This window comes from Molossus molossus, unplaced genomic scaffold (genome assembly GCF_014108415.1).
Source record: "Molossus molossus isolate mMolMol1 unplaced genomic scaffold, mMolMol1.p scaffold_m16_p_21, whole genome shotgun sequence".
Taxonomy (NCBI): domain Eukaryota; kingdom Metazoa; phylum Chordata; class Mammalia; order Chiroptera; family Molossidae; genus Molossus; species Molossus molossus.
In genome coordinates, this window is record NW_023425357.1 from 6,849,095 (window position 1) to 7,082,330 (window position 233,236).

Genomic DNA, 233,236 nt, shown 5'->3' on the forward strand with positions numbered 1-233,236 from the left:
CAGTGGTTGAGCGTCAACCTGTGCACCAAGAGGTTGTCGGTTCAATTCCTGGTCAGGGCACATGCCTAGGTTGTGGGCCCGATCCCCAATGAGGGGCATGCAGGAAGCAGCCAGTCGATGTTCTCCCTCATCGATGTTTCTAACTCTCTCTCCCTCACCCTCTCCCTTCCTCTCTCTCTAAAAAAAAAAGAAAAGAAAAAAAAATTTTTTTAATCTACAGATTTACCTTACTTCATAAACCAACCCACCTCCTCACCCACTAGGGGGCAGTATCTTGTCATAACTAAAAACTAGTAGTCAGACACACTTTGATTCACATTCTAACCTTCCTATAGATAACAGTTATAAACTTTGGATAAAACAGAAAACAATTAGCTAAAGGCACAGGAAAGTGAACAGAAACTGGAAGAGAACTGAAACTCACAAAAAAGGAAAGGTCGTGGGTGAGTTTCTCATTTGTACAGCTGTTAGCCTGGGGCAGGTTCTAGTCCGTGCATTGAGAGGAAGCTAAAACACCCAAGAGAGAATCCACAGGCTTCCGAGCTTGAAGGACCACAGCCACAGGAAAGTGATGTATAAATCCAGAAAATAGAGGGTTTACCCCAAATATTTTATGTAAATTCTGTTCAAATATGTAGCTGACCCTGAACCAGACACATAGGATACATTTTAAGAAGCCCAGCTAAACCTAAGACAAGTGAACTGAAATTTGAACTAAAATTTCAAAGGAGAGACAGAGATTACAGTTTGAGTCCCACCAAAAGAACTGTATATTATATTCTAGAAGCAAGAAATTGGAACGTGAACTTAAAAACAAAAAAGCAATTGCAGTGTGGCTCAGCGGTTGAGCGTCGTCCTATGCACCAAGAGGTCGCGGGTCTGATTCCCGGTCAGGGCACATGCCCAGGTTGTGGGCCAAATCCCCAGTGGGAGGCATGCAGGAGGCGGCCAATTGATGTTCTCTCTCACTGGTGTTTCCATCTCTCACTTCCTCTCTCTCTAAAATCAATAAAGGGGAAAAAATGTTTTTTGAAGTGTATCGTGCATAAAAGTGGATGCATCACACATAGACAGCTGGATGAACTGTAACAGGCTGAACACCCCCAGGGAAGCAGTTCCCAGCTCCAGCTCAGCCCCCAAGACCCACCTCAGGTCCATTCCAGTTCTCCCCACCAGCCTGACTTCTGATCACGAGGTTAGTTTCGCCTGTCCTTGAGTTTCCTATAAATCAGCAGTTCTCAACCTGTGGGTCACGACCCCTCTGGGGGTCGAACGACCCTTTCACAGGGGTCTCCTAAGACATCACAGTAGCAAAATTACAGTCATGAAGTAGCAACGAAAATAATTGTATGGTTGGGGGTCAGCACAACATGAGGAACTGTATTCGAGGGTCCCGGCATCAGGAAGGTTGAGAACCACTGCAGATGGAATCACGTGGGGTGTGACCCTGTGTCCAGCTCCTTTTGCTCAGCGTAACATTTGTGACATCCGTCTGAGCTACTGGGGGCCTGGAGATCACTCCTGTTCGTTGCTGTGGCTTCCCCTGGGCAAAGGCCCCACCATGCGCTGAACTCTTCTTCCAGTTTGAGACTGTTAGGATTCAAGTTCCCCAAACCTTACTTTGGTGACTTTATTTCCATTCAGGAGCTACCAGGAGTGGAATTGCTGGGACAGACAAAGGCATGTTCAGCTCTAGAGAACTGACCTAGGGGGTCTCATGGGGCTGCAGGGGGAATAAATGTCTGTTCTGTCCTCATCCTTTTGCCCCTGCCTCAACTCAGCAGCAAAGGAACTGTTGTCACCCAAGTCGGTTCACATCCATCCTCCGCTCAGGATTCTCCAAGGGGCCCTGGCTCCCTGAGAGTCAATTCCGTCCCAGTGTTTCTGGGTCTGTGCCTCTATCATGTCCCACCTGCCCTCACCTCTCACCCTCATTCCACTCCAGCCACACTGGCCTCCTTGCTGATCTCCACACACCAGGCCCACTCCTACCTCAGAGCCTTTGCACGTGCTGTTCCCTCTGCCTGGATGGCCCTCCAGCCAGGGCGCCTCCCTCACTCCGCTTACTAGTGAGGCCTTTCCCGGCCACCTGATGAACAAGGCATCGCCATCACTCGCTCTACAGAAGGCAGAGCTGTTTGTCTGGCTTGTTCACTGCTAGGTCCAGGCTGCTAGTTTCATTTTTCGTCCCCAGGAAGGAACGCCCTCGAACCCTGCCAACACCCAGAGCCTCCTCTTCAAATGCCCTGTCCTTCAGCGCACAATCCCCCCCAACTCCTAGCATGTTCCTCTCCCGGTAGGTCGTAGCCCCCCATTCCTCCCCAAGGCTCCCACCACTCAGAGAGAGACACGGTTGAGGCCGCAGCACTGGATTTTATTGCCTCCCTGGCAGAGAGGAGGTGTCTGGGGCGGTGCCTCTGGGCAAACGCAGGGCTGCAGCCAGGGGGCAGTGTTTCCTGTCTGTGAAGTGAGGCTCAGATTTGGAGCTGTGTTGTCAGCAGAGGCTCTTGGAGGCTGAGCTTGGTGTGGGGGGCCGTGGGCTGGGCTGGGAGATTCTGCCAGTGGCTGGTCCCCCACCCTTCAGGTCTGTGAGAGCCCCCGGGGTGGGGTGGAGAGGCCTGAGAGCGGCCGAGGTGTCTCAGGGAGAGAACTTGACCAGGTGGGTCCGTGAGAGCCCAGGAACAGGGGGACACCACGAGCTGTGTCCGAGTCTTGCAGGGCTGGACATGGAGGAGGGACCTGGCCATTGGCACCCCTCCTCAGGTCACCCCAGGGGACCACGAGGCTGTGGTGGGCACACGAGGCTCAGAGCTCATCGTGGTGACGCGTCAGGTCCTCTCCATAGTTGGTGGCCTGGCTGCCCACGAACATGTTCCAGTTGCCCAAGATCTCGGCCTTACTCAGACGCCCGTCCTGGATGGAAGGTCAGAGGTCAGCAGGAACACTGTCCCCAGTATGTGAGACCCACCTCTGAACCTAAGTATGGCACTCCAGGTCCCTGTCCCCTTCTCTCTGGGTCTCTGTCCCTCTCTCTCTGGGTCTCTATCTCCCTTTCTCTGGGTCTCTGTTCCCTTCTGTTGTTATTTTTTATCCTCACCCGAGGACATTTTTTGTTCAGGTAGAGTGGGAGGGAGAGAGAGAGAAACATCGACGTGAAAGGAACACATCGAGTGGCTGCCACCCACATGACCAACCAGGGCCGGGGACAAATTGCAACCGAAGTACGTGCCCTTAGCGGGAACCGAACCCGGATCTCTCTAGACCGCGGGCCGACGCTCTAACCACTGAGCCTAACCGGCCAGGGCTCTGTCCCTTTCTCAAGATTCTGTTCCGCCCTGGCCAGTTTGGCTCAGCGGTTAGAGTGTTGGCCTGCGGTCCTAAGAGATCCGGGTTCGGTTCCCACTAAAGGCACGTACCTCGGTTGTGGTTTGTCCCCGGCCCTGGTTGGTCGTGCGGGTGGCAGCCACTCGATGTGTCCCTTCACGTCGATGTTTCCCTCTCTCTCCTTCCTCTCTCTCCCTCCCACTCTATCTGTACAAAAAATGGAAAAATATCCTCGGGTGAGGATAAAAAAAAAAAAGATTCTGTTCCTCCCATCCCTTGGTCCCTCTCTCAGTCTCTGTCCCTTTCTCCAGACAAACAGGGACCCCAGCAGCTCCGGGCCCAGCTCGTGGTCACTGGGCACAGGAGGCCGCATCCTCCCCCAGCGCCCGCGCGGCCGCATCAGCACCTTGTCCGTGTCGCTCTCGTGCAGCAAGTGGTTGGCCTCCACCAGTGGCTGGTCCTGGGCCGGGGGCAGCACCCAGTGGCCGACCTCACTGCCGTCCAGCCGCCCGTCCTTGTTCAGATCCCGGAAGTCCCGGAACTGCTCCCGCTCCGTCTGCACCCAGGCGGGCTCCTCCTCCCCGGGCTCCGCAGAGTACAGGTCCGCTGGGGGCGAGAGACAGACTCGGGCCGGTGCCCAGGCCGGCGGAGCCCGGCTCCGATCCTGACCAAGAGCCCAGCCACCGCCTCTCTCTTTAGCCTGTTTCTTGTTTAAAAGGGATGAGTAACAACACCCGATTTACAGGTGACCCTTCTGCTACATGTGAATTGACTTGATGGATCAGCTTATTGATCGACTGAACGATCCATCAATTTGATTGACATCCAAATGAAATACTGCCGCGTGCATTGTGTGGCTCAGAGCCTGGCACACAGTAGGTGCTTCATATGAAGGAAGGGCCAGTGAACAAATTTCTTGCCAGATGACACCTCACTCTAGGACCCTCTATGGAAATTGTTGGGGCTTCTCTTGTCTTTTTCTTTCTTTCTCCTTTATTTTTTTCTTTATGATTTTTAGAGAGAGAGGAAGGGAGAAGGAGAGATAGAAACATCGATGAGAGAGAACATCGATTGGCTGCCTCCTGCATGTTCCCTCACTGGGGATCAGGCGCACAACCTGGACATGTGCCCTGACCGGGAATCAAACCGGCGACCTCTTGGTGCATGGGTCATGTTCAACCACTGAGCCACACCTGAGGGCTTTTTGTTTCTCTTTAAAACAAAAAGATATCAATGAATGTATTGTTACATTTTTAGCATAATAATAGATCCTTTGTTTCAATTATTTGGAGATGTTTGCAAAATTCCTGGCCCCAGGGGCTGCCTTGGAGAAAACACTCCACACAAGGATTTCCCAGACTTTACACCCTGATAATCACACCAGATAAAGTCCTGGCAAGTAGCACAGAATGTCTCCCTCCCCTGGGGACTAGGCCAGGGAACTCTGAGCATGTCACCGAGGACAGAGCAGGCACTGGACAGTCAGCCTTCAGAGGAAGCGAGCACGGAGCTTCTTCCTTGTTGTTTTTTTTTTTTTTTTTTTCTGAGCAAAGAGCTTCTTCTACTTCTTCTTTTTTTTTTTTTTTTGTTAATGGTCCTAAGTCATCATTTTTTTCTTTATTTTTGTTGTTGTTGTTAATCTTCATTGAGGATATTTTTCCACTGATATTTAGATAGAGTGGAAAGGACGGAGGGAGAGAGAGAGAAACATCGATGTGAGAGGACACATCGATTGGTTGCTTCCCACACTCACCTGGACTGGGGCTGAAGATCAAACCTGCAGCCCAGGTATATGCCCTTGACTGGGAATCGAACCCGAGACCCTTTGGTGTTTGGGCCGCAGCTCTAACCACTGAGCACACAGGCCAGGGCAGTACTTCGTTCCCTTTTTTTTTTGTGGTACATGCCTCTAGCGGGAACCGAACCTGGGACTCTCTGGTCCACAGGCTGACGCTCAACCGCTGAGCCAAACTGGCCAGGGCGCTTCATTCCTTTTTATGGCCAAAAATATTCTATTGCCTGGATCTACCCCTTTTGTTTATCCATTCATCCAGTGACGGGCATTTGTGTTGACTATGTGTGGTCGTATGTGGAGGGTGCTCTATTACTCCCATTTACAGATGAGGAAACTGAGGCTCAGAGAGGGTGAGGGACTTGTTTACAGTCACATGGCCGGGAGGTGGCAGGTGACCAGGCAGGCTGGCTTTGGAGCCTGTACCCTTAAATACAGGGCATCCCCACTTCCCCCATCTCCCCTGACACCCCAACCCATCCTGGGTCAGGGCCTGCAATGCCCCCAGTACTCCTTGTTCGTGCCCTTCCTCGCACCATTCAACAGCACGAAATTACAGTTCTTTGGGGGATCTTGGGGTTCTGCCCATGTCTCTGTCCCCAGAGCCCCACAGGGACCCTGTAGCGTAGGTGTCAGGGCGGAACTCTGGGGTCCACTTGCCTGAACTCAAGTCCTGTTTCGTCTGCCTAGCAGGTGACTTTAGTCAGGTGTTTTTCCCTCTGGTCCTCAGCTCCCCTGTCTATAAAGTGGGGTAATAATACCCAGCTCAGCCCTGGCCGGTTTGGCTCAGCAGTTAGAGCGTCAGCCCGTGGACTAGAGAAGCCCAGGTTCGGTTCCCGCTAAGGGCACGTGCCTCGGTTGCAGTTTGTCCCCAGCCTCGGGGTCGTGTGGGTGGTGACCACTCGATGTGTCTCTCTCACGTTAATGTTTCTCTCAGGTGAGGATAAAATAAATAAATAAATACTCAGCTCACAGGGTTGATGTGGGGATTAAATAAATTTACAAGACGTTAACCACAGATACCACAGACTGTGTCAGCTACTGTTATGATTCAACTGTGATGCTTGAGGTCTTTCTTCCTTTTTTTTTTTTTCCATCACTTTTTAAATATTTCTTGCCACTCCCTCTGGCCTGCAAATTTTGTTTTTTGAAAAATTGGCTGACAATCTTATGGGAGCTCTGTTGTAGGTAAAGAATTGCTTTTCTCTTGCTGCTTTTTTTTTATCCTCACCTAAGAACATTTTTCCATTTTTTGTTCAGATAGAGTGGGAGGGAGAGAGAGAGAGAAACATTGACGTGAAAGAGACACATCGACGCCCTGGCCCGTTTGGCTCAGTGGCTGGAGTGTCGGCCTGCAGACCAGAGAGTCCCAGGTTCGGTTCCCGCTACGGGCACATACCAAAAAAAAAAAAGAAAGGGATACATCGAGTGCATCGAGTGGCTGCTGCCCGCATGACCCAATCAGGGCCGGGGACAAACTGCAACCGAGGTACGTGCCCTTAGCAGGAACCGAACCCGGGTCTCTCTGAATCGCAGGCCGACGCTCTAACTGCTGAGTCAAACTGGCCAGGGCTTGAGTTCTTTCTTGCAAAAGAAAAAAATTGATGTTTCTCTCTCTCTCTCTCTCTCTCAAATCAATAAATAAAAATTTTGAAAAATTACGCTTAAATAAAAATGTCCTGCCTGTGGGTTTGTTCCATAAAAACATTCTACAGGATAACGTGTTCAAACTTTTAACAATTCCATACTCAATCGATTTCTCCTTAACTGATCTCTTTGCTCCTTGAGGGCAAGGACAGAGGCAGGGCTATGGGATATCTGGTGGTGTCACAGGGCTCCCCAACATCCCAAATAACAGGAGACATTTACATTTTGCTGTTTGAATGTGGGTCCAGGTCGAGCTCCCTGGCTTCCTGTCAAGCAAACGCAGCCCAGAGCCCAGATTTTGTACAAACTCCAGACCCTCCCAGGAAGGGACCTGGTCTGTGACAGTCTCTGTTGTATCCTGAGCTACTAACATGCTCAATAACTGTTTCTTGGTCATGGCACGCAGCAGGTGCTTGATAATGTTTTTTGGTCTGGCATACAAAAGGTGTTCGATAAATGTTTCCTGGGCCTGGCCCGTAGTAGGTGTTTGATAAAGATTTGCTGGAGCCCTGACAGGTTTGGCTCAGCCATTAGAGTTAGAGCGCTGGCCCGCGGACCAGTGAGTCACAGGTTTGATCCTGGTCAAGGACACACATCTCAGTTGCGGTTCCTCCCAGGCCCTGGTTGGGGTCGTATGGGAGGCAACCAGTGGATGTGTCCCTCTCACATCAATGTTTCTCTCTCTCCCCCTCTACCCCGCCCCCACTCTAGCTGAACAAAAATGGAAAAATATCCTCGGGTGAGGATTAAAAAAAAAAAAGATTTGCTGGGGGTGGGAGGCGGCACATAGTAGGTGCTCAATGAATGTTCGGTGGCGGTGGATGCATGAACTCAAGCAGTGCCCCTGCCTTGGCTCTCTTATGGGTGATCATGCATTGGGCTGCCACCAGGGCTTGGGAAGGGACAGGTGTCCTCAGGAAGAGATTCAGGTCCACTCACCAATATATTCGTCCACTTGGATGTAGCCATCTTTGTTCTTGTCCAGGTCCTCCAGGGTTTCCTGGGGAGAAAGAGACATTGGGGCTGGCTCCTGAGGGGCGCTGGACCCCTGGGATCAGGATGTGAGGTTCTCCCAGGGGTGGGTGTGGGGCCAGGCGCTGAAGCAGTCTCAACGGGGCGTAACTGTCCCCAAGGGCGTGTGGGAAATTTGGGGGCTTTCTGGGGTGCCTATAATAAGGCATGCCCTACCTGCACTCAGTGAGTGGGGCCAGGGAACCCAGATGTCCTGATGCAAAGGTTGGTTCACACAAGAAGAGCCGTCTTGCGTCTCTAACAACTTTCTCATGCCCCAGCCCACAGTCTCCAAGGGCAGAAGCCTCTTTCCCTTTAAAAGGCGGAGCCTAGACACCAACTCAGTTGGTGGACCAGTTGACACACTTTCAAAATCTCTGCTCTAAGTTTTTTTTTTTTCTTCACTTCTTGAGCAAACAGTTTCCGTTCCTCACTTGTTTTCAAGCTTACTCCCTGTGAGGCGACACAGGGACCTGACACTGCACTATGTCTCCCAGCAGAGTCGGGCCCCAGGTTAAACACAGGGTGAACAACAAATAATTCTTTAGTATAAGTCTGTCCCACACAATATTTGGAACATACTTAGAATACAGGATATTGCGTTACTTCAGTTTCAGATAAATAATTTTTAATAAGTTGTATGACTTTTAATAAAAGTCTGTCCCAAATATTGTGTGGGACACATTTATACTAATCCTAAATACTGTGTGTGATATACTTACACTAAAAAAATGATTTATTGTTTACTTTATTTGTTGTTATAAATTCAAGTGTAATTGAGTCCTGTTATTTGCTAAGTCTGATAACTCTACGACACTTACATATTGAAATTCCTGTTATTTATTACACATGAGTTTCCTTTAGTTTCTCCTTTATAGTACCATTTGGGCTAATAGTCTTTTTTTTTTTTATCCTCACCAGAGGACATTTTTCCATTTTTTGTTCAGATAGAGTGGGAAGGGGGAGGGAGAGAGAGAGAGAGAGAGAGAGAGAGAGAGAAACATCGACGTGAAAGAGACACATTGAGTGGCTGCCACCCACACGACCCAACCAGGGCCGGGGACAAACTGCAACCAAGGTAGTGCCCTCAGCGGGAACCGAACCCGGGTCTCTCTGGACCGCCGGCCGACGCGCTACCGCTGAGCCAAACAGGCCATGTTTTGAAATCTGTGCATGGGAGGTCATGCTCACTATCCGCGAACGCCAGCGAGGCCGGCAGACTTTAGCCCAGGGCTCGGAGAACTTCCTCCGTGAAGAGCTAGGCTCGCCGCTGGAGTAGCTATTTTCGGCTCTGCCTGCTGGACCGCCTCTGTGGAACTGACCCAGCTTTGCAGCTGCAGCATGTTAGCAAATGGGTGTGACTGTGTTACGATAAAATCCTATTTGCAAAAAACATTCTGTGGGCGGATTTGGCCACAGGTTCTAGTTTGCCAACCCCTGATGGAAACCATGGATTCAGCTGTCTAGGTTCAAATCAGGCTTTGCCACTTCTCATGTGGGTGATCCTGGGAAAGTCACCTCTTTGTGCCTAGGTATCCTTATCTGTAAAATGAAGATGACAAGCCACCGACATAGGGTTGCCACAGACAATGAAATTGAGGCAATGCAGGTAAAGGTGTTGGAAGGGTGCCTGGCACACAGGACATAATCAGGGTTTGTTACATAATCTTTTTTTTTTTAATCCTCACCCGAGGATATTTTTCCATTTTTTGTTCAGATAGAGTGGGAGGGAGAGAGAGAGAGAAATATCGACGTGAAAGGGACACATCGAGTGGCTGCCACCCACACAACCAACCAGGGCTGGGGACAAACTGCAATCGAGGTACGTGCCCTTAGCGGGAATCGAACCCGGGTCTCTCTGAACCGCAGGCCGATGCTCTAACCGCTGAGCCAAACTGGCCAGGGCTGTTAAATAATCTTAACTCAGGAGAATAAAGAGGTGTGACAGCATTATCTGCTCTAAAACAGGGACATTGGGCCTTGCAGGATGGAGAGTGTAAGGGGTTGAAGAGGCCTGGGTTAAGGACATCTCTCTTCTCTGATCCCTGCTGATCCAGTGATTCCTACCCTGTAGCTGTATTGACACGTGTGGTGTGTGTAAATGATGTAATGAGCATCTACCCCAGGCCAGTTTTACAGTGTTGTGTATGGACTCATCTAGTCTCCCGAACCACCCTCCAGATAGGGATCTTTATCAGTACCATCGCTTTACAGATAAGAAAATTCAGGTCCAGCCCTGGCCGGTTTGGCTCAGCGGTTAAAGCGTCGGCCTGCAGTCCGGAGAGACCCGGGTTCGGTTCCCGCTAAGGGCATGTACCTCGGTTGCAGTTTGTCCCCGGCCCTGGTTGGTCGTGCGGGTGGCAGCCACTCGATGTGTCCCTTTCACATCGATGTTTCTCTCTCTCTCTCTCTCTCCCTCCTACTCTATCTGAACAAAGAATGAAAAAGTGTCCTCGGGTGAGGATAAAAAAAAAGAAAATTCAGGCCCAGAGAATTTTTGCCCAAGGACACACAGCCAGGAAGCAGCAGGGCTGGGATTTGAACCCAGGTCTTCTGGCCTCAGAGCCCTTGATCCTAACAGCTTTGCCATAGTGCCTCAAAGCAGCTTTGGAGATGGAGACACAAGAAAGGGGTTACCTGTGGGAACGGGACAGGTGACAGGGTAGGGACACGGGAAAAAATAAGACTGTTCACCTTTTTTGCATCTTTTGGGCGCTTAACCATATCAATATGTTACCTATTTGAGAAATACATATAATTACATTTTTAAAGTAATCTGTGAAGAGTTAGGCACTAATGGTGACACTGGGGGGTCTGGGTGGGATGGGAGGTGTCACCCTCCACTGATTAGCATTTGTAGCCTGGGTTTGCTGGGGAATGTGCCAGCGGACCCAGTGACTGGAACTCCCAAGGAACGCGCTGGAAGGCTGGCCCTCACTCACAGCAACCACGATATCCCTCATGTGAGGGAATTCCTCCGGGTGCAGGAAGGCTGTCAGCTCTTCCCGAGTAGCCATCAGGTCCCCATCCTGGTCAGCCACCCGGAAACGCCGCTCGTCCCGAGTCAGCATCTTCTTGTAGGTCTCTGCATCTTCCACATCGTGAAATTCTTCTCCTAGGAAAAGAGGGAGCTCAGTGAGCTGTGCTTTCACGGAGGTGACATCAGTCAGGCTAAAGAGAAAGACAAAGGGATCTACCTGGGGGAGGGGGGGTCAGAGCAGGAAGACCTCCACTGAATTAATCATACATAATAAATATTCATCACTTGCATATATTTGCTACCCTGTAGTAAGAGCTTATTAGATGCTAAGCTCTTTACCTACAAAGTAGCATTTAACCCTCACAAAAAGCAAGTAGAGTTCTTTTGTTTATTCTCACTTTATTTTATTTTTTTAAATTAATACAGTTATTAGTAACTTTATTTTTTTTATTTTTTATTTTTATTAATTAATTTTTTTTTTATCCTCACCCGAGGACATTTTTCCATTTTTTGTACAGATAGAGTGGGAGGGAGAGAGAGGAAGAGAGAGAGAGAGAGAGAAACAACGATGTGAAAGGGACACATCGAGTGGCTGCCACCCGCACGACCAACCAGGGCCGGGGACAAACGGCAACCGAGGTACGTGCCCTTAGCGGGAACCGAACCCGAGTCTCTCCGGACCGCAAGCCAACGCTCTAACCGCTGAGCCAAACTGGCCAGGGCTAATTAATTTTTGTTACAGATGTTTCTCTGTTTATTCTCACTTTATGAAGGAGAAACTGACTCCCAGAGAGGAAATAACTCGCTCAAGGTCACACAACCAGGAATGATGGGCTTTGAGTTAACACTGGCCCCTGGGGTCCCAAGTCATGCTCTGATGTAGCAGGTTATACTGCCTCAGGCTGCTGGGCAGAGAGGAGGGGAAGGACATTTTGACAGAGGGAACAGTATGTGCAGTGTGGTGAGTTCAGGGAAATAGCAGAAGATCCATTTGACAGGGGCAGAAAATGCAGAAAAATGAAGATAGAGGGGTGGGCCAGGTGGGGCTGAGGAGCTGGGTTCTCTCCTGAGGGCTTTGAGCAGCGGAAGGTCAGGGAAGCTCTGGGTGTGGAAAGACCCCTCTGGGGATATATGAGGGACAGGCTGGGGTGAGGGTACAGAAGGGAGGGAACAAGAGCTATGGGAGCCCAGGGCTGGGGGTGGGGACAGGGAGGAGGGAACCCAGGGAGTCAGCGGTCAGAGTAAATGGCTTTGGGAGTCTCGGGATGAGAAGTCAGAGGTCAGGGCCATGGAACGTAGATGACCCTGGTCAAGGATCTGAAGACCCCCAGTCCCAGCATTGTAGAGGTTTTGGATGTCCGAATGAGAAGCCAAAAATTCCAGATGGGTGGTTTCAGGATGATAGGGTCTTAGAAGTGGGTGGACCCTAGTCAAAGATCAGAGGTCAAAGGTTTTCAGAATAAAGGGTCAAAAGGTCAGGGTCCCAGTGTGTGGTGTGTGTGAGGGGCAGAGGTCGGGGTCTCTCTGCATACCAGGTGCATAGTAGCCATAGGTGGCGTTGCGCAGCTCCTCCCAACCTACACGCCCATCGCGGTCGGTGTCGTACGTGTTCCAGGCCGCGCTCACCGAGTCTCGTATGTGCCGTTGCTGCGTGTGTGCGATCCACGAGCGGAGCTCAGCCAGCGACACCCAGCCGTCCCCGTCCCCGGCGCGGTCCATGCGGTCCACGATGCGCCTGGGGCCGGGGCAGGGCACATGTCAGTCAGTCTCGGGCCCCGCCCACCCAAAGGTTCTACACCCACCAGGCTCCGCCCCTCACAAAGAGCCACGCCCCCACTTGAGACACACCCACTACAGGGCTAAGGATGCTGTCCAAGAGCGCCCGCAAACTGGCGGGGGGACCCCTCCGCCCCCCGCCGCGCACAAGGCAATCCTGAGACCGTGCCCACCACAGGGCTCCACCCCCTCAACCCAGGTTCTGCTCCCAGAGGCGATCCAGCCCATTCCGAGACCCGAGACCCAGCTGGCCTACAGCTGGCGGCTGGTGCTGCGGTCCTTGACCTGCCGGTGTCCGACAAACCGAAAACCATCCAGGGTCACACCCTCCGTTCTGGCCCCGCCCCTCGACCCTGCAAGTGCTCCGCGTCCCACGTGTCTGAGTTGAAGTTGGGGGGGTAAAGCGGAGTCACACGGCCTCCCGGGCCCGCAGGGTCCTCGGCCCAAGACAGCCTCGGAACTGCAATTGCCAAGGCCACACACCTCTCGCCGCCTGCTGTCTGCCCCTCTTCCCTGCCAGTTCTAGGACCCTCCCTTCAAACCCACCTCTTGCTCTGCGTCCTTCCTGGACGTGCCGGTCAATTTCAGGCCCCTCTCCCTCCAGTCCTGCCCCATGCTGCGTCCCCTACCTTTTTCCAGCCGTTATCAGGTATTGACCTAGGGCCATCACCAGCAACCCCAAGGGCTGGGCTTCCCCCACTCCTCTCCCCGTGCTCCGCAGGTCCTGTGACCGCCCCCACCCCTCCACACCTGTAAAATCCCAGCAGGTCCCACCTCACACCCCTTCTCTCAGGTCTCAGGTAGACTCCCAGGCCCCTTCCCACTCCCTTGCCCCCTGCACCTGCTTGTGCTCAATCACTAATAGAGTGCTCAATGAACCTTATCTATCACTGTCCCTAAAATCTGAGTGGGCCCTGCTGCCCCCTTCCAAGCCAGGCAATCCCTGCTGGGATCGGTGGGGGACAGGCTCTGTCCCCAGGACTCACAAGCACCCTACCCTGAGGTTTGAGCTGTTAAGAGCATGGGCTCCACAGCCAGATGTTCTAGGTTCAAATTCTGCAGCCTCCACTTACTGGTTGTGTGAATGTGGGCAGGTCACTTAACCTCTCTGTGCCTCAGTTTCCCCTTCTGTAAATGGGGATAAATACTAGAACATGGTTGTGGGAAATACATTAGTTATCCCTTGTAAAGCACTTGGTGCCAGGCACTGCAGTAAGTGCTATGCCAAGAGTGTTAGCTTCTCATTGCTGTTCCTCCCTCATCCTTCCTTCACACAACCCCTTCCATACATAGTCTCCCAGCCAGAGACATGGCCGCCAAGGCTCTCTCCACCCTGGTCAAGGCACCACTCTCGTCTGCCACCTGGACTACTACTGTTTCCTCACTGGGCTCCCTGCTTCTTGCTCTATACAGCCTGTTCCCCAAGTGGCAACCTGAGGGATTCCATTAAAATATAAGTCTAGCCCTGGCCAGTTTGGCTCAGCCGTTGGAGTATCAGCCTGCGGACCAGAGAGTCCTGGGTTCAGTTCCCGCTAGGGGCATGTATCTAAGCCAATGCCCGGCCAGTGTGGCTCAGTGGTTGAGCATCGACCCATGCACCCAGAGATCACCAGTTCGATTCCCGGTCAGAGCACATGCACAGGTTGTGGGCCAAATCCCCAGTGAGCATGCAGGAGACAGCCAATCGATGTTCTCTCTCATCAATGTTTCTATTTCTCTCTCCTTCTCCCTTTCTTTCTTTCTAAAATCAATAAAGAAAAAAAAATTTTTTTAAATATCTAAATCAACTCACATTTTCTCTCTAAAGCCCTCCCATGGTTCTCATCTCACTCACAGAAAAGGTTAAACCTTTACTATGGCCCCAAAGGCTCTGCACATACTTTGTTCCCTCTCTACCACCACCACCCTCTCCCTTTGCTCACTCACTGGGTTCCAGCCACTCAGGCCTCACTGGTCCTCAAACACATCAGGCCTACATCTACTCATACCTCAGGGCCTTTGCACTTACATTTCCCTCTGCCTGGAATACTATTCCCACACATTCCCACTTGGCCCAAATATCACTTTCTCACTGAGGCCTCCCCTGACCTCCCTGTTTTAAATTGCACCCCTGAATCTTCCAGCCCCCATTTCTCTCCTACCCCAGACGGGCTTGGCTTTCCTCTGGGCTGAGCTGGTCGAATTCTTTGGCCACCTCTCGTCCCAGGAAAGCCTCATGGTCGTACTGGAAGTTCCCATGGGCGTCATCATGAGCAGCCTCGCTCAGGGGAGCCTGGTGGTGCACCCTTCCCTGGCCATGAGGGCCGGCCTCGGGGGAGGGCTTCCCCTGGGCCCCGTGCCTGAGCAGCAAGAGCAGCAGCAGAAGTGATGGTCGCCACATCGTCAGTCCCTGAGGAGTGGCGGAGGCTAGGAGTCAGGGGTCACAGGAAAACGACAGAGACCAGACAGGAGGATAGGGGGAGGGGAGACCTAGAACGAGACAGAGAGATGGTAGCTGGCTGCAAAGTTTTGGGTTCACGAAGAGGGGGAGGGAAAGAAGGGCTAAATTCTCAGAGGTCAAACCAGATTTGGGGACTGAATCTTTTGAGGGAGTCCCAGAGCTGCAAGTGGGGGGATTCAAGCGGGAGACGTGGCGCACTTCCCACGCAAAGTGTGAGGCAGGGTCGTGGCTAAAGAGAGAGAAATCATGCAAGCTCCAGGGCGTCGTTTCTAGCCTGGACTCTAATCCTCGACCCAAGTGGGCCTGAACCGTCCTCCCTGGGCCGGCCACCCGCTCTCGTCCCCGTTTACCAGGTTATCCCGCCTCACTGAGTTCTCCATGCTCGGCTCCGCTTTCTCCAGAAAGATGCCCAACTTGGCTGCTCTCCAGCCAGGCTCCGCCTCCTGCAGCGCAGAGGCCCCGCCCCCCGGCCAATGCGCTCAGGGCCCCCACTGGGCGGAGCCGAAGAGAGTCGGGCCGCGCCGGACGCCCCTCGCCACGTCCACAAAGAAAAGCTTGGCTCTCGAGGTTTGGCCTCGCCCCTTCCTTGGCCACGCTGGGTGGGAGACACCGAGTGACTTGGCCGGGAAGAACTACAACTCCCGGCAGGCTTCGCGGCGCTGCACCGCCAACCTGCAACCTCCAGTTGTCCCATCTCTAAAGCCTGGGCGGGAGATTTATTTTTATCTCTTTCCCTTTGTCAGCAGGATTTAGAAAGAAGGGAACTCAGGGACCAGAGGAGCCATCTCCTTCCCTGTTAGAGGGAATAACTTTTCCGCTCCACCAATGAATCAGGTCAGACTCTAGCCAAGGATTCCTCAAAATGCTCAGGCCCAGTAGCTCAGTTGGTTAGAGCATTGTCCCATACACCAAGGTTGTGGGTTCGATTCCCAGTTAGGGCACATACAAGAAGCAACCAATAAAAGCATAGCCTGGCTAGTGTGGCTCAGTGGTGGAGCATCCCCATGCACCAAAAGGTTGCGGGTTCGATTTCCAGTCAGGGCACATGCCCAGGTTGTGGGCCCCATCCCCAGTTGGGGGGCATGCGGGAGACGGCCAATCGAGGTTCTTTCTCATCAATGTTTCTCTCTCTCTCTCCCTCTAAAAATCAATAAAGAAAAAAAATTTTTTTATTTTTATTTTTGGTACGTGCCCCTAGTGGGAACCGAACCTGGGATTCTCTGGTCCACAGGCCGACGCTCCAACCACTGAGCCAAACCGGCCAGGGTGAAAAAAATTTTTTTAAAAAAGTATAAATAAGCCCTGGCCGGTTTGGCTCAGCAGTGAGAGCGTTGGCCTGCGATCTGGAGAGACTTGGGTTCGGTTCCCGCTAAGGGCATGTACCTCAGTTACAGTTTGTCCCCGGCCCTGGTTGGGTCATGTGGATGGCAACCACTCGATGTGTCCCTTTCACATCAATGTTTCTCTCTCTCTCTCCCCCTCCCACTCTATCTGAACAAAATATCAAAAAATGTCCTCAGGTGAGGATAAAAAAAAAAGCATAAATAAGTAGCCCTGGCCAGTTTTGCTCAGTGGTTAGAGCATCTGTCTGTGGACCAATGAGTGGCAGATTCGATTCCAGTCAAGGACAGGTACCCGGCCCTGGTTGGGGGTTGCATGGGAGGCAGCCAGTCGATGTGTCCCTCTCAGGTGGATGTTTCTCTCTGTCTCCCTCTCTCCCTCCCTCTTTCTCTGTCTGAAGATAAATGGAAAAGTGTCCTTGGGTGAGGATTAAAAAAAAAAAGCATAAATAAGTGGAACAGCAAATCACTGTTTCTCTCTCAAATCAACAATGATTTCTTTTTTTAAAGTCCTCAAAATGCCTGGCACAGTAAACATCTGTAAACTCTATGAATGAAAAATGTATGACTTGGTATGTAAAATTGGCAGATCGACCATGGCAACATGTTAGCCCCAGGAGAGATTTAAAGCCCAGGGCTTATCCCATTTATTCCCCCTACCCATTCCCTTACCTCCTCCACTGACAAAGCTGAAATGATAACACAGTGATTCGGGCCCAAACTCATGTTATATGTGGAGGTGGAAAAGAGCCATATATATTAGGAGGGGAAACTGAGGCAGATCACAGGAGGACAAATCCAGAGGGAGGACACCCGGCCCAGGACCCCTTCCGGAGGCTCAGAAATATCAGGATTCCAGGACGTCTCACAGCATGAAAGGGACCTGACTGCATTAGCTGGTAACAGTCAGGATGGGGGACGATCAGACAGTTGCTAACAATGCTTATATGTCCTAAGAATCAACATCCTTGGGCAGGCCAGGAGTGGGCAGGAGGGTCCCTCCGTCGTCCCCACGGAGAGAGATCCAAGGGGCTGAGGAAAGAGAAAGGGGGAGGTCATCAGAATCTCTGAGATCCTCTGGGTCTCTGCCCCTCACCCGTGTGTGTGTGTGTGTGTGTGTGTGTGTGTGTGTGTGCCTGTCTCGATTTCTGTGCTACTCTATGGGTTTCTGTCCCCCTCTGAGTCTCTGTTTCCCCCCTCCAGTTCTCTGTCCCCACCTCTCTCTGTCACCCTCTGTCTAGATCTCTGCCCCCCTCTTTTGGGGTCAGTGCCCCTCTCTCTGACCTCTTCCTCTCCCCGCCCCACACCTGGTAGCCCGTTCCTCATCCTCCTCCACAGCAGAGCTCCTCCTACAGCCACTGCCGTGATCAGTAAGAGGCCGATGACGATTCCAACCACTGGCATCACGGACTTGGCTGATGATTCTGCCAGAGAAGTGCTGTCAGATGCGGAGTGGACCCGCTGCCCCACCCGAACCCGGACCGGAGGCTGGGAGTCTCAGAGATGCCAACACCAAGTTTTGGGGAGTGGGTGTGGGCAGACAAAAGGCCAGTTTGCTGCTGTTCTGGGTCTGGGCAGAACACCCCCAGGTTAGATGTAAGAACCCGCCATAGCAAGAGGTCTCAGTCACCCTTGCCAAGGGCCCTGCAGCAGCAGGGGGGTGATATTAGAACTCAGAAGGGGTGGGTCACAGAGCAGTAGGTCAGACCCAGCAGTAAATGGTCAGTTATGGTGAGAACTGGCAGCTGCAGATAACAATGATCAGACTCCATGAAGACTAGCAGCAGCAGGATAGAAGGGGGTCAGACTTAGGAAGGAGTGTACACAGTGGTTAACAGGGGCCGGACTCAATGAGGCCCGCAGCAGCATGGAAGGCCAAGGGAGGGTGAGCAGCACAGGACAGAAGACTGTCCTGGAAGAACCGGCAGGAGTGGGGCACGAGGCAGGCGGACTCAAGGACTGGTAGCAGTGGAGTGGAAGGTGGTCAGACTCAGAAAGGACTGCTACAGAGAGACCAGAAACGGGGAGTACCGTCACCCAGAGGGACCTCACCCAGTTCCACAATGAGGGGCTGCGGCAGCCCCGCGTGCTGCACCACACAGCGGTAGTGGTGCTCATCTCCACTTTTAACTGTTAGCGTTGACCAGGCGTGGAAGGAGCCGTCGCCATTGGGGCCAACGTCGCTGTCCCCTGAGCCAACCGCTAGCCCATTCCGTAGGAATCGCAGCTGAAGCTCCGGCGGGTAGAAGGAGAAGGCGCTGCAGGTGAGCACAGAAAAGCCGGGGCTGCCTGGCCGGGCCTTCAGGCGCATGGAGGGGGGTTCTGCAGACAAACAGGCAAATAGGCTGAGCCCACGGACCCGAGGGTCAGGCCCCGTGCAGGGCTGGATGAGAACAGAGAGGCCTCCAATCCTTTCACTCTACTGAGCAGGACTCACCATGTGCCCTGCACTGTGCTAGCCAGGAGAATATAATGGTAAAGGAGAGGGACCTTCCCAGGGGGATAGAGACCCAGCCTAGTCACCATCAGGTACCCAGCTCTCATCCATTCCTTCCTACAACTGACATCCACTGAGAATCTATCATACCAGGAACTCTTTCAGGCACTGGGGGCACGGCAGTGAACAAGATAGACAAAGGTGCCCTGGCTGGAGTGACTCAGTTAGTGTGTCCTGTGCACGGAAGGGTCGGGTTTGATTCCCGGTGAGGGCACATACCCAGGTTGCAGGTTGATTCCCTCCCAGTCAGGGTGCGTATGGGAGGCAATCGATAGATTGAAATCTGAATGTACTGGACAGATCCCTAAGAAATACAACCTTCCAAAACTGACACAAGAAGAAATTAAAAACTTGAGTAGTAGTATAAATATTTTAAAATTTTAATCCAGCCTGGCCAGAGTCGCACAGTTGGTTGAGTGGTGTCCTGTGCACCAAAAGGTTGCCATTTACGCCTGGGCTGGTTTGGCTCAGCGGTTGGAGCATTGGCCTGTGGTCCGGAGAGACCCGGGTTCGGTTCCCGCTAAGGGCATGTACCTCAGTTGCAGTTTGTCCCCGGCCCTGGTTGGTCATGCGGGTGGCAGCCACTCGATGTGTACCTTTCACGTCGATGTTTCTCTCTCTCTGTCCCTCTCTCTCCCTCCCACTCTATCTGAACAAAAAATGGAAAAATGTCTTCGGGTGAGGAGAAAAAAAAAAAGACAGAATAAAAGGGACAAAGCAAAAGTTCATTTGATAAAATTCAGCACTATTCAAAAAAGAAAGAAAACTCTCAGCAAACTAGGAGTTGAAGGGGACTTCCTTAATTTGACAATGGGCATCAACAGAAAAACCTGTAACTAACATAATACTTGGTAAAATGCTGATACATTCTCTGTGAATTTGAGAATACAAGAAGATGTTCATTATCACCACGCTATTCAACATTTTACTGGGGATCCTAGCCAGTGCAATAAGATAAGAAAAAGACGCCCTGGCCAGTTTGGCTCAGCGGTTAGAGCGTCGGCCTGCGGTCTGGAGAGACCCGGGTTCGGTTCCCGCTAGGGGCACGTACTTCGGTTGCAGTTTGTCCCCGGCCCTGGTTGGTCATGCGAGTGGCAGCCACTCGATGTGTCCCTTCACGTCAATGTTTCTCTCTCTCTCTCCCTTCCTCTCTCTCCCTCCCACTCTATCTGTAAAAAAATGGAAAAATATCCTCGGGTAAGGATAAAAAAAAAAAGATAAGAAAAAGAAATAAAAGGTATTAAAATTGCAAAAGAAAATAAAGCATGCCAAAAATAACAGGATCCAAAAGCTATACAAATTTAATAAAAATAAGTAATTCAGCAAAATTTCTGGATAGAAGGGAAATATATAAAATTCAATAGTATTTCACCCTGGCTGGTGTGACTCAGTCGGTTGAGCATTGGCCCATGCACCAAGAAGTCGCTGGTTCAATTCTAGGTGAACATGCCCAGGTTTCAGGCTTGATCCCCAGTAGGGGGTGTTCAGGAGGCAGCAGATAACTGTTTCTCTCTCTCTCTCCCTCCCCCTCTCTTTCTAAAATCAATTAAAAACAAAACTTTTTTTTAAAAGAAAAATTATTTTAAAAAATTGTTTATCTGATTAATGAAAAATGAATTCACAATAAGATACTACTACACACCCACAAGAATTGTTAAAATAAAAGACGATCAAAAACTGGAATGGACATGCATAGCTGCTGGGAGTATAAAACTGGTTCAACCACTTTGAAAGAATGTATAGGTCTCCCTACTAAAGCTAATCCTATAGGCTGATTTAACCATTCCATTCATGGGTATTAAGTCAACATAAATGAAAACACAGATTCATCGAAAGACATGTACAAGAATGCTCATAGTAGCTTTCCTCATAATAGCCCCAACCTGGAAATACACCATTTGTTGATAAACTGTGATATGAACCATGCAATGGAATAGTACTCAGCAATTTAAAAAAATGAACTACTGATAACACTCAACAATAGAGTCTCACGACATAAGCGTGCGTGAAAGGAGCCAGACACAAACAAGCACATACTCAGTTGTATGAAGTTCAAAATCAGGCAATACTATGGTGACAGAAGTCAGGTTAGTTGTTACCTTTGACAGGTACAGAATTGGAGGGGACACAGGAAGTCTCCTTGGGTGTTGGAAATGTTCTAGATCTTGATCTGGAGGGCAGGTACATGGGCACATATAAAAATGAATTGAAGCCCCGGCCAGGTAGCTCAGCTGGTTGGAGCATCATCCTGATATGCCAAGGGTGCGGGTTTGATTCCCAGTCAAGATACATACAAGAATCAACCAATGGCCCAGCAGGTGTGGCTCAGTGGTTGAACATTAACCCATGCACCAAGAGGTCACCGGTTTGATTCCCAGTCAGGGCACATGCCCAAGTTGTGGGCCCAATCCCCAGTGGAGGGCATGCAGAAGGCAGCTAATCGATGTTCTCTCTCATCAATATTTCTATCTCTCTCTAAAATTAATAAAGAAAAAAACAACATGTTTGTTTGTTTTTTAAAAGAATCAACCAATGAATGCATAAATAAGTAGAATAAGAAGTCAAATTCATCGAGTTATGTACTTTAGGTAGTTAAGTTACATGTCAATAAAAAATTTAAAAATAGCCCTCGCCGGTTTGGCTCAGCGGTTAGAGCGTTGGCTTGTGGTCCAGAGAGACCAGGGCTCGGTTCCCGCTAAGGGCATGTACCTCAGTTGCAGTTTGTCCTCAGCCCTGGTTGGTCGTGTGGGTGGCAGCTACTCGATGTGTCCCTTTCACATCAATGTTTCTCTCTCTCTCTCTCTTCCTCTCTCTCCTCCCGCTCCGTCTGAACAAAAAGTGGAAAAATGTCCTCAGGTGAGGATAAAAAAATTTTTTTAAATAAAGATACTGTGATGATTGAATGAACAAAACAGGGGCATGAGAGACCATAATGGTGGTGGGAGGGGGCACACTTTAGCCAGGATGCTCAGGGAGGGCCTTACTGAAGAGCTAACATCCAAGATCAAACCTAAAGTGTGAGAACGACCCAGTCATGGCAGGATCTCCAGGAAGAGAATCACAAACAGAGGGAACAGCAGGTGCAAAGGTCCTGAGGAAGGAAAGAATCGGACATGTTGGACAGGAAGAAGGCCACTGGAGTATGGATGCTGTGAAGTTACAATGATGGAAAACAGCCAGACCCTGTGGGACTTGTGGACCACAGTGTAGAGTTTGGATTTTAGTCTAATATATATATTTAAAAAAAAATTTTTTTCTGTATTGCTTTTAGAGAGAGAGGAAGAAAGAGAGAGAGAAACATCAATGAGAGAGAATATCAATTGGTCGCCCCCTGCATGCCCCCCACTGGGGATCGGGCTCACAACCTGGGCATGTGCCCCGACCGGGAATCAAACCGGTGACCTCTTGGTGCGTGGGTTGATGCTCAACCACTAAGCCGCACCACCTGGAATATATATATATATATATTTTTTTTTTAATTCTCACCTGAGGATATTTTTCTATTTATCTTCAGATAGAGTAGGAGGGAGGGAGAGAGAGAGAAACATCGATGTGAGAGGGACACATCGACTGGTTGCCTCCCACAGGACCCGGACCAGGGGGCCGGGGACGAAGCACAACCGAAGTAGGTGCCCTTGACTGGAATTGAACCCACGACTCATTGGTCTGCAGGCAGAAGGTCTAACAGGTCTAACAGCTGAGCCAAACCGGCCAGGGCCCATTCACATTTTAAAACATCCCTCTGCCTGCCAGGATGGTCTGTATGGAGGGCCGAGAGGGAAGCTGGGGTTCTGAGGTGGGAGGACGCTAGGGACCAAAGAGCTCTGCTTCTAGCCCTTGATTACTCCCCAGATGTGTACCTCATTACAACTCAGAGTGACATGTGCTGCCATGGAGGTCACACAGACATCGTGGGAGCCCCAAAGAGGCAAATGAAAGCCTCCGGGGCCAGAGGAATGTCCCTGGGTGTGACACCGGTGGAACTGGAAGGAGAATGGCAGAGGTGAAGAAATGGGAGGGTTGGTGTGAGCTCAAGGAGTTCCAGGTGATTCCATTTGGCAGAGGGGGGCAGATGGAGAAATGTGAGGCTTGGGAGAGGGATGGAGGCCACACCACGTGGGGCCCCCGTGCCAGGCTGAGGGACCTGAGCTCTGTCCTGAGGGCTCTGGGAGCCACAAGAGGGCTGTGTGCAGGAGAGGGGCAGGGGGCAGAAAGACTCTCTGGGATGAGTGAGGGGTGGGCTGTAGGGGGGAGAGTCGGGGCTGGAGGCCGTGGGAAGAGGACAGGCCTGAGGTGGGGCCACGGGTGAGAGATCCCAGGCTCAGGTTCCTCTGGAGGCCGCTCACCCTTCCACTCCAGGTTTCCACGGCCCCTCTCCAGGTGGCCCAGCAGCCGATGGGGGCAGGAGTACAGCAGGAAGGTCTTCTCCTTGTTCACAGCTTCCGCCTGCTGCATCCACTTGTCGCTGATGCTCTTGGCCTCGGGCCAGTCTCCATCCCAGGTGCCCTCCTTGGGATCGAACTTCATGAACTCCTCGCCATTCAGGGCAAATGTGGCCACCGGCACCGACACGTTGTCAGGGCCCAGCTCACAGCCCAGCAGGCCCTGCAGGGTGTAGGAATCTGGGGTACCCACACCCAGGTGAGCAGGGCCCAGGAGCCCCTTGTCCCTCAGATCCAGGATTCGGGGTCCCCCTTCCCCTCCTCCCTCAGATCCTGGACCCCAGCCCCTCACCTCCTTTCGCCAAGACGGTGAGAGCCTCGAGGAAGAGCTTCTGCTTGTTCTTCAGGTCTGTGGTCTCCTTCTCCCAATACCAGGACACCTGGTTTTCCCAGACCCAGGCGCCGCAGGGCTCGGCCTCGGCCCGCAGGTCATTGTAGCTCAGGTACTGCTGTGGACCCAGCCAGCCCGATACCCAGAAGGCAGGAGTCCCCGGGGCGGGGGAGGACACCGCGGTCAAGTGGTACAGCAGGGAGCGATAGCTCTCTGCGGAGACACAGGCGAAGGGGCCATGGGGACGGGCGGCCGGAGACGGGGAGCAGGACCGACGCCCCGAGAGAGGAAGGACTCAACTCAGAGGGGACAGACCCTGGGAGAGGGAGACAGGGCCCCGGAGACAGGGGGCCAGGTGGTTCCCACGCACACCGAGCCAAGGAGAAGAAAGTGATTTCAAAAAAATTGATAAATCAAGTGAAATGCGGCGAAGGACGAAATGCCTGGCTCCAGGGAACCTGGAGATGTTGCTCGTCCGCTGCCTTCCCGGCCGGCGGCACCGCCCTCCGCCCCGACAGCCCCGCGGCGGCCGAGCGCCCCTCACCTGCGCGCAGGGTCCCGGGCAGGAGGAAGAGCAGGAAGCAGAGCCCCCAGGGCTGAGGCCGGGGGACCCGCATCCTGAGAGGGAGACCTGGGGCGGGAGGGGGCGCGTGACTCCTCGGGACCCCCGCCGCGCCCCCTCCTCCCCCAGCTCCCCGGGGCTCGGCCGCCGTCGTCTACGTCTACCGCTGCGGGCTCAGGGCTCCGTCCAGGACGGGGACAATGCCCGACGCCTCAGTGAACTTTCACCCCTTCCCTTGATCCATGTGGGTTAATTAATTACAGAGCGTGAAGGGGCTGAGATTTCATTCCCAGAGCTCAGCCCCGCCTCCTACGCCCTCAAGCCTGGGAGTCCTACCCCCAGCCCCTCCTCCCGCGGACCCAGGAATCCGGGCCCCAACCTCTTCTTCCTCGGACCCAGGAGTCCAGGCCCCCAGCTCCTCCTCCCTCGGACCCAGGAATCCGGGCCCCCAGCCTCTTCTCCCTCGGACCCAGGAGTCCAGGCCCCCAGCCCCTCCTCCCTCGGACCCAGGAATCCAGGCCCCCAGCCTCTTCTTCCTCGGACCCAGGAATCCGGGCCCCCAGCCCCTCCTCCCTCGGACTCAGGGATTCGGGCCCCCAGCTCTTCTCCCTCGGACCCAGGAGTCAGGGCCCCCAGCTCTTCTCCCTGGGACCCAGGAGTCCAGGCCCCAGCCTCCTCCACCCTCGGCCCCAGAAGCCCCGATCCCGCCAGTCCTCCCTTGTTCTGGGCCCCAGCTCTGCTCACGTCAGCCACAGCAGCCACGATCCCTTCCCGCCTGCAGCCCCAGCTGACTCCCGTGACTGGAGACCCCAGTTCCTCTCTCATATCCTGTCCGGAGACTGCTCCCCGACTCGGGAATATGCAACCCCGCCCCCAGCTGCTGGGCACACCCCAGGCCCTGGGCCCAGACTCTCAAGAGTGTTTGTCTCTGCCTTCCTCGAAACTTTTGTCTTGTTTTTTTTTTTGGGTCTCTTTCTCTGTTGCTCCCTGTTTTTTACATTTTGAGAGAATCAGGCAGCTCGCAACTTCATGACCAAGTTGAGAGTAGACCCAACATTATTGGAGTTCAAAACTTGCGGTTTCTGTGGGTCCCCTTCTTACCTCATTTACCCCCCAGGCCTTCACCAGCTCCTGCAGCAGTGGGCTGTCTCCAGACGCTTCTCTTCTGTATTTCCTCCTTGGAACCCCTCCCCCAAGTGTCCCGTTAAAGTGCCCCTGCATTTCTACTTTTTCTTTTAGAATAGTATTTTTGTTTTAGAACAATGTTTTATTACTGAAATAAAACTTTGTATAAAGGCATTACAGATCAAAAGCTCTTTGTACATTTATTGATTCAATGTCCAATTATGCATCAAACATTGAATGGGCACAGCACAAGCAAAGCAAAATGCACACTTAGATTCCACCTACCAAATGATTCCATTAATGCAAGGGGGCGGGGGGGGGGGGTAGCTCAGTTGGTTAGAGTGTCCTTCAGATACGCCAAGGTTGTGGGTATGATCCCTGGTCAGGACACATACAAGAACCAACCAATGAGTGGAAAAACAAAAAAATGTTTCTCTCCCTCTATTGCTCTCTCTAGAATCAATAAATAAAAAAAATAAATTGTTTATGGGTGGGGGCCTGGGGCAGTGTTTCCCAGTGGTTAGAGTGTCTGCCCTTAAACCAAAGGGTCACAGGTTCAATTCCCAGTCAAGGGCACATACCAGGGTTGCAGGTTCAATCCCTGGCCCCATTGGGGTGCATGTGGGAAGCAGCCAATCCATGTGTTTCTGTCACATGGATGTTTCTCTCATTCTTCCCCTCCCTTCCTCCCTCCCTTTCTCCACCCTCTCTGAGAATCAATGGAAATAATATCCTAGGGTAAGGATTAACCAAAAAAAAAAAAAAAAAAAAAAATGGTGGGGGAACAATGCTTGAATCAGCTCAGAAATCAAATTCTCAGAGGTCTTAACAAACTAGGAAGTCAACCATCAGCAAGAAAACACTTCTCATTGTTCTAAAAGTGCTTAAAACCTAGACACCAACCCTGTGCCTAGCTTATCATTTCTTCAAGAAAGTAAAAACTGCAAAGAAGTGTAGACTAGTATTCACATTATTTTCTCAGCAAAATGATCAAGAATTTATTTTTTATTTTTATTTATTTTTTATTGATTTTAGAGGGAGAGGGAGAGAGATAGAGATAGAGGAACATCGATGAGAGCCCCGGCCGGTTTGGCTCAGTGGTTAGGGTGTTGGCCTAAAGACCAGAGAGTCCCGGGTTCGGTTCCTGCTAAGGGCACGTACCTCGGTTGCAGTTTGTCCCTGGCCCCGGCTGGGAGTCATGTGGGTGGCAGCCAGTCGATGTGTCTCTCTCACAGCAATGTTTCTCGCTCCCTCCCTCTCTCCCGCCTGCTCTGAAAATAAATGCAAAAATGTCCTCGGGTGAGGATAAAAAAATAAAAATTAAAAAAAAAAACATAGATGAGAGAGAACATGAATTGGCCGCCTCCTGCATGCCCCCCACTGGGGATCAGGCCCACAACCTGGGCATGTGTCCTGACTGGGAATAGAACCAGAAACCTCTTGGTGCATATGGGTCGATGCTCAACCACTGAGCCACACCGGCCAGGCTGATCAATAATTTATTTCAAATACCTTACATGAGGAGTTGGTCCGAAGGTTGTGGGTTATGCTGAAATACCTCATGTGATGAACTGAACTAAACTTGACCAATTACCATGATACTGATGTTTTATACCGTGAATTAAAATCCACCTGTTTCTGAAGTCCTGCCATCCTAACTCCTAAGGTGTCTTTTCTAGTGACTTCCAGTAGAGCACTGCCCACAAACCTTTGGGTCTTTTGTACCTTCTGATGTGACCTCAATGGCACACAGTCCCAATATAACGTTCCTCTACCCTTTTATATAAGGGACTTGAGCATTCTGGACTTTGGTATCTGCAGGGTGTCCTGGAACCAATCCCCCAGGGATATCAAGGCACACGGATGAACTGCTATCATGCTTACAGGCCCCTCCCGTCACCACCCCCCACAGCCCACACTCCTGCTATAATGCTTCCCTTCATTTGCTTTCTTGTAAAATGCACAAAACATAAGATTTACCATTTTAATGGAACTTCTCATGCATGTGGGGTCCATGACTCTGTCATGTATGTGGGGTTCCCATACATATGTATATATGAAATTTGGTTATTTTCTCTTGCTAAAAAAAAAAAAAAAAAAAAAAAAGCCCGGCTGATGTGACTCATTGGTTGAGCATCAACCCTGCACCAAGAGGTCTTCGGTTCGATTCCCGCTCAGGGCACATGTCCAGGTTGTGGGCCAAACCCCCAGTGGGGGTCATGCAGGAGGCGGCCAATCGATGTTCTCTCTCATCAATGTTTCTGTCTCTCACTCCCTCTCTCTAAAATCAATAAAGAAAAAAAAATTTTTTTTTAATACTCTTATTTAATGACATTTGCTGCATTCACAATGTGAACCATCACCACAGTCTAGCTCCAGAACTTTTTCATCACCACCAAAAAGAAACTTTCAACATATCAAGCAGCCCCCTCCTCCCTCCAGCCCCTGGCAACCACTAATCTGCTTTCTGCCTCGATGGATTTGCCTATTCTCCATATTTCATATAAATGGGATCCTACAATATTGTAGCCTTTTGTCTGGCTCCTGTCCCTCAGCTAATGTTTTCTAGTTTTATCCATGTTGAAGCATGGATCAGAACTCCATTCCTTTTTTTTTTTTTAATCCTCACCCGAGGACATTTTTGTTTTTTATATTTATCTTCAGATAAAGCAGGAGGGAGAGAAGGAGGAAGACAGAGAGAAACATGGACATGAGAGAGACACATCGAGTGGTTGCCACCCACACAACCCCAACCGGGGCCTGGGACAAACTGCAACCGAGGTACGTGCCCTTAGTGGGAACCGAACGCAGGTCTCTCTGGACCATAGGCTGACGCTCTAACCGCTGAGCCAAACCGGCCAGGGCAGAACTCCATTACTTTTTATGACTGAATAACAATATTCCATTTTATGTATCAACTTTTGTTTATCCATTCATTCACTGATGGTCGTTTGTGTTGTTTCCACATTTGGCTATTATAAGTAATGCTGTTATGAACCTTTTTTCAAACAGCTGTTTTTCATTCTTTTGGGTATATACCCAGGAATGGAATTGCCAGGTCATATGAGGCATTAGTCAAGGTCTCTATAGAAACAGAATCAACAGGAAGTATATATACATACATATATGTATATATATAAAAAGAGACTTCAAGGAATTGGCTCACATGATTGTGGAAACTTGCTGAGTCTAAGATCTGATAGGGGTGGTGGGCAGGCTGGGGACTCAGGAAAGAGTTGCAGCTGACAAGTCCAAAGGCAGGCAGGCTAGAGAACCAGAAAGAGCTGATCTAGCAGATGAAGGTCAAAGGCGTCTGCTGGTCCCGGCCGGGTAGCTCAGTTGGTTAGAGCGTCGTCCTGGTATACCACGGTAATGGATTTGATCCCCATGTTTCTCTCTCTCTCTCTCTCAAATCAATCAATCAATAAAAAACCAAACCAAACCAAACAAACAAAAAGGTTTCTTTCTTTTTTTTAATTAATTTATTTTTTTATCTTTATTGTTGAATGTATTACAGATGTTCCTCATTTTCCCCCATTGACCCCCCTCCTCCCCACTCCCGCCCCCCTCCTGCCTTTTCCCACTGTTGTCTGTGTCCATTGGTTATGCATATAAGTTCTTTGGTTTATTTCCTCCCACCCCCCAACCCCTTCTCTTTGAGGTTTGTCAGTCTAGCAACCAATTTGTTCTTCTTAATCCCTTCACCTTTTTCACCCATTTCCCCCAACCCCCCTTCCATCTGGCAACCAACAAAATGTTCTCTGTATGAGATTGTTTCTGTTCTGCCTGTTCAATTTGTTTGTAGATTCAATTGTCGACAGATATGTATTCATTGTCATTTTGTTTGTTCATATATTTTATCTTTTTCTTAAAAAAAACCCTTCAACATTTCTTATAATAACGGTTTGGTGGTGATTAACTCCTTTAGCTTTTTCTTGTCTGGGAAAGTCTTTATATGGCCATCGATTCTAAATGACAGCTTTGCAAGATAGAGTAATCTTAGTTGTAGGTTCTTGCTTTTCATCATTCTGAATATTTCTTGCCACTCCCTTCTGGCCAGCAAAGTTTCTTTTGAGAAATCAGCTGACAGCCTTATGGGAACTCCCTTGTAGGTAATTATCTGCTTTTCTCTTGCTGCTTTTAAGATTCTCTCTTTGTCTTGAACCTTTTGCATTTTGATGATGATGTGTCTTGGTGTGGGCCTCTTGGGGTTCATCTTGTTTGGGACTCTCTGTGCTTCCTGGACTTGTATGTCTGTTTCCTTCACCAAGTTAGAAACGTTTTCTGCCATTATTGTTTCAAAAGGTTTTCAATTTCTTATTCTGTCTTCCCCTTCTGGCACCCCCAAGATGTGAATGTTAGCACTCTTGGAGTTGTCCCAGAGACTCCTTACACTATCCTCATATTTTTGGATTCTTTTCTCTCTTTGCTGTTCTGATTGGGTATTTTTTGCTTCCTTATATTCCAAATCGATGGTTTGCTTCTTGGCTTTACCTTCTCTACTATTGAATCTGTGTAAATTATTCTTTATTTCAGTTAGTGCCTCCTTCATTTCTGACTGTGCTTCCTTCATTTCTGATTGGTCCTTTTTTATGCTCTTGAGGCCCTCACTAAGTTCATTGAGCATCCTTATAAGCAGTATTTTGAACTCAGCATCTGTTAGGTTGCTTATCTCCATTTCGCTTAGTTCTTTTCCTGGAGATTTGTTCTGTTCTTTCATTTGGGACCTGTTTCTTTGTCTCCTCATTATGGCAGCCTCCCTGTGTTTGTTTCTGTGTATTACTTAATGGGAGGCAGAGGGCTAGCTGAAGCGAGATGCTGCTTGTTTGAAAGAATTTAGGAAAACCTGAAGCAGGATCCAAGACAGGCCAATCCTATGGTCAAGCAACTGGCAACAGCTTGGGTGGGCCTGAAAGTTGGGTGGGGCGGGGCCTCAGGGAGTCAGCAGGGCGGGGCTACCAGTGTGAGCCAGGTTGCTGGAGTCCCAGATATGGCAGCTGTCTGCCGCCCCAGGGAAGGGCTCACCAAAGGAACAAAGGCCTCTGACAGTACGTTTGTCCCCGAGGAAGCCCCCTCTCCAGCCCTCGTTCCAGTGCCAAACAGCTCAGTTCTTCCCTGTGTGTCTCTGGCGCCCCTCGAGCTGCCTCCCCTCCAAGCTTAGAGGGAGAGAGTCCGATAAGTGCGTGCGCGGGCCCTTTAAGGAGCTGCCTGGGGCTCCAGCCGCCTCCGCCTCCCTGAGCCTCAGTTCCCGCTGGTTTTTCCAGCCAGAAGTGATGGGGATTTTCTTCCTGGCACTGGAACCCTGAGCTGGGCACCTGGTGTGGCATGGGGACCCCAGGGAGGACCTTCCCAGCCGTGGTATCTTCCTGATTTTTAGCCACCACACATGGGTGTGGGACCAGCCGGTCCGCCTCCGCCCTTCCTACCAGTCTCGACGCAGCTGCTTCTTTAATTCCTCTTTATTTCCGTAGTTGTAGGGCTTCCATTCAGCTTGATTCCAGGCGGTTCTGAATGATGGTAGTTCTGTAGTTTAGTTGTAACTTTGATGTGGTTGTGGGAGGACGCGATACCGCGTTTACCTACACTGCCATCTTGACCGGAAGTCAAAAAAAGGTTTCTTTCTTTTTTTTTTTTTTTATCCTCACCCGAGGACATTTTTCGATATTTTGTTCAGATAGAGCGGGAGGGAGAGAGGGAGAGAGAAACATCGACGTGAAAGGGACACATCGAGTAGTTGCCACCCAACCAGGGCCGGGGACAAACTGCAACCGAGGTACGTGCCCTTAGCGGGAACCGAACCCGGGTCTCTCCGGACTGCAGGCCGACGCTCTAACTGCTGAGCCAAACCGGCCAGGGCAAAAAAAGGTTTCTTGCTGGCAGAAGTCATTCTTGCTTGGGAGAAGTCTATTTTTTCTTCTGGTCAGGCTGTCAACTGATTGGATGTAGCCCATCCACATCATGATTTTGATGTAAATCTCATCACAAAACACCCTCACAGAAGCATCCAGAGTAATGTTTGATCAAACATCTGTTTACTGCGGCCCAGCCAAGTGGACACATGAAATGAACCCCTGCAGATGGTAAATTTATGTTCCACTTACTGAGGAATCTCTGTTGATTTTTATGACTCTCCCTGGGCGCTGCTAGAGTAGACACAGACCCACCCCAAGGAGCTGCCTGACACCGAAGGATTCTGCTTTCATATCCCATGAGTCCTATTACAGCACCCTTAGCACTTTCCTAAAATACCCGGAGGAACCTGCCATGCCCTGCCGTCCCTTCTAGGTCCCTTGGGACCCAGCTATGTCTCTGGGACACTATTTCAGCAGTCCCTGGGTTCTCATTTCATAGATTTTTAAAAATATATATTATTGCCCTGGCCAGTTTGGCTCAGCGGTTGGAGCGTCGGCCTGCGGTCCGGAGAGACCCGGGTTCGGTTCCCGCTGGGGGCACGTGCCTCGGTTGCAGTTTGTCCCCGGCCCTGGTTGGGTCGTGTGGGTGGCAACCACTCGATGTGTCGCTTTCACGTCGATGTTTCTCTCTCTCTCTCTCTCCCTCTCCCTCTATCTGAACAAAATGTCGAAAAATGTCCTCGGGTGAGGATAAAAATTTAAAAAAATAAAATAAAATAAAATAATATATATTTTATTTATTTATTTATTTATTTATTTATTTATTTATTTATTTATTTATTTATTTATATAAAAAAAGAGAGAAACATCAATTGGTTGCTTCCCACACGACCCCAAAACTGAGGTAGGTGCCCTTGGCTGGAATCAAACCCACGACTCTTTGGTCAGCGGGCCGACACTCTCAACTGTTGAGCCAAACCTGCCAGGGCTATTTTTATTGACTTTTTAGAGCGAGAGGGAGAGAGAGAAACATCGATGTGAGAGAGAAACATCTATCAGCTGCCTCCTGCACGCCCCCTGCTGGGGATCAAGCCGGAAACCTGGGCATGTGCCCTGACCGGGAATCAAACCAGGACCTACCTCTCAGACACTCAACCACTGAGCGACAGAGGCCAGGCCTGGGCTGTAATTTTAAAGGTTCTCAGACCCCAGCCGGTATGGCTCAGCGGTTAGAGTGAGTAGAGGGTTCAGTTTTGGCCAAAGGCACATACCTTGGTTGCAGTTCGTCCCCGGCCCTGGTCTGGGTCATGCAGGAGGCAGCCAGTTGATATATCTTTCTCACGTCGATGTTTTTTTTTTCTCTCTCTCTCCACCCCTCCCTCTCTCCCACTCTATCTAAAAATAAATAGAGCCTGGCCAGTGTGGTTCAGTGGTTGAGCTTCGACCCATGCACTAAGACAGTGGTTCTCAACCTTCCTAATGCCGCGACCGTTTAATCCAGTTCCTCATGTTGTGGTGATCTCCAACCATAAATTATTTTTGTTGCTACTTCATAACTGTAATTTTGCTACTGTTATGTCTTAGGCGACCCCTGTGAAAGGGTTGTTCAACCCCTAAAGGGGTCGCGACCCACAGGTTGAGAATTGCTGCCTAAGAAGTCACTGGTTTGATTCCCGGCCAGGGCACATTAGAGAGTTTCGGGGGGGCATGCGGGAGGCAGCTGATCAATGTTTCTCTCTTCCTCTCAACGCCCCAGAATTCACTTAAATGCTCTAAGAGCCCTAATATAATGTTCCTGTTACCCCACTCTGAGACCTTGTGGCCTCGGTTGGAGCGTTGTTCCAATACACCAAGGTTTTGGGTTCGATACCCAGTCAAGGCACATACAAGAATCAACCAAGCCCTGGCCGGTTTGGCTCAGTGGTTGGAGCATCAGTCTACGGACCAGAGAGTCCTGGGTTTGATTTCTGCTAAGGGCATGTACCAAAAAAAAAAAAATCAATAAAAATATAATTGAAAAAAAAAATCAATCAATAGCCCAGCTGGTATGGCTCAGTGGTTGAGCATTGACCCATGCACCAGGAGGTCAGCAGTTTGATGCCCGGTCAGGGCACATGCCCAGGTTGTGGGCCAAATCCCCAGTGCGGGGCATACAGGAGGCAGCCAATCGATGTTCTCTCTCATTGATGTTTCTATCTCTCTCTCTCCCTCTCTTTAAAATCAATAAAGAAAAAAAAAATCAACTAATAAATGTATAACTAAGTGGGACAACAAATAGATCTCTCTCTCTCAAATCAATAAATAAATTAAAAGTAAAAAAGATGGTCTCGGGTTTCCTTGCCTGTCCCAGCACCCCGCTACACTGCCCCTGGAGTCCCACTGCACCCCTCACAGTTCTGCTGGAAGAACTAGCTTTAAGTCTGGTGTCCCTGTGTCCTGCAATACCACCACCAGAGGACCCTACCTTGCCCCTGGGTCTCTGATAATCTCAGGCCCACACCTCCATGCTCCTTGGTTCCCCGACAGTATACTGAGATCCAGCGATAATGTCTAAAAGCCTCCACTAATGAAGGGGATCCTACTAAATGAATCCTGAGCCCTCACAGTACCAGTGGCTGCCACAAAAGGGCCTTCATCCTCAGGCCCCTCTCCCCACCACCTTCAGTTTCTGTTGTAGAGCTGAGCAGGGCTCCCCAAACTCACCCCTGGGTTCTATTATTGCCCCTCACCAGGCCCTGCCCCATCCAGAACCTCCCCACAAATGATGGATAGACAGAGAGACATGTAGCTAGGCAGACAGAGAGATAAATAAATCCACAGATCAACCAGTAGTCAGATGGATAGAGAGAGGTGGATTTATTGTTCCACTTATTCATGCATTCTTGGTTGTTTCCTTTTTTCGTTTTTTTTATCCTCACCTGAGGGCATTTTTGCATTTATCTTCAGATAGAGCAGGAGGGAGAGAGAGAGAAACATCAATGTGAGAGGGACACATCGAGTGGTTGCCAACCACATGACCCCAACCGGGGCCAGGGACAAACTGCAACTGAGGTACGTGCCCTTAGCAGAAACCGAACCCAGGACTCTCTGGTCCGCAGGCCGATGCTCTAACGGCTGAGCCAAACTGGCCAGGGCTCTTGATTGTTTCTTTTATAGTTTTTTGTTTTGTTTTTTATCCTCACCCGAGGATATTTTTCCATTTTTTGTACAGATAGAATGGGAGGGAGAGAGAGGAAGGGAGAGAGAGTGAGAAACATCGACGTGAAGGGACACATCGAGTGGCTGCCACCCGCACAACCAACCAGGGCCGGGGACAAACTGCAACCGAAGTACGTGCCCTTAGCGGGAACCGATCCCGGGTCTCTCCGGACCACAGGCCGACACTCTAACGGCTGAGCCAAACTGGCCAGGGCTCTTGATTGTTTCTTATATGTGCTCTGACCGGGGATCGAACCCACAACTTTGGCATATTGGCACTATGCTTTACCCGGCCAGGGCCCTACCATGAAGTTTTTAGGATCCTTCTAAAACAATCCCTGGGCCTGCTAATCCATTCCCAGAACCATCAAAGTGTCCTATGGGGCTCTGGGAAAATCCCTCCTCAGGCTTTTACCCATGAGTTCTGGGATCCTGCTTCAGGGGTCATCCATCAACACTGCCCTGGATTATTGTATTAGTGTCCTGTAGCTGCTGTAACCCAGCACCATAAACAAAGTGGCTTAAAATAACACAGATGGCCCTGGCCGGTTTGGCTCAGCGGTTAGAGCATCAGCCTGCGGTCTGGAGAGACCCGGGTTCAGTTCCCGCTAAGGGCACATACCTCGGTTGCAGTTTGTCCCCAGCCCTGGTTGGTTGTGCAGGTGGCAGCCACTCGATGTGTCCCTTCACGTCGGTGTTTCTCTCTCTCTCTCTCTCTCTCTCTCTCTGTTCCTCTCCCTCCCTCCCACTCTACCTGAATGGAAAATGGAAAAATGTCCTCGGGTGAGGATGATTAAAAAAAAAAAAAAGAAAGAAAAGAAAAAATAATAATACAGATGGCCCCGGACAGTGTGGCTCAGTTGGTTGAGCATGGTCCCATGCACAGAAAGGTCACTGGTTCGATTGATGTATCTCTCACATCAAAGTTTCTCTCTCTCCCCAATAAAAACATGGACAGTGTTGATGGATGACCCCTGAAGCAGGATCCCGGAACTCATGGGTAAAAGCCTGAGGAGGGATTTTCCCAGAGCCCCATAGGACACTTTGATGGTTCTGGGAATGGATTAGCAGGCCCAGGGATTGTTTTAGAAGGATCCTAAAAAGCCTGAGGAGGGATTTTCCCAGAGCCCCATAGGACACTTTGATGGTTCTGGGAATGGATTAGCAGGCCCAGGGATTGTTTTAGAAGGATCCTAAAAACTTCATGGTAGGGCCCTGCGTTGTTTTTTAGTTCTGGAGGCCAGAAGTCTAACATGGTCCACAGGGCAGGTTCCTTCTGGCAGCTCCGACGCGAATCCTTTTCTTTGTCTTTTCTGGCTGCTTGCGGCCGCCTGCATTCCTTCGCTCAGGACACCTTCCTCCATGTTCAACACCAGCATCTTCTCTCCTCCTTGACCCCTGCGTCTGTCCTCCTCTCTCTGACTCTGATCCTACCCCCTTCCTCTTATAAGGACACTTGCGATGACATTGGTCTCACCTGGATGATCCAGAATGATTTTCCATCTCAAGACCCTGAACTTAATCGCAGCTGCAAAGTCCTTTTTATCATATAAGGTCTCATATTCACACGTTTTGTGGGATTAGGACAGAGACATCTTTGGGGGACTCTCCTCCAGCCTACCATAGCCCATACTGAGGTTGCCCTTCCTTGCCTCTAAGAGAAAGTCCCCCACCCTGGCCGGTTTGACTCAGCGGTTAGAGCATCGGCCTGCAGTCCAGAGAAAGTCCCCATACTGACCTCTCTCTCTAGTTAGAATGGCCTAAGGTTTAGCCTGAAACGTTCCCATAACCTCCCTCCTTATGGCTATAAAAGAAAAAGCCCTCACTCGTGGTCCCTTAACACCCAGTGGGAATCCTTTCCAGGTGCTCTGGGGCCCTGCTATGTCTTCAGGGCCATTTACAGCATCCAATGGCTGTTTCCTACGGTACCCTCAGGGTCCTGCTCTAATGATCTCTGTAGCCTCCAGATCCCTGGGGTCCTGTTAGCATGTCCCAAGGGACAATAGAAAGCAATGAAAAGCCCATAGCAGGACCGGTTACTCATCAGCTGGGCCCAATGCCAAATGAAAATGTGGGGCCCCTTTTTCCGATTTTAAGACCATTCAAGCAGAGTATTAAACCAAACTGAACAGCTGTTCGGCTACGTTGGCCCCTGAGGTCTGTGTACCATAAATGGCCCCAGCCAGCTCCTAGTCATGCTCCCTGAATAGCCACCTCAACATCCACCCCTCCCCTCTGCACCTACAGTATAGTGCCCCCTACTGACCCTGAGAGACAATTACACCTGAATTTAAAATCAAATCCTGCCTCTTCCTGGTGAGCTTTGCTGAGCCTTGATGTCTTTGCCTGTAAAATGGGGATAACTGTGCCTACCTCAGGAGAGAGTCTTCAGCAAGTCAAAGGTTTGGCACAGGGCAAAATTCTAACAACTGTTCCCCTAAGTGCCCCTCCACCCACCCCAGGTTTCTGTCAAGGTCCCCAGGTGGCACTAGATGGATTGTAGGCACTCAGACACCAGGTCCTGTTTGTCTTGCTCACTCCCGCATCCCCGGCAGCCAGCACAGTACATATTTGGAGAATGAATGAAGGAAATACTGAATGGCACTGGCTGGTTTGAACTGCCCCTGAAATGGTTCTAGAATGGAGTAAGTGTCCTGCTAGAATGTTCCAGGAGAATCTATACTCATGAAACAATCTCTAGGTCTCTTATCGCAGGTGATCAAGCTGGACCTACTAAGTTAGACCCGAGTTATTCCATGATGGGCTCAGGGCAGCACTGTAATGCATTTGCCCCCATTCAATCGGCCTCGCCGCGCACCACCTCCAGGACCAGGGAAATGAACCAGGTGCCCGCTCCACAAGTAGTACCCACAGGCCGCCATGATACAAGCAGGCAGCCACCAAAGGTCCTGTTTCCGGACCTGAGGTCCCACTACAGCCCACATGACTGGGTCCTGCTCTAACCGGAACCACAGGGGATGCAGTAGCGACGGCCAGTGCGGCTGTGACAGCCTTCTCCTGTGGTCTGCTACAACAGCTGCAGGGCCACCACGCATGATGATGTACCCCATCTGCCGTTTCCATCGTGGGCCTGACACCCGCTGTCCTGGCAAACCCAGGGCCCTGCGGTGAAACTATGCCTTTTACTGGGGCCTCTTATAAGAGATATGCAACAGAACATTCCAGTAGCATGCAAAAATAGACTCAAGATCCCATGACTAACCACCTGGGCATCCTGTAACAGGCCAGGATTCCTCACTCGGTAATACCTCTGGGGCCACCTGCCAAGACTCTTGTCCTGGGACCTGTCCAAAGGAACAGAGACCCGGTGCCTGCTATACCTCCCCCACCAGGCCCTTCTCTAACAACAGGCCCAGGGCTTGGGTATAGCTACTTCCCTCTCACTTACCAGAACCAGTTTTACCCCATTAACACGTGACCATACTTCTCCCAATGCAGGCAGGGTAACAAGAACCCATTTTACAGATTAGGCAACTAAGGCTCTGTGCTTGGGGGAGGATGTCACCTGCCCAAGGTCACAGCTAATGAGCAACAGGGCTAGATTCAGAACAGAGTCTGTGGTCTTAATGTTTATGTTTGGAGGTTTCTGCCCCAGTTCACTGCTTCCTGTTATTCTGTCTGGTCAAGGCCGCCCCATGAGAATGTAGGGATCTAACTTCAGTTTTTCACTCACCTAAACGTGGGCAGAGCACTTACAACTTGCTCTGCACCCTGGGGATGCAGACATCTTGAAGTTTGGATTCCGGTGCTCAACAGGTAAACAAATAAGCTGCATTGCACAGAATTTGTACAGTAAACCCATACACATCATAAAGAGGTCTTCCCTGTCCACATAGATGGAGCAGGGAAGGTCAGAGGTCTGGCAGAGGGGGAAGGAGTGAGCCTTACACTGAGGGAGGGAGGGAGCCGGGTGGAACCTGGGGCAGTGTCCCAGGTACCAGGCACAGCCGGTGTAAAAACTCAGATGGGGGGGCCTAGTGGGCATAGGCAGGCAGGGGAGAGGGAGGGAGGGAGGGCTTGCATGTGGGCAGGGCATTGGGGAGAAGCCCCAGGTACTGATCTAGCGCACAGACTGTCTCTAGCTGCCACAGGTCCAGTTCCACAGGGGCCCAGAGGGCTCTCCCAGGTCTTTGTGACCCACCAGGCACCGACTCCACCCGTAACGAGGTAGCCTGACACCATGGGGTGCCAGGGAGAGGCCTCAGTGACTGCTGGGAGGAAACAGGGGAGCTAGGCTGTTGTTGTAAACATGGAGGCCCCACCCCGAACGGAAGCACCTGGAGTGGGGGGGCTCTCGGCCACCTCAGTTCTCAGGCCCCTCCCTCAGGGTCTCTACCCTCTAGCACGGGTGGGGCAGGCTTGCAGGCTGAAATCCGGGCGGTGCCTTCTGACCTGTCCCTGCCCCTTCCTGCCCTCTTTGATGTGGCCCCACTTCCTCTGGCAGGAACCCCCGCCCTTACTGGGTAAAAAGGAGCCTCGGGCTGATCCTGAGGCGGCTTCCCTGGAAGAGCAGCGTCTCCCCTCTCCTCAAGGCCCTGTCTCCCAACCCTTGTACCAGTGTGAGCCGCAGTCCCTGGTACAGGCATGGGGGGCAGGGACCTGGGGATCCCGGCAGCGAAACCAGCAGGGCGGCTCCAGCATCTCCACCTCTGCTTGGTGAGGGTTTCCCCTTCAGATCCAGAAGTCCTTGCCTCCCTCTCCAACCATCCTCCACTCTCACCTTTGTGCTGTTTCTGAAGTCCGTCCCCATTCGTGGTCTGTCCCTGTTCTGCGTCCTGTCTCTCCTCATCTCTGACACTCATGTTCCCTCTCTCCCTTTCCCCATTTTTCTTCTAACAGACTGCCTTCTGCTGTTACCAACCCCTCCCCATCTCCAGCTTTCACTGTCAGACCCTGCCAACCACCTTTCCCTAAATTTGCACGACCCTCTGTCCATTTGCCCCATCTCCTTTCTCTCCTCATCCAAGGCCCTGCCCGGTCTGTCCCTCTCCACCAGCCCCACCTCTAGGGGCTTCCTACCCAGGTGAGCAGCCTGTCACCCCGCACTGCCCAGCTGCACGCCAGCCTGGCCTCACTGTGCAACTTGCCCTGAAGACAATTTCCTTACTTGGATTTTCAGGCAAAGAAGTTCCCAGACTGAGACCTGGAGCTCAGGTACTTGGGAGCATGATGCTCCCTTGGGGAGGGAGACACATGTGGGGACCCCCTGCCTCGCTCCTCCCTCCACCGTCAGGTTAGAAAGGAAGGCCAGGTTGAGGTCAAGGGTCTCATAGTTCAGTCAGGCATCGGTGGCCGCAAGACCCCCCCCACTCCCAAGGCCCAGAGTATGGCTGCTTCTTCCTCCCTCTCCCCAAGGAGACCAGAAAGGGCCCAAGAACTCAGGAGCCTTGGGCCTCACTCACTTCCTCCCCAGAGACTGGGGAGGGAGGTTAGGACAGGCAGTAACTCAGTGCCAGGTAGGTGACAAGGACCAAAAGGAGACAGAGGTAGAGCATCTTTAATACAGGTTGCCTTCACCCAGGTGAAGGCAGGAGGCAGGGTTAGCCCTCATCCCCATCCTTACGCCCCAGAGGGCCAATACGTCCCTCTGGTAAGGTCACAGACGCCCAGGAGCCTAGCCTATGACTGAGAAAATAACTTTATTTTGTTGGGGCAGTGGGCAGGTATCTAAGTCTCAGAACTTCTGGAACTGCTTCTTGGTGCCTGCAGCTTTGGTGACCTTGAGCACGTTGAAGCGTACAGTCTTGCTCAGAGGCCGGCACTCGCCCACCGTGACAATGTCGCCGATCTGGACATCTCTGTGGAGGGGGGCAGCATCTGTTATATTGGGGGCAGCCCCAAACCACCCCTATAGGAGAGCCTCCTTCATGGTCACCAGGCTGAGGCCCCAGCCAAGCTCCAGTGTCCAGTTCCAGCTGCCCCCTTGTCATGATTTACTGAGCATGAGCTTTGTGCAAGGCACCAGGCCCAACACAGTACAGGGGCCGATGTACCATCCCTTCCAGCAACCTCTTGGGGCAGGAAATCTCCAACCACCACCTTGTTTTCCAGAGAACTGGAAGCTCCAAAGGACGGTGGCTCACTTGCTGCAGCCTCCACGCTCCGCACTCCCTCAGCTCACACCCCACAGGCACCCAGGGTGTCCTAGTAACACCCATGCCAGGCCCTATCACTCAGACTTGAGGGCAGCCCACCCGCTCCCCACTGGGCTCACCTGAAGCAGGGGGACAGGTGCACTGACATGTTCTTGTGGCGCTTCTCGAAGCGGTTGTACTTTCGGATGTAGTGGAGGTAGTCTCGGCGGATGACAATGGTCCTCTGCATCTTCATCTTGGTCACCACGCCTGGGGGGAGGGGATAGACTGTGGGTCAGATTCCCTGGGGAAAAAAGGAAGCCACAGGGAGCCCAGCACATACTGGGAGCTGCTGAGCAGGATACTCAGGAAACCGTGCCTCAGGCAGGTATCTTAAGACCTTCCTGAAAGTAAATTTCACCTGCCAGAGCCCCAGGAACCAGGAGTCCGAGTGTCCCCAAACCCTCCTCCCTGAGACCCAGAAATCTGAACCCAAGGTGTCCCCCACCCCAGCCCCACTCACCAGACAAGATGCGCCCTCGGATGGAGACGTTACCAGTAAAGGGACATTTCTTGTCAATGTAGGTGCCCTCAATGGCCTACAGGGATAAGGAAAAAAAAAACAACGTTTGAACAGGCAATTCCTGAAGGGACAAGGAGAGCGTGTGGCCTCAGAGTCAAACTACAATTCCCAGCAGCCCTCGGAACAGACGCTCAGATGTGGGCCGGGCAGGTATACTTGGGCACATGTGCAGAGAAACAGGGGTCTCATTTCCCTTCCCAGGACCCCTGGTACCTCCTTGGGCGTCTTGAAACCCAGACCGATATTCTTGTAGTAGCGCGGTAGCTTCTCTTTGCCAGTTTCTCCAAGCAGGACCCTCTTCTTATTTTGAAAGATAGTGGGCTGCTTTTGGTAGGCACGCTCAGTCTGCAGGGAGGAGAAAGCTGGTGAGCCTGGAGACCTTCCCAGGAACCCCCAGACCCCCTCCTCTCCGACGCCGGCCTCCAAGGCCTAGCGCCCCAGCATCGCCTCCGAAAATACTCTCGCCCCAAATGCACCTCAATTCAGACTCAAATCTAAACCCGAGGTGACTGCAGCATTCACACTCCCCACCGACTGCAGAATTCCCTCCAGAAAACCGGAAGTCAGGAGGCACAGACATCTACCACCCAGGATTCGCTCCTCATCCAACATATACGACTTCCAAGGGCCGAGCCCCCGGGATTTAAGGAGCGCTCATCTAGGTAACGAAAGACACGCGCCTTCTGCCCGAAATAATTCCCGGGAAATCGAGAGCGCCGGAATTAACCACCCAACTGAGGCGCGGGGTCCCGTTCCCCAGGACACGCCCCTGAGGCCCGGGGAGGGCCCCGGCAAGCCGGCGCTGCTCCCGAGCTCGCACCTGAATGTCCGCCATCTTCGCGGCCGCCGGAAAAAAAGAACGCCGGGGCGGCGTCCGGGTTTCCTTATCGACTGCGCAGGGGCTAGAGAGGAAATGACGAATAGGAGACAGGTTAGCACGATTCGGGGCGGTGCAACTCTTGGTTCAACTCTGATTGACGGACAACTCTAACCAAGCAGGTGATTGGGAGACTGCAGCGACGCCGCCATGATGGCGGAAGACAGAGGGGCGGGAAGCGGTGGGCACTGTCTCGCGATAGTCCAGACATCAATGCTCCGGGCGCTCTAGTTCACGTTAGAAAGGCGGGGCCAGCCTTGAGGCCTCCTACGTTATCGCGAGAGTGGTAGGAAGGCGGTCATGTTTCTGCGGGTCGTAAGATTACGCGGACACTGGGGACCGCGTGGCTGTGTCCGTACAGTGTTCAAACGGTATAAAATGCCGCCATCTTTCTGCGGAGTGGTAGACCGTGAGATCTTAGAGCCATGCGCGACGGCGCCGCCATCTTTGTTAGGGGCGGGCAGTGCCCAGGAGCTTTTGTCGTGAAAGTTGTAGTCTTGTGTCTCGTTTCATCCCCGGACCGTTCTGCTGATGTTCTGTTAACAGCGCGGCCCAATAGAACTTTCCGCTGCAATGGAAATGTCTCTACCCAACACTGTAGCCACTGAGGACCTGGGTTTTTAACTTTATGTAATTTTGGTGGGTTTACAATTCCGTAGCCACATGGGGCTTACGTAGCCACGTTGGGCAGTGCAGAATATATGGAATATAAATGCTATGCACTTAAAATGTCATGTGAAAGCTTAGGTATTTAAATTTCTTTTGTACTTAATAACTGAATTGTGAATGATAGGTTTTTTTGTGTTTTTTTTTTTTTAATCCTCACCTGAGGATATTTTTCCATTTTTTTTTTGTTCAGATAGAGTGGGTGGGAGAGAGAGAGAAACGTGGATGTGAGAGGGACACATCGAGTGGCTGCCTCCCGCAGGACCGGCCGGGGCTGGGGGCAAACTGCAACCAAAATACATGCCCGTAGCGGGAACCGAACCCGGGGCTCTTGGGACCGCAGGCCGACGCTCTAACCGCTGAGCCAAACCGGCCAGGCGATAGATTCTTAATTATACTTGTTTCAGCCCTTCTGGGGATAGCGTTGACGGCGACTTTTCACTTGGTCTTGGAACCTCCTGTCCTACCTTTATAACTAATTTTTTTGAAGAAAAGTTAATTTCTGGAACTTTTGAACGACTTGGAAAGGATTTATATTAGTTTTTTAAAAAGGCACACCTGGCCCTGGCTGGTTTGGCTCAGCGGTTAGAGCATCAGCCCGCGGACCAATGAGTCCTGGGTTCAATTCCGGTCAAGGGCACGTTCTCCGGTTGCAGTTCGTCCCCGGCCCTGGTCGGGTCATGTGGGAGGCAACCAGTCGATGTGGCTCTATCACATCAATGTCTTCTCTCTCTCTCTCTCTCTCTCTCTCTCCCTCGCTCCCACTCTAACTGATAATAAGTAGAAAAATATCCTTGGGTGAGGAATAAAAAAAATTTTTTATAAAAATAAAAAGGCACGCCTGGCTATTGTGGCTCAGTGGCTGATTGTGGACCCATGCACCAAGAGGTCGCAGGTTCGATTCCTGTCAGGGCACATGCCCAGGTCATGGGCCTGATCCCCAGTGGGGGGCATGCAGCTGGCAGCCAGTGGATGTTCTCTCTCATGGATATTTCATCTCTCCCTCTCCCTTCCTCGCTCTCTAAAATCAGTGAAGGAAAATAAATAAATATAAAAGCAGGAAGGACCCACAATTGTTTACCTACAATGTGTGCTACCTACACATTTAAGTTACTTAGAAAAAGCTAGAAGAAAGGGCATGCCCCGGTGGGTGGTTTACATCTCCAGGTGGTGGGATTAGGTGTGATTTCCTCTCTGGTTTTTAAAATGCTCACTATTTTGCAAATTGTTCAGAGTAGCTGGTGAGATTTTGATGATAAGGGAGAAGCAAAGAAAAATACTGCTTCGCTCTGAAAGGGTGGGGACGAGTTAGAGATGTTTTAGGTCCTTAGATTTTAAACGTTTTTGAGCACAACCCACAATAGGAAATAGCACTGTATATTCTCATCTAACACAGTTATCTTCCTTCCTCCCTGCCTCCTTTCTCTTTCATTTATTATAATGTTTTTATTGTTTTTTTTTGGAGAGAGAGATAGAAACATCAATGTGAGAGAGATCAGTTGCCTCCTACTGGGGATGGAGCCTGCAACGTGGCATGTGCCTGATGGGGAATCAGACTGGAACCTCTCAGTCCATGGGACGACACGCAATCCAATGAGCCACACCGGCCTGGCTATTTATTTTTATTATATTTATTTATTTGGTTGTTAATCCTCAGCTGAGGATATTTTCCACTGATTTTTTTTTAGATAGAGTGGGAGGGAGGGAGAGAAACAATCAGACGACCAGATCGGGCACATTCAGGGTGGTATGTCTGTAGACAAGAGAGAGGAACATCAGCGTGAGAGAGACACAACAATTGGTTGCCTCCTGCACTACCCTGGATCCAACATTGACCGGAAATTGAACCCGAGATCCTTTGGTCCACTGGCCGAGGCTTTAACTGCTGAGTCAAACGGGGCAGGGCTCCCTTTCTAACTTTTAGCTCTTTTCATTCCTTGCTGCAATATACTGATTTTTCCCCTTTCATTTGTATTCCACTTTTTTTTAACAGCTGGATTGATGTTTTGACCTGCATTGTGATTAGCCTTGGTGTCCAATAATAAACTTAAGGGGAACTCTAATTATTACCTCTTCAGGGAATATTTCCCAGCCTTTGCCAGATTTCAGACATTATTTCCCAGCATTTCATAAAAGAAACGCAAATGCTGGTAGACCTGGAGACATCCTCAGCGAGCACAGAAATGCCTGATAAAACAAGACCCGCCCTATGGCACTCCCATGGAATGGACAGGTATACCCACATGCTCTGGTGGTGGGCAGTTGGACAAGATGGAACTGAAGCTTTGAAAATGTTCCTGCTCCTGGCCAAGGCTCCAATTCCCCGCATTTGTTCTACATGAAGGATTGTGTCCACCCAGAGATTCCATGTTCGTTCTCTAACGTTGAATGACTATCTTCTGGTGCTTATTGGTAATTTGTGTATCTTCTTTGGTGAAATGTCTGTTCAAATTTTTGCCTAATTTTTACTTGGGTCATCTCCCTGTTACTGTATATATCTGGGATAGAAGTCCTTCAAGGAGAAATGATTTCCAAGTATCTTCTCCCACTCGGTGGCTTGTCATCATCTCCTTAATGGTGTCTTTCAGAAGTGGAAAGTTTTTTTCTCCCCATAAAACCAGATTTATCTTTTTAATTGATGGTGCTTCCAGTGGGTTTATTGTGCTCCTTTAACATGCAGTTTTGCCAAATTTTAGAATTAAGCTCTATCTTCAGTTGCTTTTGGAAGCAGATCCCAGGAGCCCTAGGAGGGGTGGGAACACCATCCATGTTAGATTGAGAAAATCTAAGCCGTCAATATCTTGGACATTTAGTAGAGTAGGCATGATAGAATGGCATGGTGCTAAAATTCTAATTGGCCTGTAAACTATCCTCAACTAGCTCCCTTTGGGCTAAGGTCAGGCAACTGAATTAGGAACCAAATTTTTTTTTTTTTTTTACGTTTATCTACAGATAGAGCAGGAGAGAGAAGGGGAGAGACTGGATGTGAGAGACACATCGAGTGGTCACCACCCACAGGATCCTAACCAGGGCCAGGGACAAAACGCAAGTGAGGTACGTGCCCTTAGCGGGAACCAAACCCGGGTCTCTCTGGACCACAGGCTGATGCTCTAACCGCTGAGCCAAACTGGCCGGGGCAGGAAGCAATTTCTAAACATTGCAGATTAATCCCAGGGGAAGCACGAATGCACCTTCCTTTTCAGAACAGCCTGCCTTTGTCAAACCAGAAGGCTTTGTGTGGAATTCTGGGTGTGGCACTGATCAGGGGACTCCACCTAAATCTCATCAATGAGTCTGTTGGAGGTGATCAAAGGTCACCTGAGGGGTTGCACCTAACATTTATCCTTTGGAGGCTTTGCCCAGCAGATCTGTCTGCTTGTCTTAGTGTGTCAAACATTCTACTTCTAGTGCCTAATCACCACGTGCAAAATGCTCCTTGCTCATTTCTTCCCCCAAAGCAGGTGTGACAGACTGGAGCAGCCCATGTCCCAGAAGTGGGAATGGCTTTAAGACGCTGGCAACTCCATACCTTTTGGCTGGACTAAGACAGCTTTGTCAGCTGGGTGACACTAGGTACCACAGGCCACAATGGTTTACGTCGTTGTCACTGGCACTTATCCACTTATCTGTGGATAGACTCCAGCACAGCCCTTTCCAAGCCCCCTTTTCTTGGCAATGGCCTGCCTCCATTGCAGACACACACTGCAAAGACGCCAAATTTCTTTAAAAATAATTTATTCGTTTTCTGGTCACAAGTTACAGGAACGTGCAAGGGCAATGCCTGAGACGCTGTGGCTGGCCATTCTGCATCTGTTAACACCCTGTACAACACCAGGCTCATCCTGCCCCAAGCACTTGTTACATCCTAACAGCTGCAGAGTCTAGTATCTGACCATGTGGGAAGTTTAAACTTGAGTTTTCCAGCTTACTTATAAATACGGAAACGGAACTAGCTGTTCCAACCACTGATTTCCTTAAACTCTCATGAATGAGGTCACAGGCAAATGATGCCCCACAGCTCTTAGAGCCTTAAGCTTTTTAAAAGGCCTTTCTGAAATAGTAGTAACAAAGGCCCCTTCTGTGTCCCCAGAACAACACTAGGGCGATGTGGGGTGTCCCCCCCACATCCTAGGGCGGCGATGGAGGAAGGGCAGGCCAGGCCAAGCATGAGGAATTAACAGTCAATTTTATTGGGCTCAGACCAGGAGTCCATGAGTCTTGAGGACCTCTGTGTATGTGCCAATCTTCTTCTCCACATTCTTTTCGGCCTGTTTCCGTAGCCTCTGTGGGTTAGAAGGACAGACTGCGGTCAGTGGCTGCTACCTGTGACCACCCTTATCCCAGGGGCCCAAATCCCACTGCAAACTCCAGGCTGGGCCTTAAGCTGAGCCCTCTGGGGGTAAGCAAGACCACTGCCCAGGTGTGTGGTGCCCCCGAACTCACCATGAGCTGCTTTTTCTTCCGGTAGTGGATCTTGGCCTTCTCCTTCCTCTTCTCCTCCAGAGTGGCCGTGACCGCCTGGTACTTCCAGCCGACCTCATGAGCCAGGCGGCCTAGGTAAGCAAACTGCGGGTGGGGGTTAAGAAATGAAATTGTAATGAAATGAGGAGTCTGGACTGAGGAAAGGGTAGCCATGAGCGGGGCTGATGACCTTTCTTAAAGGATCCTGAACACTTAGCAATCCAACTTTTCTCACCAAGCTTAAACCGGGAGGCACACCCACCCCAACCCTGTGTAAGGGGTCCCTGCTCCTCCTGGCATCAGCCAAGCCATTGGCATTATCGGCAGCGCCCAGTGGCATCCGCAGACCATCGTGAGAAAAAAACATCATTTGCCAGTCTTGGGGACCTCAAGCCACCCCCAGCCACCCCCCCAAGTGACACCCCCATGTTAGCCCACTCAACATCATCTGGGACTCACCTTCCGTGTGGGCTTCAGGCGCACAACCTTGAGGGCTGCAGGAACCACCATCCGCTTTTTCTGTTAGAGAAGGAGAGGGGCTTAGGGAACCTGGAGTGAGGGACAGACAGGGAAGAAGGCTGGCTAGGGCAGGCGTCTCAGCCAGTGCTGTTCTCATGAGATTCAAACAATGTAGGTAACGTGGATCATCATGGACACCGGCAGACACATGGATGCTGCAGAGGCCTAATCTAGCTTACCTTGTCATAGGGCGGTGGGATCCCATCAAACACCTTGAGGCGGTCCAAGGCGGCCTGACCTCGCTTGGTTTTGTGGGGCAGCATGCCTGTGGGCAGAGGAACAGCAACTCAGAGGGGCTCGTGAGGACCCCCCACCCCAGAGGCAGGCAGACAGGTGGCCTCAGATGGTAGTGCATGTGGAGTCATCTCATGGTTGGGAAACTCGAACTTGAGTGGGAGAAGTCCTCATCACTGGCCACCCACCCCATCACCACCTGTGGTCTTCAGGCCCAGCTCACCTCGCACAGTCCGCCAAAAGATGCGGCTGGGGGCTCGGAAGTGGTAAGGACCACGGGATGGGTTGGTGTTCATCCGCTTGCGGAGGAAGGCCAGGTACTTCACTGAGAGGAGACAGCATGAAGGCTTTATATCCCAAGGCTAATGCTAGCTTCTTCCAACATATCCACACCCCCAAGGGCCTATTCAGAAATAAACTAGCACCTCCAATCCCTGGGGAGAGTCTATGAAGCCTGAGCACCCCTGACGCCAACCCTCTCTAGCCCTTTTCCCATGCTGTAACTTACATTTGTTTCTATAGAAGTTGCCAGAGATATTGATGCCCTCACAGCGCACAACCACCACCTTTCGGCCTAGTGGGAAAAGGAAAGCGAGGCAATCATGGAGGCACAGATCACAAAGCCACCCAAAGGTTCTTCCTGCACCTGGCTGCCACCCACCTGCCCAGCTACTGCTGAGGAACTGACCACAAGGCCAAAAAAACCAAGAACCCTGCAGGGGAGCCTCCTGTCCCAAGTCACGGAGGAGTATCTGGCAGAGCTGGTTTCATACTTAAAGTATGAGCTCAACAGAAGAAACGTTAACCCCACAGCCCCCAACTGCAGGGGAAGGAGTGGCCGGCAAGTCTCAGAGCGGTGCATGGGGTTGATCTCATGGTCGTGAGACTCAAACGAAAGATGGTGATTGCTGCTCATCACTGACCTCCGACTGGAGCTTTGCGGGGGCGGGGAAGGGTGCTGTGGGTAGAGACCAGACTTACCCAGCAGTACCTGCTTGGCCACAATGGCCGCAAGGCGGCCCAGGAGATGGCCTCGGCCATCAAGCACCAGGACCTGTTGAAGATAGGACGAGAGCTTAGTCACCCAGAACCTTCCGATTCCCCACCCCAAGCAAACATTGCTTTCTAATTATTTCTGTTTCACCTCATTCCCCGGGTACCTCCTATCCAGGTACCAGACTTAAGAACTAGGACCCAAGGCTCACTTTACAGACGAGGCCAAAAAAGCAAATGGTTGACTCGTGATTTCAATGAACGGGATAAGAACTCCTCTCACATCTCGGTTGCTGGAAGGGCAGGGATTTTTATGCCCAGATTACAGCTTCTTCATCAAGAGTAAAAGTCCCCACTCTTATCGAGTGCTGGTTATATACGTTGTGATTGTTGGAAGGCAGAAAGGTACAGAATCTAAAGCCAGACTTCCTGACAATGTGACTTGGGGCAAAGATCTGCAGTTCTCCAGGCTTCAACTTCCTCACCTGGAAGATGAGGATAACAATATCCGCCTCAGAAACATTGTGATCATTCTCTCAATCACAAAAAATACAATGCAAACCGGGCCAGGAACACAGTAAATGCAGGGACACGTTCAGAGAACTCTACCACTTGCCTCCCTCCCAACTTGGTTTTCCTTCCTTAACTACAGAACCAATCCATTAAACCCGTAAGGACCCCCTCCCCAGTCCCAGTGTCTCCCCCTTCACACAAGGTTGCACAAAGGAGCCAGGGCATTCAGAGGTAAGCTTCTGCTACCTTCATTGAAGGCCAAGTGCTTAAGGACAAAAGATGGCCCAGGGCTGTGGAACATTGAATCCCAGTCCTCTGCTTCTAGCAGCAACTGTACATCAAACCCAGAGCAAAGGGGAAAACAATTTGTTCCCGAAAGCCCCATAGGCAAGAGCTCCTTGTACCCAGGGTGAAGATTTTGTGCCCAAACACCCAGAGATGCTGGGGAGGCCTGATCAGCACTCCCACGGGGGCAAAGCAGGGCCGCCTGGGAAGACTAAAAGGACCCTCCGTTTAGGCCAGTCCTTGGCTTCTCAGCCGCCTTCCACGTGCTTCCCCAACGCCAGACATACACGGGTCCAATTCAGCCAAGTACCAGCCCATATCAAGGTAAACAAGACCTTGTTTTAAAAAACAGCTCTTTTCTGGGCCAGAAGTTTGCATCGTGGCCCCTCAGGGAGGAACGATACCGTAATTACCAGTCCCAGAGCACAAAAGCAGTGCCAATATTTCTAGTTCCCCGTTACAGAACTTTATGCATCCTCTTGCTCTTCGTTTTGCTCAGTTTTCAAGCTAAAGTTCCCCTACACATGTAGAAAGGGACAAAGAGTCAACCCCGTCCCAGCCTGCATCTCACGAACTCCCTCACCACCCCGGCCCGCGCGGAGCCCGAACCTGCCCCTCCGCCATCTTCGGCAGCCGCCTGGGAAAGAAGGAGGCCTTGGCGCAGGGTTTCTTATCCCCTATAACAGGGGCGGAGGAAGTGACGCCACACGGACCACGTGAGCAGATTTCTGTCGTTTCATTGGCTAGTGTCCTGCGCGTGCGTATGAAGGTCTCATTAGAAGGCGGGTCGTCTTCTGATCGTCCAATCCGGGAGTCGTTCCCAACGGACCCCGGCGGCCATTTTTGTGCGGGGCCGGAGATCACGTGGGTTGGGAGGGGGCTCTGTTGGGGCGGGACTGTCCAGCTTCGGCCGCCATGTTTTTGAGGGACTGCCGAGCTCCCTCCGCAAACTGCTCGGTGTGGTGGGGAAGCGCGGCTACCCCCTCAAGCGACAGCAGGCAGTAGGGCAAGTGGTGGTCCTTCGGCTGGGTCAGATGCTTCCTACGGGTTCCCACAGTGCCACCCCCGTCAGAGGACATGCCGGTGCCCCAGGTTCTCCCCACCATTGAGCAGGATCCCTGAGAGGGCTGGGCTGGTTCTGACCGCGCGGGGCCCAGCACTGCCCTGCACGGTCCCCTGGGCCCCAGGAAGCCTCAGACACCAGGTATCGAGTGAAATAATTGCGTTCACTGAAAAACCAAGATTCCAACCCAAAGCGACCCACCAACAGACAGGCCTGACCAGACAGAGCTGGAAGAAAAGGATGATTTATATACAGTTTCCTGGGGTCGAGGGCTTTGTACAGAGGGGGGCGGCGGGGGCGGGCGCGGGGTGCTGGCGTTGCCTCCATCCCGGGGAGACAGGGACAGGGGCAGGGCTGCCGAGGAAGTGACCGGTCTCTGGCTGACTTCCCGCGAGGCCCGGCCCGGGGTCCTCGGGCGGGTGACTCCTCTCCCTGGGCCTCAGTGTCCTCTGTAAAATGGGGTGACAGATGCGTCGGCCTCACTGGGCTGCGTGCGGCTCCGCCAGAGGTCGGGAAGCAGCAAGCTCGGTGCCTGGGCAGTGATGGGAACTACAGCTCTGCTTCTCCTACAGCGCGATCCAGTGGCGGGAACAGCGGGCCTCCCACATGGGGCCAGTGCACCCGAGTTTTACCTTTTACCCCCCCGCTTTTTTTTTTTTTTTTTTTAGTGAATCCTCACCTGAGGATATTTTTTCCATTGATTTTTAGAGAAACTGGAAGGGAGGATTGGGGTGAGGAGAAAGAGAGAGAAACATTGCCTCTTGGTTGCTTCTGGAACATGCAACCCAGGTAGGAACTGGGGATCAAACCTGCAACCTAGGTACTACCCTTGCCCAGGAATGGAACCCACCACCCTTTGGTATGAGGGCTGATACTCTCACCATGGAACCACACTAGCCAGGGCTTACCTGATTTGTCTTTTTTTTTTTTTAATCCTCACCCAAGGATATTTTTCCATTTGTCTTTAGATAGAGTAGGAGACAGAGGGGGAGAGAGAAACATTGACGTTGAGAGGGACATATCGACTGGCTGCCTCCCGCAGGACCCTGACCAGGGCCGAAGACGAACTGCAACCGAGGTACATGCCCTTGGCTGGAATCGAACCCACGACTCATTGGTCTGTGGGTCAGCGCTCTAACCACTGAGCCGAACCGGCTAGTGCTTACCTGATTTCTTAAAAAAAAAAAATAATAAATGCTTTTATTGATTTTTAGAGAGCGAGGAAAGGAGAGGGAGAGAGAGAAGCATCGATGTGAGAGAGAAACAGCCATCAATTGCCTCTCTGACCCAGGAACAAATCTGAAACCTGGGCATGTGCCCTGTCCAGGAATCGAACCAGCGACCTTTCGGTGCAAGGGACAACGGTCAACCAACTGATTCACACCAGCCAGGGCTAAATTTTACCTAATTTTAACTCAGTAGTTAATTTTAACTCAATGGTTATTGGGAGAGTGGAAAACAGGTTGAGAGGGACAAGGTGGAAAGAAAATGTCTCAATGTATGTTACTTTTCAAGAAAAATTGTAATAAGGTACTGTTCTGAAACAAATGTTGAAATAAAAATCATTATATTTAGAAATTGCCCTGGCATGGTGTCTCAGGTGGTTGGAGCATTGTTCTGGGCACCAAAGAGTTTCAGGTTTGATTCCTGGTCAGGCCACATACCTAGGTTGTGGGTTTGATCCCTGGTCGGGGTGTGAAGCGGAGGTGGCTGATTTTACATCTTGTTTCTCGCTCTCTCTCTTTTCCTCTCTCTCTAAAGTAAATAAAAACATATCCTTGGGTCAGAATTTTAAAAAATTTAGAGCCCAGCCGATGTTACTCAGGGCACTGAGCATCCTCCTATGGACTGAGAGGTCCCAGTTTGATTCCTGGTCAGGGCACATACCTGGGATGCGGGCTTGTCCCCAGTAGGGGGCGTGCAGGAGGCAGCCTATCAATATCTCTTTCATATCGATGTTTCTTTTTAAAAAATGTTTCTTTATTGATTTTATTTATTTTTATTTTATTTTATTTTTTGGTATGTGCCCCTAGCGGGAACCGAACCCAGGACTCTCTGGTCTGCAGGCCGACACTCCAACCGCTGAGCCAGACCGGCCAGGGCTTCTTTATTGATTTTAGAGAAAGAGGAATGGGGAGGGAGAGAGATAGAAACATCAATGAGAGAGAACATCAATTGGCCGCCTCCTGCCTGCCCCTCACTGGGGATCAGGCCCACAACCTGGGCATGTGCCCTGGTGAGGAATTGAACTGGCGACCTCTTGATGCATGGGTTGATGCTCAACCACTGAGCCACACCACCCAGGCTCTCACATGGATGTTTCTATCTGTGTTCTCTCTCTCTCTCTCTCTAAAAAAATCAATAAAAACATTTAAATCAAGAGAAACTTATTTAAAAAAATTAGAAACTGGTCCTCGATCCAGTTTTTGGGAAACTATATGTTTCAAACAACTCGAGCAGGTGAATCCACTTTTGCTACTGCACGTTTCACGAAATGTAAGTACAGATCAAGTATTTCTGATAAAAACGTGGCATCTCAACTGAGATGTGCTATGAAGGTAGCATACTCACTGGGTTCTGAAGACTTGGTATGAAAAAAAGGATTAAAGTAGACCATAGTTTTTAAAAATATTGATTACATGTTGAAATAACTTTTTAAATACACAGGGTGAAATAAAGTATTTAAAGTAACCTGTTCCTGCCCTGGGCGGTTTGGCTCAGTGGTTAGAGTGTGAGCCTGCGGTCCAGAGAGACCCGGGTTCGGTTCCCGCTAAGGGCATGTACCTCGGTTGCAGTTTGTCCCCGGCCCTGGTTGGTCATGCGGGTGGCAGCCACTCAATGTGTCCCTTTCACGTCGATGTTTCTCTCTCTCTCTCTCTTCCTCTCTCTCCCTCCCACTCTATCTGAACAAAAAATGGGAAATAATGTCCTCGGGTGAGGATAAAGTAACCCATTCCTGCCCGGCTGGTGTGGCTCAGTGGTTGAGCATTGACCCATGAACCAAGAGGTCACCAGTCAGGGCACATGCCCAGGTTGTGGGCCTGATCCCCAGTGGGGTCGTGCAGGAGGCAGCCAATCGATGTTCTCTCTCATTGATGTTTCTGTCCCTCCCTCTTCCTCTCTCTCTAAAATCAATAAAGAAAAAAAAATAAATGCTTGCTGGGGCTGGAGGACTCACTTCCTGACCACTCACAAAGTAACCCGTTTCTGCTTACCATTTTTTAAAAAAATATGACTATTAGGAAATTAAAAATCACGTGCAGCTTGTGCTTTATTTCCACTGGACGGCTTTGCTCTAAGGGCTTTGCGTGCGTCACTTCTTTTTACCTCTGGACAACTCTTTGGTAGAAGGATTATTACCAGTCTTTTGGACAGATAAGGAAACTGAGGCAGAAGAGTGAAAAGCACAGAAGCCAGAACCAGATAGCCCCAGGTCAGATTTTGGCTCTGCCTCTCAAAAGCTGTGTGACTTTTGGCAAATTATTTACCTCTCTGTGCCTCTGTGAAATGGGGACAATAATGGCACCAGCTTCTGAGTTAAGTGAATGAATCTGTGGAATGCCTCAGCACAAGGCCTGTGTTACTGAGGCATGTGTGTAAGTGACTACTGAGAAATGTTTCTTTCCTTTTTTTATTTTGTGGTACGTGCCCCCAGCGGGAACTGAACCCGGGACTCTCTGGTCCGCAGGCCGACGCTCAACTGCTGAGCCAAACTGGCCAGGGCTTTTTTTTTTTTTTTTAATTTTTTTTTTTTTTATCCTCACCTGAGGACATTTTCCCATTTTTTGTTCAGATAGAATGGGAGGGAGAGAGAGGGAGAAAAACATCGACGTGAAAGGGACACATCGAGCGACCGCCACCCGCACGACCAACCAGGGCCGGGGACAAACTACAGCCAAGGTATGTGCCCTTAGTGGGAACCGAACCCGGGTCTCTGTGGACCGCAGGCTGACACTAACCGCTGAGCCAAACCGGCCAGGGCGGGAACTGTTTGTAGTTAGATCCCTCTGGACCCATCTGGAACCCACTAGAGCCTCTTTCCTCTCTCCTGACCGCTGACCTTCTGCCCCCACGCCTGCTGCCAGGTTCTTTCCTCCATCACATGACTCCCACAGCTTACTGCTGCCCTGGGCAGGCAGCCTCAGTTCCCTTGCTTGGCATTGGAGGCCTGGATTTCCTGTGGCATTTTCCAAACTCCCACGCCCACCTGCCCCAGGCCAGTGGACATTCCAGGAGGCCGCTCTCCCATGGCCTGGCCTGCAGACTTCCACATCCAAACATCTCCCAGGGGGTTCCTTACGCCACAGGACCCCACTGAGCTCTCTGTCTTTCCCTAGTCTCCCTCCTCCTCCAGGTTCCCCACTGTCCACCCAGTCACTGGGCCAGACCCAGGGTCATCCGTGCCACCCCCCCAGCCTGTCAGTCCCCAGCCCTGTCCCTCCTGATCTCTGACCCCGCCCCTTCCTTTTCTCCATCCCCATGGTCCCAGCCTGGCTCAGCCCTTGTCCTCTCAACGGACCCTCACGCAGCTTCCTCTCTGGCCACCAGGCCATCTTACAGTCTGTCTCCCTGTGTCCCCAGAGGGGCCTCCTACAGCCAGGGCTGACCACTCTGCTCCTGCCCCCAGCCCTCCACACATGAAGTCCAGGGTCCTCAGTGTGGTGAAGACTCACCAAGATGAGTCAGTGCTCCTGGGGACCAAAGGGTCAGGCACAGCTGGGCACCTGGGGCCTCCAGACCCCCCTCAGCCCTCTCCAGCCCCTCTGCCCACCCTGCTGGCTCACCTGCTCCCCAGCGGAGGGCGTCCTCCGCCTCCTTCTCATCCAGTTCAGGCACCAGGCAGCGGCCAGCAGCATGAGGGCCACGGGCAGCAGCAGCAGCAGGAGCAGCAAAGAGGCCTGAGGGGCTGGCAGGGCTGTGGCCCCCAAGGCCAGGGGACTCATTGAGGGCAGCAGGGTGGAGGAGTCTGAGGGGAGAGAGGAGCCTGGGTGACCAAGGAGAAGGGTCAGGCCGGGACAGGGCCTTCCGGGTGCGGTGTGACCTTGGGTGGGCTGCTGGCCTCTTTGTGCCTGTCTCCTGATCTGTAAAACGGGGACAGTCATTATACCTACACCCTAAGGTTGTCACAAAAATTAAATGAGTGAATATTTAGAAAGAGCTTGGGACAGTGCCTGGCACATTATCTTCAGATAGAGTGGGAGGGAGAGAGAGAGAAAAACATTGATGTGAGAGACACATGACCTCCCCCACGACCTGACCAGGGCCAGGACCAAACTGCAACCGAGGTACGTGCCCTTGACTGGAATCGAACCTGCAACTCATTGGTCTGTGGGCCAACATTCTAACCACTGAGCTAACCAGCCAGGACACCGAGGACATGCTTTTTATTGTTTGTTTTTTTAAATATGTGTTATTGATTTTTTTTAGAGAGAGAGAGAGAGAGATAGAAACATCGACGTGAGAGAGAAACATCGATGGGCTGCCTCCTGCACACCCTCTCCTGGGGATTGAGCCTGCAACCCCGGGGCATGTGCCCTGACTGGGAATCGAACCGGGACCTTTCAGTCCATAGGATAATGATCAATCCACTGAGGCACACCAGCTGGGCTTTTTCTTTATTTACTTTCTTTATTAATTTTAGAGAGAGCAGAAGGGAGAGAGAGATAGAAACATTGATGAGAGAGAACATTGATTGGCTGCCTCCTGCATGCCCCCCACTGGGGACCTGGCCCATAACTTGGGCATGCGTCCTGACCGGGAATCGAACCAGTGACCTCTTGGTGCCTGGGTTCACACTCAACCACTGAGCCACACTGGCTGGGCTTTATTGTTTTTTCAGAGAGAAAGGAATGGGGAGAGAGAGAGAGAAATATTGATGTGAGATAGAAACATCAATCGGTTGCCTCTCAACCAGGGGTGAAACCCACAACCTTGGCATGTGCCCTGACCAGGAATCAAACCCATGACTTTTGGGTGCCTGGGACAACACTCCAACCAACTGAGCCACACTGGCCAGGGCAGTTTGCATATTTTACAACTGAACAAATGTTTCTGGTGCTTCTATGTTGATTTGTTTCTTCTTCTTCCTCTAATAGTCTCTGAGCTGCATGTGGGTGACAGGACTCATATCTGTTTTATTTATTCCCAGAACCTACTGCTTAGTGCTCACTAAATAATATGACGAGAATTTAATTTACATAAGTTATTTTTTTGAGTGAACAAATAGCTAATAAACAGTAAGAGATACAGGTGTGAAACTCTGATGTCTCAAAGGCCGCACACCAGCTTGTCCACTGTTTCCTCTGTGCCTTCATTTCCCAACCTCTGCCCCTCACTGACTCCAGCCACACAGGCCTCATCACTGTAGCGGGTTTCTGCCTCAGGGCCTTTGCACTGGCTGTTCCCTTCTTCCCAACTTCCAGAGACTTTCCAACCAACCGCCTCAGACCGTGATTCCTGTTTTAATTGCTTGCATAGGGCTCCTTTCACTCAGATATTTTTCTGTTTGTATGTTTATTGTCTGTCTCATGATTAGGGTTTCTGCCCCCCAAAATGTTGGTGCACGAACTTGGAGTCTTGTTCTGGGCTGTGTCTCTAGTGCCAGGCACCAAGAAGATGGTTACTAAAACTTGGTTGTGCCCTGGCGGATGTCGTTCAGTGGTTAGAGTGTTGACCTGCACGCCAAAGGGTTTCAGGTACAATTTCCAGTCAAGGGCACATACTTGGGTTGCAGGTTTGATCTCAGGCCCCTGTTGGGGCTTATGGGGGAGAAAACCAAGCAATGTCTCTCTCACACATGGATGTTTCTTTCTCTCTCCCTCCCTCCCTTTCACTCTTTCTAAAAATCAGTGGAAACAATATCCTCAGGTGAGGATTAACAAAACATAAAATTAAAAAACACAAAACTTGTTTGAGTGAATAGCCAGAAATGTAAATAGAAATGACAAACCAAGCTCAGTATGAGTGAGAAAGATGGGAAATGAGGGGAGAATTTGAGAAAAATCTAGCTAGAATGAGAGTTTTTAAAAATATCCCTTTCAGGCGCTGGTTGGTTTGGCTCAACGGTTAGAGCGTCGGCCCGCGGACCAAAGAGTCGCAGGTTCGGTTCCAGTCAAAGGCATGTACCTTGGTTGCAGTTCAGTCCCCGGCCCTGGTCCAGGTCATGTGGGAGGCAACCAGTTGACGTGTCTCTCTCACAGCGATGTTTCTCTCTCAATCTCTCCCACTCCCTCCTATTCTATCTGAAGATAAATGGAAAAATATCCTCGGGTGAGGATTAAATATATATATTTATATATCCCTCTCAGAACTTCACAGATCTAGTGGAAAAACTTTACAAGGACAGAAAAATGCTGCATAACATCATGATAAGGTTGATAGAATATAAAAATCTTGAACAAGAGTGAATTTACCTTTTTTTTTTTTTTTACCTGTTTAAATGGCTACTAGAAAGTCTACACTTAAACAAGCACGCCATTGGCCTGTCTTAGCTCCTGCTTCAGAGTTTCCTAAAATCTCTCAAACAAGCAGTGCCTGGCCTCAGTGAGCCCCATACCTCTCGCTAAGTGGCCCCAGGCCCAGCACTAGAAGCAGCCAGCCTCGGGTCACAGTTGGGCTTTGCCTGGGCACCTCCAAGCCCAGCACAGGAAGCAGCCATCGGCAGATCACTTTGTACCTTATGCCTGGTGGCCCCGGGTAGAACACAGGCAGTGGCTGACCTGGCCCCAGAGCCAGCACACCCAGTGGACAGCTTCAGACCACATCAAAGCACCACCACCCAACCACCTCCACAAGTGACACACTCAAGGAGTGGACTCAGTGGGTACCAGAGCCCTGCTGAAGTAAGTCTTGCTCTGTGTGATGGGCCCCTGCACAGCTGATCATCCAGGGTGGTCAGAGGTCAGCGGTCAGTGGGCACAGCCAGTCCTTGCAGCTGATCAGCCTGAGTAAATCCTTCCCATTGACATGCCAACAGCAATCAAGACTCAATTACAACAGAAGAAGGTACAGTCCACACAAGAGGTGCACCTTGTGGGCCCAGCTGGGGTGATCAGAGAGGCTGTGCCACCCCAGGACACCTACAACAATAGGCCACCCTACAAAGCCCAGGAGACATAGCAACTCTGCCTAATACATAGAAACAATCAGAGGGAAGCAACCAAAATGAGGAGACAAAGAAACATGTCCCAAGTGAAAGAAAAGAACAAAACTCCAGGAAAAGAAGTAAGCAAAATGGAGATAAGCAATCATTCAGATACAGAGTTCAGGAAACAAGTTATAAGGTTGCTCAAGGAACTTGGTGACACCTTCAAGGAACTTAAGGAGAACATCAACAACATAAATAAGGACCAGTCAGAAATGAAGGAGGCACTAACTGAAATAAAGAATAATTTACAGGGAATCAATAGTAGAGTAGGTAAAGCCAAGAAGCAAACCATCGATTTGGGATATAAGGAAGCAAAAACACCCAATCAGAACAGTAAAAAGGAATGAAAAAAAAAAAAAATGAGGAGAGCCCTAACCAGTTTGGCTCAGCAGTTAGAGCGTCGGCCAGAGAGACCTGGGTTCAGTTCCCCCTAAAGGCACGTACCTCAGTTGCAGTTTGTCTCTGGACCTAGTTGGGGTCATGTGGGTGGCAACCAGTTGATGTGTCTCTCTCACATCAATGTTTCTCTCTCTCCCTTCCACTCTATCTGAAGATAAATGCAAAAATGTCCCTGGGTGAGAATTAAAAAAAAAAAAAAAATGTCAGGGTTTCGTACATAGCAGAGCAGCTCTCTCACTGTGATCTATTTGATCTATTAAAAGTCAGCCCTCGAGACACACACACACACACACACACACACACACACACAATGAGGATAGTGTAGGGAGCCTCTGGGACAACTTCAAGCGTGCCAACATTTGCATCATAGGGGTGCCAGAAAGAGAAGAGAGAGAACAAGAAGTTGAAAACCTATTTCGAACAATAATGACAGAAAATTTCCCTAACTTGGTGAAGGAAACAGACATACAAGTCCAGGAAGCACAGAGAGTCTCAAACAAGATGAACCTGCCCTGGCCAGTTTGGCTCAGCAGTTGAGTGTCGGCCTGCGGACCAGAGAGTCTCAGGTTTGGTTCCCGCTAGGGGCATGTACCACCAAAAAAAAAAGAAGAAGAAGAAGAAAAGATGAACTCAAAGAGGTCCACACCAAGACACATCATCATCAAAATGCCAGAGAAAGAATCTTAAAAGCAGCAAGAGAAAAGCAGTTACTAACCTACAAAGGAGCTCCCATAAGACTGTTTGATTTCTCAGAAGAAACTTTGCGGGCTAGAAAGGAGCAGCAAGAGATATTCAAGGTGATGAAAAGCATTGACCTACAACCAAGATTACTCTGTCCTGCAAAGCTATCATTTAGAAATTGATGGACATATCAATAGTTTCCGAGACAAGAAAAAGATAAAGAAGTTCATCACCACCAAACCAGTATTATATGAAATGTTGAAGGGTCTTCTTGAAGGTGAAGAACAACAAAAATATGAACAATAAAATGGCAATTAATACATATCTATCAACAATTGAATCTACAAGCAAAATGAGCAAGCTGAACAGAAACAGACTCATAGATACAGAGAACTTTTTGTTGCTTGCCAGATGGGTGGGGTCTGGGAGGATGGGTGAAAAAAATGAAGGAATTAAGAAGTACCAATTGGTTGTTAGACTGATGAACCTCAAAGGGAAGTGGGGGAGATAAACCAAAGAACTTCTATGCATATATGCATAACCAATGGACACCAGACAATAGTGAGGGGAAGGCAGGAGGGGGGTGAGATTGGGGAGGAGGGGGCCAAAGGGGAAAAAAGAGGGGACATCTGTAATACATTCAACAATAAAGATGAGTTAAAAAAACAAAACAAGCACTCCACACTCTATTTCTATGGCATGGAGCTGCCATCCCTTCTCAGAGATGGGTAAACTGAGGCCCGGAGAGGGGAATGACCATGGGGGAACACGCCCAAAGTCAAGCAGCCCACGGGAGCAGGTAAGTTCTGAGATGCCCCGTGCAGGGCAGGGCTGGGAGGGTGGGAGAGGAGGCGGGGCTGGGAGGGTGGGAGCCTTTACCGGGCTGACACTGCAGCTCCAGGCACCTGGAGAAATTCCAGCGGGTGATCCAGGGCTTCAAGGCCACCAGCTGCTCAGTGGTGTCCTGCAGGAGGTGGGAGATGTTGGTCTGGACGAAGCGAAGACAGCTAGGGAGGGGCTGGGGGCAGGGGAGGGAGACGTCACCACCACATCACCCCCTGCGTCTCCTCAGGCCAAGGGCCTTCCCTGCCCAGCAATGCCCAGCAACCCGGCCCAGCCAGGCTGGGTCTCAGAGGGAGAGTTTGGACCCCTCCTCCGCCTAGTTGCCAGGGAGAAGCATCCTTAGCAACTTCCTGCCATAGGGCCTGAGAAATAAAGTCAGCTGAGCTGGACCCAGACCCCTCACCATCCTCTGGTGCACAGGGGACTGTGATTCCCAGCAGCCCCCCTGACCCCCTCCCCCCGTGAGACTGGAGTTTGAGCTCCCCCCTCCTTGAGCTGCTTGCGACAAAAGAAATCTCCAGTAAGGCCGAGCTAAGCCTTGTCTCCTGTTCCCTAGGAAGGCATCTCCCTCCCTCCCTTGTCCCCCCTCCCTTGTCCCCCACATTCAGGGCTGACCTGGAGGGCGCATAAGGTGACAAAGTGTATCTCGGTGTCGACAGCCTCCAGCAGCATTTGCATCTGGGACCCAGCCACAGTCTTGAGCTGTCCCATCCAGCGCTGGGCCAGGACGAGGCGCCAGAAGGCACCACACAACTTGTCCTGAGGAGAGACAGCCCAAGCTCTGGGTCCTGCGGGCAGACGGGCCTGGGCCTGAGGGGGGAGGGGCCTGGGTCGGAGGGAGGAGGGACTGGGGGCCGGACCCCTGAGTCTGAAGGAGGAGGGGCTGGGGCCGGACCCCTGGGTACCAGGGGAGGAGGGGTTTGGTTGGCAAGCTAGCCGGGTCCTGAGGGATGGTGCATCCAGAGCTGCTTTCCTACCCCCACCCTGGCCCCTCCCGTCTGTGACTCACGTCCAGCAGGTTGGAGGCCACAGTGACTGGATAATCTTGAAGCAGGTAGTCAGACTGCAGGAGAAAACGGGTTCGGCTCGGGTGAAGATGGGAGGAAACAGACCTACAGAGAGAGACCCAGGGCGAGGGGACAGGGAGCCACCAAGACAGAGACCCAGACGGGGCAACTCAGACAATACCCAAGGCTCCCAGAGGACAGCAGAGGAGGCTGGGGCAGGGCGCTCACCAGCTTTCGGATCTTGTCAGCGAAGGTGGAGGAGATGGGGCTGTGGGGGAAGGAGCAGTCTGGGGTCCCGCAGAGGCCGGGGGTGAACAGCAGCAGCAGCAGCAGCAGGGAGATCTGCAGGGAAGGGCGCCTCCGTGGGCTCCACAGCCCTCCCCTGGCTCCCCCAGCCCCTGCTCTCTCCCCCGCTCCTTTCCCAGGGCTCAGTCCATCCTTCAGTTCCTGGTGTCTGCCCACCTCTGACCCCGTGTCCCCGTTCTTCTTTCTGCCTCTGTTGGTACTGTCCACTTTTCAGTCTCCTTTGCCCCAGTCCCCGACTCTGCCCAGCGAGCTCGGTCTCTGCTCCCTCAGCCCAGTCTCCTCTCTGTCTGCCCCCCTGTCCTTCTCTGCTCATCTCTCCCAGGTCTTCCGTCTGGGTCCCCTCAATCCCACTGACACCCACATCCCTCTGTTTGTTCCCCCACTCCTGTCCATCTCCCCTAACAATCCAATCCCCACCCCTGCCCACCTCCCTGCACCCCTGCCCACCTCCCTGCACCCCTGCCCACCTCCCTGCACCCTGCCCACCTCCCTGCACCTCTGTCCACCTCCCTGCACCTTACCCACCTCCCTGCACCCTGCCCACCTCCCTGCACCCCTGCCCACCTCCCTGCACCCCTGCCCACCTCCCTGCACCTTACCCACCTCCCTGCACCCTGCCCACCTCCCTGCACCCTGCCCACCTCCCACCACTGCCCATCTCTCAAGCCCCCTCTGTCCATCTTCCCTCCACCCCTGCCCATCTCCCTCCACACTGCCCACCTGCCTCCACACCTGTCCGCCTCCCTCCACCCTACCCACCTCCCACCCCTGCCCACTTTCCTCCACCCCTGCCCGCCTCCCTCCACCCCTGCCCGCCTCCCTCCACACTGCCCACCTCCCACCCCTGCCCATCTCTCAAGCCCCCTCTGCCCACCTGCCTCCACCCCTGCCCGCCTCCCTCCACCCCTGCCCGCCTCCCTCCACCCCTGCCCACCTCCCACCCCTGCCCATCTCTCAAGCCCCCTCTGTCCATCTTCCTTCCACCTCTCTGCACCTCCGCACCTGTCTGCTCACCATGACACTGCCCTCCTTTCCCCCACCTGTCCCCCAGGTGTACGCACTGTTGGGCTCCAGGCTGGTGCCAACACTATCATCTCCGCCGGAGGCCCTTCATGCCTGTGGCCAGATCTTGGAAGGGACAGAAGAGCGGGTCTTGGGCTGACACACCCCAGCTCTTTCCTCACCCGCCCCTTCACCTCCCTGCCCCTCCCTTGGCCCTTTGAAGTGGCTGAGCTTCCCCCTCCTTCTCCCTCGGGTTTCCTGCATACTCCCCAGTTACGGTGAAAACCCCGCATTTCCCTTTCTAAGAACCCCGACGTCCGATCCCCGGAACCCTCCCCAGGCAGGGGCCCAGGAACCAGACCCCCTTTCCCCCTCCGTCAGCCCCAGGAGGGGAACCCCAGCCCCGCCCCTCGGGGACCCGGAGCCCATTTCTCCTCCCGCACCAGGCTTGCCCCAGCTGGATGTGGAAGGGGCCAGGCGGGGTGACAGCCAGAGATCGAAAGTGAAAGGACATTTTGGAGGGGGGCAGTGAATTGGGGTGGATCTGCCCGAGGCCGGGGGCGCCACCTGGTGGTAACAGGTGGCAGCTCGCCTCCCGAAGCGTGCCTTAGCCTCCCGGGTAGGAAAGACTGAAGGAGGAGCTGGGGCTGGAACCTGGGTCTGTCTCCAAATAGAACCAATGCACGCAGGGCGAGGAGGAAGTCACCCTGAGCTCTTCATCTTCTCCTTGCACCTCACCCCTTCCTTCCCTACAAGATCCCGAGGCCCAAAACCTCGGCGGGGACTTGGGACACTCACTGCCCACACAGCCCAGTCCCTCAGCAAATTTGTTGGCGGACTGTCAAAACGCATCCAGAGTCCGTCGTCCAGTCACTTCTCACCACCCCAGCCGCATCACCTGGGTCTACTACCTCTCCCACCTGATGCCTCCTCTCCTGGCCTCAGCCCTCGCTGCAACCCCCCCGCCCACAACCCTGCCTGTTCCCCATATGCAGTCAGAGAGCCTGTGAAGACTGAGATCCGCTCCCTCCTCTGCTCCAAACCCTCCCCTGCCTCCTGCCACTCAAAGGAAAGACCAAGTCCTCACTGTGGCCCACGCACACCTGCAAAATCTCGAGCCCTGTTCCCTCTCTGCCTTGGTCTCCTCCCTGTGCCTGGGACAAGCACACTCTGCCCCAGGGCCTTTGCATTGGCAGAACCCTCAGCCTGAATGCCCTCCCTCCAGATACCCACATGGCTCGCCCCCCATCTCATTTAAGCCTTTGCTCAAACACACAGGCAAAGCCTTCCCCACCACCCTTTTTCAAATTGTACCTCTGCTTTACTCTTTCCCTGGTCACTATCACCTTCTGACACGCCATGTACGTATCTTCTTTGTCCGTTGCCCCCGTAGGGACGTCAGCGCCAGGACCACGGTGGAGGTGTTTATCCTGGGGGGTCTCCCACACCTTGAACGGTACTTGAATCACAACAGGTGCTCAATCAATATTTGTTAAATAAACGAACAAATGGATCCTAGCCTCTTCCTTCATTGTTGTGGTGTAAGAGAGAAAGCATCTGGCTTCCTGTCTACTGGGAGACAACCTCTAAGTCTTTGAGAACTTCCCAGACAAGTGATATAGGAGTCTTTGTTTTTCATGAGGGCCCCCCCATCCTCTGCCCTGACTTCACCTGGGTTTATGCTAATGAGGCATTCCAGATTTGGGGGCTGGTCAGCCCAGAAAGACCAGTCACACAAAAGGTTTGGGGCTTTGAGACACAGGATATCAGTCTACCTTGCCTACTTCCTACCTCCAACCTGGGAGGGGGGAGGGCGGGGGAGGGGAGGAAGGGGGAAGGGGGAGGGTACTAGACACTGAATTCCTCCCCTGCCTCCGTCTTCACGTGGCTTTGTTTTCTTCTGTCTTCTGTATGGACCCTTGCCATCGAATTTAGGGCCCACTTGGATAACCCAGGATGATCTTTCCTTAATTGCATTATATCTACAAGAGAGTTTTTCCAAATAGGGTCACATACACAGGTTCCAGGGAGGAGGATGTGGACATATCTTTTTTTTTTTTCCTATCCTCACCCGAGGACATTTTTCCACTTTTTGTTCAGATAGTGTGGGAGGGAGGGAGAGAGAGAGAGAAACATCGATGTGAAAGGGACACATCGAGTGGTTGCCACCCGCACGACCCAACCAGGGCCGGGCACAAACTGCAGCTGAGGTACGTGCCCTTAGTGGGAACTGAACCCGGGTCTCCCTGGACGGCAGGCCGACGCTCTAACCGCTGAGCCAAACTGGTCAGGGCTTCTTTTTGAGGTTCACTATTCAAACCAGTACAGCTCCTCCAAAGCTGTTGCCCACCGGTGGGCCTTTGCACGTGCTGTTGCCTTGGCCTGGGGTGCTCTCGGCCACTTTTCTAGCCTGATCAGACCCCCATTGTATTTCCAGACTCAAGGCGATCACTAAGCATCAGGAAAACGCAAGTCAAAGCCAAGGTCACAGCACAGCTGTCAGAATGGCCACTGTTGAGAACAAGAGGTAAAGGCCTGGCCAGTGTGGCTCAGTGGTTGAGTGTCGACCCATGCACCAGGAGGCACTGGTTCGATTCCCGGTCAGGGCACATGCCCAGGTTGTGGGCCCAATCCCCAGTGTGGGGCATGTAGGAGGTGGCCAATCGATGTTCTCTCATCAATGTTTCTCTATCTCTCTCTCCCTCTCACTTCCTCTCTCTCTAAAATCAATAAAGGAAAAAAAAATTTTAAATAGAAAAAAAACAAAACACGTGAGCCTGGCCAGTCTGGCTCAGCGGTAGAGCGTCGGCCTGTGGACCAATGTGTTGTGGGTTTGACTCCAGCCAAGGGCATGTACCTTGGCTGCTGTTTGTCCCTGTCCCTGGTCGGGGTCGTGTGGGAGGCAACCAGTCGATGTGTCCCTTTCATGTCACTGCTTCTCTCCCTCTCTCCCTCCCTCTCACTCTATCTGAAGATAAATAGAAAGATACCTTCGGGTGAGGATTAAAGAAAAAAAAGTATGTGAAATATGCATATAATGGAATATTATTCAGCCATAAAGAGAGAACTCTGCCATTTGCAACAACATGGGGAACCTGGAGAACATTATGCTGAGTGAACCAGAGAAAGACAAATACTGTTTGATCTCATATGTGGACCTTAAAGAAGTCAAACTCTGGCCAGTTTGGCTCAGCGGTTAGAGCGTCGGCCTGCGGTCCAGAGAGACCCGGGTTCGGTTCCCGCTAAGGGCCTGTGCCTCGGTTGCAGTTTGTCCCCGGCCCTGGTTGGCTGTGTGAGTGGCGGCCACTCGATGTGTCCCTTTCACATCGATGTTTCTCTCTCTCTCTTCCTCTCTATCTGAATAAAAAGTGGAAAAATGTCCTCGGGTGAGAATAATAAAAAAAAAAAAAGTCAAACTCATAAAACCCAAGAGTAGAAGGGTTGCCGGGGGTTGCAGATGTGGGGAAAATGAGGAGATGTTGGTCAAGGAATACAAACTCCCATTTCGAAGGTAAGTTCTGGGGATGGACTGCACAGTGCGGGGTGACCACAGCTAACAACGCCGTGGTCGGTATTGTACACTTGAAATTTGCTGATAGATCTTAAATGTTCCTGCCACGCAAGCAAAAAGGTAATTATGTGAGTGGACAGATGTGTTCATTAACTTGATTGTGGTAACCATTTCACAAAGAAAATGTACATCAAATCATTTTGCACACCTTAAAAAAATGCTGTTGTACAAATTAAATATATACAATTTTATCCGTCAATCATAACTCAATAAAGCTGGAAGGAAAAAACCCTCAATGAAGATGGCATCTTTCTTGGGAGATCCCTGTCATCTCTCTCTCTCTCACACACACACCCCCCTACACACCTAGGCAGGGTAGGGTGCCTTCTCCGGGCCCCCAGAGTGCCCTGAGGTTCATCTATTATAGTACATGACATGCTAGCTTATAAAACTGTCTTTCAACTAGAGCTGAGCCTACCTCTCCTCTGCCCACAGACCCTCTAGAGCTCCCTAGTGCCCTGGGACAGATTCCCAGCCCCTGCTGACACCTTGATTTTAGCTCAGTGAGACCCATTTCAGACTTCTGACCTCCAGAATTATAAGGATACACGTGTGTTGTTTTATTTAAGCTACTAACTTTGTGGTAATTGGTTACAGCAGCGATAGGAAACTAATCGCCTTTCACCCACTGGAGCGTCAGCTCCATGAGGCCAGGTTGTCTTGTTCATGTCTGTCTCCCCAGCACCTAGAGCAGTGCCTCGCGCATAGTAGGTGCTGAATAGGTAACTGTTGATTGGCCGGATGGCTGCACGCCAAGGGGCTCCCACTCCTTGGGCTGACATGATTGGCCCAGAAGTGGAAACCTGACCCAGGCTGGCCAATCAGATTTCCTGTCCCGGGATGTGGCCGGAGACTTTCTAAAGTCACATGGCTACAAAGGTAAAGGAAGCAGACAGGCGGAGATACCGCGGCCCACAGAAAGCGGCTGCACTCGGGTTCTCAGGACCTGCGGCACTGGCTATGTGTTTTGTCCGCTTTTCTCTAAGGTGTCTCCATGGCCTTCCAGAAAACTCCCTTTTATTCTGTGCTAGAGCGAGTGGGCTCTTTGCCTCAAAGAGAATTCTAAAACACTGGTGTGCTGGAGTGGCTCATGGGAGCTGTTAAAATCCAAGAATTCCGTCTGCCGGTTGTTCAGTCCCCTGGAGCTTGGTGGCAGCATTTACACCACGGAAATCGGCACGAGTTCCTCACCAGGGCTCTTTATTTCTGAGAGCTACCGTGTTTTGTTTCATACCAGCACGGAGGCAATGCACAGAGGACGCCAAAGAACAGAAGCTGCCTGATAGAGCCCAAGGAGAAACAAGAGGCCCCGCTGTCCTGTCCCGGGCTCCTCGGTCCCCTTGATCTGTTTCACAAACACTGTGGTGTACTGAAGCCGGCCCACCAGACTGCTGAGTCACAGAACTAAAGCGATCTCAACAGACCCAAAGTTACTGCTCACTCCCTCTCCCTCGAAAGCACAGCCATTTTATTTGAGGGCACGGAAATCAAAATAGGAGGAAAGTTCCAGGCGTGTGGGATCTGTGGGGGGATCCGGCTCTTCTCTGTCCGAGATGGAGTGGGTGGCACTTCGGCGTCAGTCGCCCATGGGCAGCCACAAGGCCTTGGTCCGCGCTGCCCGAAGCTCCAGCTCGGGGCCTGCTCCTTCGGCCTCCTGGTCCCAGGCGCGCGGGCAGCCCCTGCTCACCCACACGGGCTTGAGGTTCCCAGCTGAGGCCCATTCTACAAACTGGGAGCCCTGAAATGGAAACGGGAGATGCCTGTGTCCTCTGGCTTGTTTGCCAAGCAGCTGCTCCTCTGGCAACAAGACTATTACTGAGGGGAAGGAAGGCTTGACCTAGGCCGCGCCGCTGTGACGCTCAGCTCCTGGCAAGCAAACCACGCACATGCCGGGGAAAACGGGGCTGACCTATGTGGCTAAGGAATTTCCTCCCCGCTAGCAGCCCATGTTCAAACGGGGCCTGGGTTTTTTTTTTTTTTTTTATCCTCACCCGAGGACATTTTTTCTATTTTTTGTTCAGATAGAGTGTGGGAGGGAGAGAGAGAGAGAGAAACATCGACGTGAAAGGGACACGTCGAGTGGCTGCCACCCGCACGACCCACCAGGGCCGGGGACAAACTGCAACCGAGGTACATGCCCTTAGCGGGAACCGAACCCGGGTCTCAGGACCGCAGGCTGACACTCTAACCGCTGAGCCAAACCGGCCAGGGCGGGGGCCTGGGGTTTTTGTTGACAAGGAGTTTCCATCAGGAGGTTGAAAGAGGGTAGACGACGGGTTTCTAACGGTTACTATGGTGTAGTCCTTATCGATGGGCTGTCCAATAAGATTAGGTCTTTGGGCCAGGCGAGGTCTCAGGCTGTTGTTGCTAAACACATCCTGTTCCTTAGCAACCAGGGCTCTAAAGGGGCGGGCCCTCAGAACCTGGTTGCTAAGGAGTTTCTGCCCCTTAGCAACACTTTTTTTTAATCCTCACCTGAGGATATTTTTCTATTTATCTTCAGATAGAGTGGGAGGGAGAGACAGGGAGGGAAAGAGAGAGAGTGAAACATCGATGTGAGAGGGACACATCGACTGGTTGCCTCCTGCATGACCCCGACCAGGGTCAGGGACAAACTGCAACGGAGGTACGTGCCCTTGGCCGAAATCGAACCTGCAACTCATTGGTCCGCGGGCCAACACTCCACTGCTGAGCCAAACCGGCCAGGGCGAGGAGTTTTAAGGGGGCAGAGCCATGTTCCCAGAAGGGGAGGCGTCTATTGCGGAGTTTAGGACACAGAAGGCGGGAAAAGAAAGGGTACCTGGGCGGATCCGAAGTACCACAGGGCCTGGACGTCCTGGTGCAAGGCCAGGCAGCGCGCCAGATGGTCCCGGTCTCCCGTCACCACACTCACCAGGCCCGCTGGCAACAAGGTGGCCATGTCCTAGGGGACGGGAGAGGGGCCGCCGGGGTTAGGGAGGAAGGAGTCTGAGACCCCGAGGGCAGTGGGGGCAGGGAGTGAGCACCTGGGGGAGCGGCATGGGGCTCCCAGAAGGAGCGGGACTGGGGTCATGACTGGTGAAGGCTTGTGGTCTGAAGAACATGGTCACTGGCTCTAGAGGGTGAAGGCCTGGATTCCCGGACTGGGGTTACCATGGTTACCAAGGGGCGAGGGCGAGAGCCGAACTCCTGCAGGCCTTGTCTGTTGCCCCAGGTGCTGCTGGGAGCAGCAGCAGGCAGCCAACTGTACCTGGCAAACCTCCAAGGCTGGGATGGGACAGGTCCCGCTGGGCACCAGGACCACGGTGTTGCCATAGGCCAAGGCAGGGGCCAGCAGGGACACAAAGGCAAGCAGGGGCCACTCGTCCGGGCACACAATAGCCAGCACCCCCAGCGGCTCCCGAAGTCGGAGCACAGGGCCTCTCAGCTCAGCTACCTGCAGGGACAGGCGGGAGGTCAAAGGCAGGGCAGGGTACCTGACTCCCTTCCCATGATACCAACCAGGGCCGGGGACAAACTGCAACTGAACCCGGGTCTCTCTGGACCACTTCCATCATCTGCCCCTTCCCTCCTCACATCCCCATCTATGCTTCTCCATAGCAACTCCAATAATTATATACCCAGATGATGGTTCAGAGCCAGAGGGCCAGGGTTGAGGTCCAAGCTCCACCACTCATGAGCTATGTGACCTCGAGCGAGTTACCTAACCCAACTGGGCTGTAGTTTCCCATCTGTGAAATGAGGGTAATGATTGTACCTATTTCAGAGACTTGTTAAAATGAAGAGCTAATGTGTACAGAGAGCTCAGACCTTGGGCCATGGGTTTGTGTGTGTGTATACCTTAAAAAAAACCCTTTGTGATTGATATTTACTAAACTGTGTACATTTTAAAGGATACAATTGATACATTTGTTGTTGTTAATCCTCACTTGAGGATATTTTTCCATTTTTTTGTTCAGGTAGAGTGGGAGGGAGAGAGAGGAAGAGAGAGAGAAACATCGATGTGAAGGGACACATCGAGTGGCTGCCACCCACACGACCAACCAGGGCCGGGGACAAACTGCAACTGAACCCGGGTCTCTCTGGACCGCAGGCCGATGCTCTAACCGCTGAGCCAAACTGGCCAGGGCTTTCCACTGATTTCTAGATAGAGTAGAAAGGAGGGAGGGAGGAAGAGAGATAAACATCCATGTGAGAGAGACACATCGATTGGTTGCCTCCCACACGACCCCAACCAGGGCCCGGGACAAACTGCAACCAAGGCACGTGCCCTTAGTGGGAACCGAACCTGGGCCTCTTTGGTCTGCGGGCCAAAGCTCTAACCACTGAGCAAACCAGCCAGGGCTCTACACTTTTTAAATCTGACATCTTTCACTCAGCATAGTTATTTGAAAGTTCACTCATGCTGTGGCATGTTCACTCCCTCTGATTGCCAAGTAGAATTCTGGCTACTATGAATAATGCTGCTATAAACATTTGTGTCCCTGGCTGGTTTGGCTCAGTGGTTAGAGCGTCGGCCTGTGGTTCAGAGACCCGGGTTCGGTTCCTGCTAAGGGCACGTACCTCGGTTGCAGTTTGTCCCCTGCGCTGGTTGGGTCGTGTAGGTGGCAGCCACTCGATGTGTCCCTTTCACGTCGATGTTTCTCTCTCTCTCTCCCTCCCACTCTATCTGAACAAAAAATGTCCTCAGGTGAGGATAAAAAAAATAGATAAATAAACATTTGTGGTCCTGGCCAGTTTGGCTCAGCAGTTAGAGCGTCAGCCCGTGGACCAGAGAGACCCGAGTTCGGTTCTGGCCAAGGGCACGTACCTCAGTTGCCGCTCGTCCCCGGCCCTGGTTGGGGTCGTGCACAAGGCAATCAGTCAATGTGTCTCTCTCACATCGATGTTTCTCTCTCTCTCTCCCTCCCACTCTGTCTGAAGATAAATGTAAAAATACCCTTGGATGAGGATTAAAAAAAAAAATCACATCAAGCATTTTCTCCAACCACAATATGAAACTAGAAATCAATTATAAAAAAAGAAAAACCTGAGAAATACACAGACACATGGCTCGACAACGTGTTACTATAAACAAGGACTCGGGTAACAGTGAGATCAGGAAGAAATCAAAAGAGATCTTGAGACAAATGAAAATGAAACACAACCGCAAATCTCTATGATACAGTGAAAGCAGTTCTAAGACAGAAAGTCACAGCAATAGAGGCCTACCTCAAGAAACAAGAAAAATCTCGAATAATCTAAACTTCCACCTAAAGCAGTGGTTCTCAACCTTCCCAATGCTGCGACCCTTTAATACAGTTCCTCATGTTGTGCTGACCCCCAACCATACAATTATTTTTGTTGCTACTTCATAACTGTAATTTTGCTACTGTTATGTCTTAGGTGACCCCTGTGAAAGGGTCGTTCGACCCCCAAAGGGGTCGCAACCCATAGGTTGAGAACCGCTCACCTAAAGGCACTAGAAAAATAACAAAGAGCAAAGCCCAAAGTGAGTAGAAGGAAGGAAATAATAAAGATCAGAGCGGAAATAAACCAAATAGAGTCTTAAAAACCACAAAAGAGCCCTGGCTGATTTGGCTCAGTGGTTAGAGAGTCGGCCTGTGGTCCAGAAAGACCCGGGTTCGGTTCCGCTAAGGGCATGTACCTCGGTTGCAGTTCGTCCCCGGCCCTGGTTGGGTCATGCGCGTGGCAGCCACTCGATGTGTCCCTTTCATGTCGATGTTTCTCTCTCTCTCCCCTTCCCACTCTATCTGAATAAAAATGGGGAAAATGTCCTCAGATGAGGATAAAAAATAAAAAAATAGAAAACCCCACAAAAGATAAGTGAAACAAGAGCTTGTTCTTTGAAAAGATAAATAAGAATGATAAGACTTTAACCAGACTCATCGAGAAAAAAAGAGAGGACCCAAATCAATAATATCATAAAAGAAAGAGAAGTCATAACTGATACCACAGAAATGCAGAGAATTATAACAAAATACAACAAACAATTACATGCCAACAAGTTGGACAATCTGTAAGATGTAAACAAATTCCTAAAACATACAATCTTCCAAGACTGAATCAAGAAGAAACAGAAAATCTGAACAGATCAATGACAACCAATGACACTGATTTAGTAATAAAAAACTCCCAACAAAAGTCCTGGAATGAATGGCTTCACAGGTAAATTTTATGAAACATTCAAAGAATAATGAACACCTATCCCTCTCAAACTATTCCAAAAACTTCAAAAAAGAGAAAGGCTCCCAAACTTATCTTATGAGGCCAGCATTATTCTCATTTCAAAACCTGACAAAGACGTTACAAACGAAGAAAATTACATGTCGGTATCCCTGAAGAACACATATGCAAAAATCCTCAATGAAATATTAGCAAACGGAATCCAGCAATACACTGAAAACATCCTACACCATGATCAAGTGGGATTTATTCCTGGGATACAAGGTTGGTTCAATATCTGCAAATCAGTTAATGTGATACACCAGAAACAAAATGAAGGATAAAAATCATATGATCATATCAATAGATGCAGAAAAAGCATTTGACAAAAACCCAGCACCCATTTATCATTTAAAAAACCCCAACTCTCAGCACAGTGGGAATAGCAGGAACATTCCTCAACATGAGAAAGCCATACATGACAAACCCACAGCTAACATCATACTCAATGGGGAGAAGTGAAGTGTTTCTCTTAAGATCAGGACTAAGACAGGGATGTCCACTCTCACCACTCATTCAGTATAGTACTGGAAGTCCTGGTCATAGCAATCAGACGAGAAATAAAAGGCATCCAAATCACAAAGGAAGAAGTAAAACTGTCATTATTTACAGATGACATGATACTATATATAGAGAACTCTAAAGACTCCACCAAAAACAAATAAATGAATTCAGGAAAGTAGCAGGATACAAAATTAATATTCAGAGATTGGTTGCATTTTTATACACCAATAAGGAACTGTCAGAAAGAGAAACTAAGAAAACAATCCCATTTACAGTTGCATTAAAAAATTATAAGACATTGAAGAAAGAAACTGAAGAAGATACAGATAAATGGAAGTATATACTGTGCTCATGAATAGAAAGAATTAACATCATTAAAATGTTGATACTATTCAAAGCAATCTATAGATCCGATGCAATCCCTATCAAAATATCAATGGTATTTTTCCATAAAACTAGAACAAAATAATCCAAAATTTTATATGGAATGATAAAAGATCACAAATAGCTATAGCAATCTGGAGAAAGAACAAAGTTGGAGGTATCACACTACCTGATATCAAACTATACTACAAGGCTATAGTAATCAAAACAGCGTGGTACTGGCATAAAAACAGGTACAGATAAACCCATACCTATGTGGTAAATTAATATATAACAAAGAGGCAAGAACAGATCATGGGGTAAAGACAGTCCATTCAATAAATGGTTTTAAAAAATTGAATAGAGCCTTGGCCAGTTTGGCTCAGCGGTTAGAGCATCGGTCCGTGGACCACAGAGTCCCGGGTTCAGTTCTCGCTAAGGGCACGTACCCCGGTTGCAGTTTGTTCCCGGCCCCAGTTGGAGTTGTGTGGGTGGCGACCACCTGATGTTTCTCTCTCTCTCTCTCTCTCTCTGCCCCTTCACTCCCGCTCTGCCTAAAGATAAATGCAAAAGTGTCCTCAGGTGAGGATAAAAAAAAAAAAAAAGGATAGATACATGCAAAACTATGAAAGTAGACAACCTTCTTGTACCATACATAAGAATAAACTCAAAATGGATTAAAAACTTAAATGTAAGACTTGAACCATAACAGTTCTAGCAGCTCTGGCTGGCATGACTCAGTAGTTGGAGCATTGGCTCACGCACCAAAGGGTCGAGGTTTCTATTTCCCATCAAAGGCATGTACCCAGGTTGCAGGTTTGATCCCTGGCCCCGGTTGAGGCACGTGTGGGAGGCAACCAATTGATGTGTCTCTCTCACATGGATGTTTTTCTCTCTCTCTCCTCTTTTAAAAAAATGTTTTTATTGATTTTTTTAGAAAGAGAGAGAGTAACATTGATGTGAGAGAGAAATATCAACCAGCTGCCTCCTGCACGCCCCCTGCTGGGCATCGAGCCCACAACCCAGGCATGTGTCAGGACTGGCAATAGAACTGGGGCCTCTCAGTCCACTGGACAATGCTCAATCCACTGAGCAACACTGGCCAGGCACCTCTCTCCTCTCTTTCTCTCCCCCTCTTCTCTCCCTTCCACTCTCTCTAAAAATCAGTGGAAAAAAGATCCTCCAGTTAGGATTAACAACAATAAAAAAGAGTAAAATCTTATTGTTTGTGAGAACATGGATAGACCTAGAGGGTATTGTGCTAAGTGAAATGAATCAGTCAGAGAAAGAAATACCATATGATTTCACTTATATGTGGAATCTCAACAACGAAATAAATGAACAAATAAAAACAGAATCATAGACACAGGGAACAAACTGAGGGTTGTCAGAGGGGAGAGGAGGTGGGGGGCTGGGAGAAAAGCTGAGGGGATCAAGAAGTCAAACTGGTCGTTACATCATAGTCACAGGGATGGCAAGTACAGCACAGAGAATCTAGTCAGTAATATTGCGCAAACTTTATTTGTACAACATTAAATATTGTATGCATGGTGGGTTGAATTACTGGGGGTATCACTACAAATTTTATAACTGTCGAAACACTATGCTGTACACTTGAAATTAACATAAAATAATAATAATAAAAAAGAAAGACACTCAAGAAAACGATAAGCCAAGCCAACAGACTGGGGAAACATTTGCAAAATACATGTCATTAAGGTCTCGGACCCAGAATACATAAAAAACAATTTGCTTTTCAATAATTAAAAAATAAAATATTTTTCTTTATTGATTTTTAGAGAGAGAGGGAAACAGAGAGAGAGATAGAAACATCGATGAGAGAGAACATCCACTGGCTGCCTCCTGCATGCCCCCCACTGGGGATCGGGCCCACAACCTGGGCATGTGCCCTGACTGGGAATCGAACCGGCGACCTCTTGGTACATGGGTCGACGCTCAACCACTGGGCCACACCACTGGCAGGACATAAAAAACTCTTCAACTCAACAATTAAACCAATTATAAGGGTTAAGGATGTTACCAGCCACTTCACTGAAGAGAGATGACTGGCAATCAGGCACATGAAAAGATGCTCAGCGCCACTAAAGATTATTTATTTATTTTATCCTCGCCCGAGGATATTTTCCCATATTTTGTTCAGATAGAGTGGGAGGGAGCGAGAGAGAGAGAAACATCGACGTGAAAGTCACACATCGAGTGGCTGCCACCCGCATGACCCAACCAGGGCCGGGGACAAACTGCAACCGAGGCAGGTGCCCTTAGCGGGAACCGAACCCGGGTCTCTCTGGACCGCAGGCCGATGCTCTAACCGCTGAGCCAAACCGGCCAGGGCTAAAGATTAATCATTAGTGAAATGCAAAGCGAAGTCCTGGCCGTCTAACTCAGTTGGTTTGAGTGTCGGCCCAATACACCAAGGTTGCAGGTTCAATCCCCGCGCAGGGCATGTATAAGAAGCAACCAGTGAGTGCGTGAGTAAGTAGAACAAACTGATACTTCTTTCTCTCTCTCAAATCAATAATAATTAAAAAAAAAGAAATGCAAACCGAAGCCCACATTTAGGCATAACTACATACCTATGAAAACGGCTAAAATTTTAGCCCTGACCAGTGTGGCTGGGTTGGTTGGAGCGTCCTCCTATACACCAAAGGGTATACACTGGGTTTGATTCCCAGTCAGGGCTCAATCCTTGGTTGGGGTGGGTTAGAAGGCAGCTGATCGATATTTCTCTCTCTCTTTCCCTTCCTCCCTTCCTCTTTCGAAGATCAATTTTTTTAAATGGCTCAAATTTTAAATAAAAATGGATAATTCTAAAATGTTGGTGAGGATGTAGAGAAACGGAAACACATACGGGGATAGCAAAATGGTACAAAGCTTTGAAAAACTGGCAGTTTCTTGTAAAATTACATATCCGCTTATCACACCATCTAGCCCTCTGATTTCTAGGTATTTACCCAAGGGTGACACAATCTTCTGTTCAGACAAAGGCATGTATGCAAATTGCTTACTCATAATAGCTAAAGGCTGGAAATACCCAGCTCTCCAGCGACTGGTAAGTGCCAGAGCAAACGTGGTACACACGGAAGGGACTATTCAGCTATGAAAAGAAATGCAATGTGCATGAATCTTAAAAGCAATGAAAGAAACCAGACACAAAACACTACATAGCCTGAGTCCATTGATGCTCTTCTGGAAGAAACTAGAAGAACAGTTTGGTGGTTGCCAAGCGCTTGGAGTGGGAGGAAAGGGATTAGTCAGAGGGACAGAGGGAAGGAAACCCTCCGGGGCGATGTGTGTATTGATTGTGATTATACAACTATATCTCTTTGTCAAACTCCATCAAGTTGTATACCTGAGAAGGGACAGTTTACTACGTATGTATTATACCTCAGTTACTTTTATTATTGTTGTTAATCCTCACCCAACGATATTTTTTCCATTGACTCTCTTTTTTTCGTCACCCGAGGACATTTTCCCATTATTTTGTTCAGATAGAGTGGGAGGGAGGGAGAGAGACAGAGAGAGAGAGAGAGAGAGAGAGAGAGAGAGAGAAACATCGACGTGAAAGGGACACATTGGCCCTGGCCGGTTTGGCTCAGCGGTTAGAGCATCAGCCTATGGTCCAGAGAGAGACCCGGGTTCGGTTCCCGCTAAGGGCAGGTACCTCGGTTGCAGTTTGTCCCTGGCCCTGGTTGGGTTGTGCGGGTGGCAGCTACTCGATGTGTCCCTTTCACGTCGATGTTTCTCTCTCTCTCTCCCTCCCACTCTATCTGAACAAAATATCAAAAAATGTCCCCGAGTGAGGATAAAAAAAAAAAAATTGTCAAATACAGCCCTGGCCAGTTTGGCTCAGTGGTTAGAGTGTCGGTCCGCGGACCAGAGAGTCCGGGTTCGGTTCCCGCTAAGGGCACGTTCCTTGGTTGCAGTTTGTCCCCGGCCCCAACTGGGGTCGTGTGGGTGGCGACCACTCGATGTGTCTCTCTCACATCGATGTTTCTCTCTCTCTCTTCCACCCTCTCTCCCTCCCGTTCTATCTGAAGATGGGTGCAAAAATATCCTCGGGTGAGGATAAAAAAAAAAAAAAATTGTCAAATACGGCATGGAAGGACCTGGAGAACATTATGCTAAGTGAAATAAGCCAGTCAGAGAAAGACGAGAACCATATGATTTCACTCCCATGTGGACTCTAAGGAACAAAAAAAACTAACAACAAAACAGACTCACAGATAAAGAGAAGGCTGACAGCTGTCGGGGTGGCGGTGGGTGGCGGGGCTGAGCAAAAAATAAAAGATAAAAGACGAGAAAGAACTCATGGACAGAAAACAGCATGATTGCTGGGGGCAGGCGGAGGAGAGCGCAGGGGCAGTAAGTGGTGACGACCGAGACTTGACCTGGTGCACACAGAGCACACCGCACAGTTGCTGTACTGTGGGACTGCGTGCCCGGGACCTGCGTGACTTTGTTAACCAGTGTGACCTCCACAAACTCAATACAAATACAAAAGTAAAAACTGTCAAATAAAAAGTAAAGTCATGGCTACAACCCATTAGATTGATTTTATGGCCCAGTTTACCGAGTCACTGACAATTTGAAACGCTAATCGAAAGTGGGCCGTATGCCCATTATACACATGAGAAGATCGAGGTACGGAGAGGTGAGGCTACTTGCTGGTGATCACAGCTTAGGCCGCCGGTGGGGCTCACTCCAGAGCCTCTGCTCTGACCCCACCCCAGACCGCCCGCCCTGTCTGCCCTCCCAGACCCCTCACCTGCAGGCTGTGGCTCTGGGCCTGGGCGCGGGCCCCCCAAGCCCGAAGCCGCCTCACGCTCAGCTCCACCTCCGCCTTGGCAGTCTTGGGCTCCACTCCGTGTCGCTCCAGCCCCAAGACCAGGGTGGGCTCCCGGCGCTCCAGGGCAGCTGCGAGCGCCCAGAGCAGGGCTGCCCGGGCCCCCGGGGGCTGGCTCACCCAGCTGTGGCGGACAGTGCACACTGGGGGCTGGTATCCTCCTGGTCCTGGAGCCCTTACCCTGGGGTCCAGGCCCCGTGGCTCATCCGCCCCAGGAGAGTGAGAAGCCAGACCCCTATTCCGTCAGCTGTGGGAGCTCAGATTCCACAGCCCACCAGCCCTCGAGGTCCAGACCCCACAGCCCATCAGCCCTTGGGGGTCTCAGACTATGCCTCACGCCCTCTGGGTTTTCCTGTGTGACCCCACTTACCCAGGGGCAGCCTGGTGAGCAGCCTCCACGGCACCTCGGATATCCTTGGCTCCACCCTCAGCCACATAGCCATGGACTTTGCTGTGGGAATCCTGGATGGGCCTGGAGCTCCGCGCCCCAGGAGCCTGGAAACGGCCCCCCACGAAGAGCCCATAGGGGGGTGCTGGGCTGGAGCAGGGTGAGGTGTGAGGTTGAGTCCTGGGGCCCAGGTCTGCTCAGAGCCCATGCAGCACCCCACTGGATGGACCACCCCAGCTCCCATGAGCGCCTGGGTGACCCCAAATTATTGGCCCCATGAGTCTCTGGGAGATCAGACCTTCATTTAGCAGAACCGAGACTCGTCAGGCCTGGACAGTGGATGGGAGGCCATAACACCCAGAATGCAGTTCTCAGGGGGACTTGGAGACCCTTCGATGGCTCTAATGAACCCCCTTCAGTCCAGGGGGAGCCTGCCACAACCTCCCTTTGCCCCTTCCACACCCACGCACAGCATTCTGGGAGTTGTGGCCCCTGGAACAGCTCACCTGGGACCTGTTTCAGGCCCAGCTGGTAGGGTTGAGGGGACAGCAAGGCCAAAGGTGTCATAGTTCAGATGCTCCGAAAGGTAGGGCAGCCGGGCAGGGGTCCCCAAGGGTCGCAGGTACTCGTACAGACCCTGTGAGAGGGGCAGTGTCAGAGGACGAAAGGCGGGCGCAAGGCTGATGAAGGGATGCTGGTGGCGGCGGGGGGGGTGCACTCACATCCGGGCCCCCATGCCAGGATGAGCCACTCTCCTTGCAGCCACCTGTGGGCACTGCAGGGTCCCTGAGGCTGTGGGCATTGATCCAGACTGTGCCCATCCGGAGCCTATGGGGAGAAGGGGACGTCAGAGGGAAAAACAGGAAGCTGAACGGGTGGTGAGTCAGAGGCTGGGGAGAGAGACCCAGAGCGAGACGGAGACGCGAAGGCTGAAGCCTGGACTATCCCGACAGGCCCCTGGCTGTGCCCCAGTGGGCGCCGACTGACCCGTAGCCCAGCTCCAGGGCCTGCCCCAGCCTCTCGCTCCACACGCTGGCACTGCCTCCTCGGGGCGTCCCGTTGGCCAAGGCCAGTGCCTCCTTGGCTGTGCGGAATGGGGCGGCCACGACCAGAGGCCACGGCACCTGGAAAGGTGACGAGCGAGTTCAAGCAGCCTGGCCAGCCCCTCCCTCCAATACCCCACCCTTTGGGGGACCAGCGTCCAGCAGTCAGCAGCCCCAGACCCAGGCCAAAGGGTTACCCCACTTGGTCACCCGCTGCTGCGGCCCATGTCCGGGTGCAGGTGGGCGGGTGGAATAGATCTTTGGAATCCTAAGGGCTCACCTCTGCCTGGGTACACGGGGAGGCTGGGGGCAGGTCAGAGACCAAGGTTGGGGGGAAGAATGGGCTCTCTAGGGGCACATCGCCTGCCTGGAATACCTGGGAGAAAGAAATGGATCTGAAAGTCCGCCCCCCGGCGTCTCCTCCCCAGGAACCCAGAAGCCCAGGCCCCCCGTACCTCCTCCCTCAGACCCAGGTCCCGCCTCCCCTGGCACCGTGGAGCCTGCATGTGGCTCACCTGTGCACCCTGGCTCCGGGCCTCCCGCACATAGAGCTGGGCCAGGTCGTGTGCAGCAGCCCCTCGGGCCCCCATGTCCACGGCCCCGTCCAGCCCTCGGCCTCCGCGAAGCCGCGCCATCCGCACCATGAGCCGCCTCATCGTCTCATCCCACAGAGACTCCTGGATGAGAAGCCTGAGGCCCCCCTATTAGGAAGAAGGGTGTCAGGGTGGGGAAACTCAGGGCCCATGTTGGGGGGACACACAGGCAGAGGTCAAAGGAGCATCAGGGAGAAGTGGCCAAGGAACCTGGAGACCCTCCGAGGCCCAGACCCCAGGCAGGAGGTGGGGTTACAGAAAGTCAGTGATTCAGAGTAAACAGAGTTTGGAAAACCAGGGACATCAGCCCTCAGAACTTGGGGTCCTGCAGGAGACATAGCCCTGCCCCTGAAAGACGGGGCGGGGAGGAGACCCGGGAATCTGCAAGGAAGGGTCCCACACATGCAATGGTGTCAAGACAGCAGCCGGGCGCCCAGAACTGAAAATAAAAATGAACGGACAGGCGGGCCCTGAGGTCTGGAGACAGACATGCACGGCCCCCAACCCAAGCACATTAGGGGGCCCCGCACAGAGTCTCACCGGGCTGCGGTCGGACCAGGCTGCATCCACCACGCCCTCCACGGCCGAGTCCACATCCGCCGCTTCGGTCAGTAGCAGCAGCGACTCGGTCCCCAGTGCCAGGCCCAGCTCGGGACCCACGCCCGCCAGGGTCCGACGAAGGGCACGTCCTTCCTGGGAGACCCCCCCCCCCCACACACACACCTCAGGGTTCAGATAGGGAAAAGCCTTCCGGCCCCCCAGCCCTGTCCTGTCACCCTCCTAGCCCTGAAGATACCTCCACCGCTCCGCAGAAGGCCACCTTCTGGACTCCAGGCTGGGAGGCCAGGACAGGCCCCAGGGCGGCTGGGCCACTGAGCACATTGAGGATTCCTGGGAACTGGCCTAGCTCCCCTGCCAGCTGGGCCAGGAGCAGGGGCGTCGGGGAGGCCGGGGGCACCAGGACCACCACAGTGCAGCCTGGGGAAGGACCCAGGAGTCTAGGCCCCCAGCCCCTCCTCCCTCAGACCCAGGAGTTTGGGCGCCCAGCCCCTCCTCCCTCAGACCCAGGGGTCCGGGCCCCCAGCCCCTCCTCCCTCAGACCCAGGAGTCCAGGCCCCCAGCCCCTCCTCCCTCAGACCAGGAGTCCAGGCCCCCAGCCCCTCCTCCCTCAGACCCAGGAGTCCGGGCCCCCAGCCCATCATTTACCCACAGCCAGGGCAGGGCAAATCCTCCACATCATCTCAAGGAAGGAGAATGTAGGTGGCATGATGAGACCAACCACTCCTGCAAAACAAATGGGGTGACTGGGACAGGTACTGCTGGGTCCTGATGAAGGAAGGGGCTGGGGGCCAGGACTCCTGCTTCTCACCCATGGGCTCCCAGCCTGCCAGCGCCTCCTCCTGGGTGTGTGCCTGAATTGCATGGTATTGGAGCAGTTGCTGGGCCAGCGGGACATCCCTGTCTCGAACCTCTCGAACAGCCCGCCCAGTCACTAGGGACTCCAGGGTCCACAGAAGCCGCTGGTGCTTCTGGATCATCTTGGCCAGCCTGTGGAGAAAGCAAGGTCATGTCCCATGTCCCTCAGCCTGGTCAGCGTCTTGGAACACATATACCTGGACTACAATGATCCCCATGAAACCCCTGGGGCACCCCCACCATTTACCAGGGGTGGAGGACACTAGAGATGCATGGGATATGTAGTCCAGGAAACAAAACCTGAGGCTCTGTGCAAAGATGTTTGCCCACCTGTGACCCCCAGAGGTGCTGGGGCTTAACTCTCATTTCAATTACATTTTGGGAGATGGAATCTCTTTCTTTTTTTTTTTTTTAATCCTCACCCGAGGATATTTTTCCATTTTTTTGTACAGATAGAGTGGGAGGGAGAGAGAGGAAGGGAGAGAGAGAGAGACACATCGACGTGAAAGGGACACATCGAGTGGCTGCCATCCGCACGACCAACCAGGGCCGGGGACAAACTGCAACCGAGGTATGTGCCCTTAGCGGGAACCAAACCCGCGTCTCTCCGGACCGCAGGCCGACACTCTAACCGCTGAGCCAAACTGGCCAGGGCTGGAATCTCTTTCTTGAGCTGCCCCAGGAATGTGCTAGAAAATGGGCTTTGGGGCTCCACCAGCCCCGATGAGCTGCTGAGAAATGAATCCCCGATGAGCCCCAAGGATGTTCTGGGGAATAGAGGCTTTATTATCACTAGTCCCAGTGAATGTTTTAGCCACTGAAGGCCCCAAGGCATGCTGGGAATATGAGCCACTGTGGCCAATGAATTCCGTGGGATGTTGGGAACGAGGGTCTTTGTTCTCAAGTCGTCCCCCACCTCCCTCGGTCCACGCCTCAGCTGCATCACCTAGTCAGGTGCTTGGCCCGGGAGGCCCCGGGGAGTCCACGCCAATCCTCCAATGCCGTCCTGGCTGCCTCTGCAGCTGTTGCCACATCCTCCGCCTCTGCCAGGAGGCAACTGGCCAAGTTCTCTCCTGGGGAGACAAATGGGGGGAACCCAGACGAAGAGGGGGGAGGCCGTGTCAGAACTGGAGGGGGCTGACATTTCCGGGCTGACACGGGCAGCAGGCAGTATAGGTGGTCCCCAGCTCTGCTGAGAGTCTGTTTTATCATCTGACAAATGGGGATAAATCTATTGGTCATCGCTCTGACTGCCTCCCACAGGCAAGGAAGGGATTTTAGTGAGGGTGGTGACTTCAAAAATGGTCCACAGGGACGTGGGACCATATTAGAATAATTAGCATCCAGAGGAACCAGAACTTCCCAGCCCCCCAGACCCCCCATGAGCTGCTCCCTGCCCTCAGGGCCCTGAGCAGAGAATATCTTTGGTGGGTATGGCTGGGGGCATGGATGCCTCTTCCGCCCCTAATGACTGGAGGACACCTCCTACCTGTAATGGGATCCTGGCAGGGCACAGAATTCCTGTGTTCTGGCTTTAACCACTTTCCATTTACGTAGTGACTCAAGCACCGGTCCTGGGTGTCCAGCCAGGCCTGGGGGAAGGGAAGAGTTTGGAAAGGGATCTGGGAAGCAGCTGGGGGATCTCAATCCCTACCCAGTGTCCTCCGGGAGGGGAACACCTGCTAATTCTTTTCCCGTGTTTCCTGTGTAGGTGGAAAATACACATAAACGTAAGAGACACAATGTAAGTTCATCATTTAAACCATTTTAAAGTGTACAATTCAGTGGCATTTAGCACACTCACAGTGTCGTGCAACCATCACCTCTAATTCCAGAACTTTTCGTCACCCCCCAAAGAGAACTGCGCAGCCATTAAGCAGCTACTCTCCCATCCTCATTGCGCCCAACCCCTGGAAACTACTCATCTGCTGTCTGTCTCTATGGATTCGCCTAGTCTGGGTTTTCCACATAAACGGAATCCTATGTGTCTTTTTATGGCTGGCTTCTTTGGCTTGCCATGGAGTTTTCTCTTCTTTTTTTTTTAAATCCTCATCTGAGGATATTTTTCCATTTATCTTCAGATAGAGAGGGAGAAAGAGAGAAACATCGATGTGAGAGAGACACATCATTGGTTGCCTCCTGCACGACCCTGACCTGGGCTGGGGACTGAACCTCAACCAAGGTCCGTGCCCTTGACCAGAACTGAACCTGTGATTCTTTGGTCCACGGGCCGACACTCTAACCACTGAACAAAATGGCCATGGCTCCTCTTCTTTTTTATTCTTGCTATGGTGTTTTCGAGGTTCACCCATGGCGTAGCCTGTACCAACACTTCATTTCTTTTTATGGCTGTATGGTATTCCTTATCTAGATGGCCCACATTTTGTTTATCCATTCATCAGTTGATTGGGATTTGGGTTGTTTCTACTTTTTGGCTATTGTGAATCGCACTGGTAAAAAATTGCAGAGGGGCAACCTAGTATGGGGGTCCCTGGAGTGAGGAGCCACACAGCCAGGGTTTGAATCCTGGCTCTGGTACTTACTCATGGTGCAGCTGTAGCCGGATCTTATAATACCATGGCCTCTGCTAAGCAAGTCAGCTGGGAGGTGGGGATGACAGTCCCTCCCTACCTCACAAAGCTGTGGTAAGGATTAAATAAATCATATGTATTAGATATTCAGAGCAGCACTACTTAAGAATCTCTTGCCCAGCCAGTGTGGCTCAGTGGTTGAGCGTTGACCCAGGCACCAAGAGGTCACTGGTTAGATTCCCAGTCAGGGCACATGCCCAGGTTGTGGGCCCGATTCCCCGTGGGGGGCAGGCAGGAGGCGGCCAATCGATGTTCTTTCTCATTGATGTTTCTATATCTCTCTCCCTCTCCCTTCCTCTCTCTCTAAAATCAATCAAGAAAAAAAAATCTCTTATTGCCCTAGCCGGTTTGGCTCAGTGGTTAGAGCGTCAGCTCAAGGGTCCAAAGAGTTGCAGGTTCAAGTTTGGCCAAGGGCACGTTCCTCAGTTGAGATCTGTCTCCGGCCCTGGTCGGGTTGTGAAGGAGGCAACCAGTGGATGTGTCCCTCTCACATCGATGTTGCTCTCTCTCTTCCTTCCTCCCACTCTATCTGAAGATAAACAAAAATACCCTCAGGTGAGGATTTAAAAATAAAGAATCTTTTATTAATTTGATTGTAGCTCACCCTCCACATTGGCTTCACGTTTCTCTGTCCCTGGTCCGGTCTTCCCCAAATCCTTGCTAAATCTAAGACTTGCTTCCCACTTTTTTCCTTCCAAAAACTCGTCTTCACATCCCTGATGCCACAGTCTTCTGATTTTTCTCTTCCCCTGCCAACTGGCCTTTCTCCTTTTTCTGTAAAGTCAAATGGTCAGCCAGAAGTTCCCAATTCAACCCCCTCTCTGGGGAGGTGGGGAAGAGACACTTTTGAAACAACTGAAAGTATCTGAACACGAGCTGCACATTAGATATTAGAGAATGACTGTTAATGAGAAGTGTGAAAACGGCAGGGTGGTTATGTTCCATAATGAGTCCTTATGTGTTAGAAACAACGAGTCAAGTTTTTATGGGAAAATAACGTGACATCCAGGATTTAAGCCCCTCCAGAAAAGGAGAACACAAAGGGATACAACGTTGGACCCAATGTCAATCGTTGTTAAGCTCAGTGATAGGTACATGAGAGTTCAGAATATTAAGTACTCGGTGGAATTTTGCAAAATTTCCCCCCAAACAAAAACAAAACTCTAAAAGAATGTCCACAGGGTCCTGGCAGACCACAAGTGTGAGAAGAGGGCCTGGTGGAGACTGAGAGCCCACGATTTGTCTAATAAGACCAACTGGCCCAAATGGATCCAGATGATTTTTGTCAGGGAATGGGAGCCAAAGGTTGCCGGATTTTGGGATTTTTATTTTCAAGAGAAGCTGGAAACCCGGATGTTTACATGGAATTATTTGTCCATTAATTCACATTTTTACAAATTAAGTTTAGGCCAAAGAAAACATGTTTGTTGGCTGAGTCTGGCCAACAGACTACAAGGTTGAGACCTTGGCTTGGGGAGAGGTGGGGGCACCACAGGCTCTGGAATCTGAGGGCTCAGGTTCAAACTTCAGCTTCCTCTTTTAAGCTGTGTTGACCATGGGCAAATTACTTACCTCTTCAAGCCTCTGTGTGCTGTCGCTAAAATAATGACAATACTCCCCTCCCAGGGTGGTTTTGGGGGATTCAATACAATTATGCTAAGCACAGAGGGTGGCATATAAAAAGCACCCAATAAATATAAGCTTTTGTCACATGGCTATTTCATGATATTTCACTTCTAACTCCCAAGTGTGGGAATTCTCTGTACATCTTCCCAGTTCCTTTTATCCTCGTCTACAGTGTTTCCATATAATCTTGTCACTCCCACGGTTCAATTATCTTTCTACATTGGTGCCTCAAAGTAGACCTGAGGTTCAAAGTAGTATTTGACTCCTGCACATGGCTCATGCCTGTCCCCAGGGCCCTCACACTTTCAATATGTAACGCTCAGCTCAGCATCTTTCCCCCAAAGCCTGCTCCTCCAGGGTTCACCATGGAGGGAAGGGGGGCGGGGCAGAAACAACCACCCAGTCACAAGGCCAGACCCCAAGTACTGTCCTGGCCCTCTCAGTTCCCCAAACCCTGTTCCTCACGCTTGGGTGCCAGATGACCCTGCGAGATGACCACAGTCCTATGGAGAATTCCGAGGGACCTAATTATAGAAAATTCAGGCACTTTCCTTATCTACAGGAACCTCCAGACAGTCCTACGAAATTCTGAACACCAAGGGTCACGGAAGCATCATCACGATTTTAAGAGGCCCTGAGGACTCATGGGGGCCCATGGGACATTCAGAGAGGTGGTGAGGGATCATGTAGGGGGCCCTTGAAGGTATTCTGAGGGGTTGTGGGTATAAGTTCTAATGTATTTGGGGTTCTTTTTTTTTTTATATCCTCACCCACTCTAGGACATTTTTCGATATTTTGTTCAGATAGAGTGGGAGGGAGAGAGAGAGAGAAGCATGGATGTGAAAGGGACACAGCGACTGGTTGCCACCCGCAGGACCCAACCAGGGCCGGGGACAAACTGCAACCGAGGTACGTGCCCTTAGCGGGAACCAAACCCGGGTCTCTCTGGACCGCAGGCCGACGCTCTAACCGCTGAGCCAAACCGGCCGGGGCTATTCTGGGGTTCTGAGAGTTCTTGAGATCGACCCGGGTTCGGTTCCCGCTAAGGGCACGTACTTCGGTTGCAGTTCGTCCCCGGCCCTGGTTGGTCGTGCGGGTGGCAGCCACTCGATGTGTCCCTTCACGTCGATGTTTCTCTCTCTCTCTCCCTCCCTCTCTACCTGCACAAAAAATGGAAAAATATCCTCGGGTGAGGATTTAAAAAAAAAAAAAAGGAGGTGAGAGTTCCCGAGATCATAGAGGAAGTCACACAAGTACAGAGGAAGCCCTGAGGAATCACGGGGACTCCACGGAAGTTCCGGGTGATTAAGGGAGCCCCACAATAATTCTGGGGGGGGTGCCCTGGAGGACCACGGGAAGCACAGGATGTACTGAGGAATCATAGGAAGTCCAGGGGGGTTCAGAGGTGCCTTGGAAGATCACGGGAGCCCCAAGGGAATTTGAGGGGGGTTCTGAGGACTCACTGGAACCCCTTGGGGTGGCGCGGGTCAGAGGAATCGGGGAAACACCGCCTGGAGTTCGGGCTGAGACGCACGAGAACCAGGGACGGCGGGAACAGACTCAAGGGCCAGGAGGCAGCAATCGCAAAGGCTCAAGGGAACGTCCTCCAGACGTGGGTCCTACGGGGTGGCGGGAATCACCGGAGCAAAGGAGGGCGGAGTCGCTGAGCTGCCGCGGTGGATCACGGGAATCCGCGCGCGAAACCGGGCGGCACGACGCGAGGAGGGGGGGGCAGCGCCGGCCGGGCAGGCCCTCACCAGTGCGCATGCGTGGCTCTCGGGCGCCGGGCCGTACTCCAGCGTGGTGAAAATCTCTCGGGCGCGGGACTCCGCGCTGGTGGCAGCCATCACCCGTCCGGACCGCTTTCCGCCGACTGCGGGGCGCTCTACCCCAGGGAACCTTGAGGTCCGAAGGGCGGGACCGCCCTCTCCAGCGCAAAGGGCGGGCTCCAGGAGATAGAGCGTAACCCAACCTTAGGACCCGGTGACCCCGCCCACGGCGAGGCGGGATGGTGGGCGCGCTGGACGTAGTTTTGAGCATGCGCAGTTCTCAAAGCGCGGGGACGGGAGAAGAGAACAGGGGGGTGCCTTGCAAATAGGAGAAGTCCAGATGGAGAAGGGTGGCCGTATGGGTGTGTCTTTCCTCCATCCGGTTGGCAAAAGTGCATCGAATCTAGCTCTGGGGCGAAGCGATAGTGCAGAGATCAGAAGGGGGTCTTCTAGGATGGACACTGAAATGAAGGTTTCGACAGTGTGCCAGCCTTGCGTGTCCCGTAACCGGGCCAGAGGTGGTGGTGGGGAAGGAGGGAAAGTGTGACTTGAGTCCACAGCGGAAGTGTGGCGTTGAGGGATCAGCTGCAGGGTGTAATTTTGATTGGTTGAGGTGAAAGGCGTGGCCTCATACGTAAACTCTGATTGGTTGGTAACGGAACGCGGCTGCTGGGGGTAATGAATGAGTCTTGGGGTGGTCAGAAGTGTGGCCTACTCCAATTTCTGGTTACAGGTAGACCGGAAGAGTGGCTGTTATTTACACATTTGGCACGTAGGACCTAGAGTATCTAGAGATATTGACGCCTAATAGATTTGACGACGGTATCGGTTCAGTGGAATTGTAGTTTCTGGCCAGATTCTTAGATTTCTATATACAAGAGTGCGTGTTGGGGTCTGTTGAGGGCCCAAGAAGCAGCCCCCCACATCGGGTTTTCTGGAGACGCCGAGGTCTCTTCCCCAGGGCCATGACGGACTTGAATCTGCTGGTGCCAGAGGTAAACGAGGCAGAGGCAATGGGCCCCGAGGCTGCGCGTTTCCAGGAGCTGCTGCTGCAGGTGCGGACTGACCGGGAGTCCTGTGTCCCTGAGGATTTGGGCGATTCTTTTTTTCAAAGATAGGATTACAGTTCTCACAATGCACTAGGGAGGCAACAGGGCCTACGGGAATGGTAGTTGGTTAACTCCAAGTTTGCTAGGCTCTGGAATAAAGGGGAGTAGGGTTGGGGTTGTTCTTTGGGTTCCTCAAAGGAGGAAGGGGACATAATATGTCTTATTCCCTGCTTGGCTCATGTCCATAAACATTGCTCAATAAACATTCGAGGAACAAATGAGGGGTATGATAGCACAGACCCCAAGTCTGGAAGTCATTTTCCTTCACACAGGCCTCCAAGGAGCTCCAGCAAGCCCAGACAAGCAGACCAGAATCAACACAGATCCAACCTCAACCTGGTGAGAAAGGCAGAAACCCAAAGACAGTGCGATAGATTTCCAGAGAGGCGGAGAGAGACTAGAGGCAGGGGACACAGAGGAGGGAGGAAAGAGACACAATGAGGGGGTTTAGAAACCTTGGTGGGGAAATGAACTGAGACTCAGAGGGAGATCCAAAGAGAGGAGGGGGTGGACAGAAGTGATTAGGGGACAGAGACTCCGAGACAGGGAGTCAGAGGTTCCAGGGGTGGGTAGGGGAACAGAACCAGAAAGTGGAGGACTGAGACTCAAAGAGGAGAACAGATCAAAAGAAAGACAGACTGAAGGGAGGATGGATGGAAATCAAGAACCATGTGGAGACAGATTCTCAGGACTAACCCATTCCCACCAGGCTTCTGCATAAAGACCAACTCATCTGAAGGGAAAGTTTTCATCAATATCTGTCACTCTCCCTCCATCCCTCCCCCGGCTGACATGACTGAGGATGAGTTGCTTCAAATGCTGGAGGAGGACCAAGCTGGGTTTCGCATCCCCATGAGTCTGGGAGAGCCTCATGCCGAACTAGATGCAAGTCAGTGCCCTCAGAGGCCCCAGGGCGCAGGCCCCCTAGGTCCTTTCTTCCCTAGGATTCCAGAATCCAGGACCCAGAACTCCCCTCTTACAGAACCTAGAAATCTGGATCCCCTGATCTGATCCTTTTCCCTGTGGCATATCCCTAGCCTTCTGGGCTTCTAGCACTGGCTGCATGGGGCAGTCCTGCTTTTGCCCACCTGGCCAAGCTGGCATTTCTCTTTGTCCCACTGCTGGGCAAGGGAGGGCTGGGCAGGTGCTTCATTGGCTGATCTTCTGGCCCTAGACTCGGGCCAGCTCTCTCATCTCTGTGTTTTCCTTCTCCTTCGCCCCTGTCTCTGTCTCTCTGCATTGTCTCACCTCTGTCTCTGTTGCATTTCTGTCTCTATATCCTTGTTTTTGTCTATTTACATATGTCCTCCAAGGCTTCCTGGGACCAAGCTTTGGGTGGTGCCCTGGGGAGTAGGGACTTACCAAACCCAGAACCTTCTCTTTCAATATTGTGTGATTCTTGCTGTACTGGAGGGGGCCTTTCACCTACACTGAGGAGTCAGGAAAGGCTTCCTGGAGGAGAAGATGTTGGATATAAGATTAGAAGGAACTGGAGGAGCTCATTAGGCCAAGATGGAGAAGAGAGTTCTGGGCACAGGGGACAGAAGGGTCCAGAGGCCAGAAAGAGTGATTGAACTGGATTGGTCAGTAACAGAGAGATGGAAGAAATTTACAGGGAGGAGGTCACTATAGAAGCGAGCTTTTTTTTCACCTAGCCGGTGTGCCTCAGTGGATTGAGCATCATCTCATGGACTGAAAGGTCCTGGTTCGATTCCTGGTTAAGGCACATGCCCGGGTTATGGGCTCAATCCCCAGTAGAGGGCGTATAGGAGACAGCTGATCAATGTTTTTCTCTCTTAAAAAAAAAAAAAAAGCTTTTTTTTCCCCCTAGGTGGGAGAGACAGACCACATATGGCCTCCAGTGCCAGCTGAACTATTCAGACCTTTGTCTGGATGTGCTGGGGAGCCACGGGAGGACTGTGAGCAGGGTCGGCTCTGGGACATAGTGGGGACGCACCAGAGAGAACGAGACTGGGGGCTGGTGTGAGTCCAGACTGGCAAGAGCGTGTCTTGAGTCCTCACTTCCTAGTTGTCTCTCCGTCTCTGATTCTTGTGGCTGCTATCATCCCTTGTTTTCTCCTTGCCTATGTTTGAGCGGTGGGGTTGCCCCGGACAGCGGGGGCCTCACCCCCTTTCTCTCCCCGTAGAAGGCCAAGGTTGCACCGCCTACGACGTAGCTGTCAACAGCAACTTCTACCTGAGGATGCAGGTTGGGGGCGTGGCTGCGGGTGAGGCCTGGGCAGGGCCCTATTCCTTTACCCCCCTCCCCCCAGCCCTCCCGAAGTCCTGCTTCCCCCACACCTCTTCTAGAACAGCGATTTCCTGCGAGAGCTGGTGATCACCATCGCCAGGGAGGGCCTGGAGGATAAATACAGCCTGCAGCTGAATCCAGGTGAGGGGCGGGGGTCTGAGCAGCTTGGGGACAGCCCGCAGGAGAGGCGGGAGAGGCGGGAGAGGCGGGGCTAGTGTGGGTTATTAGTCTCTTGGCTGCAAATTCCAGGGAGAGGGCCAGGCCCCCAAGGTAAATTGAGGGGATAAGGCAGTGTTTGGGGTGGGGAGGGGGCAGGCACGGAATTCCAGGTAAGGGCCAGGGTCTGGGCAGCGAGGGAGCAGCGGAGTCCGAAGCATCTCCGGGTCTGGTTTTATTGGGGAATACCCTAGGAAGGGCGGGGTTAAGGTGGGCGGGCTTCCTAAAGCCAAGCTTGGGGGTGTGGTCAGGTTCCAGGTTACCTCCACCCGGAAGCTCACAGGTGCGCACAGGGAACTCTGACCCATGTGACCTTTGACCCTGCCCTCCCTACCCACAGAGTGGCGTATATTGAAGAACCGGCCTTTTATGGGCTCCATCTCCCAGCAAAATATCCGCTCCCGGCAACGACCTCCCATCCAGGAGCTGGGGAACCTGTACACGGCTGACTCCTTGAGACCTGAGGCAGGGTGGGCTTTCGATGGGTTCCCTCTCTCATGTCTCCCCAGTGCTCTTTGCAATCCCTGCCCATCCAGGCGGTGTCCTGGGGCTCTGGGAACCCCCAGAGGAGAGAGGCTGAACTCCCACTAGAAAGGCCCGCGGCAGCAGGGCTGGAAGGAGCGGGGAAGGAAGGGAACGTATACCAGGCAGAGGGAACAGTGCAGCAAAGACCTGGAGGCGCTCAGCCCTGGGTCTGGTTCCTCCCCAGCCCTGAGAAGCCTCACCTGAACCTTTGGCTGGAAGCCCCTGACCTCCTCTTGGCGGAAATTGACCTCCCCAAACTGGTGAGCACACCCTTGACCTGAGCTGGTTAGTGCTGTCCTCTGAGTATGGCTGCCTCCTGTCCCACAGGGCCTTCAGGCCACTTCTGCTCCCCCAAAGATGCCCAGGGCATTATAAGTGATGAAACATGGAGAACTGCAGTTACTGTACCCTACCTTTCTCCTGGAATGTTAGACCCTTTAAATATGGTAGCCCAGCACTCTGCCTGGTCCATGTTCTTATCAGCCTGTGACCTGTTGCTGGCAAGGGAAGGGGGGGCTGATTCCACTGTATCTCCAGGATGGAGCTCTAGGGCTGTCGCTGGAGATCGGGGAGAACCACCTGGTGATGGGGGGCCCCCAGCAGCTGTACCATCTGGATGCCTACATCCCCCTGCGGATCAACTCTGATGAGAGCAAGGCGGCCTTCCATCGGAAGAGAAGGGTACCTGGGTGGGGTGGATGGTGGTGTGAGGAAGCGGAGACATTGAGGGGCCTGGGTCTGAGGGAGGAGGGGCTGGAGGCTGGACTCCTGGGTCCTGAATCCTCTCCCTTTCCTCTCCTCAGCAACTGATGGTGGCAATGCCCCTTCTGTCCATGCCTTCTTGACCTGGTGTCTGTGCTTCCAAGTGGGGAGAAGAAGGTGGTAGCTTCTCTAAAACTGAAATAAAAGATTTTTGCCTTTGTTCTGTGTCTGGCTAGGATTTCGTAGGGAGTGGGAGGGAGGAAGGACATTGGACTGTAGCCTTGGCGTCTCAAAGGGGTTACAGTTGCAGTTTAGGCCTCATTCTCTCCCTGACTCCTGGCCTCCAGTCTCTCCCTTCATCAGTCTCCCATGTGGTTCCAGAGCTGACTGTGCCCCTTCCTGTTTGCAACCTCTCCTTGGCTCCCCATTGCCCCTGGGAGAAGGCCCAAGCCCTCAGCCTGGCACTCCAGGCTCTGCGGTCTGGCCTTTTTTTTTTTTTTTAGTGCAAAGTCCTTTCCCCCCCTTTATTGATTTTAGAGAGAAAGGAAGGGAGAGGGAGAGAGAGATAGAAACATCGATAAGAGGACATCCATTGGCTGCCTCCTGCATGCCCTCCACTGGGGATTTGGCCCACAACCTGGGCATGTGCCCCAACTGGAAATCGAACCAGTGACCTCTTGGTGCATGGGTTGACTTTCAACCACACTGGCCAGGCTGGCCTTTTTAAAAAAATCCTTACCTGAGGATATGCTTATTGATTTCAGAGAGACAAGAAGAGAAGGAGAGAGGGAAACACTGATGTGAGAGAACATCGATTGGTTGCCTTCCATCTGTGCCCTGACCAGGAATTGAACCCACAACTTTTCTTAAAAATTTTTTTTTCTTTATTGATCTTAGAGAGAGAGGAAGGGAGAGGAAGAGAGAGACAGAAACATCAATGAGAGAGAAAATCAATTGGCTGCCTCCTGCATGGCCCCCACTGGGGGTGTGGCCCACAACCTGGGCATGTGCCCTGAACTGGTGACCTCTTGGTGCATGGGCTGATGCTCAACCACTGAGCCATACCAGCCAGGCTGCAACCTTTTGGTGTATGGAATGACACTCCAACCAACTGAGCCACGTCAGCCAGGTCATGGTCTGGCCTTCATACCTCGTGTGGCTCCTTCCTCCGTCTCACTGTCTATTTTTTTTTTTTTTAATCCTCATCCGAGGACATTTTTCCATTTTTTGTACAGACAGAGTGGGAGGGAGAGAGAAGAAGAGAGAGAGAGGGAAACATCGATGTGAAAGGGACACATCGAGTGGCTGCCACCCGCACGACCAACCAGGGCCGGGGACAAACTGCAACCGAGGTACATGCCCTTAGCGGGAACCGAACCCGGGTCTCCGGACCGCAGGCGGACGCTCTAACCGCTGAGCCAAACTGGCCAGGGCTCACTGTCTATTCACACTGAAGAGTGTCCTGCCCACACCACTGTTTGCACCTTCTCTTAGTTTCTGCTGTGCCCTCTACTGAGCACTTCCTCTCCAGTACACTTGGGAGCTTTCTAATTCTCTCGCCCTCACCGGAGGCATTTTCCGAGCGCTTTGGTGACCCGATCCATACCATCATCTCTAGCCTCTCCTGCCCCTCATCCTGACAAGCTGCCCATTCCTGGAACTGTGCTTCATGTCGCGGTCACACCAAACTGTTTCCTGCTTCCCAACCCTGCACGCACTGTTCCCCTGAGGTGGATCCTGCCTGCTCCCACCGTCTTGACCCGCCTCCCCATCCAGTCATCCCTTTTTTGAGCTTTCCCTGGAAAGCTTTTCAACCTTCAATTTATCTCTGATCTACGCTGGCTGAGTTAGAATCCTCCTCTGATGGCCCCCAATACCCAATATTATTCTCTTTTTTTTTTGGTTTATCCTCACTCTTTATAATTTTATTTTATATATTTTTAATCATCACCAGAGGATAGTTTTTCATTGATTTTTTTTTTTTATCCTTACCTGAGGATATTTTTGCATTTCTCTTGGGATAGAGCAGGAGGGAGAGAGAGAGGAACATCCACGTGAGAGAGACACATGGAGTGGTTACCACCCTCACGACCCCAACGGGTGCTGGGGACAAACTGCAACTGAGGTACGTGCCCTCAGCGGGAACCGAATCCCGGCCTCTCTGATCCCAGGGCCAACGCTCTAACCCCTGAAGTCAAACCGGCCAGGACCCCAGTATTATTCTTATAGCTATGTCCCCGACAGTATGACTATACCTGACACTTAGTCAGAACTGAAATATTTGTTAAATTAATGATTGCCAACACCCTCTCCTTTTTCCATAGTTCTGGGTGCATAAATGAATGGAGGAGCCTCAGTGGTAAACTGGAAGAGCAGCAAAGAGGCCAGTGTGACTGGAACGGAGTTGAATTGGGTGGGTAGAGGGGGACTAGATGATAGGAAGCGGGTGAAGTTGGGTTGAGTGTGGGCACCTAAAGAAGACAACGTGGGCGCCGTGTCCACTAGAGGGCGTAACGCACTCTCAACTACAACTCCCAGCGGCCCTCGGGGCACGTGGCCCTTCCGAAGCCAACACTGAGGTCTAGCGGCCGCTGGGGCTTGTAGTTCTCATGGAGGGACCCTCCGTGGGGCCGCAGAACTCGTTCTTTGGTCGGGAAAAGTGTGGGGCTGGGTCCTTTCTGCCTTCCTCGGTCTCCATGGTGATGGTTCCGGTGAAGGCACGGGATTTGGCAGCGGCCGGGCCCTCTTCCCACTCCCGCCCCATCACCATCTGCTCCACCTTCACACCTGGCGCGGAGCCGCGGCCACCGCCTCCGCACGGAGGCTGCAGATTCTGCCGCCACAGGGTGGCGCGTGTGGACGGCTCTGCGGGCTGCTCCTCCCTCAGACCCAGGAGCCCGGGCCCCAGCCGCCGCCTCCGACAGACACTGAAGTCCAGTCCCCAGCCCCTCCCGCCCGGGACCCGGGGGTTTTCAAACACAGGCAAACTGAGACCCAGAAGCCCGTCGAGAGGCCGCGGCGGGCCGTGGCAGCGGGACATCGGGCCGCGGCGCCCGCCCGCGACGCCGGCTGCGCCTCCCACCCTGGCCGGCCTGTGCACCTCATGAAAATTTCATCCCGAATGCATTTGCAGCCCGACGCAGAGAGGCGGTGGTGAAAGGAGCACCCCCCTGGGGCTGGGCCTGGAGGTGGACTCAGCGTCGGGGAGAGGGGCTCGTCTGCAGAGAGGAGAGGGGCAGACGGTGGGAAAGTCCTGGTTCAACCTTAGAGGGGCGGGGCTGGGTTCAGGGGCGGAGTGAGAATGTAGGGGGCGGGCCAGATCCCAGCGGGCAGGGACAGAACTCAGAGGGTGGAGTCAGAACTGAAAGAGTGGACAGATCCCGAGGTGTGGGCGAAATTATTTGGGTGGAAACTAGCGCCGGGGGGGGGGGGGCGGCGGAGACGGGGCAGTATAACAGTTGGGGATGGAACAGAGAGGGGAAGGAAATGGGGGGGGGGTCAAGGAGAGGGTATGCCCAAAGGAGAAGCAGAAGAGAAGGGGGATGGAATTCAAAAGAGGAAAGATGGAAACAAGGGAATGGTCGTCCGACGGGAAGAAACTGGATGGGGGAAGAAAGAGCGGGGACAATGGGTGAATGGAAATGGGGTTTGGAATTCAGGGGAAAGAATTCCCTGAAAGAGAGAAGAACCTTCTGAATGAGAGAGTTGGAACCGGGGATAATGTCGCGGGATGGGGGTGGAGTCCAGGGGGTGCGATGTGGACCCGAGGGCGCAGAAATGAGGAGGGATGAGACTGAGAGGATGCAACGCGGAAGGAAACTGAAGCAAGATGGACTGAAAGGGACAAACATGCGGGGATGAAATGAAGGGAACTGACATGGGGCGGGGGACAAATCTCAGATGGGGAAGAGAAAATCTGGGATAGAAGGAGCCAGGGGCAGGGATAGAATGAGGGGAAAGAACTCCGGGGAGGGACAGAATTGGGGCGATGCAACTCAGGAGTGGATTCAGAACCCAGAGGTGCGGGCTAGGGATGGAAGGGCGGGGACGGACCGGGAGGGGAGGCCTCCGCCAGAAAAGGGCGGGATTATAATGCCAGGGGCAGGGTCTAGCAGAGGTGGGCGGGGCCTCCCACCGCCCCGCCCCCGACGCTGAGTTCGGTGACAGCCCCCAGGCAGCCCGCACTCGCAGCCTCCTTCCCCCCGAGCGGAGCTGCGGGGCCGGCCGGGCCGGGGCGGACCCCGGGAACCCGGACGCGGCCGCCCGGGCCCGCGGGCGGGGGGATCGGCGGGGAGGACCGGCCGCAGGGGCAGCCACCATGGAGTTCCGAAAGGAGGAGTTTCGGAAGCTAGCGGGTCGCGCCCTCGGGAGGCTGCACCGGTGAGCGTGGTGGGGGTCCTGGGCGGGGAAGAGGGAGATGGTCCGAGGAGGACGCTCATTCCGCCCTGGGCGCAGACGGATAGATGGGCAGGCGTGGATGGGATGGCGGGGTCCACCCATCTGTCCAGTTTTCTCCCTGTGCCTCCGACGGCACCGCTCTCCCTGGTTCTATCTTGCTCATCATCTGGTTTCTTTTTCTTGGTCCCACCCCACTCCAGTCTCTACTCGTTTCCCTGGGACTGTATGTTTCCCTCTTTTTGGGTCTCTGAACCCCCGTCCCACTTCTGGGTCTCTGTTCACCTCTCTTCTCTCTGTGCCTCTCTCTCTGGGTCTCTAGTCCCCTTTATCTCTGAGTCTCCCTCTTCTCTGCGATTCTCTGGCCATTGCTCTCTCTAGATTTCTATCATCCCCTCTCTCGGGGTCTCTGTCTCCCACTCTGGACTCTGACTCTCTTCTTTCAGGTACGTCTCTGTCCTTTCTCTTTGGGTTTTTATCCCCCTACCCTGGGTCTCTCCGTCACTCAGTCTTTCTCAGTTTCTGTTACTCAGAGCGTTTAATCTGAAGCTAAAGCGGATTGGGGCCCATTGGTTCTTGTCCTTGAGGAGAGTTAAGCTGGGAGGAAGAAGCCAGGGTGTCCTGGGTCTCTGGAGGAGAAGGTACTTGCAGGCCCAAAATTAGACCTCCCAAAGGATGCAAGTGAGAGCTAAGATGGACTTCCTACAAGCCAGGGAGGTGACCCCAGTGACCTCGGTGTCCCCAGGCCAGCCTGGACACCTCCCTTCAGTCTTTCACCCCCAACTCTAGCCTTGGCTCCAAGTCAGAGAAATTACTCATCTGCGGAGAGGCCTAAAAATATCTGGCACAGTGCAGGCAGGAGATAGCCTGATCAATCCCTGCCACCATGGCCACAGTCCTGACCCCAACTTTAGTTGACCCTTTGTCCATCTCACTAGGCCATGCAAGTCCTTCTCTAAGTCTAACATGAGTCCTGTTTGCTGCAGATCACCTCCTAGCTCCAAAGTTACCCCACCCTCTAGTAACACAAGAGATGGAAATAAGTCTGGACAGAAGGGAGGGGGCAGGAGGATGGCGCAGTGATGGGGGTGGTGGTGGGGAAGCTGAGATAACCTCACCCTTGCTTTTCCCAATCTCCCATCCGCTCCCCACCCTTTTTCTCGCCTCCTTTCACGAGTTTCTCAAAATACATTAGTGAGAAGTCAGGAGACACAGAGAGATGTGCTGATGAAGGAGGCTGGGGGGGGGCAGTGCGGGAGGGATGTGTCCCTTAGCCCCCGCCCCAGTCTCTGCTTCTCATCTGTGTCTGGGTTTCTCTCGGTCTGTCTCTGCCTGACTCTCACCTCTCTGAGTTGCCTCTCAGGCCCCTAGAGACCTCAGAACTCAGACCTCCTGCCAGGACAGTCGCCACGGAGTTTGAATGGAGAAGAACATTGCATCTGAATCTTGGGGCTCACTGTGATGGTTGGAGACAGGGGGAGATGCTCTGTGTTGGACACAACACCCTGATTCCTTTAGTCTTCTAGATGGAGCTGGGGAAACTGAGGCTCAATTCGAGGAGGGGGAGAAATTGGTGGATGAGCACAGTGCCATCATTCAAACCCAGGTCAGGCCCTCCCCAACCCGGGGTGGCGGCAGCAGATTTTCCTCGAGATGAGAGATGCTTGAGTGGGTGGACAACTCCCTAAGCCCAGGAAACAGACAGTAAACTAGGCGACTTGGGACAAGGACATGTGGGGAAGGGAATGGAGGGGAGACAAGGAGCCAAAGCACCTCCTCTCCGAGGGCCAGGTCTTGGGTGGGGTGATGCTGGGGCCAGGAAGTGATCAGGCCCCATCTCTCTTCTTGTGGGTGACCTTGAACATGCTACTTTCATCCCCTGAGCCTCAGTTCCCTTAGTTGTATGTTGGGAATAGAAGAGAGAAACAAAGGGACATAAGGGGACAGAGATCTGGGAGAGTGGAGAACCGGAGAGAGAAGCAGAGACAGAGAGATCCAGAGACTGAGACACCTTTATTTTGGTTAACTGCCGGCTGCAGCCACATCTTGAATTTCAGGGTCAAATAGCATCTGCTATCAACGTGGGTCAAAGTCTAATCTCAGTGGCTGACATGTTCCGATGGGAGTGGGCCGTCCCTACCACCCTGTACTAGCCATTCTGGGGGCTTCCATCCCCCTCTCCCCAGCTGTCTGTGACCCCCTCTCAGGGTCTCATTCCTCACCCCCCTGGGTTTGGTCCACTCCCCCACTCTCTTTCTCCCCCCAATCCCGTTTCTTAACGTTCCTCCTCCCTTCTCCTTAAGTTCTAGGATGGGGAGGGTGGCTGTGTTCTCTCCTCTCTTCCACCGCCTCCCCCCAGGCCGTCTGGCTGTTCTTTCCTCCCCCGTCCCAGTCTCCCTCGCCTCCATCTGTTCTAGCCCCTTCCTGGGATCCAGCCCGATCCTCTGGCTGCTTACCCGCCTCAGAGAGGAGCCGCACCTCACCAATCACGTCCCCAGCCTGCCTCCTCGGTCTCCCAGTCTCCTTTTCTTTCGGTGCTCTGCTTCGCTGTATCTATGTTCTCTCACCTGAGTTTCTGTCCCCTGTCTTTGGGTCTCTGTCCTGCCCCCACCCCCCTTCTCCTGGGGTCGCTGCCCCTATCTTATTCTCTCCTTGTCTCTCTGGGTCTTTGTCCTCTTCTGGATCTCTCTCTTCCTTCTATGTCTCTGCCCCTCTGTCTTAGCCTCTGCCCCCTCCCAAGCCCACCCCCATTTAGGGTCTTTCCACACCTCTGGACCTCTCCCTGCAGCCTCTCTCTGGATTGGAGGTGGCCCTCCGAGTATCCTATCCATCATCACAGACTCAATCCCCGATCCAGAACGGGCGGGGGCGACAGCCTTGCTGGGGACTGAGCCAATCCCCCTACCAGGGCCATCTGTCCCTTGCCAGGACACCGCCCGCCGCTCTCCCTCCCTATCCCCTAGGCGGGCAGCCTGAACTCAAGGTTCCCCAGGGAAGCTCAACTGGGCTGCTGGGTTCCCGGGCCCCAGAAGCCTCCCACCCCCTAGTCCCTAGGAATGGGCTTCTGGTGGCTGAATGGAGTCAGCTGGATGTCAGCCCCACACCTGGGGCCTGGAAGCAGGAAGGGCAAGCCATGGGGCAGGGGAGGAGGGGCGCTGGTATATATAGCAGACGTGGCTGAGAAGCATCTGTTCTTTTGACACCTTTGCTGAAGCATCTCTTTAGCACCTTTAGATTCCACAAATAGACTCCTATCTGGGGAGGGGGCTAGAGAGAGAGTCTCTGGGTCTTGGGGTGGGGGCTGAGGGCACAGGCTTTTGGATCGCCAAGGGTAGTGTGGGGTGTAAAACTGCTGAGTTGGGAGATGACAAGGCTGGAGAGAAGGGAACCGAGGACTTCGACACCTGGGTCTGGGGGAGGAGGAGGCTGGGGGCATGGAATCCTGGTCTGAGGGAGATGGGGACTGCGGGTCCAGATTCCTGGGAGCTGGGGAGAGAGGGAGCTGGACTCCTGGGGGAAGGAAGGAGGGAATGCGGGCTTAGTTAGAATCCTGGTCATTTTCAAGCAGGAGATTTTGCCCTAAACTCCTGTGTCACAGGGAGGAGGGGGCTGGGGCCCTGGACGCCCGAGTCTTTGACTCTTGCTGCCCGCAGCCTTCTGGAGAAGCGGCAGGAAGGGGCAGAGACGCTGGAGCTGAGTGCTGACGGGCGCCCAGTCACGACGCAGACTCGGGACCCGCCGGTGGTGGACTGCACCTGCTTCGGCCTCCCCCGCCGCTACATTATAGCCATCATGAGCGGTCTGGGCTTCTGCATCAGCTTCGGCATCCGCTGCAACCTGGGCGTGGCCATTGTCTCCATGGTCAACAACAGCACGACCCACCGCGGGGGCCACCTGGTGGTGCAGGTAGCTCAGGGAGGGTGCGGTGGTACTGCCTACGCCCCTGATGACGCCTCTGTCAAACCTGGGTAGCCCCGCCTACCCGTGCTCAGCTCCGACTGGTCTCAGGGATCTTTCTCCCCTAGCCCCGCCCCATGGAATGAAGCCCCGCCCCTATTGAGTTCAGGTCCTTAATTTCAAAATGTAGACTCTTCCCCAGTATTAGGTTCTCTATGTGTTGCCCCTTCTCCATTTCGGGCCTCCTAGCAACTTCTGCTCCGCCTGCGTCTCACACCTGTCCCAGTGTCGCATCTTGATCCCGGTCCCGTCACAGGCTCCCCACTGAATGGTAATCCTGGTTTTTCTGCAGCTCCACCGCTGCTAACTCCCGCTTCCTCTGCTCTGGCTGTTACCTAAACCCTGCCTCACATCAGATTTTCTCTCTATTTTAATTTCAGGGTGGGCTGTACCTCTGTCTCAGAAAACAAAGTTCTGACGATGGCTGTGGTCAACCCCACCTCTAGCTCCCTTCCCATCAGGCTTCCCCTTTGGCTACTTCTTGTCCTTGACTAGAACTCATCCCGATTACTCGGCAAACAGTTCCTAAATTGGTTAGAGGTAGAGAAAGAATCCCCACCCCATATCGGGACCCCTAGACATTCAGAGAAGGGGCACTGAGGCAGGGAACAGGCAGATGGAGGCGTCTGGGCAAGCAACAGGCCCCGTTGCTAAGATGGTACAGGCCCTAACAACGTGGAGTAGCCTAGTTCGAGAAGGACCCCAGGAATAGCTTGAACTCTGTTTGGTAGGGCGAGAGGGGATCCTTGTTGCTGATTGGCCAAGGGACTAAGGCTGTGGGTGCTGATTGGCGGAGGGCAGAGGCTGAGGCAGGCGACTGGTTCGATGTGCTTTTTGGCCCACAGAAAGCTCAGTTCAACTGGGATCCAGAGACTGTTGGCCTCATACACGGCTCCTTTTTCTGGGGCTACATTGTTACCCAGATTCCCGGGGGATTTATCTGCCAAAAATTCGCAGCCAACAGGTACGGGGGGCGGGGTCACCTCAAGGTGGGCGGGAACTACAGTTGTGTGGCCTGGCATTTGGAGGCTGTTTGTGGGAAAATGGGAGGAGTCTGGGGGCGGGGTCTTAGAGAAAGGCGGGGCTTGTGATTGTGAAAGGTGGGAGTGATAGAGAAGGTGGGGTCTGGGGTTGTGGGGAACCGGGTTCTGCTGTGGGCAGAAAGAGCAGAATCCTAGGCATGGTCGGGTAGCTGAACCCATTTTTCGGACCACGGACTCTTTCCATCAGGGTTTTCGGCTTTGCTATTGTTGCTACATCCACTCTAAACATGTTGATCCCCTCGGCTGCCCGAGTCCACTATGGCTGTGTCATCTTCGTGAGGATCCTGCAGGGGTTGGTAGAGGTAAAGTCCCGCTCCCTATGACCCCGCCCCACCTGCCCTCTCCTCTTCTCGCAGACTTTGGTTTTCTTCTCCCTAGGGGGTGACATACCCCGCCTGCCACGGGATCTGGAGCAAATGGGCCCCTCCCTTAGAGCGGAGCCGCCTGGCGACCACAGCTTTCTGCGGTGAGAAGAAGGGGCTGGGATCTAGATTTGCGGGTCTGTCAGGGGAGGAGGCTGGGTACCCAGCTGCACAGAAGGAGGGGCTGTGGCTTGTACTTCTGAGTCTGGGGGTTCGTACTCCTGAAACCTGAGGGTAGGTAGGTCTGTTCTCTTTCCCGCGTCCTCCCCTCAGGTTCCTATGCCGGGGCGGTGGTCGCGATGCCTCTCGCTGGGGTCCTGGTGCAGTACTCAGGATGGAGCTCTGTGTTCTACGTCTACGGTGAGGCCTGGGCGCCTCGGTCTGGGTGGCGCTGGGGCGGAGCGAGGCCGGTTGTCACCTCGTTCCCATCTCCCTCCTGACCCCGCCAGGCAGCTTCGGGATCTTCTGGTACCTGTTCTGGCTGCTCGTCTCTTATGAGTCCCCTGCGCTGCACCCCAGCATTTCAGAAGAGGAGCGCAAGTACATCGAGGACGCCATCGGGGAGAGCGCCAAACTCATGAACCCCCTCACGGTCCGGGCCCAAGCCTGCGGGGCGGGGGCGCGGTGGGGCGAGGAGAGATATCCAAGCAGGGAGGCAGGAGAAATGGGGGCTTCGAACCCGCACAGCGTGTGAATCCTGGTGGGTTCCAGTAGATTCAGAGGAGACCAGATGGAAACGCCAATGGGCGGGGCTAGAGCCCGGGAGGCGGGGCTAGAGCCCGGGAGGTGGATTGAAGCCCGGGGAGGGCCGGGTTAGTAGATGCTGAGGGCAGGTCTAGGCCGCCAGACGGGCGGAAACACTGGCGGGGCGTGGTCAAGCCCGCAGAGGCGGGGTTAGAAGGTAGAGGTTTTGCTTAGACATTGAGGTGGGTGAGGTTAGATTTAGGAGTCATAATTGAATGGAAAGAGATTCCTGGGTCCACGTTTATGGGTCCCTGAGGGTTATTGTCATGTCCGGAGGCGAGCGAAGCTGAGGGGCCACTGTAGAACCAGGAGTCCTGTATTCCGAAGTGTCACAGTGAGGCTAGGATGCCAGGGACATGGTCGGGCTGGCGCCCCTGGGGACCTGGAGGTTTTAATGAGTTGGGGAAACCGGGGTCTCTGCGGGACTGTAGTGAGGTTCCCGAAGGGACGTGGAGAGCTGCCGGCCCTAGTTGCTGTCTTAGAGGCCCCTCCTCTGGCCCACACAGAAGTTTAACACACCCTGGCGCCGCTTCTTCACGTCCATGCCGGTCTACGCTATCATCGTGGCCAACTTCTGCCGCAGCTGGACCTTCTACCTGCTCCTTATCTCTCAGCCCGCCTATTTCGAAGAAGTGTTCGGTTTCGAGATCAGCAAGGTTGGCCTAGGAGGGGAGGCCAGGGGGCGCAGCGGGGTTGAGGGAGAAGGAGTGTGACCTGGGTCCCAAGGAGTTGGAATGAGGGACAGGGCGCAGCCAATGTGCACGAACCCCCTGAGCCCCTGCCCTGTACCCCCACCGGCGCAGGTGGGCCTGGTGTCAGCGTTGCCCCACCTGGTCATGACCATCATCGTGCCCATCGGTGGCCAGATCGCTGACTTCCTGAGGAGCCGCCGTATCATGTCCACCACCAACGTGCGTAAATTGATGAACTGTGGAGGTGAGTGGGGCGGGGTCTAGGCCTGGGGCAGCCTGGGCGGGGCAGAGTGTGGTGGGGCGCATTCAGGGAACCGGGACCAAGGAAGGATGGGGTGGGATTAGAGGCGTGTCCAGGAGTGTGTGTCCAAAAAGGCGAGGTCAGGGGCCTGGATGGAAGAGAATCTCAGGTGGCAGTCTCAGGCCTTGGGGGTGGGTGCGGGTGGAGTGTGTATGGACATCCAGGTGGAGCAGAGGCAGACCAAGTCGGGTCTGGAAGAGCGAGGTCTACCATGGACAGACAGAGCCGGGTGGATGGGAAGTGGGTGATGAAGAGGGCCTGCCTATGAGTTGGGGACCTGGAGAGAGGGGTCTAGGTGGCGTACTGTCTAAGGAGTGTGGACAGAGAGAGAAGGTGTGAATGTGCACGGGTGGAGCTGGGACCCTGCATCTTCAGGGCGTGGCCTAGCCAAGGGGTGGGGCCATGGAGGGCCCAGCTGAGGCGCTGAAGCTGTGCGGTTGGGTGGTCCAGGGTCAGGCTTAGGGCTGATGGAATGAGGGGCAAAGCCAAGGACAGGCATGGAGTGGGTAGAGGTGGGCTGGGGCGGGATTAGGTCTGGAGAGATGGTGAGGGGCAGCTGGCACTCAGATGAGGGGGCCCTTCGCAGGCTTCGGCATGGAGGCCACTCTGCTGCTGGTGGTCGGCTATTCGCACTCCAAGGGCGTGGCCATCTCCTTCCTGGTCCTCGCTGTGGGCTTCAGCGGCTTTGCCATCTCTGGTGAGAACCGTGGATCCGCAGCTTGGGGGAATCTGGACAGCGCTGTAGGGGACTTCCTGGCTCAGGAAGGGGACCTCCCAGCCACGCAAAAGGTGGACTAGAAAGAGCAGTGGGTGAGGGCAGAGGTGGGAGTCGGGGAAGGGACGGCTCAGAAGGAGTCACTGGAGAGAGATTCAGGTGTGATGCCTCCTGGCTCCTCTTGCCAGGGTTCAATGTAAACCACCTGGACATTGCCCCGCGCTATGCCAGCATCCTCATGGGCATCTCCAACGGCGTGGGCACGTTGTCAGGCATGGTGTGCCCCATCATCGTGGGTGCCATGACGAAGCACAAGGTCAGTGCATGTGTCCTGACCCACTCGCCCTCCAACCCTGTGCATGGCACCCTGTCGGGGCTCCGTCCCTGCCCGCTGCAGGTGTCTTCCAGCTTCTCTCTGATCTGCCTCCCTTTCTCTGGGCCTCCCCTCCCCCTCTCCGGTTCTCTCTTCACCTTCTATTTCTCTGGCCTCTTACCTCACCTCCCTGTTGTCCCCCAACAGACTCGGGAGGAGTGGCAGTACGTGTTCCTAATCGCCTCCCTGGTGCACTACGGGGGTGTCATCTTCTATGGGGTCTTCGCTTCTGGAGAGAAGCAGCCGTGGGCAGAGCCTGAGGAGATGAGCGAAGAGAAATGTGGCTTTGTTGGCCATGACCAGCTGGCCGGCAGTGATGAAAGCGAAATGGAGGATGAAGCTGAGCCCCCTGGGGCACCCCCTGCTCCCCCTCCCTCCTATGGGGCCATACACAGCACAGTTCAGCCCCCAAGACCCCCACCCCCTGTCCGGGACTACTGACCATGTGCCTCCCAGTGGATGGCAGTTTCCAGAATCTCCATTCCACACATCTCTGGCCTGAGTGACAGTGTCAAGGAACCCCAGTGCTCTCTGTCCTGCCTCAGGCCTAAGAAGCACTCTCCCTTGTTCCTAGTGCTGTCAAATCCTCTTCTTTTCCCAATCGCCTCTCAGGGGTAGTGAAGTTGCAGACTGGCAGTTTCAAGGATACCCACATCCCCCTAAAGGTTCCCTTCTCCACTTGTTCTGCCTCAGTGGTTTCAAATCTCTCCTTTCAGGGCTTTATTTGAATGGACAGTTCAATCTCTCGTTCTCTCTTGTGGTTTTGCAGCACCTTCCCCCTTTCCTTTACCCCCAGGGACCCTGAGATTACTCAGCCCCCTTCTCCTCTCAGAAAAACTCAAGGTCTTCCTCTAGAAGTTTCAAATCTCTCCTAACTATTCTGCATTTTCCAGGTTGGTTTAACCAATCACCCATCCCCACTATTTTAGAGATCGATTCTCACCAGCGTTTCTGAGGGAAAATGGTGGTTTCAAGACATCCTCCAACCTCTTCACCCCTCCCTCCACCAGCAGATTCTGCTGAAACACCAAATCCCCCAAGACCTCCTCCCTAGCTTAGCGCACAGTCTGGGGAAACAACCAAACTGGCGGTTTTATCAGTATGCCTCACTCCACCCCTATGCACTTTTTCTGACACAGTTTTCAGGTCTAAATAGTGGCTGCTCAAGTTCATCAATGGTTTGAAGCCACCACCATTGAACTTCCCCATGGTGGTTTCAAGATGCCCCTCTTCCCCCCAATTCCTTGCACTTTATTCTCCTGGGTGGTTTCAAACTACCCTCATTTCTCAGTGGCCATTTGTTGTGTCCCTCAGGGGCTAAATGACTCAAAATCTGGGATGCTGCCCTTCTCAGACACCTCTCTTTTGGCTTTGAATTGGGGAACATATATAGGAGAAGTCACAGAATCCCAGGAAATGGGGCTGGGGGCGAGGGTTTCCCCCCGGGGGCAGGGTGTGTCTCTGTGTCTCTGTCTTTGTGACTGTAAATCCTGCCCTGCCCCACTCCCAATAAAATGCTTTGGTGTACACACTCAGTCGTCATCACTGGGTCAGTGGCAGTGGGGGTCACAGGAGCTCCAGCTGCCTCCTTCCTCAGCCCCCTCCTCCTGCAGATTCCGTGTTCTAGGACCCCAGCCACCCTGCTCCCCCGGACTCACGCCAGAGGAGATGTCTACTGGAGGGAACGTGTAATTTATTTTGCCTCATCCCAAGGGTGTTCTCCGGTCACAGGGAGAGCCTCTCTCTGTGCTGGACTCTATCTGAAAATACCACTATGTCGCACAGCATGCCAGGAGGTGTGAACCCCTGGCCCTTCCTTCGTTCGGGGATGGCGCAGGTCTGGCGGGACCCAGCGCGGCTCACACGAAGTTGTTGGGGAGCATGGCAGGGGAGAGCGGCTCTAGGCGCTGGGGGTGGCCCCCGCGGGGCGGCGGGGGCAACTTGGGCGGCAGCGGAGGAGTGGGCGGTGGCTGCTTGGTGGCTATGTGTGAAGGGATCCAAGCGTCCGGTGCATAAAAGTAGAGATCGTAGGGCTCCTTCGGAGTGTCCAAATGCATAACTGTGGGAGCAAAGGGGCGAGGTCATCCCCAGGCTCACAGGGAGCCAGTGCCCACCGCTGCCGTCACTAACCAAAGAGGAGGCGGGAGACAGAGGATGCTGAAGGTCCCCTGGAACTGGGTTTTCAAATGAAAAGGCGAGGGCCCTTTTATAGACGAGGGGGCGTGGTGTCTATGCACTGGGGCGGGGCGCGAAGTGGAGAGGGCGGGGATTCCAGGGCTCCCGCAGGGGGAGGGCGGGGCTTGTAGGGACCTGTGGGAGGAGACAGCCAGCTGTTCTGGGGGAGGCGCTGGACTGTGGGTGTGAGATTTCAGAGAATTGGGAGGCAGGACCTGACTGCGGAGGGGTCAGGGCTTCTGTTGACCTTGAATGGGGGGCCTGTGCTTCTTGGCAGGGCGCCAGGCAAAGTGCCAGGCAAAACCTGGTCAAGGAAACGGGCAGGCGTTCAGGGCAGGGCACTGTGAGGGTCGCTCACCCGGCTCATCTCCGTCGTTTGGAAGCCTGTGGTGTGCGAAAGGTCGGTGTCGAGCCGCCCGGCGGTAGAGACACCACAGCAACACGAAAATGCCGATCAGGATCCCGGTCCCAGCCAAGAAGAGGCACAGGGCCCCGCCCGCCATGCCCCGGGGGCGCCCCACCAGGGTCATGCCTGAAGGAAGGAGCCAGGGAATAAAGCAATCTAAACTCCCTCTTCCCTCAGACCCAGGAGTCCAGGCCCCCAGCCCCTCCTCCCTCAGACCCAGGAGTCCAGGCCCCCAGCCCCTCCTCCCTCAGACCCAGGAGTCCTGGCCCCCAGCCCCTCCCCCCTCAGACCCAGGAGTCCAGGCCCCCAGCCCCTCCCCCCTCAGACCCAGGAGTCCAGGCCCCCAGCCCCTCCTCCCTCAGACCCAAGAGCACAAGCCCCCAGCTCCTCCTCCCTCAGACCCAGGAGTCCAGGCCCCCAACCCCTCCCCCCCTCAGACCCAGGAGTCCTGGCCCCAGCCCCTCCCCCCTCAGACCCTGGAGTCCAGGCCCCCAACCCCTCCCCCCCTCAGACCCAGGAGTCCTGGCCCCCAGCCCCTCCCCCCTCAGACCCAGGAGTCCAGGCCCCCAACCCCTCCCCCCCTCAGACCCAGGAGTCCTGGCCCCCAGCCCCTCCCCCCTCAGACCCAGGAGTCCGAGTCCTAGCCGCTCACCGGTCTCCTCCACTCGTTCCACCACGATGATAGTGTTGACTCTCTCACCTCGGCTGCGCCCCTGGGGGGCCCGCAGAGTGGCAGGGGCCAGCTGATTAGGGGGCCCTGGAGGAGCAGGGGGGTCTGCAATCCGGGATGAGGAAGGAGGGGCATCTGGTTCTTTAGGTATAGAGTTCTGGGAGGCCTTGGGCTCAATGGTCCCAGGATAATCTGAAGTGGGCAATTTAAGGGAGTTGGGCTGGGTGGCTGCAAGGGTTTCTGGCTTGGTATTAATGGGCAGCTCATTTAGGGCAGCAGCTTGGTCCTTGAGGGGTGCAGGCGTTTCTGGGTGAAAACTGGTGGAGATTTCAGGGTCAGAGTCCACAGTTATCTCTTTTGTATCTTGGTGGGTTGTGGGGAGTTTTGACTGGGGAATTTCAGTGGGGTCGGAGTTGTGGGTCACATGAGATTCTGGGTGAGGAGTATCAGCAGGGTTAGGGTGGAGGATCTGAAGGAATTCAGAGTTTGAGGTCTCAGTGGTGTTGGGGTCATGAGCTTCTGGAGTTTCAGGGTAAAGGATTTTGGTAGGGTCAGGATCAGGGGCTTCTGCATGTGAGATTTCAGTGGAGTTAAGTTTGGGGATCCCCATGAATTCTTGGTGTGGATTTTGGGTAGAGTCAGGATTTGGGGTCCCAGGAAATTCTGAGTGTAAAGTTTTGGAGGAATTAGGTTTGGGGGTCTCAGGAGATTCTGGGTGTGGAATTTCAGTCGGATCAGGTTTGGGGGTCTCAGAAGGTTCTGGATGTGTCTTTTGGGAGAAATTAACTTTGGGGGTCTCCAGAGGTTCTGACATTGAGGTGTTGAGTAAGTTATGTTTGGGGGTCTCAGGAGAATCTGGGTGTGGGGGTTCTGGGAGGCCAGGGTTGGGTGTGTCAGTGAAGTTATGGGGAAAGAGCTCAGGGAAAACCAAATGAGGCATCATGGAGGGCTCAGGAGAAGCAATCCCAGGGGATTCTGGGTTAGGCTGTTCTAGAGTGGTATTTTTAGAAACATGAAGAAAGGTTTTGGAGGGGTGGCCCATCCTCGGGAAGTCAGAGCCCACAGTTGGTGAGGCTGAAGGTGCAGCCTTGGAACCCAGCCCAGCGAAGAGGAAGACAAGGAGGAAGAGGATGGAGCTGAAGGATTTCATAGTTCTGGAAGACACCTATCATTTCGGGGGAGGAGGAAGGAAGGAGTTAAGTCAGGAAGTTGCCCTGGAATCCCTGCCTGGCCACACCCACTCTCAAAGGCCTTGCCCACTGGTTCCCAGGTGGACCACATCTCCTGCCCAGTTTGGCACCAGGGAAAGTCCCTGAAGGTTGAGGCATTGGCAGTCGTAGCTAAGGGACACAGGTGCGGGGCTTCTTCAGAGTTGTAGTTAATTTCCTTATCTGTTTCCCCAAGTGGAATCCCGGAAAATGGGGGGGAAAATGACACCTCTCCAAGTCCCCAGACCTCAACTTCCACTTCAGAGGATATAGATCTTTGAATGGACACGGGATCCCTTCCTCTCCGAGGGCCCCAGGGACACCTTGACTCAAAAGTTGTTTACACTACAGGAGGCTCAGAAGGAAGGACTAGGGGTTGTGGATCTGAACGCCTGAATCTGAGGGAGGAGGGAGGCTCTTGGGTTCTGCACAAAAAGGCTGCTGGAGGTTCAGACTCCCAGTTCCCAGAGGGTGGACGGCACTGTGGGTCTAAATTCCTGGTTCTTTAGAGAAGCCTGAAGGTTCAGATGCTGAGAATTTTGAGCTAAGTTTGGAGGGCTGGATTACAGGGGAGAAAGGAAATGGGAGACTGGAACCCTTGGATCCTGAGTTAGAAGGAGATTGGGAACTCTGAGTTTTGGGTCTTCCAGAGATGGGGGTGTAGGAGTCTGGATTCCTCAGCCTGCAGAAGAAAGTTGTGGGGGGCTCAGGTCTGTTTATTGAGGATGGAGCTTAGATTTCAGAGTATCAGGGACTGGTCTGGGGCAGAGATGCCTAGATCTGTGGTCAGGTGGAGGTAGGGGTGGTGGTTGTGGTCAGGTGGAGGTAGGAGTGGAAGACACTGGGATGGGACAGTGTCACTTGGGGCCCTGGGTTCTCCTACCTGTTCAGTGGGGTCCAAGATAACAGCAGGTGAGCAGCGCTGGATGCGGAGATCAGTAAATGCTGTAGAATGGCTCTGGGTGGAGCAGCAGGAGGGTGGGTCCCAGGGGGCATAGGTGACGCACCTGACCCCCTCCCTGGGGATCTTGGGAGCCTAGCAACAAGCTTAGGGTCTTAAAGAGACAAAGGTAAAGGACATTGTCTCTGGAGTGGGGAAGGGAGTTAGGGACTAGATCATTTGGTGGAGGGATGTGCCACAACGAAGCGATTTTCCCATTGACAGCAGGGCTCCCTTCTCTCCTACACCCAGCCCAAGTCCAAGTCCTTTAGTGCCCTCCTACGTCAAGACCACCGGCCATCACACATAGCCTTTGTCTTCTCCTGCCTTTCCTCCTTCCCCACCTCACACTGTGTCTTTCTGGTTCTCTCCCTGCCCGGATGTCTCTCTGGGCTGCTCTGTCCAGGCTGGCTGTCCTTCCATTTCCTTCTCTGAGAGCCTTTCTCTCATCTCTGGCTGGCTGTCAATTTCCTTCTTTTTCCTCTTCTTTCCTTTACCTTTCTTCCTCTTTTTCCTTTCCTGTCACTCTCTGTCCTTCCTTCTCATGGTTACTTCACCTCTTTGTGTCTCTGTTTCTCTCTCTCAGTCCCTCCTCTGTGGCGTTTCCAGTGTCTCTCTCGTCTCTGGCTTCCGCTCTGATGGTCCCGCTGCCAGTCTCTATTTTTATCCCTCTGACACACCCCCTGTGTCCACCTCTCTGTCTGTCTGTCTCTCCCCCTCCCGCTTCTCCTCAGGACCCAGCTCTTGGTCCCAATTAGTTGGTTGCCGCCAAGGCAGCGGCGGGCCCGCACCCCAAGCTCCTCATTACCGCTAGCGGCTCCTAATGAGCCTGGGGGGAGGCTGACCCCACGCCCCCGGCCCCCTGGTCTGCGTCACTGCCCGCTGCGGGGGCTGTGGAAGGGATATAAGGGGGCTGCCCGCCTCACTGCCCGAGTCCACTGCGCGGTAGGGGACCCTGGGATTGGGCTGCCAGGGCTGGGTAAATTCTGGGGTTCTGGTCCAGGACAAGGGCCTCACAGAGCCCTCCCTGTCTCTCCACAGGTGATGGAGACTCGCCAGATACCCAGGAGCTCCCGGGTGCGGCTCCTGCTGCTGCTCCTGCTGCTCGTGCCCTGGGGCGTTGGCACAGCCTCAGGTGTCGCCCTGCCTCCTGCCGGGTCCTTCAGGTACGTGTGATGCCCAGGATCCCCAGGGAGGGGCAAGGAAAGCGACCCAACGAGAAAGGGGACAGAGACTCAGAGAGGGGGACAGAGACCAAGAAAGAAGACTAGTGGTGAGGAGAGATGGGGACGGACAAAGAATCAGCAAGAGATTAAAAAAAAAAAAAAATTGCCCCGGCCGGTTTGGCTCAGGGGTTGGAGCGGCGGCCTGCGGTCCAGCGAGACCCGGGTTCGGTTGCCCCTGGGGGCATGTGCCTCAGTTGCGGTTTGTCCCCGGCCCTGGTTGGGTCGTGTGGGAGGCAGCCACTCGATGTGTCCCTTTCACCTCGATGTTTCTCTCTCTCTCTTTCTCTCTCTCTCTCTCTCTCTCTCCCTCTCTCTCCCACTCTATCTAAACAAAAAATGGAAAAATGTCCTCGTGTGAGGATAAAAAAAAATTCTGAGAAAGGTCTTGACTTGAAGTCAAAGCAGAAACAGACTCAATCTTTGAACACCTTACTGGTATGCGCCAGGCAGTGCACTGAGTGCGGAGGTGGACCAGGACACCGGACCGGTCTCCTACCCAGGGAGCTCAGAACCTGGAGAACAGAAAGGCAGAGACCCACACAGAGAGACAGACAGAGGGGCAGAGATCGAGCTACTCCACAGACAGTGCAGTGACAGGGCTTCGAGTTAGACCATGAGGAGGACAGGCAGTGTCAGGCAGTAACCACGTCTCTTGGTCTCCCCACAGCCTCCGCTCCCCGGGCCGGGTCTGGGCGGGTCCTGCCACCTCTGTGTCCCGGCGGAGCCTGGCGCTGGCGGACGACGCGGCCTTCCGGGAGCGCGCGCGGATGCTGGCTGCCCTGGAGCGCCGCCACTGGCTGAACTCGTACATGCACAAGCTGCTGGTGCTGGACGCGCGCTGAGCTCCCGCCCGCGGGCACGTTAATAAATAAAGACCCTGCTGTGCTTCAGTTCTGCGCCTCCTTCCTGCGCCCTGTGTGCATGGGGCGGGGGTGGGGAGCGGGCCCAGCACAGGTTACACTGGCACTTCGGCCCCTCCGTCCCCTCTTTTCTCTCCTTTAAAAAGAAAACACTTTGCCCAGCTCGTGTGGCTCAGTGGCTGAGTGTGGACCCAGGCACCAAGAGGTCGATGGTTGGATTCCCGGTCAGGGCACATGCCCGGGCTGTGGGCCAAATCCCTAGTGGGGAGCATGCAGGAGGCGGCCAATCGATGTTCTCTCTCATCGATGTCTCTCTCTCCCCCTCCTTTTCTCTCTCTCTAAAAATCAATAAAGTAAAAAATATATATATAAAAAAAGAAACATGTTTCCCTCCATTCAGGCATACCCCCACCTCTCTCTGCTGTACCCCTACCCCCACCCTGTTCCCACCTCTCCGTGCCTCTGTCCCTCCCCACCCATGTCTTTGCCCCCACCCCATCCCTAAGTCTCTGTCCTCCTCCCTGGGTCCTGTCCCCATCTCTTTGGTTCTCTAACCTCCAAGGTCTCTGCCCCCTTCTCTGGATTTAGGCGTTTGTCCTCCTTTCTCTGAGTCTGAACTTCTCTTTCACCCTCCTGGGAATCTCTATCTCCTCTCTCTACTCTCCTTGCTGCCTCTAAAACAACTTCCTCCCTTTCTTAATCACTGTTCTGTTTTTCTTTTCTCTCTGCCTGACTCCGTGGCTTTTTTCTTCCTTTGGTTCTCCATCTTTCTCTCTCTCTCTCTTACAGCTCCGAATTTTCTCTAAATTTCACCATTTGCGCTGTACTATCCCGACTTCTCTCTGGGAAGATCAGGGACCCTGGTGTGAAATGCACCTGTCTTGAAAAGAGATTCCCCCAAACCCAGCTGTGTGGTATTGGAAAGGGCTTAACCTTTGAGCATCCTTTTCCTCATCTGAGGATTAAACCAGATACACTGAGAGGACTTCAGAACAGCGCCTAGCACGAAGCGAACGTTTTTATTAGAAAAGGGTTTCCCCCTCTCTTGCAGCAGCCTCCAGCAGCTTCTTTAGGGTTTTATAACTGCGTCCTTCAGGGAAGACCATCGGTGCGGCAAGTTAGGGCGGGGAGGAGAGAGAGTACCAGGAGTCGGGCTCCTGCAGGCATGGGGCGGAAGTGGGGAGACACCTGGGCTGCGAGTGAAGCTAGAAAGCAGCCCATCAGAATCTGCCTCAGGCCTCTCGGCCAGCCCTCCAGCCCCGCCCCTCGATGGTGACTCGGGCAACCTACTTCTTGTCAGACGCCGGGAGCTCTGAACCGCTCGCGCGGACCGCACTCTGATTGGTCCAGAGAAGAGGGTGGGGCGGGGCCACGAGTGGGGGGGAAGGGGCGGGGCAAGCTCTTCCATAATTTGCATTTCCAGAAAGGTGGACGCACAGTAATTGGCCGTGAGGTAGCCCTGTTTCTACTATTGAAATACTGAATAATGAGTAACTGTATTACTCAAAATCTTACAGAGTTGGCCAAATTTTACAAATAAAACTGAAAGGAGTAATTTCCCCAAGTTGCCAGCGCTAACAAAGCACAGAAGGATAACTGGAACCCAAACCTGTGCAACTTCAAAGTCTAAACCTTTCCACTACTCTGATGGAGAAATGAAATTGCAACCTTACGAGCAGTTACCATATGCCAGGCAGTCTTCTAGACACTGTGAGTAGCCTCATCCTGTGTGTGGAGGGCAAGGAAGCTGGGTCTTGGCCTGTACCCTTCCATACTCTACTTCCCCCACAGATCTCCACAGCGAGTAACACCAGACCCCCATCTCCAGAGCTCAGGGCCCAGGGCTCCAGCTACCTCTTGGAACCCAGACACTCACTCCATCCCAATTAGCTCATTCTCACGGGTTCCCCATCTTGGGAATGGCTTCATAGTCTACCTGTCACTGGGTCAGTGATCTCCTTGTCCTTCCTTCTTCATCTGCCTTCACAGCACGTCGGTCCCTGACTCCATCCTTCCTGCTCTGCCTCTCTCCACCCTTCCCTTCTTTCCACCCACACCCTGGAGTCCAGATCAGACCTCATCCTCTCCCACCTGGACCACGGCCCAGCCTTCTCCCCACCTTCTGCCTCAGCCTCACTCCATTATTCATCCCCTATACAGGCTCAGAGGGTCTCTTTCTTTTCTTTTTTTTTATCCTCACCCGAGGACATTTCTCCATTTTTTGTTCAGGTAGAGTGGGAGGGAGAGAGAGGACGAGAGAGAGAGAGAGAGAGAGAGAGAGAGAAACATCGATGTGAAAAGGACACATCGAGTGGTTGCCACCCACATGACCAACCAGGGCCGGGGACAAACTGCAACTGAGGTACATGCCCTTAGCGGAACCGAACCCGTGTCTCTCTGGACCGCAGGCCGACGCTCTAACCGCTGAGCCAAACCGGCCAGGGCTAGAAGGTCTCTTTCTTACTCAAAGTTGATTCTGTCTCTTCTCTGCTTGCAGCCCCTTCTTGGGAGTAAAGTTCAAGCTGGTGTTCAAAAACCTTCATAGGCTCTTGCCCACCTCTTATATTTCACCACTCTGTAGTCTCAAATCCTTCCCTGGCTCCACTTTTTTTTTTTTTTTTTAATCCCAGCTATGGTGCTGCCTATGGCTCTCCACACACAGAGGCTTTTTCTCACCCCCTGGTCGTCACACATATTTGTTTCCTCTGCCTGTGACATCCTCCTAAGCCCCTGCTCACTGTAACCAACCTTACTCATCTTTCAAGACTAAATGCTGATGTCACTTATCTGGGAAGAAATCTCTAGCCTCTAGGCTGAGTTAGGTACCTTTTCTGGGTTCACATAGAGCCCGCAGCTACCTCTATCACTATCTCTCCTTTTTTTTTTTCTTTATTGATTTTTTAGAGAGAGAGGGAGGAGAGATAGATAGAAACACCAATGAGAAAGAACATTAATTAGCCGCCTCCTGCATGCTCCCCACTGGGGATTTGGCCCACAACCTGGGCATGTGCCCTGACTGGGAATTGAACTGGCGACCTCTTGGTGCATAAGTTGACGCTCAACCACTGAGCCACACCAGCCGGTCACTATCTGTCTTTAAACAGGTGTGACTCTGTCCCACCCTTGCTCAAAACTCTCCCAAGAAAGCCTCTGTGGTGCTGAAACTGTTCTATATCTTGAACTGGGTTGGGTTTTGTTTTCGAGTGTTTACATATGCAAAAATTCATCCAGCTAATACTTAAGATTTGTCCATTTATCTGTATGTAAATTACACCTCAATTAAAGCATAAGTAATCAAAAACAAGCAACAAAACCTATAAAGTTCCCATCATCCTTGGGGAAAATGAACGCTCCTCACCCTGGCACTGGAGGCCTGTTTCTCTACAACTTTATCTTCTAAGTTCTAGCTGTGGCAAATAGATGATCTCTACGTGTCGGAGGAGTGAACAAATGGCACACTGGTCCACCTCCTGCTGGCTGTTTGCACTGTAGTGGACCATCTGTGGTGTGTGCCTGGCCCACATCTCTTTCTCCCTCTTTCTGCCAGGAGAGGCGCTTGGCCTCCCTTGCAGCTAGGGGTGATGACGCCCAACAGTCTGGCCAACAAGACATAAACACAGGTCTGCTGCTGGCTCTGGGAAGGCTACTGCTTTTCTTTACAAAAAAAGAAGGAACGTGTCCCCTTCTCTCTGCAGATATGACGTATGAAGCTACAATGCCCGCCATCCTCTGAGCATGAGAGAAGGGCCAGGAAAATCACAGAGAATCACAGCGTGCTGGCCCCGAGGCTGTGGAGACTGGACCGTGGGCCTACTGCTGTTCTCCAGGCTTGTTTAGTGAGGAGAATAAACCCCTAGTGCTTACTCCATTATTGGGTGTGTTTTGCTATTGTTAAGAAATGTATTTGCCAACATAAAAAAACCAAGAGACTTCACAAAAAGACCCTGTACAGGGATCATGGAGTACTGCATCTGGGGTCTCAGTACTGGGGTAATCCCAGATAACAGTGACATAACAATAGGAACAACAGTAAAAAGAGCCTGAGGAATTCACTGAACTAGACGTTGCTCTCAAGGGAAGAGCATGGCTCACACCGGTGGGGGCCTGAGGTAGCAGAGCTGGAGGTGGGGCCAGGTGGGGGGCGGGGACTGACCCAGCAGCAGAATGGAGAGCAGCAGCAGCAACAGGAGACCCAGGACAGGTGCCGGGATCAGCGGGTGCCCAGTAACCCTGGTGGGGTGGCAGGACAGTGCTTAGGAAGGTGCCCAAGAGAGACTGCGTGCCCCAATGTCTGATGACCACCTTCCTTCTGGTGATATCTCAGGGCTCACCTGAGCTGCTGGGGATGCAGGGGGCACAGGCAGAGCTGGCCCCAGACTGGCCTCCTGACTGGGATCAGCTTCTTCTCCACAGGCACCAGAGCTTGCTGCAGGTCTGGCTGGGCGGGGCTGCTGGAGAGAAAGGAGGGCAGGGCAATCACACCGGACTTTGTCCCTAAGTCCTCTCTTAGTCCCTGTGGGTCCTGGTACCTCTCAGGAGGGCTTCTTGGAATGTCTCCAGGGTGAGGGTCTCCCAGAGGGATGGAGAGATCAGCCTGGAAAGACAAAGGAGATGACAAATTTGAGACACGGGGTCCTGGACAGAAGTGACCCCATCGAAGGGGGTGAAACACAGTGAGTGGCTCAGTGCATAAGCTTCACTGAAACATATTGCTGGGTTGGGGTCCCGCCTCTGCCAGCTTCTGGCTGTGTGTCCTTTGGCATGTCACCCCACCTATCCGCCCACCTGCTGGACAGGAATGATGACAATACCAATTTCTCAGATCTGAAGTGGAGACTGACTGAGTGAATGCAGGTTAAAAAAAAAGTGGGAGGGGGCTCAGAACAATGCCTGGCACATAGTGAATGCTCAATAACTGTGTGAGCTATTCAATATGATCATTTCCACTTCCATTGGATTCTGGAAATATCCAAATGGCAATAAACATAAAGTAATAGCCCTGGCCAGTTTGGCTCATTGGTTAAGAGTGTTGGCTTGCGGACTGCAAGTTCGATTCCCGATCAAGGGCTTGTACCTTGGTTGTGGGTTCAATCCCCTGCCCCAGTCAGGGTTGTGTGGAAGGCAACCAATTGATGTGTCTCTCTCACATTGATGTTTCTCTCTCTCTCTCTTCTTCTCTCTCCCTCCCTCCCACTCTATCTGAAATAAATAGAAAAATCCTCCAGTGAGGATTAAAAAAAAAAAGAAAGAGCCCTGGCTGGTTTGGCTCAGGGGTTATAGCATCAGCCTGCGGTCCGGAGAGACCCGGGTTCGGTTCCTGCTAAGGGCCCGTCCTCAGTTGCAGTTTGTCCCCGGCACTAGTTGGGTTGTGCGGGAGGCAGTCCCTAGATGTGTCCCTTTCACGTCAATGTTTCTCTCTCTCTCTCCCTCCCACTCTATCTGAACAAAAACAATGGAAAAATGTCCTCAGGTGAGGATACAAAAAAAAAAAAAAGAAAAATATCCTTGGGTGAGGATTAAAAAACAAACAGTAATAAATAACAACAGGACATCAGCCTCAGCCACCACCTTCACCACTGCCACCTACTGTGTGCCTGCTCTGGGTCAGGCCCGGAGCCAGGCCCTTTACAATATGACCCTCACCCCTCACCCTGAGAGCTGGGTGAAGATCAGCATGCCAGCTCCAGGAAATGGAGGTGGGGCCCTGACTCCACGAAGGTGTGGCAGGAAGGAGGTGGGCTTTGGGGTCAGGCTACTCAGAGAGACCATCTTGGATGGTGTGGTCCCTGGGGGGTCCTAGGTGCCCAGAACAGAGCCTGGCACACATTTGGGCTCTCCCATCCTCGGCCGAGGACTCCAGATTCCTCGTCTCACCACATTTCCCCCCCTCCCTTTCCTTGCCTGAGAATGGGGATTGTTACCTGCTGCTTTGAGGAGCAAAGGACCTGTGTGTGTGGTGCTGGGCAGGAGGGTGTTCTGCCTCAAGGGAGTTCTGAGGCTGGCTGGGGAGGGCCCAGCCCCTTCCTGTGTGTGGGTGCATGTGCGTGTGCATTTTCGCAATCCGGGGGTGTAACCACGTCTGTGAGGCCGGTGGTGTGTCGGCTGCATCCCAGTGTGTGCTTGGGGGGTCCCCTGGGAACATTCTGGCCGCCCACTGGCCTTTAGGCCATCACCCGCAGCACCATCCGCTTCATTAGCTACAGTGAGGGCCTTGTTATCTCTTGGCCAAATGATTTTTCTGTCTGCTCAGGGGAAGTAGGGGTGTGGGTGGGAGCTGAGGAGGAGCTGTGATGACATCAGTCCCCTCCAAGGGCCTGAAGTGGAGGAGGACTGGGAGGGGTGCTGGGGACTGCCTACCGTGACTTGGATATCTGCTTCCTCCTCTTCCTCTCTTCTGGGCAACCTGGGGCAACAACAATGTCACTGCAAGCATCCTCCCTCTGCCTGACTCCCATTTGCCCGCTTAGGGGCTCAGGGGAACCTTTGAAGCTGGGTTCTTAAGGAGGAATGGGCACCATGGATGGGCCTGTGGTCTGCGACCTCAAAAAGGGTAAGAGGGTTTCTTCATCTCACTGGCTTTCTCAGCTGCTACTTTTCCAGTTGATGCCCGGGTCTCACTCCCAGAACACCAGCCTCAGACCCTGCCGCTACATCCTGCTTGCTGGGTGGCACCATTTTCACTAAGTCTCAGTCTTACTGGGTCTTTTTTTCAGGACTTGAACTTCAGAATCCAACTGTGTAAGCCCCACTCCCATTCAAAATCATTTCTCTTAGGGGTGTGAGCCCCTGGCCTCTGCCCCGCCTAGGGTCACAGCTGCCTGAGTCCCTGAAATGCCTCCTTAGGGACTCAGGTCTCAAGCTGCCTTGTCTGGATGTTCCTTGGAGACCCAGATGTGCACACTACTAGCTATCACCTTCACTGGGGACAAGAGAGTCAGCTCTCTGTTTCAGACCCAACACCCTCAGGATACAGCTATTTCCTCAACTAGCACCCCAAAAGGTATCCAGCCCCTCTCAAGGCTCAAGTCCTTGTCCCTAGCCACTTCTAGGATGACAGGATTTCACTACCTTCCTCACTCCCAGCTTCCCAATCTGTGCATCATACTGCCCTGACCTCAGAAACTCAGATGGCCAGCCCCCAGCCCTGCTGCTGCTCAGCCCCCTTCTCCCTTCCATTTCCTGGTGACTGAGGGGAGGTCACAGCTCTGGAGCCCCCTCCCACCCAATCTCAGCTTTCCCAGACAAGTCCAATTAGAGCCCATGGCAAACAGCCTCATTAGTTGCTACAGCCAGGAGTCTGAAAGAGTGGTGGGGAAGAGGATGACATCACAGAAAACCGGAGGCCCCAAGGAGGGTTGGTGCAGACATCCAGTGATTTCTCTATCCTCAAAGGCCTGCACAGGAGCTTCATAACAATCACAAGGTCAGGGCTCCACGGCATTATGCCAAATGCTCCCACCATCCTCTATCACAAAGGGCTGAGCTGGGATTTGAACCCAGGTGTCTGATTCCAGAGCCATCATGGTCTCCCAACTACCCGGGTGCTCCCCAGGGGCCCAGTCTGGGTCTCATTTATCCCAAGGGTACCTAAAGGCCTTGTAGATGTGTATTCAGTGACAGTGACTGAGTGACTGAGCGGTTCCATCTTCCTGACAACTGTCTTTTTTAATGTAAGAGTCTCCTATACAAATACTATTCTTGCAGGACCCCATTCAGGCATCCCACCTTCCCACGAAGCCCTCAGGTACTAGACATCCTCCTGGAACTATCTGGTCAGGGTTGTTTCCCCCTAGGCCTGGAGTCACTGAGGGCAGGGCTGGGTCTGACTCATCCTGGTCTACAGGCTCAGGGTCCCTCTGCAAGAGTGAGTGAGTGAGCGGGCGATGCGAGGCTCCATCGGGGCTCTTTTAGTTCTTATACTCCATCTGCCCGAGAATCAGGTGTCACCCTGAGGCAGAGGGAGAGGTTTGGGAGGAGCAGGCTTCTTACCATATCGATCGCTCCTTCCTTCTTTCATGAGGGTATGCTGGCTCTCCCTGGAAATTTCTCTGTGGCAGGGGCAGGAGGAGGGAAAAAAATGGTTAGGTCTCCCGGGCTGCAATACCTCAAGAATTCACCATCTTCAAAAACCTGCCTTCCTCCTGGGCTCCCTCCTCCAGGACAGCTCTATTATCCCCCTGGAGCAGAGATCAGAAAGTGGAACATTGTTCTAGACCCCTCTAAGCCCCTTTCTTATTCAGGACCCAGGAGTCTAGATCCCCCAAATGTCTCATTTGGCCCAAGAGGGGCTCAGCATTCCCCTTTCAAACCTCATTCTTCTCCCAGGTTCCCAGTCTTTGAATGGCCCCATCATCTGCTCTCCCTCAGGACCAAGGTCTCTCTCTGTTTTCTCCAGGGACATCTCATCCTATGGCCTCAATCAGCCCCACACTCTTTTCTAAATACATCCTTGAGCTCCAGTTTTGTGAACCCACTGGCCCTGGGCAGCCCACTCTTCCCCCCATGTCCCACATAACCATCACAAGATAGGTTCAGCACTTGCCCTCTTCTCTTCCCTTCCCATCACCCTGAACCCCAGCCCATCTGTCCACAACTCTGTCTTCCCTGCCCCAATTTTCTCTGTCCATCCCCTTTTCTCCATCTAAAGGCCCTGGCCTGGCTCAGGTTTCATCCTTCCCCTCTGGACCACTGACTCAGCCTCTTCCCTGGCCTCACCTCCTAGTCCCCCTCCTAGTGGCTGGCCCCCGAGGGATCTTTCTACACCCCGAGCTGCCCCTGCCCTTCCCTGCTCACGCCCTCCTGTGTTGACGGAGAAAAGTCTTTTAGTTCGCTAGGGAATTCCCTTCATGATGGGGCCCCAGCCTCGTCTCTCACTGGTCACACCAACTGCCCTCTGTCCCCAAGCACATTACACGGTTTCACACCTCCATGTACACTGCTCCCACTGCCTAGAAGGCTTTCTTTCCTCGCACTACTTAACTTCTTTTTTCTTAAAAATAAACTCAAGTGTCAGTATCCCTGTGATCTCTTCCAATCTCCGCGGACACAGGCACCTCCTTCTTTGGGCTCCCGCAGGACTCCCCCCCACCTCTAGCACACCAACAAGCCTGCATGGAATTGCCCATTTGTGTGATCTCTCCACCAGGCCGAGTGCGAAGGGGCCCGGGTCCTGAGTGACTCTACTCTGTCCCTCCAGGACCAGTGCAGGCGGCACCCTGAGGCCTGGTTCAGTCCTCCCCTGGATGGGGTGTCTGAGAGCTCGTGGCAGAAGTTCATTTCCTCTGAGGAATATAGCTCTGCCCTCCACAACTGTGTGACTGTGGGCATGAGCAGAAGGATGAGGGATGAGGAAGCCTACCTCACAGAGAATCTGGGAGAGGTAAATGAGAAATCAATGAGAACATTCATGTCAAAGAAAAATACAGAAGCTTCTCTCAACCCAGGGACATAGTGAGCGAAGAAGTATTTCTCCTTTAAGGATGGTGAACACCTTTGAAATGGTATAGATTTCAAGAAAATACAGAGTTGTTTACCGAGCTGTTACCAATATGTTCTTTAAAAAATTTGCTCTGGTTGTCCTGGCCAGGTAGCTCAGTTGCCTAGATACGCCAAGGGTGTGAGTTTGATTCCAGTCAAGGCACATGCAAGAAGCAACCAATGAATGTATGAATAAGTGGAACAACAAATCAATGTTTCTCTCTCTCGCTTCTTTTCTCTCTCTAAAATAAATAAACAAACAAATAAATACAAATTTCTTCTGGCACTAATAGATTAAAAGTTCACTTTTTAGTTATGGACATTACAGATGAGTTGTCTCAGTTATTTCAAACGATGTAATATTATCATTCAGATAATTATAGAAGTCATAAAACAATGGTTATTGTTGAGTTCAAGATTTCATAGTGGGTTTGCTAAAGTAAATGCTTAATGGACGTTTACAGTATCAGGAAGAACAGTTCACTCCCACTGTAGTACCATCCTATTATTTTATTTTTGTAGGATTTAATAACTTTATCTTTTTATTTTTCAATTACAGTTTACTTTAAATATTATTTTGTATTGGTTTCAGGTGTACAGCATAGTGGTTAGACAAAAATATACTTTATAAAGTGTTCCCCCCAATATTTTCAGTACCCTCCTAGCCCCATACAGTTATTACAATATTACTGGCTATATTCCCTATGCTGTACTTTATACCTCCTGTTTTGTAATTGTATATAGTACCATTTTATTTTTAATTTAATTTTATTTTTTTATCCTCACCCGAGGATATTTTTCCATTTTTTGTACAGATAGAGTGGGAGGGAGAGTGAGGAAGGGGGAGAGAGTGAGAAACATCGACGTGAAGGGACACATCGAGTGGCTGCCACCCGCACGACCAATCAGGGCCGGGGACAAACTGCAACCGAAGTACGTGCCCTTAGCGGGAACCGAACCCGGGTCTCTCAGGACCGCAGGCCGATGCTCTAACCGCTGGGCCAAACCGGCCAGGGATTATTTTTAATTTTTTAAAGAGTTTTTTTTGTTTGTCTTAATCCTCACCTGAGGATACATTTTTTTCTTGATTTTAGAGAGGAAAGAAGAGGGAGGGAGGGAAGGGAGAAAGGGAGGGGGAGAGAGAGAAAGGAAGAGAGAGAGAAACATCAATTGGTTGCCTCTTGTATGCAATCGGGGATCAAACCCAAAACCTGGGTATGTGCCCTGACAGGGAATTGAACCCGTGACCCTTCAGTGTATAAGACGACCCTCGAAGCAACTGGACCACACCGGCCAGGGCATAGTACCATTTTATTTTTAATTTTTAAAATAATCCTCACTGCAGGATTATTTTTCCATTTATCTTCAGACAGATTTGGGGTGGGAGAGAGCGAGAGAGGGAGGGGAGAAGGGGGAGAGATAGAGAAACATTGATGTGAGGGAGACACACCTATTGGTTGCCTCCCACACGGCCCTGACCCTGACCAGAGCAGGGGACCGAACCACAACTGAGGTTCGTGCCCTTGACCGGAATTGAATCCATGACTCTTTAGTCCGCAGGCCTATACTCTAACCGCTGAGCGAAACAGGCCAGGGCCATAGTAACATTTTAAATAAGGTGATTTCTGACAGTGTTTCCTAAACAACAACAACAATCACAAAGAAATTTGTGTTTGCTTTCTTCATTTTTTTTTTTTTTTTAATCCTCATCTGAGGACATTTTCATATTCATCTTCAGATAGAGCGGGAGGGAGAGAGAGGGGAACAGAGAGAGAAACATCGATGTAAGAGAGACACATCGAGTGGTTACCACCCACACGACCCCAACCAGGGCTGGGGACAAACTGCAAACTGAGGTACGTGCCCTTAGCAGGAACCAAACCTGGGACTCACTGGTCTGTGGGCTGACGCTCCAATCGCTGAGCCAAATGGACCAGGGCTGCTTTCTTTTTTTTTTTTTTTATCCTCACCCGAGGACATTTTTCCATTTTTTGTTCAGGTAGAGTGGGAGGGAGAGAGAGGAACAGAGAGAGAGAGAGAGAGAAACATCGATGTGAAAGGAACACATCGAGTGGCTGCCACCCGCACAACCAACCAGGGCCAGGGACAAACTGCAACTGAGGTACATGCCCTTAGCGGGAACCGAACCAGGGTCTCTCTGGACCGCAGGCTGACGCTCTAACCGCTGAGCCAAACCGGCCAGGGCCAGGGCTGCTTTCTTCATTTAAAAAAAAATTTTTTTTTTTAACCCTCACCTGAGGATATTTTTCCATTTATTTTATCTTCAGATAGAGTGGGAGGTGGGTAGAGAGAGTGAAACATCGATGTGAGAGAGACACATTGATTGGTTGCCTCCTGCATGACCCCAACCAGGGCAGGGGACAGAACCGCAACCCAGGTACGTAACTGGAATCGAACCAGTGACTCTTTGGTTGGCAGGCTGATGCTCTAGATGCTGAGCCAAACAGGCCAGGGCTGCTTTCTTCATTTTTGTCTACCACACTAGCAGGCCAGTCCCTAGAGGGCAGGGATGGTGTCCTGTCTGGCTTGGGTTCTGTGTCCTTCAGTGGTCTCTCAGTCAACATTTGCCTATTTATTAGGGAGTCTCAGGCCCTTCTGCCAGCTCTGGACTTCACTGGTGCTCACCTGTCCTTCGGTTGGGGCTTCAGGTAGAAAGTCCGCGTCCTCATCACTCTCACTGATGTCCTCCTCCCACTGCCACACCCCACACAGAGGGCTGGAGAGATCGGTGGCTGCCTCTTCTTGTTTCTGGGAGGGAAGTTGTTTCTGAGGTCAGAGAGGGCCAGATTAAGGCAGAAGACAGGTCAGAGATGGGGATGGAGATGCGCTGAGGTGTGGGGATGGAAGTGGAAGGCAGATAGTACGAGCCTGGGCTAGGGAATGGGTGGAGGCAGGACCCAAGAAGGTTTGGTGCCAGGACCAAGAATTGGATTAGGGATGAGGTTCGGACAGATGGTCCTGAGGAGAAATGGGGTAGGGTAAGAGTCAGGGCTGGGTCAGAGTTGTAGCTTTAGGTAGGATACAGTGTTCCCAGGGGTGCCAGGCCCACCTGCTGAATGGCCTGGATCTCCATGCCCAGCGATGGGGGCAGCAGCTTGGTCCAGCCCACTCTTCTTGCCTGAGCCCCTACGGGTAGCCTGGTCACACAGTCAGGAGGGGGAAGGCTTCTGTGCCTGCCCACCACCTGTCGGTCGGCCTGTGCTGGGGTTGCCACCCTGCCCACCTTGAGGTGGAGGCTGGGGTCCTTGCCCTCGAGTTCTCCTCCTGCCTCCTCCACCCCTCATGTTCCACTCACTCATCTGGCCCCTTTTGGATCTGACTCAGCTGCTCCTCTAGGTGTGAGATTTCCAGCCTCAGTTCCTGCAATGGAGGGAGCAAGGGACATCTGGCTTTCCATTCTTTCTCAACCCCCACCGCTAGGCTCCTTTTCCCAGGTCAATTCCACTCCTCTGACTTCTTTGGGCTCGTCAAGACACACAGCGCCAAGGCACGTGGGGAAGAAATCAATGCCAAAAACTCAGGAGGCCAAAGAGAGACAGAGAGCAGCAGGAACCCAGAAGGCAACCTGCCAGCCAGGAAAACTAAGCAAAGGAAGGCAGAAGAGACTCACAGAACAGCAAAGCACAGATGGACACAGAGTCACAGAGACAAGAGACAAATGAGATGTAAGAAACTCATAAAGACCAGGGACAGAGAGAGGAGTTGCCCTGGGAGATAGACTAGATCCAAAGAGGGTCTGAGACAAGACCCTAAATACGCCAGGCATAGATACACATAGAGATGAGGAGGAGAGATGTGGTGAAAAGACACATACAGAGAATAAAAGTGAATGGAAAACAGATACACAGAGTAAAAGAAAGGAAAGACAGAAAAAGTGAAAAGGCAGAGAGAGATGGAAAGAGAGAGGGACACCCAGTCAGACAGTAGAGATGGAAGTGAGATGAGGAGACTTGGGACAAGATTGACAGAGACTGAAAGAGGCAATAAATCTTGGAGATGGCAAGAGAAGTGGGGAGAGCACGGCCAGGCAGGGGACCGCCAAGGGTGGGTGAGGGAGCCTGGGTTACCTGAGTTGTTGTTCTGTACTCTTCCAAGGTCTTGGCCAGAGTCTCCGCGTGGCAAGTGCGCTGGGAAAGCCCAACGTCAAGTGAGACTGGATTCAGCCCCACAAAGACACTGAGGCTAGGAGTGGGGGTGTAGGGTGTTGGGGGGAGGGCAGGGTGAGCTTTTGGGAAAGGCTAGGGCCTGAGGGATAGCACTGGGTTTCCGGATCCTGCATGGTCATGCTTGTGACCTCAATGGAACCCTGTGACCTCTCTGGGCTGCTTGCTTGTCCCTGGATTAGAGCCAGGCAGGACTTCCCTTTCTAGACTTGGGGCAGGAAATGGGCAAGTGTACTTGGAAGCAAATATCATCCCCACCCCAGCCCCCTCACCTCAGAGAGGTCGGAGTCCCGTTGGCAAATGAGGTGTTCACACTCACAGAGCTGTCGCTGCCAAGGAAGGAGTCTGTCCATCTGTCCTGCCTCCCAGTATGCTCCTCAGCCCTGCCTCCCCAGGCCTGCCCACTCCCGAACCCCTCTCCTAAACCTCCCTCCAGATCTCTGGCCATCAGCTACAGGGACAGGGATTTCGGCCAAGTTGCCTGGCAGTCCTGGGAACCTGAAGGCTTGATGGAAGTTCCACCTCTCACCAGGCCTTAGTGGCTGAAACTGGAAATGGTAACATGGACTGGGGGGTGGGGGGAGTTGTCAAGGCACTAGGGAGGGGTGGCACCTTTAAAGCATCCTTCTCCATGGCCAGCTCCTCAGTCCTCCTCTTCACTCCATCCCGCTCAGCCAGTAGCTTCCCATTCTGGAAGGAGGAATGGCGGTCATGTTTACTTCAGTAAATGGCAAAGATAATACTCATAGCTGACATCCGCTGACACTCGATCTGCAACAGGCAACATGCTAAGCACTTTCTATGTTTTAGCCCATGTAATCCTTCTGACCACCCTGTTGAATTTCAGTTTTGATTTCTCTGTGCATCAGTCCGTTCCCCCATCTGTAAAAATGGAAAGATAGGACCCACTTCATGGGTTTGTTGTGAGGATTAAATGAGCTAATTGCTAACATTTACTGAGCACCTTGCATGTGTTGACTCATTTCTTATTCCCTATTTTAAAGATAAAAGCAACTCAGGCACAGGAAGGTTGAAAGACTTGCCCCAGGTCTATAGGTGGTAATTAATGCAAATACATGCTAATAGCACAAAGCATTTAGAAGAGTGCCTGACATATACCAAACGTTTGGTAAATGTTATATTAAAAGTATTTTTATGTGGAATCTAAAGAACGATATAAATGAACAAACAAAACAGAAACAGACTCATAGATACAGAGAATAGACTGATGGTTGCCAGAAGGGATGGGGGTTGGGAGACTGAGTGAAAAGGGTGAAGGGATTCAGAAGTACAGAGTGGTAGTTACAAAATAGTCATGGGGATATAAAGTACAGCATAGGGAATATAGCCAATAATATTGTAATAATTATTGTCCGGCAGGTTGTGTCAACCCATGCACTAAGGGGTCGCCAGTTGGATTCCTGGTCTCAGCACGTGCCCAGGTTGTGGGCCCGATTCCCAGTGGGGGGCATGCAGGAGGCAGCCAATTGATGTTCTCTTTCGTTGATGTTTTCATCCCTCTCTCTCTCTCCCTTCCTCTGTGTCTCTAATATATCAATCAAGAAAAAAAATTGTAATAATTATGCATGGTGCCAGGTGGGTACTGAAAATATCAGGGGACCACTTTGTAAAGTATATGATTGTCTAACTGCTATGCTATACACCTGAAACTAATACAAAATAATATTGAATATACACTGTAATTTAAAAAAATTAAAAATATTTTTAAAACTGTGGATTATGAATTTTTTGTTGTTGTTCAGGTAGAGTGGGAGGGAGAGAGAGGAACAGAGAGAGAGAGAAACATCGACGTGAAGGGACACATCGAGTGGCTGCCACCCGCACAACCGACCAGGGCTGGGGACAAACTGCAACCGAGGTACGCGCCCCTACCGGGAACTGAACCCGGGTCTCTCAGGACCGCAGGCCGACGCTCTAACCGCTGAGCCAAACCGGCCAGGGCGATTATGAATTTTTAACACACACAAAAGTAAAAAATAACAGTATAGTGAACCCCCCCCCATTACCCAACACCCAGTTTCTCAGTTTGTTTCTTCTCTGTCCTTCAGGTTTTTTGTTTTGTTTGGGGTTTAATCAGATTTTTAAAGCAAATCCCAGGCATATTATTTCACATGTAATTACTCCAGCATTTTAATCTCCTACTTAAGAACCTTTCCTTTAGCAAAACCACAATACCTCCCATTATCACCCTTAACAAAGTTAAAAATAATTCCTTAATATCATCTCACACCCAAGTTGTGTTCTTTTTAATTTTTGGTTGTTTCTCACATGTTTCACAAGTACTTTATTTGAATGAGGATCCACTAGCTTTTGGTTGAAGTGTCTCAATTCCTTTTATCTGACACTAATCTCCCACCTTCCAACCCTGGCACTTTTTTGGGTCCTTCTTTTGTGGAAAAACCAGATCACTTGTCTTGTAGAAACTGGTGCATTTAGATTTGGTTTACTGTGTTCTCCTTCCCTATGGTAATGTTCACCATGTTCCTACATCTTCATTATTCCCTGTAAACTGGTGGGTAGATCCAGGGCCTTGTCAACTTTTTGGCAGGCAGATTTCATGGGTGCTGCTATACATGTCATATTGTGCCATTCAGGAAGAATGTAATGTCTGGCTGTCCTAACAATGTTTTTACTGCCATCATCCCCACTTTTACAGAGGAAACTAAGAATTAAAGAGGTTAATAAACTTGGCCAAGGTCAGATGTTAAGTAAGTGGACTCAAACCCAATTCTAATTCCAAGTCCTATGCTTATAACCCTCAGACTCTCCTCTGAGACAGGTGAAGCCTTGGGAGAGAATGGGGAACCAGATTCATCTCTTGTCCCCAGCTCATCATTAGAGGTGGAGACCAATGCAGAAGCTGATGATGATGTGTGAGGTGGACTCTGATGAGGACTAGGGCCTGGTGCTGCTGGGAGCCCCGATGAGGGGCTTCCTGAGGAGGCAGTGCAGAGGCAGAATACTCAAGGATGAGGAGAGTTATCAGGAAAACAAGGGGGCCAGGAGAGGGCAGTGGGCTGGGCCAGCTATGAAATGGGACTGAGAGTAAATGGCCCAAATTCCACTCTAGAGTTTCTGGGCACCAAAAACCTAGCAAGCTGCCCTGCATTTTGATGAGGCAGTCATGGGGAAAAGCAGTTCTGGGCATGGAGGCAGTCGACTCTCCTTGCCACATCCCTTGTCCTGGTGCCCCTGGGGATACCAAGGCCAGCTCTTAGTTCTCTCCAGCCTGGCTGGGCTGCAAGTCCTCCGCGAGCTGCCCTCCCTCCCTCTCAGTCTCAGTGGGCCTGAACTGCCAGGTAAAGGGCGGAGGAAGGACGGATGGGCCACAAATGCTGTGTCAACATCTGTCCACCTGGTTGGGATTTGCAGGCTGGATCCTGGGTGACTCGGCAGGGAACCTGGTTACTCAGCCGCTCCTGCCTTCTTCTGCAGTAACCTGAATCCTGCTTCGTAGGTTCTCCGTAGGAAAGCTGAGTGTCTGAGTGTCCCTTACTCCAGCATTATTCTACTGTAACTTGAGAACTTGATCTATAGATGCTCTGTAGGCAGCTGCCAGTGAAGAGAAAGGTGGAGGGGAGGGATCTAAGAATAGCTCATTATCGAGCGCCTAGTATGTCCCAGGCGCAGCTCAAGGCACTTGACTTGGCAGCAGGCCTTCTGGGATGGGAAGAGGCTGTCATTCTCCCTGCTTATTCCTTCTTTTGCATACATTGGCTGGGAGGGGGGGGGTGTTCTCTATGTGGGCAGGTGGGTCCCAGCCTCAGCTCTGAAGGTGAATCAAGATGGAAATCTTGGCAGATTCAGGAGACTGGGCAGGTTAGCTAACTCTAGCAGCCATTCCCCCCCTCCAGAGGCTGAGGCTATTCTCCCAGCCTCCTTGGCAGCTGGTGGTGGTGGTGGTAGTGAAGGAGGGTTGTCATGTGATCCAGTTCCACCAATGAGATGTAAGAGAGATCTGCTGGGATGGAGGGTACAGTGGGAGCACTCTTGGAAAAGCTTTTTCTTTTGATGATGAGAGCCATGAGAGGAGAATTTGCTAGGCCTCCTTGCCCCACTTTGTCTGCTTTGAATGAGAATATGAAGTCGAGAGCTGTTGCAGCCCCGTGATCACGAGGCCACAGACAGACAGACAAGCCAAAGAGCTGCCAAACCAACCCAGAGACCTTCAAAACCTCTTTTTAATCAGTATTCCGGACCCACCAGGGGCTGTGTTACCCATGCTAGGAAGTGGTTTGGCTATATTCATTTGCCACTTTGGTCAAAGAGATATAAGAGGCGGGCTCTGCTATGGGTTTAGGGAAAGCCCCTTGTTCTTAAAAAGAGAAGTTCTAGAAGAAGCAGTCACATCCTGTCTGTACCCCATGCCTCACACTTGTGGCAGTCATCCTGCAGCGAGATTCCCATAGCCCTAAGGGAGGGAATTTTCATAGAAGAGCCAGAAAACAACTGTAGAAAAAAGTTTTAGATTTAAATGTAAAAGCCATATGCACATGTAGGACAAAGATTTGGGGGGCTCAGGCAGAGTCAGTATCATTGCCTCAACTGGGGAGAGATCCTTAGGGCTGGGGGAGGGTGAAGGAGAGTTGAAGAAGAGAGCAACGGAGAGAAAATAGGCCCTGAGCCATCCCAAGCCCAGGGTTAGCTGTGAGGGGGGCAAGAATGAATGCATTTGAACCACAGAACCCCTGGGACATCTGGGAATCTGAGAGGCCTTTCCCAGCGCAGTCGCAGAACCAGCAAGGCATGTGAATAACAGAATAGAAATAGCCATGTAAGTTGTTGAGGCAGAGGGCCCAGGGAGGCCCCTGAGGCCACAGGGTCACAGGAAAGCAGCTAACCCTTCACTGTGCTCCTAGAAGGGTACAGAAGTGGCTGAGCCAGAGCCCCAGTGGCCTTTACAGGCAAAGGGCGCCACCAGCAGATGCACTGAGGACTGTATGTCCAGGACGAGAGGACAATGAATGCCAGCCTCCCAGTGAATGCCAGCATGCAGTGGTGACTAAGGCTAAGGACCAGATGGGACTATGAACATCAATCCTGTCCAGCAGAGAGAACAGATGTTGTGCGAGGACCGCCACCTCCTGTAGCACTAAGGTGCTCCCTGAGTCTCCAGCAACTTACACGCCATCTTGTGGGGGTGAAAGTAATGAGATTCATTATCAAGTGATAAGTTTCAATTTCCACCTAAAAGGACTAGGTGGACCTAGAATGAACTCAGATGATGTTTTCTGCCTCAGATGGAACGCAGCTTGAACCAGATATGAGGTTGAACTGCACCCGATCATATTATGTGCAGTCATTTAATTCCCATAATAACCTTGTTGAACAGATACTCTCCTCCTCCAATCTTAGAAAATAAAACTAGAAGGCTCGGGAATGGGTAGTCACACGCCTAAAAGTTGTTTGTCATGTAAGTGGCCGAGATGTGATTTGAACTCAGGGCTGATTTCAAGGTCTGCGTTCTTCCCACCATAAAAAAAATACTAATATATGAACAACACTAGCTAACTTTTAGTGAGCACTTCCCATGTGTCCTGCCTTGTACGTAAAGCTTTATAAGCATTCCTTGTTTAAATCTCACACAACCCCATGAGGGAGATTCTATTATGTTGCCATTTTTTTTTTATCCTCACCCAAGGACATTTTTCCATTTTTTGTTCAGATAGAGTGGGAGGGAGAGAGAGGAAGAGAGAGAGAGAAACATCGACATGAAAGGGACACATCGAGTGGCTGCCACCCGCACGACAAACCAGGGCCGGGGACAAACTGCAACCAAGGTATGCGCCCTTAGCAGGAACTAAACCCGGGCCTCTCTAGACCGCAAGCCAACGCTCTAACCACTGAGCCAAACCGGCCAGGGCTATTTTGCCAATTTTTACAGGTGAGGACACTGAGGCCCAGAGAGGGGATTCATGCTTATGCAGGTGGCCTCCGTGTGAATCCAGGCAGGCCGCTCCGTGCCCTACACTTTGACCAACCATGGCCGTTCTCACATGTGATGCGACCTTCAGAGACATATCATTAGGATCTTGGAGGTCTCCCTCACTAGGCTGAAGGGTGTTTGGCCGCAGGCTGCTGGGGGTGTCTGAGGCACATGGGGTAGGACTGGGGAAGAGGTGGGGGTGGGCACTGGGTCTCAGCTCACCTCCTCCTGCAGAGTCTCCATTTCAGCCACCAGATGCTGCTGCTCCTTTTCCTAAGAGAGGATAAAGGCTTCTTTAGGGGTTTCCTTGCCCTCATATTGCCCTTCATCCACCCCTGGATCACAACTCAGGCCTGGGTCACTGGGGGATGGGGGAATGGGTCTGGGGAGCCCTGATGGCTCCTGGGGTCTCTTCTGTCTTTAGAGGAACGGCAAGGAGACCTGGCCTCCAAGTCCAAGGAAAGCAAGACCTGGGAGGACAGAGGAAGCCTGGGTGACCTCTGCCTCTTCACACTCCATAGTCAAGCTCTGCTGCTCAGACTCCAAGGAAGAGGGAAGGAAGAGGACACCTTCATGCCCCTTTCTCTGAACCTACTGTCTGCCGGGCCTGGGCCAGAAGACTGTGATTCTGTTCCTCCAGGCTCTTGGCCAGACTCTTCAGGTCCTCCAGCTCCTCATCCATGGCCTTGGCAAACTGCAGAGCCTGCTGGGTGCTGAGTGGGGGCAGGGACATGTGGGCCATGAGAGAGAGGAAGACAGACCACAGAGAGAGATCCACTCAGAGAGAGAGAAGTAAGAGAGAAATCCCAGACAGAAACTTATAGATAGAGGGGTATGGAGACCAAGAGAGAGGGGGACAGAGACTCAGAGGAAAAAATGGGGAAAGAACTGAGCATGGGGAACAGAGACCAGTTTCTACCTAAATAACTAAAGGGGTGGGGTCAGAGTCCTCGAGAGTGGGAGACTAAAATAGGAGGAACAGGACAGACATGAGGGAGACAGAGAACAGGGAAAGAAATAGGCCGCTGAGATAGAGAATCTAAGAGGAAAGAATAAGGAGAGAAGTCTGAACCCTAGAGGCTGAGACAAGAACCAGGGAGACACGAAAGATAAAAGATAGAAGAAAAGAAGAAAGGGACAGGTGTGGGGTCACAGACACGGAGCAGGTGCAGAGAGAGTGAGGCTGGGGCTGTGGTCAGGAGGGACACGGGGACACAGAACCGTGGACGTGGGCTGGGCCCACCTTCGGAGCTGCTTGCGCAGGGCCAAGATCTCCTCCCCGAGACGGGCAGACCCCTCTTCAGCCGTCTCCACGCTGCGCTGCAGTTTGGCGTTCTCCCCCACCAGCCTGCGGTTACTGAGCTCCAGGTCCTCCAGGCTGCTCAGAAGATCAGCTGTGCCTGGCCTGGGGCAGGAAGGGCCAGGGTCACCACCCACAGCCCCAGCTTCCTTTTCTAGGTGACAGTAGGTGGTGACAGTGGTGGGGAGATAAGCTATTCTGGAAAAAAAGAACAGGAGGGAGACTGTCCTGTTCTCCCTGAGTTGTTAGCACAGCCCCTATCCCTTGCCCACTTCGGAAGGACCCCAAGCCCTAGCCAGGCCCTGGGCAGACTGGAGGGCATGGGCAGGGGGAGGGTACAGAGAAGCCAGAGGATAGGTACAGCTCAGGTCTGGGGTCTTCGCCTCCGAAGCTCTCCAGGTTGGCTGGCTCCTCGGTGTCTGGGCATTCTGGAGGAAGACAGAGAGGGTGGTGGGCTCCCCAGTGACTTTAGATGTCTGGGTGATCCAGGACTCTGGACTTGGTCCTCCTCTGGTTTCCACCCTCACATTTGCTCTGGGTGACCCCATCTGCTCCCAGGGATGTTACTACACCCAACATCGGAAGAGCCTCCTGTTCATCAATACCTTGCTTGAGCTCAGGCTGGATCTTCCAGATAGCTCTGTAATTTCCATGCCCAACACTGGGGACACCTCAACAGCCTCCAAACCTGTTCTTCCTCCCAGGCCCCTCCCTCAATCACCACCTGGATCTCTTGCTCCTGCTCACCCCCCACAATCCACCAGGGCCTAGGCCCTGTCCCCCTCTCCTCCTTGACTCTCTCTGCTTCACATTCCTCTCTATCCCCACACCTCATCCTGGCTCAGGTCACCAAAGCCTCCTCCCCAGCCTCCTGGCCTCCAGTTTCTCCCTGTCCTTCCCCAACCCAGAGCTGACATGCCCATCCCCTACTAACAGTCCTTCCTTGGCCCCCAAGACCAATGGCAGGAGGTTCAAAGAATGCCAAGTAAGCTCTATTTTATTTGCTTTTGTTTTGTAAAGCTGGACAAATATAGCACAAACACTTGTTTGAGGAGCATCTCCTGGGTGTAAGGTCCTAGGGATACAATGGTGAGCAAATCAACTAAGCAAACAGCAGAGCAGGTAACTAATCAGATTATCAGATTTCTGCGGGAAAGGAATGCAGGTCTGTGAATGTGTGTGTGTGTGTGTGTGTGTGTGTGTGTGTGGTGGAGAGAAAGGACCTTAGCCTAGGGCATCCTGGTTGGATGGGATGAGAGGTGGGCGGGCCATGTAGTGCTCTATGATAGAGCTGGTGTTAGGAGAAGGCTTTGAAAACAACCCCAGAAGAATAAAATGCCCAAAGCACAGGGAAGGTGGGGAGGCAGCCATGGAGGCACCTAGAAAGCCAAACTTATAGCTCCAGGCTAGAGCAAAAGTCCCTGGGGTCCCACTCTATCCCCTGCTCTATCGCCAGGTGGGAAGTCCCCCCACTGTCTGACCCTGGGCCAGCCTGCTTCATTCTATATAAAGCAATCTCACCAGATGGCAGTTGCTGGGAGGTAAGGGGCCTCTCGAAGGCAGTCTCCTCTTCCAGCTCTAATCCTCTATATCAAAGGGATGAGGCTTAGAGGCCCCTGCAGCCACCCTGGAACCCAGCAGGGGGATTGTGGGTGGCTGGAGGAGGGGCCAGGTTAGGTGACAGCAAGCACCATGGGGAGGAAGGTGAGGCCAGATGGCAAGCGCCTGGGGCCAGATGGAAAAGCAGGAGGGCAAGGACTGGGATTGGGGAAGGGACAGTGAGGGGCATCTGTCAGCCCCTCACCATCCCCCCTTTTCCTCCTTCCAGTCCCTTTTATTTCTGCCTCCCAGACCCCTTTCACCTCCCCATCCCAGCCACTTTGTTCTTAGACCCTCTGCTGCTCCCCTACCCCATATCTTTTTACTTTTTCTCTCCTCAGCCTCCTTCCAACCATAGGAGGTCTCTGTGCCCAGAGTGCTGGCTGTAGTGAGCAAGTATGAGGTGAGATCTTAGGAAGGACTTCCCAGGTGAGGGTGGAGGTACAGGGACCCACCCATCCAGCTGACAGGCAGTGATCCAGTCCCGCATGACGACCAGGAAGGTGTCCAAGTCCACGGTGGCCTGAGGGCCCTCCCTGTTGGGGTCTAGGCTGCAGGCCAGTGTTTGGAGGCGTGCATCCTGGGGGCCTCGTCCTGTCACAGCCTCCAGGTAGGCTAGTACGTGGGTCACAGCCACAGAGCCTGGAGACAGAGCATGCCATGAGGGAATCTTGGGCAATTGGGGAGGGGTCGGAGTTGGGGACATTAGGATATCACTGGCTGAGCTAGTGGCACCCCTGCACCACAGCCTGGCTGGCCAAGATAATTTGGGCAAATCCTTTTCCCTCCTTTGAGTCCGTTTTCACCTGGACCTTTCACAAGTCATCCCCACCTCAGAGGGTGGACCAAAGAGAACTAGCTGTGCCCCACAGGCCCACAGTGGCTGCTCTCCCTCCCTCTTCCAGGCACCAAAGCCCCACCCTCTTCCTGCAATGTCCCCTAAGTTTTCTCCTTCTCACTGTCCTTGCCTGAAAGGCCTCATCCTCTGATCCATTTCTTTCTGAAGTTTCCCACAATCACCCATGTCCTACAGGACCTCCAAGAAGGCTTCTAGCCCCTCCCTCTCTCTCTATGGCTCCCCAATTCCCAGTCTCCCACTTCTGCCCCTTATTCCTTCTCTCTCCCATGCCCAGTGCTCCCAGGCCCCATCCTGCCCCTCCCACCTGTCCTCTGGGGATCACAAGCTTCGAAAGTGGAGTTAAGTATTTGCTCCTCTAAGTTGAGCAGTGTCCCCAGGCGCCTCTCTTCTGGCTGGTCCCAGAGGTACACTGAGGAGAAAAGAGAGCCAGTCCCACCCGTGAGGAGAGAAGTGATCTGGGCTCCTGCAGAGGGGTGAAAATTCATTCAGAGCTGTCTGGAGTTGGGGCTGGTGGGGAACAGCAGGAAGCTTTGGGTGGGGGCAGCAATGTGAGGGTCTTTGAGTCACCTCCCCACCCCACACCCTGGGCCAGGAAGTCCCTCCTGCTGTCTGATCCTTTGTGTCCAATCCACTCAGGAGCCCAGATAACCAATGAACAATCACCCTTTCCTTCTCTCTTCCCCTGCCTCTCAGGCTATGCTTAGAGGGGGTTAGAGGTGGGGGAGGGCAAAGAAAAGAGGATTCTGGGAGGAGCTGAGGGTGAAGTGGGGCCCAGAAGCCAGGAACAATCCAATAACATTCCGGCAGCCTGGATTGATTCTGCCTGATTCTGCCTGCTGCATCTCCGGTCTCCGAGCCTGCCTGGTGGGCGGGATCTCTCTCCTTTCAACAAACCCCAGTCAAAGCTGGCAGCATGGGAGCCCAAGGCCAAGAGCTCAGAGCTCAGCTGCACTGCTGTGGACAACTTGCTTCTCTTTTTGGAGCCTCAGTTTCCCCACCAGTAAAATGGGGGCAGGGTAGAGAGATTCCCCCTCCCCAGGGCTGTGAGAGTTAGGTCTATGTATGTGAACACACACACACACACACACACACACACACACACACACACACCACACACTCTGTGCACGTCTCAGGGGTCTGTTTGTTCACTCCTGTATGCAGTGTTTGCATAGAAGGCACTCAATATGCTCCATGATATAGAAGATCTTCCACCTCAGGAGCCACTGGGACAGCCCAGCATCTTTCTGAGGGCTGGAAGTGACCTTCAAGACTTCTTAGACTGCTGGGTATAGCAGCGGGCTGAGCACAGGCTACAGGGTCTGGCAGACGCAGGGGCCAACCCAGGCAAGGGACTCAGCCTCCCTGAGCCTCAGTTTCTTTGTCTGGAAAATGGGGGTAGTATTCCCTCCCTCTTACAAAAGCAATGAGATAAAATCTGGAAAGGCCCTGGCATGTCGTGGAAGCTCAGTATAGAATTGAAAATTTACTCAGCCTCTTCTGAAGGTTTTGCATGGACTATGGGGTCTGCTATTATCGGCCCCACTTTACAGGTGAGGAGACTTAGGCACAGAGAGGTTAGGAACTTGCCCAAGGTCACCTGTTCAACATATGAGTGCCCTTTCTCATCCCTCTAACTCTTCAAGGGTTCTTTGCAGTAGCTCAAATTCAACCCCCTCGGGTTTGAGCCCTGCTCTTTGGGGAGTAGGAGGAACCCACAGTTAGGAGAGACACCAGGGCCCATTGCCCAGGACTTTCCCGGCACTCTTGTTTCTTCCTCTCACCGTGCTGCCTATGTTATGGAGGAGGACCCTGAGGCCTAGTGAAGTCACTTGCCCAGGGCCACTTAGCCATAGAGAGCAAGACAGTCAACCTACGACTGTCTGGTTACAGACCACGTGGGGTCTGAGGATCTGCATTTGTCTACAGCCTCTTCCCAGGGCCCTGCAGGACGATATAACTGTGCTTCTCTCCTGTTCTTTCCTTCATTTGCTCCCTCGGTGTCTCTAACTTTCTCTCTGGCTCTTTTCTCCATCTCTCTCCCCACTGTGCTCTGCCTCTGTCTCCATGTCGCTTGCCCCCATCTTCTTCCATCTGTGTCTCTGTGCTTCTCTTCTCATATCTGTGCAGCTCTCTATTCCCCAAGCCTTCTGCCTCCCTCCTCTGCTGTTTCTGTCTCCCCCCAGATTCCTCTGTCTCCTGGGTGTGTCCCTCTCTTTCCTTCAGGAGCCTCTCAAAGCTGGGTTAGCTCTGGCCCACAGGTTCCTCGGTGGCTGAACGCCCTCTGCTGGTGCCAGTGAAGTTTAAATGTCGGTCACTCGGTCAGTAGGCCCGCAGGTGCCCTCACGCAGGTGTCTACTTCCTACCTGGAAAGCCTCTTGAGGCCACAGACTAAACCTGAGATCCAGAGAAAAGGCACAGGTTCTGCTGCCGCTAGACTTGGGGAGTCTCTAAGAAAAGGGCCCTGCCTCTCCCCCATCACGATGGGCTCCCCACTTAGCACGAGTTTCAGAAAGGGAAACCTAGCATCTTCCCAGAGGAAGTGGCAGTCACACGCATATCATTTGCATTTAGCCAATTCAAGGACCGTAACCGAGTTCCTACTATGAGTCAGGCACTGTTCTAGGGTAGCGCCACACCACATGTGGTTTGTAAGCACCTGAACTGTGGTCAGTGTGAACTCAGATGTTCTATTAGTATAAAGCACACACCAGATCTTGAAGACTTCACATGGAAAAAAAAAAAAGAATATCGCCAATCCACTTTTACATTGATTATATGATACCACTGTGGGTTTATGAGGTCAAATAACATCTGTTATTCCCATTCATTTGGCCTGTTTCTTTTTCTATTTCTTTTGAATGTGGCTACTAACAAAACTTAAAATTACATATATGGCTCACATGTTGGACAATGCTGCTCTAGGAACTGGAAATTCAAGTGAATAAAACAGACCCTGCCTGGTGGAGCTCATGCTCTAGTGGGAAGGCAGAGAGTAAACAGACAAACCGATGTCAGTGCTATGAAGAGAGGTCAAGCAGGAAAAAGGAGACAGTGTGACAGGGCAGCTGCTTTGCAGAAAGCAAGGGGTGAGCCTGCAGTCACTGGGAAGGGCGTGCTCCAGGCAGGGGGCACAGTACATACAACGGCTTCTGCTCTGACCATCCAGAGCAAAGGGGATAAGGGATCAAGACAAGTGGGCACACTGCAGGCTTCCTCCTTCCCACCCCGCACCACAGTGGAGCCTCAAGCCACCTCTTCCAAGTCCCCGAGCCACAGCCTGGTGCCTGTTCACCCACTACTCCCTCTTCATACTCCCATGGGGTAAACAGGGGCCCAGTCACCTACTTTGTGTATCGGGCCCACCTGCAGGGCTCTCTGGTAGGTCCATAGGCCACCTTTGTCGCTCCGCAGTTGCTGGCGAAGCTAACAGCCTTCCTCCATCAGTGGGAGGGATCAAAAAGGAACAGGCTGCTCTGAGAGCTCCTGGAAGGACAAGCAGAGGAATAGCCTCCTCAAACCAGCCACCAGAGGGGTGGGACCTGCTCTGTCTCACCTGTGCCCCGGGCGTTCTGGGTTCTCAGAACCTGTTTGCCTATCCCTGCCTCCATCACAGCAGCTCCCGCTCCAACCTGTTTTATGGATTGGAGGTGTGGGTTGAGAAAAGAGGGACCTGGGGAGTGGGTGGCAGAGATCAAAGTGGGGCAAGGTGGGTAGGGGTCACTCCCTCTTCACCATCCCTCCTTCCCACAGCTTGTCAAGTCCCCAACCCTGTCCTTCCTTCCCAGTGACGCTACCCTGTCTCCTTCTCTTCTTCCTAACCTCGAGGCTGCGGCCTTGTCCTCTTCCCATGGGCCCTCATTGCAGCCTCTTCCCTGGCCTCACAGCTCCCCACTGCAGTCCATCCCCACAGGGCCCCAGAACTGACCTGCCCCTCCTCTGCTCAACATTCCTCCATGGCTCCCCAGCACCCCATGGGCAGAGCCTAGACCCTGGACTTGGCATCGAAGGCCCTGCATGGCCTGGCCCTGCCCTTCCCACCCTAAATCACACTTGCTGCTCCAGCGACTCTGAATTGGGTGCTGTTCCTCAAACCAGGCTTGCTGTTCCCACCTTTGGGTCTCTGCCTGGGACACCCTCCTTGCCAGCCCTTCCTGTCTCGGCTCACATGTCTCCTCCTCCGGCAAACATTTCTAAACAAGGTGCTGTCTCCGGGTTCCTGACCACCTTGGGCTACTGACATCCTTGCCGTATCAGCCTGTATTTGGAACTGTTGGAGTCCCACTTGAGTCTGACCCCATCTCTCCCGTGCTCCCAACCCTTTCATGGCTCCCTAGTGCCCTCGGGACTAAGTCCTAGCCCCTCTGGCTGGTGTGGCAGAGTGGTCTCTGCAGCTCCTTGCCTCTCTGTCACCTTTCTCTCCACTGGCCAGCCTCCAGGCCCCTCGCCCTCATTACAACCATGGGAGCTTAACATCTTCCCATGTTCCTGCCAGGCCTGGGCCACACTGCCTCGATTCCCACCTAGGGCCGGCCCCTGCCTGGCTCACAGCTCCCGGGGAGCCATCCCCAGTCCCTGGAGCAGTTAGGGACTCCCTCTCCTGTGCCCCCCCAAAATGCCGTCCTGCCTCCATTATAACCAGGTTGATCATACGATTCCTCATCCCAACTGCAGGACACTTTCAAGAGTGAAAGAGGTGCTATTAATAATTACAGCCGACAACGGTGCCCATCATGCCGAGCTGGCACACTGGGGCCAGTAAATGGTCAATGCAGGGTCCCCTGGGGCCTGCCTGTCCTCACCCCACCTGCTTATCTCCCCTTTCCTCACCAAGTACTCCCCACACCCTGCTTTCCCTGGCACCAGATGGGGTCCACAGCCGTGACAGGCACACTTCTTGGGGGCTTTTAGAATGTCCTCGGAAAAGCGGTCTTGGAGGAGGGAGCTTCCAGGGTTTGGACGACGCTAGAGGGTGCAGAAGGCGGGCAATGGCCCTGGAAACTCAGTGAGGGAGGGTGTCTGCAAGGGTGCTGACGGGCACTGGGAGCTTCTGACAGGGTTGGGGGGACAAACTCCTGGTGAGGGACCTGGGGAGGCTCTGGTCAATCTCAGGGGGGATTTGGAGGGGAGAGTCTAGCAGGACTGGAGCAGGAATTCTGGGAATTTTAAGGGGGTCTGTATTTTAGAGGGTATCAGACTTCTGGGGTATCTCTGACATATCTGTGAGGGGGGTCTCTGGATTTCTCTGGGGTCTCTGACTGGATTTGTGGTTGATCTCTGGATTTGTGGGGTCTGGCTAGATTTCTGGGGAGTCTGGATTTCTGGGTCTCTGGGTTTGTGGGTGATCTCTGACTGGCTCTGTGGGGTCTCTGACTAGATTTCTGGGTTACTCTGATTAGATTTCTGGGGTGTCTCTGACTGGATTTCAGAGCTCTGATATTTTGTGGGTCTGACAAGATTTCTGGGGGTCTGACAGGATTTGGGGGTCTCATAGGATTTGCGGGGAGAGGAAAGGGATCTCAGGGGAGTTTCTGACAGGCTCGGGAGCCTGACAGACTTTCTAAAAGATCCTGACAAGACTTCAGGGGTCATCTATAAGATTTCCTGGTGGGTTCCTTTCAGTATTTTTGAGGGGATTTGGTCAGGATTTCAAGACCTTTAACAAGTTATGGAAGGCCCTGATATTGGGGGCTCTCCCCTACGACTTGGGGGCTTTGTCAGGGTTTGGAGAGGGGCTCTAACAGGGCTACCTCGCACCTGGGGTCACGTCCCACGCCCGGAACACAGCCGAGGGCCCCGAATAACGACCGGCAGTTGCCCGCGATGGAAGTGCGCGTACGCTACTCCCGCGGGAAAAGCAAAGAGAGCGGGGGCGGGACCGAGTGCGCACGCGCGGCGTCTAAACCCCGCCCCGCTGGGCTCCTCCCCCGACGCAGGCGCAGGTCAAGAAAAGGTGCACGCTAGTCTTGTGGGTTACCTGGTACAGCGAGGCTGCGCATGCGTAGGGCTGATCGGGCGCGCGCCCAACCCAGTGGAGCGGGCGCGCGCATACTGGCACAGTGGGGAAGGCTGGAGAGATTATCGCTGGTAGAGGAAGGGGCGGGAGGCTCCGTCCACTACGTTGGGGTCTCCTTTACGGACCTAAGCTTCAGTGAAAAAGGCCCAAGCAACGGAAAGTTGGGCTGAGAGTCTTCTTGTTTAGCCCCACTTATCAGCTACCAAGCTGTGGCCTTTCTGCCGTCTGTTCCGCGACAGGCTGCCGGTCACCGTCACAATAGCGTCCTGCCCTGTACTGTCGCATCACCCCCGCGCCTTTTGTGGCTCCAGTCCCAAGAGGATTCTTTCCCAAACTGTTCCATTCACTCCTTTTGGGACAGAATGCGGACAAAATATTCTCAGCTTCTCCCGCTAGAGAGATGGAGAGAATTACACCCAAAATTGACTCCCGAGAAGGAGCATTTGGGATGAAATCGCAATCTCTCTGCTAGCTCAAACTGTCCACTTTTTAGTGGTCTTCGTGGCACGTCTTAAAGGTGAAACATCCTAGCCCTGGCCTGTTTGACTCAGGGATTAAGAGTGTTGGCCCGCAGACCAAAGGGTCGCAGGTTTGATTCTGGGTTAAGGGCACCTGCCTGGGTTGCAGGTTTGATCCTGGCACCGGTGAGGGTGGTGTGGGAGGCAACCAATCGGTGTCTCTCTCTCACATCGATGTTTCTCTCTCCCCCTCTCCCTTCCACTCTATCTGAAAAGCAATGAGAAAGAAATCCTTGGGTGAGGATTAAACAATAACGGCCTGGCGGGTGTGGCTCAGTGGTTGAACATCTACCCATGCACCAAGAGGTCCTGGTTCCATTCCCGGTGGATTCCCGGTCAGGGCACATGCCCCAGGTTATGGGCCAGATCCCCTGTGGGGGGCATGCAGTAGGCGGCCAATAGATGTCCTCTCTTACTGATGTTTCTAACTCTCCCTCTCTTTTCTCTCTAAAATCAATAAAGAAAACAACAACAACAAAAGTGACACATTCTATAATTGCTTTATGTCTGTCACCCCCACCAGAATGTGAGTTATGTGCGGTAGGAGACTGCTTGAGGTCTAGAATATGCCTGGCCCAGTGTGGGCACTTAAAAAAAGTGAGTGGATGGAATCCATGACTCTTAAGTGTAGAATGATGATGAGATTGTGGGCCTGGGGTCAGACTCTTAGGTTTGAATTTTGCCTCCATCGCTTCCTAGCTGTAACCATGGCACAGTGGCTGCCTTCTCTGAATCTGTTTTTCTCCCAGAAATGGAGATAATTACTCCTTAGTTTACCTTGAGGACTTAAGGTGGTAACCCTTGTTTAATAGTTATTTTCTCTACTAGTTGGTAGGTTGTTGTAAAGCCTGGGAAAGAACCTGCTTGGCAGGTGATAAGGTGAGTGGTTAAGAGAGATATAGAATGGGACAAACCTAGTGCCATTGCTGTGTGACTTTGGTGACTTCACCTCTCGGAAAGTCAGTCTTTTCTCTAAAATGGGGACAAATAATATCTATCTCATGGGGTCTTATGAGATTGCAACAAGAAAGTTTGCCAAGTGTTTTGTTAGCACAGGCTAGCAAGTGGTAGACCCCATTAGCTTAATTAGTATATTTTCACTTTATATTCCATCAGTATTTCTTGTTCCTTCCTTTTTTGAGGTCCAGGTAATTTTGTAACACCTAAAAAAAAATTTTTTTTTTATAGTACAATGGTAAAATACTTAGTGTTAATTTTTTTTTCTTTTAATCCTCACCTGAGGACATTTTTGCATTTATCTTCAAACAGAACTGGAGGGAGAGAAGGAGAAAGAGAGACATCAATGTGAGAGAAACACATGGAGTGGTTGCCACCCACACAACCCCAACTGGAGCCGGGGACAAACTGCAACCGAAGTACGTGCCCTTAGTGGAAACCGACCTCGTGACTCTCTGGTCCGCGGGCCAACGCTCTTAACCTCTGAGCCAAACCGGCCAGGGCAGAGTGCTAAATCTTGTTACAGCTCAATTAAATTTTTATAGCTTTCTGAAATGAGTGCTTAGATCAGTGATATTTTTAGATTATTATTTAGCCTCTTTTCTAATATACGCATTTAAGCATAATTTGCTTTCTGAGACCTTCTTGAGCTATACCCTATATATTTTTGTCACATTTCATTATTATTCAATTTAAAATATTCACTAATTTCGGTTGCAGTTTGTCCCCGGCCCTGGCTGGTCGTGCGGGTAGCAGCCACTCGATGTGTCCCTTCACGTCGATGTTTTTCTCTCTCTCTCCCTTTCTCTCTCTCCCTCCCACTCTATCTGTACAAAAAATGGAAAAATATCCTCGGGTGAGGATAAAAAAAAAAAAATTCACTAATTTGACCTGTACATTATTTTAGCGGTGTATTGCTTCATTTCCAAGTATTTTACGACTGCCTAAGTTATCTTTGTATTGTTGGGATTTGCTATGGCCCGATTGGCTAAGGCTTGGGGTCATACCCTGAAAGGAGATAGTGCTGTTTAGTGTAAGAACTTTATTTCCACATGGAGCTTGGGGTGGGGTCTGGTGGGGGATACATGCAGGTGTTTCCATCCCCACCCCTATAACTGCTGGGAGGGCCTGAGAATGTACAGGAAGTGTGTCTTTCGGGCAGGCAACTTGAAATGGGAGGAGCCCTGGGTCCCTTTTTGCAGGGCTTCCTCTCGGGTCCCTTCGAGGAGCCCATCCCGAATGGCCTGCAGGCGGTGTTGCTTTTCGTTGAGATAGCGGTCGCCCTCCTGGGCGTTCTGGTAGGACCTTCGCCGTGGCAGCTTCATAATCCAGAAGGCCACCCGGGGATGAGGTTCAGGGTGAAAGCTGTCCATGGCTTTTGGGTTGGGCAGCAGGGCCTCCTTCTCCTCTATCTTGGGTACCTGGGAAAGGAGGGACAAGGAGATCACCTCAAAATCTAAATGATGACCGTAGGACACCCAGAACCCACCGTCATATTTAACTCAGTTTGCCACCTACAGGCCGCTTTGGGAGTTAAAAACTCACTGCAGTTTACAAAGCACTTGGGTTTACAAGCACCTTTGGATTAAAAATAGACTACTTTGGGATTGAAAACACACTTTGAAGGTTTCAAAAGCACTTTGGGGTTTAAAATGTCTGTTGGGATTACAAAACACTTTAGGATTAAACATACTGTGAGGTTTGGAAACCAGTTTGAAATGTACAAAGCACTTTTGGATTAAGAGCTCTTGGCATTACTAAAGAATCATGACCACAATTGCAATGTGGTGATTTTTATTTTAATGTTATTAGTCAAGACTTTGACAAGAATGCCAGACTGAGAGGGACATATATAGATTCTGGGTGTTATCAGAAAAGCTTTAAGGAATTAGGATTGGCTTTGTAAACCGGTAAAAGCCCCTTGGAAAAACATCCTGGTACCCTGCTGCTTATTATTTTCATGGTTCATGCCAGCCTTTCCAGGTAAGGAACAAAGGTTACTTTCCTGGAAGATAGCAAAGAAAGAAACTTGACATTTTTGAGGACCTCAAGAACTTGAAGAATTTACCTAAACATATAGGTATTGCAGGCAAAGACTGATGTCAACTATGTGGCTTGGCTTCATCACCCTGAGAGGTTAATTAAAGCTCAATCTGGAGATTCCTTTTGAAATTCCAATTATTTTTTTATTTTTTTATCCTCACCTGAAGACACTTTTCCATTTTTTGTTCAGATAGTGTGGGAGGGAGAAAAAGGAAGAGAGAGAGAGAGAAGGGGGGGAGGGAGAGAGAGAGAAGGGGGGAGGGAGAGAGAGAGAGAGAGAGAAACATCGACGTGAAAGGGACACATCGAGTGGTTGCCACCTGCACGACCCATCCAGGGCCCGGGACAAACCGCAACCGAGGTACATGCCCCTAGCGGGAACCGAACCAGGGTCTCTCTGGACCACAGGCTGACGCTCTAACTGCTGAGCCAAATCGGCCAGGGCCAGCAAAGCAGATTTAAAAGAGCTTATACGATCAATAACTATTCTTCTGTGTTTATGCAAATAATCAGGCCAAATTAAAACTGAACTTACTGCAATAAATAAATGTCTTAATTTGGCTCTTTGATAGAAATGCGGGTGATTTTAGGGAGAGAAATTGTGTTTCTATAAAATCTATAATACACTGTTGTATTGTAGATATTAGACTCTAGTTCAATTGTCTTCAAAGTTTTATTTATTTATTTATTTATTTTTATCCTCACCCGAGGACATTTTTCCATTTTTTGTTCAGGTAGAGTGGGAGGGAGAGAGAGGAACAGAGAGAGAGAGAGAAACATCGACGTGAAAGGGACACATCGAGTGGCTGCCACCCGCACGACCGACCAGGGCCGGGGACACACTGCAACCGAGGTACATGCCCGTAGCGGGAACTGAACCCGGGTCTCTCTGGACCGCGGGCCGACGCTCTAACCGTTGAGCCAAACCGGCCAGGGCTTTTTATTTATTTATTTATTTATTTATTTATTTATTTATTTATTTATTAATCCTCACCCGAGGACATTTTTGCATTTTTTTTTTGTTTTGTTCAGACAGAGCGGGAGGGAGAGAGAGGAAGAGAGAGAGAGAGAAACATCAATGTGAAGGGACACATCGAGTGGTTGCCACCCGCACGACCAACCAGGGCCGGGGACAAACTGCAACCGAGGTACGTGCCCTTAGCGGGAACCGAACCCGGGTCTCTCTGTACCGCAGGCCGACGCTCTAACCGCTGAGCCAAACCGGCCAGGGCCAAAGTTTTATTTTTCCACCTATAAACTGAACTGGATCCTGAATTTTTCTAGTTTCTTAAATATTTGGCTACAACCCTCTTAACTGATATTTCACTTTTCCCCACCCTTTGACAAGGCAACCAACGTCTGAAATCTAGGCCACCCAGCCCAGGGGTGCCCTGGTGTCCTTGCCTTGCGTGCTCCCTTTCATCAGACCATTCACTGTGGTTCTTGTTCTAGCTTTTGCCCCAATAATATTAAGATTTATAACACAATTTGTCTCCACCAGGTTACAAGCCTTACTCGTATTCTGGGAATACTGCTTTTTGCCGACCGACTCTAGACACTTATCACAACCTTCTTTCCTGCCCAAGTTTCATCGTCCCTCTGAAAGAGAACAAGGCCCACTTGGCTCTGAAGGAAAACTCCACCCCTCTTCGGCAGGAAGCAGCCGCAGAAGAGACCCTATGCCCCTTTCCCTTAAAGAATTCAGAACCAAGAATTCTTGAGGGGGAGATGTAGGAGGTAGTTAGACAGGCATGAGCACAGCAGAAACGATAGGCCAGGTACAGAAGGGCACCAGTGTAGAAAGCCCCAGGTGCCTAGCAATGGGCAAAACTAGGGAAACAAATATAGTAGAGTTAGGACCCTAGGGTGACCTTTCCTCTCCTTGCATATTGCTGGTCATGCAGTTTCCCTAACATTATTTTCCTGGCATGTTGCTAGTCATATGGTAGACCCTCTTAGAGGAGGAACAAGGGGGCTGGAGACTAGCCTTATATGACTCCCATACAAGCCCTTGCATGACCACTCCCTTAAGCATTAAGCCTTGAGGATAATAAGCTTCTGGCCAGTATCAAATAATCTTAAGAACAGAGCCTTGGGTCTGTTGACCACAGAGGCAGAGTGTTGATCAAACTAGAGATAACTTCTAGTCCTCAGTTGTGTTTCAGCTCCAGGTCCAGAAAAGCAGCCGCAACATGTGGTCCTTGGTCGAGTCCTGGTCCAAAATCACATCAGCTTTTACAGACAGCTTTGGGGGTCCAGTGGGAATATTTGAATATGGAATGATGTCTGTGTGGCCCTTGCTATTCAAAGTGTGGGCTGTGGACTAGTGTCATCAGCATCATTTGGGAGCTTGTTAGACATGCAAATTAGTGCCCCTCCCACCCCAGACCTACTGGATCAGTCTGCATTTTAATAAGTTGAGGTCTGAGAAGTCCTGTAGGAGATTGTTATGGGTTGAATTGTGGCCCATCCCAATTGATATGTTGAAGTCCATACCCCCAGGACCTCAGAATGTGATCTTATTTGAAAATAGAGTTATTGGGCCGGCCAGTGTGGCTCGGTGGTTGAGCTTCGACCCATGTACCAGAGGTCACCAGTTCGATTCCTGGTCAGGACCACATGCCCAGGTTTCGGGCCTGATCCCCAGTTGGGGGCATGCAGGAGGCGGCCAATTGGTGTTCTCTCTCATTGATGTTTCTATCTCTCCCTCTCCCTTGCTCTCTCTCTAAAATCAATAAAGAAAGAAAAAGAAAATAGTTATTGCAGATTTAGTTAGTTAGGATGAGGTCATTATGGTGGGCCCTAATCCAATAAGGCTGGTGTCCTTATGCAAAGGGGAAATTTAGATATAGAAATGCACATAGGGAGAATGTCATATGAAGATGAGGCAGAGATGGGGGTGATGCATCTACACGTCAAGGATCACCAAAGACTGTCATCAAAACACCAGGAGGTAGGAGAGGGACATGGAAGAAACTCCCTTACAGCCCTCAGAAGGAACCAACCTTGATCTTGGACACCTGGCCTCCAGAACCGTGAGACAATACATTTCGTTATTGAAGCCACCCAATCTGTGGTACTTTGTGACAGCAGTCACTGCAAGTTAATACAGAGACAACAGTTTGACACCAGTGTTAAATATCTCGGATGTCAAAATAGTACTGTGGTCATGCGGAAGGATGCATTATTCCTAGGAGATCTGCTGAAGGATTTAGGGGTGAAGCGTCATGATGTCAATAATTTATCGTCATATGGTTAAAAAATACAAAAGTGATAACAAAGTAAATGTGGTAAAAATTTAACAAGTGGTGAATCTAGGCCAGATATTTTCGGTTGTCACAACTGTTTGGGGTGGGAGTGGTGTGTCTACTGTGTCTCTAGAGGCAAGGTTGCTACTAAACACATGACAGTGCACAGGATGGCCCTGTGCATGGATAAAACCAAGAGTACCCAGCCCTAAAATGATGATGGTGCCAAGGTTGAGAAACCCTGCTCTATGGTAAAAGGAACATAGATATATTTATTTACTATTTCTTCCAGACTTTTCTGTAGATTTAAAATTTTTGAAATAAAAACCTCTGTGTGTGAGAGAGAGAACCATATGGGTTTTCCAAGCACTTGGAGGTTCTTAAACCTTTTTTTTTTTTCCTTTATTGATTTGAGAGAGAGAGGAAGGAATAGATGGAAACATCGATGAGAAAAAACATCGATGGGCTGCCTCCTGCATGCCCCCTACTGGGGATTTGGCCCACAACCTGGGCATGTGCTCTGACCAGGAACTGAACTGGCGACCTCCTGGTGCATGGGTTGTCACTCAACCACTGAACCACACCGACCGGGCTTAAAACATTTTAGGATAAGAAAAATAAGTCCTCTGGTGTTAGAATCACTGAAAAGTTTACAACGGTGAGATAAACAAAGCATTTAGGGTTCATAAAGCATTTTGGAATTAAAGATCACATTTTGAAGTTTTCAAGGAAGAGATTTACCACTTTGGGATAGATTTAAACAATACTTAAGGTAAATACAAATACTTAAAGGTAAAAATACTTAACTACTTTTAGATAAAAACATACTTTGAGGTTTGTGAAGCCTACCAGGCACCTGGAATTAAAAGCATTTCTTGGTTTACATAATACTCTGGAGATTACTGAGTGAGTGGGGATGTACTCTGAGGTTGTATACCTCATTACTCAGCTGGTTATTCCCTTTAGACAGATGACAAAACTTTGTGGTAGTGGAGGTGGGGTGGGGGGTTAGGGCCGGGTGGGGGCATGTCCTAACCTTCCAGTCACTCTCCAGGCTCCCATCTCCTGGCTCAATAGATGCCACCACCTTCTCAGAGATCAGCACATCTCCTGTCTTGTTGTCGGTCACCTGTGAGGGTGGGAGGAAAGAGTGAGAGCACAACTATTTTCCTCTTCTGCCCTCCTCCCAGCACATACTGCAGCATGAGGGATCTGAGGGAGACTCCCGGAGGTACTTCCGGGCATAAGCACCTTATCAATCTGGAGGTGACTGGAGAGAGTGTTGTTCCCCAGCTGGTGCTCCTGGTTCTCTTCTTGGTGGTAGTTCCTAGGGAGGCCCCGGAAGTCCACGGGGGAAGAGAAGAAGCTGTCCATGCCCCGTAACAGGTCATCCTGGGGCCGAAGGAGGGATATGTGAGCTGCTAGACCTCAGGACTTCCCAGTACATCTGCAGCCCTGCCAGGGTGCCCTCCAGGCCTTGCCATGTTCCCTTCACCCCCTTCCTCTTCATCTTCTGACCCTTAGGGCCTAACTAGTCACCTCCTGCCCCCATCCACCATCTCTTCTTTCTCTATTTTTTGCCCCATTACCTTCTTGTCCCTCATGTCCTATTGTCTCTCTGTTCTATCCCACTCTTCAGTCTCGCCTCTGTCGCATCTCCCTCCCTCTTTCTATCTCTCAGTCTCCTTGTTACTCTCTGTCCCTTTTGTTTTCTCTCTTCCTGTCTGTCCTTCTGCCTGGCTGAGACATGTCTCCCATTGTTTCCCTGAACCCTGTCCATGCCTCTGTCCCTAGGCCCTCTTCTTTGGAACCTCTTCTCCCCAACCCCTGCCATTGCTCACTTTCAGAAACAGCCGGGTGAAGCCTTGTAGAAGTCTCTGGAGGCCTAGGAAACCGGAGGAGCCTTCCTCGGGATCAGCATCGCGGATCGGGGCTGCAGTGGAGGGGGGCACCGAGGCAGAGGGGAGCAGCAGCAGCAGGACCAGCGCGTGCCACATTTCGGGGTGGGCCAGAAGGCTGTAGCACCAGTAGGGTCAGAGCCTCTACCCAAGACGATCACGCCTTTCCTATCCTTTGCCCAGGTTTTTACCCCTTGTCCAAGCAACTCCCCCCTCCCTACCAAACCCATCCCCCCCTCCCTTTTTCTTCCACTCTCACCCCCTCCAGCGTGTCAGGCCCTGCGGGTTCTCCCAGGCCCGACTCTTGTGGGCTTTGCCACATACACGGATCTCATTCCTCTCCTTCTCCTACATTCATACCCAGATCTCATAGTTCTCACCTTCTCCTTCTCACCTTCTGGGCCCCGCCTTTATGCTTGACCACAGACCGGTCACCGGACTCTCAGACTCGGGCGGTCCACGGACTGTTAAATCCAAACAGTTCTGGTCTCGAGCCCAAGCCGGGCACCTGGAGCGTTGAATGAGCTCCGCGAGCCCTCGCCGCGCCCCCTAGCCACGCCCCCACGGTCTGGCCGCTCCCCCCCCACGTGACCTCACCCACTAGCCCGGCCCTTTATTGGTTAAAGCCACGCCTCTATTCTTTGTTAACCACGCCCCTTGAGCCAGCCTGGCCTGTGTTTCATGGTCGAGCTCCTCAGTCCGACCACGCCCCTTTCGGTTGATCTGGGCGTTAGAGAGCCAGGTCTTGCCTGTCCAGCTCCAATCGCAGGTGGCCACGCCCCTTGCCCTAGAGCCACACTCCTGCACCTGGGCCCCACCTCTGTGCTCCAGGTCTTGCTCCTAGCTCCCTGTCTCGTTCCTAGGATCACTCTGCTCATGGACAGTCCTTCTGGTTAGCCCGCTCCTTATTTTTGTACCTATTTCTGATAGTTTCTCTGTGTCCCTTGTTGTTTTCTCCAGGATTTGAAACGATTAATACGCTCAACACAGGGCAATGTAGGGACGCTGAAATCGGAGCCTTCTTCGGTTCTACTAAACAGCCCCACCCTCTCTGGAAACCCAAAATCCAGTCTTATGTTCCAGTTTCCAAGGACTCGGAATCTGTGCTCCCTTCTCCCTCAGGTCTCCAGAGTCCGGATCCCAGCCTCTTTCCATCCCATGAGTTTGAACACTAAGCTCCTCTCCCCTCAGGCACCGAGTGTCTCTCTCTGTTCTGGGACAGCGCCACCTCTAGTTCATGAATGCGTGTGGGTGCGGGAGTCTCCACTTCCCAATAACTCCCGGTCGTCTTGCCCACGACTCTCACCTCTGGTGAGGTCACAAGGAAAAAGCGTGTTGTTATAGAAATCAATCAAAACACACCCCCATACTTCAATCCTCAAAAAGAAACTTGAGGCTGAACAGGAAAGAACCTTTTGTGCTGGTATCACGTCCACTTACACAAATAGGCTAGAGGCCCAGAAGTCCAGGCCCCCAGCCCCCTCCTCCCTCAGACATCAGGAGTGCGGACCCTCAACATCCCTCCTCTCCCAAGAATCTAAGCACACGAATCCTGAAGTTGCTACCAGACCCCAGTTAAACTATACCTTTCCTTAGCCAAAGCAAAAATCCTCCCCCAAACTGTCATCATCGGATCCCTCTTCCCGCTGTCCGGCGTCCGGGCCCGCCCCCCCTCCGGTCCCTCCCACTTTTCCCAAACAAAGCTCCCGGGCAACTTTCTCCTTCGCTGCGCCCCGCCCGCCCGCGGTTCCCCAGCCCCAGGCCGGGAGGTAGGAAGGCGCCCGCGGGAGTCGGGGATCCTGCTTTGGGGTGTGTGAGTTGGGATGGAAAGTTCCATGTTAGGAGTTTAGGTGTGTGTGGGGGACCGTCTCGGGATTGCATGCCGCCTCCCTTGGATCGTGGGGCTCGAGTTTGTGTTTCTGAATCTAAGTGCGGGGTTGGAACTTTCTCCAGATCTGGGTGTCTGCTGATGCGTCTAAGTTTGGGAGTGTGCTCCTGGGAGTGCGTGAGGGCAGGGAACTTTGGCCGGGTGTGTGTGGGGTGTGAGTGTCTGCGGCGGTGTCGGTTTGAAGCGAGAAAGGACTCTGTGCGTGTTTCTGACCGAACTGATCTGTGTGTGTCATTTGTGGGCGCCTGGTCCTCCTCATGGAGAAAGGGGCCTCCGGGGTGGCAGAGGTTAGGCTACAGAGCTTTCTGGATGTTCAGCCTTGTCTCTTCGGAAGTTTGGGGCCTGGGGAGGGAAATTAGGGGGATCTTTCCTAGCCGGACCCTCCGTCCCTTTGTCTGGCCACATGGGGGAGAGCTGGGCTGGGATTTTGGCCTATGGGGGTCCTGAACGCCGCAGCGCCACTGGGCTCGGCCTGGAGTCTTTGTCTCGGCCGGGACTCCAGGGTCCTAGCGAGGAGGGGGATGGGAGCCTGGACTCTGGGGTCCTGGGAAAGCTGTGGAAGACGAGGAGCCACCAGGGCGGCGGGATCTGACTGTATTTGAAAAAGTTTTCCCCTGTTCTCGGCCTCCGGAAAGTCACTGGGAACTAGAGTTGGATCCGAGCCCACAGCGCAGGGTTTGGGGAGGGAAGGGGCGGGGCCGGGGGCTTGAGGGGAGGTGCCCTCGCTGGCCAGCCCCTCCCTGATGGGGGTTGTGGGAAACTGGGGGAGGGGATGCCTGGGCCCTTTGTTCTGGCTCTCCTTATGGCAGGGCGCCCCTGTCCCCCCAGTCTGTGGTTCTATAGGTCTTTCCTGGTCTCCACTTTAGTTTCTGCCCTGCATCTCTGCCCCTCTTCCCTCGGTGTCTCTGGACCCCTCTCTCTGGGTCTCTGTTCCCCTCCTTCTAGGTCGCTGTGCCCCCACATTGGGTCTCTGTTCCCCTCTCTCGGGGACTTTGTCCTTTCCGTCTCTCCGAGTCTCTGTCCCCCTGTCTCTGGACCTCTCTTCAGCCTTACTAAGGACTGTGCCCCTTCTTTCCCAGCAGCTGCTGCTCACATCCTAGCACCTGTTCTTGGGGTGGGACTAAGATCTCACTCACACATCCCTGACCCGAAACTAGGCCCTGACTCCTGCCTTCTTTAAACTAGTAATCCATACCCAAATGGCTGGCCCTCATGGACCCTATGCATGACTATGGGGTCTTCAAGACTTCATCACAACCCCGGATCCCCTGGAAATCCAGAGAACACTGTTCACCCTAAGCTTCCCCAGGACCTAGGAGTCTCAGCCCCCAGCCCTCTCCTCTCTCAGACCCAGGGGTTTGGTCCCCCAGCCCTCTATCTCAGACCTAGGACTCTGGACTCCTAGCCTTCCAGGCCCTGAGGTCCTTCTGGGTGGGTCAGGGAAACCTTGCTGAGGTCTGTGTTCTTCCAGGCCCAGATGGGGGAACCCCGGGCTGGGGCCCCCCTGGACGATGGCAGCACCTGGACAGGAAGTGAGGAAGGAAGTGAAGAGGGTACTGGTGGCAGCGAGGGGGCTGGGGGAGATGGGGGCCCAGATGCAGAGGGTGTCTGGAGCCCAGACATTGAACAGAGCTTCCAGGAGGCCCTGGCCATCTACCCGCCCTGCGGCCGGCGGAAAATCATCCTGTCTGATGAAGGCAAGATGTATGGTGAGTCCACCCCTCTTTTGCCCTGGTCCCCACTGGTTAATAAAAGATTTACTAGCAACATTTATGGAGCTTTAAATACTGTTAACATAAAAGCACTTCGTATCCTTATCGTGACTCAGGTAGGAGCTAGCATCCCATTTGCACAGATGAGGAAACTGAGGTCCAGAAAGGCTAAGTGATTTGCCTAAGGCCACAGAGCTAGTGTGTGGCGGAGCTGGAACTTGAACCCAGGCATTCTGGCTCAAAAACCTGCAGTCTTAACTCTTCTTCCATCTCGCTCCCAGCTTGCTGTGGACCTCTGGAAACTATTGTTTCTCTCTCCTTCCCTGGTGTCCCCTCTGTTGGGAAGTTCTGCTAAAGGTCTAACTCTGTTCCATCTTTGCGTCTTTAGGTCGGAATGAACTGATTGCCCGCTACATCAAGCTGAGAACAGGGAAGACCCGAACTCGAAAACAGGTCTCAGGACTGACTTGTGGACTTCTCTCTGGGACGGGCTTGTCTTCTGAGGGCCATACTAGTATGGGCTGCTTCAGGTTCAAGGCGGACATGGCTCATGTGCTTTTGTCTGTTTTCTTTTTTTTTAAAAAAATCCTCACCTGAGGATATTTTTCCATTTATCTTCAGATAGAGTGGGAGGGAGAGAGAGAGAAAAAAATACCAATGTGAGAGAGACACATGAACTGGTTGCCTCCCGCACGACCCCGACCAGGGCCGGGGACAGAACTGCAACCGAGGTACGTGCCCTTGACCGGAATCGAACCCGCTACTCTTAGGTCTGCGGGCTGATACTCTAACCTCTGAGCCAAACCGGCCAGGGCTTGTCTATGTTCTTGGCACCTCTGTGAGTACACTCTGTGCCTGTTTGGTATAGTTCTCTTAGTAGCTGTGTTGGAACCAGAGTAAGAGAGACCGAAAGAGTCAAAGAGAGAAGGATGGGGAAGGGAAGGGAGACCTGAATTGGCTGGGCCTGGGGAAGAGCAGAAGTATTAGTGAGAAAAGAGTGGCCTTTATAACCATCTGTGTTTACATGCTCCTGTGTTTACATACATCTGTGTTTACATGCTCCTGAGACAGCTGGCATGTTCTGTGTGTCATCTCCCATGTCCGAGCAGCTTCGTGGGCACCTGGAGGGAGGAAATGGGGAGGGGATGCAAGGAGCAAGTGGCTCTGGCCTGAATCTACCTTTTTGTCACTCCTTCTAGGTCTCTAGTCACATCCAGGTCTTGGCCCGAAGGAAGTCAAGGGAAATCCAATCCAAGCTCAAGGTAGGAACCAAAGCAGACATCCTGAGAGGGGAACAGAGACCCAGAGAGAGCGGACAGGGACGCAGAGAGGGTAACAGGGATCTAGAGAAGGGGGCGTCAGAGACCCAGGGTGGGGGACAGAGACCAAGAAATGGGAATAGATTCACACAGAAAGGTAGACAGAATGGGGAAAAGCAGAAACCCAAGTTGGGGGTTTGTAGCCAGCAAGAGGGGGTGGATGCAGACCCTGGGTAGGGAAAGATCCATGGAGTGAAGGGGGATAGACTTAGCTTGGGACAGGCAAGAAGGATGGGGTGTTGGGCCTCTCCTCTGGCTACTTTGTCTTCTGCCTCCTTCTCCTCTCCCCTCCGGGCTGTCCCTAGTGTCCTCATCGTCTTTCCCTCTTGTGCTGGGAGGGTCTCCTCTGGGTCCCCTTCTGGTTCACCTTCCCATTTCCCGGCCCCTGAGTGGCCTGCCGGTTCTTTGGTGCCCAGATAGCTTCATTTCCTTTTGGAGCTTTTCACATCCTCTTTCTTTATCTTCTGGATTTCCTGTTCCCTGTTGGCCTCAGACCCTCATTTTCGACTCCTCTGAGTATGGAGTCTCTTTCTCTGGATTTGGGGCCCATCTCCTCCTATCCCTTTTTTATACACAGAAGCCTCCCCTTCCTTTTTCTCTAAGTCTAAACACCTTCCCTTCTGGTCTTTTCTGGAGTTCCCTGTTCTCCTCTGTCCTATCTCAGCTAGGAAATGTTCACTGCCTATTCCCACTGGGCCCGAAATTCTCATTTCCTGTTGCCTGCATATCCAGAAACCCTCACTTCTGCCTCTTCATTGACCTAGAAACCCTCATTACTCTTTCTTTTCTTTCTTTCTCTTTCTTTCTTTCTTTCTTTCTTTCTTTCTTTCTTTCTTTCTTTCTTTCTTTCTTCCTTCCTTCCTTCCTTCCTTCCTTCCTTCCTTCCTTCCTTCCTTCCTTCCTTCCTTCCTTCCTTCCTTTTTGGTGGTAGGTGCCCCTAGCGAGAACCGAACCCAGGACTCTCTGGTCCGCAGGCCGACGCTCAACCGCTGAGCCAAACTGGCCAGGGCGCCCTCATTACTCTTTCATTCTGGGCATTGGGAGCTTCTGTCTTCCTCTAGGCCTGGCCCCCTCTGTTCCATATTCATCCTTCATTTTGCTTCCCTCTCATTGCTCAGCTGAGGTTGGCGGGGCTATAGGGGTTGGCAGGGAAGGCAGGTGGGGTATCCAGGCCTCAATTCCTAAATCATGTTTTCTTTCCTTCTTTGGCACCCTCCTTCACCCCCGTGGGCAGGCTCTGAATGTGGTAAGTCCCTCTGCCTATCCTCCCACCCACTCCCTTACCCTAGACATTTCTGAGGAGGGCAGGAGCTGCGGGGGGTTGTATTGAGAGGAATTTGGACTCTCTCTCAACCTTTTGCCTTGACTCCCCCATCTCTTCATCTCCCCATGCTTACCCTGCCTTGTCATTGTGTCCACCCTTGCTGTGTCTGCTGGGACTCCCCATTAACATGGGCCTGCAACTTTCCCTCCAGGACCAGGTTTCCAAGGACAAGGCTTTCCAGACAATGGCCACCATGTCCTCAGCCCAGCTCATCTCAGCACCTTCTCTGCAGGCCAAACTGGGTCCCGCCGGTCCTCAGGTAGCCAGGCTTGGGTACTGTGGGGTTCAGGGCTGGAGGGTGGGGCTTGTGGTTTCAGCGGGCAGCTAACTGGCTGACTCCTCTTTGTTCGTCTCCAGGCCTCTGAGCTTTTCCAGTTTTGGTCTGGGGGCTCTGGGACCCCCTGGAATGTTCCAGAGTGAGTACTTTGTGTCCTGCCTCAGCACCTGTACCTCACCTCCACTCTCTCTCTCACAGACCTTCTCACTCTACCACCCACTTCCCAACTTCCTTACGGACATAGATTCTGGAGCCGGGCTCTCTGCCTTTGAATCCCAGGCAGGAGGGTGAGGTGATGGTCTGGAGAGGAGGACTAGGTCTGAGATGGGATAGTGAGGAGTGGACGGGGCAGAGTCAGAAGGAAGAGGGATGGTGCTGGGGCCTGATGGGCTGAGAAAGAGGGAGAGGGCAGGGACAGTGCCTAGGGTCTGGCTGGTGACTGAATGGGACTGTCCAGAGATGCGCAGCCTGGAGGAGGAGTGGGTTTGGGGAAAAACTGAGCTCAGCATGGGCCTTGATGAATGTGAGAGGCCTGGAGGGTGTCCATGGGGTTGTTGGCCTTCTAGTCAGGTTGGCTGGGCCCCAGAGGCTCATGGGAAAGGTAGTTGTAGGTCCAGAGGCTCCCAGGAGGGATGAGTGGAGCCGCAGAGGCTCATTCTCATCCCATAGACATGGTTCTTGGGCCTGAGCAGGGGTCCTTCTCTTAGAATCAGAAGGAAGAAAATGGGCCTCAGAGGTAAATGGGAGTGTCCTTTTTTAGCTCGGAGAGAACCAGGAGGGTGACAGGATATGTTTCTAGCCTCGAATAATAGAAACGGGCCTCAGAGGCACATTTTTGTAAAGGTACTATTTAATGCTTTTATTGATTTTCTAGAGAGAGAGGAAGGAAATGAGAGATAGAAACATCCATGTGAGAGAGAAACATTGATTGGCCGCCTCCTGCATGTGGGAAACAAGCATGTGCCCTGATGGGGAATCGAACTGGGACCTCTCAGTCCACGGGATGGTGCTCAATCCACTGAGCCACACAGGCCAGGAAGGAAATACATTTTTAAAAAATATGTTTTTATTGATTTTTTTGAGAGAGAGGAAGGAAGAGGGAGAGAGAAAGAAAGAAACATTGATGTGAGAGAGAAACATCATTCAACTGCCTTCTGCACGCCCCTTACTGGGGATCAGCCCTGCAACCCGGGCATGTGCCCTGACTGGGAATTGAACTGGTGACCTCTTGGTGCATGGGATGACACTCAACCACTGAGCCATACTGGCCAGAGCAGGAAGTACAGTTTTTAGCCCAGAAAGGAGCCAGTGGTTCTGGGCTGGGTGTTGGTAGGGCAATGTGGCTTCAGGACAGTGAGGCAGGGGTGTTGAGGGTGTTGCCAAAAAAAGAGTAAAGTGACAGGCGGTGGGATTCAGGCTGGGACAGAAGATCGTTTTCTGGGAAGTGTTGCTAGATGGGGACACAGGAAGCGTGAGAACAAGTCCCCAGAGCCGAAGGAACCACAGGCTTGCAGGGGAGGAGGCCGATCTGGAAGGATGGGTGGTTCAGCCGGCGCTGCACTGGTCGCCGGGGTCCCGCCTTTTATGGAGCTGATAGTCAAACTGGCGAGATGAACATTTATTAAATCATGTGCTTAAACACAAAATTGAAGAGTGTGTGATGTGTGAAGAACTACAACAGGTTCGGGGGTGAGGGAGAGAGTTTTGGGTGGTTTCTCTGAGGAGGTAACATTGAAGGCTGGGTAAGACTTTGCCAGGTAAAGAATAGGGGTGGGGATATTTTAGGCAGAGAAAGCAGCATGTGCCAAGGCCCTGAGGTAGGAAAGTTTGATGAGTTTCAGGAACTGAGAGAGAAGACCAATCTTTTTTTTTTATCCTCACCCGAGGACATTTTTCCATTTTTTGTTCAGGTAGAGTGGGAGGGAGAGAGAGGAACAGAGAGAGAGAGAGAGAGAGAGAGAGAGAGAGAGAGAGAGAGAGAGAAACATCAATGTGAAAGGAACACATCGTGTGGCTGCCACCCACACAACCGACCAGGGCCGGGGACAAACTGCAACCGAGGTACGTGCCCTTAGCGGGAACCGAACCCGGGTCTCTCAGGACCGCAGGCCGACGCTCTAACCGCTGAGCCAAACCGGCCAGGGCGAGAAGGCCAATCTTAAGCCATTGGTCAGTCAGTCAAATGTTTACTGAGCAGCTATTAAGTGCCTGTTATTCTGCTTGGATTGGGGACACAGCATTGAACAAGTCAGAATTCCTGCCTTCATGGAGCTTATAAATTGGAGAGGGAGGGAGACAGACAATAAACATGTAAACCAGTAAATAAGCATGAATAAGAAAGGACTAAATGTGGGAAATAAAGCAGTGTGTGTATGTGCTCTATTTAGGAGTGAGGAAGTCCTCTGAGGAAGTGACATTTGGGCAGTGGCCTGATGACAAGAGATTAAGTCAGTGGGTAGGGTACTGGGAGTTTCGATTTCAGAATTGAGATGGGAAGTAAAGGCCCTTGGGAGTTAAAGTCTGAAAGTCCCTGGAGTTTGGGTCTTTCTGATCTTGATCTTTGGACCCTTGACCTCTTACTGACCTCTGACCTCATGTCTCCTTGACCTCTGACCTCTCAGTCTCCTCACCACCATCTCCTGGAATATCCACAGGTCATTGATCTCTAGAGCTATGCTATCAGATACTACAGTCACTTAGCCACGTGTGGTTATTGACATTTAAGTTAATTCAAATGAAATAAACTTTAACATTCAGTTCCTCGGGCACCCGAGCCACATTCCTGCTCAGTAGTCATACATCGTGTGGGCAGTAGCCACATGTGGCCAGTGAGTACAGTGTTGGACAGCACAGACATCGAACATTTCCATCATCGCAGAAAGTTCTATTGGACACGCTGCTTTGGATTCTGTTGTGCTGCCTCCTCACCCCAAAGTTTGGCCTGATGTCCCATTTTCTGGGCTGCTGGTCATTTTCTCCCCACCCTCCTGACCCTTCAGCCTCCTTTTCCTCCAAATTTCCTAGTCTTCTCCCCACCTCTTGAGACTCCATTTCTGTCCTCTTTCTGCCATTTTGTGAGAGGTACCAAACTATCATCAAGACCCCAGGCTTCGTGGTTGGAACTGACTGGTTCAAGCCCAGGCTCCACGGCGGTCAGCTGCGTGCCTGGGTGGGTCAGCTGACCCTGTGTGCCTCTAGTTTCTCTTGTGCAAATGAGAGCACTAATCACACCCACCTCACAGGCTGTGAGGCTTCCATTAAAATGTGTGCATAATGTGCTAGCACAGCGTCAGGCTTGTCCTGGTCCCTCCGTAAACGGTAGCTGGTACGATGGGCATCTTTCCACCTGCTCACCCTGAGCTTCCTTTCTCCCTCAGTGTGAAGCCATTCTCGCAGACACCGTTCTCCTTGTCACTGACTCCCCCATCTACTGACCTCCCAGGTAAGAGTCTGCTCTCCACCCTCCCTTGTCTCTTGTCTCTCTTGTCAACCCTAGCTGCCTTTCCTTCAACCTTCCTTTAGTCACATTCCTCCTGAGGTCCAGCTCTGAGGCAGGGTGTGTAGGAAAGATGAGTGACAGAATCTGTAGTGGTTAAGAGCATGGCATCTGCAGCCAGAAACACGGGGTTTGTGTTCTGCCACTTCCTAGTAGCCTAGAGAACACTGGGAGGTGTATTGGTCAAGATTCTTTCAGCTGCAAGTGACAGAAACCCACGTCAAACTAGATGACAAAAACAACCACCACCACAAAATGGAATTTATTGGTTCAGGTAACTGGTATTTCAGGTGTTATGTCTTCAGGTATGGCTGGATCTAAGGGCTCAAATGGTAGCATCAGGATTTGCTTGGTTCTGCCCTCCTCTGGTGGCTTAATTCCTTTGCCCATCTGGTAGCAAAGGTGGCTTCCAGAAGGCCTTGCTGATGTCATCCTATGAACTCACATTGATGAAAAAGTACACAAAGATTCATCAATTAGGAATGCTTTTGGCTATAAGTAACAAAGCAATAGTGCCATAAATAAAAAGGTTTTAATGATTCCACATAACAAAAAAGCCTGAAGGTGGGCTGCTAATGTGCTGGCTCAGCAGCTCAGCAATATCAGGACCAGCATCTCTATAGGTCCCTTGGCCTCTGTTTTACTGTCCCAAAATGGCTGTTGTGACTCCAGGCATCATGTCCCAAGCAGGACTTGACCAGAACCAAAAGCTTTCTCCTCCCAAAGTTCTGTCTTTTTCATTCAGGAAGAAACTCCTTCCCAGAAGCCCCCGAGCAGATTTCCCCTAACGTCTCATTGGCCAGGACTGTGTCACATGGCCACCTCTAGCTGCAAGGGAGGCTGGGAAAGTGAGTATTTAGCTTTTTCAGCTTCTAAGTGGAGGCAGGCAAGAGAGAACAGTGCTTGATATATTCCATAAATGTTAGCAATTTTTATTGTTTCTTCTTTTCTCTCTAGGGTACGAGCCCCCCCAAGCCCTCTCACCCCCTGCCCTGCCCCCACCTGCCCCATCACCCCCAGCCTGGCAGGCTCGGGCCTTGGGCACTGCCCGGTTACAGCTGGTGGAATTCTCGGCCTTTGTGGAACCCCCGGATGCAGTTGACTCTGTGAGTGCAATTTTGGGATAGTCATTGTGGGTGTTTTGGAGTGTAGATGGCTACAGGAAGAGAAAGAAAAAAGCAGTGGTTCTCAAACTTTAGCATGTATCAGAATGACATGGAGGGATTGTTAAAACACAGATTGCTGAGCCCCACTCTCAGAATATCTGATTCAGTAGGTTTGGAGTGGGGCCTGAGAATCTGCATTTCTGACAAGCTCTGGGGTGATGTTGATGCTGCTGTTCCCAGGACCACACTTTTATAACTCCTAGCATAAAGGAATTGGGAGGTCATGAGATCATGGGTTGGGAAAGTCAGAGAAACTCTCTAGGACATCATTTATTCATCCATCAAACATTTCTGAGTGCTTACTTGCACCAGGCTTTGTGGTGGATGCTGGGAACTTGGAAAAGCAGATCTTGTTTCTAGGCTTGAACTTTTCCTAGACTAGGATGGAGACAGATGCCACATTCGTCAGGGTGGGCTGACAGAAGTATTAACCCCAATACTCAAGGACTGAACATCATAGAAGTTTCTCACTCATGTAACATTTCAGTGTGTTCAACAGGAGTCTTCCACACAGATTCAGGGAATTCGGGCTTCTTCCATTTTGTGGCTCTGCCATTTTCTAGGACTTCAGAATCTGCTGCTGGATTCTCTGCATCTGGCTGGCAGATGGTGGAAGGGAGAGAGTGAGGAAGCTTTATGGGTCTGGCTTGGAGATGGCGACTATCAGGTCTGCTCAGATCCCATTGGCCAGAACTTAGTCATGTGATCATATATAACTACAGAGGAGTCTGGGAACTGTAGTTTAGCTATGTGAAAGGGAAGTAGTATTTGTGAACACACAGCCTCTGCCGCAGCCACAGAAACACCAAGTACTGTCTTTAGTGGTCTTGGTAGAAACCAAATCAAATCAGGGTAAAACCCTCCCAACTCATTTGGAGCAAAAGCTGAAGTCCTTTTAGTTGCCTACAAAGTTTTGCACAATCTGACCTTCGTTCCTGTTCTGCCCTTACCTCCTGCGCTCTCACTCTTGACTGCTTAGCTCTGGCCACACTGGCCTCCATGCCCTATCTGAAACATGCCAGGCCCACTTCTGCTTTAGGGCCTTTGCATCTGCTGCTCCTGCTGCCTGGAAGATGTTTTACCCAGATACCGCCATTCTGTCTCTCCCTTCATTCAGGTCTCTGCTTGATTATCTTCTCAGATTGGCTTTCCCAAGTCATCTTATGGAAAATACTAGCTGCCACCACTTTCTACTCCCTTATTATGCTTTATTAGGATTTTTAAAAAAATCCTCACCCGAGGATATTTTTCCATTTATCTCCAGATAGAGTGGGAGGGAAAGAGAAAAAAAAACTAAACACATCGATGTGAGAGAGACACATCAACTGGCTGCCTCCCGCACGACCCCAACCAGGGTCGGGGACCGAACCGCAACCGAGGTACGTACTCTTGACTGGAATCGAACCCGTGACTCTTTGGTCCGCGGGCCGATGCTCTAACTGCTAAACCAAACCGGCCAGGGCTATTAGGATTTTTTTTTTTCCATAGCATACATTACTCTCTGAAATTTATATCATCCATAAGATGATTTAAAATGTTTTCTGTCTCTGTCATTAGACTGTGCACTCCATAAGGTCAGGGACTTTACATTGTGCCCTGGGAGCCAGAGCAGAGTCCCTACACAGATGATTCTCAGTAGATGTTGATTGATGAACATGTGCTGGGATGGGGGAAGCTCACGTTTCTGTGGGTGTACAGAGCAGTAATTCTGCCTGGAGAGTCAGTGAAGGCTTCCCTGAGATGGCAACATTTGGGTTGGGCTTTGAGGGTTACATGGGAGTTTGCCATATGCAGAACTGGATGTTTCAGGTGCAGAGACAGAAAAGCATTGTGTCTTTCAGGGAAACAAATAATCGAATATGGTGGGAAGCTGGTGGGGCTGTGGATAGGTGGGCAGGTACCGGTTCTGGAGGAGCTGGCATTGCCAAACCGAGGGACCCAGGCTTTCTCCTGGTGATGGGGAAACACGGGGGTGGTAGAGAGATCTCATCTGTTTGTGATCAGTGGAGGCTTCCAGACAGAGGCAGACTTGGGTGACCTGGAAAGATGAAGGAGGATTTGTATTGGAAGAAAAGATGGGGAAGATTTCAGCATACGGACAAGAAGTGATAAGAATGGGAACAGAGAGGAAGTCTTGGTGTGGGCTATGTGGATTGACATCCATCTGTCCGTCCATCCATCCATCCATCCATCCATCCATCCATCCATCCATCCACTGATAGAACATTTATGAAGAACTATTCAAAACATGGCCAGGTTGAGGGGTGTGGTCCTTTCTTGTAGAGGTGTAGTCTTTGTCCTGGAGGCACTGGGGAGCCATGGGAAGATTATAAGCAGGGGAGGTTGAGGGTCAGCTCTGGAGCCATATGCACCATGAACTGAGGAGGAGAGATTGGAGGCTGGGAGGCCAGGCAGGAGGCTGGGGTGAAGGTGGGAGAGGTCAGGACTGTGAGGGTGGAGAGCAGGGGACGGCAGAGAGTTGGGCAATAGGGACAGGGCTTAGGGACTGAGGTACTGTGGGAATGAAGGGGCAGAAGAGAGTGGGGACAGTGCCTGGGAGTTGGGCCCAGTATCTGGGTGGGGAGGATGGAACAGCTAGTAGGAGCTCTGGGGATGGCAACAGGGGTGTGAGATTGGCTTGGGCAGGGAGGGCTGGGGGTCCAGCCATGTCCCACTCCTCACCTATCTATGGCTGTTCCTCCCCAGTACCAGAGACACCTGTTTGTACACATCAGCCAGCATTGCCCCAGCCCTGGAGCGCCCCCGCTTGAGAGTGTGGACGTTCGGCAGATCTATGACAAATTCCCTGAGAAAAAGGGTGGACTGCGGGAGCTGTATGATCGTGGACCCCCGCATGCTTTCTTCCTGGTCAAGTTCTGGGTGAGTTCTGCCACCAAAACCAAAAGTGCTCATAAATCAAGTGGCCTCCCAGAAGGCCTCTGGCTCTACCAGGTCAGCCTGGGCTTTATCACTCCTGAGGGCTCTGAGTATCAGCCCCCTTGGCAACAAGGAGCACCAAGGAGTTTTGACTCCGGAGCTGGATGCATGGGACCAGCGCAGGTTAGGGATAGGGCTTGGACCTTCCCAGATCCCACTAGATTTTGCCACACCCAGTCACATGACTCTTAACAGCCCTTGGGATTGGCTTGTATCATTTCAGACTTCCCTACATCCCACCTAATCACACCAAGCCTTGTTGCTAAGGAATGTCCTCCCCTTAGCATGTGGGGTCTTGGAGAGTTTGGCCTCTAGAGAGGGGATGCTACGTTCCACCAGATCCTGTTGTTAGATAATGTCTGGCCTTGTGGATAGGAGCTGGGGAGTGGCTTTGTAAAGTCTCGTATTTATTGAACAATCATTTATTGAGCACTTACTATATATAAGGCCCTATGCCAGGTGCTATATATGTAATTGTGAATAAGAGGGTCCATTTGAGTCTTTCTTAGGCCTATTTGGCTTGATGCCTCTAGTACAATGGTTAATACTCTAGGGGTTCAAGATATGCAGTGAATGTTTAGGGCGTGTTACTCTTGCGGTAACCAGGGCCGTGGAGGGATCTAGTCTGAGAAGGAAGACTGCTTAGGGCTTGAAGTTTGCTGGCCTTGCTGACCCATAGCTGCTGCGGTTATACAGGGTGTTAGTGTGTAAAGGGGCCCAAGACAGCTCTGGGGATGTGTCGCTGAGGTCTTAGGCATTGGTAGGGATTAAGACAGGCGTCACAAGTCCCAGGTTCGAAGGAGAGAGACCCCTCGAAGCCCTGCCTCTGAAGGGATGCAGGGTAGAGGCCTTTAGTTTTCGTCTGGCTCTACAAGGCCCTGTCGCCAGGGTGGTAGATGGAGTCCCGCCTCTGAGCAGAGGTCTGAATCACCCCAGAGAGTGACCTGGTCAAGTTAGTAACTGAAGTTAGGGAGAGGAAGAGGCGTGCCTCCCAGGAAGGTGCCCAAGGGGCTCCGGCCAAAGGTGATATGAGGTCTTAGGCTTCATTAGACCCCACCCGGCATAATTGACGTCTGTTCACTTGGCCCCTGGGGTCATAGAGGGCTCTGATTTGTGAGAGTCAGCTGAAAGGGCCTGGAAGAGTGTTCTGAAGAGGAGTCAGGTTTCCTTAGGCCCCCACCAGGCCCCTGGTTGCTTGTCTGAACAACCAAGGTCGGAGAAGGGCTCTAAGGAAGCGCTTCTGGTTGCTAGGGAGAAACTGCCTCCTTGGTAACTAGGCCCTTGGAAAGGGCTAAACTCTTTCTCAAATACATTTTTCTTGATTTTAGAGAGGAAGGGAGAAGGGGAGAGAGAGAGAGAGAGAGAGAGAGAGAGAGAGAGAGAGAGAGAGAAAAACATTTATGGAAGAGAGAAACATTAATCAGTTGCCTCCTGCACACCCCTTACTGGGGATCAAGCCCACAACCCGGGCATGTGCCCTGACCAGGAATCGAACTGGCAACCTTTTGGTGGGTGACGTCTTGGTGCATAGAATGAGACTCAACCAACTGAACCACAGCAGCCAGGACAAGGTGCTGAACGCTTGAGTTGGGGGCTTCAGGAGCAAACAGTTGAAATCTAGGGCTCCTTTGGTGGGGGGTCACTGGGGAAAGCAGGTCGGGATCATTTTGGGACTCAGATTTCTGCAGCACTGATGGAAGGGTAGGTCTTCTCCAAAAGCCAGCCCTTGGAGACGCGGGGACTTCAAATGCTGAGGAAGACAGATGGACAACTACAGGGGCAAAAGGGAGAAACCAGGCCATGGGGCAGAATTCCCATGTTAGAAGAGTCCCCACTGTTTACCTGTGTCTCCCCATCCCCTAGGCGGACCTGAACTGGGGCCCAAGTGGCGAGGAGGTGGGGGCCGGCGGCAGCAGCGGTGGCTTCTACGGCGTGAGCAGCCAGTATGAGAGCCTGGAGCACATGACCCTCACCTGTTCTTCCAAGGTCTGCTCCTTTGGCAAGCAGGTGGTGGAGAAAGTGGAGGTGAGGCCAGAGGGGTGGAGCTCTGGGCAGGTGAGTGCCCAGGCACCTGTCACTTTGGTGGTGCAGAGTAAATGGATCAGGAGCCACGACAGCTTAGGCACTGGGAAAGTCTTCATGGTGGGGTGGGGAGTGTCTCGGCCTCTGGGGGTTTAATGAATAGGCTTGGGGCTAATATGGAGTTCTAAAGTCACAGTAACATGTAGGAGTCACTTGAGAGTTCAAAGGCAACGTATGGGACAGAGATGTACATTCACTAAGATCCAAAAGGTTCTTGTGAGTCTGGAAGAGTTCACAGGGCAAGGAGGTTCAGGGGTCACATTTGGGCTGCTGAGGACTTGCAGGATCTCAAGTTCAGAGGTCACAGAGTTTGGAGAGCTCACTGGAGGGTCTTTGGAGAGTTTGAAGGTATCTGAGGTTATTGAGGGTTCAGAGCACAGCTTTGAGGGGCTGGGGGGCGGTAGTCTCTGGTTTGCAGACTCAGTGATCCTGAGTTGGACACCTGAGGGTTTAGGCTCCTTTCTCTGGTCACTGCGGATGGGGCCGTGGAAGAGGGAAGAAGGCAGTGGGGTGTGGGTGTGGCATCTGAGAGGCACGGAGTGGGGCCGGGTTCCTGGCGCGACCCCTGTGTGTCTCAGTCAGTGTCCTCCCCACTCCCTGCCCTCTGGTTCAGACGGAGCGTGCCCAGCTAGAGGACGGGAGGTTCGTGTACCGGCTACTGCGCTCACCCATGTGCGAGTACCTGGTGAATTTCTTGCACAAGCTGCGGCAGCTGCCTGAGCGCTATATGATGAACAGCGTCCTGGAGAACTTCACCATCCTCCAGGTGATGTGCTGGGGCTGGGCCGGAGCAGGGGCCCAGATGTGAGGGGAGTGCCCACCACGGACCCTCAGCCCCAGGGCCTTTCACCTGGGGAACTGACACAGTGGGGCTCTGCAGTTGACCCTTGGCTTAGGGGTCCCTTTACCGAGGGAACTGATGTGGGGACTCCACAGCGTTCTCATGAGGGGATCCCTCTTCACTGAGGAAACTGACCTGGAGGACTCATTGTGGGTTAAGGCGACTGACCCCTTTACAGAGAACCTAACCTTAGTCCCGGAACCATGATATGGTGGGGTCCCTTTACTTTGGGGAATGTGCTGAGCTGGGGACCTCTAGCACCTGAGGATGTGATGTGGTGGGGACCCTCTTGATCCAGGAACACAATGTACCATCTGATGTGAGGCCTTTCAAATGAGGAACCTGGCATGTTGGGCATCCCCTCTACCTGGGAAATGTGACATGGTGGGAACTCCTTTCCTGGATACCCCGTGATAACTGAGGGAGGTTACAGTGGCCCCTTCTCTCCCTTCCAAGCACAAACCCCTTTTCCTGGCCTCCTTGGCAGGTGGTGACAAACAGAGACACCCAGGAGCTGCTGCTCTGCACTGCCTACGTCTTCGAAGTCTCCACCAGTGAGCGGGGGGCCCAGCACCACATTTATCGCTTGGTCAGGGACTGAAGGGGGACCCCAGAAGTGGCTCACCCCTAGAATACCCTCCTCCCAGGAAGGACTTCCAGCTTCCCTCAGTCTTCTTATTTAGAGAGGGGGCTGCTCCCTGTTAGAGGGGACCTTGAGAGCTGAGTGGTGAGTTGAATGGGCTGCAGCTGAGAGGAAATGACGGATCCTGATATTGGGACCTCACAGGGGTGTGTAAAGGACAGATCACTCCAGAGCATCATGGACTGGGACCCAGAGTCGCTCTGAGGGTGCAGCACTGGTCTCTGTCTCCAACAGGTGCCCCCCGCCCCCCACCAATCTGTTCTAGATGTTGGGAGGGCCCTAGTTACATATTGGCTTGTCCTTCCCTTTGTTTTTCAACCCCCCCCTTCCCAATCCTCCTCTCTTTACCACTCCCACACTGTGACCCTGAGATCCAATCCTGAAGGTTAACCCTTTCTGTGCAGGGCCAGGTGGGCCCTGGAAATATATTTTTTTTAATATAACAAGAGATATTTATAAGTGGGTGTTAGGGTTGTGACTTTTTTTTTTATCAGCTGGGCAAGCAGTGGGGTGAGGCTTTTTAATGTCACCCCCTCTTCTACATGAGCACGGGCTAGACTGTATTGCTTGCCCCCCCATTCCCACCCCAAAATTGTGTTGGTTTGTGTTTTGACAGAGGATAAAGCTATTTTACCAAAACGCAGGGGATTTATTTGGGGTTTGGGTGAAAAATAATCTTGTGGGAGGTGGTAGGTTGACATATGAGTCAAGGAAATGAGGTGTCTTTGGGGACAGGAAGCTGGTGGTGGGAAGCCCCAAGTCCCATGAGAGAGGTGTCAGCAGTGGGGCAGGCAGACACCTGGGTCCCCGGGGGAATGAGGAGGCAGAGGCTTTAGTGGCTGGGGAGAACTGGGGATTAAACAAATATTTACAGGTGGCAGGGAAGTGTCCAGGGCCCTTGAAGGGATCAGGCAGGACTTTGGGGAGGGCGGGGCCTATCTGTACCGGGCGAGCCTGTCGTAGACTTGGTCCAGGTTTCTGCACAGGAATATGGAGAGCGCCATGAAGCTGAGCTATAGAGAAAGGAGACGCTATCAGAGAGGTCGAGGGGGTGGCGAGGAGGGGGAGGTAGGGTGGTAGGGGTTCTAAGGGAGGAAAGTCATGCGGTGGGACCATGCGGAGGGCATCAGGAATTGGGTGGGACAGGGCTAGAGGGAGAACTGGGCCTGGTTGTGAACGACCAGGACAGGAGTTTGGGAGAAGATAAGTGGAGAATGGTGGAGTCAAGGGTAAAGGGCAGGTGGTCATGGGGTAGGCCACCAAAGATGCGGACCCTCAAAAAGGTGGGAATAGGGAGGGGTAGGAGAAACCCCGCAGTGTCTAACGCGGGCCTAGGGTCTGGAAAGTAATGAGATCCGGAGCAAGCCCAGGGTCCTTTATTCCGGAGGCTCATCTCTCTCCCCCTCTGCCTCCGCCTGTAATTCCACCTGGACCTCCACCTCTGCGCCCGCGCTCCCGGTCTCAGGCTGTTGCTTGTCTGGATCCCAAAGCGGCCAGGTCCCCAGGGTCATGGGCAGCTTGCCCTGAGAGGCCTTGTACCCCCAGCTGGGGCAAGCATTCGCCTTGCCCCAGCTACCCCACAGACTGCCGCTACGCCCACTGTTGCTCAGCACACCACCTCGCCCGCTGCCGCCATCAGCGCTCAGGCTGGGCCCGGGGCACGAACCGTCGGCGCCTGGCACCTGCGGCTGCCGTTCCCGGCGGAGCGCTCTGCGTGACAGTAGCAGGCTCATCACCGCTACACTCACCTGCCGGGAAAGGGGAGGGATATTGCGGCCAGGCTAGGTGGCGTCCCAAGTGCAGCGGCAGAAAAGCCTGGATTGGCTGATGCTCTGATCACTCACGCGCCTTTCCCAGAGAGGCAGAACGCGCAATTTGGGGCGGGGCTATTTGCGGATTGTAAAGCCAATCGCGAGTGAGGGTGGGGCCAGATTACCTCGAGTAGGCCGACACCCAGACAAATGCCCACTATGGAGATGAGGTTGTTGTGCAACCACTTCTGGAGGCTCCTCTCGCAGCCCTGGGAATGTAGAGAGAGGTTAAAGGTGGGGCTTTCTCTGGGATTCGCTCTCACGCCCCGCTTCCCCGGTTACCAGGTTTTCCTAGTTATTTCGCCCGAACAAGCCTACCTTTCCCTACTATCAGTATTCCAGACCCTCCCCTTTTCTTTAGGTCCCGCCTTTCCGAAGAGCCCGCCCCTTCTAGGGGCTCCGCCCCTCTGGTTGTATAGTTCTTTCTCGTAGCCCCACCGTACTTGCAGACCCCGTCCCTATGCTGTGGTCTCGACTCCTGGAGACCGTCCCCTGCCAGCAGTCCTACCCCTTCCGTAGGCCGCTCCCCTTCCCACCTCGCGATAGGTGTAGCTGTTTGCAGGGACCACGCAAAGGTCTGTGCTGTATCCGGGCCGCGCCAGTGGTCCGGCCCGGCTGAATTGGGAGAGGGAGATCATATCCAAGATCGCGGAGTCGTTGGTCGCCGATGAGTTATAGCAGGAGCAGGGCACGCGGTACGCCTCCGACATGTTGCTGCTCAAGCTGGGGACACGGAACCAGTCCTGAGGAGAGTTCCAGCCGCAACAGCGCAGCTGGGAGAGGGACAGGGTCAGAGGGACCGGGACTGGAGGGATGCAAGACGATCTGGGGTGTCAGGGGACCGGGTGATGGTATATGGTCACGTTGGGAGCAGAGGGCCGAGTAGCGGGTGCAGGGTGGGGGACGGTAGGCTGGTTGGGGTCACGACACGGCCAGGGCCAGGGCACACTAGGGAACATGGGTTTGGGAGAGACGAATCACGGAGAGACCTGGGGCAAGGGAAGAAGCTGCAAAATCACGCTGTGGACGGAAGATGGGTTGGGCAGTGCAATTCAGCCTCAGGGAGCAGGTGGATGGGAGGGCGGGGCCACGTGAGTGACAAGGAAATGGGGTTTCACAGGGGCCGGGTCCCGTGGGACCCAGAGTCACGAGGTGCCCGCAGGGAGTGGGGTCACGCTAGGGCCTTGGGGCTAAGGGCGGAGTCTTCTCGAGACACAGGGCGGAGCCTCTCTAGGGTCTGAATGGGAGCTGGGGAACCGGGCCATAATGGAGCCAGTTATGTTATCATCTGGGGGTGGGGCCGCGTCGGGCGTGGCAGGAGGTGGAGTGGGTATGAAGGTTACAACAGGTTTACGGAGTTCGGTTTCGGGCTACTGCAGGGCAGAGTCTTCTCCGGGTGGAGGGCGGAGCCACAGAATGGCCCTGTAGTTGGAGAGGGAGGGCTACCCATCCCGGCGGGCGGGAGCCTAACGCACCTGGAACTGAACGTACTCCCAGCTCTCCTCGGCCGCGCTCTTCTCCGGGTCGGTGCGGTAGTTTTGGATCGTCTCCTGCACGATGTCCTTCACCTTCCGCTCCAGCTGAGAGGCCGAGAGTGAGGCTGGATGGACTTCCACCTGCCTCCCCATCCCATCCGCGCCGACCAACGCCAGCCACTCCCGGCTGTCTCAGCCCACGGGGTCCCTGAGCATCTTTATGCTGGCATCGGTTCCTCACTGAAGGGCTGTCTACGTCTCCGTTCCTCACACTCTGCCCGTTTCTACCGTCCGTCTTTCCGTTTCTCTCGCCATTTCCCACCATTTCCCATCTCTTCCTCGGAGCTTCTGTTTCTCCACGTGTTTTCTCTCTGTCTCTTTTTTTCTGTTTGTTTCCCTTTGGCTCTGTCTTCCTCCGTCCTTGTCGGTCTTTCTCTGCCTCTCCCTGTCTCTGCCTCTCTGTGTCTGTCAGTCTTTGTATTTGTTCTGTCTTTATGGCTCTGTTTCCCTCTTCTGCCTCTCTCTGTTATTTCTCTTTGTCCATAGCAGTCCCTATCTGCCTTTGTTTCCGTTTTTTCCACCCCCCCACCCCCGCCAAGTCCACCCACTAGCTGCGGAAGGGGTGGGGGCAGCAAGCTCACCCGGATATGCTGAGTCGAGATGAGGATCCCCAGGGTGATCTGCGTGACAAACAGGAGCAGCAGTATCCCAAAATACTGGGGGGCAGAGTGGAGAAGTCAGGCTGAGCCCCTCTCCATAATGCAGGGGTTCTATTTGAGGGAGAAGGGAATGGTCCTAGGGATGGAGAAGGGGAGGGGCACTCACCAGGCCCAGTAGGCAGCGGAGCTCCTTCAGGGCCCCCACACAGCCCAAGAGGGCAAGACCCATGGTGAGGATTCCTGAGATGGCCAGGGCCTTGGACCAGATCTGCAGAGGCAGGAAGGACAAGCCTGGGAGAGGCAAGAAGCAGTGACATTGGGTCTTATGGTACACAGCTCCGGGCAGCCCCATTCCCCACCCAAGCAAGAGGGAGCAGTATCCCGGGCTCCTGGCACCCCTTTCTCTGGGTCTCCAAACTGCCCCACCCTGAATCTGTCCTCCTCTGGGATTCTCTCCTCTCTCTGAGTCTCTGTCCCTTTTCCTCTCTTCAGCTCTCAGTCTCTTTCCTCCTTTAGCTCCTTCTCACTCCCAGTAGTTTTCAGCCCCATCACTTGTCTTTGACCAGTCAATTTAACCTCTGGAGGTCTAGGGGATGATATCTATTTCCTGGGGTGGTTTGGAGGGACACCTGGGAGGCATGTGTTCAACCCACTCCTCAACACAGTCCTTAACTTATTAAATATGAGCCATTAGGAGTTTGACTATTACCCCATTAATATTTTTCTACTATTGTTATTAGTGTTATATCTGCACTTCTACTTCCTTGCCGTGTGACATCCAGTATGTGACTTCTCTTCTCTGAACCTCAGGAGAGGTTTATTGGAGGACCTGATGGGCATTTGCACAAGATCTGACATACAGGAAGTGCCTGAAAAACAGCTATCATTATTAGTGGTATGCACAACTCATTTGTCAGAGGAAGACACTGAAGCTTGGAGAGGCAGTGCGAGCTTTGCAGCAGAGCCTGGGACCTGCCTAGGGAGTTGGGCACTGTGGGGCTCCCTGGAACAAGGGAGACCCCAGGAGGCTACTTGCTGGGAGGCTGGGCCCATGCCTGCTCCAGGAAGGTCCTCCCCGACTGCCCTGGCCCCCTCACCCACAAATGACACGAAGCTGGTCTTATCCACAAGTATCCAGATACCGAAGCAGAAAATTAGGCTGCCTAGGACCTGGGGAGAGGAGACGAGAAGACGGTGGTGAACAAGTAGGGATACAAAGTGGGGTGGCTGCGGCTTGGGCTGGGTAGACAGACAACTTACGAAAAAGAAGAGGTTGAAAACGAAGAGGAGGTACTTGGTGAAGCTGAGGCAGCTGTCCTGGGCCGACATCTTCGACTGGAGGGGTGAGTGATCAGAAAAGGCGTTGGCAGTGGGGAGACAGAAAGAAGTCTTGAATGAGAGGAAGAGGCTGAGAGACAGAGAAAGGAAGAACACAGAGAAAGAGGAAGTGCCAGGGGTGGAGCCTCACCTCCTCCCTCTACACACAAGGTGGTTTTATTCTGTCTCTGTCCCTGTCTCCCTCAACCACCCCACTGGGACACACATACCCCAGTACCTGAGGGTTCTTGGAATTTATGGACACCAAGTGCATGCTGGGCAGTTCCTCCCAGGTCTCCATGGCTCAGGCTGGGGACTCACAGGGACTCCTGATCTACCAGTACCCACTTACTCTGGGCACCAGGACCCCAGGCTGGTCCTGGCCAGCAGCCGACCTCACAGACACTCTGACCTCATTGCCTGCTAAGCTCTGCCATCTCTGCATCCATCTCTGTCCCCACTTCCCAGCCCTGAGTCTCTTGTCCTTCCCTCTCTGGTTTCTGTTCCCTTCTCTCTGAGTCTCTATCTCCTCTCTGAGTCTCTGTTCCCCTCTCTGGATTTCTGTCTTCCCCAACCTCAGAGTCTCTATCCTCTCCCTTTCTGGGTTTCTGGCCCTTTGTCTCTGAATGCTTGTCCTCCTTTCTCACCCCCACCGCTTTCTGTCATTGCCCCTCAGAGTCTGCATCCTGTTTTTGGCCACAAGTGTGGACCAGGTGCTCTTCTGTGCTGGGGCAGAGGCTGGGCACCTGGGGGAAGTGAAAGCGCTGCAGGCCCCAAGTGGGAAGGTCCCTGGGAGTGAGACGGGTGGCTGGGCAGTGCCAAACACCCAGAGCGGAAGCTGAGCCTCAGGCAGTACTTCCTGCCTCTGCAGTGGGGGCCCTAGAGGGGGAGGCCCCAGAGGAGCCAGGATTGAGCCTGGGACCTTGGCAGTTAGATCCAGGTTTGCAGTACCTGATCGTCTCTAGGCCTGAGCTGAATGCCTAGCAGCTTCTAAAGTTTCCCTTGATATCCCATAGGCTCCCCGCTCTTGTCAAGTCCAAAATCCTCACGGATTTCCAACCTAGGTGAGGGATGTTACTACCATCCTGACATCCACCCCAGCCCTAGTAAACCAGCCCCTTAGACATACAATGCCCTTCTGAAAGATCTCATCTGCTATCCACGCCCCCCCCCCTTTTTTTATCCTCACCTGAGGACATTTTTCCATTTTTTATTTTATTTTTTTTATCCTCACCCGAGGACATTTCTCCATTTTTTGTTCAGAGTGGGAGGAAGAGGAAGAGAGAGAGAGAAACATCGACGTGAAAGACACATCGAGTGGCTGCCTCCCGCACGACCAACCAGGGCCGGGGACAAACTGCAACCGAGGTACGTGTCCTTAGCGGGAACCGAACCCAGGCCTCTCTGGACCACAGGCCGACGCTCTAACCGCTGAGCCAAACTGGCCAGGGCCATTTTTCCATTTTTGCTCAGACAGAGTGGGAGGGAAAGAGAGGAAGAGAGAGACAGAGAGAGAAACATCAACGTGAAAGGAACACATCAAGTGGCTGCCTCCCGCACAACCTCAACTGTGGCCGGGGACAAACTGCAACCAAGGTATGTGCCCTTAGCGGGAACCGAACCTGGGTCTCTCTGGACCGCATGCCGACGCTCTAAATGCTGAGCCAAACCTGCCAGGGTTGCCATCCCTTTTTTAAGGCTCAAAATGCTATTTATTTTCTTATTGTCATAAAAAAAATCAATTCATATTAATAGTATTCTTATTTTAAAAAATACATTATTGCCTCTTTTCATTTTTTAAAAAAATTTTAATTGATTTTTTGAGAGAGAGAGAGAAATTTCGAAGTGAGAGAAACACCCATTGGCTGCCTCCTGCACGCCCCCTATTGGAGATGAAGCCCCCAACGCCAGCGTGTGCCCTGACCAGGAATCCAACCAGGACCTCTCAGTCCATGGGACTGACACTCAATTCACTGAACCACATGGGCTGGACAATAGTATTCTGATTTTTTTTTTTTTATCCTCACCTGAGGACATTCCTCGATATTTTGTTCAGATAGAGTGGGAGGGAGAGAGAGAGAGAGAGAAAGAGAGAGAGAGAAAGAGAGAGAGAGAGAGAGAGAGAGAGAGAGAGAGAGAGAGAGAAACACCGATGTGAGAGAGACACATGGATTGGTTGCCTCCGCAGGACCCTGACCAGAGCTGGAGGGAACCTCAACTGAGGTAGAGATACTGCCCTTGACGGGGATGGAGCCCCCAACTCTTTGGCCAACTTTTTGGTCCACCCACCGCCCAGGCTCTAAGCATAGAGCCAAACCGGCCAGGGCTAAATTATTAGTAGTATTATTGTTATTTTTTATCCTCACCCGAGGATATATTTTCATTTTTTGTTCAGATAGAGCAGGAGGGAGAGAAAGGAAGAGAGAGATAGAAACATCGATGTGAAAGGGACACATCGAGTGGCTGCCACCCGCACGACCCAACCAGGGTCGGGAACAAACTGCAACCGAGGTACATGCCCTTAGCGGGAACCGAACCAGGGTCTCTCTGGACCGCAGGCCGAGGCTCTAACCGCTGAGCCAAACCGGCCAGGGCTATTATTATTATTATTTTTAGATTTCACATATAAATGACATTTTTTTTTTTTTTCTGTCTGGCTAATTTCACCTAGCATAATGCCCTCCACTTTCCTTCATGTTGTCGGAAATGGTAGAATTTCCCTCTTTTTGGTGGCTGAATAATCCGGCACTTTGTGTGTGTGCGCGCGAGGGGTGGGAGTGGGTGGGGGTGGGGGATGAAGTGGGGGTGCTAACGGTTCAAAGCGCGAAAAGACAAAATCCTAAGCGCATGCGTGTGCGTGCATGGAGCGAGGGAGGGAGGGAGGAAAGGTGTTGGAAAGGGCAGAGGGCAGAACCGGCTGCCAGGTCACGTGGAAGTCACGTGCGTGGAGCGCTGCGCATGCGTGCGTGAAGGGCGGCGCGTGCGCAGAGGAAGTGCGAGAAAGGCGGCTGCTGTGGTGGAGCGAGGAGCGTCCGGCGCTCGCGAGGCCTGAAGGGGCCTGAGATGGTCGCTAGATTTCTTGATTGAAGCTTCTTCACCCTCGTTTTCGCCTAACTGACCAGACTGAAGAGGCCATGTCTGGAGGCTAGGGTGAGGATGATTTGGCCCTAGGGAGCCTCGAAACAAACGTTCATATATCTGGGGTATAGGAAGCTGGGCGTCATCCCTCAGGGGAACAGTCCACGGATGGGAGTCTCCTGGCCACCCCGGCGTCTGTGGAACTGAGGATTCAGAGAGGCCTCAGAGGTCCCTCCTTTTTTCTCCCCTAGGACCCATGAAGCTGGCTTTAGCCCTTTTGCTCATCGAGTCTGACTTTGAGCCAATTCCAAGGCCTTCACGGGCCTTGGCAGTCAGGCCCTGCCCACTGGGGAAACCAAACTCACTGGTGAAACGCGTTGGTTCAAGTTCCCAGACAGGACACATCAGGTCCAACCCCACCACAGGACTGTTAAGGACATACAAGTTACTTCCTGGGCCTTGAGGAATCTGGATAGCAGCTCCTTTTTCTCTTTGGAGGTTATAGTTCCAAGGAAGGAGGTAAACAGACATTTCTGGGAGACCCGAGCACTTCCCAGAAGGCTTGAGCCCAGAGGAGCAATTGCTGGGAAAGACGATGTTGGGTCTGGCACGTTGGACCATCACCAGGACCTGTCCAGACAAGAAGGGTCTGCCAGGAAACCACGGGGCTTTATAGGTGTCACAAATGGCCAGTTTGCAGAATCTCAGTTTGTCAAAACCAGTTCTGTCCCTGAAGGGTTAGATTACCAAAAAAACAAAACAACCCCCAAAACTTGTTTTAAGGAATATACTTTTTGAATGTGTTCAAGAAAGGCATATATATATTTGTTAATCCTCACTCGATATTTTTTTCCATTGATTCTTAGAGTGGAAGGGGAAGTGAGAAAGAAACATCGATGTGTCCCTCTCACATCAGTTGGTTGTCTCCCGCACCAAGCTGGGAGTGTAACCCTGGTAGGTGTGCCCTTGACTGGGAATCAAACCCACACCCCTGTGGTGCATAGGCTGACGCTCTAACCACTGCTCAACACTGGCCAGGGCTCTAGTTTTATTTTTTGAACCTGTTTAATCACTTTTTATAGAGTGCTGTTTTCTGCAGATATTTTTCTTTTTCTTTATTGATTTTAGAGAGAGGGAGAGAGAGAACCATTGATGAGAGAGAACATCCACTGGCTGCCTCTTGCATGTCCCCTACTTGGGAATGAGCCCACAAACTGGACCTGTGCCCTGACCAGGAATCGAACCAGCGACCTCTGGATGCATGGATCGACACTCAACCACTGAGCCACACCAGCCAGGCTCTGCAGATATTTTTAATTTTTTCATTTATTTCTTTAAAAATGGAAACCAGTTATTTTATTGACTTTCTCTAATGATTCCAATATTTGATGTTTTTGCTAATTTGATTCTGCCACCTGTTGTTTCTGTCAGTTCTCACTAGTGGTGCCTTATTTTGCTGCGTGCCATGCTTCTCCTTGTTCCTGACAAATTATGTGTAGGGAGAATTTAAGGCCTTAGAATGTAGGTGTCTTACTTAGTCCGAGGAGGACTTTCGTTTGTTTCTGCAGAGTACCTGGGGACGCCATTAGTCTTGTATCACTTATACTTAATTAATGAGGGTTTAGAAACCACAGTAATATCTCCCTAAAAAAATCAGGGACCGTCTTTAATAGCCTTAACTAAAATTATAACATCAAAAATTATGACATTTCCAATCATAAAAAATTCATCAAGATAAATCATATTGCATAACTCCTAAAGGAAAAAAAGCTGAGGGAACTCATGGGTAATTTTCACAGTTTCATTGTGAAATCCAAGATCAAAAGATGGCTGGTTTTCTTTTTTAGACTGGACATAAGATGCACACATGATAGTTGTTTTAGCTGTTACTCCACATACTTCCACGATTCCAGAGATTTCTTCATCAAGGGGCTCCATTAATCAATGGTTCCATTTTTTTCTTTTCTCTATCTGAAAGAATAAGCATTTTTCCAGTGGGATGACTCTCTCAACAAAGCAAATGGGCCAGTTGATGATTGAGCTAGCATGCACGACTTAATCAACTCCATCACTGTAGCTGTTTTTTGCTTTCTTTCTTTTTAAAAAAATTATTCCTGCCCTGGCCGGTTTGGTTCAGCGGTTAAAGCGTCGACCTGCGGTCCTGAGAGACCCGGGTTCGATCCCCACTAAGGGCGCGTACCTCGGTTGCAGTTTGTCCCCGGCTCTGGTCAGTCGTGCGGGTGGCAGCCACTCGATGTGTTCCTTTCACGTTGATGTTTCTCTCTCTCTCTGTTCCTCTCTCTCCCTCCCACTCTACCTGAACAAAGAATGGAAAAATGTCCTCGGGTGAGGATAAAAAAAAAAAATTATTCCTACGCATTTAATTAATTAATTAATATGTTTTATCCTCTCCCGAGGACATTTTTCCATATTTTATTCAGATAGAGTAGGAGGGAGAGAGAGAGAGAAGCATCGACGTGAAAGAGACACGTTGAGTGGTTGCCACCCACACGACCCAACAAGGGCCGGGGACAAACTGCAACCGAGGTATTTGCCCTTAGCGGGAACCGAACCTGGGTCTCTCTGGACCACAGGCCGACACTCTAACCGCTGAGCCAAACCGGCCAGGGCTCTTTTTATCTCTCCAATAAGCTGCCTGGAAAATTCTAACTTACTCCCTGAAACACTGAACCACTTTATCAGGGAGGATAGATGTGACTTAACCCCTCAGTGACTACAATTTGGTCCTATCTATTGTGTATGTAGCAGAGTTTTGTGTTTTTAATTTTTTTTTTTTTTTTTGCATTTATCTTCAGATAGAGCAGGAAGGAGAGAAGGAGGAAGAGAGAGAGAAACATAGATGTGAGAGAGACACATTGACTGGCTGCCACCCACACAACCCCAACTGGGGCTGGGGACAAACTACAACCAAGGTATGTGCCCTTAGCGGGAACTGAACCTGGGACTTTCTGGTCCGCAGGCCAATGCTCTAATCGCTGAGCCCAACCAGCCAAGGCTGTGTTTTTAAATATTTTTAAATTGATCAGAGAGAGAGAGAGAGAGAGAGAGAGATGAAAAAGAAACATCGATCAGTTGACTCCTGCACACACCTCAAATGGGGATTGAACCCGAAACCTGGGCATGTGCCCTGACTGGGAATCAAACGTACCACATTTTGGTGTAAGGAATAATGCTCCAACCAACTGAGCCACACTGGCCAGGGCCGAATTTTCTTTGTTTTTAACATGAAGATGGAAACTTTTTTCCAGAAATGCTGCAAATATCTCTATATTTTTTATTTATTTATTTATTTATCCTTGCCTGAGGGCATTTTTCGATATTTTGTTCAGATAGAGTGGGAGGAAGAGAGAGAGAAGGACACATCGAGTGGTCGCCACCCATACAACCCCACCAGGGCTGGGGACAAACTGCAACCAAGGTAGTGCCCTTAGCAGGAACCGAACCCGGGTCTCTCCAGACCTCAGGCCGACGCTCTAACCGCTGAGCCAAACCGGCCAGGGCTATCTCTATATTTTTAATATTTTTAAATCATACTTGTTTTTTTCTTGGGTGTGGGGAGGTTGTGGATAAGTTTGGACATTGGTGTTCATATAACTATGTTTCCTAGAAGACAATTCCTTTTGTTTTTATGGTGAATGGTAGGAGTGGCAGGGAACTTGCCAGTATTTTTTATTTTCGTATTTAATAATTTATTTTTTAAGAGCAGTATTAGGGTCACAGCAAAATTGAGAAGAAAGTACAGATAGTTCTGATATACCTCCTGTCCCCACATATGCATACCCTCCCTCATTCTCAATGTTCTCTACCTGCATGGTATATTTGTTACAACTGATGAACCTATACTGGCACATTGTAATCACTCAAAGTCAGTAATTGTTTAGGGTTCACTCTTGGTGTTGTACATTCTATAGGAGTGAACCCTAAACAAATGTATAATGACATATAGCCACCATTATAGCATTGTACTGAGTGTTTTCACTGCCCTCAAAATATTCTGTGCTCCAGCTTTTCATCCTCCCCCACCCCCCAAATCCTGGTAATTACTGATCTTTTTACTGTCTCCATAGTTTTGCCTTTTCCAGACTGCCCTATAGTTAGGAACATACAGTATGTAGCTTTTATAGGTTGCTTCTTTTACTTAATAATATACATTTTAGGCTCCTCCATGTGTTTGCAACGCTGAATAATATTCTATTGTCTGGATGTAACCACAGCTTCTATTTGCCTACTGAAGGCCATCTTGGTTGTTTCCAAGTTTTGGCAACTGAATAAAGCTGCTATAAACATTCATGTTCAGGATTTTGTATGGACATAAGTTTTCAACTCTCTAGGATAAATACCAAGGAGCACAATTGCTGGATCTTATGTTAAGCGTATGCTAAGTTGTTGTTTTTTAGTGCAAGTTTTTTTTCCCCCCTTTATTGATTTTAGAGAGAGAGGAAGCGAAAGGGAAAAAGATAGAAACATCGATGAGAGAGAACATGGATTGGCCGCCACCTGCATGACCCCCAATGGGGATTGGGCCCACAATCTGGGCATGTGTCCTGACCAGGAATTGAACTGGCGACCTCTTGGTGCATGGGTAGACTCTCAACCACTGAGCCACACCAGCTGGAGAAGAGTATGCTAAGTTTTATAAGAAACTGCCAAACTGTCTTTTCATGTGGCTGTACTATTTTACGTTTCCACCAGCAATGAATGAGAGCTCCACATCCTCACCAGCATTTGGTGCTATTACTATTCTGGATATTGGTCATTCTTATAGATGGGTATAGTGCTATCTCATTGTTGTTTGAGTTTGCATTTCCCTGATGAGATATGATGTGGAACATCTTTTCCTATGCTTATTTGCCATCTGCATATCTTCTTTGGTGAGGTGTCTGTTAAGGTCTTTGGCCTACTTTTTTTTTTTTGGTATGTGCCCCTAGCTGCTAGGGCCTAGCGGGAACTGAACCCGGGACTCTCTGGTCCGCAGGCCAACGCTCCAACCGCTGAGCCAAACCAGCCAGGGCAAGGTCTTTGGCCTACTTTTAAATCAGTTTTTTTTTTTTTTTTTTTTTTATTGCTGAGTTTTAAGAGTTTTTTATATTTTTTGGATAACATTTATCAGATGTGTCTTTTGAGAATATTTTCTGTCAGTGGCTTGTCTTCTCATTCTCTTTACAGGGATGGCATTGACTCTATAGATCAAGTTGGGAAAAGCTGACATCTTAGTAACACTAAGTTCTGCTATTTATCCTATTCATGAACATGAAACATCTCTCTATTTAGTTCTTTGATTTAATTAATCAATTTTCTACATATCGATTTTGAACATATTTTGTTAGATTTATATCTAAGAATTTCACTTTGAAAGGTGCTAATGTAAATGGAATTATGTTTTTAGTTTCAAATTCTACTTGTTCATTGTTGTTATATAGGAAAGTGATTGACTTTTGTATATTAACCTTGTATCCTGCAACCATGCTATAATAGCTTATTAGTTCCAGGACATTTTTGTCTATTCTTTTGGATTTCTCCATAGACAATCATGTCATCTGTGAACAAAGTCAGTTGCATTTCTTCTTTCCCAATGTGTGTGCCTTTTATTTCGTCTTACTGCATTAGCTAGGACTGTAGTATGATGTTGAAAGGAGTCAGTGAGAGAGGACATCCTTGCTTTGTTCCTGCTTTTATTTTATTTATTTGTTTATGTTTTTTTAAAATCCTCACTTGAGGATATTTTTCCATTTATCTGCAGATAGAGTGGGAGGGAGATAGAGGGAGAAAGGGAGAGAGAGAGAAACATCAAAGTGAGAGGGACATATCGACTGGTTGCCTCCTGCAGGATCTTGACCAGGGCCAGGGACTGAACCACAACCGAGGTACGTGCCCTTGACCAAATGGAACCTGCAACTCTTTGGTCTGCAGGCTGACGCTCTAACCACTGAACCAAACCGGCCAGCGCAGGTTTGCTAGTATTTTATTGAGGATTTTTCTAACTTTATTAATGAAAGATATTGGTCAGTAGTTTTCTGTAATGTTTTTTGGTTTTGGGGTAATGCTGGTCTCATTGAATGAGTTAGGAATCATTCCCTCTGTTTCTATCCTCTGAAGGAGATTGTACAGAAGTTGTATAACTTCTTCCTTAAATATTTGTTACAATTAATCAGCGAATGTATCACATCCTGGTTTTTATTTCATTTTATTTTTCAGCACGCTCCCTGCCCATTCTCTAATAGAGTATTTGAGGAGCCAACAAAAGGTCAGAGTGGTGGAAATACAGAGAGCAGAGAGGAGAGTGACTCCAAATATGAGGTACAGCACCATCCTCTTGCTGGGGATAGAGCAATTGGGGAGGAGGGGGATATAGACAATAACTAGACTAACAGCCAATAATTAATTACATCAGGAGGTGAGAAATGCTATGAAGAAAAATAAAAGTGGGCAGGATGGAGAGAGTGCTGGATAGGTAGGCTGTTATTTTAGATAGATTGGCAGGGAAGGCATCTCTAGTGAGGTGATATTTGAGCAGAGACCAGGGTGTTTTACAGATGAGAAAGCTCAGGGAGGGAAAGCAACTTTCCTAAGGTTACAAGGCTGATTTAGTATTAAATTGGTTTCTTTGATTCAGAAGCCCACTAAAATGGTACCTCCCTCTGTAGGGAGTACACCTCAATTTTTGAATGGGATTCCTGACTATTATTAGCTTGCTTATCTCTACTCTTATCTCTTGTACCAAAGCACTTCTAAGAAGTAAAACTTACATAAGAGTATAGTTTATGTTTTGCATGTCAGTGGTGGTAGGGACAGAAATAAAAGATTTGCTTGAAGGAGGTGTTGAGGATTATTTTATTCCTTGACTCTAAAATCTAAAATCTAGTTTTTGGTGTCCTTAAGGTCTACTCAGGAAGGCAGACCCTATCCTGAAAAGGTGGGAGCTTCTCCAGAGAGTCTGCCTGGAAGAAAGACAGAGGTCTCATCTTCAGAATCTTCACAGGCAAAAGTCTCATCTACTGCTTCAACCCTTTTAGAGAGTTTCTCAGAAAGCCAAGCTTGGGAAAACAAGGACACAGCGACCTGGTCTCTTGTGCCCTGTTTTTCAGAGACTCCGGCTATGGAGGGCCAAACTAAGAAGGCTCAGGACTGGGGAACTCAGACTTGTGAGGCTCAGATAAATGACAGCCAATCCAAGCAAACCTCTATATTTGAGATGGAGGAAACTGCCCCAGTCCTGAAACAGAAACCCTCACTTAAGAAGATGGATGTGCCAGAGAAAGAAGAGCATGAGGTCGTCTACTCCCGTCCACTCTGGTCCAACAAATTTGAGTACATCCTGGCCCATTTGGGCTATTCCATGAGAGCAGTCAATCAGTGGCGATTTGCCCACATGTGGCTTCACCATGGAGGTTGTAAGTCTGGGGACCGAGAATCATGGGTGCACAAGAGGCTAGCAAAACAGGCCTATCCAGGCCTCAAACTCCAAGGTCTCTGAGATCTGTAGAGGCTAGAGACCTGGTACTCTGAGCAGGATAGGAACCAGGTGCCCGAACACCAAGGATTGTGAGGGGATAGAGGTACAGAGTATATTAACATGAGGACAGTGGTGCTAGAATCCTGTATCAGGGTTGAGGGTGGAAACTGTATCTGGGTCTTCAGGAACTGGGGCCAAGAGGCTGGACATCTGGGACTGTAAGGGATGTGGAAATAGTTGAGTCTCGATGCCTGTGGCCCTGAGGGAGATCACTGGTGGGGAATGTGTTTTTCCGGACTCCCAAAGAAGTCCAAGCACTGAAAAGCCAGATGGTTCTCAGAGTACATCCTTAAATCCCCTGCACAGGGAGTTTTTTCATCATCTACATCTTCTTGACGTTCTTGATCGGGATTCCTCTCCTCTTCCTGGAGATGGCAGTTGGTCAGAGGATGCGTCAGGGCAGCATTGGTGCATGGAAGATCATTTGCCCCTGGGTTGGTGGTGTGGGGTATACCAACTTCATGGTGAGAAGCCCTGGGTTGCCCAGGCCTGCCCTTTATACCCCACCCCCATTCTAACCTTTTTTCTGGAATGGGTCCTCTGATTTCACTTCCATGGGTCAAGTCCCTTTAGTTCCCCAATCCTCTGTCACATCCCCTCCTTTTTCCTATCCCCATCTTTCCTCCCCAGCCACCGCCTTCCTGGCCCCACAGGTGTGCCTCATCACTGCCATATACTTGAATGTGGTCAACGCCTGGACTCTTTCCTACTTGAGCCAGTCCTTCCAGTTTTCCGTTCCATGGGAGCATTGTCCTCTACTGAAGAACTCCAGTGACTTTGGTGAGGAGGAAATAAGAGAAGGAGAAAGGGGAACAGAAAGGTGGAAGGGAATTTGGAAGAGGAGAAAGAAACAAGGAGGGATAAAGAAGAGGCAGGTAGTAGAAGAAGAAGAAATGAGAGGAAAGGGATGTGGGGAAAGGGCTAATGAAGAGGGGAAGGGTCACTCTGTCTAGCAAGCGAGTCCAAAGCCAGATACCCCCAGATCCTGAATGTGCACGGACAACGCCCTCCATGTACTTCTGGTACCGGATGACCTTGAAGGCCACAGACAAAATTGAGGATGGTGGGCCACCAGTCTTCAGTTCGTTCCTGCCTCTTTTTGTGTCTTGGTGTATTGTTGGTGCTTTCATGATTAATGGGCTCAAGTCCATTGGGAAGGTGAGCCACCATTTTTGGATTCCTTAACAGTCTCAGATACTTTAGCCCTCATCTAACATTATTTCTCATTGATCTGATTTCTTACTCCCTCTGGCCTTTCACTCCCACTAGGCCCTGAACCCCGCTGAAAGCTGTCCTCTAACTCCTCATTTCTGGCTCAGAATTTTTTATCCACGCGAACTGTTGTTTGACCCCCCTCCCCTATTGGTACATGATTGCTGATATGCCCCACTCTCAATTCAGGTACTGTGTATCTTGGTACCAACGTCCTATATCATCATGATATGTTTCGTCATCCGGAGTGTACTGCTGGATGGGGTAAAATTTGGCCTTCAATATTTGGCACTTGTGAAGGTAAGACATATATTCTTTACTCCCCTATCAGATTTTAGAGAACACCTATTGTCTACTTATAGGTGTCCTTTCCCCATTATCTCCCTCAGTATCCTTTATTTTGTTAAGGTTTTCCTCTTCTTTGACATCTCTTCTTATTCTTGTCTTCTTTCTTTTAGATATCGGCTATGTACAACGTGAAAGTGTGGTGCCATGCAGGGATCCTAGTCTTGTTGGCCTTGGGTCTCGGCTATGGCCCCATTGTCTCTCTAGCCTCACACATAGAGCTGTCCAACAACTGTCTCAGAGATGCCTTTCTTGTGGCTCTGGTCAACCTAGGCCTCATGATGATTACCACAACCTTTATCTTCTGTGTCCTGGGCTTCTGGTCCACAGTCATCACGTACAACTGCAATGTGAAGTAAGGCCAGCCCCTTAGTTGAGAGTCTCAGCCTCAGGGAACTACAAAACCCAGGGAACCTAACTGTACAGGTGCTGCAAAGACCCATATTCACACGTCCCAAGTGCAATTGCAACCTCAGGTGCCCTTGCAAGCCTCTGCTTTCTCCTAGAATGAAAAACAGAGACAGTAGAATCCCAGTCACATATTATCCTTCTCAGAACCCCTTCCTAGCCCTAGAAGTCTTCAAACAGAGATTACCAACTGCTCACCTCAGAGTACCGCCACAGAGATATGCTAAAAGTGGCAGACATTCTAGTCCCAGACAGCTTCTAAGACCACACCCTTCTGAATACCCTTCTACTTCCTAATGCCATCATTCTTTACTGTCATTTCCTGAATTTAGGGATTTCAGTCAATCTGTCATACTTAAGCCCCAACAGGACTCTCAGAATTAGAGCCTTTATTATCTTCTCAGCCCTGTTTTATTCTGTAGGCATTAATCAAAACATCCCTCAGGCATTTCAAAAGTACTCTTTGTGTGCTACAGAAACTTGGACAGGTGAATCAGACCACAGTCGTTGCCTTCATTGTGTTTTCAGTTATGAAGGGAGAAAGGGAGAGGGTTTAGATACTTAATCAGATAGTCATAAACTCATGATAACCAGTAGCAGGCGTGATGGGGAGGACAGAGGACAGAGCCATTAACTGTCTGGGCTAGTCAGAGAAGGACTTCTAGAGGAGGTAAACCTAAGCTGAATATGTTCCTAGTAATCCTAACCTATGCAAATAACCACCATTATCTTCTAGAAGAAGCCTGGGCATATACATATACACACGCGCAAGATTTCTGTAGGGTATATACTAAGGAATGGAATTGCTGGGTAAGGTATACACACCTTTAATCTTACTGTCTCTTCTGATTTTCAAAGTGGTTTATGATGTGTGAGAACTCCATGCATTCTACTTCCCACACAATACTGGAGTAAACTTGCTCAAACTTAAAAATTTTTCTGCCAGTCCTGTGGGAGTGTAATGTTATTTTATAGTGTTTTAAAAAACATGTTATTATATGGTATTATATACATATAGAAACATGCATAAGGCATTATGTGCAGTGTAAAGAACTATAAAATAGCCCTGGCCAGTGTTGCTAAGTGGTTAGAGCATCAGCCCCCACACCAATGGGTTGCAGATTCAATTCCCCATCAAGGGCTTGTACCTAAGTTGCACATTTGATCCCCAGCCCCGGTTGGGGCAGGTTCGGGAGGCAACCAATCGATGTGTCTCTCTTACATCTATGTTTCTCTCCTTCCCTTCTATTCTCTCTAAAAATCAATGGAAAAAATATACTCGGGTGAGGATTAACAGCAACAATAACAACCAAAACCCCCCAAAAAACTGTAAAATAAACACCAGCATGTTAAGAACTGGAATGACCCTAGAAGCTCTCCACATATCTCTATAACTGCTTTCCTCCTTCCCAGATGTACCACTGTCCTGACTTTATGATAATTAGTTCTTTTTTCTTTATGTTTTATTATCTTGTATGCATATCTAAGCAATATAGTTTTGTGTGTCTATTTACATAATTTATTCATTTATATATGCATTCTCTTTGTATTCTTTTGTATTTTACTTTCATTCAATATACGTTTGCAAGATTTATCCATATTGTTATGTGTAGGTCTAATCTGTGCCTTTTAATGCTGTATGATGTTCCAGCATATGAATATATCACAATTTATTTATCCATTCTACTATTGATGAACATTTGGAGTGTTTCCAGTTTGGGGCTGTTAAGACCGTGCTGCTCTAAACATTCTTTTCTTATCCTCATCCAAGGATATTTTTGCATTTATCTTTAGAGAGAGTGGGAGGGAAAGAGGAAGGAAGAGAGAGAGAGACACATAGAGTGGTTGCCACCCACACAACCTCAACCGGGTCCGGGGACAAACTACAACCGAGGTACGTGCCCTTAGCAGGAACCAAACCCAGGACTCTCTGATCCTCAGGTTGATGCTCTAACCGCTGAGCCAAACCGGCCAGGGCTAAACATTCTTTTTTTTTTTTAATCCTCACCCGAGGACATTTCTCCATTTTTTGTTCAGATAGAGTGGGAGGGAGGGAGGGAAGGAGAGAGAGAGAGAGAGAGAGAGAGAAAGAATCATCCATGTGAAAGGGACACATCGAATGGCTGCCTCCCACATGATCCAACCAGGTCTGGGGACAAACTGCAACCAAGGTACGTGCCCGTAGTGGGAACCGAACCCGGTTCGCTCTGGACCACAGGCTGACGCTCTAACCGCTGAACGAAACTGGCCAGGGCTAAACATTCTTATACATGGTCCTCATGTACTATGTATGTACATATCTTATTTTGCAAATATTTTCTCTCATTCTGTGACTTGTCTTCTCATTCCCTTGATAAAATCTTTCACAGAGCAGTTTTTAAAAAAATATCTTTTCTTTATTTATTTTAGAGAGAGAGGAAGAGAGAGGGAGATAAAAATAGAAACATCAATGAGAGAGAACGATTGGCCACCTCCTGCATGCCACCCATTGGGATTTGGGCCCACAATCTGGTCATGTGCCCTGACCAGGAATTGAACCGGTCACCTCTTGGTGCATGGGTCGAGGTACTGAGCTACATTGGCCAGGTAGTTTTTTTTAGTTTTAATGCAGTCTAGCTTATCAGTTGTTTCTTTCATGGATTGTACCTCTGGTGTATCTAAAAATGATCATCCCCATATTTAGGGTTATCTAGACTTTTTCCTATGTTATTCTAGGAGTTTTATAATTTTTCATTTTGCATTTAGATCTGTGATCTACTTAGAGTTAATTTTTGTGAAGAGGATAAGGTATGTGTCTTTTTACAGATTATTTTGCATGTGGTGCCCAGTTTTCTAGTTGTTTACAGCGGGAGGAGAAGTTGTACCCCTGTTACTTCATTGCGGCTGGAAGGAGAATTATCCACACTGAATTTTAAATTTTGATTATTTTATTTATTATTATTTTTTATCCTCACCCGAGGACATTTTTCCATTTTTATTTTTGTTCACATAGAGTGGGAGGGAGAGAGAGGAAGAGAAAGAGAGAGAGAAACATTGACATGAAAGGGACACATCGAGTGGTTACCACCCGTACAACCCAACCAGGGCCGGGGACAAACTGCAACCGAGGTACATGCCCTTAGCGGGAACCGAATCCGGGTCTCCTGGAACCACAGGCCAACGCTCTAACCACTGAGCCAAACCAGCCAGGGCTTATTTTTTATTTTAAGAGGTCTGTTTAGTTTTGTTAAATCTTCGAGGTCATATTATGGCTTCTTATTCCCTGCAAATATTTTCAATCTTGTCTTCTGTTATTTAAGCATAGTAAATTTAGTTGTATTATAATCTTCGATAACTCTAACATTTGGAAGTAACTTTAGGTCTATTTTTATTGTGCTATTTTTGATGGTTGTTGCTCCTGGTGTCTTCTTTTTGTGTGATTGGTTGTCTCTATGTTCTATTATTTGACAATTATTTGTAGGAATTCTTTAATGCCCAAGATGAAAGTATATTCATGCAGATAGGACTTTTGTTTCTCCCTGATGCACAGAGACAATAGAAAGAGGATATTTGAAACTTAAAAAGGAGTGAAGGAAGAAAGAAGGCAGGGGAAGAAACTCAGTTCTTGGCTTGAGCTTTTCAGACAACCAGAGTCCAATATCTGGCCTGCATATCAAAGCTAGGGCTGGCTTGTGGTTATAATATGTCAGAAACTTTTAAAATTTCCTTTTGGTATGCTTATTTTGAAAGCAACTTCCCTTGCATTCCTGTTGTGTGGAAGGGTTGGGTGCAAGCTCCTAGTTCATTTTAATATTGAAGGTCTAGCCCTTTGAAGTGCAAGATTTAGGGGAAGAACTTCTAGTCCCAATCCTTACTTTGGGCAGGCTCTGGTGCTTTCTCTCTGACCCCCGTGCTCTTTTTATTTCTCAGTGGTCATGAAACTGGAGACCTCAGTTTGTTGTCTCTGACATATATCTTCTGGGCAAAGTTGCTTTGGACGTCCCCTTTCCCCACTGCTTCTGCCTGTACTTTGATTTTTGTCTAATAATCTCTTATTGTGAACATCTTTATTCTTTTTTTCTATTTATTTATTTAATTACTTTTTTAAACTCATCTTTATTGTTGAATGTATTACAGATGTTTCTCCCTTTTTTCCCATTGATCCCCTCCTTCCCAATCCCGCCCCCCCTTCTGCCTTCCCTACACTATTGTTGGTGTCCATTGTTTATGCATATATGCATAGAAGTTCTTTGGTTTATCTTATCCCACCCTCCCTCCCCTCTTCCCTTTGAGGTTCATCAGTCTAACAACCAATTTGTACTTCTTAATTTCTTCATCTTTTTCACCCATTCCCCTAGCCCCCACCCATCTGGCAAGCAACAAAAAGTTCTCTGTATCTATGAGTCTGTTTCTGTTCAGCTTGCTCATTTTGTTTGTAGATTCAATTGTTGATATGTATTAATTGCCATTTTATTGTTCATATTTTTGTTTTTCTTCACCTTCAAGAAGACCCTTCAACATTTAATACTGGTTTGGTGGTGATGAATTCCTTTAGCTTTTTCTTGTCTGGGAAACTCTTGATATGTCCATTGTCTAAATGATAGCTTTACAGGATAGAGTAATCTTGGTTGTAGGTCATTGCTTTTCATCACCTTGAATATCTCTTGTTACTTCTTTCTGACCTGCAAAGTTTCTTTTGAGAAATCAGCTGACAGTCTTATGGGAGTTCCTTTGTAGGTAATGAACTGCTTTTCTCTTGCTGCTTTTAAGATTCTCTCTTTGTATTTAACCTTTGGCATTTTGATGATGATATGTCTTGGTGTGGACCTCTTTGGGTTCATGTTGTGTGGGATTCTCTACTTCCTAGATCTGTAGATTTCCTTCACCAAGTTAGGGAAGTTTTCTGTCATTATTGTTTCAAATAGTTTTTCAATTTCTTGCTTTCTCTCTTCTCCTTCAGGCACCCCTATGATGCAAATGTTGGCACGCTTTAGTTGTCCCATAGGCTCCTTACACTATCCTCTTTTTTTTTAATTTTTTTATTCTTTTTTCTTTTTGCTGTCCTGGTTGGGTGTTTTCTGCTTCCTTATGTTCCAAATTGATGGTTTGCTTCTTGGCTTTACCTACTGTACTATTGATTCCCTGTAAATTATTCTTTATTTCAGTTAGTGCATCCTTTATTTCTGACTGGCCCTTTTTTATGTTGTTGATGTTCTCACGAAGTTCCTTAGAGGTCTCCTTAAGTTCCTTGAAGGTCTCACTAAGTCCCTTGAATGTCTCACCAAGTTCCCTGAGCAACCTTATAACCTGTGTTTTGAACTCTGCATCTGTTAGATTGCTTATCTCCATTTTTTTTAGTTCTTTCCTTGGAGTTTTGTTATTTTCTTTCATTTGGGACATGTTTCTTTGTCTCCTCATTTTGGATGCTTCCATGTGATTGTTTCTATGTATTAGGAAGAGTTTCTATGCCTCCTAGGCTTCGTAGGGTGGCCTACTATTGTAGGTGTCCTGTAGGATCCGGTGGCACAGTCTCCCTGATCACCCCAGCTGGGCCCTCGAGGTACACCCCTAGCGTGGACTGTACACCCTTCTGTTGTATTTGAGTCTTGATTGCTGTTGGCACATCAATGGGAGGGATTTACTCAGGCTGATCAGTTATAAGGACTGGCTGTGCCCACTAGCCACTGACCTCTGACTACCTTGAGGATCAGCTGTGTGCGGCCCACCACACAGAGCAAGAGTTACTTCAGCAGGGCTCTGGTATCCACTGAGTCCACTCATTGAGTGTGTCACTTGTGGAGGTGGTTGGGTGGTGATGTTTCGATGTGGTCTGAAGCTGTCCATTGGGTGTCCTGGCTCTGGGGCAAGGTTAGCCACTTGCCTGTGCTCTATCCAGGTCCACCTGGCATAAGCTACAAAGTGATCTGCAGATGGCTGTTCTTGTGCTGGGCTTGGAGGTGTCCTGGAAAAGCCAAGTTGTGAACCAAGGCTGGCTGTTTCTAGTGCCGGGTCAGGGGCCACTTAACGAGAGATATGGGGCTCGCTAAGACCAGATGCTGCTTGTTTTGAGAGATTTTAGAAAACTGAAGCAGGATCCAAGACAGGCCAATCCTATGGTAAAGTCTTTGGAAACAGCTTGGGTGGGCCTGAAAGTTGAGTGGGGAAGGGCCTCAGGAAATCGCCAGGGCGGGGCCAACAGTGTGAGCCAGGTTGATGCAGTCCCAGATATGGCGGCTCTCTGCCTGCCCTGTGGGAGAAGGGCTCACCAAAGGAACAATGGCCTCCACCAGCATGTCTGTCCAGGAGAAAGCTGCCTCTCCAGCCCTTGTCCCAAGGCCAAACAGCTCAGTTCTTCCCTGTTCTCTGGTGCCCCTCAAGCTGCCTCCCCTCTGAGCTCAGAGGGAGCAAGTCTGAGTGAGTCCTTGTGTGGGCCCTTTAAGAGGAGCTGCCTGGGGCTTCCACAGCTGCAGCCTCCCTCTGCCTCAGTTCCTTCTGGTTTGTACAGCAAGAAGTTATGGGGACTTCTCTTCCTGGCACTGGAACCCTGAGTGGGGAGCCTGGTGTGGGACTGGGACTCCTCACTCCTCAGGGAGGACCTTCCCAGCCAAGGTGTCCTCCTGATTTTTATCCACCACACGTGGGGGTGGGACCAGCCTGTCCGTGCCTTCGCCCTTCCTACCAGTCTCGATGTGTGTGATGGCTGCTTTAATTTTGTAGTTGTTGGACTTCCATTCAGTTCGATTTCAGGCAGTTCTGAATGATGGTTGGGTTGTAGTTTCGTTGTAATTTTGATATGGTTGTGGGAGGAGGCGATACCGCATTTACCTATGCCGCCATCTTGACCGGAAGTCAACATTTTAATTCTTTTAAGAAGATTAAAAATTGTCTACCAGACTTTTAAATTGTTTTCAATGAGAAGGTTGGTCCAGATATTTAACTTACCTGTTACCAGAAGAACGCACAGTATTTTCTTTTCTAAAATGTGATCAAATTATACTTTTCCTGCAGCTTGAATTTTGCTGACAAGCCTTCCATTGCAGTAATTCTGGAGCAATGAGTTGAATTTTATTTTTTTTAATCCTCACCAGAGGACATTTTTCCATTTTTTGTTCATGTAGAGTGGGAAGGAGAGAGAGGAACAGAGAGAGCGAGAGAAACATCGATGTGAAAGAAACACATCGAGTGGCTGCCAGAGCCGGGGACAAACTTCAACCGAGGTACATGCCCTTAGCGGGAACCGAACCCGGGTCTCTCAGGACCACAGGCTGACGCTCTAACCGCTGAGCCAAACCGGCCAGGGCCAATGAGTTGAATTTTTAAGGATTGGTAGGAATTAGCCAAGTGAAGAATGGTGGTGGCAGGTGTGGGTTAGTCTTGGGCATGAGAGGCCATGGCAGGCCCTAAAACTATAAGTAGTTAAGTCTGACCACAGCATGAAATGTACAAAGGGTCAGGGGGGAAGATAAGGGAACTTGTCAGCAGAGCTCAGATCAAAAAGTCCAAGAAGCAATTACTCTCTCTGGTTCAACTCCATGGGAGAATTCTGCACACCATCATCTAAGTAAATGATTCTCCCTGATATTCTTAGAAGGTTGACTTTTACCTATTAGTCTAAGATAGGAGGAAGGGCAGAGGTAGTGGGTGAATAAGAGACTTCATCCCTAGAGCAGGGACCCAGAGTCTCCAAGAAGATTATAGGAAAGATGTCTCCCGGAGTCCCCCATGGTAATAAATTCTCCAGGTTCACACAAATTCATGACCCTGAAGGTGGGTGCCTTCTCAGTTTCATCCCAGGCTCTACCTTATCCAGATCAGTAATGCTAGGCTAGTGATGTCTTTTCTTATCTGGAAGATAAGGGAAAAGGAGGCAGTCTCCTAAGGAGCCAAATGGTTCTGTGTGATTCAACTCTTTATCCCCAGGAATGCTGAAATACTTTCGAGGCTGGTAGACCTGGGGAAACTGCCTCCTGAGGCTCAACCCCCTCTATTCACGGAAGGTAACCTGGTCTTCACCTTCACCTCCTGGCTCAACAAACTTCCCCAGCCCATCAAGAGTATGGTTGTCAGCCAGATTAATGAGTGCAACTTAGAGAAGCAGTTTATGAAGGTCAGTAAAAATAGGTGAGCTGAGCCAAGAGTTCCTCAATGCCTTCCGTAAAACAGAAATCTCATTTTATTAGCACCTGAAAAAAATCCCAGAAACATCAGAATAACCTGAAGCCCTGGTAATGCAAAGAACTGTAGCTTGCAGAATGCCCTTCCATGGATAATGCTAGGTGGACTGGTTTTCCATGTCAGAGGGTCAGGTTGGAGATCTGATTTTCTCAGTGACCCTGATTTAGGGAGTTTTCCAAGGAAAGTAGAATGTATTTTTATCTGTATTGTTGTTGTTAAGTTCAAGGACATTTTAACTCCTGCCTTTTCTCCCTTTCACAGGTTACAGAGGGCCCAAATTTTATATTCCTGGCCTTCATTGAAGCCATGTCATTTACTCCTGGGTCTGTCTTCTGGTCCATCCTCTTCTTCCTGATGTTTCTGAATACGGGGCTGTGTGTCGTGATGACGTTCCTGCAGAACATCATTACTTCACTCCAGGACAGCTTTTCTTCTTTCAGGAAACATGAAAAGCTGCTTACAGGTACTGTGACCTATGGCCCTACTCCCACCAATGACCCTGGTTTCACTGAGACTGTAATTCAGCCCTGATTATGACCTCTGCTTAGCCCTTTCACCCAGCCAGACCTCTGACCTTGATCAAAGTTCTTTGTTTCCTCCAGTGGTTGTCTTTGTGCTCATGTTCCTGTGCAGCTTCTACTTCATTCGACCTCAAGGCCTCTACCAAATAAGACTGCTGAGTGACTACTGGATTGTCTTCCCCGTAATCATCGTCATGTTTGAAACCATAGCTGTGGGCTGGGCCTGTGGGGCCAGGAGGTGATCACTTGGGTTAGTCGTTACTGGGATGGGAGAGTGGGAGAATCCAAGTCACACACAGGGGACTCCTGAGCCCAGCTTTTTACCAGGCTGGTATATGGATATCCAAGTGGTTTAATTCAAGGGCAGAAGGCTCGGGGCAGCATTTTCTGGTGCTCTGAAAGAGCAGAATCCAAAGAGGAAGACATATATAAGCGGACAATTGCAGTACAAGGTGGTAAGTCTAGAGGAGAGGGGCTGGCGGCACTCTAGGGGCATCTGGAAAGTCTTAGAGGGGAGGATGATTGAGCAGAGTCCGGACAGATGAATAGATAGATAGAGAAGAGTAGTCTAGGTCAAAGAACCCCACTTGTATATTAAGTTTGAGAAGATACATAAAGGAGGCTGGATACATGAACTAGAAGAAACCAAGAAAAATTCCTTGAGGGTCAAGTGTTAACTTTTAGGTGGCCTGTGTTGTTCACTATTTATACCCAACACCTAGAAGAGTCCCTGGCATATCATAAGCACTCTCATGTTTATGGAATGAATGAAAGGGACTTTGCCTTTATCCTGAAGGCACTGAGTACCCGTGAAAAAGTTTTGAGCAGTAGAGGAATGCTTGAAATTTTTCCTTGGGTTGGGAGAGGATGAGGCTTGAGCTGAGGCAGGGGTTGAGAAGTGAAGTAGAATATTTGAAAGATGCTGACTAAGATCAGGCTGGCCTTGCCCTCCAAGGAAAGGTAAGGGGTGACTGGGCTTCCCACAGTCTCATGGCCCCTTCTCCCAGGTTTCTTACAGACTTCGCAACTCTATGGGACCGCCCCATCCACCCCATCTTTCACTGGCTGTGGTGCTATCTGTGTCCAGTTGTGTTGCTATTCCTGTCTATTACCACTCTGATTCTTCTGTTTCTGAAGGACGTCACCTATACAGCCTGGGACTCAAGCAGTGTGAGTCTCCATTTCCAGACCCCAGACCTTTCTAGGGAGTTGGGGCCAGATCTTTCAACCCACTTTTGGCCTAAAGACCCTATCATCTCATTCTCTGCTCCCTGAAGACTCAGTCCTTTGCCCTGGTTCCCCTCCCACATCTTTCCTCTTCTGGGATCTTCGGTGTTCTGAATCTCTTTCCCATCTCTCCACAGTCAAAAGAGGTGATTCGACGATACTCAACAGGGTACCTTCTCATGCTGGGTGCCGTTTCCCTCGCTGTCATGCTCCCTATACCCACATGCTTTTTATACTGCCTCGTCCATGGCATTCCCTTCAAACCCGTGAGCTTGAATAGGCCTCTCACATCCTCCAAATCCCTGCCCCTAATTATTCCTCTAAAGCCCATTAAAGAGGACCAAAAGGAGGAAACCCTACAAGGTGTTAATCAAACTGCTGATCCACCTGTTGTGTGACATCCTGACTTCCTTGATGTGGCCTGACATCACACATCCCTCAAAACAGGTCTAACAGGCAACTCTTAATATCAACTACCAACTGTTGATGTCCTTGGACCCAGAACTCCTTTTATTCCCAAGGGTATTTTGGGGGCCCTTGGGATCTGGCTTTGCAGCTCCCCTCCTAGACTTCTCTGGTTGCCACTGTCATTTTCCCCATGCCCTTCCTTAGTGTGTACACAAACCACTCATATACACTGTCGGTGATGCCAACTGAACTTGACTGGTATGAAGCTAGAGGAGTAATGCTGTTGGTCAATAAATTAGTCCACTGGGACTCCAAGCATTGGGTGTGAGTGGATCTGTTTTTATTTTCTATAATGTCTCAGATATTCAGTCTTACTAAAAAATCATTTTTTTTTTTTTTGCCCTGGCCAGTTTGGCTCAGTGGTTAGAGCATCGGCCTGCGGTCCAGAGAGACCGGGGTTCGGTTCCCGCTAAGGGCATGTACCTCGGTTGTGGTTTGTCCCTGGCCCTGGTCGGTCGTGCAGGTGGCAGCCACTCAATGTGTTCCTTTCACATCGATGTTTCTCTCTCTCTCTCTGTTCCTCTCTCTTCCTCCCACTCTACCTGAACAAAAAATGGAAAAATGTCCTCGGGTGAGGATAAAAAAAAATCATTTTTTAATTTTCAATTACAGTTGACATACATTATTATATTAGTTCAAATATTCAGTCTCACTCTCAGGAGCCTTCCATTCTTTTGAGAGCTAAACATTCTGCCCTGAGTTCCAGACCTCTCCTTAGTGTGGCAAATTCAGATGCTAGATTACTAGACTTGCTTTATCCAGGGACTGGCCTTTAGCCAGGACATTGTGAAAAGATGAAAAGAATATTAATGTACTTGCTGATGAGACATGGTACTCCTATCATGGGTCTAAATTGTTATGAAGAGTTTCCAAGACTGCTCTGTCTGGTGTGGCTCAGGTGGTTCTTGCATCATTAGAGCACAGAGGGTCATGGGTTACATCCCTGGTCAGGGCATGGAGAGGAGGCAACCCATCTATTTCTCTCTCACATCAATGTTTTTTTTTCTCTCTCCCCCCATCCCCTTCCTCTCTCCCAAGTCAACAAAAACACATCCCTGGGTGAGGATTTAAAAAAAAAAAAAAAGTTCCCAAGACTGTTATGGATTAAGTGATCTACACAGACTAAGTGATCTATTAACTAAGACATAATCAGTTGGGGAACTACCAAATTGGATTGCTGAGCCCATCAGGGTCAGGGTTCCATATCTACTTGGTAGAGATATCTTTTTACTACAGGGCTAAATCAAATGAATTTACCTAGTGCATGAAACTGAGTGGATCTCAAGGAACTTGTGCGAGTGGTGAGTCCACAACTGAACTGAAGTACTACCCAAAAGGAGATGGAATCAGTAACGGGATGGGGACTGTGCATAGAGGTGGTTGGGATTCCCAAAGGTCCAAGGAAGGGTTTCCTTTATTATTATTTTATTATTTTTTTTTATCCTCACCTGAGGACATTTTTCCATTTTTTGTTCAGATAGAGTGGGAGGGAGAGAGAGAGAGAGAGAGAAACATCCACATGAAAGAGACACATCGAGTGGTTGACACCCGCACGACCCAACCAGGAGACAAACTGCAACCGAGGTGCGCGCCCTTAGCGGGAACTGAACCCGGGTCTGTCTGGACCACAGATTGACGCTCTAACCGCTGAGCCAAAACGGCCAGGGCGGAAGGGTTTCCTTTAAATGCTCAAGAGATTCCAAGACCTCGGCTTGCTTACCTCCCACAGGGAGCCGGCCTCTGAATAAGTTTCTGTGACCAAGGAAGAGAAAGTAGACATTCCCAGTCATTCGCTGGGCTGGCGGGCGGGACTCTGGGGATGGGTCCGGTGAATGGGAAGAGCAGAGACCCCCGAAGTCTCTGGAGGTCAGCATTTCCACCTCTCTCCTCTAGCTCGGGGGGCGGGCTGGAGGCGCCGTGAACCTCCACGCCGTCAACCATTGGCTCTCGTACTTGGTAGCCCCGCCCCTCACGCGCCCCCCACCCGTGTCCCCCTGTAAACGATCTGTCCCTTGAAGACCCGCGCTACTGAGTCAGGTAAGGTGGGAATGGCAGAGAGGAGACAGCCACCTTCTCACGATCAAATAGCCCGAGTTTTCAAGCTCCTTCCTTTTGGGAACCCAGGTGCTCACCCACCTTTCTGTCCCCCGATCTCCAGTTCCAGCTCTGGGAGTAGCACTTGTATGTGAGGCATTGAAAAGTAGGGGCTTACCGGATAAACCGATGGGAGCGGAACGGAGATCTCGCTGTGTGCCCTCCTCCTCCTCTAGATGTCCCTTTCCTGAGGTCCTTTGGCACCGAACCACAGAGTCGTTTACATCGGGAATATCTCACTTTGCCGTAGAGGGTACTGATTACAGTGGAAGGCAGCTTTCTCTACATAGCTCTGGGGGTCCTCACTGTATGAAGTTCGGTTTCGTGGCGTCCTTGTGCATGAACCGGTTAGGTGTTAGACCGCTGTTAGAAACTCTCTGGCCTTGTTAGACTAAACGGAGCCCCGTCCCTTGGTAGGGTCCCTTACAGATGTCTTTACTTTTATTCCTCACAAGGATGGTATGAGATTCAGGCATTGTCATCCTCAGCTTTCATCAGGAGACCCAGAAGAAAAAGGGGTTCACACAGTGAATGAAGAGTAAAGCCTGACAAAGATTCTTGTCTTGTGGTTTCTGGACCTTGTATTTTGGAAAATTTCAAACACATACAAAAGAATAACAACAAATGTCTTTGTACTGATTACCCATCTTCAATTGACCAATCAGGTTTCGTCTCTCCTCACCCCACGGCAGGCCTCCCCATTATTTTGAAGTGAATCCCAAATTTATCTGTTGGTACCTGTCTCTAAAATATAAGACCCGTTTAAAAAAAAACCACACCTAAAATAAATAGCAGTAATCCTAATATCAAATATTCAGTCAATATTTAGATTTTCCTGTTTGTCTAATTTTTTTTCTGGTAGCTTTATCTTTTTTTTTAACATCTTTATTGAGATATAATTTATATACCATACAATTCACCCATTTAAAGTGTAAAATTTAATGCTTTTTAGTATATCACAGAGTTGTATACCCATCACCACAATCAATTTTAGTACATTTTCATTATCCCAAAAAGAAACACCACACCTCTTAGCCATCACCCTAACTGCCCCAGTCCACAACTCCAGCCGTAGACAACCATGAATTTACTTTTTTTTTCTATAGCCTATTCTGGACATTTCATATACATGGGATCATACACTATGTAGTCCTTTTGTGTCTGGCTTCTTTCACATAACATACTGTTTTCAAGATTAATCCATATGAAACATATATCAGTACTTCATTTCTTTTTTATTGCTAAATAACATTCTGTTGTATGATATAATACATTGTATTTATTCAGTTATCAGTTGATGGACATTTTGGGTTTCTACTTTGGAATATTATTAATAAACTTTTATGAATATTCATGTGAAAAGTTTTGTGGATAGACGTGTTTTTATTTCTCTTGGCATATACTTAGGAGTTGAATTGCTAGATCATATCATATGCTAACTCTGTGTTTCACTATTTCAGGGACTGTCTCATAATTTTTTAAAAGTTTGAGTTATCATCCACATAAAATTCATATATTACAATTTGTTGCTCTAACTCTTAAGAATCTTTTAATCGCCCTGGCCAGTTTGGCTCAGCGGTTAAGAGCGTCGGCCTGCGGTCCGGAGAGACCCGGGTTCGGTTCCCGCTATGGGCACGTACCTTGGTTGCAGTGTGTCCCCGGCCCTGGTTGGGTCGTGTGGGTGGCAACCACTCGATGTGTCGCTTTCACATCGATGTTTCTCTCTGTCTCTCTCCCTCCCACTCTATCTGAACAAAATATCGAAAAATGTCCTCGGGTGAGGATAAAAAAAAAAAAAAAAAAAAAAAAAAAGAATCTTTTAATCTATAAGTTTCCCTCTTTTTCCTTCTTGCAATGTATTTGTTGATAAAATTGGGTTCTTTGTCCTTTAAAGCTGCCAACAATCTGGAATTTGCTGATTGCCTCCCTGTGGTATAATTTAATATATTCTTCTGTCCCCTGTATTTCTTATAAATTGGTAGTTAGGGCAAGAAGTTGGTTAGTTTTAGGTTCAGTATTCTGGCAAAAATACTTCATGATTGGTTTTATATATCAGAAGGCAAAAAAAAAATGTCCATTTTGTGATGTTAGCAACCATTGATGATCATTGTCTAGATTCATTTATTCATTTGAGATTATAAAATGGTGATATTCTAGGTTTACTATTCCTTTTTTTTTTTTTTTTATTAGCTGGAGTATGTCCAGAAAGAGCCATGGGAGATTTGACTCCAACAAAACCTCTTCTGAGCCCCCTCATATCCTCCTCCAGAAGCCAACCTTTTTAGATAGTATAAACTGAGCTGTGTTCCATGCTGTCTCCTTGACCCATAAAACATTCAGGCATTCTCATCAATTCCACCCTGGTCAAGAAATTAAACATCAGCAGCATCCCATAAGGTCCCATGTGTCCACTCCCACCACCACTACTTTTCACCCCTCTAGAGGTAGCCACTATCTTGACTTTAAGGTAATCACTTCCTTGCTTCTTTATAGTTTTACAATTTATGCATGTATCCCTATATAGTTGTGCTTTAATTGTTTTGTAGATAGATCTATCTATCTATCTATCATCTGTCTATATAAATCTACAGTAGTAACTAAGATAGTGAGGTAAATGAACAAGGATATACAAAATGGCCAATGAAACAGAATAAAGAGTCCAAAAACATACCCAGAATTATATGGAACTTTAATAAGTGACAGATACAATTAGATATCCATATTTTTAAAATTAATTTGGATTCATACCTCATACCTGAAATTAAAAAATCAACTTAAGATAGATTCCATATGAATTTGGGGATGGATTTCTCGTATTTCTATAAAAACATCACTATAATTGGGATTTTGATAGGGTTTGCATTGACTCTGTAGCTCACTCTGGATAGTATTGACATGTTAACAATATTGTCTTCTGCCCTGGCCGGTTTGGCTCAGCGGTTAGAGCGTCAGCCTGCGGTCCGGAGAGACCCAGGTTCGGTTCCCGCTAAGGGCATGTACCTCGGTTGCAGTTTGTCCCCAGCCCCGGTTGGGTTGTGCGGGTGGCAGCCACTCGATGTGTCTCTTTTACATCGATGTTTCTCTCTCTCTTTCTCTTCCTCTCTCTCCCTCCTGCTCTATCTGAACAAAAATGGAGGAGTGTCCTCAGGTGAGGATAAAAAACCCCCACAATATTGTCTTCCAATTCATGAACATGGGATGTGTTTGCATTTATGTATTCTTTAATATTTTTCAGCAATATTTTATAGTTTTCATTGTACAGATATATCACCTTCTTGGTTAAATCCTTAATATTTTATTCTTTTTGAGGCTGTTATAAGATTTTTTTAATTGATTTTTTTAGAGAGAGATGAAAGGAGAGGGAAAGAGAGAGAAACATTGATGTGAGAGCAGAACATTGATCGACTGCCTCCTGCATGCCCTCCTACCAGGGACCAAATCCTCAGGTGCCCTGATCGGGAATCAAACTGGCAACCTTTCGATGCATGGGACGAGGCCCCACCAACTGAGCCACACCAGCCAGGGCGAGTCTTTAAATTTCTGGTATTCACCAGTGAAGCCATCAGGTCTAGGGCTTTTCTTTATTGGGAGATTTTTTATTTATTTATTACCGATTTAGTCTCCTGACTAGTATGTTAAATCAGATTTTCTATTTCTTTGTGATTTAGTCTTGGTAGATTTTCTGTTTCTATGAATTTTCCATTTCATCTAGTTTGTCCACCTTTTTTGTGGTGTACTGGTGTTCATAATACTCTCATGTAATCCTTTTTATTTCCATAGAATAGGTAGTGATGTTCCCACTTTCATTTTTTTAAAACCCTCACCTGAGGATATTTTTCTCTTTATCTTCAGATAGAGTGGGAGAGAGAGAGAGAGGGAAACTTCGATGCGAGAGAGACACATTGATTGGTTGCCTCCTGCACAACCCCGGACCAGAGTCACGGACCAAACCACAACTGAGGTATGTGTCCTTGACCGGAATCGAACCTGCAACTCTGGTCCACAGGCCGAGGCTCTAACTGCTGAACCAACTTGGCCAGGGCAGCTCACTTTCATTTTTTTATTATGGTAATTTGTGTCTTTTTTTCTTGGTCCATCTAGCTAAAGTTTTGTCACTTTTATCGATCTTTTATTTATTTTATTTTTGTAAATAGTTTTTTATTTTACTTTATCCTCACCCGAGGACATTTTTACACTTATCTTCAGATAGAGCGGGAGGGAGAGAGGAAGGGAGAGAGAGACACATCGACTGGTTGCCACCCACACAGCCCCAACTGGGACCGGGGACAAACTGCAACCAAGGTACGTGCCCTCAGTGGGAACCGAACCCGGGACTCTCTGGCCTGCAGGCCGACGCTCTAACTGCTGAGCCAAACTGGCCAGGGCTCTTTTATCGATCTTTTAAAAGCCAACTTTTGCCCTGGCCAGTGTGGCTCAGTGAATTGAGCGTTGTCCCATGGACTGAGAGGTCCCGGTTTGATTCCCAGTCAGGGCATATGCTGGGGTTGCAGGCTTGATCGTCAGTGGGGAGCGTGCAGGAGGCAGCTGATTGATGTTTCTCTCTCATCTTTCTTTCTTTCTTTTTTTTATCCTCACCGGAGGACATTTTTCCATTCTTTTGTTCAGATAGAGTGGGAGGGAGAGAGAGGAAGAAAGAGAGAGAAACATCAACGTGAAAGGGACACATTGAGTGGCTGCCACCCGCATGACCAACCAGGGCTGGGGAGAAACTGCAACCAAGGTATATGCCCTTAGCGGGATCCAAACCCGGGTCTCTCTGGACCACAAGCCGACTCTCTAACCGCTGAGCCAAACCGGCCAGGGCTGGCTGGCTGGCTGGCTGGCTGGCTGGCTGGCTGGCTGGCTGGCTTCCTTCCTTCCTTCCTTCCTTCCTTCCTTCCTTCCTTCCTTCCTTCCTTCCTTCCCTCCCTCCCTCCCTCCTTTCTCTCTCTCTCTCTCTTTCTTTTTATCCTGACCTGAGGACATTTCTGCATTTATCTTCAGATAGAGCAGGAGGGAGGGGGGGGAGAGAGAGAGAGACACATCGACTGGTTGCCACCCACACGGCCCCAACCGGGACCGGGGACAAACTGCAACCAAGGTACGTGCCCTCAGTGGGAACCGAACCCGGGACTCTCTGGTCTGCGGGCCAATGCTCCAACTGCTGAGCCAAACTGGCCAGGGTTCTCATCGATATTTCTATCTCTCTCTTCCTTTAAAAAAAATCAATAAAAATGTATTTAAAAAATAAATAAGTGAATAAAAGCCAACTTTTGGTTTCATTGATTTTCTATGTTCCTTTTCTATTCTCCATTTCATTGATCTCTGCTCTGATTTTTAGGATTTTGTAAATATATTCGTTTTTTGTTAATCACACATCAATAAAGCTGGAAACAATAAAGATATACTTTAAAAAATAATAAACTCGCCCTGGCCAGTTTGTCTCAACGGTTAGAGCATTCACCCGTGGACCAGTGAGTCACGGATTCGATTCCAGTCAAGGGCACGTACCTCGGTTGCGATTTGTCTCAGGCCCTGGTTGGGTTGTGCGGGAAGCAACCACTCAATGTGTCCCTTTCACATCGATGTTTCTCTCTCTCTCTCCCTCCTACTCTATCTGAACAAAAATGAAAAAATGTCCCCAGGTGAGGATAAAATAATAATAATAATAAACTCTTAGTCGAACAATTGCATCATCTGGGTCACCTCAGGGTTGACATCTATTGATTGTCTTTTCCTTTGGGAAATGGTCAGGATTTTTTTAAAGTGATGAGTAATTTTGGATTGTCTTCTGGGAATTTTGAATATTATGTTGTGAGACTCAGGATCCTGTTCATATCCTGAGGAGAACGTCGACTTATTTTGCTATTTGTTTCAGCAGGGTTAAGTTCGGTGGCAAGTTTTGTCCTGTCTTCTGTGGGTGTCGTTTCCAAAGCCTTCGCTATGTTTTTTTGGGTTAGCATGTGCCACCCTGGGGTTAGTCTGTGGCGTGGGCAGTGGTTTATGTCATTGTTCGGTTTTCAAGGCCTTGCTGTGCTTCTTTGCATTTGTTCCCTGCTTGCCTGACTCAGAGGTGACTCTCCAGCATGAGAGCAGGAAGTTGGTACTTTGCTACTCTCTTCGAGGCACAGGAGCTCTGCCGCCTTACCCTCTGGAAACAGGAGAGTCTCCTGGTGCTTTGCTTTGAGTGCATGTTCTACAGTTCCATGATTTGGCTATTCATGGATCAGAGAAGAGAGGAAGAGCTTTGGCCCACATGGCTTGGTGGTCAAAGCGTCACCCATACATGGGAAGGTTGGGGGTTGGATTCCTGGTTAAGGGGCACGTACCTGGGTTGCAGGTTCGATCCCAGGCCCCCGTCAGGGTGGGTTCAGGAGGCAACCAATAGATGTGTCTCTCTCACAATAATGTCTCTCTTTCTCTTTCCCTCCTTCCCTCCCTTCCACTCTCTCTAAAAATTAATGGAGTCCAGCCGGTGTGGCTCAGTGGTTGAGCTTCGACCCATGCACCAAGAGGTCGCTGGGTTCGCTTCCCAGTCAGGGCACATGCCCAGGTTTTGACCTCAATCCCCAGTTGGGGGTGCGTACAGCAATTCTCTCACATTGATGTTTTTTTCTCTCTAAAATTCAATATATATATGTGTGTGTGTATATATATGTGTGTGTGTATATATGTATGTATGTATGTATATGTATATGTGTGTATGTATATATGTGTATGTATGTATATATGTGTGTATATATGTGTGTGTGTATATATGTATGTGTGTGTGTATGTATATATGTATATGTGTGCATGTATATATGTGTGTGTATATGTATGTGTGTATGTGTATATATGTACGCATATGTATGTTTGTATGTATGTATGTATGTATGTGTGTGTGTGTGTATATATATTTTTTTTTAGGAGAGGAAGAGCCCTGGCTTGTTTAGCTCAGCGGTTACAGCATCAGCCAGCAGACCAATGAGTCTCAGGTTTGATTCCTTTCAAGGGCACGTACCTCACTTGCAGTTTGTCCTGGCCCTGGTCATGTCATGCGGGAGGCAACCAGTTGATGTGTCTCTCTCACATCGATGTTTCTCTCTCTCTCTTTCCCTTCCTCCTGCTCTATCTGATGATAGATGGAAAAGTATCCTCCAGTCAGAATTTTAAAAACAAGAGAGAGAGAAAAAATATGTGAAACTCATCCCCCATTATAAGTTATTATTCAAGTTTTAACTTAAATCCCCAGTCTGATCACTATTGTGTGCTTTTTGAAGTCCTCAGATTGCCTTTTGTATTCTATCATGAGATCTTAGCTGTAATCCGTGGGAGAGATTAGCTGTATGTTGTTGGCTTACTCTGCCTTGGCCAGCAACGGAAGACTAGTGACAGTCTCTTCATAATTTTTGGCACTTCATTCTTCTAAATAAATTGTAAAATCTTGTTAGCTTTCATGAAAAATTATGCTGAGATTTTGATTGGAATTTCAATGACTCTTTAAATCAGTTTGGGGGAGAAAGTCCATGTTTACAGTATTCAATATTTATATCCGTGAACATGGGATAATTTTGCATTATTTAGGTCTGTTTTAATGTTGTTTAGAGTTATTTCTTTTTTATATTTTAATCATTTTTAAAATTGTTGATACTATTACAGATATCCCCCCTCCCCCTCCTTGCTCCCCTCTGCCCAGCTCCTGCCCCACTCCAGGCCTTCACCACATTATTGTCTGTGTCCATGGAGGTTTCTTTCTTTCTTTTTTTTATCCTCACCCAAGGACATTTTTACATTTCTTGGTCAGATAGAGTGGGGGTAGGGGGGAGAGAGAGAGAGAGAGAAAGAAACATTGATGTGAAAGGAACACATCGAGTGGCTGCCTCCTGCACGACCCAACCAGGGCCAGGGATAAACTGCAACCAAGGTACCTGCCCTTAGCGGGAACCGAACCTGGGTCTCTCTGGACCACAGGCTGACGCTCTAACCGCTGAGCCAAACCAACCAGGGCAGAGGTTTATTTCTTGATGCCATATAGTTTTTGTTGTTATTGTCAGTGCTATGTTTCTTTTTACAAAATCCACTTTCTGTGTATTATCACTGTAGAGATATTTAGGGTTTTTTCAATATTTATTTTTTAGATAAATTTTTATTGAAGCATATATTAAAGTATACACAAATCATAATCATATCTAGATAAATAATCACAATGTGTGCATACCATCCTGGCTTCTGATACCATGCATTTGTTTTGCTTGTTCTTGAATTTCATATAAATGGAATTATATAGTATGTTCTCTTCTGGGCATGGATTCTTTCATTCAAAATTACATTTTTTTAGGTTCATCCAGATTGTTGTGCTTATCAGTAGTTCATGCTTTTATTGTTGTATACCCCCGATATACTATCACTTATCCATTCTACTGTTGAAGGATATTTGGGTTCTTTCCTAGTCATTTATTGAAAAGAATGTGCTTTTTCTACAGCTTTGCAGTGCCATCTTTGTTGTAAACCAGGTATCTGTCTATGCATGAATGTGTTTCTGAACTCTCCTAGTGGTATTCAAAGAATGTTCTGTGATAATGCAGATGTTCTATATCTGTCCTTCCAATCCATGTGTCCACTGAGCACTTGATATGTGGCTAGTATGATTGGGGAACTAAATTGTCAATATTATTTAATTTTAGTTAATTTAAATTTAAATGGCCATATGTGGCTAGTAGCTACCATATTGGCCAGTGCAGCGTATTGCTTCATTGATCTATTTGTGCCATAGATACCTATGCCAAAACCATAATCTCTTAATTATTGTAGCTTCATAATTAGTCTTTGTTCCCCATTGAGATTATATTAACCCGTCTAGGCCTTTTGTTTTTCATGTACGTTTTAGTTTCTGCCTGTCAATTTTTACAAAAATCCTGCTGTGATTTTAATATCAAATTGGGGACAATTGACATAGATATACTATTGAGACTTTCAGTTCATGGTCATGTTATATTCTTTCATTTATTTAGGGCTTCTTTATTTTCTCTTAATAATGTGCTAATAGTGTGTGTGTGTGTGTGTGTGTGTGTGTGTAAAGGTCTTGCTCATCTTTTATTAAAATTATTCCTAGGCATGTGTCTTTTGGTATTACTGTAGAAGGTATTGATTTTAAATTATTATTTTCTAGAAGCAGGCATATTCTTGGTACTTTTTCCAGGGTAGAGACTCCATGTTCTTATCCACATAAGGATAAAAGGGTTGGGGAAGCCTCAGGGGAATTTGTAAGATTAGTCTTGTCTTTCCTTAGCTCATACAACTAAAGTCTAAAGTTCTTGATGTCCTTAAGGTCAAGAAGGAAGGAGGCCCCATCCCTGCAGAAGCAAGAACTAGAGCCTACTCAGGATGACGAGCGTTAGTGAAAACATGGAGGTCCAGAATGAGGATTCCCAGATGTCAAAATGTTCAGATTCCACACCCGTGATTTCTACCACCTCAGCTTCCGAGGCTGCCACATCTGAGTTGTTTACTGGGGAAATGAGTGGAGAGGAACACACCTTTGACTGGTGTGATGAAGATAATGATAACACAATGGAGACCATAAACAAAAATGAGCCAGAGATTGAAGTCACCGATGACCGACCATTCTGGGCCAATAAAATTGAGTACCTCCTGGCCCAGATGGGCTACTCTGTTGGGCTGAGCACCATCTGGCGCTTTCCTTATCTGTGTTTTCACAACGGAGGTGGTAAGCCTGGGTACCAGGAATCTTGGACCCATGAAGGAGCAAGGAACCAGAGGCTTGTCCTGGCTACTCAGGGGCCACTGAGATGTGTAGGGGCTGAGGATTTGGTACCCTGAATGGGGCAGGAGCCAAGTATGTGAACACCTAGAATCTTGGGAGGGTGGGAGCAGGATATCTGAATACTTGGGTTCTTAAGGATGGGGGGGCTGGAAGTCTGGGTCAGGACTAGGAATAGAAACTAGGTATCTGGGTCTTCTAGAAACTGGGGGCTAAGGGACTAGGCACCTTGGACTGTGAGGGATGTGAAAATAGTTGAAGCCTGATGCCCTTGGCCCTGAGGGAAGTCTCTGGGAGGGAACATGTTTTGCCTGAACTTCCGAAAAAGCCCAGGCACTAAAAAACCAGACGGTCCTCAGAGCCTCTCCTGAATCCCCTGCACAGGGAGTTTTCTCATCATCTACATCATTATGCTGTTCTTTGTCGGGGTTCCTCTCCTCTTGCTGGAGATGGCAGCTGGTCAGAGGATCCATCAGGGCAGCATTGGTGTGTGGAAGGTCTTCAGTCCCTGGATTGGTGGTGTGGGGTATAGCAGCTTCATGGTGAGGAGCCCGGGGTTGCCCAGGCCTACCCTTTACACCCCACCCCCATCCCAACACTTGTCCCAGAATGGATTCCATGATTTCACTTCCATAGGTCAAGTTCCTTCAGTTTCCCAATCCTCTGTCAAATCCCCTCCCTTCTGCTGGCCTCCCTTTCTTTCCCTGCCTCCAGCACTCTTCATGGTCCCTAGGTGTGCTTCATCGTGGGCTTGTACTATAGTGTGCTCATCACTTGGAATCTCTACTATTTGATTCAGTCTTTCCAGTCTCCACTGCCTTGGGCATTGTGCCCCTTACTGAGGAACTCCAGTGATTTTGGTGAGAAGAGAGGGAAGAAAAGGACAAGTGGGAGGGCTGAGAAAAGGAAGGGGAATGAAGAAGAAGAGGATCATTGAGCGAATAGGGATGAGCAGGCGGTTGATGAAACGGGATTGGAAGGAGTGGGTGGAGGGGAAGAAGGGAAGGCACCTGGTTTTGCAGTGTCCTCCATGGCCAGTTCACCTCAGATCCTGAATGTACACGGACAACACCCACCGTATACTTCTGGTACCGGCATGTATTGAAGGCCACAGATGAAATTGAGATAGGTGGGCTGCCAGTCTTTCATCTCAGTCTCTCCCTCTGTGTGACCTGGTTCATCATCTGCATCTCCATAATCAAAGGGCTCAAGTCCACTGGGAAGGTGAGCTACCCTCTAACTTACTAATGTGATGGACTCCCTTCTACCTGAGACCCCTAATATTCTCCCAACCTGATGCCCGTAGGTCTCACTCCTCCTAGCCAACCTCTCACTCCTCCTAGCCAGAGTTTTGATTCCCAGTAGTTTGGTCCTACTAGCATTCCAGCTTTTGTCTCCACTGAACTCTCTTTTTGAATCATGTTTCCTACCCAGATGCTGTATGTCTCAGTCCTCCTTCCCTACATCATCCTTTTTTGTGTCTTTACCCGGAGTCTCATGCTGCAAGGAGCAGATTTTGGTCTCAAGAGTTTGTTGGCTACCGAGGTGAGGTGTCCCCCACCCTTTAGTCCCTTATTCCAATAGGGGTGTCAGGAACAGTCTGGTTATCAGTCTGGTAGAGGTGCTCCCGGCTCCCCCTTTCACTCCCTTCTCATCTTCCGTCTCCATCACAGTGTACCTCTCCCCTCTTTATATTCTAATTTTCATGGCACTTCTCCTCCTCAGGTGTCTGCCCTCTACTCTTTGGAAGTGTGGCGCCGGACAGGAAACCACCTCTTTTTGTCCATGGGCTCCGGCTTTGGCAGCTTCACTGCAATCAGTTCATACGCCCCTCGGTCCAACAACTGCATCATGGATGCTTTTGCTGTGGCCCTGCTCAACCTGGTTACCTCAGTGACTGCCTCGATGTTTGTATTTGCCATAATGGGCCACTTGGCCACACTGAACAATGAAAAATGTTACCTGAAGTGAGCCCAATCTTGCAATATGGAGAGCATTACAAAGACCTAAGTTTAGAAATAGCTCATAGAACTCCAGCCTAGGTCCCCATCCCTCAGGGATGTTGGCTCAGTCACTATGGGTCCCTTAAATTGGTGCATCCTAAACCTTAGAAACACTTGAATCTCTCTCTCTCTTTAAGAGCCGCCTTTCTAAACTAGGAAAACCCCAAAGTTGGATGTTTTCAAAAGTGTATTCACCCCATTCTTAACTGGAGACTGCCATGAAAAAATTAGGGGATACCTTCAGCTGAATCAGTAGACCCCCCCCCAAAGAGCCCACAGCACCAGAGCCCCCATAGCCTATTCCCTATTTTATTCTTGTGTGGCATTCATTTCAAAAATACTGATCAGACATTTATTTATTTATTTTAAATCTTCACCCAAGGAGATTTTCCTATTTATCTTCAAATAGATTGAGAGGAGAGAGAGAGAGAGAGAGAGAGAGAGAAACATTGATGTGAAAGAGACACATCAACTGGTTGCTTCCCGCATGACCTCGACCAGGGCTGGGGGCAAACTGCAACTGAGGTACGTGCCCTTGACCAGAATCAAACCCGCGACTCATTGGTCTGAGACCGATGTTCTAACCTGTGAGCAAAACTGACCAGGGCTTATCAGATATTTATAAAACATCTCTTATCTACCAATCCCTGTGTTGAGTTCTGGACAGAGCCCGTGGTGAATCAGACCATCATCCCTGCCCTCAGGGGAATCACAGATACTTTTGAAGAAGCAGATACTAAATAGATCATTACAAATTAGATGATAACTGATAGTAGGGATGATGAGGACACACAGAGGAGGGAGCTTCTAACTTCCTGGGGCAGTCACAAAAGGCTTCCTAGTGGAGGCAATGCTGAACTAAGCTTATCTCTTGACAAATAACCAGTGTTGGTATTATTTCAAATAGTTTTCACAGACCTATATATAAAAATATACCATTTAAAAACGTTGGATCATGCCCTGGCCAGTTTGGCTCAGCGGTTAGAGCATCGGCCTGCAGTCCAGAGAGACCTGGGTTCGGTTCCCACCAAGGGCGCGTACCTCGGTTGCAGTTTGTCCCCGCCCCGGTTGGGGTTGTGTGGGTGGCAGCCACTTGATGTGTCCCTTTCAGGTCGATGTTTCTCTCTCTCTGTTTCTTCCTCTCTTTCCCTCCCACTCTATCTGAACAAAAAATGAAAAAATGTCCTTGGGTGAGGATAAAAAGTAAACATTGGATCATATTATACTACTTTCTTTTTTTTTAATCAAGTTTTTTTCTAATATTTTTATTAATTTTTTTAGGTAGAGAGGAAGGAAGAGGGGGAGAGACATAGAAACATTGATGAAAGAGAAACATCGACTGGCTGCCTCCTGTACACCCCATACTCGGGATTGAGCCCCCAATCTGAGCATGTGACCTGACCGGGAATTGAACCCACGACCTCTCGGTGCATGGGATGATGCTCAGTCCACTGAGCCACACTGGCCGGGCATATTATACTACTCTCTGCAACTAGTTGATTTGACCTTATGAAAATAGATTTTGAACAGCTTTCCATGGCAGTAGATAGAGTTCAATGAGCTGAGTAAGGATTTGTAGGGATTTGCCACATGGAAAATGGGTGTGAGGATTGCACTGGGGTAGACTGAATGAGGTTGGAGTAGGATGGTTCTGGGCAGAGAGAACATCAAGTAGCAAAGATACTGAGACAAGAGAGTGTGTGGCAAGTTGAAGGTTTAATAGTTGAGTATAGAAGTGTCAAAGGTGAAGACACTCATGAGTCAAGAGGTTGGAGAAGCCAGCAGGTCAGGAGCGCTGAAGAGCTTCTATGTAATCCTGAGATTGTCTAGGAGGAGGTAAGGATCCTAAAACCCTTCGTGATACTGTAGGAAAGACCCCTCCAGGGGTCCACTTAAGTCAGAAATTTTCTGGCCGCACACAGACACCTTTGTGAAAGTGGATTGTGAATCAAGACTGCAGTTTCAGTACAGGCTTTACTTTGAACCAGATCAGAGGCTAAGCTAGTTACCTTTCTTCTCACCAGGATATAAGAGAGAAGTTATCTTATAGGCTCAAATGGTTTTATGTGATTCCACCCCTGCCCCCAGGAATGCTGAGACAGTGAAGAATCTGGTCACTACTGGTGTGCTGTCTTCTGACCTTCGGCTCCCAGAGAGTCTGTATCAGCACATGAGCTACAGCTACCCGACATGGTTTGGCAACCTCCCTGCAGGGGCCAAAAGCATGGTCCGACCCTATTTGTCCAATTGTGACTTAGCTGAACAATTCAAAGAGGTAGATAAGGGTTGGGGACTGAGCCCTAGAGTTCTCCTCACATCCCTCAGTACACTAGAAACGTCAGCTCTCCTTAGGTGTCTGTAGAGTAGGGAGCTACTCTCCACAGCATCCTGGACAACCAAGACAAGGTTGATAGTCTTTTTTTATGATCAGGCAGTTGTAGGCTCTGTAGCACCAAGCACTAGACTTCATACAAGCCCGTTCAGCCCAACCCAAAAGAGTTGCTAGATCTGCAGCTGTTGTAGGAAGAAGTCCTCATGTTTCAAGGCCAGAAGAGTATAATAATGTCTACTGACAGTGCTATAGATAGTTTCCCAGGGGGAGGGGACAAAAACAGAGTTAGGACTCTACAGACTGAGCTCTGACCCCTCCCCATTCCTCCCTTCACTTACAGGTTATGAAGGGGCCAGGCGTGGCCATTGTGGCATTTACCGATATTGTCTTTTCGTTTTCTGGATCCACCTTCTGGGCCATCATCATCTTCGTGTTTCTGGTGACCATGGGGCTGAGCACCATGCTAGGGATCATGCAGGGCATCATTACCGCTCTCCAGGACACCTTTCCTTCTTCTAGGAAACACACGAAGCTGCTCACAGGTACTCCGACCTATGACTCCACTCTTCCCTATGGCCATTGTTTAGCTTAACCCCACTGGGACTCCGACAGCCCAGCTTGAATTCTAACCTTGATCCGTGTCTGGTTATTTTCCCCTCCAGTGAGTGTCTGTGTGCCTATGTTCCTGGGCAGCCTCATTTTTGTGAAGCCCTCGGGCAGCTACTACGTGAACATGCTGGATGATCGCTGGGCATCTCTACCCCTCTTCTTCATTCTCATCTTGGAGAACATGTCCATGGCCTGGATCTATGGGGCCAGGAGGTGATGTTCCAAGCCCGGGATTTCCTTCCACGCACCCACACAGCCGGGGTCCCTAAGGAGCATGGGCCCCTCCTGCTCTCACCAGCAGGTCTCAGCCCAGGACTGTATGGACTGCTCCCAGCAGGATGGGAAGGAGAAAGGCATGGGCTGGTTTCTGGAGAACATACATGAAAAGTGGCAAAGTGGTGAACAGTCTACATCAAGTCCTAGGGTCTCCTGAGCCCTACTTTTATCCAGGAAAGCCTGGACATCTGAAACATGTAACCCCTTGTTTCTGAAAGTATGCTCTATGGACAAGCAGCATTCACACCGCCTGGAAGCTCATTAGAGATGCAGCCCCTCAGGCCCCACCCCAGACCCTCGCACCTGTAGCTGCATTTTAACAAAAACACCCTAAGTGATTCCCATGCACACTAACATTTGAGAAGCACCATGTCGTCCAAGGTGGCGTTTCCAGGTGATAGTGGTCCTTGGCATCAGTTCATTCATTCAGTCACTCATGCTCGAATACTTCTTAGGGCCTCCCATGTGCCAGTCAGGCCTTGTGGTGAGTACTGGAGATACTGGGATAAATTATATTTAGTTTCTTCTCTCAGAATCCAAAGAGCAAGACATCGAAGCAGATCCTTGGGTAGGGTGGTAAGCCCATGAGTAGGCAGCCAAGGGCACTGTAGAAACACAGGTGGTTAGCTGAAGAAGACTGAAGAGTTAAGCGAGGAGGGGTTGCCTCACCAGAATCTAGACAGATGAAGGGGAGTTTCTCCAGGGAGAGAGAGATGGACATTCTAGGCAGAAGGAACCTGACTTGAATATATAACAGGTTTAAGAAGGTATACCAAAGACAGCTGAATATATGGGCTTGAAGAAACTATATTTAGAAAGTTGGCTTTCATTCTGAAAGTGAAGGGGAACAGAATTTTTTTTTTTTTAATCCTGGGGCTGGGATATAAATTGGCCCGAGAAGCGATGAATTAGAGGTAAGAAGACTGGTTGGGGGATAATCAGGAAGGTCTAAGAAATGTTAAGGGCTCTCCCCATCCCCCCAAGGCTGGGTAAGGCCTGAACAACCCTTCCAAAGCCTTATAATCCTTCCTCCCAGGTTCCTTGCAGACTTGATTATCACCTTGGGTCACCCCATCTCCCCCATCTATCGCTGGCTGTGGTGCTTTGTATCTCCGTTTGTGCTGCTGATCCTGTTTGTAAGCACCATAATTAATCTACATCTGCATCCCATCACTTACCTGGCCTGGAACTCAAGCATTGTGAGCCCCCTGCCACAGATCCCAGACCCCACTGGGGAGTGGGGACAGACTCTTCAATCCACTCTTGCCTCCGGGACTCAGTCATCGTATTCCCTGGGAATTCAGCTCTCTCGTGTTTTGCCTTGGTTTCCCTCATACCCCCATCTTCTGCATCTCACTTCAGAGAACCCGGGCATTCTAAACTGTCCTTCCTTTTCTCCACAGTCAGATGAAATTACCCTAAGTTATCCATCATGGGCTAAAGTCTTGCTCGTATTGCTCATTGTCGTTACCATCTTGCCCATCCCTGCCTACTTCCTGTACACCCTCTTGAAAGTGAGTTTCCCAGCCTCCAAGAAGAACAGCAGTGCCACAGTTATCTTTAAACACGAAGCTAAAGTGGAGAAACCGATACCCCGTCCACGGCTTCATGTGGGACAAAACCAAAAGAAGATGAATAAAAATAGATAACCAGAGAAAAAACTTTCTGCCATGTGAGCAATTCCTCTAGGAAATAAAGACTTGGCTCATTTGGCACGACATCCATCACTGATTTTTCAAAACGGACCTCCCTGGCTGGCAGGATGGCTTAAAAGAAATAAATGTAGCAACTGCTAATGTAAATGGTCCCAAAGAGCTTTTGTTTTTCTTGACTGGGAAAGTTTTTCTGGCTGATGGGGATTAACGTAGTCATTCCTCACATCTCCCACACTCTCCCTCACCAGACTGGTGTTCTTTCCCTTCCGGTATTTGACTGATGTGGCTGCTGACACTGCTTCTCCTAGGCTGCCTCCCCCTTGCAGTTGGTCTGTGTAAAGTCCGGTCCCTATGAAACTGGGGCAAAAAATGGTGGTGGTAAAGTCAGTTCAGTGAAAATTTAGTTTTGTCATTAAAAACAAATCAAAACAGCCCTGGCCGGTTTGGCTCAGCGGTTAGAGCGTCGGCCTGCAGTCCAGAGAGACCCGGGTTTGGTTCCCACTAAGGGCACATACCTCAGTTGCATTTTGTCCCTGGCCCTGGTTGGGTCGTGCGGGTGGCAGCCACTCGATGTGTCCCTTTCACATCAATGTCTCTCTCTCTCTCTCTCTCTCTCTCGCTCTTTCTCCCCCCCTCCACTCTATCTGAACAAAAAAAAAGAAAGAAAAGAAAAGAAAAGAAAACATCAATGGATGGGTTAAACAAACAATTAGAAAAGTAGGAAAGGAGATAAATCTGAAGAAGTTATAATTATGTAGCCCAGAGAAACTATGGCATTGAAAATATGAGATTAAGACACATGGAGGATAGTGAAAGAAAGTCCAACATACATCTCATAGGCGTTTCAGAAAGAGATCATTGGAAGAATAGAGGTGAGGCACTATGCAAAGAAAAAAAGGGTGAACATTTCCCAAAATATAGAGAAGTAATAACAATGGTGAATTTGTAAGGTTAAAAACAGACATAGCGTCGCCCTGGCCGGTTTGGCTCAGCGGTTAGAGCGTCGGCCTGCGGTCCGGAGAGACCCGGGTTCGGTTCCTGCTAAGGGCGCGTACCTCGGTTGCAGTTTGTCCCCGGCCCTGGTTGGTGGTGCGGGTGGCAGCCACTCGATGTGTCCCTTCACGTCGATGTTTCTGTCTCTCTCTCCCTTCCTCTCTCTCCCTCCCACTCTATCTGTACAAAAAAATGGAAAAATATCCTCGGGTGAGGATACAAAAAAAAACAAAAAACCAGACATAGCGTCAACTATAATTGAAAATTTTTTTGAATGATTTAAATTAAAAGAAAAAAAATTTAATCCTCACCTGAGGATATTTCTCCATTTATTTTCAGACAGAATGGGAGGGAAGGAGGGAGGGAGAGAAAGACACATCAATGTGAGAGACACATCAATTGGTTGTCTCCCGCACGACCCTGACCAGGGCCAGGGATGAATCGAAACTGAGGTACGTGCCCTTGACCAGAATCAAACCCAGAACTCATTGGTCCATGGGCCGATGCTCTAACCACTGAGCAAAACCCGCCAGGGCAAAATTTTAAAAATTCAAATAAAAAAACCGACATAGAACTAAAATACTGGACAACAATAACACATGAGCTAGAAATAGAGCGTTGACATCAACAAGATGACAATATAATGTTGAGCTTTAGACTTTGATAAGGATGAATGTTAAAAGTTTAAGGTAACTGCTGAAAAAGAAATGTCCAATTATAGAAACAATCTATAATTCTGTATTAGTTGAGGTAAATAATGATAGCTTCTCTAACAGATCAAATACAAAATCTCAATGACGTCATACAATCAAAGTATATTTCCTGCTTATATCAGAATGTACAGAACAGTACAGTCAGGGACCAGGGAGGGGCTCTACTTCACTCAGGCAGTTAGGGAACCCATACTTCTCCAATGGTCATTTTTTTTTTTTTTTTAATCCTCACCCGAGGACACTTTTCCATTTTTTGTACAGATAGAGTGGGAGGGAGAGGAAGAGAGAGAGAGAGAAACATCGACGTGAAAGAGACACATCGAGTGGCTGCCACCCGCACGACCAACCAGGGCCAGGGACAAACTGCAACCGAGGTACATGCCCTTAGCGGGAACCGAACCCGGGTCTCTGCGGACCGCAGGCCGACACTCTAACCGCTGAGCCAAACCGGCCAGGGCCAGAGATTTGTTTTTATATAGTCAAACGTATCAAACTTTCTTTTATGGATTTTTGTTTTGTTATTCTTAGAAAGTCCTTCCCTGTGCCAAGATTGTAGAAATGTTCACCCGTATTTATTCCTAGTGAATTATGTTTTCAGTTTTTACGTTTTGACCCTTGACCCATCTGAAATGTATTTTGATATAAAGAGCATGATTTCCTCCTGGCTGTCTTGCCAGTTGTTCCAACCAATCACTGAATAATTCATGTTTGTCCACTGATCTGAAGTGCCACTTGATCGCTTCTCACTTCCATCGGTACCCATGTCCTCTTCTAGACTTTGTTTTTATTATTATTATTTCTTTAATTAACTAATTAATTTTTGTTAAAGATGTTCCTCCTTTCCCCCTCACTGATTCCCCCCTCCCTCTCCCTCCCTGCCCTGTCCCCAGTTTGTTGTCCATGTCCATTGTTCATGCATACATGCATATAAGTTCTGTGGTTTATCTCTCCCCCACCACCCCCTCTTCTGGGGATTGTCAGTCTGTACCCCACTTCCACGTCTCTGGGACTACCCCATTCCTCAGACTGTTATGTTCATTATATTCCACAAATAAGTGAGATCATATGATACTTGTCTTTCTCTGTTTGGCTTGTTTCGCTTAGGATAATACTCTCCAGGTCCCTCCATGTCGTCTCAAAGGATAAGAGATCTTTCTTTCTTACAGCTGCATAGTACTCCATTGTGTATATGTACCACAGCTTTTTTATCCATTTGTCTACTGATGGACACTTGGGCTGTTTCCAGATCTTAGCTATTGTAAATAGTGCAAATTTTTTTTTCTTTATTGATTTTAGAGAGAAAGGAAAGGACAGGGAGAGATGTGAGACAGAAACATCGATGAGAAAGAACATCGATTGGCCGCCTCCTGCATGCCTCCCACTGGGGATCGGGCCCACAACCTGGGCATGTGCCCTGGCCAGAAATTGAACCTGCAACCTCTTGGTACATGGGTTGTCACCCAACCACGGAGCCACACCAGCCAGGCCAAGATATTGAAGCTTTACACTGTGTTGAGTCTTTATAGCACAGTGGTTAAGAGCGTCAACTCTGAAACAGGTCGCCTAGGTTCCTGTCTCGGCTCTCCCCTTACCTCAATCCCAAGTGTGTTAACCACGAAGTCTACTAGCCAGACTATCTGCCTGCCAGCCGGTGACCTCACTCCCCACCACAAGGTCAATTCTGCCTGGCAACCTGTGACCCCAGGGACCCTCCCCCAAAGAGTAAACTTGGAGAGAAGATGCTCCCAAGAGTCGGGCATGATAGGGTGGGAAGGGGTGAGAAGAGGCGAACTGAGCTGCTCACCTGAGCACACAGCTCATCAGGTTTCACAGCTCTGGGAAACCGTGGGGAAGGCAGCACCCTTTGGAGAGATGAGCCAGGAGGCCGCTAGCCAACCGCGGGACCGAGCCCAGACTGTGAACAAACAGGGCCGGGGTCTGGGCTGGGGGTCTGGAGGGGGCACCTCAGCTGTGAGCATCCTTAGGTGAATTGCATAAATCGCCTTCCTGCTGCAGCGAAATATTCAAACTGCCTCTGGCCTCCAAAGCAGTGGCTTCCGCGGACCCTCGGACCCTCGGGCCCTCGAACCCTCGGGCCCTCGTCTCGCGCGCAGCACCCCCTCCCCCGCAAGTGCCTGCAGAAGCCACCGGTCTTTAGACTCGCGCCACAGTGGCGGGTAAAGCGGGGGCTGCAGTAGTCGTGGCCCCCAGCTCCTGACCTCTCTGGGACCCAGGCGTCTGTTCTCCCGGCCAGCACCCCTCCACCTCTGGACCCGGACCTCCGAGGCTCCCCTCCCATCTCCCTTTTCACGAATTTAGGGACCCAGACGCGCTGAGTCTGGGAGGGGAGGGCCGGGTGGTAAAGGCCAGCGGGTGGAGCAGAAGTCTGGTGGCGCATCTCCCCCCCAGCTGCCCCGTCCCCCTCCGGTCTCCCTCCCACCGAAGTCGCGGATGGGCCGGCCCTGCGGACGCCGTCCTCCCAGCAGATGACCCAGCGGAGGCGGGTGGGGCTGGACGTCTAGGCGCGTCCTTCCCTGGGACTCTCCCCTCGCGGTCAGGGTCTTAGCCAGCCTCCAAGCAGGTCGTCGCTTCTTCCAGTGCCCCAGGGCCTGGCGCAAATCGGCTGAGCAGGGGACAGAAAGACCGAGTGCGCAGATCCAGCCGGCACCCGACTGGCGACAAGGCCATTGGCCCAGGCGGTGCCCCTGGGCGGACAGCTCCCGGGGGCAGCAGAGTGAATTGCAGGTACAAGGTCTTGAGAGGGTGACAAGGGGGTGCCTGAAGGCGGGGTGAGAGGTGGGAGTGGGACCCGCAGCAGGAGCCGATCAGGAAGGGCCCTGGGGGCTTGACTAAGGGCCGGCAGGCCCCCCGGGAAGGTCTAAGCAAACGATCGACTCATTCAGGTTTATATGACTCTGGAATATTAAGTAGTCATTATATATATATAAATATATATATATACACACACACACACACACACACACACACGCACACACACACCACTCATATGACCCAACCAGGGCCTGGGACAAACTGCAACCAAGGTACCTGCCCTTAGCGGGAACCGAACCCGGGGCTCTCTGGACCGCAGGTCGACGCTCTAACCGCTGAGCCAAACCGGCCAGGGCCATTAAAATATTTTTAAAGAATTCTTTATTACATAGAAAAATATAATATCACGAAATATATGTACATATATCTCTCAATTTGTAAGAAATACACACACGTTTATATATTAATATATATATACTATATGTTATATTTAACAATTTTGTCAGTATATAATATATATTCAATAATATTATTCAATTTGTAAGAAATACACATATGTTTATAGAATATATTAACGTGTTTATATCCTATTTTTAATATATAAAACTATCCAATACATAATTTACAGATGATGATATCCAATTTGTAAGAAATACATATATATAAGATATTCATATATACATATAAAATAATATCCAATTTATGAGATTGGCTGTGCCTCCTTCAAAACCAAAAGGAAACAAACATTTAAAAGCATGTTATCTTTTAAAATTGTGTAGTTTGTAGGTCCTTTTATTTTTATTTTTTATTTTTTTTATCCTCACCCAAGGACATTTTTCCATTTTTTGTTCAGATAGAGTGGGAGGGAGGGAGAGAGAGAGAGAGAGAGAGAGAGAGGGAAACATCAACGTGAAAGGGACACATTGAGTGGCTGCCACACGCACGACCCAACCAGGGCTGGGGACAAACTGCAACCGAGGTACATGCCCTTAGCGGGAACCGAACCTGGGTGTCTCTGGACCGCAGGCCGACGCTCTAACCGCTGAGCCAAACCGGCCAGGGCTATAGGTCCTTTTTACATATATAATCCCCACATATCTACTCACATCACTTTCAAATAAGGAAAAATTTATTTCTTTATGGTCTTAGAGTTTTCTTTCTTTTCTTGCTTTATTGCAATGGCCAGGACCTCCAATACACTGTTGAATAGGAGAGATGATCATGAACCTTTTTGTCTTGTTCCCAACCTCAGGAGGGAAGCACTCACCGAGGGTAGTGTTATCTACAGGATACAGGAGCTATCTTCTATTCCTAGTTTCCCCAGCACTTTTTTTTTGCCATTTTTCTAAAATATTTTCTTTCTACACATTATAAAACCCACAATAGATTGCTCTTTATGTTGCTTTAAGCAGTCAAAAATCTCTTATATGTGCCTGCATATTCACTCTTTCAGATGTTCTTTATTCTCTCTTGCATAACGCTGCCTCCATCTGGGATAATTTTCCTTCAGCCAAAATTTTTTCCTTACTATTTTTTGTAGTGCAGGTCTGCTGATGAAAGTTCTCCCGATTTTTGTTTGTCTGATGACATTGTTATTCCACCTTCACTTTTTATTTTATTTTATATATTTATTTTATTTATTTTTCTATCCTCACCTGAGGACTTTTTTTTTTTTTTTTTTTTTTTGCATTTATCTTCAGATAGAGCGGAAAGGAGAGAGGAAGGAAGAGAGAGAGAAACATCAACGTGAGAGAGACACATCAATTGGTTGTCACCCGCACAACCCCAACCAGGGCCGGAGATGAACTGCAACTGAGGTACGTGCCCTTAGCAGGATTCGAACCTGGGACTTCCCAGTCCATGGGCCAAAGCTCTAACCGCTAAGCAAAACAGGCCAGGGCTTTCATCGATTTTTATATAGAGTGTAAGGGAGGGAGGGAGAGAGAGAGAAACATGAATGTGAGAGAGACACATTGATTAGTTGCCTCCTTCATGACCCCATCACACCTGCAACCCAGGTATGTGCCCTTGTCCAGGAATTGAACCTATGACCCTTTGGTCTGAGGGACAACGCTCTAACTGCTGAGCAAAATGGCCAGGGCAACTTTTTATAATTATATTAAGGTGAAATTCACATAACAAAATTAGCCATTTTAAAGTGAAAAATGTGGTGATATTTAGCACATTCACAATGTTGTGCAACCACCACCTCTATCTAGTTTCAAAACACTTTTATCACCCCAAGCAGAAACTCTGTAAGTAATCATTCCAACCGCTAATCTACTTTTTGTCTCTCTGAATTTGCCTGTTATATTTTATTTAAGTGAAATCATACAATATTTGTCCTTTTGTGTCTGGCTTATTTCATTCAGTATGGTGTTTTATATTATTTTATTTTTATTTATTTTTTTATCTTTATTGTTGAATGCATTACATATGTTCCTCATTTTTCTCCCATTGACCCCCTCCTCCCCACTTCCACCTCCCTCCCGCCTTTTCCCACACTGTTGTCTGTGTCCATTGATTATGCATGTAAGTTCTTTGGTTTATTTCTTCCCACCCCTCAACCCCCTTCTCTTTGAGGTTTGTCAGTCTAGCAACCAATTTATTCTTAATCCCTTCACCTTTTCAACCATTCCCCCAAACCCCTCCCATCTGGCAACCAACAAAATGTTCTCTGTATCTATGAAAATGTTTCTGTTCTGCCTGTTCATTTTGTTTGTAGATTCTATTGCTGATAGATATGTGTTCGTTGCCATTTTGTTTGTTCATATATTTTATCTTTTTCTTCAAAAACACCCTTCAACATTTCATATAATAATGGTTTGGTGGTGATGAACTACTTTAACTTTTTCTTGTCTGGGAAACTCTTTATATGGCCATCAATTCTAAATGACAGCTTTGCAGGATAGAGTAATCTTGGTTGTAGGTTCTTGCTTTTCATCACTCTAAATATTTCTTGCCACACTTTTCTGGCCTGCAAAGTTTCTTTTGAGAAATCAGCTGACAGTCTTATGGGAACTCCCTTGTAAGTGACTAACTGCTTTTCTCTTGCTGCTTTTAAGATTCTCTCTTTGGCCCTAGCCGGTTTTGCTCAGCGGTTAGAGCATCGGCCTGCGGTCCAGAGAGATCCGGGTTCGGTTCCCGCTAAGGGCACATACCTCGGTTGCAGTTTGTCCCCGGCCCTGGTCGGTCGTGCGGGTGGCAGCCACTCGATGTGCTCCTTTCACGTCGATGTTTCTCTCTCTCTTTCTGTTCTTCTCTCTCCCTCCCACTCTACCTGAACAAAAAATGGAAAAATGTCCTCGGGTGAGGATTAAAAAAAAAAAAAAAAAGATTCTCTCTTTGTCTTGAACCTTTTGCATTTTGATGATGATGTGTCTTGGTGTGGGCCTCTTGGGGTTCGTCTGGTTTGGGACTCTCTGTGCTTCCTGGACTTGTATGTCTGTGTCCTTCACTAAGTTAGGGAAGTTTTCTGCCATTATTGTTTCAAATAGGTTTTCAACTTCTTGTTCTCTCTCTTCTCCTTCTGGCACCCCCAAGATGTGAATGTTTGCACGCTTGAAGTTGTCCCAGAGGCTCTTTACACTACCCTCATTTTTTTTGGATTCTTTTTTCTTTTTGCTGTTCTGATTGGGTGTTTTTTGCTTCCTTGTATTCCAAATCAATGGTTTGCTTCTTGGCTTTACCTACTCTACTATTGAATCTGTGTAAATTATTCTTTATTTCAGTTAGTGCCTCCTTCATTTCTGACTGTTTTTTTTTTAATGCTCTTGAGGCCCTCACTAAGTTTATTGAGCATCCTTATAAGCAGTATTTTGAACTCAGCATCTGTTAGGTTGCTTATCTCCATTTCACTTAGTTCTTTTCCTGGAGTTTTGTTCTGTTCTTTCATTTGGGACCTGTTTCTTTGTCTCCTCATTTTGGTTGCCTCTCTGTGTTTGTTTCTGTGTATTACTTAACGAGAGGTATGGGGCTATCTGAGGCCAGATGCTGCTTGTTTGAAAGAATTTAGGAAAACCTGAAGCAGGATCCAAGACAGGCCAATCCTATGGTTAAGCAACTGGCAACAGCTTGGGTGGGCCTGAAAGTTGGGTGGGGTGGGGCCTCAGGGAATCACCAGGGCGGGGCTACCAGTGTGAGCCAGGTTGCTGGGGTCCCAGATATGGTGGCTGTCTGCCGCTGCAGGGAAGGGCTCACCAAAGGAACAAAGGCCTCCGACAGCACGTCTGTCCTAGAGAAGGCTGCCTCTCCAGCCCTTGGTCCAATGCCAAACAGCTCAGTTCTTCCCTGTATGTCTCTGGCGCCCCTCGAGCTCCCTCTTCTCCAAGCCTAGAGGGAGCAAGTCCAAGTAAGTCTGTGCGTGGGCCCTTTAAGAGGAGCTGCCTGGGGCTCCAGTTGCCTCAGCCTCCCTGAGCCTCAGTTCCCACTGGTCTTTCCAGCCAGAAGTGTGGGGACTTCTCTTCCTGGCACTGGAACCCTGAGCAGAATGCCTGGTGTGGGACGGGGACCCTTCTGTCCTCAGGGAGGACCTTCCCAGCTGAGGTGTCCTCCTGATTTTTATCCGCCACACGTGGGTGTGGGACCAGCCCACCTCCTCTGCCCCTCTCACCAGTCTCAATGCAGCAGCTTCTTTAATTCCGTAGTTGTAGGACTTCTATTCAGCTGGATTTCAGGCGGTTTTAAATGATGGTTGTTCTGTAGTTTAGTTGTTACTTTGATGTGGTTGTGGGAGGATGTAATACCGCGTTTACCTACGCCGCCATCTTCTATTATTTTATTTTTTAAATATGTTTTTATTGCCCTGGCCGGTTTGGCTCAGCGGTTAGAGCATCAGCCTGAGGTCCAGAGAGACCCGGGTTCAGTTCCTGCTAAGGGCACGTATCTCGGTTGCAGTTTGTCCCCAGCCCTGGTTGGGTCATGCAGGTGGCAGCCACTCGATGTGTCCCTTTCACGTCGATATTTCTCTCTCTCTCCTTCCTACTCTTTCTGAACAAAAAATAAATAAATATATTTTTTTTTATTTTATTTATTCTTTCATCTGTTGATGGGCACTTGGGTTATTTCAAACTTTTGGCTATTGTGAATAGTGCTGCTGTGAACATTGGTGTGCAAGTGTCAGTTGGAGTGCCTGCTTTCAATCCTTTTGTGTATATACCCAGAAGTGGGATTATTGGATCATATGGTAATTTAACTTTTTGAGGAACTGCCAGTTTTCCACTGTGGCTGAACCATTTACATTCCCATCAGCACAGCCTCATCAACGCTTGTTAGTTCCCATTTGTTCATTGTAGCCATCCTAGTGGGTGTGAAATGGTATCTCGTGTGGTTTTGATTTACATTTCCCTGAAGATGTTGAGCATATTTTTATGTGTTTGTTGGCCATTTGTACATCTTTTGGAAGAAATGTCTATTCAGCTCCTTTGCTGTTTGTTTGTTTGTTCATCTTCACCAGAGGATATTTTTCCATTGATTTTTGGATAGAGTGGAAGAGAGGGAGGGAGAGAGGGAGAGAGAGAGAAACATCGATGGGAGAGAGACACATCGATTAGTTATCTCCTACACAACCCTGACCGAGGCCGGGGATCCAACCTAAAGCCCAGGTATATGCACTTGATTGGGAAGCCAACCCTCGACCCTTCGGTCAATGGGCTGACACACTAACTGCTGAGCCAAACTGGCCATTGCAGCCCATTTTTAATTGGGTTGTTTGGTTTTTCAGTTGATGAGTTAAAAGAGTTCTTTATATATTCTGGATATTAGACTCTTATTAGATATATAACTTGCAAATATTTTTCTCCCATTCTATGGTTATTTTTTCACTTGCCTAATAGTATCTTTTGATAGACAAAAGGACATATTTTGATGTCATATTTAAAAAACCATTACCAAACCCAAGTTAATGAAGATTTGTCCATGTTTTCTTCTCAGAGATTTATAGTTTCACTCTTAAATGTAGGTCTTTCATCCATTTGAGTTAGCTTTTGTATATAATGTAAGAAAAAAGTCCAACTTCATTATTTTTCATGTTTATATCTAGTTTTTCAGTACCATTTGTTGAAGAGGCTATCTTTTCTCCCATTGAATGCCCCGGGTATGCTTGTTGAAAAGCAATTGACTATATATGTTAAGGTTTATTTCCGTGTTCTTTATTTTATTGGTCTATATGTGAAGCTTTATTCCAGTACTACACTACTTTGATCACTGTAGCATTTTGGTAAGTTTTCAAATTGTAAGTATGAGTCTTCCAATATTTTTTTTCATGATTATTTTAACTGTATGAGGCCCCTTGAATTTCCATACAAATTTTATCAACAGGTTGTCATCATTTTCTTAAAAAATATGATGACACAGTTTTTGTCCTGTATTCTATTTATATGATGTATACCATTAATTGATTTTCAGATGTTGAACCAACCTTGCATTCCTGAGATAAATCATGCTATATATTCCTCAAAGGACACAGCCTCCTCAGGCATACACCATAACTTTGGGGTGACAGTGGTTTTAGAAAGGCTTTTTGTTTTCTCTTCCCCTGATCACACCCAGATTTTAGGATCCACTAAATTCCAGATGATTGCTCTATTTTTTTTTTTTTTTGGCAACGCTCTAAAGCATGAGTTGTTCCACAGTCTGATTGTTCAGTGCTCATGCTATGATAGTTATTAAATATTTTTAAATTCTTTTATGCTTGTAAGATAAGAAAACTGAGTCTCAAAGAGATGAAAACATTTGCCCAAAGTCCATAAATAGTGAGAAGGGCCAAGATTTAAGCTCTGGCCCTCATTGTTCTAAAAATCTTCTTTCTCGTGGAATTTTACAGTCTGGTGTCTGAGACATGTCCCTTAAAGTCTGCTGGTTTTGGTGACCCCAAGATTCCCTCAGGAGTCAGTGGACTTGTCAGAAGAGAGCCATGGCGTCCTTTGTAGGAAAAACGAAGGAAGAAGCCCCCAATCAACCCCAAACGTTCACAACCTCACCCTTCAGATTCACAGCCAAGATTCTGGCCACCAAGACCCAGAACTACTTTGCTCAGACTAAAAGAACGGAGACTATCTTGATCCAGATTGCCTTCTCCATTGGGCTAGGTAGCATGTGGCGTTTTCCTTACCTGTGTCATCGGAATGGAGGAGGTAAGGCCAGGGACCCGGGCTCCTGAGTTTAAGGAAGAATTTTAAGAATAGAAGTCTAGCCCTGGCCGGTTTGGCTCAGCGGTTAGAGCGTCGGCTTGCGGTCCGGAGAGACCCGGGTTCGGTTCCCGCTAAGGGCATGTACCTCGGTTGCAGTTTGTCCCCGGCCCTGGTTGGTCGTGTGGGTGGCAGCCACTCGATGTGGCCCTTGCACATCGATGTTTCCCTCTCTCTCTCTTCCTCTCTCTCCCTCCCACTCCATCTGTACAAAAAATGGAAAAATGTCCTCGGATGAGGATTAAAAAAAAATAATAAAAATAAAAATAAAAAAAAAAAATAAATAAATAAAGAATAGAAGTCTACACTCCTGGGTCCTGGGGGAGAAAGAAACTAAGGGAGGGCACCCAGACTCCTAGGGATAAAGAGGAGGGGGGCCGGGACTCCTGGCTGCCTGAGCACAGCGTGTGGCTCCCTTCTTCAGGTGAATTTATCCTGATGTACCTCCTCATGCTCTTGTTGTTCGGAATTCCCCTGTTGTACATGGAGATGATCATGGGGCAATGGCTGCGCATAGACAGCATCGGGATCTGGAAGCAGCTCGTCCCCTGTCTGGGCGGCATAGGCTACGCTAGCATACTGGTGAATGAGGGGTCTGGCCAAGAGGCATCCCAGCTCCCCGTCCCTTGCAGTCTCCAAGTCCCCTATCTCCCCCCTGCTCTCCCCTCAGGCCCACTATGTCCACCCCCAGGTGTGCATCTTGGTAAGCCTGTATAATAGCATCATCATCAGCTGGAGCTTATCCTACTTGGGCAACTCCTTTTACCACGCCCTGCCCTGGAACCAGTGCCCGCTGGCAACGGACTTCAATGTCACCGGTGAGGAGAGGGAGTGAGAGGGCTGGCAGGGCACAGGGAGGCAGGGGGCCCCAAGAAGCAAGAGATAGGGAGGGAGAGGCAAAGGAGGGAGAGAAGAGCAGAAACAGGCTCCAGGTAAGGTGGTGCCTAAGCGCTTGGCTTCCCCAGACCTCTCCTGCCTTCAGACTGTGCCCCACCAGTACTTCTGGTACCATACCACCCTGAATGCCTCCAGCTACATTGAGGAAGGGATCAAGAGCCTCGTCCCGAATCTCACCCTGGGCATCTTCGCAGCTTGGTTCATCCTGTTCGTTATCATAATCACAGGGCTAAAGATCTCCATGCCGGTAAGTCACCCCAACCCCGGACTCACCGCCACTTCACCTTTGCAAGTCCTGAGATCCTCCTTGGGATCGCTTTCCTGACACTGCCAAACTCCTTCCTGATGACCTCTCTTCTCCAACACCACGACCCTCCCACTCACCCAGAGGACAAGCTCAGCTATGGCCACCCAGCCTCTCCAGCAGGGGTCCTGAGGAAGGTAGTGGACTCCCCCCAGGCAGCTGTGTCAACCACGCCTCTCACAAAGAGCTGCTCTTCTCCCATCCGTGGAAGGAAAGAGTACCCTGTGTTGACCCAGCTCCCTCTTCACCATCCCCCACCCCCGTGTCACTGCAGGTGGAGACCTGCAGGCAGATAGCCTCACCCCAGAGCCTTGCATCTTCCACCTTCCTGCGTCTTGATAGGGCCTGTTAATCTCCCAAGGAGCCTACTGGTACTGATTTCTTTCAGAATTTCCCATGTAGAGTATTTTATTCCAATCCAGACTTCCAACCCATCCCCCTTGGTACCTGGATCATTTATTTCAGCATGATCATTAGATCATCTTGGTTAACTTTACCAGCCTCTTCTGGCCCCGCACCTATGCAGACAATCAGCATTCACCCCACGCATCCCTGGAGGCTCAACTCACCATCTCTCACAGCCCCCAAAATAAACCACTCACACCAAAACAGATTTTACTAAAGGCTCAGTAGGGGCATACCGGGTGGTGGTGGAGCTTACCTCACCTACCCCAAAGCAAAAACAAAAAACTTTCTCTTCCTTCTGGATGGTGGGGCTCAGTGGTTGAGCATCCACCCATGCACCAAGAGGTCGCCAGTTTGATTCCCGGTCAGGGCACAGGCCCAGGTTGCGAGCCAAATCCCCAGTGGAGGGCATGCAGGAGGCGGCCAATCGATGTTCTCTCTCATTGATGTTGCTCTCTCTCTCTTTCTCTCTTCCTCTCTCTCTAAAATCAATAAAGGAGAAAAAAAAAAACCTTTCTCCTCCCAGTTTCTTCTCCTCCTCCTCCTCCTGTGACGTTGTCCCCTGAAGCCTTCAGCCCCACTGGCTCCTCTCCCCTTTGCAGTTCATAGGTCCATGATGAATAATGTCCAAATGCCCCACCACTTGAAAGCCATCTATATTTGCGGTCTCTCTCTCTCTCTCACACACCTAAGCAGCTTACTGGTGGACCCCCCGCCCCCCTTGTTGGGTCCCTAGAATAATCCTTGCAGAGCTCCCTCATGTTCTATCTAGGCCACCTCAACACCACTCACCTCCACGTCCCTACTCCTGCCGACCTGTAGTCTCCTGCTGCTTCTCGCCTGTCTTCTCCTCCTCCCCACTGCTCCTGACTTCTGGTTTCTGTCCTGACCCACCTGGACAGATCCTGATTCTCTCCGTATTCCTCCCGTACATCACCCTGCTCTGCCTCCTGATCCGAGGTCTCTTCTTGGAAGGCGCAGCCACCAGTCTCAGACGTATGGTGATGACAGAGGTGAGGCTGGGGAACCCGCACTTCCTCCCTCCCTCCGCTCCCCAGAGCTTCTCTGCATCTCCTTCCCCACATCTGCTTTCCTTCTGCCCCAGCCTCGCCTCATCCCTCTGCTCTCCCCCCGAGCCTGCCCCTCTCCCCGCTCACTGGTGGTCCCACCCTCTGGGCCCACGCCCACATTGCTCTAACCCACCTCCATCCACAGCCCTCCGACTGGGCCTCGCTGGACCGGTGGTATCAGGCGGGAGGCCACGTGCTCTATTCCCTGGGCCTAGGCATGGGCACTGTCATCAACATCTCCTACAAGGCTGGAGACAACAACTATATCCAGGTGGCCTTGTGGACGGTCGTGGTCAACCTGGTGACCTCATTGCTGGCCACGTCTATCATCTTTATAGTGCTGGGGTTCTGGGCCACCACCAGTGGTCAAGCCTGTGTTGAGAAGTAAGTAATCATAGCCTTGCAGGTCCAAAAAAAGGTCCCCCTTTCTCTACCTTAGCAATGCCCAGGCTCATGGGCTGTAAAATTCAAGCCTCTCAAATAATAAGAAGAACACGTTTATATTAATAACACAGATAAAACAGTCAAAAAGTAAATATTTTAACAGCCGCCACTTTGCAGATTAAATAGTCTCAGCCATGACTGTCCAAATGAGTCCATAAATTGCAAATGGTGTAAAGAAGATTTCAAAATCAACTGTTTAACTCACAAAGGAGGCCATTATAACATTCTGAGCTTCAGTCGGTGGTTATTGGTCTAGGCTGCATATTGGAATCATTTGGGGAGCCTTAGAAAACACCTCTGGCCCTGGCCGGTTTGGCTCAGTGGTTAGAGCGTCCGCCTGCGGTCCGGAGAGACCTGGGTTCGGTTCCTGCTAAGGGCACGTACCTCGGTTGCAGTTTGTCCCCGGCCCTGGTTGGTCGTGCGGGTGGCAGCCACTCGATGTGTCCCTTCACATCGATGTTTCCCTCTCTCTCTCTTCCTCTCTCTCCCTCCCACTCTATCTGTACAAAAAAATGGAAAAATGTCCTTGGGTGAGGATAAAAAAAAATTTTTTTTAAAGAAAAAAAAGAAAACACCTCTGTCTGAGTCACCCCCAGAGATTGGATTTACTGGGTGTGGGGTGCACTTAGGCATTGAGATTTTTAAAGCTCCAAGGTGGATTTTTTCTTCCAGTTAGGATGTTGAAGGATGCAAAAGTGCTTGCTTCCATGGTAGCAGCAATTTTAAAGATGGATAAAATAAAAATCATATTTTCTCATAAAGTTATTGAAGAGCAAAGGGCACAAAGAAGCCTTAGTGAAATAAATCCTAGAGAGTAATGAGCCCATCGTCAGTGAGCAAAGAGCCATGAATGTCTTTCCATTTGGGGGTAAGTGCCTATTCTGGGGGCATGTGAGTGAGGAGCAGGGCTGTCATAGATGGAGTGACTTTGCACAGGTAAGAAGAAAACACCCAAGCATTTAATGTCAGTATAGGCTGCCATTAGGTACTGGAAACTCAAAGAGCCCCCAACACACAGATAAAATTGCTTGACCCAACGATTTGGCTTGCTCTCTTCCCAGGAGTTTTGCTGAAGTGTCAGAAGGAGACAGGGATAGCAAGCGAGGAAGTGTGCATAATCTCATGGAGCTCAGATTTATGACCCCATTGGAGCTGAATACAAAGACAAGCCCCAAACCACTAGAGTTCAACCCACTCTGACCCAAATAATGATGACATCAAAGGAATTAGTCCTTGCTGGGGTCGCAGAAAGTTGGGGGCATGACTCCAAGTGAAAAGTGAGCTCTCCTTAGTTCTGTTTGAAGGCAGAGAAAAACCTCAACTAATTAAAACTGTCACTCAGCCCAGCCAGTGTGGCTCAGTGGGCTGAGCAATGTCCCATGAACTGAGAGGTCCCAGTTTGATTCCCACTCAGGGCACATGCCCAGGTTGTGGGCTAAATCTCCAGTGGGGGGGTGGGGGGTGGCCAATCAATATTCTTTCTCATCGATGTTTCTTTCTCTCCCTTCCTCTCTCTCTAAAATCAATCAATCAATCAATCAATCAATCAACAAATAAATAAATATCAATGGGAAAATATCCTTGTGTGATAATTAACAACAACAAAAATATAATACTCAATGAAATTCTTTTTTTTTTTTTTTTTTATCCTCACCCGAGGACATTTTTCCATTTTTTGTTCAGGTAGAGTGGGAGGGAGAGAGAGGAACAGAGAGAGAGAGAGAGAGAGAGAGAGAGAGAAAGAGAAACATCGATGTGAAAGGAACACATCGAGTGGTTGCCACCCGCACAACCGACCAGGGCCGGGGACAAACTGCAACCGAGGTACATGCCCTTAGCGGGAACTGAACCCGGGTCTCTCAGGACTGCAGGCCGACGCTCTAACCGCTGAACCAAACCGGCCAGGGCTCAATGAAATTCTTGAGGCCGAATGAAAATAATTCAGTTTTGGTTTCTATTAAATGTCATAAAAGTATACAGTTGGAAAAGCAGTTTCACATACCCAAGTTGTTAAAAGTTTCCAAATAACTGAATAACCTAACGTTTCAATTTTAATTAAAATTTTTCCTTGGTCATATTAGCCACATTTTAAGTACTCATAGCTACATCTTTTTTTTCTTTTTTTCTTTTTTCTTTTTTTTCAGAGAGAGAGGAAGGGAAGAAGGGAAAGAGAGAAACATTGATTGGCTGCCTCCTGCACGACCCCGCCCCTACAATGGGGATGGAGCCCACAACCTAGGCATGTGCCCTTACCGGAAACTGAACCGGGACCCCTCAGTCCATGGAATGACACTCAATCCAATGAACCACGCGACTGGACTCATAGCTACATCTTGTTAGTGGCCACTGTATTAGAGAGCACAGCTCGAGAGTCATCACCATAAAACAAAATAAGAGGTAAACCTAAAAAGGCAATAGAAAAAAAAAAAAAAGTATGAAAACAAAATTATTTGATAAATACTGCCCCCACCAAAAAAATAAATAAAAGAAGCTTAAAAGAAGGCAAAGGGAATAGAAGAGACAGAGAAACAAATAGCAAGAGAGTAGGCATAAACCACACTGTATCAACAATTACATTAAATAATCACCCCACAGAAAAGGCAGTGATTGCCAGCCTGGATAACGCAACATTCAGACATATCCTGTTCACAAAGGATGTCCTGTGTAAAAACACAGAGAGGTTTATAGTCAAGAGAATGGAAAATATATGCCATGCAAATAAATAATCATGAGGAAGCTAGCGTGGCTGTATTAATATCAAACAAGTCAGGACAAGTAATACCAGACATTAAGAAGAGCATTTCAGCCCTGGCCGGTTTGGCTCAGCGGTTAGAGCGTCCGCCTGCGGTCTGGAGAGACCCGGGTTCGGTTCCCGCTGGGGGCGCGTACCTCGGTTGCAGTTTGTCCCCGGCCCTGGTTGGTCGTGCGGGTGGCAGCCACTCGATGTGTCCCTTTCACATCGATGTTTCCCTCTCTCTCTCTCTTCCTCT

The 233,236-nt window shown here is 50.4% G+C and overlaps 17 protein-coding genes and 4 non-coding genes across 34 annotated transcripts in view; 7 read left to right on the plus strand and 14 right to left on the minus strand.

The window, feature by feature from the left end:
* Positions 1-2,353: 2,353 nt before the first annotated feature.
* Positions 2,354-15,419, minus strand: RCN3 (reticulocalbin 3). 2 transcript variants are annotated; one of them, XM_036274595.1, is made up of 7 exons: positions 15,321-15,419; positions 14,672-14,919; positions 12,287-12,489; positions 10,717-10,889; positions 7,703-7,763; positions 3,731-3,930; positions 2,354-2,913 (listed from the first exon to the last, which is right to left on the minus strand). In XM_036274595.1, the coding sequence occupies exons 1-7, from the start codon at positions 15,348-15,350 to the stop codon at positions 2,806-2,808; spliced, it is 1,023 nt and encodes a 340-aa protein (XP_036130488.1). In that variant the 5' UTR covers positions 15,351-15,419; the 3' UTR covers positions 2,354-2,805. The 2 variants fall into 2 exon arrangements, with proteins under 2 accessions (XP_036130488.1, XP_036130489.1); XM_036274596.1 differs by having other exon boundaries at positions 14,672-14,999; positions 15,321-15,413.
* Positions 15,420-17,019: 1,600 nt separating this feature from the next.
* FCGRT (Fc fragment of IgG receptor and transporter) lies at positions 17,020-25,310 on the minus strand. Of its 2 annotated transcripts, none has more exons than XM_036274804.1 (7): positions 25,244-25,310; positions 24,125-24,211; positions 23,542-23,793; positions 23,154-23,429; positions 18,363-18,632; positions 17,618-17,734; positions 17,020-17,342 (listed from the first exon to the last, which is right to left on the minus strand). In XM_036274804.1, exons 2-7 carry the CDS (start codon positions 24,195-24,197, stop codon positions 17,263-17,265), a joined length of 1,068 nt encoding a protein of 355 aa, XP_036130697.1. In that variant the 5' UTR covers positions 24,198-24,211; positions 25,244-25,310; the 3' UTR covers positions 17,020-17,262. The 2 variants fall into 2 exon arrangements, with proteins under 2 accessions (XP_036130697.1, XP_036130698.1); XM_036274805.1 differs by lacking the exon at positions 25,244-25,310 and adding an exon at positions 24,887-25,188.
* A 14,650-nt stretch (positions 25,311-39,960) lies between these two features.
* Positions 39,961-41,947, minus strand: RPS11 (ribosomal protein S11). The gene is made up of 5 exons (XM_036275496.1): positions 41,816-41,947; positions 41,209-41,340; positions 40,936-41,011; positions 40,553-40,682; positions 39,961-40,136 (listed from the first exon to the last, which is right to left on the minus strand). Exons 1-5 carry the CDS (start codon positions 41,828-41,830, stop codon positions 40,013-40,015), a joined length of 477 nt encoding a protein of 158 aa, XP_036131389.1. The 5' UTR covers positions 41,831-41,947; the 3' UTR covers positions 39,961-40,012.
* Positions 41,948-46,705: 4,758 nt separating this feature from the next.
* Positions 46,706-50,213, minus strand: RPL13A (ribosomal protein L13a). Its single transcript, XM_036275317.1, has 8 exons — positions 50,153-50,213; positions 48,734-48,806; positions 48,261-48,326; positions 47,976-48,077; positions 47,698-47,783; positions 47,459-47,518; positions 46,982-47,104; positions 46,706-46,821 (listed from the first exon to the last, which is right to left on the minus strand). Exons 1-8 carry the CDS (start codon positions 50,165-50,167, stop codon positions 46,735-46,737), a joined length of 612 nt encoding a protein of 203 aa, XP_036131210.1. The 5' UTR covers positions 50,168-50,213; the 3' UTR covers positions 46,706-46,734.
* Positions 47,290-47,374, minus strand: LOC118639664. The gene has a single exon (XR_004961239.1). It is a non-coding gene; the product is annotated as a small nucleolar RNA SNORD35 (small nucleolar RNA).
* On the minus strand, positions 47,589-47,658 carry LOC118639663. The gene has a single exon (XR_004961238.1). It is a non-coding gene; the product is annotated as a small nucleolar RNA SNORD34 (small nucleolar RNA).
* On the minus strand, positions 47,852-47,936 carry LOC118639661. The gene has a single exon (XR_004961236.1). It is a non-coding gene; the product is annotated as a small nucleolar RNA Z195/SNORD33/SNORD32 family (small nucleolar RNA).
* LOC118639662 lies at positions 48,595-48,678 on the minus strand. Its single transcript, XR_004961237.1, has one exon. It is a non-coding gene; the product is annotated as a small nucleolar RNA Z195/SNORD33/SNORD32 family (small nucleolar RNA).
* Positions 50,214-50,851: 638 nt separating the features above from the next.
* On the minus strand, positions 50,852-63,483 carry FLT3LG (fms related receptor tyrosine kinase 3 ligand). Of its 3 annotated transcripts, XM_036275262.1 has the most exons (8): positions 63,434-63,483; positions 63,050-63,116; positions 61,911-62,024; positions 61,685-61,738; positions 61,291-61,434; positions 60,712-60,850; positions 55,391-55,572; positions 50,852-51,055 (listed from the first exon to the last, which is right to left on the minus strand). In XM_036275262.1, exons 2-8 carry the CDS (start codon positions 63,080-63,082, stop codon positions 50,852-50,854), a joined length of 870 nt encoding a protein of 289 aa, XP_036131155.1. In that variant the 5' UTR covers positions 63,083-63,116; positions 63,434-63,483. The 3 variants fall into 3 exon arrangements, with proteins under 3 accessions (XP_036131155.1, XP_036131156.1, XP_036131157.1); XM_036275263.1 differs by lacking the exon at positions 63,434-63,483 and having other exon boundaries at positions 63,003-63,091; XM_036275264.1 differs by lacking the exons at positions 63,050-63,116; positions 63,434-63,483 and having other exon boundaries at positions 61,685-61,787; positions 61,911-61,965.
* A 4,277-nt stretch (positions 63,484-67,760) lies between these two features.
* Positions 67,761-88,139, minus strand: ALDH16A1 (aldehyde dehydrogenase 16 family member A1). The gene is made up of 17 exons (XM_036274601.1): positions 87,911-88,139; positions 83,426-83,528; positions 82,883-83,009; positions 81,890-82,068; positions 81,727-81,804; positions 81,317-81,498; positions 81,061-81,213; positions 80,443-80,628; positions 80,208-80,303; positions 79,872-80,008; positions 79,607-79,712; positions 79,391-79,521; positions 78,867-79,034; positions 78,419-78,620; positions 69,791-69,976; positions 69,362-69,484; positions 67,761-68,299 (listed from the first exon to the last, which is right to left on the minus strand). The coding sequence occupies exons 1-17, from the start codon at positions 87,998-88,000 to the stop codon at positions 68,138-68,140; spliced, it is 2,409 nt and encodes an 802-aa protein (XP_036130494.1). The 5' UTR covers positions 88,001-88,139; the 3' UTR covers positions 67,761-68,137.
* PIH1D1 (PIH1 domain containing 1) lies at positions 87,946-92,944 on the plus strand. Of its 2 annotated transcripts, none has more exons than XM_036274602.1 (10): positions 87,946-88,058; positions 88,884-88,977; positions 89,304-89,370; positions 89,741-89,920; positions 91,179-91,240; positions 91,342-91,423; positions 91,839-91,968; positions 92,208-92,283; positions 92,561-92,704; positions 92,827-92,944. In XM_036274602.1, the coding sequence occupies exons 2-10, from the start codon at positions 88,888-88,890 to the stop codon at positions 92,866-92,868; spliced, it is 873 nt and encodes a 290-aa protein (XP_036130495.1). In that variant the 5' UTR covers positions 87,946-88,058; positions 88,884-88,887; the 3' UTR covers positions 92,869-92,944. The 2 variants fall into 2 exon arrangements, with proteins under 2 accessions (XP_036130495.1, XP_036130497.1); XM_036274604.1 differs by lacking the exon at positions 87,946-88,058 and adding an exon at positions 88,263-88,284.
* A 3,970-nt stretch (positions 92,945-96,914) lies between these two features.
* On the plus strand, positions 96,915-106,834 carry SLC17A7 (solute carrier family 17 member 7). The gene is made up of 12 exons (XM_036275844.1): positions 96,915-97,105; positions 100,774-101,026; positions 101,923-102,041; positions 102,308-102,422; positions 102,499-102,586; positions 102,756-102,842; positions 102,932-103,074; positions 103,733-103,882; positions 104,030-104,162; positions 104,806-104,916; positions 105,123-105,250; positions 105,455-106,834. The coding sequence occupies exons 1-12, from the start codon at positions 97,044-97,046 to the stop codon at positions 105,746-105,748; spliced, it is 1,683 nt and encodes a 560-aa protein (XP_036131737.1). The 5' UTR covers positions 96,915-97,043; the 3' UTR covers positions 105,749-106,834.
* Positions 106,835-107,029: 195 nt separating this feature from the next.
* GFY (golgi associated olfactory signaling regulator) lies at positions 107,030-110,812 on the minus strand. The gene is made up of 4 exons (XM_036275571.1): positions 110,650-110,812; positions 108,541-109,723; positions 107,841-108,014; positions 107,030-107,366 (listed from the first exon to the last, which is right to left on the minus strand). The coding sequence occupies exons 2-4, from the start codon at positions 109,706-109,708 to the stop codon at positions 107,167-107,169; spliced, it is 1,542 nt and encodes a 513-aa protein (XP_036131464.1). The 5' UTR covers positions 109,709-109,723; positions 110,650-110,812; the 3' UTR covers positions 107,030-107,166.
* A 938-nt stretch (positions 110,813-111,750) lies between these two features.
* PTH2 (parathyroid hormone 2) lies at positions 111,751-112,774 on the plus strand. Its single transcript, XM_036275001.1, has 2 exons — positions 111,751-111,872; positions 112,600-112,774. Exons 1-2 carry the CDS (start codon positions 111,751-111,753, stop codon positions 112,772-112,774), a joined length of 297 nt encoding a protein of 98 aa, XP_036130894.1.
* A 3,081-nt stretch (positions 112,775-115,855) lies between these two features.
* Positions 115,856-141,989, minus strand: KASH5 (KASH domain containing 5). 5 transcript variants are annotated; one of them, XM_036275134.1, is made up of 20 exons: positions 141,913-141,989; positions 139,522-139,641; positions 136,463-136,567; positions 135,755-135,941; positions 135,222-135,286; positions 134,062-134,128; positions 133,644-133,805; positions 132,996-133,113; positions 132,623-132,673; positions 127,066-127,143; positions 126,726-126,782; positions 126,358-126,417; positions 125,586-125,650; positions 125,340-125,427; positions 124,916-125,056; positions 120,782-120,840; positions 119,150-119,195; positions 117,322-117,386; positions 117,124-117,243; positions 115,856-117,022 (listed from the first exon to the last, which is right to left on the minus strand). In XM_036275134.1, exons 2-20 carry the CDS (start codon positions 139,544-139,546, stop codon positions 116,881-116,883), a joined length of 1,701 nt encoding a protein of 566 aa, XP_036131027.1. In that variant the 5' UTR covers positions 139,547-139,641; positions 141,913-141,989; the 3' UTR covers positions 115,856-116,880. The 5 variants fall into 5 exon arrangements, with proteins under 5 accessions (XP_036131027.1, XP_036131025.1, XP_036131028.1 ...); XM_036275132.1 differs by having other exon boundaries at positions 126,726-126,776; positions 139,504-139,641; XM_036275135.1 differs by having other exon boundaries at positions 117,124-117,240; positions 124,916-125,038; positions 139,504-139,641.
* Positions 141,990-144,751: 2,762 nt separating this feature from the next.
* On the minus strand, positions 144,752-151,282 carry DKKL1 (dickkopf like acrosomal protein 1). Of its 2 annotated transcripts, none has more exons than XM_036274611.1 (5): positions 151,216-151,282; positions 150,779-150,953; positions 150,189-150,329; positions 149,974-150,066; positions 144,752-145,067 (listed from the first exon to the last, which is right to left on the minus strand). In XM_036274611.1, exons 2-5 carry the CDS (start codon positions 150,932-150,934, stop codon positions 144,756-144,758), a joined length of 702 nt encoding a protein of 233 aa, XP_036130504.1. In that variant the 5' UTR covers positions 150,935-150,953; positions 151,216-151,282; the 3' UTR covers positions 144,752-144,755. The 2 variants fall into 2 exon arrangements, with proteins under 2 accessions (XP_036130504.1, XP_036130505.1); XM_036274612.1 differs by having other exon boundaries at positions 151,230-151,277.
* Positions 151,283-152,524: 1,242 nt separating this feature from the next.
* TEAD2 (TEA domain transcription factor 2) lies at positions 152,525-168,661 on the plus strand. 3 transcript variants are annotated; one of them, XM_036274608.1, is made up of 13 exons: positions 152,561-152,644; positions 154,195-154,432; positions 154,824-154,888; positions 155,635-155,697; positions 156,989-157,000; positions 157,230-157,337; positions 157,436-157,494; positions 160,733-160,797; positions 161,809-161,957; positions 164,724-164,897; positions 166,818-166,979; positions 167,650-167,802; positions 168,365-168,661. In XM_036274608.1, exons 2-13 carry the CDS (start codon positions 154,201-154,203, stop codon positions 168,476-168,478), a joined length of 1,356 nt encoding a protein of 451 aa, XP_036130501.1. In that variant the 5' UTR covers positions 152,561-152,644; positions 154,195-154,200; the 3' UTR covers positions 168,479-168,661. The 3 variants fall into 3 exon arrangements, with proteins under 3 accessions (XP_036130503.1, XP_036130501.1, XP_036130502.1); XM_036274609.1 differs by having other exon boundaries at positions 152,583-152,604; positions 168,365-168,478; XM_036274610.1 differs by lacking the exon at positions 156,989-157,000 and having other exon boundaries at positions 152,525-152,604.
* Positions 168,662-169,170: 509 nt separating this feature from the next.
* On the minus strand, positions 169,171-174,564 carry CD37 (CD37 molecule). 2 transcript variants are annotated; one of them, XM_036274803.1, is made up of 9 exons: positions 174,021-174,559; positions 173,726-173,800; positions 173,563-173,635; positions 172,632-172,756; positions 172,448-172,522; positions 171,807-171,911; positions 170,868-171,104; positions 170,457-170,540; positions 169,171-169,533 (listed from the first exon to the last, which is right to left on the minus strand). In XM_036274803.1, the coding sequence occupies exons 1-9, from the start codon at positions 174,081-174,083 to the stop codon at positions 169,456-169,458; spliced, it is 915 nt and encodes a 304-aa protein (XP_036130696.1). In that variant the 5' UTR covers positions 174,084-174,559; the 3' UTR covers positions 169,171-169,455. The 2 variants fall into 2 exon arrangements, with proteins under 2 accessions (XP_036130696.1, XP_036130695.1); XM_036274802.1 differs by lacking the exon at positions 169,171-169,533 and adding an exon at positions 169,897-170,268 and having other exon boundaries at positions 174,021-174,564.
* Positions 174,565-183,765: 9,201 nt separating this feature from the next.
* SLC6A16 (solute carrier family 6 member 16) lies at positions 183,766-196,309 on the plus strand. Its single transcript, XM_036275002.1, has 11 exons — positions 183,766-183,794; positions 183,967-184,272; positions 184,701-184,858; positions 185,048-185,174; positions 185,377-185,552; positions 185,796-185,906; positions 186,065-186,306; positions 194,259-194,445; positions 194,775-194,976; positions 195,116-195,272; positions 196,042-196,309. The coding sequence occupies exons 2-11, from the start codon at positions 183,978-183,980 to the stop codon at positions 196,307-196,309; spliced, it is 1,923 nt and encodes a 640-aa protein (XP_036130895.1). The 5' UTR covers positions 183,766-183,794; positions 183,967-183,977.
* An 11,880-nt stretch (positions 196,310-208,189) lies between these two features.
* LOC118638246 (orphan sodium- and chloride-dependent neurotransmitter transporter NTT5-like) lies at positions 208,190-215,455 on the plus strand. Its single transcript, XM_036273912.1, has 11 exons — positions 208,190-208,532; positions 208,971-209,128; positions 209,320-209,446; positions 209,635-209,810; positions 210,021-210,131; positions 210,312-210,553; positions 212,678-212,864; positions 213,262-213,463; positions 213,584-213,743; positions 214,843-215,005; positions 215,210-215,455. Exons 1-11 carry the CDS (start codon positions 208,190-208,192, stop codon positions 215,453-215,455), a joined length of 2,115 nt encoding a protein of 704 aa, XP_036129805.1.
* An 11,397-nt stretch (positions 215,456-226,852) lies between these two features.
* Positions 226,853-233,236, plus strand: part of LOC118638872 (orphan sodium- and chloride-dependent neurotransmitter transporter NTT5-like) — a 12,338-nt gene continuing 5,954 nt past the window's right edge. The window contains 6 exon segments of the mRNA XM_036275004.1: positions 226,853-227,072; positions 227,551-227,708; positions 227,818-227,944; positions 228,092-228,270; positions 229,635-229,745; positions 229,948-230,186. Coding sequence (XP_036130897.1) covers positions 226,853-227,072; positions 227,551-227,708; positions 227,818-227,944; positions 228,092-228,270; positions 229,635-229,745; positions 229,948-230,186 — 1,034 coding nt within the window.

Coding starts and splice junctions, on each gene's coding strand:
- RCN3 (XM_036274595.1), bottom strand. CDS start 15,350: ATGGAGAACTCAGTGAGGCGGGATAACCTG. Junction 14,920..15,320: donor CAGTGAGGCGGGATAACCTG/GTAAACGGGGAC, acceptor GCCACTCCTCAG/GGACTGACGATGTGGCGACC. Junction 10,890..12,286: donor CTATGGCTACTATGCACCTG/GTATGCAGAGAG, acceptor CTCTTTTCCTAG/GAGAAGAATTTCACGATGTG.
- FCGRT (XM_036274804.1), bottom strand. CDS start 24,197: ATGCGGGTCCCCCGGCCTCAGCCCTGGGGGCTCTGCTTCCTGCTCTTC. Junction 23,430..23,541: donor CACCGTCTTGGCGAAAGGAG/GTGAGGGGCTGG, acceptor TGGGTACCCCAG/ATTCCTACACCCTGCAGGGC. Junction 18,633..23,153: donor TGGAAACCTGGAGTGGAAGG/GTGAGCGGCCTC, acceptor GTTTGTCTGCAG/AACCCCCCTCCATGCGCCTG.
- RPS11 (XM_036275496.1), bottom strand. Junction 40,683..40,935: donor CCGAGGGCGCATCTTGTCTG/GTGAGTGGGGCT, acceptor CCCTCCCCCCAG/GCGTGGTGACCAAGATGAAG. Junction 40,137..40,552: donor CACCTGTCCCCCTGCTTCAG/GTGAGCCCAGTG, acceptor CCCCCTCCACAG/AGATGTCCAGATCGGCGACA.
- RPL13A (XM_036275317.1), bottom strand. Junction 48,327..48,733: donor GGCCAAGCAGGTACTGCTGG/GTAAGTCTGGTC, acceptor TTTTCCCACTAG/GCCGAAAGGTGGTGGTTGTG. Junction 47,519..47,697: donor TCCCACCGCCCTATGACAAG/GTAAGCTAGATT, acceptor CTTCTCTAACAG/AAAAAGCGGATGGTGGTTCC.
- FLT3LG (XM_036275262.1), bottom strand. CDS start 63,082: ATGATAGTGTTGGCACCAGCCTGGAGCCCAACA. Junction 60,851..61,290: donor TCACCTTATGCGCCCTCCAG/GTCAGCCCTGAA, acceptor CCCTGCCCCCAG/CCCCTCCCTAGCTGTCTTCG. Junction 55,573..60,711: donor GGAGCTGCAGTGTCAGCCCG/GTAAAGGCTCCC, acceptor CTCTCCCCTCAG/ACTCCTCCACCCTGCTGCCC.
- ALDH16A1 (XM_036274601.1), bottom strand. CDS start 88,000: ATGGCTGCCACCAGCGCGGAGTCCCGCGCCCGAGAGATTTTCACCACG. Junction 82,069..82,882: donor CGGGCCAAGCACCTGACTAG/GTGATGCAGCTG, acceptor CTTTCTCCACAG/GCTGGCCAAGATGATCCAGA. Junction 80,629..81,060: donor CCTGGTCCGACCGCAGCCCG/GTGAGACTCTGT, acceptor TCTTCCTAATAG/GGGGGCCTCAGGCTTCTCAT.
- PIH1D1 (XM_036274602.1), top strand. CDS start 88,888: ATGACGGACTTGAATCTGCTGGTGCCAGAGGTAAACGAGGCAGAGGCA. Junction 88,978..89,303: donor TCCAGGAGCTGCTGCTGCAG/GTGCGGACTGAC, acceptor TCCTTCACACAG/GCCTCCAAGGAGCTCCAGCA. Junction 89,371..89,740: donor ACAGATCCAACCTCAACCTG/GTGAGAAAGGCA, acceptor CATTCCCACCAG/GCTTCTGCATAAAGACCAAC.
- SLC17A7 (XM_036275844.1), top strand. CDS start 97,044: ATGGAGTTCCGAAAGGAGGAGTTTCGGAAGCTAGCGGGTCGCGCCCTC. Junction 97,106..100,773: donor GCCCTCGGGAGGCTGCACCG/GTGAGCGTGGTG, acceptor TGCTGCCCGCAG/CCTTCTGGAGAAGCGGCAGG. Junction 103,883..104,029: donor TCGGTTTCGAGATCAGCAAG/GTTGGCCTAGGA, acceptor CCACCGGCGCAG/GTGGGCCTGGTGTCAGCGTT.
- GFY (XM_036275571.1), bottom strand. CDS start 109,708: ATGAAATCCTTCAGCTCCATCCTCTTCCTCCTTGTCTTCCTCTTCGCT. Junction 108,015..108,540: donor GGAACGAGTGGAGGAGACCG/GTGAGCGGCTAG, acceptor TCCTTCCTTCAG/GCATGACCCTGGTGGGGCGC. Junction 107,367..107,840: donor AAACGACGGAGATGAGCCGG/GTGAGCGACCCT, acceptor TTGCTCCCACAG/TTATGCATTTGGACACTCCG.
- PTH2 (XM_036275001.1), top strand. CDS start 111,751: ATGGAGACTCGCCAGATACCCAGGAGCTCCCGGGTGCGGCTCCTGCTG. Junction 111,873..112,599: donor CCTCCTGCCGGGTCCTTCAG/GTACGTGTGATG, acceptor GTCTCCCCACAG/CCTCCGCTCCCCGGGCCGGG.
- KASH5 (XM_036275131.1), bottom strand. CDS start 139,546: ATGGACCTACCAGAGAGCCCTGCAGGTGGGCCCGATACACAAA. Junction 135,942..136,462: donor TTGTGATCCCCAGAGGACAG/GTGGGAGGGGCA, acceptor CTCTGTCTCCAG/GCTCTGTGGCTGTGACCCAC. Junction 133,114..133,643: donor CTGCGCAAGCAGCTCCGAAG/GTGGGCCCAGCC, acceptor GCCCCCACTCAG/CACCCAGCAGGCTCTGCAGT.
- DKKL1 (XM_036274611.1), bottom strand. CDS start 150,934: ATGTGGCACGCGCTGGTCCTGCTGCTGCTGCTCCCCTCTGCCTCGGTG. Junction 150,330..150,778: donor TCACCCGGCTGTTTCTGAAA/GTGAGCAATGGC, acceptor CTTCGGCCCCAG/GATGACCTGTTACGGGGCAT. Junction 145,068..149,973: donor GCCTGGAGAGTGACTGGAAG/GTTAGGACATGC, acceptor CTCCTTTCCCAG/GTACCCAAGATAGAGGAGAA.
- TEAD2 (XM_036274608.1), top strand. CDS start 154,201: ATGGGGGAACCCCGGGCTGGGGCCCCCCTGGACGATGGCAGCACCTGG. Junction 157,338..157,435: donor TGGGTCCCGCCGGTCCTCAG/GTAGCCAGGCTT, acceptor GTTCGTCTCCAG/GCCTCTGAGCTTTTCCAGTT. Junction 160,798..161,808: donor CCCATCTACTGACCTCCCAG/GTAAGAGTCTGC, acceptor TTTTCTCTCTAG/GGTACGAGCCCCCCCAAGCC.
- CD37 (XM_036274802.1), bottom strand. CDS start 174,083: ATGGAGACCTGGGAGGAACTGCCCAGCATGCACTTGGTGTCCATAAAT. Junction 171,105..171,806: donor GGGAGTACGTTCAGTTCCAG/GTGCGTTAGGCT, acceptor TCCCTCTCCCAG/CTGCGCTGTTGCGGCTGGAA. Junction 170,269..170,456: donor TGGGTGTCGGCCTACTCGAG/GTAATCTGGCCC, acceptor CTTTCCCGGCAG/GTGAGTGTAGCGGTGATGAG.
- SLC6A16 (XM_036275002.1), top strand. CDS start 183,978: ATGGAGGGCCAAACTAAGAAGGCTCAGGACTGGGGAACTCAGACTTGT. Junction 185,175..185,376: donor GAAGAACTCCAGTGACTTTG/GTGAGGAGGAAA, acceptor AGATACCCCCAG/ATCCTGAATGTGCACGGACA. Junction 195,273..196,041: donor TGGGCCTGTGGGGCCAGGAG/GTGATCACTTGG, acceptor CCCTTCTCCCAG/GTTTCTTACAGACTTCGCAA.
- LOC118638246 (XM_036273912.1), top strand. CDS start 208,190: ATGACGAGCGTTAGTGAAAACATGGAGGTCCAGAATGAGGATTCCCAG. Junction 209,447..209,634: donor GAGGAACTCCAGTGATTTTG/GTGAGAAGAGAG, acceptor AGTTCACCTCAG/ATCCTGAATGTACACGGACA. Junction 215,006..215,209: donor TGGCCTGGAACTCAAGCATT/GTGAGCCCCCTG, acceptor TTTTCTCCACAG/TCAGATGAAATTACCCTAAG.